At 38.6% G+C, this 209264-nt stretch overlaps 12 protein-coding genes and 1 pseudogene across 18 annotated transcripts; 8 read left to right on the forward strand and 5 right to left on the reverse strand.

Annotated features, from left to right (window-relative positions):
* Positions 1 to 3545: 3545 nt before the first annotated feature.
* Positions 3546 to 7887, forward strand: LOC306846447 (MARVEL domain-containing protein 2-like). Its single transcript, XM_079379847.1, has 6 exons — positions 3546 to 3666; positions 5212 to 6274; positions 6454 to 6665; positions 7219 to 7390; positions 7490 to 7540; positions 7655 to 7887. Exons 2-6 carry the CDS (start codon positions 5222 to 5224, stop codon positions 7751 to 7753), a joined length of 1587 nt encoding a protein of 528 aa, XP_079235973.1. The 5' UTR covers positions 3546 to 3666; positions 5212 to 5221; the 3' UTR covers positions 7754 to 7887.
* Positions 7888 to 8175: 288 nt separating this feature from the next.
* LOC306846446 (occludin-like) lies at positions 8176 to 20387 on the forward strand. The gene is made up of 8 exons (XM_079379846.1): positions 8176 to 8313; positions 10100 to 10858; positions 11200 to 11364; positions 18336 to 18469; positions 18564 to 18770; positions 19519 to 19690; positions 19799 to 19840; positions 19980 to 20387. Exons 2-8 carry the CDS (start codon positions 10115 to 10117, stop codon positions 20124 to 20126), a joined length of 1611 nt encoding a protein of 536 aa, XP_079235972.1. The 5' UTR covers positions 8176 to 8313; positions 10100 to 10114; the 3' UTR covers positions 20127 to 20387.
* Positions 20311 to 27308, reverse strand: LOC306846448 (nuclear receptor subfamily 2 group F member 6-like). 4 transcript variants are annotated; one of them, XM_079379848.1, is made up of 5 exons: positions 27192 to 27308; positions 25589 to 26195; positions 25401 to 25495; positions 23425 to 23985; positions 20311 to 21930 (listed from the first exon to the last, which is right to left on the reverse strand). In XM_079379848.1, the coding sequence occupies exons 2-5, from the start codon at positions 25855 to 25857 to the stop codon at positions 21656 to 21658; spliced, it is 1200 nt and encodes a 399-aa protein (XP_079235974.1). In that variant the 5' UTR covers positions 25858 to 26195; positions 27192 to 27308; the 3' UTR covers positions 20311 to 21655. The 4 variants fall into 4 exon arrangements, with proteins under 4 accessions (XP_079235974.1, XP_079235976.1, XP_079235975.1 ...); XM_079379850.1 differs by having other exon boundaries at positions 23425 to 23982; positions 27192 to 27283; XM_079379849.1 differs by having other exon boundaries at positions 27118 to 27219.
* Positions 27309 to 32631: 5323 nt separating this feature from the next.
* Positions 32632 to 35564, forward strand: plvapa (plasmalemma vesicle associated protein a). 2 transcript variants are annotated; one of them, XM_079379014.1, is made up of 6 exons: positions 32632 to 33151; positions 33513 to 33585; positions 33763 to 34472; positions 34603 to 35086; positions 35192 to 35241; positions 35298 to 35564. In XM_079379014.1, exons 1-6 carry the CDS (start codon positions 32765 to 32767, stop codon positions 35298 to 35300), a joined length of 1707 nt encoding a protein of 568 aa, XP_079235140.1. In that variant the 5' UTR covers positions 32632 to 32764; the 3' UTR covers positions 35301 to 35564. The 2 variants fall into 2 exon arrangements, with proteins under 2 accessions (XP_079235140.1, XP_079235141.1); XM_079379015.1 differs by having other exon boundaries at positions 32738 to 33151; positions 33513 to 33593; positions 33861 to 34472.
* Positions 35565 to 39986: 4422 nt separating this feature from the next.
* Positions 39987 to 50607, forward strand: LOC306845822 (anoctamin-8-like; the record flags this gene model as incomplete). Its single annotated transcript, XM_079378799.1, has 16 exons — positions 39987 to 40005; positions 42134 to 42266; positions 42416 to 42554; positions 42866 to 42962; positions 43051 to 43167; positions 43687 to 43814; positions 43937 to 44098; positions 46384 to 46536; positions 46688 to 46814; positions 47028 to 47083; positions 47234 to 47308; positions 47394 to 48041; positions 48199 to 48390; positions 48490 to 48621; positions 49104 to 49214; positions 49444 to 50607. 16 exons carry the CDS (start codon positions 39987 to 39989, stop codon positions 50050 to 50052), a joined length of 2898 nt encoding a protein of 965 aa, XP_079234925.1. The 3' UTR covers positions 50053 to 50607.
* A 252-nt stretch (positions 50608 to 50859) lies between these two features.
* Positions 50860 to 51876, reverse strand: LOC306845603 (uncharacterized protein). Its single transcript, XM_079378501.1, has 2 exons — positions 51767 to 51876; positions 50860 to 51312 (listed from the first exon to the last, which is right to left on the reverse strand). Exons 1-2 carry the CDS (start codon positions 51820 to 51822, stop codon positions 50994 to 50996), a joined length of 375 nt encoding a protein of 124 aa, XP_079234627.1. The 5' UTR covers positions 51823 to 51876; the 3' UTR covers positions 50860 to 50993.
* A 41-nt stretch (positions 51877 to 51917) lies between these two features.
* LOC306845601 (tRNA selenocysteine 1-associated protein 1-like) lies at positions 51918 to 57233 on the forward strand. Of its 2 annotated transcripts, none has more exons than XM_079378499.1 (9): positions 51918 to 52255; positions 52741 to 52838; positions 53637 to 53736; positions 54155 to 54207; positions 55145 to 55276; positions 55722 to 55841; positions 55956 to 56193; positions 56292 to 56337; positions 56436 to 57233. In XM_079378499.1, exons 1-9 carry the CDS (start codon positions 52220 to 52222, stop codon positions 56576 to 56578), a joined length of 966 nt encoding a protein of 321 aa, XP_079234625.1. In that variant the 5' UTR covers positions 51918 to 52219; the 3' UTR covers positions 56579 to 57233. The 2 variants fall into 2 exon arrangements, with proteins under 2 accessions (XP_079234625.1, XP_079234624.1); XM_079378498.1 differs by having other exon boundaries at positions 52114 to 52255; positions 56295 to 56337.
* A 90-nt stretch (positions 57234 to 57323) lies between these two features.
* Positions 57324 to 59701, reverse strand: LOC306845602 (fat storage-inducing transmembrane protein 1-like). The gene is made up of 2 exons (XM_079378500.1): positions 59451 to 59701; positions 57324 to 58406 (listed from the first exon to the last, which is right to left on the reverse strand). Exons 1-2 carry the CDS (start codon positions 59642 to 59644, stop codon positions 57710 to 57712), a joined length of 891 nt encoding a protein of 296 aa, XP_079234626.1. The 5' UTR covers positions 59645 to 59701; the 3' UTR covers positions 57324 to 57709.
* A 17002-nt stretch (positions 59702 to 76703) lies between these two features.
* Positions 76704 to 79144, forward strand: LOC306846327 (myosin-6-like). The gene is made up of 7 exons (XM_079379629.1): positions 76704 to 76743; positions 76844 to 76903; positions 76985 to 77192; positions 77738 to 77861; positions 77947 to 78103; positions 78210 to 78237; positions 78769 to 79144. The coding sequence occupies exons 4-7, from the start codon at positions 77784 to 77786 to the stop codon at positions 78824 to 78826; spliced, it is 321 nt and encodes a 106-aa protein (XP_079235755.1). The 5' UTR covers positions 76704 to 76743; positions 76844 to 76903; positions 76985 to 77192; positions 77738 to 77783; the 3' UTR covers positions 78827 to 79144.
* LOC306845823 (myosin-6-like) lies at positions 78838 to 93653 on the forward strand (annotated as a pseudogene). The gene is made up of 24 exons: positions 78838 to 78907; positions 79202 to 79347; positions 79454 to 79624; positions 79707 to 80011; positions 80217 to 80293; positions 80374 to 80579; positions 84397 to 84549; positions 84630 to 84740; positions 84859 to 85114; positions 85210 to 85452; positions 85537 to 85713; positions 85802 to 85946; positions 86034 to 86124; positions 86221 to 86608; positions 86750 to 86872; positions 86958 to 87076; positions 87178 to 87374; positions 89340 to 89434; positions 89522 to 89646; positions 89723 to 89855; positions 92815 to 92993; positions 93084 to 93380; positions 93464 to 93568; positions 93633 to 93653. The product of its transcript is annotated as a myosin-6-like (transcript).
* A 5271-nt stretch (positions 93654 to 98924) lies between these two features.
* Positions 98925 to 109913, forward strand: LOC306846324 (myosin-7-like). Its single transcript, XM_079379626.1, has 39 exons — positions 98925 to 99059; positions 99247 to 99281; positions 99458 to 99669; positions 99997 to 100140; positions 100225 to 100381; positions 100597 to 100624; positions 100730 to 100835; positions 100929 to 101021; positions 101437 to 101500; positions 101587 to 101685; positions 101772 to 101875; positions 101956 to 102094; positions 102168 to 102286; positions 102367 to 102516; positions 102617 to 102787; positions 102878 to 103187; positions 103298 to 103374; positions 103553 to 103758; positions 103837 to 103960; positions 104083 to 104219; positions 104306 to 104561; positions 104655 to 104897; positions 104973 to 105149; positions 105240 to 105385; positions 105477 to 105567; positions 105658 to 106047; positions 106142 to 106268; positions 106349 to 106467; positions 106570 to 106766; positions 107018 to 107201; positions 107301 to 107466; positions 107655 to 107779; positions 107957 to 108265; positions 108380 to 108583; positions 108668 to 108964; positions 109049 to 109153; positions 109275 to 109370; positions 109454 to 109588; positions 109796 to 109913. The coding sequence occupies exons 3-39, from the start codon at positions 99469 to 99471 to the stop codon at positions 109814 to 109816; spliced, it is 5817 nt and encodes a 1938-aa protein (XP_079235752.1). The 5' UTR covers positions 98925 to 99059; positions 99247 to 99281; positions 99458 to 99468; the 3' UTR covers positions 109817 to 109913.
* A 1240-nt stretch (positions 109914 to 111153) lies between these two features.
* Positions 111154 to 160659, reverse strand: LOC306846325 (uncharacterized protein). The gene is made up of 17 exons (XM_079379627.1): positions 160520 to 160659; positions 154565 to 154749; positions 149924 to 150034; positions 149728 to 149817; positions 149419 to 149613; positions 145639 to 146703; positions 126999 to 127432; positions 126553 to 126750; positions 124932 to 125052; positions 124497 to 124556; positions 122306 to 122562; positions 121128 to 121181; positions 118511 to 118603; positions 117851 to 117932; positions 117641 to 117747; positions 114797 to 114977; positions 111154 to 114218 (listed from the first exon to the last, which is right to left on the reverse strand). Exons 2-17 carry the CDS (start codon positions 154743 to 154745, stop codon positions 114214 to 114216), a joined length of 3234 nt encoding a protein of 1077 aa, XP_079235753.1. The 5' UTR covers positions 154746 to 154749; positions 160520 to 160659; the 3' UTR covers positions 111154 to 114213.
* A 35545-nt stretch (positions 160660 to 196204) lies between these two features.
* LOC306846326 (voltage-gated inwardly rectifying potassium channel KCNH2-like) lies at positions 196205 to 207623 on the reverse strand. The gene is made up of 5 exons (XM_079379628.1): positions 207315 to 207623; positions 206501 to 206731; positions 198915 to 199085; positions 197658 to 198092; positions 196205 to 197410 (listed from the first exon to the last, which is right to left on the reverse strand). The coding sequence occupies exons 1-5, from the start codon at positions 207388 to 207390 to the stop codon at positions 197088 to 197090; spliced, it is 1236 nt and encodes a 411-aa protein (XP_079235754.1). The 5' UTR covers positions 207391 to 207623; the 3' UTR covers positions 196205 to 197087.
* Positions 207624 to 209264: the final 1641 nt, after the last annotated feature.

The following is a 209264-nucleotide window of genomic DNA, read 5'->3' on the forward strand; positions in this document are numbered from 1 at the left end:
ATATTATGTAAACAAAAACTTTTATTTTGGATGCGATTAATCGCAATTAATTGTTTGACAGCACTAAAAAAAGGAAAGAAATTTAGGAAGGAAATAATAAAAGAAAGTATAATTTCTACTCAAACTGGCAACACTTTCATTTTAACGAAATCTGAGCTTCCAGAAGTCTTCACATTACCGAGAGGCTGAGTTTTTGAATCTGAAATGACAGCACAGAGTGCTAAATGCTGTGGTAGGCACAAATGTATGACAGGACTGAGATTTAAACCTTGCATGTTTCAGTGCAATTGTGATGAATGGATTATGGATGGTTTTTCAAACGTATGTGTGCTCTTTTTTTGTTTTATTTCATTTATTTTTTACACAGAGATTCCTTTTTAAAACGTTGGATAGTATTTTTAGAGTTGCAAATATAGCGGTGAAGTAATGTGGTAATGTACGTTTAATGCATTCCTTGTTCTACCTATAAATGAATTCCTCGACCAAGAGATTGACGAATCAGTGAAAAGTATGAGTAATACTAAACAAATCTCTCTGTAATGATGAGAAGACCTTCTCTGAGAGAATACATCTGATAGAGGAGATGGAGATGGAGATGCTTATGGAAGACATTATTGTGGCTCACATTTGCACTTTTCAGAACATACCGTTAAGGCAGCTTAGAGCTCAAATCTGTCTCTCCAATTCACGTGTATTTTTCGGACATCTATGGTTTTAAATAATCACATAACTTTAAAGCAACTGACACTGTTATGTGTTTGATGGTGTAATTGTCACAGATTTAAAGCTAATGGTAAATGACTACGAGCCATCTCATTGAAACTTGCTTTAGAAAAGTTTTATTTTTATTAATTTGAATTCATAATTAAAATAAGATAAAAAAAAAACAATAAAAAAAACCCTAGATAAGATCAGGCATAAAATGGGGTAGTAATTATGTGTGCTTGATTTAATATTTATAAATGATTTGATTTTTTTAGCCTTTTATTTTGCAAGACATTGGATTCCTAACCAAAGCCTATACCCTTATCAACTTAAAAACTAATATGTTTTATGACCACATAGAAATTAAGCTGCACACTCACTCAAAGATACAGACTTTGTGCACATTTCATGTGAGATTGAAGCCAAATTCCCCTCAAAACACTTTTAATAATGCATGTTTGCTTTTTCTGATTTGCTCGTAAAACATTTGTTAAAAAGATTTCCATCATTTGGCGGCTTGATCACAACTCCTGTCCAACTTGTTTCAGTCTTGTCAATAGTGTGTTTAGGTCTTATGCATTTCCAGTCCTCTGTTCTTGTGTACAAACGATGCCTAAAATTAGCAACCTTGCCAAAACAACAACTCCGTTTAAACTTAAAAAATAGAGAATTCTCACAGCTTTCGTTGTTGAAATATACTTCACACTTTTAGCACATTTTTATAAAACAGAGATCAAAGACGAACTGAGAAAGCTGGTCGTAACATTCAATTCCTAATTTAGACAAAAATAGAAGGACAGGCTGCTTTACTATTCAAGCTGCTGTTGATGACCAAACTCAAGTGCAATTTAGATTTGGATGTACGATTGCATGGTTTTAAACAACATGACCATTACCCTTGTTCATGCCTTTCTCTCTCTTTCACTGTCAACACAGTCTAAATATTGTAATGTGCCAATTATAATGTAAGACTCAGATGCCTTCTGATGTCACACTGTATACACGAGTAGATGGGACACCAAATCACTAGAACGTATTTTATTGGACTACATGATTTTATTTTCTTTCTGATTTTTTCCTAATTGCCTTTCTTTGTGAAATACCTGTGAATGATTAAACAGAGAGATGAACTTACATTTTGTATCCTCCCAGGTTGACTGTACATAAAGGCATGGGTTATCATGGTCTCGTATGTTGAGATCCTCTTATTTTGTTTACATAGAGATAGCCCAAGAAGCTATGTGTGGACAAAATCTGTCCATGTTTCAGATAATAAATATCAAATTCTTGAGAATCCACTGTGGCATTGTGATATTGGTTGAGCATGTGTTCAAATGAGGATGAAAACATGAGCATCAGAGCCTCCTTCTGTGGATATGTGATATTAATACACTTCCAGTACAATAGTTTATAATTAAGTGGGACAAATGTGTGCACGTCTTGTTCAAACAATTAAGTCAACATGCAATGCATCAATCCTTTTAAAAATAAATATATATTCTTGATGTTTGATGTGCTGTTGAAGGAGGCAGACCTAGATCCTTAAGAGTGAGAGCGCTGCAGTGGGACATCTCTGAGGCAATCCCAGAAGAGTGAAGAAAATGGGCCACATCAAGCTGCATGGTAATGACAGCATGTGAGAGTAAGACATATACCCATTAACAGTGGAGCGGACCTCATAAACATTTAATTGAAGAGCAATGAAGATAAACCACAGGCAGCTATCTTGGGACAAAAACAGACCTAAGGACATTTTCCAAGGTGAATTCAGACACATATCACTGATAGAGCACAGACACATGACGACCATTGAAATTTATCACAGATTTATCTAATCGCAGCAAAATACCATAAAGTATTCTGGTAATTTGCGGTTCCTCAGATTGCCACACAGGCAGAACCCTCTTTCAAAAAAAGGGCAGTTGTCCATGAGTTCCTACAAGAAGACTTGAGAGACTTTATGTATTGGAGCTCACTGAGCACATGATAAGACATTTAAGGGACCCTTAATAGGTTAACTGGAGGTGCTCCACAGGAACCTAAATGTAGTATCTTTTTTTTCTTCATTTTTTTGAACTATTGAATTAATTTAACTGAATTTATTCAAGGACAGTGGCCATTTTAACAATTCAAACATGCAGTATGCCAATGTATAACATAATGTTTGATTAATAATCTAATGAGCATTTCTCTCATTCTATTTCAATTTTTGAGGCTGAATTTACTAGATCAGTAGCCTACTCCTCTATTCGAATATGATGTGTTTCTCCACTTTATTTTGACCTTACTGTTCACTGGCCTCATGACCTCTTCTGCTAAAAATGACTGATGAATCATTTCATCTCCACAGATAAAAAAATGTTTACTAGACTAACAACTAGATGCAACAATAAAAGGAGCGTATGTAAAATCTATGTAACTGTGCGATAATGTTTTATATTTCCTGATGACTATCAAACTTCTCATAAAGACTGTGACAGCTTAAACATTTCTTTACAAGAAAGGAGTGAAATTATTTTACACACAAGTCCATTTGAATGGGTAGCTCGCCTGACACCGATGCACGAGGATGCTCGGCAATTCCTCTACTGCCCTCTCGTGATTAGGTGATAAATAACAACGAGGCTCGGTGGCTGCAACTGACAAGGAATAAATACTTTTAGTTAATGAATTCTGAAGTAATTACATGATTTTAGTGAAATAAAATGAGCAGTTTTGGTTAATTTTCGTTTTGAGGGTTTCAGGGATGTTGTCAATCCCAGTTTCTGTGGGAAAATGTTGAATGCCAGCCTGTGCTTGTCACCAGACTCAGCCTCTGGAGGTTAATGTTTAATCTCTGCTCCGGCTTCCTGCTGCAGCGCCTCTCCCTCATTTTTATCAGTCTTGTTGAAAGTTACTTTGTGAAGCCATTTTTGCACAGCCATACTCGCTAACAGCAAACCAGTCTATTCTCACAATAAGGTGAGTGTTTTTATGTTTGTCACGGTGCTAGCCTACTCTTATTCAGGGCTTATATGTTTTACAGATCAAACGCTTAGAAGAGCAAAGTTCAGCTTCCTTTTAGTTGATGATCGGAAACGTTGTGTATGAGTATGTTAATGACTCTACTTAAACAATACCTTCTGAAAAGTCCATATCAGATTTAGTTAGCTGCTAAACCAATGACATTTTGCAGGTTAACCAGCTTCCAAAACACAGCACAGGCTGGCAACTAGGGGCGCGGGAACAGCACCCCCTGTTTTTTCCCGGGGCAGCAGTGAGTTGATCGCCTATGTTTGATTAATTTAGCCTTATCAAATCATCACGACTTGACTAAAATAAAATCGATAGATAGTCCTATAAAACAGTTCAAGCATATCACAGTGTTAGTTTAAATGTTTAACCTATATAAATGCGCTGTTAGACACGGATCCAACAGTGTAGGACACGGAGGCTCCAGCGTGGTCACTTGTATTTGTTTCTTACAGTAAAAACAGCTTAAAATACGCCGTGTGATTTTTGCTCATAAAGGTAAGAGTAATATATCATTTGGAACTGTAAAGGGTCTACGTTTATTTGTGTGCATTCACAATATCAACATTGTGCTTTTATAAAATATGAAAACAGAGAATGCGCTTTCTGCCGGTCTTGAACAAGAGCGCCTCAATGATGAACCGAAACTGGCTCACAGATATGATAAATATATCTATAGAAAGCTTTAAATTACTACTTTAAAACGAAATAATCAAAAGCAAAGTAAAAACTCTTCATTAGCCTATGTAATCCGTTAAGCTGCATATATTTCTCTGTGCGCGTCCAATGAGGAGATGGCAAGTCATTTTTTCCCCGTCACCGTCTAAAATATAAAAATAAGGGAAAGCCTAAAACAGGCCCGATTATAATTTGCGTTTTATTTTATAATTGTATTCAATAATAATAAAAAAATATGTAAATCGTTGTCCTTGAAATTTAAAGGATTTGCTGCACAGCTTTAAAATTACTTTATTGCATTCCAGATGCTTTTAAAGAACTTTTCACTATACATTTTAAGGGTTTTTAAGCTTGAATGTAGCTTGAATGTAAAACATTGTTATGAATTCATTGTAGCCTATTCCCATTTGTAAAATAGCTAATTGTCTAACACGATCTCATGAAAGTGCGTAGGCTATAGCACGATTTTCTGTTTCTATTTGGCGTAATATTGATACGCAGAAATTGACTACAACCCCCCCCCCCCCCCCCCCCCCCCCCCAGCACCCCCTACATAAAACACCTTCCCTCACCCCTGCTGGCAACCTACTATGCTGATATCTTTCATGTATACGATTACTGTATCTTTTCAACAGGGATATAAAATTGTTTTGATTAACAATTCTTATGCATTTTTAAATACTTTTGAAAAATGGGCAGTGATATAAAACAAACCAAAACTTTTTTTCAAACATAAACTTTGTTTTATTCTTAATTTGCCTGTTAATGTTCTCTAAGATGACTGTGTACAGCTATAGACCTTGATTTTCTCACCAGCTACAGAAAAATGACAGACCTTGGCAGACCATATTCAGATGATATCTCATCCTCACAAAGTGAAGATTTCAACAGAACACATGCAGAGGAGGATCCTTCAGAAGTTCACAATGGTGACAATCCTAAGGACTCAAGCTACTCCCCTTATGAGCAGAGCCATTCAGACAAGGAAGCTGAGAAGACGAAAAAAAGTGCCTTGCTGAAATCTTGGACTGGTGTGTTTAAGAAATGGAAGAAAACTGATTCTGAAACGCATTCCACATCATCAGGGGTAATTCAAATACTACCCAACGGCACAAGATGTAGTCCACCTGTTTCTCCGTTGTTCGGGAGAAAACATTGGGATAAGCTTACAGATGACCTCAAGCCAAACTTCTCCCTAGGTTCAGTGGGATACAAATATGACACGCTTGAATCTGAACTGACCAGTATCCATCCAGCAGAGTACTACGCTGAGAAGTTAGAGGTATACCAGTTAAAATACTCCTATCTGAAGTCTTGGCCCGGACTTTTAAGACTGCTTGCTGGCCTTCAACTGGTGTTCGGTGGTATGGTTTTTGCCTGTGTATGTGCCTATATTCAAAGAGACAGTGAGTGGTCCAACTATTACAGGCCAAATTATGGGATCTCTGCTGCACAAGGATACCGTTACAATGGCCCCTTGACAGCCTTCGTGTTGGTCATTGTAGGACTCTCATGGTTACTGACCGTTATCCTGCTAGTTTTGGGCTTAACAATGTATTACAGAACAATCCTGCTGGATTCCAAATGGTGGCCTCTTACAGAGGCTGTTACGAATTTGGTCATTTCACTGCTTTACATGGCAGCGGGTATCGTCTACGTGAATGATCTGAATCGTGGTGGGCTTTGCTTCATGACAGTCGGCATCAACCCTGTCCTGTCTAGTCTGTGTCGTGTTGAGGGGGGTCAGATGGCTGGGACTGCGTTTATATTCATTAACATGGTCATGTACTTGATAAGCTTCCTAGTGTGCCTTAAAATGTGGAGGCATGAAGCTGTCCGCCGTGAGAAGGAGGCCATGAAAAGCCAGCTGAACAGCAAGGTAAATGCGCTCACAAAAGTTTGTAGTTGTTTTTTAACTTCGTAAAAAATGTTATAATATGATCGCAGGGTTTTTGCTTCACTTTTAACTACAAACAACACTAATTAAATTCCTAGTTTCCACCAAATTCTCAATGTTGTTATCAAGTTGTACTAATCGTAATGACTGTTATCTTTCAGTTTCAGCAGCAAACTCTGGAATCCACATCCAATATGGGCAGCTCCTCGACTAGATCCAAGAAAATTTCATTCAGAGATGAAATGGATCAAAGCTCTGTGAATAACAGCAGACTGGCTTATGTCTCAGAGAGAGCTGAAGAAAGAAAGATTTTAACTGGCGCTATTCCAACAGGACACATTCCTAAACCGAGAGTCGTCGCTGATTATATAATGTTAGTATACTTTATGGTTTGTTTCTGGTCTAACAAAAATAATATATTTATGCCACACAAACATAACAGGTGTTGGTTATATTCAGTAGGTATTAACCCATGTAAATCCCTTGAAGGGTCTAGAAAGGCCCTTTTTTCATCTTTAAATATTATTAGGTGACTATAAATGGTTTAAAACCAACTGCTCTACATGTAAACAATCTTAGAAAGGGCCTTGGACAACTTGATGGATAATGTGCCGTGTGGTGTTTTTGATTCATGCTGCTATTTCTGGGTGTGTACTTTGAAATGCACATGACAGGTGGGAAAAATCCCTTATTATCTCAATCCTTGACATCTTTTCATAAAAGAATCACAAAAGAACCACACAGTATAGAAAATACCAAAAATGGATTTGAATAAGTTAAAAATAGGATGAACATGAGATGGGCTTGAGAAATATAATAAGGTTAGGATTAATATAAATAGAATGGGTGTCAATACTAAAGAAAAAATATGAAATGGTACACTATTAAAATGTTATTTATTTGTTTATTTTTTATTTCTTTGGCAGAAAATATCCTGAAATTCATTCAGTAGAGGACAGAGAGCAATACAAAGCAGTTTTTAATGACCAATACCAGGAGTACAAGGACCTGCACAGGGAGATCACAGCCACTTTAATGAAGTTTCAGGAATTAGACGGCATGATGAGCCAACTCATTAATAACAGGAGAAACCCTGAGGTGAGACGTGCTATTGGAATCATTTACATTCCTTCTATATTACCTTTTATTATACTATTCAAACCAGTTGTATCAATTGTTTTTGGTTGTTTTATTTAGGAGAGTAAGAGAATCAATGGCTTACTGAAAAATTATGATCAAAAAAAGAATGTAAGTCACCTTTTGAACGAACCCACCTTAAACCACTACAAAAACTAAGTGGGATGCAAAAGATGATTTTTTTTTTAATGTTGTTCATTTTAACTTCTTGTGTGCTTCCTCAAGGACCCATACTTTCTGGAGAAGAAGGAGCGGTGTGAATATCTGAAAGGAAAACTAAGCCACATCAAGATGAGGATTCGTGATTTTGATGACAATTACTAAAAAAATATTTTTATTGTAAAATTATTATTATGGCGACTCCTTTTTTTATTTTTTGTAAGAAATGATGGCAGTTTGGCTCAATCCAATCTATAAACTTTACTTAAACAAATCATATTTTTTTCACTTCAACTGTTTTTATATCACTTTAAAATTGTAACTATATATATTGTTTTTTAAAGAGAAACAGTGCTTAAAGCTTATTTTACAGATTACAAAATGTTCCTACTTTTACTGAAACAAAAACAAGTGAAATCAGACTTAGACTATAGCTTTAAAGCACTTTTAAACACTAACAATCATTAACTCAGCTTCCTGTTCACCTTAACTTTCGACCTACTTAAGAGCCAATAAGACTGATTGTGTCAGTAGCAACGGGTTGGATCGGGTTTAGAGTTTCAGGCCCAGGTCTTTCACAGAAATCACCATGAGTAGCAGCTGTCACAGGTATTCACATCAAACGGATAATCTCAAACACTAAACAACACTTGACAGAAAACTGCCAAGCTTAGAAAAGCTGGACCGAGGCGAACAAGGAAAAGCCCAGTGGCTGTTGTGTTACGGTAAGTTACATAATGTTTCAATTATTTACCACAAAATGATAGACCTTTTTTTAGAATGAACTGTAGTCAATGCAAAAGTGCAAAACACTGACATGTCGCAGTACTTTTTTAAGCTTATGTTGTCAAATCATACCAATGGCAATGTTTTATGTGATTGTAGCTGTCACAAATCAGATGAGATTTTGTGACAGCTATATGCTCAGGCCAATCTAAAATAATATCTGTTTATTTTCAAGAGGAAAGTTGTAAAATTATATTCATGAACAATATACAAATCTCCATTTTTGGGAGAATTTTTTTTTTTTCTTTATTCTTGAATACCTGTCCCATCAACATGCACCTGTGAGGCTGTATAAAGCTTGCAAGGTTGATTTTCAGCTCTTGAATTATTTATTCACTCTTTTCAAGTTACCACAGGTGTGCAGCTCGCCGTCTCTCTAAAGCATAATTAACTAAGAGGATACGGTATTTGAAATATTCCTGTTAGCAGTGCATCTCTTCACCTCTTTTATTCACATAAAATGGCTGTATATTGTACTTGGGGGATGCAACAGAAATGTGAGGAAGAAAACTTACAGCATAGAACCCCCCCAATGACTGCATCTGCTCATGTTTCTCTGAATTATTCAGAGCATCTCATCTGAATTGCAGTAGCCTGATGAAGGGAATCATGTTTAAAGCTGGACTCCAGAGTGTGAATGTTGTTTGTGCTATAAAGAGGTGTGTTCTTAATTATACCATTAGATCAGAACTGAAAGTTCCTGTAGATCTACGTGTAGAGTTGTGCGCTAACAATTGTACATTTGTAATTCCAGGGAAAAAATGTAGTGATAAAATGTATAGTTGAAATGCAAGATTGTCAGTCAGTGTCTTAGTGATGGAGGTTATTTCTGCAGTTACACTAGTAATTGGGCAAGTGACTGTCTTTATGAGGGAGTCATCAAATGATTAATTCAAACAATTCTTTCAAACTCACTAATTGATTCAAAAACAAGACAGGCTATAGTTTGTATGAGTGAGTAATTGAACTAATTTGTTCAGAAACACTGACTGATTCAGGAAGGCTGTGTATTCCTCTGTAGATGCGATAATTAATTATGCTTTGTCATGTTGCAAAATAGTTTCATGTGAATAGCAAAAAATTTACAAAATGTTATATAAAAACAATATCATTCACAGCTGTGCATCTGTGTTACTGTGGATTTTATTGGAATGCTGTATTGACCATTCAGAAGAAATGACTGGACAGCAGAACTATTATTTCTATATATTTTTCTATTATTATATGTATAATTGAGATTATGTGGGTGATCGTTGAGGGCAGCACATAAGTGTTGAGTGGCAAAGTGTAGTTTCAGTGTTATTTTATTACTATTTATATATACTGTCATAGGTTTTTTATTGTTTTGAATAAGCTTTTTTTTATAATTTCCAATTGTATCTTAATTTGTGTAAGATTTTTTAATCGTGCTTTTGTTATTGTTATCTTTTGTTATAGAATTGTTATATATTTTGGTTACAATTCTTTTGTTTATACATATATATATATATATATATATATATATATATATATGTTCAGCTATATTTCAATTTAATTATGATTTTAGTTTTCATGTTTTGTTCTCGCCACGATTATAAGAGTTATACTCATCCATATAATTTTTAATGATTAAAACAAATGACTACAGCTCTTTGTCTGAAAATGAAGTATGGTTTTGGTTTCAGAAAGCTATATCTGTTCCCAGATGATCTCAGGATCTAAATTTGACTTCATTTCTTTTTTCAGATTATCTCATGAATCATGTATGAAACACAGCAGTATGACAGTCCACCGCAGTACAGTCCACACTACATTGCACCATCAAATATGTATACATCCAGAAGTTTGTACTCTCAAAGAAGCGAGTATGGCTTATACTCTTCAGTGCCCGATGCTCCTCAAACGGAGGGAACCCCTCAGCACTTCTACAGATGGTTCTCACCGCCTGGTATTGTGAAAACTATGGAGGGACTGACTGCTCTGCTCTGTTTTGTTATTTTTGCCTGTGTTGCTTCCACTCTAGTTTGGGATATGCACGGCTACGAGGGCAGCATCGGGGCCTATGTTGCTGGATCTGGGGGCTATGGGATGGGGTCTGGGTATTATGGAGGAAGCTACGGCTATCAGAGCTCTTATATGACACCCTACTCAGCAAAATCAGCCATGATCTCCATGGCAGCCCTTAATTTTGTAGTATCTTTGGCCATCCTAGTGGTTAGTTTTTCAAAGACATGGTGTGTGCATGGAAAAACGTTTTACTTGACAGTTTTAGTGGTGGATGTGGTTCTGGCAATTCTACAGTGTATTATAGACATCATATTTGTCATTGGGGTGAATCCCATGGCCCAGAGTTCACAAAGCATCATGTACAACCCCATCCTGATGATGTGCCAGACCTCATTAGGGACTCCCAGCATCAGCGCTGGAGTTGGAACAGGCTTCCCGGGTGCATATCCATCCTTTAATCGATATCTCTATCACTACTGCTTCATGGATCCTGAGGAGGTCAGTATGGCAAGACATACACTCTTAAAAATAAAGGATCTTTATTTGCATGAGTGGTTCCATGAAGAACCTTTAACATCAATAGAACATTTCCATTGCACAAATTGTTCTATTTAGTGGAAATAGGCACTTAAGATTATTATAATGTGCTTCAGACTAAAAAACAAATGTGACTGAAAGGTTCTTTGGGGAACCTAAAATGTTTCTTTGGTGGCATCGCTGTGAAAACCTCCTTTTGGAACCTTTATTTCTAGAGTGTAATTCTCACTACTTATTGCTCTGTACCTATAGTTTCACTGTAATATTTATATTTTAAATCAGTGTTTTCTTCCTCATTTTAGGCTGTGGCTCTGGTATGTGGGCTGTTTGTTATGATTGCCCTGGTTGTTGCAGCCTATTTTGCCTATAAGACTCGAAGCAAAATATGGCGTCATGGCAAACCTAATATCTACTGGGAGGAACCACCTATCCTCAGAACAGACAGGAGCCAGAATTCACAAATCTGGGTGAGTTCATAAGTGGCGGTTCAGATTTATTGAGATTATTGCTATTGACATTCACATTTTCTGGCATATATATATATATATATATATATATATATATATATATATATACAGTGGGTACGGAAAGTATTCAGACCCCCTTAAATTTTTCACTCTTTGTTATATTGCAGCCATTTGCTAAAATCATTTGTTCTTTTTTTTTTTTCTCATTAATGTACACACAGCACCCCATATTGACAGAAAAACACAGAATTGTTGACATTTTTGCAGATTTATTAAAAAAAATAAAAACTGAAATATCACATGGTCCTAAGTATTCAGACCCTTTGCTGTGACACTCATATATTTAACTCAGGTGCTATCCATTTCTTCTGATCATCATTGAGATGGTTCTACACCTTCATTTGAGTCCAGCTGTGTTTGATTATACTGAATGGACTTGATTAGGAAAGCCACACACCTGTCTATTTAAGACCTTACAGCTCACAGTGCATGTCAGAGCAAATGAGAATCATGAGGTCAAAGGAACTGCCTTTTGTGGCAAGGCACAGATCTGGCCAAGGTTACAAAAAAAATTCTGCTGCACTTAAGGTTCCTAAGAGCACAGTGGCCTCCATAATCCTTAAATGGATGACGTTTGGGACGACCAGAACCCTTCTTAGAGCTGGCCGTCCGGCCAAACTGAGCTATCGGGGAAGAAGAGCCTTGGTGAGAGAGGTAAAGAAGAACCCAAAGATCACTGTGGCTGAGCTCCAGAGATGCAGTCGAGAGATGGGAGAAAGTTGTAGAAAGTCAACCATCACTGCAGCCCTCCACCAGTCAGGGCTTTATGGCAGAGTGGCCCGACGGAAGCCTCTCCTCAGTGCAAGACACATGAAAGCCCGCATGGAGTTTGCTAAAAAAAACACCTGAAGATTCTCTGGTTTGATGAGACCAAGATAGAACTTTTTGGCATTAATTCTAAGTGGTATGTGTGAAGAAAACCAGGCACTGCTCATCACCTGTCCAACACAGTCCCAACAGTGAAGCATGGTGGTGGCAGCATCGTGCTGTGGGGGTGTTTTTCAGCTGCAGGGCTGGAAGACTGGTTGCAATTGAGGGAAAGATGAATGCAGCCAAGTACAGGGATATCCTGGACGAAAACCTTCTCCAGAGTGCTCAGGACCTCAGACTGGGCCAAAGGTTTACCTTCCAACAAGACAATGACCCTAAGCACACAGCTAAAATAACGAAGGAGTGGCTTCACAACAACTCCGTGACTGTTCTTGAATGGCCCAGCCAGAGCCCTGACTTAAACCCAATTGAGCATCTCTGGAGAAACCTAAAAATGGCTGTCCACCAACATTTACCATCCAACCTGACAGAACTGGAGAGGATCTGCAAGGAGGAATGGCAGAGGATCCCCAAATCCAGGTGTGAAAAGCTTGTTGCATCTTTCCCAAAAAGACTCATGGCTGTATTAGATCAAAAGGGTGCTTCTACTAAATACTGAGCAAAGGGTCTGAATACTTAGGACCATGTGATATTTCAGTTTTTCTTTTTTAATAAATCTGCAAAAATGTCAACAATTCTGTGTTTTTCTGTCAATATGGGGTGCTGTGTGTACATTAATGAGGAAAAAAAAAGAACTTAAATGATTTTGGCAAATGGCTGCAATATAACAAAGAGTGAAAAATTTAAGGGGGTCTGAATACTTTCCGTACCCACTGTATATGCTCAGTATAGACAAAGGCTACATTTACTTCAAAAGCATATATATCAACAGCAGTGACACTGTGAAATATTGTTACAATAAAAAAAAAAAAAACTTTTCTAATATATTTAAAAAAGTCATTTATTCCTGTGTTGGTAAAGCTGAATTTTCAGCATCAGTGTCATTTCAGAAATCAATCTAATATGCTGAATTGCTGCTCAAGAAAAACATTTTTAAAACTCCTAGCAAAAAATCCAAACTAATCATACTTGTAGCATTTCAAGTCAATCTTTCAAAAACATATCTCATGCTTTCATTGCAGTTATATTTTTATTCCACATAATCATTGTTTCAAAACACTTTTTTTTTTTTTGTAAAGAGAACATTTGGTTTAATTACTAAAACACAATAGTATGACTTTCTTTTGTTCAGTACTTTTAATAGGCAGTTAATTCAATGGCAAACAATGCAAAATACGTTTACAATCAGCCATGTTGCTGAATTAAAGATATTACAGTAATACAGGCTATACTGTATTATAATACTATCTGTCCAATGAGGACATTGTGTAGAACCATTTGCTGACAATACATGAACTGTACCATATGACTGAGTCTGTATTGTAGTTTTGCCATCTCAGGGTTACTTACTGTAATTTGCTAGTCTCTACCATGGTAAGGTCTTGTTTAGATGTTGTACTGTAACAATAATTCATTGTACTTATCCATTTTGGAAATTGCAAATGCAGTTCTACAGAATCTATATCTTGTAGAAATGTATAGATTTACTAAATTGTATTGAACATTGAAAATGTATTGAACTGTATAAGATGGGAGGGAAATTAAAAGTTTGATAATAATAGCAAATAAAAGGCAGTTACTGTGATTAAAATGTTTACATAGATAAAACATAGACAAAAGGTTTTTTTTTTTTTGTGAGGACAATTGAAAACACTAAAAAGTTTGAAAAATGTTTTAAAGTCCATTTCGATGATTTGTTGTGATAGTACTATATGATATTAGTTTCGAAAATATACTTGTATTATAATATAAATATAAATTTGCTTCTGAAAACTGCAGCAAAAAATAAAAATACAACCCGAATTCTGGAAATGTTGGGACATTTTTCAAATTTGAATAAAATGAAAACTAAAAGACTTTCAAATCACATGAGCCAATATTTTATTCAAAGTAGAACAAAGAGAACATAAATGTTTAAATGGAGAAATTTTATCATCAGAATGAGCTTTATTGGCCAAGTATGTTTACACATACAAGGAATTTGTTTTAGCGACAGAAGCTCCACAGTGCAACAGAGAGACAGCAACAGGACAGGACACAGATAATAAAATAATAATATACAAATATACAAACAGGCAATGTACAAAACAGCAAAAACACAATATATAATATAGACAATTATGTGTGTACAGGTCTGATATGTGCAAATTTGAAATGAAAAAAATGTGATAAATAAAAAAGTAAGCAAGTGTGGTAAATAAATAATAGAGTTGTGTGTTCTGCATTTTATTGTCAAGTGTTCATGAGATGGATTGCCTGAGGGAAGAAATTGTTTCTGTGTCTGGTCGTTCTGGTTTTCAGAGCTCTGTAGCGTCGACCAGATGGTAACAGTTCAAAGAGGGAGTGTGCTGGATGTGAGGGGTCCAGAGGGATTTTACCAGCCCTTTTGCTCACTCTGGATAAGTACAGTTCTTGGAGAGTGGGGAGGGTTGTACCACTGATTCGCTCAGCAGTCCGGACTACTCTACATAGTCTTCTGAGGTCAGATTTGGTAGCTGAGCTGAACCAGACAGTTATTGAAGTGCAGAGGATGGATTCAATGATGGCAGAGTAGAACTGTTTCAGTAGCTCCTGTGGCAGGTTGAACTTCCTCAGCTGGCGAAGGAAGTACAACCTCTGCTGGGCCTTTTTCACAATAGCGTCAATGTGATTGTCCCACTTCAGGTCCTGAGAGATGGTGGTGCCCAGGAATCTAAATGATTACACTGTTGTTACAGTGTTGTTCATGATGGTGAGTGGGGGAAGTGCAGGGGGGTTTCTCCTGAAGTCCACGATCATCTCCACAGTTTTGAGCGTGTTAAGCTCCAGGTTGTTAAGACTGCACCAGACAGACAGCTCCTTAACCTCCTGTCTGTAAGCAGACTTGTCACCATCCTGAATGAGGCCAATCAGTGTGGTGTCGTCTGCAAACTTCAGGAGCTTGACAGAGGGGTCTTTAGATGTTGGTGTAGAGGGAGAAGAGCAGTGGGGAGAGAACGCAGCCCTGAGGAGCTCCAGTGCTGATGGTGTGGGTGTTGGATGTGAATTTACCAAGCTTTACTAACTGCTGTCTGTCTGTCAGGAAGCTGTTGATCCACTGACAGATGGAGGTGGGGACGGAGAGCTGTGTCAGTTTATACTGAAGGGAGTCCGTGATGATGGTGTTAAAAGCGGAGCTGAAGTCCACAAACAGGATTCTCACATAAGTCCCTGGTCTGTCCAGATGCTGCAGGATGAAGTGCAGTCCCATATTGACAGCATCATCCACAGACCTGTTTGCTCTGTAGGCAAACTACAGGGGGTCTTTCAAATGATTTCATGGCCACAGACGTTAGAGCCACAGGTCTGTAGTCATTAAGTCCAGTAATTTTTGGTTTCTTTGGGACGGGGGTGATGGTGGAGCGTTTGAAGCATGAGGGGACTTCGCACAGCTCCAGTGATCTGTTGAAGGTCTGTGTAAAGATGAGGGCCAGTTGATCAGCACAGGTTTTTAGGCAGGCTGGTGACACACCGTCTGGGCCTGGTGTTTTCCTTCTTTTGTTCTTTCTGAAGACCTGGCACACGTCATCTTCACTGATTTGAATTGTAGGTGTGGGGGAGAGGGGGGTTGCTGGAGGTGTTAATGGTTGTGTGGAGAGGTGTTCAGGGCGGGTGTGGGTTGTTTTTTCAAACCTACAGTAAAAGACATTCAAATCGTCTGCCAGGTCTGTAATATGATTAGCTATAAATGAGATTTCTTAGAGAGGCAGAGTCTCTCAGAAGTAAAGATGGGCTCTCCAATCCGTGAAAGAGTGCGTAAAAAGATTGTGAAATACTTTAAAAACAATGTTCCTCAACTTCAAATTGCAAAAGGCTTTGCAAATCTCATCATCTACAGTGCATAACATCATCAAAAGATACAGAGAAACTGGAGAAATCTCTGCGCGTAAGGGACAAGGCCGAAGATCTTTGTTGGATGCCCATGGTCTTCGGGCCCTCAGACGACACTGCATCACTCATCGGCATGATTCTGTCATGGACATTACTAAATAGGCCCAGGAATACTTCCAGAAACCACTGTCGGTAAACACAATCCACCGTGCCATCTGCAGATGCCAACTAAAACTCTATCATGCAAAAAGGAAGCGATATGTGAACATGGTCCAGAAGCGCCATCGTATCCTGTGGCCAAGACTCATTTAAATGGACTGTTTCAAAGTGGAAAAGTGTTCTATGGTCAGATGAGACCAAATTTGACATTCTTGGAAATCACGGACGTCGTGTCCTCTGGGCTAAAGAGGAGGGAGACCTTCCAGTGTGTTATCAGTGTTCAGTTCAAACGCCAGCATCTCTAATGGTATGGGGGTGCATAAGTGCATATGGTATGGGCAGCTTGCATGTTTTAGAAGGCACTATGAATGCTGAAAGGTATATAAAGGTTTTAGAGCAACATATGCTCCCCTCTAGACGACGTCTATTTCAGGGAAGGCCTTGTGTATTTCAGCAGGACAATGAAAAACCACATACTGCAGCTATTACAACAGCATGGCTTCGTAGTAGAACAGTCCGGGTGCTGAATTGGTCTGCCTGCAGTTCAGATCTTTCACCAATAGAGAACATTTGGCGCATCATTAAATGAAAAATACATCAAAGATACCCAAAGAAACCTATATCAGGCAAGAATGGGACCAAATTCCAAAACCAAAACTCCAGAAACTCATAACCTTGATGCCCAGATGTCTTCAAACTATTTTGAAAAGAAGAGGAGATGCTACACCATGGTAAACATGCCCCGTCCCAACTATTTTGAGACCTGTAGCAGGCATCAAATTTGAAAAATGAGCTCATTTTGTGCATAAAATTGTAAAATTTCTCAGTTTAAACTTTTGTTGTTATCTATGTTCTACTGTGAATAAAATATTGGCTTGTGATTTGAAATTCTTAGTTTTCATTTTATTCAAATTTAAAAATCGTCCAAACATGTCTGGAATTCGGGTTGTAAAAAACTATTACCAGTTGAGAAAAACAGTTGAAAAAAGTTGAGCTGCTTAATTAATTTCTAATTTAAATAATTAGGGATTTTTCTATTATTATTATTTTGACTGTGGCAATATGTTTTGCGGAGGTTTTGCAAAATGAACTAGGGGCCACATTATTTAAATATAGCATAGCCTAAACCTGCGACACCAGTGCCGTACAATGAAATCAGTCATATGATCAGAATTGCCTTTGTGTTAATCATTCATGGATTTACAATGATTGTCTGAATTGTAGTGAATGGCTCTCTTCATAATGACCGATACTGAATAAAGGTCAGTTAACAGTCTGAGCCCTCTCGACAGTCACAGATAACTTGCATTCCAGTTACTATATAGGTGATGCATTATGTTATTTTTTTAGATAAAGATAACAGCTTGTGCAATTACTGATATTTTCATCCAAATGTACATTTGCTTTAGCTGTTTCTGCTTATTGCAGCTTGTAATCAATAGCTTCTGGTGTAATTATCATAAAAATAGCTATAGTATACTTAACAAAATAACAGCACATTTATATTTATTAGGTTTTTGCTCTTTGAGAGTAGTTTATATTATTTGGTTCGCTCTGAGGTCGTTCTGAATTCTTGGACTATGCACTGATTTTCCTGGAAGTGACCGCAGATGTTGTTTGTCGTTAAGACAATACACAGGCATTTTTGTACAGCCAGTGCCATGTGCAGCTCTCATCAAATGTGCTTCCTGTAAGCTAAAATAATTACGCTTCATTAGAGGAAGTGATGCATGTGCACAAGGGTGAGATGGATTTACAGTGTCTTGGTGTATTGTGTCATATAAAACAGCTCAAGTGGTCTCTTAAGATACAGTATTGTTCAGAGAAATCTGTGATGGTATCTCTGATTGTCCTCCGGTCTGATCTAGTTTCCCAGACAGGTCATAGGTTTAGTGTCAGACTTAAACTGATTCATTGCATGTTGTTCTGTGGCTTTTCCGGCTCTATTAAAACTTGTACACCGTCTGTTCCAGCGAAGCACTCAATACACCCCCACTGTGGTTTTATCAGAGAAGGCTTCCCCTCATCTGAAAGCAGAGAAAAGCTTAACCTCCTACACTGAGGGAACAGTGAGCCTCTACAGCGAGGGTGCATACAAAAGCAATGTGTGAGTGTGGCCCGCCTTTCTGACCATGTTCAGGACTAGAAATTCTTACAAGTACCAATGCACACTAGCCTCTTCTTTGCACTTTGTTTTAAAGGTATTCTGAGAACGCGAACGCTTGCTCCCCAGAGCTGCTGTACCAGAGTCGGTGGATGAGCTCCAACACTGTGGAGGAGGTTGAAGTGCAGAGCAGCTCGGTGCAGGAGAAACCTGAAACGTGCGAGGTTGAGGATGTGCTCTGTGAGATGGGCTACACCACTGGTGGAGATTCGGCCACTGAATTAGACACATATGAGTTGGAGAAGTGAGTTTCAATCATGAATACTTCTTATCCTTAACATAATGCACACAGTTCCACTCAATCTCATGTTAATCTTGAGTTCCTATAGAGTAGTATTGCATCCTTCATATCTCCGAAGAGTCTTTCATTTTATCATATTTCTAAAAGAAAGATACAGCTTTATGATTCTCTCCGAGGCGTGCCGTGGGCGGAGCTAAAAAGTCACGAGTACTTGTGTGCCGACTGCCAACAAAACACAGAAATTTCGATGCCGTTTTACTTACCTTCTGCAGTTCCGAATCATGACCAAGATCTTTTATTGCTGGGACTGCTCCATCTTTCAGTATCAAACCAATTGCAAATTCAAAAGCGTTTCCCAAAAGCATCGTTAGCTAACTATGGTCTTTAATTCCATTGAACTCTATTGGTAATGACGAAACTTGCTACCATGGTATGCATAGTTCCTTTTGGGAAACACACCCCTGGTTGACATGTGCACGCGCTCTTCCGGGAGAAGTGCCCATACAAGGAATTCAGCCTTTTATGATGTCAACTTAAGTGTATTTGGCACAGAAATACTCCGTCATACGTCCAAATAATTTTTTTAACTTGTTGGCGATATTTAGCATGAGAATCCAACTCTTTAGGCATTAGACCCCATTAATGCTGTGCAGTTTAAAAGAGCTGATGCAGTTAAGAATCTCTTTTTCTATTACTGTTCTAATAGTAGATTGTTTTGCAGGATAGTTACTTGTTTTTTTTCCTTCTACAGCTCTTATTCAGAAATTACAACCGATGAAGAGCGCAGACAGTACAAGAAACAGTTTGATAGCTCCCTCACTGAATACAAGCACCTCTGTGCAGAAATGGATGATATCAATGATCAAATGAATATACTGGGCCGAGAACTGGACACCCTCCATGAGGAATCCACCAAGTTCCAGGTAGGCATCCAAAACCAATAAAAGTAAAATAAAAAAGTTAAGAAAGTTTATCAGACATCAGTTACAATGTTCATTTTATATGATAAACACAAATATATTGTATCACAGGCTGTAGCTGATGAATATAATCGACTCAAGGACCTGAAGCGGGTAAGAAAATATTCTTGATGGAGATTGATTTTTGTCCATCAGTATTAGGAGACTGATTGGCCCTAATGGTCTAAATCAGTCATTACAGCCATTTCTTATTTTTGTCTGTCAATCCCTAATGCCCATTTCCTTTCTCTAGTCTCCAGAATACCAGGCTAAGAAGCTCCGGTGTAAAAAACTGAGACAGGAGCTGTGTCATATCAAACAACTGGTGAAAAATTATGACAGAATCTTTGCAAGGAGAGAGAAGACTAATAATGCTGATCACCAGGATTTCTTTGTCTAAAACTGAACACATGAATGCATACACTGTATACGGCTAGACTTTTACAAGCTGTACTGAGGGAGTTGTGCCTGTAAAGTTGCAAATATTTTCCTGTAAAATTCTCTCTTTACAATTTGTACATAAAACTCCTAAAGAAAAGTTTCCTTTGTAATTTGATGGGTAACTGACAAACAAGCACACAATTAAATGTATGATACTTTTGTTTAATCAAGCTGTCATACACAAGTATTTAAAAAGACAAAGATATTAAAATGAAAACTGTACATGTTGCCGTTTTGATGCATTTATGTATATTAGACCGCCTGATACGTTTCGAGGCCTAAATATGAGGTAATATTAGTCATTCACATGTATGATAAGGCTAGAAAACGTACATCTCACAACAAGAGCCAAATACAACATGCTGTCACCTGTGAAACGCCACACCAGAGCACTGCTCCACGAAAGACAAAACAGGCAATGCCAGTTTCTTACTGAAAACGGCCAAACATAACACAGATCGATCCAATCACTCCTCTTTAGTGTAAAGTGAGCAGCTCAAGTGTGCTGATAAATTTAAAAACTGACCCAGCCGTGAATGACTGAAAGTCCGTTTGAGTCTCAACAGACTGTAGAGGTATTTCTTTTGGTCAACATACATAATGTGACTAAAACCAGTTTAGCATTAACTGGTAAGTGAGGAAAAAAAGAATAGCAGAAAAGCAGAATAGAAACCAGTAGAATGCCGATGAACAACTTACATGAAGTTCACTGGTTTTTCATCTGGAAAATAAAGCATGACTATTTCATTTGTCATCCATCTCAAATTCAGTGTGCATTAAACATGAATCATTCGTGAAGAGACAAGTCTGTAACTTAACTCAAAGTACAAATACAGCCCGCAATTCATTTGTCAAATAGTGATCACAAAACATGATCCATTAGCTTTTGCAAATTTCAATCTCTCCTCATAGAAATGCATTAGCATTAATAGGGAAGAAGAGCTAAAAATACAAGCCAAGTAGTTTTCATTGGCAAAACAAATGCCTAAGTCCCAATTCTGACTGTTTCGGTTCGGTTTGTTTGGGTTTTTGGATGTCATCATGTCTACTTCCTGCTCCTTCAGGCTTTCTGGTACACAAGGACAGGGCAGAGCAGAATATGAGGGGGACTTGATTTCCTGCTGCCTCCAGGGACAGTCCAAAGTGACTTTCATGTTTACACCCAACTGACAGAGCTTGATGTTTAGGGTTTTAACCAATTTCCACTCAACTCGCTATGAAACTGTACCTAGCTGTACCTTTGGCTAGCAGATAACCAATATTTCTTAAGTCATTTTTTAAGAATGCTTCTGAGCCTCATAAAACAGTTTACACAGAGCACAGATCAAGCCTTCTGCCATGTACCACTGAATCCACCATTCCCACAGCGTGACCCTGTTGCATTAGGTGGTCCGGTGAACATCAGATGTGAATGTGTGGTTGAAAAAACAAAATCACACAGAGATAATTTGCAGTTCAGACTGGTTTCGTGGTCACATCTGATAATGGTTATTGTCCTGGTACATACGGCCAACTGATGGAGCTGCCAGACAGCTGCATGTCACGGATGAGCGTCTCGATGGGCGTTTTGCCCACCAGGCGCATGAAGAAGAGCTGAGAGATGAGGTTGGCAGGCACGGCCCTCAGAGCGGGCAGTCGCAGTAGAAGCCGTCCGAAGCGCTGGGGCTGCCCGGGGTACTGCATGCGCTCATACTCGGTCAGGGCCACCTGAGCTTTTTCCTGCAAGCTTTCCACATGCGCCGGGTCTGTTAGCCCACATGCATCTAAACACAAAGAACACCAGATATTCAGGTATGAAACTAGACTCCCTCTAACTCAACTGGTAAAGCATGATGCTAGCAAGGACGAGGTCATGGTAGAGCTCAACAATAAGGATGGCCCACTGGCCCGAGTCAAGTTGCCAATAAGTCACTCATTTCCAATGGAAAGTAGTATGAGAGGTAAATGGAGTTACGTGGAATTTTCAGATCTGATTTGAGTTTTGGATACGTTGAAAGAATCAAATCTAATCAAAACTTGGATTGTGAGGTGAGAATCTTTGTCAACTACCAGTCATCAACACGCATTCTACTGACTAGTAACTTCTTCTATTAATAATCTAATTAAAGTTAGTTGACGTTATAAAATTATCAATATAAAGTGTAAACCGTATTTATGTCCCAAGTAATTTCATAATAATTTACATTCCTTAGCCCTAGAAAACAACCTTCTATGTTTTTATTTTAAACTTTTTGCTGGTCATTAGTTTTATGTGGGTATATTCATACATGTACGGTTCATTTATTTAACCATAGTGAATAAACGGAAGGTGACAGCTGCTTCACAACCAATTTGAAGGTTCAGTGCATCTGCCTCTTAGGGACAAAATATGAAAAAAGTCAGAGATAGTGGAAAGTCAGCTTTGATGCACGAGGTCAGCTGATGGCCAGTCCTGCACTGTCATTTGTTATTACGCCTTCATAACTTCAACATTTAGTTGCGACTTGTCACCAAAATAAAATTATCTAGCAAGTTTTGTAGAAATTGCAAGAATGCTTTACAAATTATACACAAACTAATTAGTAATTCTTAGCCATGAATGCCAGCACTTCAAGAGTTCAGAAATAATGGCTTCCATTATAACAGTATCATTTCCAGTAATAACTTATTACAACTAGTCTTTGTAAAATAACACAAATTAATAAGACTGAACGATTTTTAAAATGTACACGTTTTCAAATATAAATTAAACATTAGATATTTAATGATGATGATGATATTTAATGTTTACATACAAATTATGTAATAAACCTAAATTCTGACCAATCTGTGGTTGGACTAAGAAAAACAAATGTATTGAAAAAAAAAACAAAAAACATCGAGCCCTGCATAGGTTCAATTCCCTGGGAACATACATACGGAAAATGTTTGAATGCACACCGAGTCATTTGGATACAAGTGCTAAATGAATAAGTGTAAACTCAAACTAAAAATGTGATGCTACAGGACAGAATATCTGCATACTGAAGGTATTTAATCTATAATTTGCCTTATTCTTAATCTTAACGATATGTTAGGTATAAAGGTGCTTCACAATGCACAGTAAAAGATTTTGTCTTCTCCAGTAGAGGGTGCTAGCATTTTGATAGAAATTTGACTGCCAGCACAATACTCGCTATTCTCTACCATTCTGTATAGAGTGCAAATATATTACATCGTCTTTGATCCGATTATGTTTGGTTAAATGCAGTTTAATCGGAGTAATGTGTCTGGCGCACCTGGTGAGAAGAGCGCAATGGCCTTCAGACAGCTGTACTCTGCTGAATCAACTTGCAGGCGGGTTAGCTTCTCCACTTGGTCCTGGAAGATGCGCACCTGGTCCATGAAGGACACCACCCTCTCGGCAGACATGGGAGAGGAGTGAAAGCCTGCGGCGGCGAGCAGCGGGGCCATGTGCAGGGGCAGGGCAGATTGGGCCGCGTTAAGAATAAACAGTTCGCTCCAGCTGAGCCGCAGCAAGGCCACCTGCTCAGATACAGGCAGCTCAGGGAAGTAAGGAATGTTTCGGGCCCATTCGATGATGCTAAACAGGAGTCTGGCAGCCAGCTCGCAGATGCTGTCGATGCCCATGGATCCTCCGCCCCCCTGCATCTGCTGGTTGTACTGATGGCTGTAGCGGCTGTTAGGGTAAGGCTCTGCCCGCAGAAGCTGGGAGATGAGCTCAGACACTGGCTGCCCGTTGTAGAACTCGTTCACGCCGCTGCCGGCATTACCGCCCACTGGAGTCGTGGATGGGCTGAGGCTCGAATGCGAAGGTGGGATGCGTCCACGCTGAACTGCTAAAGGGGGAAAGGGAAGAGAGAAGGGGAGAGTCGTGATGGAGTTGAAACGCTTGATAGATGACTAAGTTTCAACACTCCATTCTTTAGCTAACGTGCAACATCTGGCAGATAGTCAGAGCACTGACCTAAGGGATTAGAAACATCTAATTCCTGATTACACAAGCACTGAAAAAATGAAAAAGGAACCGGCAAACACCGTTCTAGTCGAACAGTCAGAGACTTGTAAATGAGGAATGAAAATGTTCAATAGAAAGCTAAACCCTCTAATCATCAGTCGGTTTTAAAAGCAAAACTGTTGAGGAAACAGTGAAATATATAGGTCATCACGCTCTAATGTAAGTTTCATCATGTGCACTGGCAATTGTGGTAAACAAACACCATCTGGGTCGGCTTAAAATAAAACACAGCTCTTAGACTCTCGTCACTCTATCAAATATAAAACAGTGATCTCTACAGCTTTCTGCTTTAGCAAGCCATTACTTTTGTTAGCCTGCTTCAAACCAGTAACCTGTGAGTTTTTTTAACCAAGTCCTGTTGGTTATAACCAGGAATAACCTGTTTCTAAGAGTCATGTTTGTGAATTGGACTACACTGATTACCCTGTATGCTTGTTTTTTCATGCAGTCAATGAAAACAATGCAGTAAAAAAAAAAAGATTGTCTTTGTGTAATTTTGTGGTACACAGTCACATTCGGTTCAGACAGCCAACTCACAATTTGTGTAAAATATAATTTCTCTTCCATGACGCTGTAGATTCAGTAGTGTTAAAACAGTAAAAAATAATAATAATATTATTCAGCTTTAATATTCTTGTTAATACTCTTATTCAAAAGATTTCAGTTTCAAATAAATGTTCTTTTGAACTTCATCAAAAAACTATGAAAAATGGATCATGGTTTCCTCAAAATTAATCAGGGCACCTGTTTTCAACATTGCTAATAGTAAGAAATGTTTCTTGAGCAGCAAATCAGCATATTACAATGATTTCTGAAGAATCATTTGACAGATTGGAGCAATGGATGCTGAAAATTCAGCTTTGCTGTCACAGGAATAAATTATATTTGAAAATATATTCAAACAGAAAATAATTTTTAAACTGCAACAATATTTCACAATAATACTGTATATTCACTGTTTTTTTTATTTTTTATATTTATAAAATAAATGTAATTCCGGTGAGCATAATTAAATAACATTTAAAAAAACATCTTAACCCCAAACTTTTGAATAGTAGTGTATGCTTGAAAATGTGTCCTATATATGTCCATGAGAGACACAGCTCCTTTACCCCTTATTACCTATATATTCTATGACATGTTGACAAATCAGTGGATCAGTTGACTGAGTCTATGTGCATTAAACAATGACAGAAAGCCATTCCGACTGATTTGATAAGAGGGATAGACAGTTACCTTCTTTGCGCATTCCCACTCGGAAACACTTCTTTAAACGGCAGTATTGACACTGGTTGCGATGATGTTGGTCAATCTGGCAATCTCGGTTTGATCTGAAAGGCACCCAAAACAACGGCTTAATGGCGAGACTGAAATTAACATGCTGAGAACATCAACAAACACATCGCTGACTTTGCCTCCATTACCTGCAGGTATAGTTAAGGTTTCTTCGGACACTCCGTTTGAAGAAGCTCTTGCAGCCCTCACAAGTAAACACGCCGTAGTGTTTCCCACTGGACTTGTCACCGCAGACCACACAGTCCACCACACAACCTTTATCATCCTCCCCGGCCTCCATGTCGCTGCCGCCTCCTTGCGGTGACCCATCGTCCTCATCTCCCCTCAGGTACCCCTTGTCACCAAGTCCATTAGTCTCCCCATTGGGATCTCCCCACCCCCCTCTCACCATGGCCATCGCTTAGTTCTCAGCACAACCGAGGAGGAAAAATACTCCCAAACGTGCTGTCGGCACACAGTTTCAGTTGACCCCTTTTTTTGACAGCTGTGTGTTCTAAAATGAGAAGATATGAAGGCCTCTATATCTGGCAATTGTCCTCAGCTTCGTCTCACACATTTAGGCTCAGACACGAGTCATGAGTCACTCATCTGAGTCAGTCAACTTTGGTCTTTGGAAAGTGGGTTGCATGTTGTTTTGCCTCCTTGACTGACCATATTCACTTTTTGCTCCAGCTTCTTTAATCACCCCTCGAATAATGTGTCGTTTAGATGTCAGTTTCCAATCTAGATGTCAGCCTGTGAAAGAAAATAAACTTACTAAAAACCAAAATAATAGACACAGTCCAAGATTTCTACACTTTCTGACTAACGTTACAGGATTTCAGTCTTTTGCGATTCCTGAATTATTTGAATGTACATAGCACTAAAAAATTTATTTCTAGCCTAATAAGCACTTAATAATAAATGGAACAAAACTAATAACATATATATATATATATATATATATGTTTATAATAACATATACATTTCCATGACTTTTCCTGGTATGGATAATTGTTTATTTACTAACAGAGCAGGAACTCTTAACAGTTTTAACAAGTTTTACTCTACATACAGATGTCTTTACAGTATGTATACATAATGTATCAATTATTCGTATATTTAAAATTATTTTTAGCCAATTTCACTGGAGCCTATTAGCCAGAAATTACCAAAGATTTTTACTAAAATGTCTAACCTTTCAAAATTCCTTGTCAAGATCCAGTATTGAGGAACAAAACAGAAACACACCCACTCACACTGGTATTTCAAAATATAAACGTACAATAACAAGAAATAATCACACACTAATCAGAACATCTCGGTATAAAAGGCAGCGCCTTCCTAAACTAATTATACTGATTGTTCGAGGAAGTGCTGCGCTTGTTTGTTGTGAAATGAGGGCACACTTTTGAAGTCCCTCTAACAGTTACTGTGACGCTGATTGAAAACGGCTGAATCAAAAACGGAAAGGGTGAAACCATAACGGAAGCTCGTGTTAATGGTTTCGCCGTGATCAGGAGCTAAACGTCCCCTTTCTTGTTTTTTATGAGCGCCAGTAACAGACATGCGGCCTAACCTCCAGCGATCCTCGGGCAGGGGGAGGGGTGGAGCCATAGCTTTAGCGACATACCTCACTCCTGACTTCGGCGAACACTATATATATATTCTTGCTTACCTTTGACGCCCCGAATGATAAGCTAGCGTACCGATAACGGCGGCGAAACCCCGGGAGTGTTTCCATATCCCTACCTGCTTTTGGAAGTGCAAAAGTCGCGCTGGCTTGAAGAGGACAAGAGATAGCGCGACCCAGTGTCCAGTAGAGCGCGCGCGCCGCGTGCCTGTGAGGGAGTGTGTGTGTGAGTGGGGGGGTGCGGAGTGATTTGACACAGCTATTCAAGCCCAAGGTTGCCATGGTATCTCCTGCCTTAAATGGGCAAAGAAGTCAAAGAGCAGCTCTGCTGGGCACACAAAAAAAGAATGTGGTGTTTTGCTCCTGAGAGATCAGTGACCTCAGGCGTGCTTCAAAGGACTGCAGATATGTAAACTAGTAAATACCATAAGAGAGCATTTAGTCTGGAGCCATGCACAGGCTAGGTTTATAATTCTCTATAATATTAATAATTTTAAATCAGGCAAAACATTTATGAAGGAAGTATTTAAACTAGCCAGTAACTAGTAGGCTATTTTTAACTTCTAGTCAGTCATACTAGCAGTGACTAGTATCTTTTTAATTTTCACGAGTACTGATTTATTAAATACTAGGGTAATGTATATTACAGTATTCTATCTACTCCAACTTTACCAGCGCTTATATTAGTGTCTGTTTATAAGAGGCTATATAATATCTTTCCCAGTAGTTAACAGAAACATTTCATATCTCACTAGTTACAAATGTCTTTTTACTAATGACTTAGAATGGTTACTTTATACTTCAATTAAAAGATTTACTAGTAATATTAAATATGCCACAGTAGTGTCTAATGGGTACTAATATCAGTGCTGGGTAGATTATGTACAAATTGTAGTCCGTTACTGATTCCAAATTACATGACAAAAATTGTAGTTAGTAACATAATCAAATACATTACACATTAAAGTAATCTAATGAGACTACTTTTTGATTACTTTTGATCTAACTTGTTTATCACATTGCTTTAAATGAGAAAATCTCATTGATATACAGTACAAAGAGAAAGAAAATGTATTCTATTCATTTTTATTAACAGCTTGATGTGCATTAAACATTACATTACGTCAAGGTTTCCCAAACTGTAATTTGTGAAGGGACTGCAGGGGGTTAGTGAGTTTAATGAAAAACAAATAACTAATTAAATCCTAAAAATGTCATATTAAAATAAGTTATTTTAAAATAACAGTGATCAAAATACAGCACACACTAAAAAGCCAAGAAAATAATTAAAATTTAAATAATGTTGTAAACCCAGTGGTCAGTGGTCCATTATTCATAATTTATTGATTCTCGCTAATTCTTCTTTTTCATCTTTTAAAATGTTCTTTTCTAAAATAGCCTACTGCTTATATACACTCAGAAAGTCATCAAGTTTTGTGGACATTCACAAAAAGACCAGTCACTAGTCATAATAAATTATGAATAATTTATTGCTATTATGTGAATAATATGTAATCATGTAATCAATAAAAAAGTAACTGTAGTCTGATTACGAGTATTCTAAAATGTAATATAATCTAATGAATTACTTAGTTTTTGGAATCTGATTACATAATCCAGGTTACATGTAATCAGTTACTACCCAGCATTGACTAATATATAATATAAATAGGATTAGAAATTAGTAGTACCTAAATGAATATAGATACCAGTAAAGCTAGAAAATAGGTACCAACAACAACTGGAATACTGGTGAAACTTGAAATTGATATACACGAGTTGGAAGTGACTAGTTGATATCTGAACTACAGATCCCAAATGGAATTCAATGCAATTTGTTTTCAGTTACAATGGATTAGTTACTTGTCTCTGAGTTTTTTCTGAAGTAACATTAAAATTGATACTAGTCACTACTGTCACAGATTGTCCAGGCTCAGTCACCAGTCAATCACAGCGCACTCCCTCACCTGAATTCTAATCACCCGCACCTGCATGTCATCACTGGCAATCATCCCGCACTGCTCAAATACACACACCTCACACACAACACTCCAGTGTCCCGTCTCGTTCCTATGAAGAGGATTACTATAGCAATCATTTAGCTATGCTTGATACTTACTTCCTGTGTGTCTTCCAGCGATCCCAAGTCTGTCAGCTCCCGAGTCTCGTCCTGGTCCACTGTGTTGATGAGGTGTGTGGTTTTCTCCTGTTACGTGTCTCCTGTTTTGAAGAGGATATTCAAGTTACCATCTCTCCTGAACAATGAAGAATCTGAGTATCATCACTTGCCTGATTCATTCCATTACCTCAAGTCTGTCAATAAAACCCGTTCACGTCACGCTGTCTTTGGCCTACTTCTGTAACAACTACGAGATTACTTGCTAGTATTAAAAAACATACTGGTAATGTAAAATTAGACAGCAGTTTTAAGGAAACATTAAAATGCCCAGAGATCCTTTATGATCAAAGTGTTAAAAATTTACAAATCATGTTAATGGCAGTTACCAGAAGAGGTTTGAGTAATAACCCAAGAATATATCTACAGGTGAGGTAAAGCTTCAATTCATTCCAGATTTACATGGCAAGAGGTCAGAGGGTAGGAAAGGCATAATTTTGTGCAATTCTCAAACAATGCTTTATAAGGTCACCAGTTCAGCTAAAGATTTTGGTTCAGCATTGTTTCCTGTATGAAAAGGAATGTAGAGTTTCTTTAATTTTTTTTTAATTACTTTCAAACAATGAAAAACCATCCAGGCTGTACATCTTGCTGTTGATCCAGGAGACAGCTGTCTCTTGTTTTGAGATTTAGTTCTTGGCCACTGGTTCACATAATTATTCAAGGGTCACACTCAAGAGAAAAACATTGGATTTAGTGCCCTCACTCAACCTCTGCTTCCTTCTCAACCGTTTCTGTGAAATCATATTCTTAGAAACAACAGAAACAAAAGCATACTTTGGGTTCTCAACGAAACCAGAAGCAAACTTATTTGGCATCATCAATTTACATCAGCTCTTTTTCAAGATCTGGTCATTTGGAGTTTGTTAGCAACATGTAAAGTCTTCTCCTCACCACCCCAAATAGTGTGTGTGTGTGTGTGAAAGAGAGCACATAAGAAAAGAGGAGTGTGAGTCTGATGCGAGTGCATGCTTGAGTTATGTGCATTGTATAAGCAGGGTGTTTATTTGGCCTTTGACCCCAGGGTTCAGGAATGTGATTGATCTCTTTTAGGATACGGGGTAGCATTGCAGCTCTTACTTGTGCTGACTTTACCGAGCCCTGAAAGCATGGTGGAACATACAAGGGCTTCAAAGATGTTTCATAAAATATTGTTTTTATTATGCAAAAAAATATTTGTATTTTATTTTTGAATATTATATTTTATTTTATGAAATATTTCGTACTGCATATTTTTATATATTTTTTATTTTAATGTGTCTGTTAAATGACAAAATGCTAGTGTTATTTGGAAATTTCTCCATCTAGTGGTGACATTAAGAGGCCAAGAATTCTGTAGATTTTTTTTATTTTAAAATACATATTCCTATTCCAGTTTAGTATCAGAGACTGATATATCTGAAAAGTGTAAACACTGACTTTGTAGCTCTATAAAAACATTGCTCTGTTTGAGCCCAACAAGGAACATTGTCAGAACTATGGAATGTTCACATAACCTAAATAAATAAATGTAAAAAAACTGGACATTTTGAATGTTCAGAGAACATTCAGAATGAACATTTTCGTAACTTAATGGGAACGTTCGAACATATTTTTGTTAGCTGGGAGCATCCAAAGGAAGTCTACTATACCTGTGGAGAACTAGCATCTCAAAGGAAGCTTAGTTTAGGTAGCTAACTATCAAACCATATATCACTTATAACTCCTAATGCCATCCAAATAAAGCATTTTACTCTACTGGGTTAAGGTTTTTTTTGCTGTCACCCCAAAATTATAATTAATTTCTGTAGATCATCACAGGCTTCATTGCTTTTAAATGATGTTTAATTATTTTCTTTTTTATATTTTTCTTGTTATGTAAAGTCTCGTCTGTGTAATTACATAATACAAGCACAAACGGTGTACGGGATTTGGAAACATTTGAAACAACAGAGTGCGAGTGAATCTCGTTACATGATGGTAATTTTAACGTCAGCCGTATTTTAGAAAAAGATAAACAGGACGATTATTTCTTGATAATGTCAGCAGATGTGTATACATCTGTGTTTATTACTGATTTCCTTCATTTGTTCAGTAGTTTACCTAAGAAGTGTCCAGACAGTGCCTTCTACGTTTGTTACTCTGAGACACAGCTATGAATTACTGTTTCCTCTTGGAATCGGGGTGGCACATCAACAGTTCCTGGCAGGAAAGCCACATGCTTTCATAATATTCCTATCCTCTGACTCTTAAGATATATAAGATATCAGAATAAAATAGAAACATATCCTGCTAAAAAAAAACAATAGAAGCCCAATGGAAACCATCACAGAAATTCCAATGGTTTCCATTAAAATTCCATTATAAACCATTAGCTTTTTCCAGTAAAACCATTACAAAATTCCTTTTTGTAGTGTGTTTTGGGCATTTTTCCAATAGGACTTAACATCCCACCAATAGAATCCATCACATACCAGTAGACACCATTATGGTAGGGAAGTCGTGGCCTAATGGTTAGAGAGTCGGACTTGTAATCCGAAGGTTGCGGGTTCGAGTCTCCGGCCGGCAGGAATTGTAGGTGGGGGGAGTGAATGTACAGCGCTCTCTCCACCCTCAATACCACGACTGAGGTGCCCTTGAGCAAGGCACCGAACCCCCAACTGCTCCCCGGGCGCTGCAGCATAAAATGGCTGCCCACTGCTCCGGGTGTATGTTCACGGTGTGTGTGTGTGTTCACTGCTGTGTGTGTGCACGTTGGATGGGTTAAATGCAGAGCACGAATTCCGAGTATGGGTCACCATACTTGGCTGAATGTCACTTCACTTCACACTTCACATAGTTTTCATTAAAACCAATACAATTCCCATTATAACCATTAAATCCATTACATTTTCTATTGTGTTTTGGGCAGGGTTCTATTGTTTTTTTCAGCAGGGATGGCTTAACAACTACAGAATATTATGTAAAGGCACCAAATTGGTAACTTAATTGCCTCATGTTTAAAGTAAAACTGGCCATTGATTGTAATGCTTTGGTCAAAGGTAATGTTTTAGGAAGACACGATATACAAACCACATCCTCATCCTAACTTCATCAGGAAGAATTTTAGACAGCATGTAGGAATGTGTTTTACAATTCTTGAATCAGTCAGGAGTATTTTAGAGCAACTGTTATGTAAAAAAAAGTTGTACAATGTTGTGGTCATTAATAGATTGAAATCATCTCTGAATAACTGTTCAAAACAGCACGTAGTCAAACCGTCAACCATGTGCTTTCTCAAGTGCCAACATGCTGTCAAGCAAAAGGATCTGTTTTGGAGACAATGTACAGTCCGAGTTCAGGCCACCCCCTGGGCAGTGCGTGATGTTGTTCTAACCTCGGGAATCATGAGCATAGGGTGGATCAGAGAAGCGTCATCCAATGGGAGGTGCAGGAAAACAATATAAGCTGGCAGCAATAACATATTTAACTTCTTATTTTGCCTTTGATGCTTTAGGAGAACATTTTGCATAGTGAAGGAGCTTGGTTAGGGTAGTGATGTACAACAGCAGTTACTCTCAGGCCAATTTAGGCTTGGCTGCTAAGAAGATGCACAAGTCGAAAGGCAAGAGTTGTGGTTACTACATGAAGGTTGTCTTCTTTTTCTCCTCACTCATCCAGTCTCTGATCATCGCAAGTCTGGTGCTCTTTCTGGTGTACGGACAACCCGAGCACACGGTGGAGGAGAAGAGGCTGCAAGAGTTGGACCAAAGTGTCAGCAAACTCACAATGGAAAATTTCATTCTCCGTGGGAAGGAAAAGAACCTCACCAAAGTTCTGAACGTCACTCTCACTGCAAAGCTGAACAATGACAAAGCTCTGGCTGAATTACGCAGATTGGCGAACACCTCATCTATGACAATAAGGAACATGCAAGTAATAATGGTAAGATTTGGGAAAAAAAGAGATGTATTCAATTAATTTGTCATCGATAACATCATGTTCATACAAAAGAGAATGCTATGGTGTTTGGCGCATTTAATTTCATGATGTAGGCTATGGTGTTTTCTTAACATTCCCATTAGATCATGAAACAGTAATTTCTGAAAGTTTTGTCAAAATGTTTTTCAAAATGTGCTTTTTAATGTTATAAAAGCCTTTCTTTGATTATAGGAACATTCTGGAAAACACTGGCAGAATGATAATTACTTAAACTTAAACTTCCATGGATGTTGCGGATAGAGATTTAGAGAACTAAAATGCATGACTTCAACCTCAATTAACAGATTTTGTGCTCTTTTTTTAGTCTCGATGTGATATGGAAAAAAGAATGGCTGCACCCCGCGCATGCCCTCCTACATTCTGTCCAGATTCAAGTGGTGAGATGGTTTTTCAAAAAAAATCTTACACTGAATATTTCTTATATTTTCTAAGGTACTTGAGTACAAAAATTCTGAATTTTTGTTTATTTAACACACTGACTGTAACTCCTGCATAAGGTTAATCAAGATCAACAGTTTCAACTATATTGTTTTTTTGTTTGTTTGTTTTTTAAGACAACAGACATTTGCAAAGTATGCTCCAGCAGTCAGAGGAAATGCTAAAGCTGGTTAAAGCAAACTTTACTCAGATGGTGGCCATTGCAAGAACCGAGCTGGACAACTCCAACAAGGACAAGGATGGGTATCACTTGGAAACAATTACACTAAGGCGAGACAAAGCTTTCCTTGAAGATGAGCTCGCCTTGTACCAAAAGAAGTGCAAAGAGGATTTTGTCACTTCTTTACAAGGAATCCCCGACGTCACCAAAGAATTCCTCAAAAGGATCGATGACCTCTTCTCAAAACATATTTCTTTCCAGCTAACGTGTGATAAACAAAAAAATCAGCTTGAAGACATTCGGGAAAACTGTAGCAGTCTTTCAAGAGAAGTCGAGAACAAGCTCCAGTCATATCTGAACATAGTCGGGAACCAGTTCACAAATATTAATGGAGAAAATGCCAAATATATGATAGAAAACATACGCCTGAAAGAGGACGCTACGTGGTGCAATCAGAATCGAAGTGCCATGATTCGTGAGAGTCGCAGAGCTCTTGAGCAACTTCAGCTCAAGCATGACCAAGACAGTGAAAAATTTCTGCTGGAAAACAGAAAACTAAAAGATGATAACAAACTAAAAGGCGAGCTCATCTCTTTGAGAGAAAAAGAAATTAAAACGCTCACAAACACCGTTGAGCATCTCAATACTTCACTTGCCAACTGCAAGGTGAGGTTAATATGGTCCTTTTATATATATTTGAATATAAGTACTTATTTTAATATTACAAACAATTATGTTTGTAATTGTAAATTAAATGTGTTTATGATGAACTTTAATTATGTTCTCTTTTTTTCAGCCGCCAATACGAACTAACCCATTCATGCCAAACCACTTCGGTTTGCCAAACATACCAAATACTGGTGGGACCGGTATGAGTTCAACAAGTCTGAGCAAACCTAACATGCCATGGCCCGGGGCCGGCTCCACTGGACCAGCATTTCCCAGTCCTAATGGTGTAGGATCAAGCACAAGATGGGGCAGCACAGGAACTGGAGGGCCAGGATTAACTAGAACAGGTCTAGCTCAGACAGGGACAAGTAGTTTGGTTGGAGTAGGACCAGGGTTGACAGGATTTGGCAGTGCTGGATCAAGCTCTACTGCGACTGGACAAAGTGGAACAGGGTTGATGCCATATAGTAGTGCAGGATCAAGTGGAGTAGGGATGGGAAAACCAGCGGTAGGAGGTGCAGGTGTTGGCTCACTCGGGTCTAACACACCTGGATTTGGAGCAAGTCTTGCAGGAACAAGAACAGCAACGGGTGGGTCCGACGTAAGCCAAGGTATAACAAGCAGAAGTGGTATTACTCCGCACTTTTTAATAGTATTTTATTCACATTTTTTGTGCCTATTTTCATATTGCCTAACCTTTTTTATTTGATTTACAGCACAGATCAATCTTCATTTGAAGGAGCTGCATCGTTATTTAATCCCAAACTGAGGGAGTGAACAAAGTCCTGGCAAAAATCCCAGCCAGAACTGTCTATAACGGTTTGAAAATAGAAAACCTAAATGTACTGACCATTCAAATCTCTGATGTGAATACTAATTATTAACATGAATATTAATTACATTTTGTAGGATGAAGTTGATAATGTCTTTTGTGCATTAAATTCATTTATGCTTGTATATATCTTATAAAAAATATATCTTGTATATATCTATCATTACAATTTTCTTGATAGTATTTTTTGTAAACTTGTTTTTTTTTTGCTCTCTTCCTGCATGGAATAAAAAAGTAAATAAAAAATAAGCAGAACATATTTTATTAATTTTTTTTTATTTGAAATAATTGGTGAAATAATTCATAAGAAATACTAGTAAAGTCACACTATCAGGGTCTGATAGTTATCTACATATAAAAAGGGGCAAATATGGCTTGGATATAATGTTAATATTCTGTTGCCGTTAACAGCATTACAATGTAATATGTATATTTCTTACTTATAATTGCAGCTCAGCCCTGAACCTTGCATTACAAGTACAAAGCTCTAAAATATTTTTGTATTCTTTCAGCCTCTAAATAAGTCGGAAATGAACAGAAAAAATGTGTTTACCAAAAAATACAATGACTGCAAGCCACAGGTGTAGGACACCAATACAGAAAAATGAACATACGTACAAGAAGAACTATCAATGCAATTTTCAATAGGCACTTCACATAAGCTTAAAATAGCTCTGGCTAACCATCAGGCTATTGTCATTGTTTTGCGTCAATGGGAAGCACTATTTAAAACAGAGCCACTCTCCAACCAAAGCAAACCCATTTAAGTGCCATACCGAGTCATCACTCAACCAACATGCAGGAAAGTTAAAGTCAGTAAAGGGATCAAATTAATGCATTTTGACACTAAATATGTTGTAATAATGGAATCGATCTGAAATATGATTAGTATGAAATATGCAGCCAGCCTGTGCGTATTGTGAGAAAACAAATCTTAAATGCACAGTAACATAATATAAAACAATTAAAACGATTTCCCATGTCAACAAGCATCCTGCCACCAGGATTGCCAAAAAGGTGGATCAGACAAAAGCAAAGAAACAGGGCGCCAATTAATATATAGAGGCGTCATAGTAGGAGCCTGCTATCCAGCTTAAAGGATATCCTTTGTTTGACATACATGATTTTTCCACTTAAGACAGTAAGATCTCCGGATCTAAAAGAGGGTAGACAGGTTTTGGTGGCCCTGACGTCTGGGACGTTGACACCAACGTCTTTGAACTATCTTTGTAAAGACACAGAGACATATACAGAAAACAATGCGATTATTGTTTGTGGATGTGGAGTGTTTAGTTCCAGTGTCTCTGAACTTTATATAAACTAGCTGATGTTATTCTGAGCTGATAGCTCTGAAAAAGGCCAGATTAAAGAGTCCACCTGGGCTTTTTTTTTTTTTTTGGCATGCTCCATTGTAACGACTATAAGTCATGATGATTTTTTCTTTGGGGTCTTTTAAAAATAAGCACGGCGTTCTGCATATCGAGGTAAATATCCCTTCTCCACCCTCCATCAGGAAACGCATAAGTGCTTATTATTATTACGTCCTTCCTACTTAGGTCACAGAACTCATCACCTTTTGTCTCTAGAAGCTAACATTTTTTGTTCCCCCAAAGCACTAATTGCATTTCCTATTTGCTTGGCCCCTCTATGCCCACCATTCTGGTAAAGACATTACAGGCCAAAACCTTCTCTTGTTGACCTCTACACATCGTCTCTTGAGATTATATAATTTTTCTATAAAATGAAAACAGCAAGTGCTATTTAAAATGTGTTATTTAATTAAAACATGTATTAAATATCCTTAAACTACATGGAACTTTTTGCTAACACTGTACTGCCAATCAGGTGCCGCTACGGATTCTGGACCCTCTGGACAGCAGATTCACTCGGGGCCTCCCGCGATGGGAGGGGGTTGGTTGGCTGGGGTTGGTGTGGCTAGGGTCTCAAATTTAGGCCCTGGCCAGAGACACTCAGGCCCTAGCCTGGCCCGTGTCCGAGAGCTTGACAGAATTACCAGCCCGAGTCCGTCCCAAGCCCATCTTTTTACCCCCTTCTCCCAATCAGAGTGTAGTTACTTTTGCTGGAGCATCAGTAAAGTGTATAATATTAAATATTATATTTTCATGTTTCTATATTTCTATGTTTCTATATTTATATTTAAAATTGAATTTCAGTGAGCTTAAAACGAATTAGGGATCCAAGCACTGAAGCTGTAACACAAGCACAGTAACAGAGATACAGTACAGATAGTCACAGAGATCTCAGACTTGGGACACTCCAGCACACGTGTCAGACACCAGGTGGAGCTATCATAAGTACATTTCTGCATTTTAGTTCATAACTCTGGAAGGGCTATAAGTCTAACTCTGAATTCTCGAGTCAAACCCTTGTGAAGACATAAGCCAATTAAACACTCTAGCATCATCCATTTTGACTAAATGGCCTGTATCTGCTTAATGCAATGTCTAAAGTTAACAAAACTTATATATTTATTTTTGCATTTGTATGATTGAGTGAAGTAAATTACCATGTGTATAAATAATTTTGACAGTCTAATCCTAAAACAAAGTTTCTCTTGTAATGATATTTTGATCCAACTTCTGCATGTAAAAATGCTTTTTTAATGAAATGTCAACAACATTTATAAATAATGTCACGATTGCTGAATTAGGAGTTTATGGCTATATGGACCAGCATTGTTACGCATTAATTAATAGTCATTATAAATAGCCATTTAGTTATAAGTTTAATCTTCAGTACAATAAGTTTACACTTGAGTGCAAATGACTTTATGAAGACATGTAGCCTACCTAATAAATCAGAAAGTGGTTGTTATTTAAATATTATCAAGGGTCCTGTCTTCACTGATTGCTGATGTAGACTGACAATGTAATTATCAATCAGTGTTATAATTATAGGCCTACGTGCTTGTCAAGCTGAACAGCCATCCGTAAACCAATTATAATTTAGTCTTTAGTCTAAGCTAGAGGTCTTCAACCCTGCTCCTGGAGGCCCACTCTCCTGGAAAGTTTATTTCCAACCGGCTTCAGCACACCTGCCTTCAATTTTCAAGCTGTCTTGAGCCGCTTCAGGTGTGTTTGATTGGGGTAGTAGCTAAACTCTTTAGGATATTGGGTCTCCAGGCACAGGGTTGAAGACCTCTGGTCTAAGCAACGGTGACTGTTTGAAAGTCATTCCATGAAATGGGAGCCTCTTCTATTTTGAAAAGGTAATTTTTTTAGAGTGAATTTTATAGCCTACATTTATAAGATTTTAAACATTCTATTAGAAAAAAAAAGATTAACAATTTTACTGTCATCTCAAGCTAAATATAAAAAGGTTAATGTTTTTAAATAGCTGCGTCTTTACATAGGTAACAGGGAGACAGTTTTATAGTTAATTTTGTGCTTTCATTAAATGATAATATTTTTACAGCATTTTATTTTTCATCAAGTTTTCAATAATCGGTTGTTTAGTGTCCAAAAGCCAGGTGGTAGGGTTATCTATTTAAGATCGCCCCCTACTGACAAAAGTAGAATTACAGTACAGTATATAGTGATAAAATGACATGAGGTCCTTGATGTTCTTTCTACATTTTTTTTTTTTTTTTAATTATGCAACACAGTTTAATTAAATGGATTCATGATGGTAACCGAGCTGATGCATAAACTGGGAACATGTTTATAAAATATTAGCCTATATCCACTATAATCTAAAAACCTGTATCAACGAAAAAAACAAATGATGCCAAACATGGGGTCAAAAATACATCTACACTGAGAAAGAAGAATAAAAATTAAATATAACATACTTTTAATTGATTATTATTGATGTGGAGCTAAAAGAGTCAGCTTTGTTGTTTTTTACACCAGTGGTTCTCAATTTTAGTCCTGGGGGCCCCCTGCTCTGCACATTTTTCATGTCTCCTTAACTCACCTGCTTGAGATCATCAGCTCGATGACGATCTCAATCAGGTGTGTTAAATAAGGGAGACATCCAAAATGTGCAAAGCTGGGGGCCCCCAGGACTAGAATTGAGAACCACCGGTTTACACAAATTCATAAGGGACACCAAACATCCCATTTCATGGAATGACCCTTGAAGAAGTGATCAATACTGGCTGAAATACAGCTCAAAGTACAAAACAACCTCAGTAAGACGATATGTTCAATAATTACATGTTCAGATGGCTACCAAATCCAGTCTTTGCTCTCACCTGAACTGAATTTCCAACACATTGCACGCGAGATCTTTGCGCATTCACTCTCATTGGCTCGTTTCATTACATCTATGAATAATGCACCTCACGTTGCGTAATTTTCCAGTCAAGATGAGACAGATGGCCCATACAACAACTCACTGACAACAACTTACAGGCAAACAAAACGCAGAAATACAGCGAAATAATGTAGTGTACGTGGAAGCTGAAAACTGCTCTTCTAGAATGATGAGGAAATCCGCTGAGTGTTGGACAGCGCCATGGATGATCGATGTCAGCATGTGACTGAGGATTTATTCAGTGGTCAATGGACTCTTTGCACCTGTTTGCATCTGGAAAAGGCTCTGGCCGCTGGGGAAGCCTTGCTGGACCTGGCCGTGCAGTTTCAGCACCAGTACCGACGACGGCAACAGCACAGCTGACGCATTCGTAAAGCAGAGCAAAGCGAAGATCTCACGCGATGTCCTCGGCGGTGTTAGGTGAGTGACACTCAGACAGCCGACATGCAGACGCTCGCATATGTTGTTATCCAGCTGTCGTAGGTGAGTTCAAACCAAAAATATGCGTGTTTATACATCGCTGTGTATTTTCTCTCTAGTGTATGACAAGCTTGATAGCTATTAGGGACAGAATACAATACAAAAGGTTGATATCTGAAGGTCTAATATTTGTCTAGTAAACATTATTTGCTTGTTCGTTATCGTCTGTTGACATTGTGTGTAAGTGTTAAATGTTATAGACGCTTCACCTGTATGTGTGGACACATAAGCACCTATGTAATACATAAAACATTTCCTACCTATTGATGAAAATATCTGTAATTGTGCTCATTCAGACCAATACCATTGTCTTTCAAACATATGTACTTTAATAACCCCTATATTTCCAGAGGCAGAATCATTCTCCACCATATGTGCAGTGATCCTGCTTGTTATGCCACAAATCCTTCCTTGATGTTCATTATGTTTCAATGCAGTCACTCAGCCATAATTGTGTTAAATACCACTAGAGCTGCTCAGCAGCTGAAATGCATATTCATTATGTCACACTGTTTAATATAATTATGATATTTTGCCATAAATGGGACTGAACGTTTGTGATGAGCTACTATTTTATCTAGTTCTTCTTTCTGTCCTAATCTGTTTTTATATGTGAAAGCTCTTGCAATCAGGTAATATCTCAGACTCACACTTTTACATGGTTTTTTTTTTCTTCAATTCTTCAAAAATGTATGAAATTTAATTCTGTATAGGCTGCCAAAGTGAACTTGACTTATTTTATTCACACTTCATGTAACCGTCACTAAAAAAGAGCTGAGTTTGTGACAGTGCGCAGAAAATTGATAACATCTCTCACACAAGGACTCTGTTTCCTCAAAAAAAAAAAAAAGAAGCTTAAACTTAGAATGAGCGTTGCTTCCATGAGAAGAAAGCTGTGTTTAATGTATTGGTTATGGTAATGAAACATCAACTTGACTGAATTTGCCACATAGCAATAGCCCTTTTATCCCATTTAAGCAACACTTTCCACAAAAAAACATATTTCTGGGTCTAATGGTGAGCTTTAAAGGGTTTGGGTAACAGGATTGGTTTCTGTGGATGTGGACAACGATTCTGTTGAAATGTCTGTTTGGTTTGACCTTAATAGGATGACCGCACAAATGGAAAGCTGAGTGGTTTGTGGTGTGTTTGCAGAAGTTTTAGTGGACGTAATTATACGATAAGCCACTCAAGCCCTTAATGATGGAATTAATTAAATTTTTGGGTTCTTTTTGTAAACAAACACACACATATCCACCTTATTTTTCAACACGGAAGTAAGCAAACAGTTTTCTGTGAATGTTCGAGATTTTCAATTCATTAGCTACTGTAGGGAAATAACGAAAAGAATAACAAAGTGCAGTAAATGGTAAAACCGTTTGTGCTACAAACCAGTGTGTTTATAATTAATACATTAATGTAATATGGTAAACACCAGTTTGCAATATCAAGAAGCAAAAAAAAAAAAACCTGTAAGTGGATGGTCCCGGAAACCAGACGCATGAAATAAAAATTAAACTGAAAAATAGGTTGTGGTGTGTGTGTGTGTGTGTGTGTAATATATAGGCTATATACATATATATTTGGTATAGTTAATAATATATATATAACCACTAAAACATCTGCACACACATCACAAACATAATGATTGCTATAACTATACCATTACAAGAACTTTTTTTTGTTTCCCTTGCAAACAGAGAAATTGCTCCGAGGTCGTCTCTTTCATGCCAGACAGTACCTCATGAAGCATAAAACTACGATCACAATGGCACCCACTGAAAACTGTGATGTTCTTATGACATTCCCAGGTGTGGAGCTTATGTCTTTCAGTTTTGCTCGTTTGCACTAATACAGTCATTGATTAATGTAGATGTTTTTTTGTCAGCTTCATATCACAAATGTTATATTTGTAACATTTGCTAATTTACAGCATGAATGTAATTGTGCATTTTGTACATCTTTTTACATCTATTTACAAAATATTAAAAAATAAAGTGATAATAAAATGTGAATTTCTTTGATCTACTGATGGACATATTTCAGCATGTTATTGTCTTTTCCACAGACACCACAGATGACCATACACTGTTATGGTTACTTAACCAAATCCGGTTGGGAATTCCACAAGTCAGAATCCAGATCCGGCAGCATAAATACACGCACACCTATGCATTCTTCATTACCTCAACCTTTGAGAAGTAAGACACAGTAGAAAACCTGCTCGACTCATCTCATCATAGTTATTGTATTGTATTTTTCCATATAAAATGTTTGAAACATTTGACAGATGGTCACTGGGTCCTACAAAAATACAGCATTAGAATGATTGTTGTTCTTTTGTCTGAAGCTTGTTGCGTGGAGCTGAACAGATGGGGATGCAAAAGGCAGTGAAGCCACGCTATGGAGGCGGCACTCGCAGGTTTTCATGTGAGGAGGATGACATCTATGAAAACATCGAGAGTGAGCTGTGTTTCTTCACATCACAGGTCTGCCATTAATGTCTCATTTCTTGTCTTCTCATATGAAATCATTAGATGTCTTATGTCATAAAGGTTTTTCAAACACAATCTAATGGCATTTCATAACTAGTTTATGTTTTGGCAAACTGGTGGTGACATTTGCATGAAATAGTACAATCTAAGTCATACATTTTCATACAATCTGTTTATAACCCACTGATGGTAAGGTTTAAAGGAGGACCTTCATCGCTTACCTTGTTTTAAATGGCATGTTTCCGTACAAATCACAAATAACATTTTCTCATGAGATCGCGTCAATTTTTCTCTTATTTCTTTAGGAGCGTCAGAGTATTATCAAATATTGGTTGGATAATCTGCGGGCGAAACATGGCGAAGCCCTTCATAACCTTCACTTCCTGGAGGGCCAACCAATCAGTAGATATTTTAACATTTCTTCTAAAATGTTTATCAAGTTTAAGAATTCCCCCCCGAAACTGATCAAAATTTTGTGTGTCCTTGGCAGTACCAGAGCTTATAACCAGGGGTGTGATTCTTCAAATGTTTCCTCTTCATGAGCAGAGAATCCTGAATCAGCTGATGACGTCCTGGGTTCAGGCAGTCTGTGAGAGGCAGCCTCTAGGTGAGAACTCCTGTGTTTTTGCCAACATGCACAGGAGTCAACTAGCTTTTAGTTATTCTGAAATGGTTGGTGCATTTCAATGGTTGTATAATGAGACTTCAGGTCAATGCTCTTCCTTTAGCAAACAAACTTATGTGTGCCTACCTGCTTTCTTCAGTACAGACCGATTTGCTCTGAGCAAATATGAAGTGCTACAGTATGAACTCTTAATGCAAACTACACTACATGTTTTATGTTTAATAAGAAGGAGCCCCTCTTATAAGGAAAAGTGATTCATTTTGGAACTATGATGTTAGCTGAGGCATATTTCACTGTATTGTGGTTTGCATTTCACCTTCGCACTAATCTAACAATGTTTTAGTAAAAAACAAAATCAACAGGGCATTTTATCTTGGCGTAAAGAAATAGGTATCCCTATTTTGCCCTTATAATTATGCAAAAGTGGCAGAGTTTATTCATATTGTTATATTGCAAAAAAGCAGATTAAGCCTAATTGTTTTGTTGTCCCATTCCTGACAGATGACGTGTGTGATTATTTTGGTGTGAAGATTGGCATGTACTTTGCTTGGTTGGGCTTTTACACCAACTCTATGCTGTATCCAGCAGTGATTGGCTTTCTGCTTTGGATCTTTGCCGAGTCTGATCAGGTAGGTTGTTTTCCTTGATATCACAATCCTATAGCTTTAGAATGGAAGTATAGAAAGTATACAAGAGCTTGTTATTTGGTTATAAGGCACAGTTTTATCACCAACCTTTTTTTGATATGCAGACAAGTCAGGATATCTGCTGTGTGGTGTTTGCCCTTTTCAATGTGGTGTGGGCAACACTCTTCCTGGAGAGATGGAAGCGTCGGGAAGCAGAACTGGCATATAAGTGGGGAACGCTGGACACCCCAGCAGAGTCACTAGAGGAACCACGTCCACAGTTTCGGGTGTGCTGACATCATTTTTATAGAACCTTAAATTATTTAGACACAAAATGTTTGTGAAGGTCATTAATGACCACCTCTATTTATATATAAGTCATTCTAATATACTAATATTCTAATATACTGATTAGTGGTCAAGACTCTTTGATAAATAGAATGTTTTTATTTTATTATAAATAGAACAGTACTTATTTGAAATAGAAATCATAGATCAGTTTAATGCTTCATTACTGAATAAATATATATATATATATATATATATATATATATATATATATATATACATACATACACATTGTTACGAACCCCACTTTTAGAATGCTCGTTCGGAAAGGGGTTTAGCAACATAAAAAGGACACGCGAGGCAGAACGTCAATTTAACCATTTATTAACGGCCAAACATCTCACGAGTCACATTCACATCACCCAGCAACACATACTTGAAGAATTAACTGAACTAAATGAACAAACAAAACATAGATCAACACACAAACACATCAATCAGACAAAGTAAACACCGGCTTCCAAACGGTACTAGACCATCAGACACGCACGAAACTCTGGTGGCTTCACAGAAAGAGCTTCTTAGCAAGTGCGAGTCATACTCATCAAAGCGCATCGCTGTGGCTGAACCGGGGAGAGCCAACCTCGCTCTCTCCTTCTACCTCACTCTCTCTTCAGCTTCCACCACCTTATATTCAGTCCAGAACGTCATTATTGAAACGAACCGCAGGTGTGTAGGGGCGGAGCTCAACCTCAGAAGAAGAACACAACAACAGAAGTCAGCACAATAGGGGAAAAAACACCAACACTCACAAAACAAGGACAACAACTTTGACCGTAACACTTCTCCCCCTAAAAAACAGAAGCAGTTTCCCTCTTTTCCACTTTCATCCTTTTGGAGGCATGAGGAAATAAACTGGTTCTGAAAACAATCATTTAACTCCGTGACAAAGCATTGGCCACCACATTCTCAGATCCCTTCTTATGACGAATCTCTAGATTATATGGTTGCACCATTAACGCCCATCTCATCAAACGTTGATTATGATTGTACATTTTACTCAGAAAAACTAACGGATTATGATCCGTATAGACCATAACAGGAAACATACTGCCCCCAACATAAACATCAAAATGTTGTAATGCCAATAAGTTATCCCGTGCGTTCCAGCTGGAGGTGGATGCCAGTGCTGTCGGAGCGGGAGCTGTCCTTCTACAGGAGGGTGCTGATGGAGTAGTTCACCCGGTTTCCTACTTTTCTACTAAGTTTAACCATCACCAGTTAAACTATTCAACCATTGAGAAGGAAACTTTAGCACTCTTATTGGCATTACGACACTTTGATGTTTATGTTGGGGGCAGTATGTTTCCTGTTATGGTGTATATGGATCATAATCCGTTAGTTTTTCTGAGTAAAATGTACAATCAACGTTTGATGAGATGGGCGTTAATGGTGCAACCATATAATCTAGAGATTCGTCATAAGAAGGGATCTGAAAAAAACAAGTTTATATATAAACTTGTTTTTTTAAAGAAGTCTCTTCTGCTCACCAAGCCTGCATTTCTTTAAACCAAAGTACAGCAAAAACAGTAAGATTTTGAAATATTTTTTTACTATTTAAAATAACTGTTTCTATTTGAATATATTTTAAAATGTAATTTATTCCTGTGATTTCAAAGCTGAATTTTTAGCATCATTACTCCAGTCACATGATCCTTCAGAAATCATTCTAATATTATGATTTGCTGCTCAAAACATTTATTATGTTGAAAACAGCTAGGTAGATTTTTTTCCATGATAATTTTTTCATTATCAATGAATTTTTTCGGCTAACCGTTTTTTATCGATTTTTACGATAAAACCTTTTACAGTTTTTTTCTATTCATCAAAGAATCCTGAAAAAAATGTACTCCGCTGTTTTAAACATTGATAATAACAATAAAATAGTGTTTAAATAATGTATGCTTTAATATATACATACATACATACAGGTGCATCGCAATAAATTAAAATGTTGTGGAAAAGTTAATTTATTTCAGTAATTCAACTCAAATTGTGAAACTCGTGTATTAAATAAATTCAATGCACACAGACTGAAGTAGTTTAAGTCTTTGGTTCTTTTAATTGTGATGATTTAGGCTCACATTTAGCAAATTCACTGTATATATATATATATATATATATAACTGATTCTGATCCCAAAATTCTGAAGAGTAGTGATTTGTTTATACTTTCCACCAATGTTTCTGGCCTGAACTGTTATTTTTTGCTACATGTGTATCAGGGAATTAAGCGTCGCAGTCCGGTGACAGACAGTGAAGAGTTTTTCTACCCACCCTGGAAGAGGAGAATGTTCCGCTGGCTGGTTAGCTTTCCCATCTGCATCCTCTGTCTCTGCTTTGTCTGCTTGGCCATGTTTACCTGCCTGGAGCTTCAAGTAAGGATACTCTGTAACGTTTGTTACAAAACTTGCTACATCAGGTTATTTCAAATAAACTCCGTAATGAAGTTTCGAATATATTTGTTTTCCATATTCAACTAAACATTGTTTATGTATATACATGATTAATGACTTCTGTCTCTTATAGGAATTTGTCATGGAAACAAAGGAGTTGCCAAGCATATGTAGATTTTTTCCAAAATTTCTTCTGGCTGTAACTGTTACTATTTGTGACGAAGTGTACAAGAAAATAGCTCTCTGGCTCAATGATATGGGTAAGACTTAAATCTGCTTATAACATTAACAACATTAAATGTGTATTTGGATTTTCATTACACAGTATGCGTTACTGAATCTAGCCAAATTGGGACATAATTTGGGTCATTAAATTAGCAGCAAACTTGCATTTTTGGTTATTTCACAGTTTGTTTGTTCATTATTCTTTTTTCCTCAGTGACACGTGTTTGTTCATTTTTCAATTTTAACAGAAAACTACAGACTTCAAAGCACGTATGACAATAATCTCATCCTCAAGACTGTTTTTGTAAGTTTGATGCTTTATTTAATCTCTTTATATATACCAGATGTTCAGTTTATTAATGTATCAGCAGCATACTGTAAAAAGTGTATTTGATGAATTTATGAAGTATTGTGTGTATATGTATGGTTAAATATTGTGTTCTGCATTTTAAAGTTTCAGTTCATAAATTCTTACCTCAGCCTTTTCTACATTGGATTTTATCTCAAAGACATGGAGCGGTTAAAAGAGGTAATACACAGACGACAGAATAATGTTAAAGCAACAAAGTGTCATTCTGCAGCCCAGACAAAAAAAATAAGTCTTTAATTTACAGATGCTGGCCACGCTGTTGATCTTCCGCCAATTTCTACAAAATATCAAAGAAGTGTTACAGCCGTATCTCTATGAGCACCATAAATTAGGTGCTCTGAGGACATTATGGGACTTAATTCAAACCATGCTCCTGAACTATAGTCATTTAATAGTGCAAAAGATACGACTGACTTGCCAAGCCAGTCTGGATGTGAATAAAAGTGGCTCACCTCCAGAGCAATCAGAAAAGAGAGAAAGGAGGAGTTTAATCGCCAGTTACAGAGTTCCCAAGACAGAGGAAGGGGATGATGATGCTGGACTAAAGCAAAGGAAGGTCAGCTTCACCGAGAAGGTGGAATACAAGGACAAGGTTGTGGAAGCACCGACACAGGCCAGCTTACAGGACGATGGCAGTCCTACCCTTGTGGAGGATGGAATGGATTCATCCTTAATATTTGATATACGTGATGATGATGATGATGATGATGATGATGACAGAGACATAGATGATTCTGTGATTAAACCTCAAGGAACCCAGAGAAGAAAGACCAAATCTGTTGGGGAAAACAACAGTACGGAAAAGAAAATGTCCTGGATGGATCCTCCAAAGGAGACTGAATCTACTGTTTTGACCCAACCGGAGATTGAAAGTTGCATGCTAACTTATGAGGTTTGTGCTCCTCCATCTCTAGATCATCGGTTGAATTGTTGATGAAAACAAGTTTAGAAATGCTATTTCTGTGACTTATTTGCTACTTTCTGAACCCAATGGCTGGTTTACAAACTGTGTCAAGAACAAGACAATTTTCTTTTATTTCGACTTGCAGGATACTCTTCAGGATTACCAGGAGATGTTCATACAGTTTGGCTATGTTGTGCTCTTCTCCTCTGCCTTTCCTCTGGCAGCCATGTGTGCCCTCATAAACAACATTGTAGAAATCCGAAGCGATGCCTTAAAACTTTGCACAGGCCTCCAGAGACCCTTTGGGCAAAGGGTTGAAAACATTGGACAATGGCAGGTCAGGAGATCCTTTCAGAGTAATTGCTTAGTAAATTATTCATAGCAGATTGTATTTCTTGCTTCTTTATTTGCTTTTGTTTGTTCTTAATTTAAACAGACCGCAATGGAGGCAATGGGTCTGATCGCAATAATTGTGAACTGTTACCTTATTGGCCAGTGTGGACAGCTGCAACGACTCTTCCCCTGGTTGAGCCCTGAGATGGCCATTATCTCTGTTGTAGTGCTAGAGGTAAGAGAAAATAGCAAAAAACTGCAAAAAAAAAACAAAAAACCTTTATGGTCAGTAAGATTTTACAATTTTAAATATTAGAACACTTTAAAATAACAGTTGTCTATTTCAATATTTTAAAAAGTAATTTATTCCTTTTAATTTAAATAATTTATGAATTTTCAGCAGCTATTACTCCAGTCTTTAGTGTTTTATGATCCTTCAGAAATCACTCTAATATACTGATGTACTGCTCAAAAAAATTATTTTATATGATTAATAATATGTTAAAAACAGTTGCTTAATATTTTTGTGAAAACCTTGATATAGGAATAGAAATTTCAAAAGAACAGGATTTGAAATAGAAATCCTTTGTAACATTGCAAATGTCATCTGACAAGTTCTTGCTGAATAAAAGTAATAATTTCTGATATGTAACAAATGGCTAAATTATGTATAAAGTGTAGTAAATTGAATGCAGCTCTTTCTCTTATGGTTTTCAGCACTTTGCCATTCTGCTCAAATATATAATTCATGTTGCAATTCCTGATATTCCAAACTGGGTGGCAGATGAGATGGCCAAACTTGAATATCAGCGAAGAGAGGCTCTCAAGGTAGCACAGCACATGATGAGCATAGACTAATATCCATTGTAATGTATATTCATATTTCATATCATAACTGATAACCAGTAAATATTAGACACATACTACAACTTGGCTTTGTCAAAAGAAATTAAAAAATAAAACAAATTAAATTTTAATGTGTATATCATCACATTGAAAAGAAAAAAAATTGTTCTGTTTGGTTAAAAGGGTGTATTATTGTCTATTTCTGCATCAGAAACATGAACGCCTTGCTCAGCAACACCAGCAGCAGCAACGGAGGAAGTCTGAAGAAGAAGAGGAGCATCAAAAAATGGCAGAGGAATTGGCACGACAAGATCAAGACAAGTCCAATCAAAACGGAGGTGAGGACCATCACCATGAAAGAAGCCCAGGGGCCAAGTTCAGCTCCGGAGGAGATAAACTCAAGAGACCCAGCTCCCTTTTAGGCAACAATAATGTAATGAAACTTAAACAGATAATCCCACTTCAGGGTAAATTCACCTCTACCACTTCTCCCACAAGTGGTGAGGCCAAACTTCCAGGTTTCCTGAAGTTCCTGAAATCCCAAGATTTAAAAAAGGAAGCCGTTGCAGGAGTCACACAAGGGGGCTCTACACATGGGAGCCACGAGAAATCGCAGTCTCCCAGCAAGTCCTTCAATCCCGGCAAACTCTTTAACTTTGGGAAGGAAAATCCATGTACTGGTTCTGAACAACAAGCGAAACCAGAAGATGCCTCAAGGGCCACTAATGCACAACACACAAATAATGACCAAAACCCTTCATCAGAAGATCTTCCATCTGAGGTTGAAAAGGGTGAAAGCTGCTTTTCAAAAAAACAGTGAATGAAATGGTGATACTACTCAGTTAATATATAGCACTGATTGTAATGCTTAACATTTGCTTAAATGTGATAAAGCAACCATGTAGTGAGTGCAACTGCATGTCAAAGATCATTTTAATACAATATATTAATCCGAGACCTCCATATAGTTTACTCACTGAAGGCGGCATGCCAAGTCACCTGCATGATAAAATCAGTTTAGGCATGGGTAAGCAAGAAAGGACATTTGAATGAGCACTGTAAAATGTATAGATTTTCTATTTTTCTACGCATTATTATTTTTCTTAAATCAAACGGTAAATGTTAACTAAAAATAATGTATTGTCCTTGCTAATTTTGATCTTATAATGAGTGTGAACCCATAATGCAATAAAATGGAATTACTGTAAGAAATTTTAAAAATGGTATATCAGACACAATTTACACCGTTACTTCAAAGTCCTGTTTTTTTACTTTTATACTATTATTATTATTATAATACAAATTAAATGCATATACAATTGCTTATAAAAATGAACTATAATACTTACAATAAAACGTGATTCGATACACCATGACAAATGCAGTTTGTTTTTTACTTTTTTATTTTTTAATTACATTATAACAATATTTAACTAGTCAGAATAATCGGAACAGAATCTGATCATGACAAATGTAATTTTTATGTGTACATGTTTTTTTTTATTATCTTTTTTTCCATCTTTTACCTACACTGCATACAGCAAAAACTTTGACATGCACACACTCAACTGGAAGTATGAAGAAGGATAAGAGCCATCAAACTGGAAAAAAAAAAAACATCCAATGAAGTCTATTCATTGTGCATTAATCGTTTTAATTTGATAACTATTTCAAATAGAAACTCAAAAGCTCTCCTGCACAGCTGGCATTCAACTGAGATTCACTTCAAAGGTCTATCAAAGCCACTGTCCAGTCAGTGTCTCAATGCGTGAGGGACTTTCGTCCTTTGAGCATTCGGCGCAGGATTACTTCGATCCCACCTGGAGTGCTAATTCTTTTGATCCACCCATGGGTCCTCTTTCGTTTGATGTTCTTCGGCTGATACTCTGTACCACGTTTGACTGTGCGGACTTGTTGATGGTGCCAGAGTGGCTGCTGGAAAACACAAGCTCCCTCTGCTTTGGTGGTCAGGGTTCCTTGCAGGACAGGTTTCTGCTCGGTTCCTGTTCTTGACAGAACCAACGAACTGATAGAGCGTAGCTGACTGCAGCAGAATATGGTAGAGTGAAGGCCATTACTCCTGAAAATGAATTAAAACAATGTAAAATATTAATGCATGTACTGTACATCGAGTCCTGAAGACTGCAAGTCTTCCTCAAAACTCAGTTGCAGAGTGACAAATATACAGGTGAATCTGTACATTGATCAGACTTGCATGACTATTGTAAACTTAAAAGTAACTAAATATGAATAAAGCCAAACTGAAGGGGACTCATTTATTGTACTACATGTCATTGCTACATAAATGTACTGCAACTATATCGTTACACTCAATATTTTTCACTGTATTTTTGTGTACTCTATGCTTAGCTGTGGTTTTGCAATTTATTCTGATTAGATTACTACCAATATTTCATTAGGATTATGGCAACGATATTAGTGATGTGAGGTTGGTTAATGCCGGTGGTTAAATTCACAATCAAAAACGTTCAGCAAACTAAGTTTTTTTTAAAGAATTGATTGGTTTCACATACCGACACAAACTCTGTGCCCCCGAAAAGCACAAAAATGTTGTTCGTAACGTGTTCATTTCGGTTACAGCTTCCTTCCATCAATATCACACCAAAGTCATCACGTGTCTTGCGTCTCTTCCTCTGCTGGACGACTGGCCGGAGTTTAACACTCACTACTGCCCCCTTCAAGTCAAACTCAGAATAACATATGCGTAGCATAGCGTTTTATGTACTTAATTTTATTACGAAAAACAAAAACTGTTGATAATTTACTCATGCTTGAACCCTGAGTAAACCTAACAGACAGACTGGCAGAGGAGAGAATTCGTAACTGATGGCTGCGCTGCCGGAAGCGGAAGTGTGTGTTCAGTAAACGTAACGTTCTGCTAGCTTCAGGAAACACCACGCAGTTTCTGCAGCCAACTGTCGCTTAATTTTGCAAACCTCTGAGGTGCATCAGTTACAGCCGGCAAGATGTTTAACAGAATGACAAGTTTATGGATGGGTGATGTAAGTATTGTGTTTTTGTTTACTTTTCGTCGATAACTCAGCGAGTTTGTAGATTAGAAAACAGCAGCATGTGGGTTTAGCTCGATGTTACGCAAGCATGGCTAGCAGGCCACTCAAACACTCACTAAACTAGAAAAAAATGCTGAATGTACACCGAAATGAAGCACATTTGTAAATTTGGCGGTTATTAATCCGTGGTTTGAATTTTCTTATGCTTACTCTCAGCAGGCCTCTCATATTTGCATAAGCGTTTTTATGTCGTAGTTTAAATAATGAGACAAACTACATGTCTTTGTTATGATTTTGAGTTGACTCCGTAATTATACAACATAATGTAATGTAATGTACTAAACTACGTTAAGACGCCCGCGCTGTAAACGGACACGTGACGCAGAACTCTTTTTCACTGCAGCTTTATGTAAATCATTAACATGGTGTGTTTAAAATAGGCTGACAGGACATTAATCCCATTATTTGTTTTACAGTTAGACCCATACATGGATGAAAACTTCATTAAGCAAGCTTTCAGCACTATGGGAGAGACTGCCTACGGTGTCAAAATAATTACACATCGAGTTACCGGGTAAGAGTACATCTCTAAACAAAGTGCAACAGTTGGGTTCCTGAAGTAAAAAGCCTATCAAGCAGGAAGTGTATTTTTAATGATAACCTGTAAACCTTTAAAGACAGACGTGCAATGAGGTTGTTAATTGATGGTACATGATTTTGTTGAAGCAATCAGCCCTCATTATTTAAACTTTTTTTTAAAATAACAGCAGAATTCCTTTTAAAAACTACATTACCCATAATTCTGCAAAGAAATCTCCCTGAATCAGAATAGCAGCAAGCAAACCATGGCAAAAAAAAAAAAAAACTCCCATGAAACTGCGGTTTTTTTTTGTTGTTGACTAAACATAAAATATATTGTATCTCTATATAATCAACATCTTTAAATCAATAACTTCATAGTTCTCCATAGATTTAAATTTAATTGTATTTCGCAATGTTTTATGGCATTGTAGTTTTCCCCCTAATCAAAGCCGTTTTCTCTCTTTCGCTTATTTTCAAATAAAATGTTTTGCTTCAAATCAATGTTTATGTATCCATCTCGTAGCTGGTTGGTTTGGTTCATGGCTTATAGCTCCTAAACAGACTTAAAAAGAGAAAAAATCCTTATGGTTAAAAACAATTAATGGGGATATGTCAATCTAGTATCTAGGCAACTTTTTAGGTCTACAGCTTATTTCTTTGTGTTAATAATATCCAGACTCACTGAACATATTATATTGCCATATAATTATTACAATGCTTATTTGCCTTTGAGATAAGCCGGATATTTGTTGACAGAAATAATTGAATATTCTCTTGTGTGTTTCCTCAGAGGCTCTGCTGGATACTGTTTTGTGGAGATGGCAGATGAGGCCAGTGTTGACCGTTGTGTGCAGAGGCTTAATGGGAAACTGGTTCCAGGATCGAATCCGGTAAGATGCCAAACTTTCACCCATTAGATTGTGTAGTTTTGGCATCTATATTTGATTTCAATACATTCATATATATAGATTATTATAGGAAGGCATAACCAGCATGGCCCCCACCTGATATGAGACATTTTAATTATACTCCATATATTACTAGTGATGGGCGAGTTACAGAGCTCAATTTCTTCCCTAAGGAAGGTGGTTGAGGCTGTTTTTAAAATGACTTTGTTTGAAGCTGGTGAATAAACTCTGTTAGGAACTAGCTGACGAATGGGATAAAGCCAGTACTGATTGGTGGAGGTATGTGGAAATAATAGCTTCCTTACTCAAATAATAAAACTCAATTTGTCAGCGAATTGTCTCATACTACAGGCAAATGATATTTGATTTGCTCAATGGTTGTATTTTGTTTGCATTTCAGCCCAGGAAGTTCAAGCTAAACTATGCAACATATGGGAAAAGGCCAGAGCCTGGGTAAGCACAACATGTACAGAAAAACATTTTAAGGCCTTTCCACACTGAGCGTGATGTGGAAAAGCGAGACAAATCGCAGACGAACGTTTCTTTCACACCGAGCGCGAAACGAATGTTTGCCTTCTGCTAATTAACGCCTGCACGCTAGGGGGCGCCGACCAACGATGTATTTTTCCTCGGATGTGTCTTGTATGTGGATTTAACATCTAAATTAAGATAAACAAAGTTTGGTTCTACACCAGAAACACAAACCATCTATAATGCGTACAAGAATAGGCTACATCCTAAAATATAATTAGAAGTACAATTAGCATCAAGCTACACTTGTAAATGTATTTAATTATTAATATATTTGCTTACCTAGATCTAGAGAGTGAACGCGCTCTGACTCATAACACTCGTGCACATGGAAGAAAACGGACTGTGCTCTACAGATCACATGATTCAGTGGAGAATTATTAGAAATGTTATTCTGTGTGAAGAACATGTGAGAATAAATCTGTTCTCAAATACCAACGATAACAAGAACTCAGCATCCACTCTTTTATCCGGGATACTCTTCATCGTTGTTTGTTTACACTGGTTTTCGAAACAGCGCAACAGCAGCTGCTTCGGTCAGGTGATCCTAACTCAGGTCTTATTGGACGGCCCATGTTTTCGCTTTGCGAAACTGAAAAGATTTGTCGGACTGGACAAAAAAAAACATTCGCATTTTCGGTGCGTGAATCTTTGCGGCCTATGTGTAAGCATCCATAGGAAGCTGTTGTTTTATTCCCGTTCGAAATTCGTTTAGCTTTTTCGCGCACAGTGTGGAAAGGCCTTTAGTTGTTGATTTATTGTTGAGGAACCAAAAAGAAAGTAGCTGCTAAAAGTTAAATATTACATTTTACACACTGTGGCGGTTTCTTTCACGTTATACTTTCATTTTCTTCCTCAGCCCAGAATTTTCAGTCTTTGTTGGAGATCTCACATCAGAAGTGGATGACTACCAGCTTCAGCAGTTCTTTCTGAAAAAATTCCCTTCATGCAAAGGAGCCAAAGTTGTCACTGATCCCTATGGGAACTCCAGGTATGACATTTTTCAGCCGCCAACTCTGTACTGCATAAACTTACTTGGCTTTCTCTGACAGTTTGACCTACTGATGTTGACCAAAGATGAGGTAGTTGAACTATAAGCGGTCTCCTTTACCTTTTATTTTGTATTTTTTAAAAGCTTATTTTCAGTCGATACTCTTTACCCTCCCTCTCCTAAAAAGGGCCAGACAATACATGGATGTGATTTGCCGTTGTTACAAATCTGCTAAAACTATTGTTTTCCCCATATAGGGTAAGCAAGAGCAACTCACAATTGAAGTGATGCTACTTCATGTTAAAAGTAAAAGAGAAGTTTCAGTTCTACCATCAAATTAATTATTACTTTCTGAATACATATTGAAATATGCATATACTGCATGATGAGGCGCATGAAGCATGAGGGAGCAGGTGCTGATGATCTATTTTTTTCACATGTACAGGGGTTATGGCTTCGTGAAGTTTAGCGACGAGAATGAACAGAAGAAAGCCCTCGAAGAGTTTCAGAACGCATCAGGCCTGGGAGGAAAACCCATCAGGATAAGCATTGCCGTCAACAAAGGGTACATTTCATTTGAACTTTTAAGTTTTAAGTGGTCAGTGACTTCTTGATATTTAAACTTTAACCTCCCAAATCCACATAAAGTTTCACCATATTCTTTCTTTTTTCATTTTAGCAATAAACCAAGCAGTTACCACAACCAGAATAACAGCTACAACACCAACTATCAACAGCAGTATTATCAACAGCCTTACAACAATTACTATCCACAGTGGGGTTATGATCAGTACAGCAGTTATAACTACGGCTACAACCCATATGTTACCCCACCTCCAGTTCCACATGGGATGATGGCACCACCCCCACCCATGGGGATGCCCCCCATGCCCCCTGACATGCAGGGATCCACAGAGGTATTTTTAATAGTGATTCATGATTAACAGTATTTTTAAAATATAAATTCAAACCATTTCTGTTCTTCAATTGACCTTTTTTTTTGGTAATGCTTCAGCAGTCACATGATGGCACAGAGGATGTTGAGGAGGACCCTGCTGAAGGTAATATTTCATAACATTTCATTTGGCTGTTTAATTGACCAAATTGTTGATTAGAGCAAGATTACACATTATTAATTACTCAGTATCTTCTCCCTCAGACCCAAACCCACAGGTGGATGTGGAGGCATTAAATAAGCAATACATGGAGCGCAGCGAGGAGCTCTACGATTCTCTCATGGATTGCCTCTGGCAGCCATTGGACAGTATCACGTCTGAAATTCCTATGATGAATGGTTCCTGACTGCCTAAACCAACCACCGTCTGGGATTATTATACTTTGTGAAGGAACATGCCTTTTTATAATGCTCTGAGCAAGTTTTTCAGAGAATGTTTTCTCCTTTTCAGCCTTCTATTTGGAGCTTCATTCGAGCAGGCAAGAAGTTTTCTTTGTGTACGTCCATCACCTTTTTTCTTTTTTCAAAGTTAGGTAGTTATGGTTTTGTTGTACAGGTTTTTTTTTTTAAAGATTGATGGAAATAATATTTTTCAGTACTATTGTCATTTTTAACCAGGATCTATTCCTACTCTTGCCTTATTAAACTTTTTCATTAGAGATTTGAAGCATGCTTTTTTGTGGGTACAAATCTTGTGTGGTCCAAATAAGCATCTCTTATTACCCCTTTTTTTGTCTGTTGTGAGGCCACTTATGGTTTTCCATTTGTGAAAGGTTTGTTCAAGTTTAGAGATTTTTGCAAAATGAGACCACTGCAAAAAAAAATTATACCACACTGACCCAGAATTAATTTTCTGTCTTTAAATTACATATGCATTTGGGCATAAATGAATCACAAGTTTCTTATTTAAGGCTGAGCTTTCCAAAAATTCTGTGAATATTTTTGTAATAAAAAAACAAATTGAGATTGTCAAGGAAGAATCTAATAAATCAATATGATGTCTCAGTTGTGTCTTCATTTGTTCTGTATTCATGGTTTTATGTGTGAAACCATTTCTGTATTAGTGTTTAAACTATTGCCAAATATATTTAAACTTGAACCTGATTAATGTTTAAATCATTAAACAGTTCACCCTAAAATGGAAATTGTGTTACCATTTACTCATCCACATTGTTCCAAACCTGTATAACATTCTTTCCTCTATGGAACACAAACAGTGAAAATCTTTGTCATGCAGGTTTGAAGGGAATTTTTAGGTAAAGTACCTTCTTGACCATGTTATTCAATTTGAGTGAGGATTTAGTAAACATTAATAAAATGCATAAAGACCAGCCATTTTGGTAAAGAATTTGTCAAATATACATTCATCTTGTATTGGTAGAGATTTTGCCGGATATTCTACGGTTTTTACTGGTATACTGCAGCACCACTATGTATAGTTAGTCCAAATTCTACCAAGCAAATTACTCAAGCCTTTTCTAGTTGCTCTCTTTAGCATTATTTTCACACAGTGTCTCGGATGTCTCTTCCTGTTTGTTCTTTGTAGACAAAAGTCCCACCCCTGGCCTCCCAGGGCAGTACCAACTAGGTCCAAGTCGGTACCAGCCTTGATACAATGCTCTCCAGCTCAAACAACCCAGGGCACCTCCCAAAAGCTGAGTAGGAAACTGGGGGAAGTAAGCCAGCAGGCAGAGCAGCAGGAACACCCAGAGACTCAACAGCAGGACGCAGAACAGGAAGAGGATGCGTAGCGGGGCTCCAGAGGGTCCACCCAGGCTCAGGTAGTGCCCAAACACTGCAGTCTCCTCAGCTAGAAGCAGGCAGCACAAACATAGTAGGAGGGCATCTTCAGATACTTCATAGCCACGCCACAACATGCCAGAGTGGACACAGGCCTCCTTTGTTTCACCTTCTCGTAAAAGTAGTAAAGGCTGATCTCCATTGGTCCCTGAAGCCAACTCAAGAGTGGAGCCGAGGGGCTCATAGCAGCTCCCAGTGGCATTTTCCAACAGACAAAGCAGTTTGCGGAAGCCCAGCCACAGTCCACCTACCACAGCTAGCCGAGAGAGGTGTCGCAAGGAAAGTGTGAGAGAGCGACGAACTGAGAAAGACAGGACAAAGACAAAAGAGCCAACAAAGATGCAGGTCCAGCCCCAACCTGAGCGCAGGAACACCCTAAAAATGAATGGTGAATGACATATTACTGTATTAACATCGAGCACAGTGTATCCTATATACACCAGTATGTGAAAATAGTATGTCCAATTTTACAGTATTCATAAAACTGTAAGTGAAAAGTATTCAGATGACCTACTGCTTCTGGTGAGATTCTGAAGAGCACAACTAATGGACACTTTACTATTGCATGAGGTCAAGGCAGGTGATTTGTAGATCACATGACAATGAAAACATGAAGATTTTATGTCCAGATTACATTCAAGTCCCGTGAATCACTGTTGATCTAATCCAGGGGTTATTAAACCTGCCCTGGAGGCCCCTCAGCACTGCACTGATCTAATCTGTGAGAAAAGCCCCTTATACTATATAGAATATACTCTTTAACGGTAAATAAGTAATTACTCAACATTACTCAGACAGCCTTTAAATTAAGACATAATACTCTTTTCAAATAAAAAATGTTTTGTGCTTTTTTTCCGCCACAATCTTTATGAGTGAGTCATTGTATCATTCACTCAACTGATTAGTTCAAAAGCTCTGATTTATTCAGGAACGCTATAGACCTTAATCAGGTTCGATTGTATTTTGAATTTATAACGTGGAGGAAAACAACACTGTGAGGGATAGACTTATAGTGTTTACAATGACATGCACTGTATAAGGCCTTAGATCACACAATTTTCACAACTTACAACTTTAGTCTACTAAAATTTTATTCTGGAAAGAGGTTTTGTCAGCTGAACAAACAATAGTACAATCCACTGAATACACTGTATGCCTATCCCTCAGCCTTTTTCCATTTCTGTCAAAAATTAAATATGGTGTTATCCTGACTATACTGACATATAAGTCTATATTGTGTTTAACAGTGATGTGAATGTTTGATTCTGCTTTTTTGGTGGAGCAAAATTGAACTGTCAATATTGTGTCTAAAATGTATTCAGTACTAACTAACACACTCACTGCTGTTGTGATTACCTGCAAAACAGCAGCACTTAATTGAATATGAAATTGCACAGATATGATTTTTTTGTGTCTTACCTGTAGAGAAAGTGAGTCCTCTTTGCAAACACACTATAATGGGAAACCCATAGGCTCAGGAGGGGCCCAAACAAAAGCAATGCTGACAGCAACAAATGAAAATGACGTTGAAATGATGCGTTACCAAGAAGTCCAGCTGCCAGGTCAGTAATGACCACAAGGATAGAGTTTAGAAACATTTGTAACATTTTCATAACTACATCAGCAACTTACAGATAATATGGATTGGTTGTTGTTAAAGTCCAGTCTCTTTCAAAATCCAACAAAACGTCTTCAGTGACTGCTGCAGTGTGTTGGTGTTGTAAAATTCCCCTGATGTAAATGTTAAAAAAGTCACAATTTATGTAAGCTTGTCTAATGACCAATGCAAGTTAACTGTTTGAAAAAGGATGTTCTCGTTCACTGGAATCACTTTTCTGGCAATGTATTTTTGTAGATATGTTTCTGTAATTATAATCACATATATTGTTGCATTTAATCCAGGTATAAAAATGGCATTTGCTACTGTAGTAGTTTCCTTTTCTTACACTCTGTGTCCTTCAAGAGATTTTCACGGCCTAGCTCCCCTCTGATCTGTATCTTTTCCGTGATCTGCACTCCCCCTTATGTTCTTGCAGCCAACAACTTCCGTTTACTCCTTGCATTCAAGAGAAAGAAAATCCTGTTCATTCCTGATTTCCATGTTCTTTGTGTCCGTGGGTGTATTTCATTTCTCTAGCAGCACAACTGCTCTAACAGAGGGTCTCTGGCACCTTTCACATGGCCCACTCGCTCCCCACCCCCTCAGAACAGAAAAAGAAATGTTGTCGCCTTCTGTATGTTGGTGTTGGCGGGTGTCATGTTGCAATGAGACAGTTCTGTGTGAAAACACAGTAACTGTATTGTCGGTGATGGACCAAATGATCACTGTTCAAAAAACTGGACAAAAATGATAAGTGCATAAATGTTCACAACAGCTAATTTGAATTTCATTAACTCTTAAATCTCTAGATAGTGGCACATTTTGGTTCTCTTTTCAGTGGATGAGCAGAAAGCACTGCTCGTAAAATGTCAGTGGTTCACTGCTGTATAAATGTCCCTAAATGCTGTGTACAGTTACTGGGGTGCTTTTCAATTCAGCCATATTTAGCTCTAACCTTTGTACTGTACCTTCATTCATCTCCGCTGCTTTCTCCATTCTTAGATTCAGCTGTTGTTGCTGCTTGTCTCTGTCAGTCACCGAGTCCCTCTATGGTCTCCACTGTCTGCACCAACTACATTATCTTTTCTGTCTCTTACAAACACCAGTCTGCTCTCTTTCCTTGCTGTCTTTAATTAGCTCCATATTAAGATAGCCTAAATATAGTGTCTTTGGTATGTGCTATATGTGCATGTAATGTGATATATTCCTGTAAATAAATGTCCCTGTCCTATTGTCCTTGTTCTAAAATTCAAGACACAACTATAATTCCTCAACTAAAAGATTTCAAATGATCATAGAGTATTTTTAGTTCATGTTTGATGATAAAGACCGTGAACCTTTGTACTAAAATGAAAAGTAACCTAAAGGCCTAGACCAGGGATGTCCAAACTCAGTCCCGAAGAGCTACTATCCTACAGACAGAATTTAGCTCAAACACACCTGATTAGAAGTTTCTAGTATGCCTAGTAAGACCTTGATTAGCCGGTTCAGGTGTGTTTAATTGGGGTGGGAGTTAAACTTTGCAGGACAGCGGCCCTCCAGGAGCAGGATTGGACACTCCCGGCCTAGACCATTGGTGTCCAAACTCGGTCCTGGAGGGCCACTATCCTGCAGAGTTTAGCTCCAACTTCAACACAACTGCCAGGAAGTTTCTAGTATGCTTAAGACCTTGATTAGATGGTGCAGGTGTGTTTAATTGGGACCTCTTTAATAATGAAATGACTACAGAACATTGAAATCTTCAAAATGATGATCAAATTGACATGATTACATGGGTTATTGATACCTGTAAGATGTAATAAAATATTATTGGCTAGAATATCAGTGTTTATCAAAAGGTTTTTACACACAACATTTCAGTATATTAGCACATTGATTTTGTTTCAGGTTAATGATATTTTCTAAGCTCTAACCCAAGCCCTTACCCCTAAACCTACACTGAAAAAAAAATTATACAAACTTTTTTAAGGTAAGAGGTTGCAAACAATTTATTTGAGCTACATTTAAATAATAAAAAAAGTTAGTTAACTAAATTTGTTTGTTTAATTGTAGCTAAAATAAATCGATTGCAACAACTTACCATATGTGCGCTGTTTTATCAGTACTTACTCTTTCTCGATCGCGTTCAACAAGGAGGAGGGAGGACCCGCGAGTGACCCCCCTTGGCGCCGGCCCTGGATTTACCCCCAAGAAGCTGTGCTCACTGTCATGGCCACAGCACCCAGTATAAGGTACAGCTTGTGTTCATTGTGTTCAACTGTTTACCAGAAGGGGGCGCTTTAAAGGGATTTAAAAATATAACCCTTGGCTTCAACCAATGAGCTACTCCTTTGCTATCTTATCCAATGACGCCCCCTGGTCCTTGAGTTGAGGGTATACATATACAGGTCCTTCTCAAAAAATTAGCATATTGTGATAAAGTTCGTTATTTTCTGTAATGTACTGATAAACATTAGACTTTCATATATTTTAAATTCATTACAACACAACTGAAGTAGTTCAAGCCATTTATTGTTTTAATATTGATGATTTTGGCATACAGCTCATGAAAACCCCAAATTCCTATCTCAAAAAATTAGCATATTTCATCCGACCAATAAAAGAAAAGTGTTTAATACAAAAAAAAAAAAAAAAAGTCAACCTTCAAATAATTATGTTCAGTTATGCACTCAATACTTGGTCGGGAATCCTTTTGCAGAAATGACTGCTTCAATGCGGCGTGGCATGGAGGCAATCACTGCTGAGGTGTTATGGAGGCCCAGGATGCTTCGATAGCGGCCTTAAGCTCATCCAGAGTGTTGGGTCTTGCGTCTCTCAACTTTCTCTTCACAATATCCCACAGATTCTCTATGGGGTTCAGGTCAGGAGAGTTGGCAGGCCAATTGAGCACAGTAATACCATGGTCAGTAAACCATTTACCAGTGGTTTTGGCACTGTGAGCAGGTGCCAGGTCGTGCTGAAAAATGAGATCTTCATCTCCATAAAGCTTTTCAGCAGATGGAAGCATGAAGTGCTCCAAAATCTCCTGATAGCTAGCTGCATTGACCCTGCCCTTGATAAAACACAGTGGACCAACACCAGCATCACTGACTGTGGGTACTTGACACTGGACTTCAGGCATTTTGGCATTTCCCTCTCCCCAGTCTTCCTCCAGACTCTGGCACCTTGATTTCCGAATGACATGCAATATTTGCTTTCATCCGAAAAAAGTACTTTGGACCACTGAGCAACAGTCCAGTGCTGCTTCTCTGTAGCCCAGGTCAGGCGCTTCTGCTGCTGTTTCTGGTTCAAAAGTGGCTTGACCTGGGGAATGCGGCACCTGTAGCCCATTTCCTGCACACGCCTGTACACGGTGGCTCTGGATGTTTCTACTCCAGACTCAGTCCACTGCTTCCGCAGGTCCCCCAAGGTCTGGAATCGGTCCTTCTCCACAATCTTCCTCAGGGTCCGGTCACCTCTTATCGTTGTGCTGCGTTTTCTGCCACACTTTTTCCTTCCCACAGACTTCCCACTGAGGTGCCTTGATACAGCACTCTGGGAACAGCCTATTCGTTCAGAAATTTCTTTCTGTGTCTTACCCTCTTGCTTGAGGGTGTCAATGATGGCCTTCTGGACAGCAGTCAGGTCGGCAGTCTTACCCATGATTGCGGTTTTGAGTAATGAACCAGGCTGGGAGTTTTTAAAAGCCTCAGGAATCTTTTGCAGGTGTTTAGAGTTAATTAGTTGATTCAGATGATTAGGTTAATAGCTCGTTTAAAGAACCTTTTCATGATATGCAAATTTTTTGAGAAGGACCTGTATATATGGGTGTAAAGCTACATTTGAAGTTGCACTGTATAAAGGCTTAAATAAAATCTTTTAAGAAACTTTTTTTTTTTCTCTCAAAGAAATTGTAATTGATGTGGTACACAAATTCTTCATCTGTAAGATCTGATGAGATCAGTAAATACGTTCATTTAGCAGATATTTCATGCTTGCACAGGATGAACAATAGGATATAGTTAATTTAATCAAACTACTATTTCTTTTAGGTTATATATATATGTATATATGTGTGTGTGTGTGTGTGTGTGTGTGTGTGTGTCAGAATGTAAGGCTGGAAATGCTATGTACAATTAATGACACATATAGGAATATGTCCCAGGTGTTCACTGACTCTTAAATTGGGCTCTTGGGAACGACTGGAGTCACAGTGTCATTCTCATAGAATGAACAGCATGTCTGTGGTTTATCAGCTGTCTTTATGTTTTTAAATAGCCACACAATAGAACCTTTTAAAATATCCTGTAGTTCTACAATATAAAACAACCCGTCACATTCTAATTCTCATCTATGACCAATTAGACACATTAAAAGTGAATTTGACCTTTATTGCCTTTGTATCATATTCTTAGTCTGTGAACTTTTTATAATCAATACAGGGACCATTTACATAGTTCTACTATAACTGGCCTGTTTTCATAGTAAACACTCCACTGTTGATCACTACTTATATTGCAAATCTCGAGGCTCAAATCATTAACAGGATGATTGGAGGCAATTTTGCTCCATAACTACATCTAACCTTTTAAATAGGTTCTTATGATACCCAGATAAAATATGCTTTCTGTTCTCTTGACTGAAGAGCACAGTCATCCCTGGCACTTATCGTTAATCCTCTGCTAAAGCTTTGATTGACATCCAGGGCAGCTGCACGACTGGGTGTGCTTCGTCCCGACACTGGGCTGAAATAACTGCTAAATCCATCCAGTACAGAGATGTTACAGATGCAACGATATGAGTCATGCCCAGCATCATACAATCAGTCACGAGTCACTTAAAGGCATTGTCTCAAATACTAAACTTTCGAGTTGAAAGGATCTAATTAAAGAGATGTAGCTTAATTTGGATCATTAAAAATAGTATTAACAATCCTGAATCAAAGCTAAATAAATCTGGTAATGCGCTAAGGTCACTTCTATTATATCTATATGTAACGTATATTAGTATATATTTAAAAGAGTAAAAAAAAAAAGTATATATGTAGCCTACCTCACTGCTAAAAGTTATTGACCTCAGATGCCACGTTTCATTAAAAGAACTTGTAGATCTGTATTTATGTTTATTTAGATCTTTATAAAGGGTTCAGGCAATGTGCTAATAAGAGACATTCACACTATTCAAGCGCTGCTCTTTGTGCTCTCAGACATCCTGTTTATTAAATGGGGGGTCAACATTATTATGACAACCTGTTATCCTGTTATTGTTTTGGGAAATAAACATTAGGACTGTTCGACGGCCATATATTAGTAGTCTACTGTGTCTATGTGCTTTTCGAGGAATGGTGTGACTGTGCGACCTCTCAGGAATGAACAATACTGGCTAATAGCCACCAAATGTATGTTTCATCTAGCACCTAGTTATCCCCTGCTCAATGCTGCCAGAAACCTTTCAATAACTACTTTTATCACAGCTGTCTCTTGTTGAAGCCGGAATGATGGATATGCTTACATGTTGTGATTCCTTTTTAAGAAAACATAAAAGGCCTCTTTTTTTTTTTGGTTTAGTAAAACTTAAAGTCAACAGATTCATCCCATAGTTTGCTGATATGAGTTTAGCCATAATAAATGTCATTACCTCTGCTCTGGAGTGACAGGAACATCAACAAGGTGTTGAAAAGTCTCTCTGGTGAACATAGCAAGTTGGCTAGGAATTTTTACAGTATAGTGTCCCCGTCACGATACTGAGGCATTGGGACCCACACAGACCACAGGGTGAGCATCCCCTGCTGGCCTCACTAACACCTCTTCCAGCAGCCACCTAGTTTTCCCAGGAGGTCTCCCATCCAGGTACTGACCAGGCTCAACCCTGATTAGTTTCAGTGGGCAATCGGTCTTGGGCTACAGGGTGATAAATTGGATTGCTTCAGTCTGTTCCTGCCTTTTGTGCTGCTGAGAGGTTTGCGATTGTAGCTCCGTGTAGCTTCGCTTTTTTATTGAATCTTTACCTTACTTTCACTCTCTGTTGTTTAAAGTGATAATATATAACTTAATTCCTACCATATAATTGGTATTATCTATCAAACTAATCTAACTAATTTGATCGTTCGCTTTTAAAACCGTGTGTGCAGCGCGAGTGCAGCGTGTTAGCATTCGTTAGCCGGTTAGCTTGTTACTCGCGGTTCCATTGGCGTTTCTATTCATGCCTATTATTGTTTTCTTTTTTCTCGCTCTGTTTTCATTTCTCTCTCGCTCCGTTTTTCACGAGTTCATCAAACAACAGTGGTAAGTGGTAAGTTGGTACACATGTACAGTTTATCTATCTCTATCAGCGACAAGGGATTCACATGTGATAAATGCCGAGAAATAGTTAGGCTGACAGAGAAGGTTTTAGAACTAGAGACACGTATCCAAACTTTAGTTGAGGATAGTAAGAATGTGAGGGCTGAAGATACGGCCTTGGATGCGATTAGCTCAGGGAGTCCTGTACATTGTTCGGTTCCGGCATTAGAGTCCGTGCAGCAGGGCAACTGGGTGACTGTAAGTCGGCCTAGTCACGGGTCAAAACACCACTCTTCCGTTCCGATCAAACATCAAACAGGTTCTCCCCACTCAGTGAGGCACCCACTGAGAAACCTGATGTAAGTGCTCTAGTTATTGGCGATTTTATTGTACGGAATGTGAAAAGAGACACCAGCCACCATAGTCCAATGTTTACCGGGATCCAAAGCGCCTGACATCTTGGCAAATTTAAAAGTGTTGGCTAATGCTAAATGTAAATTCAGTAAGATTGTTATCCACGTCGGCGTTAATGATGTTCGACTTTGCCAGTCGGAGATCACTAAAAATAATGTAAAAGAGGTGTGTGAACTTGCAAGTACGATGTCAGACACTATAATGTGCTCTGGCCCCCTCCCTGCTTACCGGGGTGATGAGATACATAGCAGACTGTCGTCACTCAATGGCTGGATGTCTAAGTGGTGCCCGCAGAATAACATAGACTTTATAGACAATTGGACAAGTTTTTGGGGCAGACCTGACCTGTTGAAAAGAGATGGTCTTCATCCCTCCTGGGGTGGTGCCGCTCTTCTCTCTAGAAATATGACACATAGTCTTAGAGTTTGTACTTGACTAACTGGGGCCCAGGTCAGGAAGCAGACAGACTGGCTAAACCGACCGTCTGCTAGCCGCCTCACGTCACAGAAGTCTTCACCTAGATATCACACTATAGAGACTGTGTCTGTTCCCCGAACTAGAAAATACAGAAAACATCCAAACCAAATTAAGAGTAACAATTTAATTGATGTTCAACAAATAAAAAATGTTTACAATACAAAGAAACAATTGATAAAACTTGGCTTACTGAATATCAGGTCCCTTTCTACAAAAGCACTTTTTGTAAATGATTTGATCAATGATAATAATCTAGATTTGCTCTGTTTGACAGAAACATGGAGAAAACCAGATGAATACATTACTTTAAATGAGTCTACTCACCAAGATTACTGCTATAAAAATGAGCCACTTCCAAAAGGTAAAGGGGGAGGTGTTGCTACAATTTATAGCAATATTCTCAGTATTTCTCAGAGGGCAGGCTTTAAGTGTAACTCGTTTGAAGTTATGGTGCTGCGTATAACATTATCTAGAGAAACACGTGTTAGTGATACATCTCCTGTGATGTTTGTACTGGCTACTGTATACAGGCCACCAGGGCACCACACAGACTTTATTAAAGAATTTGCTGATTTTCTATCTGAGTTAGTACTGGCTGCAGATAAAGTCCTAATTGTTGGCGATTTTAATATCCATGTCGATAATGAAAAAGATGCATTAGGATCAGCATTCATAGACATTCTGAACTTTATTGGGGTTAGACAACACGTTTCAGGACCTACTCATTGTCGAAATCATACTCTAGATTTAATAATGTCACATGGAATTGATGTTAGTGGTGTTGAAATTTTGCAGCAAAGCGATGATATCTCATATCATTATCTAGTCTTGTGTAAACTCCATATAGCTAAAACTGTAAATTCTACTCCTTGTTACAAGTATGGTAGAACCATCACTTCTACCACAAAAGACTGCTTTGTAAGTAATCTTCCAGAAAAACTTCTCTCTTTTCTAGCACTTTACATTTACGCATTTAGCAGATGCTTTTATCCAAAGCGACTTACATTGCATTCAAGTTACAGTTTTTTTTACATTGTTACGAGCTCTTCCTTTCCCTGGGAATCGAACCCATGATCTTGGCGTTGCTAGCGCCATGCTCTACTATTTGAGCTACAGGAAAACTTTAGATACGGTTGCTCCTTTACGCTTAAGGAAGATCAAAGAAAACAGCCTGACTCTGTGGTATAATGAGCACACTCGCACCCTAAAGAGAGCAGCCCGGAAAATGGATGCGCAGCTGGAGGAAAAAAAAAACTAGAGGTATTTCGTATAGCTTGGCGGGAAAGTACCCTATCCTACAGAAAAGCATTAAGAACTGCTAGATCTGATTACTTTTTGTCTCTTATAGAAGAAAACAAACATAACCCATGGGTGGTGATGGCGCAGTGGATAAGACACATGCCTTTGGTGTGAGAGACCCTGGTTCGAATCCACTGTGAGACACCAATGTGTCCCTGAGCAAGACACTTAACCCCTAGTTGCTCCAGAGGCGTGCGACCTCTGACATATATAGCAATTGTAAGTCGCTTTGGATAAAAGCGTCAGCTAAATAAATAAAAATAAACCCCAGCTATTTATTCAATACAGTGACTAAATTAACGAAAAATAAAGCATCAACAGGTGTTGGCATTTCCCAAGAGCACAGCAGTAATGACTTTATGAACTACTTTACTTCCAAGATCAATACTATCAGAGATAAAATTATAACCATGCAGCCGTCAGCTACAGTATCGCATCAGATGTTCCCCTGAGGAACAATTCCACTCATTCTCTACTATAGGAGAGGAATAATTGTATAAACTTGTTAAATCATCTAAACCCACAACATGTATGTTAGACCCTATTCCATCTAAACGACTAAAAGAGCTGCTTCCAGAAGTCATAGATCCTCTTTTGGCTATTATTAATTCATCATTGTCATTAGGATATGTCTCCAAAACCTTCAAATTGGCTGTTATTAAGCCTCTCATTAAAAAAACACAACTTGACCCCAAAGATCTAGTTAATCACAGACCGATCTCAAATCTCCCTTTTCTGTCAAAGATACTAGAAAAGGTAGTATCCTCACAATTATATTCCTTCTTAGAGAAAAATGGTATCTGTGAGGAATTTCAGTCATCATAGTACCGTATCATAGTACTGAGACTGCTCTCATTAGAGTTACAAATGACCTGCTTCTATCATCTGATCGTGGTTGTACCTCTTTATTAGTTCTACTGGATCTTAGCGCTGCGTTCAACACTATCGACCACAACATTCTTTTAAATAGACTAGAACACTTTGTTGGCATTAGTGCAAATGCCTTAGCATGGTTCAAATCATACTTATCTGACCGCCATCAGTTCATAGCAGTGAATGAAGAGGTATTATATCGATCACAAGTGCAGTATGGATTACCTCCAGGTTCAGTACTAGGGCCGTTACTTTTCACGCTTTACATGTTACCCTTGGGAGAAATTATCAGGAGACATGGCTTTCACTGTTATGCTGATGATACTCAGCCTTATATTTCTTTGCGGCCCGGTGAAACACACCAAATTGAGAAACTAACGAAATGCATAGTCGATATAAAAAAACTGGATAACGAGTAATTTCTTACTGCTAAATTCTGAAAAAAACAGAGGTGTTAATTATCGGACCTAAAAACCCCACATGTAATAACCTAGAACACTATCTAATACTTGACGGCTGCTCTGTCAATTCTTCTTCATCAGTTAGGAACCTAGGTGTGCTGTTTGATAGCGATCTTTCATTTGAAAGCCATGTTTCTAGCATCTGTAAAACTGTGTTTTTCCATCTCAAAATCATTTCTAAATTGTGACCTATGCTCTCAATGTCAAATGCAGAAATACTAATTCATGCGTTTATGACCTCAAGGTTAGACTATTGTAATGCTTTATTGGGTGGTTGTTCTGCACGCTTGATCAACAAACTACAGTTGGTCCAAAATGCAGCAGCTAGAGTCCTTACTAGAACCAGGAATTATGACCATATTAGCCCGGTTCTTTTAACACTGCACTGGCTTCCTATCAAACATCGTATAGATTTTAAAATCTTGTTAATTACTTATAAAGCCCTGAATGGCTTAGCTCCTCAGTACTTGAGCGAGCTCTTATCACATTATAGTCCTCCACGTCTGCTGTGTTCTCAAAACTCTGGCCGTTTGATAATACCTAGAATATCAAAATCGACTGCGGGCGGCAGATCCTTTTCCTATTTAGCACCCAAACTCTGGAACAATCTACCTAACGCTGTTCGGGAGGCAAACACACTCTGTCAGTTTAAATCTAAATTAAAGACACATCTCTTTAACCTGGTTTTGTCAGTCCTTGTCTTGTGTTTCCCCTCCTCCTGTGCCCATATTTGGCCTTCCTGTTCCTGTCCTCGTTTGTCTTCATTAGTTTAATTAGTCCCTAGCCCTGTGTTTTGATTAGTCCACACCTGTTCCTTATTTCCCTGTGTTTATAAGCCCTGTGTTTCCTAGCCCCTGTGTCCGGTCTAAACGTCATTGATGTTCGTCTCTCCCCAAGCTCCTCGTCTCCTTGTGTGTGTCTCTCCAATAAATGTGCTATTTGGAACTCCTACGTCTCCTCGCTCCTTGTCTCCCGAGAGGGAACGTGACAGAAGACCGGAACTACAACAACACTATGGCTGAAGACAGGCTTTGGTGTCTGCGGCAGGATGGTCGGGAGTTGGTAGAGTATGTAGAGGAGTTTCTTGAGCTTTCCAACGAGGTGAGCTGGATTGACGCCTCGCTCGGTGTGTGTTTTCGGTTTGGGTTGGACAAAGATGTCATCAGCTGCGATATCCCCACGTCCAGTTTTTCCCTTATCGGGCTGATAAATTATGTCCTCAATGTACATGGCATTGATTTCGAAGTCGAAGAATGTCAAACCGATCTTCGTCCAACCCAACCCGAGAACAACCCGGCCTCACCAGCTCACCGCTCGCCAGGACCCTCCACATGCCCTGCCAAATGTTCCGGCCACCCAACTCTTCCCAGCACTGCTGCTGTCCTCAGCCCAGAGCACCCCCGCAACCCCGCGCTTCAAGAGCGCCCTCCTGAGTTCCCGCTGGTTCCGTCCAGCCCTCCTGAGTTCCCGCTGGTTCCGTCCAGCCCTCCTGAGTTCCCGCTGGTTCCGTCCGGCTCTCCTTCGTCTCCGCTGGTTCCATCCAGCCCCGCGCCTCCCGAGCGCCCCCAAGTGTCCGCGCCTCCCGAGCGCCCCCAAGTGTCCGCGCCTCCCGAGCGCCCCCAAGTGTCCGCGCCTCCCGAGCGCCCCCAAGTGTCCGCGCTTCCCGAGCGCCCCCCAGTGCCGGCTCCACGCACGTGCCCTCCAGTGCCGGCTCCACGCACGTGCCCTCCAGTGCCGGCTCCACGCACGTGCCCTCCCATGCCGGCTCCACGCACGTGCCCTCCTGAGTTCCCGCTGGTTCCGTCCAGCCCTCCTGAGTTCCCGCTGGTTCCGTCCAGCCCTCCTGAGTTCCCGCTGGTTCCGTCCAGCCCTCCTGAGTTCCCGCTGGTTCCGTCCGGCTCTCCTTCGTCTCCGCTGGTTCCATCCAGCCCCGCGCCTCCCGAGCGCCCCCAAGTGTCCGCGCCTCCCGAGCGCCCCCAAGTGTCCGCGCCTCCCGAGCGCCCCCAAGTGTCCGCGCCTCCCGAGCGCCCCCAAGTGTCCGCGCTTCCCGAGCGCCCTCCAGTGCCGGCTCCGCGCACGTGCCCTCCAGTGCCGGCTCCGCGCACGTGCCCTCCAGTGCCGGCTCCGCGCACGTGCCCTCCAGTGCCGGCTCCGCGCACGTGCCCTCCTGAGTTCCCGCTGGTTCCGTCCAGCCCTCCTGAGTTCCCGCTGGTTCCGTCCAGCCCTCCTGAGTTCCCGCTGGTTCCGTCCAGCCCTCCTGAGTTCCCGCTGGTTCCGTCCAGCCCTCCTGAGTTCCCGCTGGTTCCGTCCAGCCCCGCGCTGCAAGAGCGCCCGACAGAGTCCGCGCTGCAAGAGCGCCCGACAGAGTCCGCGCTGCAAGAGCGCCCGACAGAGTCCGCGCTGCAAGAGCGCCCGACAGAGTCCGCGCTGCAAGAGCGCCCGACAGAGTCCGCGCTGCAAGAGCGCCCGACAGAGTCCGCGCTGCAAGAGCGCCCGACAGAGTCCGCGCTGCAAGAGCGCCCGACAGAGTCCGCGCTGCAAGAGCGCCCGACAGAGTCCGCGCTGCAAGAGCGCCCGACAGAGTCCGCTCCTCTGTGGCTCCCAGGGGGGAGCTTCCCCAAGAAAATTTTGGGGGGGGGTAAGAGTGTCACAGCCTGTGTGGCCGGGCCAAGGGCCAAGGCCACACGACCCGAAAAAAATAGGCCGTGGCTTCCCGAGTCCCCTGACCCGCCCTGGCCTCCCGAGTCCCCTGACCCGCCCTGGCCTCCCGAGTCCCCTGACCCGCCCTGGCCTCCCGAGTCCCCTGACCCGCCATGGCCTCCCGAGTCCCCTGACCCGCCCTGGCCTCCCGAGTCTCCAGATCCGCCATGGCCTCCCGAGGCTCCTGACCCGCCATGGCCTCCCGAGTCCCCTGACCCGCCATGGCCCCTGGAATGGGCACCGCCCTGGAGGCCTCCAGAGCGCCCACCCCCCCTCCCCATTGGATGGTGTTAGGCGTGAGGACACGCCTTCCGGAGGGGGGCGTAATGTCAGTCCTTGTCTTGTGTTTCCCCTCCTCCTGTGCCCATATTTGGCCTTCCTGTTCCTGTCCTCGTTTGTCTTCATTAGTTTAATTAGTCCCTAGCCCTGTGTTTTGATTAGTCCACACCTGTTCCTTATTTCCCTGTGTTTATAAGCCCTGTGTTTCCTAGCCCCTGTGTCCGGTCTAAACGTCATTGATGTTCGTCTCTCCCCAAGCTCCTCGTCTCCTTGTGTGTGTCTCTCCAATAAATGTGCTATTTGGAACTCCTACGTCTCCTCGCTCCTTGTCTCCCGAGAGGGAACGTGACAGGTTTACACATAACACACTGATACGCTTCTATTATTCAAATCCGTTAAAGGATTATTAGGCTGCATCAATTAGATTAACTGGAACCGGGAACAACCCCCATAACACACAATGTACTCATTACATCGTAAGAAGAATGGCATCTACGCTAATATTTGTCTGTTTCTTTCTTATTCTGTTTCTCAGTCCGTATCCAGATCAGAAGGTGGATCAGCAACAAGAGATGATGTCTACAGCCCTGATCATCAGCGGAGACCGGCACACCTAGATGAGCCCCAGAGACATATCCCCAGTGAAGACCTCGACTAAAATACAATAAAAATAAAACAAAATAACTAAAAATATAATAAAATACCTAACTACATAATACTATTATTGTTAGAAATGGCAAAAATATAAAAATAGAAATATAATACATTTATACATTTAAAATAATTAAAACAATAATATACAAATATGAAAAATGAATAAATACATTTTAAAATAATAAACAGTAATTTATATATATATATATATATATATATATATATATAAGGGAAATATATATTAAATGAATTAAACTATAAATTAAAATGAGAATAAACAAATATATACACATATACACACACACACACACACATATATATACTGTATATATATAATAAAAATAGACAGAGAAACAATAAATGCATTAAACTATACATTACAATTATAGCAAATGAATAAATCATATAAATGAAAAACTTCAAATAATGAATAACACACAAATATAACAAATGCATTAAATTATAAATTAAAATGCCCCATCGGGACAAGACCACGCGGATCAGATAAGCCCTTTACACAATCTGGCATTACTGCGGGTTTCGTCTGGCCAGAGGAGAACTGGCCCCCCAACTGAGCCTGATTTCTCCCAAGGTTTTTTTCTCCATTCTGTCACAGAGGGAGTTTTGGTTCTTTGCCGCTGTCACTTCTGGCTTGCTCAGTTGGGGGGCACTCAATTTCTAGTGATTATCATCAATTTGATTGCACAGGTACTATTTAAACTAAACTGAGCTAGACAATGACATCTCTGAATTCAATAATGAAATGCCTTTAACTGAAAATTGAGTGTTTAATCTTATCATTATACATTACTGACACTCCTCCAATTTGATACTGTTAAGTGGATTGACACAATCTGTATTGTTAAAAGTGCAATATAAATAAAGGTGACTTGACTTGACTTGATATGGCTGCTGGCTTATATTATTGTAGTCTTCAGTGTCACATGATTCTTCAGAAATCATTCTAATATGCAAATTTGGTGCTCAAACATTTTTTATTATTATCAACGTTGACAACAGTTGTAATGCTTGATTTCTTTTTCAGGAGTCTTTGATTAACAGAAAGTTTAAAAGAACAGCACTGACTTGAAATAGAAATCTCGGTAACACTTTATAATAATAACTGCATACTATGAATCATTAGTTTAGCATTAGTAAATAGTCACGTCATCCTTTATAAAGCATTGGCCCAACATTAAAAGGCATTAGTAAGCAGTTTATAAATACAGCTGTAAATGCCTTGTTCTTGAGAATATCTATAATGTTTAATAACTGTATTTTCACACTTTATTAACGATCAGTTTATTATTTTTAAATTATTACATTATTTACAAACCAGTTATTTAGGGGTTGTCAGTGGTCTGTAAGATCATTAAGAAGGTGTAAGTATTGATTAATATACTATTTAAATGTACATTTATAAATCTTATTTAGACACATGATAATAGTTGCTCAGTGTGTTAATAAATGCTTTATTAACACATATACCTGCTGTGATTCATGATTAAGTCAGGTAGTTATAAAACATTTAGTAGTTGCCAGTCATCTATTTTTGTGAGCTCATCTAAAGTGTGGACTATTTATGCCTTGTAAAGCATTTGCAAAAGAAATTTAAAGACTCAGTTATCTTCCAAACACAAAAATTAATCAAACACAACATAGAGGGATGCAGAACACAGATATTTTTTTCAAGATGCAAAAAATGGAACTGTACGAAAAAATATGAAAAAAATGAAAAATAAACCTCTGCAATGTCATAGAAAAAAAAATCAAATGTACAGTTTCATGTTTTTGCATTCTGTATCCAGCTGTGTTGTGTTTGTTCATTTTTTCTCTTTGGAAGATAACTGAGCCTTTAAATCTCTTTTGTAAGAGATATGCTTATAAATCAAGAACAAGGCATTTATAGCTGTATTTAAAAACTGCTTAATAATGATTATTAATGTCAGCACAATGCTTTATAAAGTTTCAAGTTTCAAGTTTACTTTATTTATATAGCACATTTAAAACAGCCACAAGACTGGCCAAAGTGCTTCACAAAAGATACAGCATCATAAAAGTAAAACAAGCAAACAGATTAAAACAAAGAACCCGAATAAAACACTACCAGAAAAATAGTACAATTTTAAAATGTATTTTAAATTGAATTGGCAACCAATGAAGGGCCTTTAAAAGTGGAGTAGCGTGATCCCTTTTTTTCTTTTTCAAAAGAAATCTTGAGGCAGCATTTTGGATCAACTGAAGACGGGCAATTTGGGCTTTAGAAATGTCACAGTATAACGAATTACAATAATCAAGGCGTGACGTGATAAAAGCATGCACCGCCATCTCCAAAGTCTTATCAGTAAGGAAATGTTTAATTTTTGCAAGTATACGGAGCTGATGAAAACTGGACCCAATTACTGTAGAAATTTGTTTGTCGAATTTTAATGAGTCATCCAAGATAACGCCCAGATTCCGTACCTGCTGGGACCTAAAAACCGATAGGGATCCCAAGTCAAAATTAAATGCTTTTATATGTTCTGAAGGGCCAAAAACAATTACTTCAGTCTTCTCCTTATTTAAGGAATTTTTTTTTGAGATAACCAGGATTTAACCTCATCAAGGATGAACAGACTATTTACTAATGCTTACCTAATGATTTATTGCGTGCAGTTATTATAAAGTGTTACCGAAATCTTTTGTACTGTCACCGATCAATTTAATGCATCCTTCCTGAATGAAAGTTTTAATTCCTTAAAAAAAAAAAAAAAAAAAAGTACTGACCTCAAACATTTCAACAATAGTGTAAATTCATGATTTGATATGTATATCTAATGAAAATTTTAAATTAAGATGGTTATTGGTCATCATTTACTCACCACCTTGTTGTTCAAAATCTGTATGACTTTCTTCTGTAGAACACAAAAAAAGATATTAGATGCCATTCCAATTTAACTTCCTGCATGGGCATTTCACTTTAAATTTCATCTCATATAATGAAAGGAATTTAGCTTTCAGATTCTGAATTTTGCACAATCTTGCTGTGTAGTAACATAAAATGTTAAGTAATTTGGCATATTATGGCTGTAGTTGTATTACATAGTAAATAGAGCAGCAAACGTGACCTTGGACATTGCGCTACGTGCTTGGATGTGTCCATGTGAGCTTGAGTTCTCTGGAGTACAGCAGTCTAAAGCTGATGCTGGGCCTGTTCAGCTGACAGGGTGGGGCACAAGAGGAGAGAGACAAAAACTAAAAGACTAAAGCACTTGGCTTGATTTAACCACAGTATCAGCATAGTGGATACTAAACCTGAGGTAAGGCCAGACCCCCAAACCTCTGAAACACAGCGTCACGGGCTGGACCATAACAAAACTACAGATAACAGAGGGGCCTAGATAAAGAAATGAGTGAGTGATATCTGAAGGGCCAAAGAATCAGAGACGGAGAATAATTATGTGACTCACATGAAAGATATTCAGCATTCCTGGCCATCAGCCCGAACCCTCACAATGGTGCACCTCTAAGTGCCAGGGCACCTAAAGATTGGCTTGTTTTAGTGTGTTTGATGTGCTTACGCCAGGAGGGGGGCTCACAGGTCAGCAGTCCTTAGCCTTATAGGGTTAGGGCAATCGAGGTTATAAATGCCATCACTGCTGTTGTGCTGAATCTCAGCATCCTGTCCATTGGTCCCAGTGGTTTTTTTTGGGGGTGTACGTTCTTTCCTAGAACTATTGTGCGATTGCTGTAATGTTTCTATGCTATATTTATCATTACATATAGTTTATGGATATATTTTTCTCTGAATTTTAGGTGGAATCACAAACACCTGGAGCCTCCATTAGTATCTGCTATCTGTCAATAACTTAATCGGTAATTTATGTTAGTGATGCAAGCACTGGGTAAGACTGAAAATGGCTTAAACTGCATTCTTATTTTTTTTTACAATTGAAGGTTAACTATGGGTGATGCTGAAATGGCGGTTTTTGGGGTCACAGCCACTTACCTGCGGAAGTCTGAAAGGGAGCGTCTAGAGGCGCAAACTAAACTCTTTGACTTAAAGAAGGAATGCTTTGTTCCGGATCCAGTGGAGGAGTTTGTTAAAGCCACCATCACAAGTCGAGAGGGTGACAAAGTCACGGTGGAGGCACAAGGAGGGAAGGTCAGTGCAAAAAGAACACAATTTTCAATCTGTTATGAACTTGTGAAAAAAGTCAACACCAAAGTTTCTGTGAAAGTTTGATCAGCCACTATATAATTTAGATATTGTAATATGATCTGAGATGATTACTGGTATGAACTCCTTTTACAAAGATATAAAACATTTTATATGTTTACATTTAAAACCATTAAATGTGGTTGCATTTTTAAGGAGTCTTCAATTCTTGAATTCTCAAAATAGGGTACATAATTATCAAGGCACTGAACAGATTAACAATATACTCAATTTATGCTGAACATTGTACAGTTAAGTAAAGAATCATCTAAACCAGATTTTTTTTGACAAACCTTGTTGTTAGTTAAAGCTTTCGAGAAAATAAATGCGTAAGCAATTTAATCAGTTTTAATCAATTTAACATCATGTTATGTTATTTGAAAACAATTGAAACTATTTTTAATAAGATCATATGTTTTGATTTTTATACATTTATGTTTATTAAAAAATATAAATTTTCATTCAATTTAATTTGCCACTGTCAAATACAGTGATGTTCTGCAACAGAATCCCCCCAAATTTGATAAAATTGAAGACATGGCAATGCTGACCTTTCTCCATGAGCCAGCTGTGCTGTATAATCTCAAAGAGCGCTATGCAGTATGGATGATCTATGTGAGTATACAGGAGTCTCAGCTTCTTCTTTGAAACCAAACCTTTACCTTTAGTTGCAAACTCTACTAACGTTTCTGTTCTACAGACCTACTCAGGGCTGTTCTGTGTCACTGTCAACCCTTACAAGTGGCTGCCAGTGTACAATCAGGAGGTGGTTATAGCCTATAGAGGGAAGAAGAGGAGTGAAGCTCCTCCGCACATCTATTCCATCTCTGATAACGCCTACCAGTACATGTTGGCAGGTGATACTCACAAAAATAACCCAACCAAATAAAAATGATAAAATACAAAAAATTAATGAAATAAACACTGATAAATAAAACCGTATTTTTCTGTTATTCCATACAGACAGAGAAAACCAGTCTATTCTTATCACGTAAGTGACAAAACACACAGCATGCAAAACATTATTACTACTTTTGAATTTCTGAGTAAATTTACAGAGAGATAGTAGTCTTTTGGCAATGTATTAAAGGGATAGTTTGCCAAAAAAGAAAAATTTAGTAATTTACTCACCTACTTGTCATTGAAACCCATATGGCTACTACTTCTACAAATACATTTTGCAGAAAATCTAGGAGTTTCTTGTCCATACAATGAAAGTGAACTCTAAAACTATTATATTACTATATCACAAATGTAACAAAAATAAAATTGACCTCTACACCCTGAAAATTCAGAACACATTCATTAAGCAACCTCAGATACCCAAATTCAAAACAGATAGACTTGTAATCTTTCACTCTTTCTCTTCTACTGAAACGGTATAAACAGAGATGTTACTAATAACACCAAACCCCTATGACTACGCATTAATCTCTGGTTAGAAACCATGATGATCTTTGGCCACATAATAGTAATGTCATGCTTTAAGGCAGTCAAATACCCAAGTTTTCTACTTTCACAGAGCGCCTTTGATATATTGGGCTTCACACAAGATGAAAAGAACTCTGTGCACAAGCTGACTGGAGCCATTATGCACTACAGCAACATGAAGTTTAAGCAGAAACAGCGTGAGGAACAAGCAGAAGCTGATGGGACTGAAGGTCAGGAATGGAAGCTTGCAGGAAATTCAAATGGCATCACCTTTGTGAATAGCTGTATTTCAGTCATGCTTTATGTATAAGGAATCTTGATTTACAGATGATGATAAATCAGCATATCTAATGGGTCTGAATTCTGCTGACCTCATCAAGGGTCTATGTTAGCCAAGGGTCAAAGTTGGAAATGAGTGGGTAACCAAGGGACAAAATGTCCAGCAGGTAGTCACAATTCAAGCTGACAACAATGAGAGAATGAAAAAGCAATCAAACTAAAATTTCATGAGTTGATTATTGCAGACTTTTGCTGTTGTGCCTTATCAAAAGCAGTGTATGAGAAAATGTTCCTCTGGATGGTGGTGAGAATCAATCAGACTCTGGAGACAAAGCAGCCTCGCCAATACTTCATTGGAGTGCTGGACATTGCTGACTTTGAGATTTTTGAAGTGAGAACTGAATTCTTAGTTTAACACACAATAAATTATCCCTCAGCATTTCAAGTATCTATATTTTTCATGCATAAAACTGATGCTTTTACAAATTAATTTACAGTTCAACACCTTTGAGCAACTCTGCATCAAATTTACCAATGAGAAACTGCAACAGTTTTTCAACCACGACATGTTTGTGCTGGAACAAGAAGAGTACAAGAAAGAAGGGATTGAATGGGTGTTCATTGACTTCGGTATGGATTTGCAGGCCTGCATCGATCTCATTGAGAAAGTGAGTAGGCAAAAATTGTACAATTAAATTATATATGCGTTTCTTTGACCTCACCATTTCTCCTTATTCCTGATTCCTTCAGCCTATGGGCATCATGTCCATCCTTGAAGAGTAGTGCATGTTTCCTAAAGCCAGCGATGCAACATTTAAAGCAAAGCTTTATGACAACCACCTTGGGAAATCAAGCAACTTCCAGAAACCAAAGCCAGAAAGGGAAGCCAGAGGCTCACTACGCTGGTATAGTGGACTACAACATCAACATCAACATCAACAACTGGCTAGTGAAGAATAAGGACCCCCTTAATGAAACCGTGGTTGGACTGTACCAGAAATCCTCACTGAAGTTGTTGTCTCATCTGTTTGCCAACTATGCAAGTGCAGAGTCAGGTGAGCTTGTAATGTCTTTACAAAAAATGACACTATCAATTTGAAGTAATATGAGGTCAATGTGATGAGTCAAAATCAAGCTATAAAGCAATAGTGTCCATACTGTGTCATAGAAATCTTGTGAACATGTTAGCTCTATCATTAAACCTTTATGAATAACTCCTAATTTACAAAAATTAAAACCTTTGATTTATATTTTGCCCAGCCACGGCTGAAAGTGGAAGCAGGAAAAAAGAAAAGAAGAAAGGGTCATCATTCCAGACAGTGTCTGCACTTCACAGGGTATGTCAATGCCAATGCCTAAAATCTCTAAAAACTCTGATCTGTCCTTGTCAAATGTGATAGCAAGTGTTTCCTTACAGGAAAATCTCAACAAGCTAATGACAAACCTGAGATCAACTCATCCTCACTTTGTACGGTGCATCATCCCCAATGAGACAAAAACTCCTGGGGTGATGGAGAACCCTTTGGTCATGCATCAACTGCGCTGTAACGGTGTACTGGAGGGCATCAGAATTTGCAGAAAAGGATTCCCCAACAGAATCCTGTATGGAGACTTCAAACAGAGGTAACAAGAAAAAACTATTAGAACCCATAGGAAAAATGTGTTGCTCAGTGGTTGCTTTTCCTAAGCTCTAGAGACTTAGATGAGATTCTCATTTAGTTCTCATTTTAGTACCAACAGCATTTCAGATGCTTCTGCTAAAATTCCTTAGGAGAAGTAGACACAAATGAGACATGAGAAATATTTGAGAAAAAAAAGAGTCAAAACTGAGAAAGTGGTGGAAGAAACATAATATCTCTCTTTATTGTCTTCGCGGCAATCTCTATCAAGACTCCAATATAGGAATATTTTATTGCTCAGTGGTTGCTCTTTCTAAGCTCGTGAGACCAGTTGTGATTCTCATATATTTCTCATTTCAGTCTCAACAGTGTCTCAGATGTTTCTCATAAAAATCCTTAGGAGAAATAAAAGTAGACACAACTGAGACATGAGAAAGTTCTTAAAGAAAGGAATCCAAAATGACAATGGGAGAGAAACGTGTGAGAAACATGGGAGATCTCTTTATTAATTACGCGTAAAGCGTTTTCCTCCCATAAGGAATAGCTTAACCTGGCTTAATGCATTAAGACAGTGTTTTTAAAATGCCAAACTCAGTAAACACATTATTAATAAAATCAAACTATGTACAGTATAGTATGATTTATTAATAATGTGTTTATTGAGTTTGGCGGTTTTGGGGAAAAAAGATAAGTGGTTGCATATTGACATGAAAAAATATTTTGTATTGTAGCAGTAAATTTAAACTGGAGAAAGTTTTGAAGCGCTATTGTGCATGATGGTTAAGGGACCGTCTGACAATTCCACCGACTGGGTTAAAACGTCCGATGTACTTTTTATTAAAATTACTTTTAAAATAACACATTGTCAAACTGTAAAGCTCGTATTACATATAGTGATTTACAGTGATTTTTTTTTTTTTTTTTTACCAATTACATCCCTTGTACACAATTATTTAAACAATAAATAAGCCTAAATCCAAATTTTCATGTAAAATTCTTGTATACTGTACGTACAGTAAGGGGACTATTAGAAGTATTGTCTAAGGTGAGATATTGGCAAAATATATTCCAATATATTCAGTCAGTTTGCCTACTAGGCAAATCTTCAGATGCCGGGACATTTTAAAACGCTGTGGCTTAATGCATTGTTTTAAAAAAAAAACCAAATGCAATAAACGGGTTATTAACCACTATACATAGTTTGATTTTATGAATGTGTATATGGGCGTCGGAAACATTGTATGTGGGTGGGACAGGACCCACTCACTTTTGAAGACCAATGATATTGGACCCACCCACTTTTACCGTCTGTAATTTAGCAAATATGCACTGTTCAGAGTGCCGTCAGTTAAATCCATTCTACGTGACATGAAGAATGCCCTAATAAATTAAACTCAATTTAGCTACAGCCTTGAATTCCACACTGCTGCTTCCTCAAATCTGCACTTGGCTCATTCAGAGTCCATATAAATGAAAGTCCATTCTGTGTTTTGCTGCTCAGATACACCTAACCCTACCCGATACTTTATTTTAACTTTTTTCGATTACTTCATTTTTATTTTTATTGAAACAAATCCCTTTCCGATGTAATAAGAGATGTGAAAAGGGGGAAGAACGATTTTAGCCAAAGGGCGGTCGCGAACTCTGGTCTCTCGCGTCAAAAACACTGAGGTACACGCTTTACCTCATACGCCATGGGAAATTCATAAAAATAGCAGTCTTTTGTAATGTTGTGACATTGGGCAGAGGTAAATAACCAACAAGGCGGTAAATGCCAACAAGGCGGCCTATTTGCACTTTGTGTAAATAGACACTCCGTTAATCAAAAGGCACCAGACTACAGAAAATATACTCCAGTAATTTTTTTTTCTGGGGGAGGACCCACCCATTTATTTTGCTTCCGACGCTCATAAACTGACGCATGGGAGGAAAACTCTTTATGCGTAATTAAACGCGTTACGTTCTTATTCTGGACTCATCTGATTGTCTATACGTCGTATGCTGTATTAATAATGTGTTTATTGAGTTTGGTCTTTTAAAAACACTGTTTTAATGCATTAAAGCCACGTTAAGCATTTTCAAATGTCCCGCCGGAAGTGCTGCTGCTTCCATTTACACTGAAATGCCTTCCGTTTACACTGAAAAGTTCACGCACATCCACATATGAAATCACTTGCATATACATATATACACAACTAAAGCATGCGTCTTTCTTATCAGAATTGTATACATTTGTGAATTTTATTTTGTATGTTTGAGCGAGTGTTTTATGGGTGTGTATGTGCGCATCGAGTTAATATGTATGTGAGTGTTTATAGGTGTATATGCATGGGTCAAGTTTATATGTATATGCGAGTATGTATAGGTATGTCTGCATGCAGCGAGTTTATATGTATGTGCATGTCTTGTTGTTGGTATGCATGGATCGTGTTTATATGTATTAGCGAGTGTCTATAGGTGTATGTATGCGTCAAGTTTATATGTATATGCAAGTTATTCATAAGTGTATATGCATTCATTACTAACATAATATGTATTGGTATAGATTTCATATTAGTGTGCACGTGTATTTCATATATGCATTTTGAACATCCAATAGTAAATGTATACGCAAGTAATTTATAGGTGTATATGCACGTGTGTTATGTATGCATTGATAAGCGAAGTTTGATTTAAATCCTACGTAGCGCCTCATAGTCAGCACCATTTCATCTGTTTAAATCGCCGATTGTGGCCTGCTCTGATTTCAAGCGCTTCATTCTGGATCTCACAGCGCTGTTTAGTGCTCGCTAGTAAACGCATCTGCTCTAAACTTGCACTCCACTGCTGTTTGAATTTGATCCGAGCAGATAAACGTTCTGTGTGGCGTGCTTCAAATGACTAGCACATTTAATCCATAACGCGATTCTTGTTTTTTCTTCCCCAAATTTAAGTCTTTTGAAATTATAATAATTTTTTTCCCCTTGTACTAATTAAGGTATTTAATACTTTTTATGGCTTTAAATGTCGTTGTTATTTAAAAGAACACTTAAAAATACTTAAATTCTGGACCTTTGGCAGTATAGTTCGAACCACCCGAACCCCCCCTGGCTACGGGCATGTTTCTCCAAGACAGAAATTAGGTTACTTTAAGATAGAATGGAAACTTTTTCTTGAGTCTCCTGCTTTTCAAACTTGTCTCCTCAGATGAAAACTCTAACACTCTCACATTTGTCTCTTTTAAAGCTTTAGAAGAGATCTCAACAACATTACACACAGTGCTCAGATATTTCTCCTTAGCTAGACTTTGGATCTCTCACATTTGTCTCCTCAAAAGTTTAGAAAAGATCTCAACAACATCAAACATTGTGTTCAGATTTTTCTCCTACACTAAAGACTCGGGAGCTCTCACATTTGTCTCCTCTAAATTTCAGAAGTGATCTGAATAACTTTACAAAGTGTGCACCAAGTCAAATGCCTCAATATGAGCCCCCTAAGCACAGTGTTATGTTGTTGAGATCTCTAAACTAAACTTTTGAGGAGACAAGTGTGAGAGATCCAGAGTCTCTAGCTAAGGAGAAAAATCTGAGCACAGTGTGTGATGTTGTTGAGATCTCTTTTAAAGCTTTAAAGGAGACCAGAGTTTTTGTCTCAGTAGACAAGTCTGGGAAGCAGGAGGCTCAAGTAAAAATCTCCATTTGATCTTAAAGTAACCTCATTTCTGTTTAGGAGAAATATTTGAGATGTCAAAGAGATCTCACTTTTGATTTTTCTTTCCTATGGGAAGTTACTGCAAAACCTGCTTGTTTTCATTTTAAATACTTCTTTCTGTGATTCTGCAGATATCGGATCTTAAACCCTGCAGCTATCCCTGAGGGACTGTTCATAGATAGCAAGAAAGGAGCAGAGAAACTGCTGAGTTCTCTTGAGATAGACAACCAGCAATACAGGTTTGGACACACTAAGGTAAGTCTTGTAAGGCCACCTATGGGAATGTGCAAAATGCTGTGAAAGAAAAAGGTTGTGAACTTAATGTCTATTATTATTCCAGGTATTTTTAAGGCTGGTCTTTTAGCCAACTGGAGGAGATGAGAGATGAGCGTCTATCAAAAATAATCACTGGAATTCAAGCTAGATCTTGAGGTCTTCTTTCAAGGGTTGAATACCAAAAGATGGTAGAACGCAGGTAACAATTATCCCATACATTAATTTATACTTAATCTAGCAATATGTGTTTATATGTTCTGTTGAAATTTAAAAGGCATTTGATTGTATTTTTTATGCATTCTCCACAAATAAAAAAGGGATGCCTTGCTTGTGATTCAGTGGAATGTACGTGCATTCATGAGTGTCAAGAATTGGCCCTGGATGAAACTCTTCTTTAAAATTAAACCATTACTGAGATCTGCTGAAGCAGAAAAGGAAATGGCCAATATGAAAGAGGAATTCTTGAAGCTTAAGGAAGCCTATGCCAAATCTGAGTCTCGTAGAAAAGAACTTGAGGAAAAAATGGCTACTCTTCTTCAAGAAAATAATGATCTCCAACTTCAAGTGCAGGCGGTATGTTTGTAAAACTTCATTAATAAAAGATTGGAATAGACCGTAACATGTATCCTTTTTTGCATGAATCTTTTGAATCTTTTCAATGTAAACAGGAACAAGATAATCTCTGTGATGCTGAAGAGAGGTGTGAAGGTCTGATCAAAAACCAGATCCAGCTTGATGCAAAAGCCAAAGAGCTCACAGAACGATTTGAGGATGAGGAGGAGATGAACGCAGAGCTGACCGCTAAGAAGAGAAAGCTGGAGGATGAGTGCTCAGAACTGAAGAAAGATATTGATGATCTGGAGCTGACTCTGGCTAAAGTGGAGAAAGAAAAACATGCTACTGAGGACAAGGTTTAATACAAACTGCAATTAACTGTGAAAAGGAATGTCTATGTCTCATAAAACGTTTAACTAATATTAGCTTTATTTTCACAGGTAAAGAACCTGACAGAGGAAATGGCAGCTTTAGACGATATCATTGCCAAGCTAACAAAAGAGAAAAAGACCTTGCAAGAAGCTTTTCAGCAGGCACTGGATGACTTGCAAAGTGAGGTGGACAAAGTCAACACCCTCACCAAAGCCAAATTAAAGCTAGAGCAGCAGGTGGATGATGTAAGTAATTATTATTATTAAGTAAAATGCTGTTGTTGTTGGAGCATATTTGTTGCAGCAGATTAAGCTATTTTGTTAAATCTGTTAGCTTGAGGGATCTCTAGAGCAAGAAAAAAAATCAGAATAGATCTAGAAAGAGCCAAGAGGAAACTTGAAGGAGACTTGACGTTAACCCAGGAGAGCATAATGGACCTAGAGAATGACAAACAGCAACAGGAAGAGCGAATGAAGAAGTAAGACCAACTACTTTATTAGCATATTACTGTTGTTTTAAATGTTTGAATATCCTAATGATATAAAGGTCATAATTTCTTTTTCAGAAAAGACATTGAAATCAGTCAGCTCAACAGTAAAATTGACGATGAGCAAAACATAATTATATAACTACAAAAGAAACTCAAGGAGCTGCAGGTATTTTATATGACTATACTTAATGATCTCTTCTGTTGATCAATGCACTGTGCATTTTAGAGTGGAAAAAAAAACTCAACTTCTGTTTGGTGCAAGGCTCGAGTTGAGGAGCTAGAAGAAGAGCTTGAGGCAGAAAGAGCTGCCAGGGCCAAGGTGGAGAAACAAAGAGCAGATTTAGCCAGAGAGCTGGAGGAGATCAGTGAGAGACTGGAGGAGGCTGGAGGAGCTACAGCTGCTCAGATTGAGATGAACAAGAAACGAGAAACTGAGTTTCAGAAACTTCGTAGAGACCTTGAAGAGGCTACTCTACAACACGAGGCCACTGCCGCCACACTGAGGAAGAAACAAGCTGACAGTGTGGCTGAACTTGGAGGGCAGATAGACAATCTGCAGAGTCAAGCAAAAACTTGAAAAGGAAAAAAGTGAACTCAGGCTTGAGCTGGATGATGTGGTCTCCAGCATGGGGCAGATTGTCAAGTCCAAGGTGAAAAAACAAAGGGTATCTTCATTCCCCCCCCCCCCCCCCCCCCCCATTTATCCATTAAACGTGGCATTAGCACAAGTCCTTAATTATCTTCTTTTTTAAACCTCTGTCTTATGATACTAATGCAATTTATTTAAATAGACCAACATGGAGAAAGTTAACAGAACTCTGGAAGATCGAATGAATTCCGAAACAAGTGTGAGGAAAATCAAAGGTCCCTCAATGACTTTACAACCCACAAGGCAAAGCTTCAGGCAGAAAATGGTAAATTAACAATTTTGTTGTAACTATAAAAGGGTAACAAATGTATGATAACAACAGTTTTTTCCTGTTTCTTCCAATACATAAGATGAATATGCAAGACAGTAAGAAGAGAAGGAATCATTAATCTCCCAGCTGACAAGGGGTAAGAACTCCTTTAGTCAACAACTGGAGGACCTGAAAAGGCAGTTAGATGAGGAAATTAAGGTAACAGAACTTGTCCACGTCTCCTATATTTTTACTAATGCTTGTACATCAAGTAATTTATAATTTTATATAGCAAAGTAATTGAACTAACCTTTTTCCAGGCGAAGAATGCTCTCGCCCATGCACTGCAGTCAGCTCGGCATGATACAGATCTGCTCAGAGAGCAGTATGAGGAGGAGCAAGAGGCCAAAGCAGAGCTACAGAGAAGCATGTCTAAAGGTAATACTGAGGAGGCTCAGTGGAGAACCAAGTATGAAACTGATGCCATACAGAGGACTGAGGAACTGGAGGAAGCCAAGTAAGATATGAAACCATTACATCTCTATGGACATGAATGTACTGGATATTGGGACCCATTCAAAAAGACCCAGCATTGACTGCCCCATCCTACTTCTGTTCCTGTGTTGATCTTGTAAGATATCAGAGACTGAATCAGACAAAGTTAAGATTCCGTCAGAACATCGAAACATGAGAAGCTGAGATTCCAGAAAGAGGGGCCTCAAAGCCGTAACAGGACAACGTCATAAATCGGATTCCTGGCTCCATCTAGTCTGAAGCAAGGCTACCCAGCAAGCCTCTTTCACAAAACAGCTTGCAACATTGAGACAAAAGAACACTTATTGATAATTCCAATTCAGGAAAGAGACTGTCAAATTTGGGGCGAGTAATCAAGACTGATGGTCAAAGAGATGGCCGTCACATGTAAACCTGTGATAGAAAATCACAAGCTACAGACTCTCTTGGGCAGGTCTTCCCCCATACAAGACAAAGACAAACCAAAATTCCTTTGTCTAAAGAACATGCCTTCGTTCTCCATAGAACTACACAAAGACTTTCTTTTTCATATGCACATAAAATCATCCTAAAAGGACATTTCTATGCAGAACCCCATATTATGTTTGTAACCCACATATTAGACTTGTTTTAATCACTCATTGTGTATGTCTTGCTTTTAATAAGTATTGAATAGCTTAAGCCTTAAAGGGTAATATTCATGTTTAGTATGTATGAGTTTGAAAATTCATGCTTTAAATGTTTCTTCCAATCAATTCTTTGTCAAATGCATCATAGTCTTGTTATAGAAATCATGTTCAAAAGTATTTTTTGCAAGAGCCTGTAAAGTTCAGACCTCTGACTGAACAGATAACAACGATTTATTAGTGGGGTGGAAAAACAAAGCAATACCCCAAGCAAGGACAGTATCTAATTGGTCAAGACACCAGAGGGGATGTGTCCAGAAGCCGAGTTTAAAAACTCAGGACACCATCAAACTCTCTCTTAGTCCCTCTTACTCTTCTTCTTAAAAATGCTCTTCTTCTCTTTTGCCACTGCGTTTTGATGCTGCTCTTTGAGCGTGCTCTGGCCCACGTGCCAGCTGCTACCATAATGAGAAGGAAAACAACTTATTCTCATTACCTCCTTTTATTTTTTTTCTTTTACTTTAGTTTATTTTCTTTCCATGGACTTTCGTGTTCTAATGTAAGTTTGCTGCAAAGTCCAGCTCAGACTGCACTCCGACTGCTTCAAACTTCAACCAGACCAACTCCGCATCCTCAGCCAATGCCCAAGACCTCACTTCAAAGACTACTGAACTCTCAACCAATCAGCAACTTCGGGGAACCCCCTTTCTGCAACGACGACACAAAGGAAACCCCTTAACACAGGCAAAGCAAGCAAGTAACACCTCCAGTTTCTAACTGAATCAGGTGCATTTAATATAAATTTTAGCCTCATTGAGAAACTCAAAGCGAGGGTTAAATAAGTGATTGATGGTTGTTCAGGTCTATGCAATAGCACATATTGTTGTAAACTTGGGATTTCACATTTCCGTTCTCTTAAACTCATCCTTTCCTTACTTTCTCTCTTTCTGCAATGTGTGAATGTGTGAATGCTTGTGTTCATGTGTTAGATTAATTTATGTCTTAGGTTTATATAAATAAAATCTTATTTATATTGAAAAGAGAAGTATCTTGTGTTTTGTGCTCACAAGTTAAAGTCTTAATCTGCTGATTTTGTTACTGTGCTATTAAATAGTGTTTTCACTATATTTTGGATTTTAATATCCAGTGCAGAGTTTGTTATACGGCTCGTTCAGTGAATCGCCGTAACAGTGATTCTATTCAAATCCCTATAAAATCATAGGGTTCAAAATTAATCAAATTAATCCCTTTGCGCTAAATTAAACTATTTCTTTAAATTACATATTAATATTACTTTTTATTACGTTACAATCTATACAAATAAGTGAAGGCTTAGTGCTTAGATCTTTGAGCACAGAACTGTTCAAGATGAAGAACTCCTATGAGGAATCTCTGGATCACCTGGAGACCATGAAGAGAGAGAACAAGATTCTGCAAGGTTTCTTCATTGCTATTTTGCATACTTGCACAAAATTACAGTTATGTATGATAATAGTCTAAATGGTAATGTTATTTTTTCGTATAGAGGAGATCTCTGACCTGACTGAACAGCTTGGTGAGAGTGGAAAGACAATCCGTGAGTTGGAGAAGGTCCGTAAGCAGCTGGAACAAGAAAAGGCTGAGATACAAGCTGCTCTGGAAGAGGCTGAGGTAGGAGTGTGGCCACAAAAAATAGATGGAAATAAGTGCAATGATGACACGAGTAAGCTTATTCTGTTTATTACAGGGCTTTCTGGAGCATGAGGAGGGTAAAATCCTTAGGGCCCAGCTAGAATTTAACCAAATAAAGACTGACATTGACATTGAAGAAATGGAGCAATCTAAGAGAAACCTACAGAGGACCATAGACACCTTGCAAAGTGCTTTAGAGTCTGAAATTGTAGCAGGAATGAAGCTCTCAGGATAAAGAAGAAGATGGAAGGAGATCTAAATGAAATGGAGATCCAATTGAGCCAGGCTAACAGACAGGCATCAGAGGCTCAAATCAACTCAAGTCTGTTCAGGCCCATCTAAAGGTAAAACAAATGTGTTATTATTTCATAATTCACTTTGTGTGTCTATATACAGTGGGGAAAAAAATATTTGATCCCCTGCTGATTTTGTATGTTTGCCCACTGACAAAGAAATGATTGTTCTATAATTAATAATAATTTCCCTCGGTCTGGGGCTCTATGCAAGATCTCACCTTGTGGAGTTTCAATGATCATGAGAACGGTGAGGAATCAGCCCAGAACTACATGGGAGGATCTTGTCAATGATCTCAAGGCAGCTGGGACAATAGTCACCAAGAAAACATTTGGTAACACACTACGCCGTGAAGGACTGAAATCCTGCAGCTCCCACAAGGTCCCCCTGCTCAAGAAAGCACATGTACAGGCCTGTCTTAAGTTTGCAAATGAACATCTGAATGATTCAGAGGAGAATTGGGTGAACATGTTGTGGTCAGATGAGACCAAAATCGAGTTCTTTGGCATCAACTCAGCTCACTGTGTTTGGAGGAGGAGGAATGCTGTCTATGACCCCAAGAACACCATCCCCACCATCAAACATGGAGGTGGAAACATTATGCTTTGGGGGTGTTTTTCTGCTAAGGGGACAGGACAACTGCACCGCATCAAAGGGACGATGGACGGGGCCATGTACTGTCAGGGCCAGGGCATTGAAGCCAACCAGGGCATTGAAAATGGGTCGTGGATGGGTATTCCAGCATGACAATGACCCAAAACACACGGCCAAGGCAACAAAGGAGTGGCTCAAGAAGAAGCACATTAAGGTCCTGCAGTGGCCTAGCCAGTCTCCAGACCTTAATCCCATAGAAAATCTGTGGAGGGAGCTGAAGGTTCGACTTTGCCAAACGTCAGCCTCGAAACCTTAATGACTTGGAGAGGATCTGCAAAGAGGAGTGGGACAAAATCCCTCCTGAGATGTGTGCAAACCTGGTGGCCAACTACAAGAAACGTCTGACCTCTGTGATTGCCAACAAGTGTTTTGCCACCAAGTACTAAATCAGTGTTTCCCAATCCCAGTCCTCGCACCCCCTGCTCTGCATATTTCGTATGTATCTCTTATCACATACGACGTTTGTTCTATTCGACCGTAAGTGCCCTGCGATGTGGACATCACCGGATATTCCGCCATGATTCCAGTTCAAAACAAGTCTATGATTTAGTTCACACTGCAGGCTAAAGTGGCCCAAATCCGATTTTTTTGCCCAAATGTGACCCATATCTGATTTTCTTATGACAGTCTGAACAGCACAAATCCGATTTTTTCAAATCAGGCCCAGGCCACTTTCATATGTGGTCCTAAATCGGATACATATCCGATGTTTTGCAATGCGACTTCAGTCTGAACGGCCATGTCGCATTTCATGCAATTTTTATGTCATTGAAATGCGACAGACCTCACAATTCTGCGCTAGAGGAGGCGGGAAGATTAAAATCACAATGGCAGACAACAGTGATCTCAATCGTGCTCTCCTTCTTAATATTCTTCTTCTTATCACTTCGTTATTTAGGCTCCGATTGCACATTAACTTAAAAATTGTTAAACACACGCTAACACGAGCAGCATCCATTTTTATTTCCGCAAACACAGTGCGCTGTGTCTGACGTCACGTCTTCTTCTGAGCATGTGGGTCACTTCAGGGCCATATATGGTTCACACATGAGACTGATGGCAGTCACATTTAAATGACAATGTGAACAACAGCGCAAAAAATCTGATTTCAGCTAAAAATCCGATCTGAGCATTAAGACCTGCAATGTGAACTAAGTCTATATGTTCCATTCAAAGGGCATTAAAGTGTGCGAGACGTGAATTTAAATTGTATTTATTTACAGAGGTATACACTGCCCTCCAAAAGTTTGGAAACGCCCTAGAGAAGTGGGGTTTTGGACAATATTGGCATGAATCCTTTTTAATTTGTGATAAGTTTGCACTGATAAGGGACAACACAAACTACGAAAACATATTTTATTACATAAACAGTTTATGCATAGAAAAAACTAAAATTTTCGAATCATCAAAATATCCACCATTAGCAGCTATAACAGCTCTGCATAATCTGGGCATCCGAGCTGTTAGTTTATTCAAACATTGACTTGATATATTACTCCAAGCCTCCTGAAGGATTGCCCAAAGATGATTCACACTGGTTGGACACTTCTTACGGACATCACGGTCCAGTTCCTCCCATAGAAGCTCAATTGGGTTGAGGTCGGGTGATTGGGGAGGCCATTCCATGACAGACATGATGCCAGCTGACTTGTTTCCTCTCCAAATAGGATTTGCACATCTTGGAAGTGTGCTTGGGGTCATTGATAAGGATTTATGTTGATATCGTCCAAAACCACACTTTGCCAGGGGTGTTTCCAAACTTTTGGAGGGCAGTGTATAATGTCCACTCGTCTGTGTGTGAAGACGCTGCAGGCTGTGGCGCAGCACAAATCCATGAATGAATGTTCCGAAGTGAAGTAATCTTCAACGGATTTCCCCTACTCATGGAGTAGGAAGAAATGAGTACTGTGTAGGGATCATATTAATAGGAACACATTTTATGCACGTCGCTCTCTTCTAATGAGCTGATGATCTGAATCAGGTGTTAACATGCAAAATATGCAGAGCTTGTGGGGGGGGGGGGGGGGGGGGGGGGCGAGGACTGAGATTGGGAAATGCTGTACTAAGTCATGTTTTACGAAGGGGATCTATCTATCTATCTATCTATCTATCTATCTATCTATCTATCTATCTATCTATCTATCTATCTATCTATCTATCTATCTATCTATCTATCTATCTATCTATCTAATTTTGTAGGACTTCAGCTGGATGACTCTCTTCGGTCCAATGATGATCTGAAGGAGAACAGTGCCATTGTAGAGGGGCGTAATACCTTGCTTCAGGCTGAACTGGAAGAGCTTAGGGCTGTTCTGGAACAAACAGAGCGTGGACGCAAACTTTCTGACACCGAGAGAGTACAGCTTTTGCATTCTCAGGTAAATCATGAAGAGTCTTTATGTATATTTGTTGTAAGGTTACATTATAAAAAGTCCCTGTAACACAAACTTACAAAATTTCATATATAGAACACCAGTCTCATAAACCAGAAGAAGAATCTGGAGACTGACATATCCCAGCTTCAGAGTGAGGTGAAAGAGGCAGTGCAAGAATGCAGGAATGCAGAGGAAAAGGCTAAGAAAGCCATAACTGATGCTGCCATGATGGCTGAGGAGCTGAAGAAGGAGCAGGACACAAGTGCTCACCTGGAGCGTATGAAGAAGAACATGGAGCAGACCATTAAGGACCTGCAGCACCGCCTGGATGAAGCAGAACAAATTGCTATGAAGGGAGGAAAGAAACAAGTCCAGAAACTGGAGGCTAGGGTGAGTTCACAGTCCACTTCTTGCTCATTTAAGACAACATAAATTAAACAATGTCAAATGCACTTCTACTGTATCACTCCTAGCTAAGAGAGCTGGAATGTGAAGTAGAAGCTGAACAGAAGAAAAGCAGTGAATCTATTAAGGGAATCCGTAAATATGAACGCCGCATCAAGGAACTTACGTATCAGGTGGGATTAGATGATTTAGACTACATGAGCAAGTGTTTAAATCTTAAATCTTTTTCTCTCACAGAAAGGGTTTGATGAAGAATGAAGTCCTGAAAATCCTCTGAAATCACCTTTCCTTGCTTGCCTTTCTCTACACTATTGTGTTCCCTTACTTTCATGAAATAAAGTCACTCTGCATTTAATCTGTTGTCTTGTGTGTATGGAGATTACTGTGCTACTTTTATTTGGTACAAGTTACCACATCATATACAGGCGTGGTCAGAATTATTGGTACCCTTGGTAAATTATTAAATAATTATGAAATAAATGTTTTTCTCTAAAATACATTTGGCCACAATTAATGGTACCCTTTTATTCTATACTTTTTGCATCGTCTTTTTGCCAAGATAACAGCTCTGAGTCTTCACCTACAAGGCCTGATGAGTTTGGAGAACATCTGACAAGAGATCAGAGACCATTCTTTCATCCAGTATCTCTCCAGACCCTTCAGATTCACAGCTCCATGTTGGTGCTTCTTCTCTTCAGTTCACCCCACTCATTTTTTATATGGTTCAAGTCAGGGGACTGGAATGGCCATGGCAGAATATTTGTTTTGTGCTCAGTGACCCATTTTTGTTTTGAATTTTGGTTTGGATCATTGTCCTGTTGTAAGATCCAACCTTGGCCTGTTATAAGATTTGAATTGTCACTTTTTAACATTTTATTTGTTGGTATTTAATTGAATCCTAGATGCCATGCATCCGAACAAGATGTCCAGGACCTCCAGCAGAAATATAGGCCCACAACATTAAAGATATAGAAATATATTTCATTGTACACATGGGGTACTTTTTTACTCCTGTGTGCACCAAACCCAGTGTTTGCAGCTAAAAAGTTAAGTTTATCTGACCATAATCCAGTCCTGTTTGAAGTTCCAGTAGTGTCTGGCAAATTAATATATTGGAGTTTGTTTTCGGTTGAGAGCATTTTTTACTTTTTTCTTGAAACCCTCCCAAACAACTTGTGATGATGTAGGTGCTGTTTGAATTTTTTTGAGGCTTTCCAACCCCAAGACTCAACTATTTTCTGCAATTCTCCAGCTGTGATCCTCGGAGAGTCTTTGGCCGCTCAAACTCTCCTCCTTCATTTGCATTAAGACATTATAGACATAAGTCCTCTTCCAGGCAGATTTGTAATATTTTCTGTTGGGTGGAAATACTTAATTAATGCCCAAATGGTGTAAACTTGGATTTTCAATGCTTTAGCTATTATCTTACAGCCACTTTCAAATTTGTGAAGCTTAACAATCTTTTACTGCACATCAGAACTATATTCTTTGGTTTTTCTCATTGTGATGAATGATTACGGGAATTCGTCCTTCGTATTACCTCATATTTATACTCCTGAGAAATAGCAAAGTCATGGCTGGATAATTTCATGTTCCTAGTCACCCTGGTGTGCTAAAAATAATAAATAAATATGAAAGAAAATATACTTTAGAGTGATTTTACTCATGAGAATTTCTAAGGATAACAATAATTGTGGCCGTTGTGTATTAGAGAAAATTATTTATTTCACAATGCTACCCCCCCCCCCCCCCCCAATACTAATAATTAGTTCATACTAAACATCCCCTGTGGAAAGTGTAAATAATAAATCACAACCCCTGGTTTTCAATGTGTTTTTTAAACTGTCCTATTGAGAGATATGATTATACAGAATTCTAAATCGAGAAGCAATGTAACTGCAATGTAACTTTTTATGTTGTAATTTTTAAGGTAAACAATGAGCATCATGAACTCAATGTACTGAGCAGAACTTCACTGCACATGCTACATCACAGCAGGGATTGAGGATTTTAAGTGTCGGATAGAGAAGCGCTATATGTATAAAATGGAAAGAGATATAACAAAGCCTTTGGTTCTCAAAATAGATTGGACAGAAAGAGGGAAGCAACTCTGAAGCACTTATGCATATAACCACAGACAGCTGCACTGATACTTCAGTGTGCCAGACCATCTTTATACTTAGATGCATTTCATGTACAGATATTACAAAAATGTGCACAAACTACCAAGAGAAGCTACCAAGGGCTATCATGCTATAAAACAGAAACACAAATTGCTAAAGAAAAATGACTTATTATATAATGTAATAGGATAGTTTTATATATATCAGTCCCAGTTCATTTTAGTTATTTTTAAAATACTCTTTTATTTTGTGCTAATACGATGTAACCACGCTGTCTAGATATAGGGTAGACTGAGTACATTTGAGACATGTGTACAGTTGAAACACCTTAAATAACTTGCGTACACAAGAACCTCCAGCCGTGATTTTTGCTCCACACATGTGTATTAGTGTTCTCTTTGATAGTGGGACATTTGAAATGTGTGTGTCTTTCCACTCCGAAGATAACGCTTTTTTTCTCCAAGGTGAGATTTTCATTTCACCACGTCCCTTCCACATTGAATAGTTTATTCATCTTTTATGATTGTTAAACTTAACATATATCATTGCAAATGTTACTCTAAAAATAGACATATTTCATGACATTGTGCTATGCAAGGTCTTTTCATAATCTACAGAAATGTGCGAGCATGTCAGTGGGGTACGGTTGAGACAAAGTGTATCAACTGTACCCAGATTGGTGTCCTATTGCTTCACATGCTATTTAGTTGTACAGTGTTATGATAATAGTTTAAAAGTAACATTTACACATGCTACACAAATTGTGGGGACCAAATGTCCCCACAAGTATAGTAATACCAGTAAATTCACCATATGGGAGTATTTTTTAGGTCCCCATGATGAAACAAGCTTATAAATCATACAGAATGATTGAAAATGTAAAAATACAGAAAGTGTTGAGTGATGCGCAGGTTTAGGGGTATGTATATTTTTATTTTTACTGTTATGTTTACATTCGTACTGTTTGCCATATATTTTTGTAGTAGTTAAATATTTGTTTCTGTTTTGTTTAACTGAATCTGAATAAAGCAAATAAATAAATGTATTTTTAAACTGTAATTCTTTAAATTAATTGTAATTGTGTAATTTATTACGTTTGCTATAAATGGTTAGCCAGCTTTAGAGCATTAAGAAGGGGTGTCTCAACTGTACCATGCTACTATTTCAACTGTTAACCATATGGGTACAGTTGAGACAAAAATGCACCTCATATTTATGAGCTAATTGTGGAAAATATAAACTACTTATGGCTATTATCAATTTATGATATTGTAGGACACACGCAAAAGAAATATGTGAAAAATCACTTCATTTCAGCATTTAGTTTTTGTGTAGTGATGAAAAAAGCAGAAAGTATCTCTACTGTACTCCGTCTACCCTAACTCACCTCAGGGCAGATCTCTCACAGGTCTTTGTCTTGTCCCCTGCCTCGCTGAGTATATAATATGTGCTCACAGAGGTCTTTTATTTATTTTGATCATACCTGTCATAGCTGTAATATTCCCACTTGCACTCACAAATCTTCAAAAAGAGTCTCATTAAATGTTTTATTTTATTATGTAATATGTATTTAACATTAAATACACAAGTTGTAAAACATAATTCTTGATAACATGGCCAATAATGTCACATTAAATGATAAAACTGGCAACACAGTTTGGGGATATCTGTGTAATCCCATGACAAGTGTAATTAAGCAGCCAGCTGTGATAGTTACACATTCACAGATAGTGGTGATTTCATTTAATGACCAGTGAGAACAAAATTAATTCTAAAGCACATTCCTGCGTCAGAATGACGTTCCTAATGTTAAGTGCTGCTCTGTGCTTTGGACAACTACAGAGGTCAGCGTTATCTTTACTGAGTCTTCAGCAATGGCTTGGCATTTCTCACTTCCTTTTGCACTTTGACGCCAGTCATCGTTTAAAAGATGTGGCTGGGTGTCAGAATAGAACAGTCTTATCACTTGTCATAGGCACTTAACTCCTTGTTTATCTGTTGACCCTTTCTGTGTGGTAACTGTCGAGGGTACTCACCTTCAGTCATGTCTGCCAGTTGTATGTATCCAATCATATTCAGTTGTATTCAAATACTAAATGGACAAACAGCTATAGAAAAAATGAACTATTATCCATTGTGATGACAGTAACGACAATATTATTATAATTATGTACTTTTGTACTTATATTTAAACACCATTTCAGTGTTTCTGTCTGCATTTGTACTATATGAACAGAATGTCTACCCATGAGGCCTATGTTCCCCTATTAGTTCCCCTTTCAGTCACAGTTGCAACAAATTCCAAGGACATCGGCATGGAAATACCAACATGTGTACCCTCAAACAAAGAATTAACATGAGGACTCTACACCATTACAAGAATTTTAGCATACCATAAAATATTGATGGGTCTCTGTGTAGACCTGTCATTGGTTTTATTTATGAGGAAAGACACCTACAATGGCCAGGTGATGGGCTATAGTTGATCCCAGGTAGAGACATAAAATAAGGTCCAGAGGCTCACAGTATGATGTGGTTTCACTCCTCAATCAGTGAGATCCACTCTGCAGGAATTTCACAGGGTTATCTTTGTCCTCAAAGAAACAATGGGTTGTCAACAGCACGGGTTGTTGCGGGAGACACTTGCTGGTGGTGGATGATAATGAAGGATGGCGCGGCAATAACCTCAGTCTACACTTTTCCCTACCCAGGGGACTCCAGTTTTTATCTTTTTTTTTTACTGAATTTGAGGTATGACACCTGTGAAAGACCACTGTGTGTGCAGTTCGACACTTGTCGCCTGGATAATCTCGCAGACTAAGATGCTTAATATAGATGCAGACTCAGAGGGTATCTGATATTGTTGTTTGCGTCTCTGCAAAGACTGAAAAAAAAACACAATGTCGCATATTAACCCCCCATAAGCTCTCTGGGTAATTGAGAGCCCACATGGCATGCAGTTCAAATGTATCGCTTTACTGAAATCTGATACCTTCTCCTGAGTATTCTAAACAATGTTGGGTGATAAATATAGAATTCCATCTAAAGTTTGTTAAGACATCCAGCATTTGAATCCCTTTGTTGCCAGTTAAACCTTCATGTGTCACTAAAGTAATGCAGGGATGGCTTACCACAAGAACACACAAATGGAATTTTCTATAAATATCTTGCTCCTTTGTTTTTGAGTAATATTCACCTCAGATGCCTATTCTTCAATGTACAACTTCGTCTGGCTTTAATCATTCACATTTCATTTAAGTGCAAACCACTTAACTCTTTTAGCTGACCTAAATTAGTGCTCTGCTATCAACGAGAACCTAATATGGAGCACTAACAAATCTAACAAAGATAAGACTTAACTCACCTAGCAGGTTCTTGTTTCTCCCTAATACCCATAACTACCCTCGTTGCACCCTAACTGTGCTTAGACGCAATAGCATTCCTGCCTTGTGGGATGCCTTAGCCAAATTTGGGAGGGTGACTTCCTTTATAAAGAGATCTCATGGTTGGTCTCCAGACAAGTCAGAGGTTTTATCTGAGGGTAAGATTTGAATCATAACTGCATGATGTTACATTTAATAGAAAATGATACAAATTGCATTCATGATAAATCTGTTTTACTTATTGTGTTGCTTTCTTCTGATTACATCTTTTAAGTAATGGGTTGTTTAGTGATGTAACAAAGTTTAAAACATTGAGTAACAATGAAACAATATTTACATCGACAGGTTCTTCTTTAGCCGCCACACCTGGTGCACATCAGGTAAGATTCATCTATATTTTCTGTTTAAGAAACTTTTCTAGATTTATATTTAAAAGCTGTTTTTATATGATCATATGGTAGCAAGCTGTAAGGCAATGTTCAACTATCATGAATACAACTGCTTGATCATAGCAAAATTGTAAAATCATGGACTTAACCTACCTTTTCATCTCCAGACAAGGGAATCATGGCGGATGCTCAGATGGCAGAGTTTGGAGCAGCGGCTTCTTACCTGCGGAAGTCGGATCGAGAGCGTTTGGAAGCACAAACTCGTCCATTTGATATGAAAAAGGAGTGTTTTGTGCCTGATCCAGATGAAGAGTATGTGAAAGCTTCAATCATCAGTCGTGAAGGTGACAAAGTCACTGTAATGACTGAGAAAAGAAAGGTAGGAATAAACATTACCTGAAGAAGCATTTTGAGAGTAAGCTATTTTTAAGGCCGGAGAGATATTTCATATTGGTTTATATATATTGGTACATTTTCAGTAGTACAAGTGGTCACTTAAAACATGAGCAATAATTTGTGATAATTTTGAAATTTCTAATAACTTGACAATAAAATAAATAAAGGTCTAAATTAAAATGTTAGCTTCAAGATTATTTGATTTTAGAGCAATGTTACAATACAATCTGCATACAACTGCAAATTTGATGGCACTTTTGCATGAAAGTATTATTCTAATGGTTCTAATTCTTTTTTCTGCTTCTAACAGACTGCCACTGTAATGGAAGCTGACATTCATCCCCAGAACCCACCAAAGTTTGATAAAATCGAAGACATGGCAATGTTCACCTTCCTTCATGAGCCGGCCGTGCTGTTCAACCTCAAAGAGCGCTATGCAGCATGGATGATCTACGTAAGAGCAGACCAGTTCAGTGTCACTTGAGAATACATCCTAATTAGCTTCAATTACTGAACTTTACTTGTACCTTTCCCACAGACCTACTCCGGGCTGTTCTGTGTCACTGTCAACCCTTACAAGTGGCTGCCAGTGTACAATCAGGAGGTGGTTATAGCCTATCGAGGGAAAAAGAGGAGTGAAGCTCCGCCCCACATCTTTTCCATCTCTGATAATGCCTACCAGTACATGCTGACAGGTATGGACAAAGCCATAAATCTGCTCTGCTCTGTAGATCTGAGAGTACTTGTATTCTAGCTGTAAACATGATCAAATTAGGCAAGGGAGGTGTAGACTTTTGTGAAGGTTTTTGAATTCTGCACTAATCTCTGGATGAGCATTATCCTCGTAAAGATCGACAATATAGAAGTCATAACTCAAGAATTAGTAACATTATTGTCTTCTCCATTTCAGACAGGGAAAACCAGTCAATTCTGATCACGTAAGTAAAATTGCTTATCCTTTAATGTCATTCCTTAGTTAATTAAATATTTCTTGTTATGTTAAAGATTTAAACAATTTATTTGTATGTTCTATGTTGCTGTAGTGGAGAATCTGGTGCAGGAAAGACTGTAAACACAAAGAGAGTTATTCAATATTTTGCAAGCATTGCAGCTGGAGGCTCAGCAAAGAAAGATGGGTCAGAAAAAAAGGTAAGTGTCATTTTCATAATTGTCATCTGTTTATACAATAATTGAAAATAAACTGATTGAAAAGACAACTAAACATTTGCTGTTTCATTACAGGGAACCCTGGAGGATCAAATCATCCAGGCTAATCCTGCTTTGGAAGCATTTGGTAATGCAAAGACCATCAGAAATGACAACTCCTCAAGATTTGTAAGATTTGCTTCAAGTTGTCCAATTTACATTTCAACTAATGTACGGCATGCATGTCACAACGCTTTCACAGATATAGTGTGAGAATACCCTCTGCTGGATTAACCAAAATTATATAAAGTGAACATAGGGCTGGCAGATGTGATAATAGATCATAAATGTGATAGTATATCTTTAGTATTTATATAATTATGATATAAATAATTCAAATCAGCAAAAAAACAAAAAAACAAAAATCCTTAATATCAGATGTTATTGCAGTTAAAGTTATTTGAGTCGAGTACTGAGTGTCTCTCAACAAATTTTAAGCATTAAGTACTCATAAGACATACTGATTCATTTTCAGTAGCTTATACAATTATTAATTCCTCCATTGTGTTTAATTTCATAATATTATAATTTTTTATTTTTTTAGGGAAAATTTATCCGAATTCATTTTGCTGCCAGTGGCAAGCTGGCCTCTGCTGATATTGAGACATGTAAGAATTAATTCCATTTTTTTTGGTTACAAAAAACACAGAAAGGTCAAAAACTAACATTTATTTTTTTTTATATTAAATATCAGATCTTCTGGAGAAGTCAAGGGTGACGTTCCAGCTTAAAGCTGAAAGGGACTATCACATTTTCTACCAAATCCTTTCTCAGAGGAAACCTGAGCTGCTGGGTATGATGCAGTATATACCCTGCAATTATAGGCCTTTTACAGTTTTACGACTACAAACTGACGGTTCTTTTTCTCTCTTAAAATAGAGATGCTGCTCATCACCAATAACCCCTATGACTACGCTTACATCTCTCAAGGAGAAACAACTGTAGCCTCAATTAATGATGGCGAAGAACTACTCGCCACTGATGTAAGAATTAATTGATTTAAAACCTGTTTTTCTGTTATTGTGAAGCTCTCATATGACACCTCCAATTCTGTAAACTTTAGGAAGCGTTTGATGTGCTAGGCTTTACTCAGGAGGAGAAAAATGGCATCTATAAACTAATTGGAGCAATTATGCATTATGGCAATTTGAAGTTCAAACAAAAGCAGAGGGAGGAGCAAGCAGAAGCTGATGGGACTGAAGGTATGTAGAGTATAATTAGAAAGTAGTAAACAAAATTTAATCATATCTTATTAAAATCTTAATAATTTTACAGATGCAGACAAAGTTGCATATCTGATGGGCCTCAACTCTGCTGACCTAATCAAAGGTTTATGCCATCCAAGAGTGAAAGTAGGAAATGAGTGGGTCACCAAAGGGCAAAATGTCCAGCAGGTGAGTTGGAGTGTCAGTAATGAAAGGATGCCCATTTATCCATGTAATAGAAAACCATACAAATGCTTCTCTGTGCTCAGGTGTACTATGCTATTGGTGCATTGTCCAAGGCAGTGTATGAAAAAATGTTCCTTTGGATGGTTGTAAGAATCAATCAGTCTCTGGACACTAAACAACCTCGTCAATACTTCATTGGAGTTCTGGATATTGCTGGTTTTGAGATTTTTGATGTAAGTCTTCATGGATAAATCCTCATGTTGTCAAGTTTAAAATGCATATTGTTGTCTAACTTATGCTTTCAATTCCTTTCAATAAACGTAATAACTACAGCTTAACACGTTTGAGCAACTCTGCATCAACTTTACCAATGAGAAACTGCAACAGTTTTTCAACCACCACATGTTTGTGCTGGAACAAGAAGAGTACAAGAAAGAAGGGATTGAATGGGTGTTCATTGACTTCGGTATGGATTTGCAGGCCTGCATTGATCTCATTGAGAAAGTAAGTAGTGCTAACGATAAAGTCGTCATAACTGTTTAACAAAGCTATCTGCTATGTCAGTAACTCAATATTTTCAACTTCTTTATTCAGCCTATGGGCATCATGTCCATCCTTGAAGAGGAGTGCATGTTTCCCAAAGCTAGTGATGCAACCTTTAAAGCAAAGCTTTATGACAACCACCTTGGGAAATCAAACAACTTTCAGAAACCAAGAGCAATCAAAGGGAAGCCAGAGTCTCATTTTTCTCTGATTCACTATGCTGGTACAGTTGACTATAATATCAACAACTGGCTTGTGAAGAACAAAGACCCATTGAATGAGACTGTTGTTGGACTCTTCCAAAAGTCTACAGTCAAGCTCCTGTCAATGCTCTTTGCTAATTATGCTGGGGCAGAGCCTGGTATGTATGTATGAATTATTTATGCACAATATAATCTCATATGCACTTGTGAGTGTTTTAAATACTACTGCTTTACAATAATTTCTGTACATTGTTTTGACCAACTCAAGAGAATAGTAAGGGAGGTAAAGGAGGTGGAAGTAAGAAGAAGGGCTCATCCTTCCAAACTGTGTCTGCGCTTCACAGGGTAATTGAATTTCAGACTCAAATGCTCATACACACTGAAAAAAATAATAAAATAGATAATGTATGCAAATGTGAAGAAGCTGTTTCCAGTGGATCTATGTCAGTATTTCTTTAGGTAATTGAAAGTACTCCTTAACATCATTGAATAGTTTAAATTGTGTGCACATTTTTCCCCACAGGAAAACTTGAATAAGTTAATGACAAACCTAAGATCAACTCACCCTCATTTTGTGCGTTGCATCATACCTAATGAGACAAAGACTCCTGGTGCAATGGAGAACCCTTTGGTCATGCACCAGCTACGCTGTAACGGTGTACTGGAGGGCATCAGGATTTGCAGGAAGGGCTTCCCCAATAGAGTCCTCTATGGAGATTTCAAACAGAGGTTATTATTATTCAGTGACATTTAAACTCTAAATTCACAACAACTTTTTCCATTATTAGAGATGTTTTATACTTACAGATACCGAATCCTAAACCCTGCAGCCATACCTGATGGTCAATTCATAGATAGCAGGAAAGGAGCTGAGAAACTCCTGAGTTCACTGGATATTGATCACAATCAATATAAATTTGGACACACAAAGGTGAAAACTCACATTAATCTGAAGATTGATTTTATATCTATTATTTGATATGAGAGCAAAGATGACAGTGGTCATGTAATACTGTGGGTAAAATGCATGTTTCTATAATGAATTCTGCTTAGGTGTTCTTCAAGGCTGGTTTACTGGGTCAGTTGGAAGAAATGAGAGATGACAGACTATCTCTAATTATTTCTGGTATTCAAGCTAGATCCAGAGGACTCCTTGCAAGGGTTGAGTTCCAGAAGATAGTTGAAAGAAGGCAAGAATTCTATATATTACGCACTGCCGTAACAATTAGCTACTTTTTGTGATATTTTCTGACATAATAATGGAATGTCCTCACAGGGATGCACTACTGGTTATCCAGTGGAATGTCCGTGCCTTCATGGGAGTGAAGAATTGGCCTTGGATGAAGCTATTCTTCAAGATCAAACCTCTACTAAAGTCAGCAGAAGCAGAAAAAGAGATGGCAAATATGAAAGATGAATTTGCCAAGCTTAAAGAGGCTTATGCTAAATCTGAAGCCCGAAGGAAAGAACTAGAAGAAAAAATGGTATCTCTTCTCCAAGAGAAGAATGACCTACAACTTCAAGTCCAAGCGGTCAGTTAATATTTTGTGCCTTTGAAATGTAGAAGTAAATGTGTTTCTGCAGGATAGAAATGACTGAATCATTTTAAAATCATTTAAAAACAGGAGCAAGACAATCTCTGTGACGCAGAAGAGCGATGCGACCAGCTCATCAAAAACAAGATCCAGCTTGAGGCAAAAGCCAAAGAGCTCACAGAGCGACTTGAGGATGAGGAGGAGATGAACGCAGAGCTGACCGCTAAGAAGAGAAAGCTGGAGGATGAGTGCTCAGAACTGAAGAAAGATATTGATGATCTGGAGCTGACTCTGGCTAAAGTGGAGAAAGAGAAGCATGCTACTGAGAACAAGGTCTGGGATGTTTGTCTACACAACACACACACAGTTATATTGTACAAACACTCAGAACTTAATGCTCTTTTGCAGGTGAAGAACCTGACAGAGGAAATGGCAGCTTTGGATGACATCATTGCTAAGCTAACCAAGGAGAAGAAGGCCTTGCAGGAAGCTCATCAGCAGACACTGGATGACCTGCAAAGTGAGGAGGACAAAGTCAACACCCTCACCAAAGCCAAAGCAAAGCTAGAGCAGCAAGTGGATGATGTGAGTTTTACAATTTACAACTAAGTTTAATATTCTTGATACAAACAAATGACCATGCAAGCAACTGGCATGTTGAATTATTTATACCAGTTGGAAGGATCTCTTGAGCAAGAAAAAAAGATCCGGATGGATCTAGAAAGAGCCAAGAGGAAACTAGAAGGAGACTTGAAGTTAACCCAGGAAAGTTTAATGGACCTGGAGAATGACAAACAGCAGTTAGAGGAGCGTCTAAAAAAGTAATTCAAATTCTTCCGTTCTTTGACTGTCCAATCTGTATGTTCTAAGGACTAAAGCTAAGGACTCTAAACATCTCTTTTTCAATCATAGGAAAGATTTTGAGATCAGTCAGCTCAATGGGAAAATCGAGGATGAACAAACTATTTGTATTCAGCTACAGAAAAAACTGAAGGAACTTCAGGTAACACACACAAACACAAAAAGAGCATACTGACATGGGAAAAATTAAATGAGACACGAGAGATAACTCAACACATATTTATGATAATAGGCACGTATTGAGGAGCTGGAGGAAGAGCTTGAGGCAGAAAGAGCTGCCAGAGCCAAGGTGGAGAAACAAAGAGCAGATTTAGCCAGAGAGCTGGAGGAGATCAGTGAGAGACTGGAGGAGGCTGGAGGAGCTACAGCTGCTCAGATTGAGATGAACAAGAAACGAGAAACTGAGTTTCAGAAACTTCGTAGAGACCTTGAAGAGGCTACTCTACAACACGAGGCCACTGCCGCCACACTGAGGAAGAAACAAGCTGACAGTGTGGCAGATTTGGGAGAGCAAATAGACAATCTTCAAAGAGTCAAGCAAAAACTGGAAAAGGAAAAAAGTGAACTCAGGCTTGAGCTGGATGATGTGGTCTCAAACATGGAACATGTTGTTAAGACGAAGGTATTATTATTAATACAAGTAGTCATAAATTAGAATTTATATTTGTTTTATTGCTGGGAAGTAATTTTCTAGCCAAATTATGCACTTTGCTCAGGCAAATCTTGAGAAGACCTGCAGGACTTTGGAAGATCAAATGAATGAATACAGAACAAAATATGACGAGGGCCAGCGTTGTATCAATGACTTCACAATGCAAAAATCTAAACTACAATCTGAAAATGGTAAGGCTGTCAAATACCTTTTTCAATCATTATGAGTGGCAGAACTCCAACAATAATAAAATGCATAATGACATACCCAGGTGAACTTTCAAGACAGCTGGAGGAGAAGGACTCTCTTGTCTCCCAGCTAACTAGAAGCAAGATGTCTTATACTCAGCAACTTGAAGATCTTAAAAGGCAACTGGAGGAGGAAACTAAGGTGTGAACTGAGTATGAACATTGTCTGAATAATATTTAGACAATGAATAGCATTCTTTTTTTTTTTTTGATCTGCTAAATAAAAAAATCTGTCCTCCTCCAGGCAAAGAATGCCCTAGCCCATGCTGTACAGTCAGCCCGTCATGACACAGATCTGCTCAGAGAACAGTATGAGGAGGAGCAGGAGGCCAAAGCAGAGCTACAGCGAGGCATGTCCAAAGCTAATTCTGAGGTGGCTCAGTGGAGAACAAAGTATGAAACTGATGCCATCCAGAGAACAGAAGAACTGGAGGAAGCCAAGTAAGATAGGTTTCTACTTAGAATTTCATATATATTTGCACTTTTCTTTAAGGTTTAACTTCTCTACTGACAGATAAGCTTTTTGTTTGTGTTATGTTTCATTTAAAATGTAAGACGAACAAAAAGTTTTTCTGTTAGTTGGCCAAGCTTCCCCAAACATAAGGTAAAAATATAATAAAATGTCTATCTATTTCTTTTACGGTGTGCAAATGAAATTATCTTCCTCAATATTGTTCTGTTTTCTAAAACAGGAAGAAACTGGCTCAACGGTTGCAAGAGGCTGAAGAAGCTGTTGAAGCAGTAAATGCGAAATGTTCATCTCTTGAAAAGACCAAACACAGACTCCAAAATGAGATTGAAGATCTTATGGTGGACCTGGAGAGGTCTAATGCAGCTGCAGCAGCCTTGGACAAGAAACAAAGAAACTTTGATAAAGTAACCAAACATGGTTCTTGATTTGAGATTAATCTTAAAAAAGTATTTTTGATTACCTATTATCCTAAAATCTATTTACATGAAAAAAAATGCTTTTAGGTCCTGGCTGAGTGGAAGCAGAAGTACGAAGAGTCACAGGTTGAGCTAGAGAGCTCTCAGAAGGAAGCCAGATGTCTGAGTACTGAACTTTTCAAGCTGAAGAATTCCTATGAAGAATCTTTAGATCACCTGGAGACCATGAAGAGAGAAAATAAAAATCTCCAAGGTAAATTTGGAAAGAATCTTTAAATAAATTATTATAATAAATAAAAGTAAATATTGAAAAGACTTTATGGTTTGTTTGAAGTGTGGTGGTGGAAGATGTAGAATTTATAAATAGCACCGTAGAGACATAATCCTTAAGGCTGGAGAAAATAAGGAAATATGTTGAAATGCAATATTCTTTTCATCTAGAGGAGATTTCTGATCTTACTGAGCAACTTGGTGAGGGAGGAAAGAGCATTCATGAACTGGAGAAAATTAGAAAACAGCTGGAGCAAGAAAAAAGTGAGATTCAGTCTGCTTTGGAAGAGGCAGAAGTAAGTTTTCAGATGCAGCTTTATTGCCTTTATATAAAAAGTATATAAAAACAACATAGATGTCAGAATTTCAGAAATTATGTGTAAAATTAATTTTCACAATGATTATATTAAATACTTTTGTTAAAAATGAAGTGTCTTGCAAACCAAGTAACAGATCACAATCTTCTTTAAAAGGCCTCACTGGAGCACGAGGAGGGTAAAATTCTGCGAGCTCAGCTAGAATTCAACCAAACAAAGGCTGATATTGAGCGCAAACTAGCTGAAAAGGATGAAGAGATGGAGCAGAGCAAACGTAATTTGCAGAGAACCATTGACACTCTGCAAAGTTCTTTGGAGTCAGAAACACGAAGCAGGAATGAGGCCCTCAGAATAAAAAAGAAGATGGAAGGGGATCTAAACGAGATGGAGATCCAGCTTAGTCAGGCAAACCGACAAGCAGCAGAGGCTCAAAAACAACTCAAGAGTGTCCAAGCACATCTGAAAGTAAGACAAACTCTTCATCAATACTGTGAAACAATAAAGCAAAAAGTCAGAGCTTTTGGAGGGCTAGAGAGTTGTTGAAATGTTTGTCTTGATTAGTTTCCACTCATATTTTAGGATGCTCAGCTACAGCTGGATGACTCTCTGAGAACAAATGACGATCTCAAGGAGAACATTGCAATTGTAGAGAGACGCAACAACCTTCTGCAGGCTGAACTAGAGGAGCTGAGAGCAGCTCTTGAGCAAACCGAGAGAGGCCGCAAGCTAGCAGAGCAAGAGCTGCTAGATACCAGTGAAAGAGTGCAGCTACTGCACTCCCAGGTATGCGACTGGTTGGTTATTCTTCATTCTGAACAGATCCATTTATTCAGCTTCAAATTCAATGCAAATGTCTCCTTTGTCCAGAATACAAGCCTCTTGAATCAAAAGAAGAAGCTTGAGACTGACATATCCCAGCTTCAGACAGAAGTGGAAGAGGCAGTGCAAGAATGCAGGAATGCTGAAGAAAAAGCCAAGAAGGCCATAACTGATGCTGCCATGATGGCTGAGGAGCTGAAGAAGGAGCAGGACACAAGTGCTCACCTGGAGCGTATGAAGAAGAACATGGAGCAGACCATTAAGGACCTGCAGCACCGCCTGGACGAAGCAGAACAAATTGCTATGAAGGGAGGCAAGAAACAAGTCCAGAAACTAGAAGCTCGGGTGAGTGACCTACCATAAATCCCAACAATGTTTTCTGACTATTGCAAGTGGCACTCTGTAAGAACGTTCACACTGTGCCAACAGGTGAGGGAGCTGGAGAATGAAGTAGAATCAGAGCAGAAGAAGAGCAGCGAGGCAGTAAAAGGAATTCGCAAATATGAGAGACGTATTAAAGAACTGACCTACCAGGTAAAAAAGAAAGAAAAAAAAAAGGCTAATTTCACTACTGATTACACCTATAGAAAACGTGATGACAACGACATTCTCATTCAACAAATTCTCAAGTCTCTTTGCTATAATTTCTTAAAAGACTGAGGAGGACCGGAAAAATCTGGCTCGTCTGCAAGATCTTGTTGATAAGCTTCAGCTAAAGGTCAAGGCTTACAAGAGGGCTGCAGAGGAAGCTGTAAGTATAAGCCTAAATATCACTCTTTTTTGATAAATCATACTATTAAGTTCAGCCTCTCATCTGATAATTCTGCTTCATAGGAGGAACAAGCCAACACACATATTAGCAAGTTTCGGAAAATCCAGCATGAACTTGATGAAGCAGAAGAAAGAGCTGACATTGCAGAGTCACAAGTCAACAAACTGCGTGCCAAAAGTCGCGATGTCGGTTCTAAGGCCAGTGATTAAGCAGACTGATATTTCTTTGCATCTATCCCGATTCAAGCCAATCAAGTCCAATGAAGTTGTAATTCCCCCATTTTTCAAGTGCTCATTTAAATTTTATTTTTGCCACATTGATATACAATTAATTCTTAGAGAACATATGCAATTCAAATATTTTACCACAACTGATAATCTCTCCCTTTCCTCTTTTTTATACAGAAGGGACATGATGAAGAGTAAAGCTCAAATGGACTTTCTGCGTGTCTCTTATTTGTTGTATTAGTTATCCACTTGGCTCTTTTTCAGCCATACAGTAGAATAAAGTTTAATTGCATTCAGTCTGTGCTGTGATTGAGTTATTATGCCTTAAAATTACATTTTAAAAAACATTACTTTGCGGGGAAAATTATCAGGGAGACATCGAAAATGCGCAATGTTCGGGGTGTAACTTTTTATCTTAAATACAAAATGAATAATTGAATGGCTATTATTTATTATATTTTTGAATTATACCTCAGGGGGTAAATTTAGGTCATAGCAGTTCATCTATCACTATCACTGCTCTGAAACACAAGGATATCCATGGAAGTGCTGTTTCTAAAATTAATTATTGTTTTCATATTCGTAATCACGGTAAAACTATTTCTATGCCAATGTGTTAACATGGATTTCAGTAGATCATAATAGCTGGAAGACATGGAAATCCATATTAGAAATCCACTTAACAGGATTAACAGTAGCCTACCTTCATTTGCTCTTTCCATCCACTCTCTCCAAAACTATTATGTTAAAAATGTATCCTTACTTTGCTGTGTCCTAAAATCTTGAAGTTTTTCGACAAGGCTGTCTTCACATGTAAGTCATCGTCTTCACGCCTAGTCACTGCAATTATAGCATAGAGATAGCGGAGCTCAGCAGCTTATCAAGTGACATTGTGTAAATCCTATTGCAATTGTATCTCTTTCTGTTACTTCCGAAGTAGCCTACTGAGGAAAGATCAAGATTTACGGAAACGTTCGTCCTCGCTTTCATTCAATTATGAATTAATACATTTCATAAAGGGATACACTGAAGAAGACATGACGACTTTATCTGAGACAAAATGAGCTATTTTTACAATATTTTGTAGTGAGCTAACATTGACCACTTCAGAACCGAGCTGACCGAGACAGCACTTAGCAGTGAATTTCTACCAGTAAACAAAAATGGCTTCTTATTTGACATCTTGTTCTATTAAACTGAATGTGCCTTTCAGCTAATATGGTGTTAATATGGTATGTTAAAAGTCTGACGATAACCATAAATTTTTGAATTGTGAGTGAGCGCAAAAGTGCACTGAAACACACTGAACAGTCATACAGTGTCAATTACAAGTTTTAAATGAAGGGATTACAGTAATACAGTACTGCTACAACTTTTCCATCTTTTATTGTGCAGTACAACATATTCCTAAACTACTGCATAGAGTAGCCTAAAACGATTTATTTCTAAAAGAGTCTCTGTTTCAGCAATGATGAATACTGTTTGCCTCCTTGCAGATGACATGCAGGGTTGTGAAAAAAAAAAAAAAAACATTTTGCACATTTTGCATGTTTCTTTTTTATTTATTCATGATTAAATAGCCACATCACTAGTTAACAATGAATCACAATGACCTTTTTCATACCAAAAAATACATCTTAAATCGGGGGGAAACATTAAATCCAATTTAGGACTGATGTCTGTAGTCCATTGTTGTCAGCATGCTCTTTTGGTGTGTTCTATGGGTAGTACACACATTGTGAGTCCTAACAGACACACTAGGGGGCTTTTTTGCTGCCTAATTCCACTGCTCTATCTACTTTTAAACATGACGATTAGTATACCAGTTACAGTTAGTCTCAAGCGGCATGGATATCCAAACAACATTCAAGGTCTATGTGTCAGGTGCAGTTTGTGGGAGGAAACATTGTTCCTGTGGTTACTGATTACCTCTAAACTCTCGACCCACTTTCTGCATCCTGTGTCAGGCTACTCAAGTCATTACCAGAATGCTGTGCCTTTTTTATACAGAAGGACATCCTCAGAGTCCTTTGAGTTTTTTCCATCCTTAGGCAAAATCAATCACACTCCTCCTCCTATCGATTACAATGTATTTAGTATGTGACCTGTGATGACAAAGAGAAAAAGTTACACACATAATATATATTCTTTGCTTCCTGAATACAATACATTTTAAAAACATTCTTGTTTGCCAGCCCTTTCTTTAAAAAAAAGGCAGACTCACTTAAAGAATAAAATACTGTCTGGAGAAATATTCATAGATGCAAAATCTTTACTTTGCTTCTCTATACAACCCAATCAAGAAGTGCTTTTCCCCTGCAGGGTATAAAGTGTGAAACGTGTATTTACAAAACTGCATTGAGCGGACTGGTGCGGGGGATGTGAGAAGTGTACTAACACCGTGAGTGTTCATTCATTATGGAGATGACAAAATAGAGCTGTCTGAAGGCATGAAAGGTTATGATCACTGTATCAAGAGTACAACACTGAAAATTACTGGCATAGCCCCTGAACAGTATACACTAATCACAAAAGGAACTACAGACAGTACAGTTTGGCCAAGCGCAGCTGCTCTACACTAAACACACTTTCTCACACTCGTACAAACTGTATTTACAGACGGCTGAGATACAGGTACATGTTTTGCATTTTTGATTAACTGGGACTCTTTTTGAGGGGATACAATTTAGGAAAAGTTGCTCAATCAATCTTATCGCTCTCGTTGTAGTATAAAACATCCATCATAAAGTGCATTTCAATTGCTCATCAGCTAATTATTTCATAGTAGGATATTTGTGTAATTTATTACTTCCTGGTCTCTGTTTTCAGTTTTATGTGGGATTTTCTTTGATGTTACAACATTACCACCATCAATGATCTACCATGACGTCACAGTAAAATACCAGGAAAAAAAATTTGATTATTTCACAACATGTAGTAAATCAAATCCTGTATACAAACATAACCTTTTAACCAACAACAGCAATTTTTTTCTGTAGGCATTGTGCAGCTAAATATATCAAGAATAATAGTACTACCAATAAAGTGCCCACAAATTCACTGTTAAACAGTGTGATAAGTCAAGACTTTCAAAAAAGCAGCCCTACAAGAGTAGGTTTGGAGAGTTTAAAACTATGATATTCAACTACTTTGTGAATAATACGTCACTTGGTAAGAAAACCAAATAGCATTTACTACTATGTTTGATTAAATAGTAATTTCTAGACAACAATTTATCAATTGCCACTGAATAAATAATAGGGAAAGGAACTGTATTGCAATGCTTCATTAGGATACATTTACTGTTAATGTAATGGGCCCTCGCACATGCCAGTTCATATGTTCAGTGCAAACATTATTTACTTCTTGGATTTAGAGGTACAATACTTAATTGAAAGCTGGGATGATCTGGACCTTTGAGCAAATAATCATGACCTGTACACGGAGTGTAAACACATTTCCATTTTAACTTTCTCACATCTCTCTTTATCCATCTATATTTCTTCCCATACTGTCTGTTTGCGTGCCATTTCCTTTTTTCTCTTCCTGTATCATGCTGTAGTATCATGTGTGTCGTGTTTTTGTGTCCTATTAGTTCACAAGATGCGTTGAGATAAATGAAAAGTGGAAAATGCAATCAGATGGTTAAACATCATAATGATACAGCTCATTGTTACAGGAATTTACGCAAACACAATACAGCAAACTCACTGAAGATGCAAATATGCTATTGTTTGAACAACCTATACGTTTCAAATGATTAAGTGCTCATTTAAATACTGAGGGAGAACAGGGTTTATAATTCATGTGAGGTGGACAGGGTCAGTGGAGCAAAGGGAGCAGATGGATGAATGGTGGCTGATTCGTCCCTTTTGACTGGGATTTAAGACAGCCCCATATACTAACAATACAGGGAGCGTAACTGCCATAATATGATATAATAAGCTACATCTCAAGTGAGTTCTGGGGTTCCCATTGGAGAACATCTACTGCCAGATACAGACAGAAAATAAGGTGTTACCTCTAAATTTAGGTCTGTCTACAGGATAGCACAGGCTCGTAGGAAGTTTAGAAGGAAACTCTGGTGTTGATGGGCAAAATGCTGTGGTTTTAACAAAGATGACAATAAGAGCTACGCGGCTGGAGCATCCATAACTCCATCTCCAACCATCTGGAGACTTCAACCCAAATCTAGCCTCAAACCAAACACTGCATTTCAAAAGAAGCATTGTAAATTAAGCCAGAGCCTGGGTCTTGACCAAACCATTTCACAGGTGCTCTCTCCCAACCAAGCAAAAAACTAAGAAAACTGTAAACAAGAGAAGAAGCTAATGAGAAGATAGGTTTTAAAGGGACAGGCTGTGCTGAAATCAAAGTCCTTCTCCTGCTAGTGTACTGGTTTGCACCCATCTCATAGCCGAGTGAATTGGACAAGCTGGGTTGAGTGTGAGGACATGGCGGACCCCAGAGAAACACTGAGAGAGGTGCTGCGATGTGGGTGGGGATGGCTGCCACTCAGGTAGGACTAGGAGATGATTTTAGCGCCGTGGTCCGTGCGAGCTCGTGCGTTCTCGCAGAAGTTCAGCTTGTAGGACTCAATCTGGTGGCAAAGAAATGGAAAAGCTGTTAGGAAACAACATAAATTGCTGTACATTGACATTCAAAATAACTGACATTTCAAAATAAGAGTGAACCTATCTGTTTCCAATATAAACCAGGTTTGTTCAGTAGTTTAGTTGTTGAATTTGGACTGGGGTATCAAACAGGATGTAGAATTTAAAGCCTTGTTTGAAAGTTTTAAAAACAGCACAAGGTCTTTTTAGTTCATAGCCCTTCTAGTCAGAGAGAATGACAGAATGGTAAATAGATATGATTGAAATTTGAATTTAGTTTGTTCAGTTATTTTATCCTATTAAATACTTTTGTGCACCAGGGTTTAAGAAGTCTACATTTAATTTGCATTAACCAGTAACGTTGCTTGAATTGTAATTCTGTAAATTCTTCTTCTTGTCATTCCAAGTCAAATTTCAGTTCAGTTTCCTGTGGGCTGTGGCCTATTCAATTTGAATTCCGACTTAAGTTCTTGATTGCTAATATACACAATATATTATATCTCTTCAGGTTTCTCTTTTTTAAGGAGTCATATATAAGGGCTGAATATGCCTAGTTTGCACGCACTTGTCCCAGGGATGCGCTTATCCAAGCCCTGGGAGTCCCGGGGCCCCTCTCCCAAAGATGGTACGGGAACGGGAGAATTCTCTTTCAGCCCGTTCTCCTTTGCCGCATTGCCTGCCTGCACAGGTGGAGAGACAGCAGGGAGAGATGGGCTTCCCTCAGATTTCTGCTGAACCCCCTCAGCCTAGAAACACAATGCAAAAGTTTAAAAATGTGGTTACCAGAGACAAACATGCATTTATGTGTGTGTGTGTGTTTCTGTGGAAAATACTGTACATGGAAAACAAAAAACGTTGTTTTATTCTTAGAGTTAAAGGGTTACTCCACCCCAAAATGTAAGTTTTGTCATTAGTCACTTACCCCCATGTCGTTCCAAACCTGTAAAAACTTTGTTCATCTTCGGAACACAATTTAAGATATTTTGGGTGAAAACCGGGAGGCTTGTAACTGTCCCATTGACTGCCAAAAAAGTTAACTCTGTCAAGGCTCAGAAAAGTATAAAAGACATCGTCAAAATAGTCCATCTGCTACGAGAATACTTTTTGTACGCAAAGAAAACAAAAAACAACGACTTTATTCAACAATTTGTCTCCTCCGCGTCAATGTAGCACCATTTTGGAGAGTATCCACTGAATGCAAACAGAGTATGCTGTTCTGTGTCAGCAACACCTCACGGATACGTTTTCTACATTCATTTATGCTTTGATTTGAATGAAAACAGTGTATTCACGTGGTGCAGCTGACACAGAACAACATACTCTGTTTGCGTTCAGTGGATACTCTCCAAAATGGTGCTACATTGACGCGGAGGAAACTAATTGTTGAATAAAGTCGTTATTTCCCTAGGAAAAAAGTATTATATTTAAAATACATTTATTTCATACTAAGTATAGTTCAAATCTATTAACATATTTACTGACAGATAACTCGAGACTTAATGATATAAAAATTATAATTAAACTTTACTTGGCATATTACTTGTGTACAATGCACTTTTCTTAATATTGAGTTTAAAATGTCACTTTTGATGAGGATTGTATGATCTTTGAATAACATCAGACTTTAAATGCAAAATATTTCATGTGTACCTGAAGTATACTTGCAATAGTTCCACTTTAGCACAATAAAATATACTAAATATATCTTTAATTGTACTTCAGCACTACTTCTGCACAATTAAAGTGCATTAAGTACAAAATTAGTTGTTCCAATTTAGCAGACTTTAAGTATACCAGTTTAGTATACTAAAAGTACAATCGCAGGATATTTTATTAAGTACATAAATATACAAATGTATTTGTAGTATACTTATTTATATACGTATTTCAAATACATTTAAGTACATTTATTTTTCACTAGGGTTTTGTTTTCTTTGCGTACAAAACATATTCTCGTAACTTCGTAAAATTACGGTTGAATCACTGATGGCAGATGGACTATTTTGATGATGTCTTTCATACTTTTCTGAGCCTTGACAGTGTTAATTCTTTGGCAGTCAATGGGACAGTCACAAGCCTCCCGGTTTTCATCTAAAATATCGTAATTGTGTTCCGAAGATGAACAAAGCTTTTACGGGATTGGAACGACATGGGGGTGAGTGATGAATGACAAAACTTTCATTTTGGGGTGGAGTAACCCTTTAACAAAATTGACATGAATACTTTCTATACTTTTTTAATTGTACAAGCACATAAGATTTATTATACAAGTACATTATCGTTCAAAAGTTAGGGGGTGGTATGCTTTTAATGTTTTTGAAAAAAGTCTCTTATGCTCACCAATGCTGAATTTTTTTTTTTTTTTTATCAAAAACATAGTAAAACGGTAATATTGTGGCATATTATGACAATATAAAATAACTTTTTTTTATTTGAATATATTCTAATATATTTTGATGGCAAGTCCTCAGTGTCACATGATAGTTCAGAAAAATTCTAATATGCTGATTTGGTGCTCAAGAAACATTTCTTCAATGTTAAAACCAGCATACACTTAATATTTTTGTGGAAACCATGGTACATTTTTTCAGAAATCAGCATTTTGATGAATAGAAAGTTAAAAAGAACTGGATTTATTTGAAACAAATCTTTTGTAACATTATAAATGTCTTTACTGTCATTTTTTATTCAGTAATTTATTTATTGTGCCTTATAAATTGTAGAATTTGTACTATTTACAGTATATCTATACAATCTATATTAAAACTACAACTTCTCAAATGTATCCTTTTTAAATGAATCAAAAGTTTCGGTAACACTTTATTTTAAGTTCTCTTAACTAGCTGCTTATTAGCATGCATATTACTAGGATATTAGCCATTTATTAGTAGTAATTAAGCACATATTAACGGCTTATTCTGCATGACCTTATTCTACATCCCTAATCCTACCCAATACCTAAACCTAACAACTACCACATTAACTATTAATAAGCAGCAAATTAGGAATTTATTGAGGGAAAAGTCGTAGTTAATAGTGAATACGTGTTCCCTATTCTAAAGTGTTAAAGCTTCTTCTTAAATAATACTACAGGAACTACTGTATTTCAAACTTTCTAGCATATTTGCATGGATTTTTCTCAGCTGTTCAGGTTGATGTAATGCTCTCACAGAACATCCATCCACTAGGAAATATCAAATGTCATTATAAAAAAAACTCATAATGCTCAAAACCACTACCAAACACACAAACTGGTGCTCAGCCATGTGAGATGTCATAAAAACCTAAGCACATTTCCATACGCTGAGGGGGTTGAATCTTACAAACTACATCCTTACTTCTGAAAGACCTTCAATAATGAAAAGAGGCACATTCCTAATATGTAATATCCTCTTAAGCTATTTACTACCTTGCCATTGCCTGCTCCTGGTTCCTGGCCTAAATTGTCCATTGATCCCACTTTGGCCTTGGCCTGGACATTAACCTTATGGGATTCAATCTTCACATCACCACTACCTGAGAGAGATCAATCATCATTCACATGGCTATTTATTTCATGCGCTCTCAATGAGACTGCATTTAGAGTAACAGGCAATATTAAAATTGATCCATCGCATACCTGGCTTGTGCTTTATGTTGTCCTTGGATCCACATTTAGAGGTCACTTTGCTCAAGTCAACCTTTTTATTTAAAATCTGAACCTGCACACCAGGAATAAAGAGCTGTTAGGCTAAAGTGTATTTTGTTTTTGATAATGGATGTCCTAAGAGAAAAGAACATTTAAGACACATACTGTACGTGTAACTTATTGCTGTTCTAAGCGTCATATGATGAAAGGGTTAGTTCACCCAAAAATGAAAATTCTGCCATTCATTGTTCACCCTCATGTCGTTCCAGACCCGTAAGACCTTCATTCATCTTCAGAATACAAACTGAGATATTTTTGATGAAATCTAAGAGCTCTCTCACCCTTCAAAGCACGTTCAAGGCCCAGAGCAGTAGTTTAACCATAATTGTATGAAACTACAAGAATACTTTTTGTGCACAAAGAAAACAAAAATAACGACTTTTTCAATAATTTATATTTCTATGTTAGTCTTTGACGCGCATTCACATGAGTACCACAATAAAAGAGAAGAAATTATTGAATAGTTGTTGAAAAGTCATTATTTTTGATTTCTTTGCGCACAAAAAGTATTCTCGTAGCCTCATAAAATTGCAGATGAATCACTGATGTTGCATGGAGAGTTGTTAAGCCAATATGAAACTGTACACTTACATTTCCTCCACCAGGAACATGCTTGATATTGTCCTTGGAGCCACATCGGGAGGTGACATGGCTGAAGTCTAGCTTTTTGTGGACTATCTGAACCTAAACACAGCACAACAGCACAAAGGACACATCGTAAAAGGTTATTCTGCTATTACACATACAAAAAAATAATTATAAAAACAGATACAAATGCTATGAAGGCTGAAAGTGTGTTTAACAATGTACTACTGTAAATTAAAAGTAAAGAGTAGCACTATGCCACTGAAGATACAAAATCATCACGTTCATGTCAAGTAGTGTTGAATGATCAAGCTACTTATTTTCACGCTTGTGTTTTAAGAAGTAAGCTGATTCCTGAACATTTTATGTGGCAGCCATATTAGATTCAAATGTTCATTGTCTGTTGTGCTGTTTGGTGCAGGATTTATTTGTGTGACTCACATATTTGTTTGGACAGAGTAACAGCAGGCCAGGAATACTCTGTCTGACTCAGAGTGTGTTTTTCACAGCCTAAAGCTCACTTTATTGCATTAATCTCAGGTAATTTTTAAACACTCGAGGGGCTACAGTGTAACTCTGTTTGATTTGACCTGCAGTGACAGACCACTGCAGGAAAAGCAAATGTAATTTGGAAATAACTGCAATACTGCATAGCTTGAAGGCTGTGCCGAAAACTGATGAATTTCCTGAAAACAAAAACATGACCATGATGATTCTTTGAGCAGCATCAACACCAGTAGCATTAAAGTCTACTTAGTTTTTGACATGCAAAGCACTGTCAAACAATATCTATGGAACTGCATACATAATGAAGTAGCAGATATAGAGAGGCACAATTTCTCAAAACACACATCTGACATTGTGAAACAGCAGGAGGCTGTAGGTGATCTTGGGAGTGAAAACACAGCGATTTTAAATGCAATGAAAACAGTTTTTAACCATATGCCAGTAATGGATGTTATGCAAGACAATATAATAGAGGTTCTCAAACTTTTGAATCAAAGACAATATTGTCTAATACAATATTTAAAGGCTCATATTCTGTATAATACAATAATAACAACAGATCTATAACTATAATACATTATTATCGATATTAGTATTGATACAGGTAAATAAATGTATTAACCACAATTCATTTTGTGATTACAGAAGTTTCAAGAACTTTATGTTATTCAAAAAAGATAACAGCTCCTGATGGAAAGAAGAAATACAATTCCAGTTAAAATCTTGAGTTGATATTTATTATTTTAAAAATAATTTTACACATTTTAACTCTACCTGAGGCCCCCTTGGAAGTTTTCTGAGCCCCTCTGGTTGAGAACCATTGATATAATATAATATAATATAATGGAGACATTTTTGTCTTTATTATGTCTATAAATATTTTGAAAAGAAATGTATTGTTCAGTTATTCATTTCATGCTATATTAAGTTCCCCAAGAATAATGTCTCATGTGTGGACAGCTGCAAGAAAGGTTATTTATATATAGCACGTATTGTATGCGCAGTGGGAAAGCATTTTTTCCTTAAAAGCAAAAGCAAGAGTGCAAGTATGACAATCCATTGTATGCTAATAAATTAATTGCACTACAGAGTGTTGATACTATTGCTGAGTCTGTACAACATGCAGTTATTATTAGATCGACGTGGTTAGTGCAGAGTTTAAGAACAAAAACACTATGACAATAATCTGGTAACAATTGTAAACCAGACTCTACGAATATTCCACAAAGAGTGGCACAATGATCATGGGTGAACTACTGAGAGACAGAATTGTGTGGTGTTAAATCCACAGAAGACCATATAAAGACCAGGCTGCATTGATCTAAAAACATTCTCTAACACATGTACACTGCCCTCCAAAAGTTTGGAAACGCCCTAGAAAAGTGGGGTTTTGGACAATTTTGGCATGAATCCTTTTTAATTTGTGATAATTTTGCACTGATAAGGGACAACACAAACTACGAAAACATATTTTATTACATAAACAGTTTATATTAAACCGTCTTAAATTTTCAATTCATCAAAATATCCTCCATTAGCAGCTATTACAGCTCTGCATAATCTGGGCATCCGAGCTGTCAGTTTATTCAAACATTGACTTGATATATTACTTCAAGCCTCCTGAAGGATTGCCCAAAGATGATTCACACTGGTTGGACACTTCTTACAGACATCATGGTCCAGTTCCTCCCATAGTAGCTCAATTGGGTTGAGGTCGGGTGATTGGGGAGGCCATTCCATGACAGACATGATGCCATGTTTCCTCTCCAAATAGGATTTGCACAGCTTGGAAGTGTGCTTGGGGTCATTGGCTTGTTGGAAGGTTTAGGAAGGTTTCCAAACTTTTGGAGGGCAGTGTATGGGGACATGTTTATATACTACAACAATGTGCCTGCGTGTTTCCTTATAATTCGGAAAACCACTGTAACCTAATTTTAGTACACAAATTCTCTGCTATTAGGAGTTTTGTGAGTCTGTGTACACTTGTAAAAATTAGGCTTGCATAAACAAGTTTCTACAAGATCTGATGATCTTTGGAAAGACAGCGAGAGTACGAGCAGGAGAGAGAGTGATATTGAGGCAGTGAGTCAGGGAGGTGTCATTGGGAGGGACTCACTTTGCCCTGGCTGGTCTTTGGCAGAGCATCGGTCTTTCCCTGGGCTGCAGAGACCTGAGGAGACAAGCACCCCTTTAGTCAGTGCAGTGCAGGGAGGAGGTACAGAAAGCCCAGGGTCGAAGGTCTCAGAGAGGGAAGTATAGTATTTACCACAATAAGCGATTCAGTAAGCTAAGAATCAGCTGACGGTTTGTGTGTCATCAGTTGCACAGGGGGAAAATAGTGTATTTAACTGTGTCTGTTCTACTAAATACAAAGCCAATTGAAACTTAAGGGATAGCTCACACAACAATGAAATTTCTGTCATCATTTACTCACTCTGTCATTCCAAAAACGGTACAACTTAGTTTTTTTAATATGGAACAGAAGATTATATTTAAAAAAGTGTTTTAGTGTGTTTTTTATCCATACAATTAAAGTCAGTGCTGTTTTTTTGTACTGGCAAAAACATCACTCAAAATATTTTTTTTGTGTTGCACAGAGGACAGAAAGACAATAAGATGATGAGTAAATGATGGCAAATTTTTCAGTTCTGAGTGAACGACATGGAGGTTTCATAAAAATACATTTTAATTTCAATGATGCATTGTGGCTTTTAGTTGACAGTCACCATCTGTAAATATGGAAACAGCCAGCCCTAATGCATTGGGTTCTCTAGATCTTCCCTGAAAAGTGAAAACCCTTCAGGGAATCCTGTTACACAAGGTCTTTTTTATTTCAAAGAGATGGGGAAGGATAGGTGGCTGGGAGATGGCTATGGAAGACAGACAAATCAATTCTACAGATTCAGTAATAAAAGTGGGAGCTTTGTTTTCCACTGGCAGGTGGATGTCAATCACAGAACACTGTTGAAAGCCGTGCATCCATGAGCTCAGTCAAAACTGACAGTATCTAAAAGTTCAGGATCAATCAAATGAATAATATCATTTACATCGACCAGCAGTGACATGAGACGTATGTATGAGAAGCAACTATAACAAAATTTAAAGTTTCATAATGTGTTTAATAGCAGCAATAGTGCAGAACACAAGCTTATGATCATGTGTTGCCAAATTGAATCTAAGTCTGTAAAGAAATGAGGTTGAGTGCAGTATCTATATGTGTCTCTAAAGTCCATATTATTTCATTCCTTGCGCACATGCAAATTCTTCTGGTTTTCTTTTGACCAGTCAACTCACCTTGCCTCCTCCAGGCTGGTACTTCATGTTATCGGTGGAACCGATCTTGGAGCGCACGTTTTTTAGATCCGGCAGTGGTGCGTTGGTGGGCCGGATGTTTCGAGGGGCTCGTGGTACAGGAGGCTTCTTCTCTAGGGGAGTCTGCTTGGGTACGGGGGGTTTGGTGATCCGGGAGGGACGAGGGGTTGGGGTCCCATTGGTGGCTGCTGTGCTGGTGGCAGAAGGTGTTGTGCGATTTGTTCTTGGAGTTGTTTTAACTGCAAAAAAAATGCAAGTCACTGTAGCAGGAAACAACACAATCCAGGAGGTTTAATACAGTATGCATGAAAGGTCACAGACAGATAAATCTTGTTGTCATTGACCTCATGAATGTTTTTTCTCCCTAATTCACCAGAAAAGTGCCAAGCCCTCATCTAAGTGACAAGGTTTTTGGCCGTTGTGTACACAGAGATGTAGAGAGGAGCTGAAAGTTCTATCAGTGTGATGATTTCAGACAGGCCTCTGTGAGTAAGTCTATCCCTGACTATGTCAGCAGCTTCAGATCTGATGACTAACAAACGCACTGGTCAGTGTGTATTAGCTCAGAACTGCTGTGTTTCGGGAAACAGTAGAGGTAAACTTCTCACCCTGCTCTTAAAGCCTCCATCAAATCAGTATTCAGTAACAGATACAGACAAGTAAGCACCTTTATTTGCACACAAGCACCTCTGCTGAGTGCTGGAAAGATCATCTCTCCACTCTTGAATCTGTTGGACAGTTGGTTTATTTAAATTTATTTAATATCATGTAATGGGTGTTATTCAAGTCTCTGCTAATTGAAATGTTTGTCTTAATATTTTGATAACTTGAACAAAAGATATTTCAACACACAGTTTACACACTTTATATTACATCCAGTAACATAGCCTTAGATTGTATAATGATTCATATATTGCACATAAAAATGGTGAGAACTTTCATAATACAACTTCTGAAATTTATAATGCATAGGAATTTATTAGTCCACTGAGAAATAAAATTTAGTTTACAATGTACAACAATGTTACAATAAGCCAAGAAACAAGTAGGCTAGTCACAGTCTAGTGCAAGTGCAACGGAAGACAAACAAGAACGATAACTCATATTTTCAGCAATTAAACCAGAGCAATATGATATAATATTATACTGTATGTAAATACCATTGCCAGGAGGTAGGAGTAAATTTAATGCACTATGTGTAATTTATAACGATGTCTATTTCTAACTGTATTGTGACGAGTTGGCTGCCTCCCCCTTATTATCATCACCACCCCGTCCCTTATTCGCCACCCTTCACCAGTCTCCCGACGGGGGTGGGTGTGTGAGAGAGGAGGGGTGCTGAAACAGCTAGGGCTGGCGGCGTGTGATGAGGCGCACCTGAACAGCCTCATCACTGCCGCTGTTTAAATGCCAAGCGCGCCTCTCCTCGAGAGACCGGTCTCTTCCCCGTGCATGCACACTAGTGTCCTCGTGGGTCCAGGAGGGGAGCGTAGAGGGACTTCCGTGCCGCCAGAGATGTGAGCCGGCGTAAATCCGGACGAAACCGCACCCGTGATACGCCGTCGGGCCACGATGCCGGGCCAACCGAGATGGTCCTCACTGCAGAACACAAGATCCAGGCGGTGTGGTTGGATCTAGATCCAACTCCTCCCACCTTACATATACATAAACCTAACCATCTCCACCAGCTGATCGCTAAACCCACCCATCCCCACCCCTAAACCTACCCATCTCCACCCCTAAACCTACCATCTCCACCCCCTGGATGTGGATCCAACCCCGCCCCATGGATCTTTGTTCTGCAGTGAGGGACTACTGGGCCGACCAGTCCCGTCGAGTGCCGTGGGCAAAGAGGTAGACGAAGCCGCTGGAGAAGCTGCTGCCCCTTGCGCCCCGGACCTCAGAGGGGAGTGTGTGCGGCTGCCGCCCCTTACCCGGACCCTTCCTTCCAGAACACTGCCCCTCCTTCACAAACCCCGCAGCACGACGAGGACACCAGATCCCCTGTTTATTGAGGACGCTTTATCCCCTTTGGACACTTTATTTCATTATTTTTGTTCAATAAAACCTCTCCGAGGCCTGACGCCACACCCACTGTGTCTGTCGTTTGCTCTTCCTGCCATGCACAGTATGTAAAATATTTCTCTGGATAAGAACATTTATTAATTCTCACCTGGTGTTGTCTTTGCACTTGTCTTTTTCCCCTCTCCTGCTTGGTTTTCAGTCTTTGTAGCTGTGAAAACACAGAATCAAATTAAATTATGTAGATTTAAATGTCATTACATGATTATCCTATAAATCACTTTAAATTCTTAACCTGAGCTCCTACAGACCTTAGTGCAATGAAAAGAATCAAAATGAAGATGTGAGGGACAGAAGTGCAAAGCACTGTTGGATTGTTCTGTTGTTTAGCTACTTTCCAATTGTTTGACTGATAAAACACCTTTACAAAATCTTTTAATAAAGTTTAAAAAATATATATTTATGATCGGGGACCTTTTATACTATGCACACAGTTATAAAGACTGTAAGTCTATGACTTGTTTTTCATCATAATAAAATTTTATTAATCTACCCTGACCAAGTTCTGTATGGCTGAACAACTCACCAGAGGAGCGTCGGGCAGATGTGGTGGTTGGGGTGCTAGTAGTGCCGTTTTTAGAATTCGTTGCAGATGCAGCTTTAGCCTTTGGCACTGGAGGGCGACGCTGAGTTGCTGTCTCAGAAGACTGACGAAAACAGTAAGACATCAGAATGCTGAACAACCATGAGAAATAATGAGTTGAAGTCAAGAGGTTGATTAGATGAGTTACATACATAAGGGTGGCGTAATGTTTGAGGGTGATTGTTCAATTTAGGCAGAGTTTGACTCACAAATCTTGAAAAAAATCTATGTTTCATGACATAACCCAGATCTGATATTGGCCTTGATCAACTTTAAAGTGGATTGTGGTATATTGGGTATTGGTGTGCATCTTTGATATTGTCTGTGATTGTAATTACTTTTTTCTATTTTTCTATTTTTTTTTTTTTTTGTAGGCCACAAACCTTTAATTTTCTAATGCAACATGTTACCTAGGAGTCAATGAAGTAAAATAAATCTTTGTTCCAAATTAAAATGTAAAGCACATTATAATATACTACTATAATTTACTAGATTTTCTCTTTATAATAATAATAAAAATTTTAACTAATGGACTAAAATTTCCCCTAAATGAAAAATCACCCATATAGATAATGAGCAAAGATGGCACCAGATAAAAAGGTGAGAATGAATTATAGATTCATAATCTACAAGCACCATGCACGAAAGCTGGAGAAAAAGTAATGGATAACACTTTATTTTAGGGTCTCTTAACTAGTTGCTTATTAGCATGCATATTACTAGAATATTAGCCATTTATTAGTACCAATTAAGCATATTAATGCCTTATTCTAGGGCAGTCGTGGCCTAATGGATAGAGAGTTGGACTTGTAACCCGAAGGTCGTGGGTTTGAGTCTCAGGTCCGGCAGGGATTGTAGGTGGGGGGAGTGAATAACCAACACTCTCTCCACCCTCAATACCATGACTGAGGTGAGACCCTTGAGCAAGGCACCGAACCCCCAACTGCTCCGCGGGCGCCGCAACATTGGCTGCCCACTGCTCCGGGTGTATGTTCACTACTGTGTGTACACTTGGATGGGTTAAATACAGAGCACAAATTCTGAGTATGGGTCACCACACTTGGCCACACACCACTTCCCTTTCCCCTTTCCCTTTTCTATATAACCGTATACTCTACTTCCCTAATCCTACCCAATACCTAAACTTAACAACTACCTTACTAACTATTAATAAAGCAGCAAATTAGGAATTTATTGAGGTAAAAGTCATAGTTAATACTTAAGTGTTGCCTATTCTAAAGTGTTACCAAAGTAATTTACAAGCTGATCTGAAGAGAGAGGCATATAATTAGCCCTGTCAAATTAATTGATATCTGTCCTTGTGAAATATTTAAGAGGCAAAACAAAACTGCACCTTATATTTTATTCAGTAGCCTATAAACATGCCTCTCTCTTGAGATTTTGCTGGTGATAGAACATCGTGAGTTGACAATGACACAGAGGGCAAGCCATGGGTTGATTTTAAGGGAAGAGAGATGGACACCAGAGAAAGTCGCAAATAGTCTCCCCTGTGGATTGTAGGCCGGGTGCCAAACCACAGAGGAGGGAAATGGCATTAACTCACCTTGGCCTTAGTCTCAAGAGTAGATGTGGTGGTGGGGGTTTTCTTGGTGCCAGCAGTGGGGGTTGTTGCCTTGGGTATAGGGCTTTTTTTATTGGCAGAGTTGGTGGTGGGAGAGGTGCGTTTGGTGGCACCTGCACTGTCTCCAGTGGACAGCGAGTTTGGTCTTGCTGAGCTTTGTTTGGTTGACCCAACTGAAGGCTATATGCATGTATTTGCAAAAAGCAAAACAAAACAAAAAAAAAAATGGGAGCATGATAAAAATCAAAGTAGCAGCAATGGCTGTACAAATTGTTCATAAATTGTAAGTTGTGAGTTTGGGTAAGTGATCTTTATTCTTTATAAAGAGTGAAAAATGAGAGCAAACATCTCTTTTTTTTCTCAAATGTGGCAGTTTAAATAAAAAAAGCATATCAAATGAATGAAGACCCTTTGTTTTTCAGACTTACCTTGGCCTTACTATCTGGGCTGGTCACTTCCTTGCTGCCAATAGCTGTTGGAGACTTAGCAGGTCCTTTAGCAGCCGTCACATTCTTCTCAGCTTTGGCTGTCTTGTCCACTGTTTCTCCATTGTCTTTCTTCTCCTCCTTCTCCTTGTTTGTCTTCTCAGGTTTGTCTACTTTCTCAACCTTCTCGTTCTTCTCAGCTTTATTATCCAGTTTTTCCTCTTTCTCAACTTTCTTCTCATCTTTGATGATTTGCTCACTCTTCTGAGTCTTATCCACACTGTCTGTTTTCTTTGTGATCTCATCTTTCTTGTCCAGGTGATCAATCTTCCCAATTTTCTCAGGCTTGTCTTGCTTCTCAATTATGTTGATGTTATCCATCTTCGGAGGAGTTTCCACCTTCTTCATTTTCTCTTTTGCTGTCTTATCTTCTTTCACTTTGAAAAGACAAAGTTGAAATTCTCATGTTTAATCAAGCAAATGTGTATCTACAATTATTATCTTTATAATTGTCATTATGATCAATGTCAGTTTGTTCACACAAGGCTTTTGGTTGTAGCTTGTTGTAATATCCAAGATGTTTTGGAGACACAAATTAGCAGTAAATTACACTTTATGCCTCAGTCTCAGTACATTCTGACAATAAGAATGAAAGTAGAAAAGCATGAGAGGTCATGGAAAAGGGCACAGAAAGTGACAGTGCCTTGAGCGGATAGACAGAAAAGCACATTGTCAGTCTGGATGCCTTATGTAACTTGGCACCATTCACCCCACAAACCGAAAAATCATTGGCCAACGGGAGACCAAAACACCAAAAACCGTGTGTGAGAGAGAGAAAGAGACCGAAAAAAAAACCAACAAAGTAAAAATAAAGGACAGAAAGAAAGAGCACACTGTTCCTGAGACAGGATGATAAATACTCATTGAAAGTTGTGACGGGCTAACATAATGTCAAAAGTATCCAGTTTATTGTTATTATTCATTTTTTTTTACTTTGGTAATATTTTGGTAAAGTATATTTTTAATACTGTGACCATCTTTATTATACTGAAATGAAGAACAAACATAAGTCTGTTTTAAGGTCCAGAGCTCTATATATTCAGACACTTTTTAATAACATTATTGAGGAATAAAATGCTTTTAATGCTTGAAAGATCATTAGTTAGAAAGTTATAAATTTGTAAACAGTTAGCAATGTCAAGAACATTTAGTATGTTTTCAATTTATCGTCTACACAGACCCCCTAGGGTACCTTCAGACACCCTGGATGAAAACCATAACTCTTCTTCTGAAGCTCTTCGCACATACCAGATGGATAAATGGATGGTAATATGCCAAAGTGTATACATGTGAAACGTGGGCTCATCTCAGTACAGCAAAAGCAAATTATGACAAAAGGACATCCAAAGGTTACTCTGTTGATATTTTTGTGTATCCCTGCAAGCGGGCAGTGGCACACACAGCAAATCTTATCCATCTTTCTGTAAATCTCATAACCATATCTATAACCTCTGCATTTGGCAATCTGTCTTCATCAGGTGTGTTAATACACATATGCACATACACAATAAAAACAGCACGCCATCTGCTGGAGCATTTGAGGAAATCTAACCGTAAAACTTCTTTCAATTAACAAATCTTGAAAAGTGTTTTAAAATGTAGAAAATGCATATATGACAAGATGTCAGCAGATTAAGTCCACATTAAAGAGTTAAGTATTCAGTCTATGCTAAATAACAACCCTAAACCTTTCTCTATTTATTTCACTCTATTAGCTATGCACAATATAATTTGCTTGTATAACAGACCGTCTTTGAGTGAAGGTTTGCCACAAAAACAAAATACACTACCATTCAAATGTTTGGGTCAGTGAGATTTAAAAAAAATAATGATAATACATTTATTCAGAAAGGACACATTAAATTGATAAAAACTGACAGTAAAGACTAACACTGTTACAAATTCTTTCTATTTCAAATAAATGTTGTTCTTTTGAGCTGTATATTCATCATAGAATCCTGAAAAATATTAGGCCATTTTGATAATAAAGAAATGTTTCTTGAGCACCAATTCAGCATATTAGAATGATTTTTGAAGGATCATGTGGCACTGATGACTGAAGTAATGGCTTTGCCATCAAAGGAAAACATTACATTTTAAAATATATTCAAATATAAAAAAGATTATTTAAAATTGTATTAATATTCACAATATTACTGTTGAATATATATATATATCTCAGGACCCCAAATGTTTGAATGGTAGTGTATGTTCAGCTTTGTCACACAGATAAACTGAATTACATCTGTTGATGCAAAGACACAAGTAATCCAAGAACCAGAGATCTAGAGATCCAATAGATCCCAATTCTACACTGACACACCACAGAGATCACAGCAGCTGATCTCACCTACCATTACAGACACCTTTATGCTGAATGTCAGGGGATGAAACAGCATTGCCACTTCCCAATGGCTGTGGCGGCAACTGTATCCTTTCAGAACTCTGTGGCACATCAGCAGGCTGTTCTTTCTTTGCAGTAGGGGCTGATGGGATACTCATGGATGGCAGAAGACTCTGTTTGTCCTCTCCGGTGAAGTATTTGATGGAGGTCTGGGGTGGCGGCACATCCTTGCCTGGATATTTATCGGGCAGCTGAAGGCTAGCAGGCACTGTCAGGTGGGTACTGTCTGACATTGTGCGCTGGACCATTCGGTTTTGTTGCACGGGGGGTGACATGGATGGGCGTGTTTCCGTTTTGCCCTCAACTTCGCCCTCCACATAGCTGTCATTCACCACGCCGATCACGCAATAATTTGGCGCGAGGCCTGTTTTCGCGAGGCTGGGGGGTGGATCCCAATCGCTCTCTGAGGATGTCAAGACGCCACTCCTCGGTGAAGGTCCTGATGTCACCCCATTGGTGGAAAGGTCTTTCCATGGAGACAGAGGTGATGGAGAGGACGAGACGCTTGTGGGACTTTCTGCTGCACTGCCCAAATTCTTCTCACCCCTGCTGCTCTGGTGACTGGTTACCCTTTGGTCCACCTCCTGGCTGAGTACTGTCGACTTGGTGGAAAGGTCCTGCTTGTCGTCCTCTAACAGTCTGGAGGATTTCAGACCGCCTGGCTGCCCCTGCTGCCAGTTCCAGCCCTGGGCAGCTGTTGACGATGCCAAGCCTGGCATGGAGGGTGGCACTGAGCACAGATCTCTGCACTCTTTGCGCTGGGATGACATCCTTACAGTCCTTGTCTCTCTAGATATATTTGTTCTGTAGCAAGGTGTCTATCCGTCAGTAAACAGCATTGATTTAAATGTGTAAGTCTACAGCGCTGGTCTCTAAACCTCCCTCAATGCCGAGGTTGAGATGACTCTGCGTCTCTCTCCAAAATCCCCCTCCTCTCTCTCGTTCTCTCTCTCACCCTAATTCTGTCCGCACATTCCTTCCAAGTCTTCGGTCACGTGATCATGCGAGCCGCGTCCTTATTGGATGCTCTGCACAGAAAACCCTTGCTTTTAGCATCCAGCGTGTTTATAAATACCCCTTTCTCTCTCTCACTCACACATTGTCTCGTTTGGTGCTCAGAATGTTCTAGCAGACGCAAGCGAGCACCTTACCCTTAGCGGTGGTGACGGCGGATGTCATCATTGCCTGGTCCTCAGGTACTGTGTCCCTCACTCAACACAATAACATCAGTATCCATCACATTTAGAGTAATCAGCTGAACCATTATATTCCTCCGTCTCACATACGAGGTTGATGGAAGTGTGACCTCTGTTGTGTACTGTGCCTTTCAATCTCTAGAGAGTTCTTATTATTGAGTATTAAAGGTGCAGTTCATCCAAAAAATAGAAATCTAACATCATTTACTCACCCTTGTGTTTTACTAAACCTGTTGGACTTTCTCATGTGAAAAAAAAAGAAAATATTCTGATGCCCCAACTGTCCCATTTAATGTCTTTAGAGTCCACAACCACGTTGGCTGCCACTGACTTTCTTTGTAAAGAAAAAAATATGAAAATTCTTCAGAATATCTTATTTTGTGTTCCATGTCAGTAAATAGTCATTCAGTTTTGGAATGTCAGGATTTGACCAAACGTTCAAGCATTTCACCACAGCGAGGATCCAGAATGCATGCACAAACCAGCAAATGCGATCATATGTCCTGCCTAAATGTGACTATGCCAATGCCTTAGTTTATGATTTTATGCAGTGGTTTTTAAATGTTGGTTGGCGACTCAAAATTGGTCTGTTCTAATAGGACTGCATACAGCAGAGAAAAACAATGGTAAATGCAAATAATTTAATGGAACTATATGCAACAAAAAAGAGGAGAAAACACTCTTTTTTGTTCATGAATTCAAAAGGAGTGTATCCAATCAAACTTCAAAGTATTTACCAGTCAAGCCAGTAAAACTAGACCAATGCCAATATAGACAGGTAGCAGACATGTCCACATCCTTAAATACCATGAACAACACAAGGCAAAAGAAAATGTGACTCAAAATACCCATACTTGCTATGGATAAACATTTTTTGTGCAGATCACAATGTGTTTGTGGCTCTTGAGGGCAAAAAACATCTTTTCTTACACTCAAACTGATAAATCAGATGTCAGACACTAGCCCTTAAAAAAATAATTTCCTTCCAGCCTTTAGACACATCAGTCCCATTCCAGTTCAGTCATGTCCTCTCACTGTCTTCTGTCTTTAAAAAAATGAAGCTTTTATGGTGACACACCATAAAAAAAATCATTAAACATAAATAGGCTGAGCTACATAAATCACTTCCACAATCGGTCACAACAGCAGCGTTCTGCATTATTCAGCACTTTACAGTATGTATCTGCACAGAAATAGCACATACATTTAAACATCTGTATTAGGTAACCTACTAGACCAGTTAATTACAGGCATCCTAACATGAAAAATGTGAGCAGTAAAAACCGTGGTTTTAAAATTATACCAGGGGCACCACAAAACCTGTATTACATATTACTTTTCTGGCTCCCACTGCATACGCCCTTCCAGACTTGAGCAGAGGCATGTGATGTCATAATTCATGTGTAGTCTGATTGGCTCAGGCACCTTAATTAGAGTGAACTTCACACACACACACACACACACACACACACACACACACACACACACACACACACACACAAACTAAAATGCATCAGCAGACTGGCATCCTTCTCTGACTGTCTCATTGCTGTAATGGGCCAGAATCTTGTGAATGGGCTTTGTTGCATAAGGACATGTCAGATGTAATTTACTGTTTACATTCCTCTAAGAACACATTACACCACATCATATGGCTCAATATACAGAGGATATTCCAATTTCCTGTCATTTTATTGCATTTGTTTGTGCATTTTCATCTTAGTTTCTATTCCACAAATAATATTTTGGTTATACTTTATTTTAAGGTGTCCTTTACAGTGTAATTATACACTTAAGTACTGAGAAATATTAGTTTACATGTATTTACTATATTTACATTTAGTCATTTAGCAGACGCTTTTATGCAAAGCGACTTACAAATGAAATATGTAAGTAATATGTATGTATGTAATACATAAGGTTAGGGTTAGGATTAGGGTTACTTGCATGTTTTACAGTACTGCCAGTTTTGAATTCAAGAAGTTATTGGTTATGATTAAATGTTATTATATTATTAATCATATACAAATGTACCTACATTACAATCAATTTCATTTTAGGGTTTCATGATAACTATAAACAGAGCTTTTGAATAAACGGAGCCGTTTTATGCCAGTGCCAACCTCTATATTTTGAAATCTGTTCACAGTAATGAAAATATCAAATGTTCTTCTCCATAATGAAAACACAGCATCAGAAGTGTATTTAACACATTTAGCGTGGGATAGAAGATACACGCTCATTGAGTAATCAGGAAGCTATGTCACAGAGTTTCTATTTCTGGAACATATCCTACAGTTACACCCTAGCTTGTTCTTTGGCAAGTTCTATTTGCTGCATCACCAAGGAAACCGCCTCCCATATCCATGGCAACAGTCTCCCCGTCAATGCAGCTGCTGATATTAGGGTCCTGTGTGGTCGGGACCACCCGAGGGGAGGGAGAGGAAGTGAGTGAGCAAGGGCAAGAAAGGACGAGAAGGCTGATGCGAGTAAAGGAAGGGAATAAAGGGCCAAGATGGGCACCACCTATTTCTGCATTTAAAAGACTGAAATCAAGAGAAGACCAAGTATTGTGTTTAAAAACTAGATGAACAGCTGGATGAATAAACCTGAACAGCTGAAACGCAGCGTCATTCAAGGCGTCATCAGGGATCTCTGTGTTAGCATTTAATCCAAAGATACCGCCCAGTACTCAATATCCCTGCCGGAGTGCAGCACCTCTCAAAACGCCTCTGAACACACCCTAATCACTCGCTATAAAAAGAACAACTATATGAGTCTTATATAATGGTGAATGGCCCAGCCATCAATTTTACATGAGCTGCTGCAAGAGGATGGGAGAGATAGGAAGAGATGTGTATGCGTTTGTGTGTGTGTGTGAGAGAGAGAGAGAGAGAGAGAGAGAGAGAGATGAAAGACAGAGAAAGCCACAGAAATACTATAGGGAGTATGAATTCAACCTATAAATATCACCAACTAAATATAACTAATCCTAACTATTCTGTTCTTGAATCAACTGTTAATTTGATTAGATAAACATCTAGTAAATGGAAATTTTCTTTCACATTAAGTTCTTTAAAGGATTAGTTCACATCCACAATTCTAATTTCCTGATAATTTACTCACCCTCATGTCTTGCAAAATGTAGTGCAAGACGGGCATTTGTGGTTCAAAAGTATATACAGTGCCCTCCAAAAGTATTGGAACAATAAAGACAAAATTGCTCTGTAGACTGTGGAGTCAAGACATTTACAAATATGATTAAAAGATGAATATGAGACAAAACTACAGAATGTCACATTTTATTATTGGGTGATTCAACACAGATGTTTTACCAGCTAAACTGGTAAATTCAACCCTATCTGATGTGAGCATAAGTTTTGGAACAGTTGCCTCACAGGTCTTTCTGTGTGATCAGCTGTGTCCTGTTGCATTAATTCTTCAGATATTAAAAGCAGGGAATGTGTCCTATCAGTTATATCCACACACAAACCAGGATGAAGATGAGGGAGCTGACTTTGAGAGAAAAACAAGCAATTTGGATGCTAAAAGAAAAGGATGTCAGTTAGAGCTATAACAAAAACAAAGGGCATGGAGAAATCAAGAGTTTGGAAACCACCAGCGACACCAGCAACCAACAACGACCTGATCGGTTGAGAAAACAGTAGTTGATGACAGACAAATCATAAAAGCTGTGTAAATGAACCCTAAAAGATGTGTCTGTAAAATCACCAACAACTTCCAGAAAGCTGGGGTGATGCTCTGACAATCTACTGTCCTCAGGAGACTTTGACACAGAATTACAGATGCTACACAGCAAGATGCAAACCTCTGACCAGCACCAAAAATAGAAAGACAAGATTAGAGTTTGCAAAAAATGCACATAGGTGAGCCAGAAGAATTTTGGAACTGTGTTTATGGACCGATGAGACAAAGATGAACCTTTATCTAAGTGATGGGAAAGCAAAAATGTGGAGAAAAAAAGGGAACTGCAAAAGATCCCAAGCATACAGCCTCATCTGTAAACATGGTGGAGGTGGTGTCGTGGCATGGGCATGCATGGCTGTCTCTGGAACAGGCCCTCTCAACTTTACTGATGACTTAATGTATGATGACAGTAGCAGAATAAATTTGGAAGGGTACAAAACCATCTTGCCTACCAATATTTAAGAAAATGCCACCAGAATAATTGGGAAGTGCTTCATATTGCATCAGGACAATGACCCAAAACACCCTGCCAGTTCAGTCAAGGAATTTATAAGGGCAAAGAATTGGAAAGTCTAAGTTTGCCCAAGTCGATCTCCAGATTTAAATCTGATTGAACATGAATTTCACCAGCTGAAGAGGAGAGTAAATGCAGAAACTCCCCAAAACAAGCAACAATTGGAATTGGCTGCATTAAAGGCTGGGGAAAGTATTTCAAAGGATGAGACCAAGAGTCTGGTGATATCTATGGATCACAGACTCACTGCTGTGCGCAAGGGATCTGCCACTAAATAATAGCTTTTAATCTTTTATATCTGCCTTATGTTCAACTGTCCCAATACTTATGCTCACATCAATGAGTGGGATGAACTCTTAAAGTGCTGTTCTTTTTATTTGGTAAAACGAGTTGAAACGGCTAATAATAAAATGTGACATTCTGTAGTTCCCTGTCGATACTACACTCGTACTGCGTCGCGAGACGCTATGGGGAAAAACTCCTTTTTCTCTGAGGACTGAAGACTTTTTCAATCACGCAGTGTGACTGCACGGCCATTGGTTCGTGCAGTAATAAAAAACGAACCAATGGCTCGTCAGTGGTACTGCACGAGCCTATGGCGGCAAAGCCCGCCAGAAGGGGCGGGGTCATCTGGCTATATAAGCGGGCGCTTCGCCATAGGAAAACAGATCAATTCTCCTTCAGCGACGACGATCATCCTTTCGCTGACACTCGAGACTGGAAGACGCTCGCCGTAGAAACGCCTCGCTGTGGATAGAAGCTGCCTTTTCCTCTGCACCCTCTCGCTGCTCTGCCTGCTCTTCGAGCCGCTCCAGCGACCTGTGCAGATGCCAGCCTTGTCCCCTGCGGCCATCCGGTGAGTCTAAAATCAAATTTCTCTGAAAGCAAATTTCAAGTGACGTTGTTGCAAATGTCGCACTGCGAGTGTGGCTCGCGCAGGGAATTCTGCACGATGCAGAAGGGCAGTGAGCGCTTCGCCTCTGTGGGCAATGCCCACACAGACTGCACGTTCATTGAGACAGAATGCTCACTCGAGTATGAGTCTCGCTCTTCTCCACTCGCTGGCCTTCTAGCAAGGCAGCTCCGCTCTTCCGTTTCTCCTCTCTCAGCAAGCTCGGAGAATGAAACGATAGGGCCACGGGGCTAAGTAACCGGTTTTGAGTGATCCCACGCCGGCTCAAGAGCCCGCGTGCTCACTCTTACCGGAGCGCTCTGATCCGCCAGTGTTTTTACACGTGAGAATCACCGCCCCTCGTTACATGAGCGGCTATATCCTCTTGGGCGGACCGGAGTAGAAAGCTATCTTTGACAGCTTTGCGTGTGCGTGTGAGTCGCTAAAGCTGCTCCCTCACAAACAGACTGCTTTCATCGAAAGCCGCCCCTGATTCGCTCACTATAAGGCGCCACTGCCTTCCCCGCTTTCATGTTCCTCTTCTCCCAGACACCTCGGAGGAAGGAACACTTAACTTGCGGAGCGGAGCGATCAGGCTTGAGTGATTGCACGTCAGTTTATCTCGTGTGCTCACTTTAATCTGCCGGAGTGTGTTAAACACGCGAGGATCAGCGCTCCTCATCGCACTGAGTGGCACAATCCATTTATACAGATCTTACAATACTGCGCTGGTTGGCCCCGCCTTCCCCGCTCTCACTCTCTGGAAACTGAGAGATCGCGGGGCTGAGCGGGCAGGCTCGAGTGATTTTTGCGCGCTGGCATAGCCCCGCGTGTTTCACTCTGCACACAGCGCTTTGATCTGCCGGTGTGTTTGCACTAAGGATTAGCGCCTCTCACAGCTCTTTGATCTGCTCGCGCTATTTTCACTATTAAGCTGTCCTTGCTGCGCTCGCGGTTGTACTACTTCAACGAAGTTGGCCCCGCCTCCCCTGCTCTCGTGTTTCTCCCCTCCCAGTTACCTCGGAGAAGAAATATCAAATCGCGGGTTTGAGTGTTCAAGCTTGAGTGAATTTACGCTGGCCAAAGCCCGTGTTTCACTCTCCATACAGCTTTGATCTGACAGCTGACAGTCTGTGTCTTGCCCTGCCTCCCCTCGTCCACTACGAACGGATCTGATGGGATGCGTGCATCAGTTTTTGATCTGCCAGGGTGTTAACACACAAAGATCATCAGCACCCCTCTTCTAATGAGTGTTTTGATCTTTTTAGGCAGATTGATAGAAAGGGCTGTCATTATGATTATCTCTGTCAGGTTCAGACTCTAGACCCCGCCCACGGGGGAGTTAACTGCTCTCCTGATGGAAGCATTGAGTCTAGCGCCGCGAAACGGCCTCTGTCACGCCTCTTAGCTCGGTGTGTCGACGGAAATGTGTTTGTGTACATACTGTTGTGAACTGGGCCCATTTATATAGCGCCCACACAGCCGATCACTACTATAGTGAGGAAAAATAAAACGCAAACATTTTCAAAGGAATAATTTTCTCTTAACAAGTGTGTCGAGTCCCCACACGACGACTCGCCACCCAAATTAATTCCAACACCCTTGCCACACGGGCCGAGGCCTGGCAGGCCATCCCCGGAGTGTCACAGTGGGTTCTGGGGATTATAGAAAGAGGTTATACACTTCAATTCGCTCGAGGACCCCCGCGGTACAGCGGCAGGGTCCCCACCTTAGTGCGAAGCAGCAATGCTCACGTTCTGAGAGCCGAGGTGGAGAAATTGCTGGTGAAAGGAGCTATAGAAATAGTTCCTCCAGCTCAGAGCGAATCAGGCTTCTACAGCCGTTATTTCCTCGTCCCCAAAAAGGATGGCGGCCTCCAGCCCATCCTCGATCTCAGACGTCTGAACCGCGCCCTCATGAGACGGCCATTCAGAATGACTACATTGAAGCAGATCCTCTCGCAAATTCGCCCAGAGGACTGGTTCTTTTTGCTGGATCTGAAAGACGCTTATTTTCACATCCAGATAGCCCCCCATCACAGACGATTCTTGAAATTCGCCTTCGAGGGTGTGGCTTATCAATACACGGTCCTGCCTTTCGGGCTGGCTCTAGCTCCCCGCACTTTTACGAAGTGCATAGACACGGCTCTCTCCCCTCTGAGACAGATGGGAATCCATGTCCTGAATTACCTCGACTCATTCTGGCACAGTCAGAGGCAGAGCTGGTAGCACACAGGTCCCTCCTCCTCAGGCACTTGGAGAACTTGGGACTCAGGATCAATTTAGCCAAGAGCTCCCTGTCCCCCAGCCAACGAACTTCGTTCCTGGGGACAGTTTTCGACTCGCAGAAGTCGCGCCAGATCGCGTTCTGGCCATATGGCAGCTCGCGGCTTCCTTCAAGATTGGAGCCTCCTACCCACTCAAATCGTTTCAAAGAATGCTGGGCCTCATGGCCTCCGCATCGCCAGTTCTTCGGTTGGGCCTTCTCAAGATGAGACCCCTTCAGTACTGGCTGAAACCTCTAATTCCGCCTCATGCGTGGCGTCATGGACGCATTCGGACGTGGACGTGTCAGCCCTGGTCCCCTGGAGGAACCTACGATGGTTCGAAAAAGGCGTGACAATGGGTTTGGTTTACAGAAGGAAGGTTGTTACAACAGATGCTTCCTACACAGGTTGTGGAGCTCTGTGCAACGGCAAACCGACCTTCGGCTCCTGGACGAACGCAGAAGGACAAATGCACATCAACTGCCTCGAAATGGAAGCAGTATGTCGAGCTCTTCAGTTCTTCCTGCCAGTCCTGAAAGGCCACCACGTGCTAGTCCGCTCGGACAGCATGACGGTGGTGTCGTACATAAATCGCCAGGGTGGGCTTACCTCGAAACGCCTTTTCGAGATGGCAGAGCGCCTCTTACTATGGGCACATCTCAACTTGCCTTCACTGAGAGCAGCTCATGTGCCCGGCATTCTGAACCAAGGAGCAGACATGCTCTCTCGGAACAATGTCCCCTCAGAGGAGTGGATGCTCCACCCACAGACGGTTCAAGAAATCTGGTGAATCTTTGGCAGGGCAGAGGTCGACCTCTTCGCCTCCAAAGACAACTCTCACTGCCAGATTTATTTTTCGAAGAGCGAGGACGCGTTGGCCCACGAATGGCCCAACCTCCTTCTTTACGCTTTTCCCCCGATCGCTCTGATTCCTCAGGTAATCAGGCGGATCAGGGAATGCAAGCACAAGGTGCTTCTATTGGCCCCACTCTGGAAGAACCAGCTTTGGATCCCGGAGTTATCGCAGCTGCTAATAGCGGCTCCGTGGCCTATTCCCCTGAGTCGAGACCTCCTCTCCCAGGCGAACAGAACGATCTGGCACCCACAGCCCAAGCTGTGGGACCTGCATCTATGGACACTCGATGGGACTCTGTAGATCTCCCCGAGAATGTCCTGAACATCATTGAACAGGCTAGAGCCCCGTCCACGAGACGCCTCTACACCTCTAAATGGTCGGTTTTCTCCGCCTGGTGTCAAGCCCGCGGTAAAGACCCGACAACATGTGACATATCAGTGATATTTTCATATCTACAGGAGCTGTTGGATAAGGGCCGCGCCCCTTCCACGCTCAAAGTCTACGTGGCAGCTATAGCAGATTCTCACGCTCCTATAGCCGGACAGTCGGTGGGCCGGAACAACCTGGTTGTCCATTTTCTGAGGGGATCTCGGAGGCTCAATCCGCCCCAACCCCTCACAGTCCCTGCATGGGACCTGCCCACGGTCCTGAGAGCCCTTAAGGGCCCTCCTTTTGAGCCACTACAATCTGCAAGCTTAAAAACACTGTCGCTCAAAACCGCTCTGCTACTAGCGCTAGCATCGGTAAAGCATACCTCTTCTTGGGCGTGGTCTAGTGGTGTGTCTATGGCAGACATTTGTGCGGCGGCCGGCTGGGCCTCGCCGTCCACATTTGCCAGGTTCTATAGATTGGATGTCCCGGCCTTACAGGCTAGGTTTCTCTCTGCTTAGATGGCACACACCTGTCTTAAAGCGGTCCCCTCAGGCATTGCCTGATTCTCCAAGAACGCTCTTGACCCTATTCCTGGTGCTGAGGCTGTACTTATGACCGTTGAAACGATTTCTAGGCTGGACTGACCTCTGAAGAGTTCGGTCCTCATGCCTCCTGCAGGATGCTTCCTGCTCATAATTGGTCCCTCTGAGCCTTACTGCTCAAGGCCAGTTTTATGGTTGTCGTTTCTCTTCATGGCATGGCGGGATTGCATTTGTTCCCCATAGCGTCTAGCGACGCAGTACGAGTGTAGTATCGACAGGGAACGTACTCGGTTACTAACGTAACCTCGGTTCCCTTAGATACGGGAACGAGTACTGCGTACTATGCCATGCCATGCAGCTGCACAACTCAGGTCGTCGCTTCAGTCGAATTGGCCTGTTTTCCTATGGCGAAGCGCCCGCTTATATAGCCAGATGACCCCGCCCCTTCTGGCGGGCTTTGCCGCCATAGGCTCGTGCAGTACCACTGACGAGCCATTGGTTCGTTTTTTATTACTGCACGAACCAATAGCCGTGCAGTCACACTGCGTGATTGAAAAAGTCTTCAGTCCTCGGAGAAAAAGGAGTTTTTCCCCATAGCGTCTAGCAACGCAGTACTCGTTCCCGTATCTAAGGGAACCGAGGTTACGTTAGTAACCGAGTACGTTTTGTCTCATATTCATCTTTTAATCATATTTGCAAATGTCTTGACTCCACAGCCAACAGAGCAAATTTGTCTTTACTGTGCCAATACTTATGGAGGGGACTGTACATTTTCTTTTTTTTTTTTTTGAAAATGACCAATTGCTTCACTAGATAAGACACTTATTCCTCGGCTGGAATTGTGTAGAACCCTTTGAAGCTGCATTCAAACTCTAATTTGGACCTTCAACCCATTGGTCCCCATTTAAGTCCACTATATGGAAAAAAAATCCAGGAATGTTTTCCTCAAATACCTTAATTTCTTTTTGACTGAAGAAAGAAAGACATGAACATCTTGGATGACATGGGGGTGAGTAAAGAGGCTTTGAAAAGTAAACATTATACCATGTAGCCTTACGGACAACATTAAGTTTAGATGATTAAGAGATTAAACTAAGCTCAGAAAAAACATTTCTGTCCTCAATTATTTGTTTTATTGATTTCAAATAGGGATGGATGTTATGGCTAAAAAGAGATAAATGGCTGACACTGACATGCTATAGTATTTTTGAAACATAAAACACTAAAAAGTAAAATCAATCTTTATAAATACTACAAGTGATTCAGGCTTCTCAACCTAATGTAAAGTAAGAAAATGGGGTAAAACATCTCAGGTTACGCATGTAACCATGGTTCCCCGAAGGGAACGAGACGCTGTGTCCGAAACGCTTAGGGAACGCCTTCAGCGTGACCGTGCTCTGAATCATCTGTACAATCAGTCCAATGGAAGGGCGAGGCGTCACGGGTGGGTGACGTCACAACCAGGAAGCTTTAAAAGCACGTGAGGTGGAGCCGGCTTCAGCTTCTAGGAATGAAGCAAGCGCTGGCAGGGATGCCGGAGGTATGGCCTCAAGACGCAGCGTCTCGTTCCCTTCGGGGAACCATGGTTACATGCGTAACCTGAGACGGTCCCCTTCAGGAACTGGAGCTGCGTCCAAAACGCTTAGGGAACGAGATACCCATGCCGCCAGACTGACAAGTCCCTGCCTAGTCTGTACTAGGACGAGAGAACAAAAGAGCCCGGAGCGGCTTGCATGTTGAGGTCATAAAACCTTACAAAAGTGAGGGGAGTGGACCACCCAGCAGCGTTGCAGATGTCCTGCATAGTCACACCTGCTAGGAAGGCCATCGGCGAGGGGAGCTGAGAGGACTCATAGGCAATATTAATAGCATCCACTATCCACCTACTGAGGGTCTGCTTAGTAGCAGGAAGACTTAGGAGGACCATAGCACACTAGCAGTTGGTCCGCCTTTCTCCAAAGGGCAGCTCTGTGGATGTACATGCCCAGTGCTCGCACTGGACACATACAATTAAGCTTCTGCTGGTCGGGCTCCCTGAAGGGAGGAGGACAGAAGGCCTGAAGTACAACGGGCTGTGGCATCACAGAGGGAACTTTAGGTACATACCCCACTCGGGGGTAGAGAAAAACTTTGGCCATACCGGGCGCAAAGTCAAGATAGGCAGGGGCCACTGAAAGGGCCTGTAGATCACCAACTCTCTTTAGAGAGGAAATAGCCAGAAGAAAGGCAGTCTTAATGGTGAGGGGTCTGTCAGCTATCTCCTCAATGGGCTCAAAGGGAGCCTTGCAAAGAGCCTCTAGTACCACAGCCAGGTCCCACGTGGGGACACGAGAACGTACTGGCGTCCTCAGCTTCAGCGCACCGCGAAGGAAACGTGTAACTAGGGGGTGTCTACCCACTGACTGACCACCGACAGGAGCGTGGTAGGCCTGCAATGGCCGCCACGTAAACTTTAATGGCGGAGTGGGTTAACCCTGTGGAATGACAGGCCTGCAGAAACTCCAGAACTGTACCAATCGGGCAGTTAACTGGGTCGAGCTGGCGGTCTCCGCACCATGAAGTGAAGAGTGTCTACTTCAGGGCGTACAGTTTCCTCGTAGAGGGAGCTCTGGATTGGAGGATGGTCTCGACAACCTCGGTTGAGAGACCGGAAGCTATGAGCTGTGCCCCCTCAGTGGCCACACCCACAGCTTCCACAACTCTGGGCGAGGGTGGACGATAGTGCTCTCTCCTGACGGGAATCTCCCTGAAGCTGCAACGGGGCCAGTGCCACATCCACACACTTCGTGAAAGTCCGGGGTGAGAGTGCTAGGCCAAAAGGAAGAACTCGATATTAGTAAGCTTCACCCCTGAAAGCAAACCTCAGGAACATCCTGTGACTGGGAAGGATGGAGACATGGAAGTATGCGTCCTTTAGATCTATCGTGACAAACCAGTCCTCGGACCTGATTTGAGACACGACATGTTTGATAGTGAGCATCTTGAACTTCAGTCACATGACTGAGCGGTTCAGCTGACACAGATCTAGAATGGGACGCAAGTCTCCATCCTTCTTTGGAACTATGAAGTACCGGCTGTAAAAACCGGACTGCGCTTCGTGAGGAGGGACCACCTTGATGGCCTCCTTCCTCAGTAAAGTCTCGACTTCTTGTTCCATCCCCAGAGCCTGCTCGGGGCCGACCTGAGTTGGAATGACCCTGTTGAACCGCCGAACTGAATACGATAGCCTTTCTCTACCGTATGCAGGACCCAACGAGATACATTTGGCAGTAGCTTCCACGCTACCAAATAATCTACTAAGGGAATCAGTCTCTCGAGACTGACCTCTGCTGTAAGAGGAGCGGCTAACTGCTGCAGAGACCTCTGAAGAGGTGGCAAGTTTTTCAGCTCCGCTACGTCTCCGAGTGGAAAGAACTGAAAGTAATACTCGTTGGGGACGGCTGCGCCCTGGAACAGCGGCAGGGTTGGCAGACTGATCCCCTGAGGGCACTGAGGCGAGACGGGCACCGTGTAATGCGGTGGGCACCGCTCCACCCCAGTAGGGGTCGCCCTCAGAAGTCCTGGACCACTTACATCAGGACTTCTTCGCTGAGGACCTTCTAGCCTGAATGACGGCCCGCAGATCCGTCTTAGACTTAGAGGTCCCTGGCGCAGAGCCTCGCCCACCTCGGTCTCCCTGCGGGGGCGCACGAGAGGCGACGCTCTGTTTTTATGTGTCCCAATATGAGGAGCTGGTATGCGGGGGGGGGGGGGGGGGGCTGCTCCCGCCCAGCAGCCCCCAGAGTTCGAGAGCGGCGAGGGAGGAACCTCTGGAACGCCACCGCTTGTGTACGAGCCTCCTGGTACCTGTCGACGACTGCATTGACAGTGTCGCCTAACAGGCCAGTGGTTAGGTAACAGTGGTGGCCTCATACGTAGAAAGCGCTCATGTAATCTGCTCCTCTGCGGCTCAGATGTTTTCTCGGCGGGCCAGTCAATGTCTAGCTTGGCAACCGCACGAGTAACCACCTCCAACAGCTCCTCATACTGGGGCGATTGAGGAGGTGAATCCTCATCGACGCTCATCACCTCAACCTCCTCGGAGGAAGAGAGACGAAGCGTCGAGCCCTCACCTCGGGGGGAAGAAACCGCAGAACGGGCTTCCGAACCCAGGGAGAGGGCACCAGATCTGGCAGGCGAAAAAGAAGATAGGGACTCGCCTGTCTCCATTCCCTCTGCCAGATCAGCCTGCGAGCCCCATGAGTGCAGCCGCCGCTCTGCCTCGGCAGCCGCAGGGCCAGCACCGTGGGGAACACTCGCAAAGGCTCCCTTCTCGAAGAGAGCCCTCCGGGAGCGAAGCGTGCATAGCGGAAGCCGCTCGCAGTGCTCGCAGTCGGCTCCACCTCACGTGCTTTTAAAGCTTCCTGGTCGTGACGTCACCCGCCCCATGACGCCTCGCCCTTTCATTGGACTGATTGTACAGATTATTCAGAGCACGGTCACGCTGAAGGTGTTCCCTAAGCGTTTTGGACGCAGCTCGAGTTCCTGAAGGGGAATTTCAGTATAGGGACCAATTCTCACTATTGACTAGTAGCTTATTAGTATTCCTTTTACATATTGGCTTTTTATTAGTAATTATAAAGCACATATTTTGCAAAACCATATTCTACATTCTAATCCTACCCATTACCTAAATTTAACAACTACATTACTAACTATTAAGAAGCAGAAAATTAGGAGATTATTGAGGCAAAAGGCGTTGTTAATGGTTTGTTAATAGCAAGTTTTGGACCTTAAAATAAAGTGTGGCCAAAAATGGATATTCATTTTGAGATTTGATAAAGATTACATTTAACAATTATTTCATTTTTTTGTAAGTGAGCATTAGATGACAGCAAAGATCATCTAAATATATAAACTCCATATAAAAATAGCAAAAGAACTTAGTGAAATAACTGATGAAGTACTGATGTATTGTACATTCCTACTCTCCAAAGATATCAAGAACGCTTCATCTTATAAAGTTCATAATGTATGTATATATAGTGGGCTGTACCCACAATTCACAGTGAGATAATGAGATATTTTCTTACCTGTTTGACATCCAGTATTGTTCAAACAGCGATTAACATGAAAAGAAGAAGAAAAGAACATCACTGAAACATACATGCAAAACTTTCTTTTGCTAGAAATAAAAGGTTAAACACATCTAAAGATAACAATTTCAAAATCTATGTGTAGCAGGTGAATTAGCATACAGACCTCTTAATATCATAAACATTGGATTGACAGTTTTGAACAAGACTAAAGCAGAATAAAGAGTCATATATCATAAGATGGCAAGGAGTGACATACAGAAAGCTGTTCACCCACAGAATGATTAGAAAATGTACAATCCCACATAGACAGTTGACTAGTTGACACACATCTACAAGACGTGCATTTTGAGGGATGCTGTGACCAAGAGAAATCTGAAAATCCAGGGGATGGTAAACTAAAGAATAACAGTTAGTCAGCTGCCAGTCGTGATGCATAGCGATCAGTGTGTTATGACTGCATTGAAATGTTAAACAACTTTATTATAAAAATGGATTGCATGCAGCAAAGGTCCAAGCTATAGAGGACTGACAAAGAAAGAAAGAAAGAAAAAGAAAGAAAGAAAGAAAGAAAGAAAGAAAGAAAGAAAGAAAGAAAGAAAGAAAGAAAGAAAGAAAGAAAGAAAAAGAAAAACATGGAGTACTTAGTGTCTTGCTACAGTATTTTCTGCTACAGAGATAGCTAAGCAGAGGAGGGCCCACTTCATTGAGCCATGCATTATGTAAATCATCTCCATACAGTCTTCATTTTCACCAACCTTCCAGTAGGGGGGGCTGTGCCAACGGGGGCTCCTGCTGCTCTGTTTGTGAAGGGATGAAAGGCGTAGCCTCAGGGTTTAAGTTCACTGTAGTGCTGGGGGGAGTTGTTGGGGAAGAGTGACTAACAGCTGGTGCACTCTGACAGGCAGGGATGTCTGTGCCGATGGACAGTGGGCCAGTGGTCAGATCAGGAGCAGCCTCTGGGGCAGTGCTGTGAGGGATGGGAGTTTTCACGGGGGTGCTCTGGGATGGGGGGCTTGCATCTGGGGTCTGTGCCTGCAGCACAGAGTCAAGAAACATAACAGTCTGAGTTGGACTAAGGGCAAGGGTTGACTTCTGATCAGGATCATTTGGGTCCTTGGGTAACTGATCTGAAGGGTGAATACCAGGCAACTCTAGGTTAGACTTATTGATCTCATCTTTAGTTGATTTATCCTTATCCAACATATCCCTGTTAATCTTGAGAGTTGCGTCATCTATGGGATTCACGAATAAGGAGGTGTTTGCTTGCCCCGGCGGTTGAGGTCTGCATGCTTGGGTGTCCGTGAGGTGCAGAGTCTCAGGTGTGAGTGGGGGCTGTGCACTTCCCTGATCTATGCTAGTACTGGATGGGGGTTTTGAATCACCCAAATTAGGGCTGCTAAAGTCCATTTCCATTACAGTTGAAGGAGCACTCCATTCTTCTGGTAGCTTCATCCTGCTTTTACCCTTCTTGGCCTTGATGCGTCCTCCCCCTCTTTCTTGGATCTCGCTTTCCCACATCTCTTCGTTTCCACTAGGAGGTGAGGGGCAACCATGGTTGGAGCTTTCGGAAGGAGTCTCTTCTGAGTCAGGGGAACCAAGACTGTCCAGAAGGTCATACATTTCTTCCCTGTTCTTGCGTTTCTTCTTTTTTGGCTTCTGCTGCTTTTCGGTTCCTTCCTCGATGGACTTTTCTTCACCGGAAGCTGCATCTTGACTCTGGGAACCCAAGGCATCAGTTCGACTCTGTTCTGCCTTCTTGGAAGCATGGGATTGCTCCGTAGAGAGCATTTCCTCACCTGTCCAAGGGCTTCCCCAAACTTCTTTGTGTACAGAGAGGAAGAGGAAGTGTCACTGACTACCATACAAATCATCGGACAACAAAATTTGAGCATCTCCAACTCATAACAGCTATTAAGTGTCCAAAGAGACATTAGATCAGCTACCTATGAACCACTGATCACTTGCATCATGTGGTGCATTACGCCAGAAGATGATATGAAGACAGACACTATCCACTAATTCACAATGAATAGCGTCATCCAGTATATAGTTCTAAACTCAGAAGAGAATTAGTATTAGCCATGGGTTCCTTTTGAAATTTCCAATGGGTTTTCAGAGGTTATATATATATTTTTTTGAATGATTAAGTGATCTCTCATCTCAGATTAATGTTACTCGAAGAGGCTTTCACAACATACTAAATATACATGCTACCCAGTGTGTGGAAATTGCTGATTCTCCAGCTTGCATTGTGTGAAATATTACAATAGGAGACTAGCCAAGATTCGAACTCGGGATGCCCAAAGCGCAATTGCGCTATGTCTGTGTGCTGCCCACAAGACTACTGGTGGCAAACCAAAATTCTGTGTTTATGAAGCATAAGCAGTCCTCATTTTACTCCATGATTTCAAATGCTAAAAATTTCATCTGTTTTTCTTCAGAACTTGCTAGGTTAAACAGACATGTCATGAATTATGACTTCTGTAAAATTATCAGGTGTTCAAGGGCTTACAACTTCCCTGACTGCCAAAACTTGCACTGTATACTCCTGTTGCCAGCTAGTTCCTAAAAAAGACTACAACAAGCATGTGTAAATATGCTTGACAAACTGGACATTGTATTTCCTATTTAACAACATATTTTCAATTTAAGTATTTAACTTTGGCTTCAAAATTCTAGTCTGAGGTATGACTGTAATTTACATTGTAGAACAAAAGAAAACCCAGTGGAAATTCTCCAGTGGCAAATTAGCCTTCAAAGTTAGCCATATAAACTGAACAGCTCTATAGAAAACAAAATGGCTTTTCAATTCTTTGGATTGTGTTACATCCTGATAAAGGCCTATCACTGATCTTTGCGAAATAGGTAGTTTACCCAAAAATGAAAATTCTGTAATTAATTAATTAATTAGTTTTTGACCTTCCATAGACAGAAACGCAACTAGCACGTTCAAGGCCCAGAAAGGGTACTGTGTGGTATGAATGTCATGTGTCCTGAATGTGTGTCAAAGACAGAGAGAAGAGAGGAAATTGTTGAATAAAGTAATTATTTTTGTTTTCTTTGCACACAAAAAGTATTCCCATAGCGTCATAAAATTAAGGTTGAACCATTGATGTCACATGGACAATTTTATCGATGTCCTTACTAGCTTTCTGTGCCTTGAATGCGGTAGTTGCGTTGTATATCAAAAATATCTTAATTTGTTTTCAGAAGATAAACAAAGGTCTTACAGGTTTGGAACGACATGAGGGAGAGTAATTAATGACAGAATTTTAATTTTTGGGTGAACTATCCCCTTAATGTAAGATAACAGATCTGAGGATATCATGCTCATACTTGCTGCAGAGGGCAGTTAAATGGGTGTAATAGTTTCAGCAGTGGCTGAGAGAGAATGTGCTGAGACTACGATGTGCTCACTTGAGAGCACATCAAGTGAAAGTGCAAATGGGCAAATGAACTCATGGAGAAATAACAGGCATGGATAAAAACAGAGGCAAGTCACAGAGAGACTGACTCAAAGAAAAGCTACAGAGATGAGTCACATGACATGGAATACCCAGTATAAATCTCAGCACTGAGGGCAAATAAAGGTCACTGAAATAAACCAAAATCCATGACAAGACAAACACTTAACACACAATGGCTGACAACATCAAAACACGTTACATTTACAGGGAAACACAACCTACAGCTAACTGAATTTGGATCATGTTTACCAGGGCTATAGTCCAGCCATAAAGGCATAATAAGATGAAAACTAAATTAATTTCTAGATTCAATACCAAACTCTTTTTCTGTTTTAGATCATATTTTTCTATTTTGCATGCCTTTCTTCATTCACTAGACTCAGTGTTCTTCATTGATCAAAGGGTTATAAACAGTCATTTGGAGGAAGTGCCAGTGGTAGTAACATCTATATTTCAGATATGAGGTCTAAAATGTGAAATGGCTCTAAACTGGCTCTGGGCCAGAAGACACATTTCTCTTCTAAGTTTCACAGCCATCACACTCAAAAAGTAATATTACAGAGTGGCCGAAGATAAATATTTAAAATGCCTTGCACCATAATGCGCACTTGAAGACATGCACATGGGCTAGTCAAAGACAAACTGTGAATAATGACCATTGACCATTATGATCCATCATGTAAAATGATTTGGAATGGACATTTCAGCCCGCACGATATTTAGTCTAGTCACTAACTAACTACTTTTTCCACTACCCCTATTTTTCAGGTTATATATACTCATAGTATTCAATACCAGAGTTAACAACATATTGTTTATCACATCAGTAAAATCATACTCATAATAAGTGATATCTTGAAGACCATGAAAAGTATGAAGCAATTATCTTGTGACAAGATATTGATGAGGCATCCATGCCTTGACCGGACAGAGTGGAATGATATGAGAGCTGAGTTCATAGGACATCCTGTGACATAATAATCAATTAGTATCTTAATATCTGTGTTTAAAATCTGTCTTACCTGTTCTAGACTGCAGTGAGGTGCCTTAAGTGGCGATAGACTTTACCTGCAGAATTTTCCAGGCTGTTATGAGGGCTTGTATCACTCAGATTAGCAGTTATCTGGGATGGTTTGGGTGGTTCATTGGCAAACAAGGGTGAGGTCTTCTGAGGTTCACCCATGCTGGGGGGTTTGGAGCTCTGGAAAGGGGCCATGCCAACATTCATATTCATACCAATATTCATTCCAGGCTGAGAGAACCCTGAAGCACAGAGCAGCAGAGCGATAGCGCATTAAAACTTAACAGAGCCTGAGGAAATGAACTGAATCGAACCCACAACCTTAAGTCAGCAAGATCAAACATTGCAGTGGTTACCCAGAAAAGAGTCCATGCTGTTGTCCTTCACAGTAGATCCCATCTGCTGGTTTCCTAATTGGACAGGCTTTTCAATCATTGATGTTGGGCCTAGAATTAGAAGGACATGGACTAATGTCTAGCACATAATTTGATTTTTTGGTGAACTACTTCATTCAATTCTCTTAAGCAAGCCTGACATATTCAATGATCCCACCTGATTGAAAGTCATTATTATACACATATTGTCCAGGCGGGCTGGGATGGATATCTCCCTGAGGGTCCTGACGTTGCCCTCCAGTCTGGCCTGCAGACAAGAACCCAGACCCTGAGAAAAGAGAAAACAGACAAACTGACTCTGTATAAGTGCATCGACACTGTTCGTTTTTAAAACTAAAGGGCAAAGGATTTATGCAGGAAATGCTGTAAATGCTTTTTTCAGCGAGTTATTCACTATATAATACAATACAAGTAAGAAAATGGGTGGAACCCTTTGAGCTAAATTTAATGTTACCACATTTTTCTTCTATAAATATTACAGATTGAAGGTAACACTTTAGCACAGGGACCAATTTTCTCTGTTAACTAGTTGCTCATTAGCATGCCTATTATTAACATACTGTATTTAACTAACCTGTTAGTTAAATATATAAAATATAATTATTAAAAAAATAATAAAAATGCAGCACAGGAAGGTTTCTGAATTCAGACAAAAAAACTGTATCAGACCTATTAAATTTCCTGCCAAATTATAAAATCTCTTTTAAATTATAGTAGCAAGACTGACTATTTTTATTTCTGACTATTTTTTTAAAACATGATCTGTTGGGTAAAATCCAGGACACTGAAACTTAAAAAAATGCATTCAATTAAAAAAATAAACTGTAATGCATTTCACTAATCATTATTAACCAAATAACAACAATAACAAACTTTTTGGCAACAAATGGTCTTTAAATTTAATTTAAATCTATGTGGTAAAATTTCAACATACTCTATTTATTTTCATGTTGTTTTTATGTTATTTTTAAGTTATTTTCCATGATCTGTTGAAATGTATTATATTATGTATTATATATATATTTTTCATTTTAATTTTGAATGACACTAAAACACACCCATAAATGGTTTAATAATAATTCTGTACAGCAATTTTTTGTATGAAATGCTGAATTGCTCAGATACAATTCAAAACACCCACCTGAGAATGACTCATCTTGAATAAGAGGAGTATAATATTTAACAGCGAGATGAACACATCTTCTTCATTAGTAACTTTAGTGATTTAATGGCATTTATTAGGTCCCGTAAATGTAACCTTAATGAAATCTGATTGACTGTCTAGTTTAATGTGTCCCCTGTCAAAGGCAGTGGGGAGGGGCATCCCTGAAAGTAAGCCTGCTCCCATCCATTCCAATATTTAGCCGTTATGAGAAGGGCAACTGGAGATGAGTGATGCTAAGACGATGGGACAGGCTGAGACAGCAGGCCTGTTAACGTAGTTATACAACCAGCTGAGGCTGCTCTACGTTCCCTAGGCAAAGCCATTGTCAGCATCAAAACTGACTGACATGAGGAGCCAGCACTGAACCAGCATTAGCTCAGATACCAGGCCTGGATTAATGATCGAGCTCCCACAGGACTGGGCTGTTCCAGCTCCATGAAATTATCCTCTTTGTGGAACAGGATCGGTGTACATGTCACTGTGAGTCATGCTGTGTCTGCTATATTAGCAAGGATGCAATGGGAATTTGTTGGCCAGGCCTTTGTGTCGAATGTTGATAAGGTAGAGAGGGCTCGACCTTAATGGGTGATTTGTGCGTTTATGCCTCAAGTATCATGTTTTCAATCTTCTTTATGCTCCAGGATGCTGATGGTGTACTAAAATAAACCCCAGCAGAGCAATGGCCATACAAAGAGAAGCATATGAACCTGAAAACAAGCTTCAGTTTTTAAGCCAAAAAATGGAAGAGGGACTAAAAATAGTCACTTTTGTCCCAGACATGAGGCACTTGAGGTGCAGACAGTCAAGTCATGCTGTGGTAGAGAGCCTCCTTTTGCAGTTTAAGGGGGGAGCAGACATCCTATTCAGCACAGCATCGGTTACATAACGTCATAAACCAGTGTTGTACTGTGAGTACCAGCAGCACAGACAAAGAACCAGAGAGTCTCTAACATGCAATATGGTTATAAAAGAGCACAAACATGATACATAATTTTCCTTTATGTAGTAATTCATGTTTATATACCAACTACTCAGTTGACAAGCCTTTTCAGTATTTCAATAACAACTAGACATAAATAACAACCAATGTTGCTATTTTTGTATATTTAAAGACTACAGATCTAATATTTCATATTAAAGATAAATCATATTTAATCTAGTGATAAGAAATTGCTCATGTTTTTTAGCTTTTGTGACAAGTGATGAGTTTTTCTACATCACCCTTCCCACAGATCTCACAACTAAAATGAACAATAAAACTAATTGGCAACCCATGTACAATTCATTACAGCGATATATTAAAAATAATAAACTTGCTATTTTATTGCATATTATACTGCACAATGAAAATAATAATTTCTAACCCAGTTGAATACCCTTGATTTCTGCAACATACAACTGTTTGAAAAGGAAGGTCATGTGAAAGCAGAATAGGACAAGAGCATTGCAAATAATGAGTAATTTGCCAGAATGCAATAATTTCTTCAATTTATTAGATGCAAGACGATGTAAAAATTTTATGACATTAAAAACGACATTAATGAAAATATATATACAATAATGGACTGCAAGTGTAATTTTATTATGATTCCAAGTAGCTGCACATCCTGTAATAGCCAGCATAGTTATTGATTAATCATCTTAACTTGTACTTTGTTCTTTAGAAATGAGCCTCCAAGCGCTTGTCAACAGACAACTTACAGTTTCCATAAATCTTTATTACTTTGTCAATAAACAAGCTTTATTATCTCACACAACCTTTTCAGTGGAAAAAGTGTGGCAGGAAATATATTTTCCTTGTTTGCTAGCTGGCCATAATGTTTTATCAATACTGACAACTTATGCTTAGTAATTATTTCTTAATAAAATTTCAGTTCCAGGAATGATCTGATGAGAAGCTACTACAGCAACACAAGCTTCTGGTATATGCTAACTATGAGATGCTACAGCCTTATCACAGTGAGAGTGCAAGTCTTTACAGTAACATCAAATAAATGGCCATTTCTCTCTCTTAATGGAGGCGGAAATTTAATCTCACTCATTTGGATCTTTGGCCGAAGCTATTAAAAGAATCTGTCACATCTTCTGTAGACAGATCTGCTGATCTCAGCATCTACATACATGCTCCCTTCTGCACACATATACACATACCTTGCTGTTGTTGAGAGGACATCCTGCTGTATTGATGTCTAAGCATTTGTCAAGCACAAGCCCATACTGTATATCATACTGTAAAGGTCAACATTTCTGCATATTCTCTTACATGCAGAAAGCAAAACAAACACTTTCATATGATTAATGCAAAGAGAAATATAAAAGGATGGCCCAATTCCAAAAACCAACCGCTCAAAAGCTTCATCAAAGTTCATCTACCTACAGCTATTTCATAGTCTTTATGTGACCTTTACTAAAACTGTTTGTTTCTAGAACTTAACAAAAAGCACCAGTGTTAAACAATACCAAAGTTAGCATATTTCTTCAGTTGCCTAGACACTATTAGTGCTCTCATGCATACTAGGTAATTAAACTGTAAAAATGTGGCCCAGCCAATAACAAATATATTTTTGAGAATAAATAATGGTGATGGTTGTAACCCAAGAGGAATGATGGTGTTCGCTTAAACGAACCTAGAGTTCACTCGGGAGGGTTTTTGGCAGAAGACAGCATGGTTTGAGGCGGCTGGCGAGGCGAATAAAAAATCTTAGGGGAAATTCTTAGATCTAAGATGTTGCCAACCATGATCAGGCATATGTCCTAGACAAACAAGCATAAAAGCAACCCAAAATACCTTGGAATATCAATGAGTTTTTTCTCATGAAACCAACTTGAACAGGATGTGAAACTAGAGGAAAGGAATAAAATGTGCTTGGCAGATAGAGAAGAGAGAAACACAAATAAACAACCACAAACAGCATCTACTTCAGATTAGATACATCAGATTACAGTCCAATGCAAAAGGAAGACAGTAAATTACAAAAGTGAAAGTGAACAGGCTGTTCCTAATGTTGCATTGTACTACACAATATAACCAACATATCTGCATTAAACAAAAATAATAAATACACTAATGTTCAAAGTTTGAGGACGATATTTCGGTTTTTGAAAGAAAAAAACACCAAAAAAGTAAAACCAGTAATATTGTCAAATACGATAAAAATTTAAATGAACTTCTTTATTTTTCTAATATATATCAAATATAATTTAATTATTTAATTTATTAGTCATTTTAATTTATTAATTATTCCTGTGAATTTTCAGCAACCATTACTCCAGTCACACGATACTTCAGAATTCCTTCTGATTTGATGACTTGGTGCTCAAGGAAAAAAATTGTATTCTAATTAATGTTCCAAACAGTTGTGCTGCTTAATATGTTTGTGGAAAGCGTGATAAATTTAGTTTCTTTGATAAATAAAAAGTTTAAAAGAACAGCACTTTTTTTGAATTTCTGTAACATATTCTAAATGTTTGTCACAAATTATATACTTTTATATATAATACGTTTTTTAATCCATTTGGAAGATTATTGTATGAAAAAAAAGTTGCTTGAACAATCATATCCTTTTTCTTCTCAATTAAAGCATTTTGTTATTGAATAACATTAAGAAAAACTTCTCATTCAAAAACACATACCTTCCCTTTTGCCATCCATCCCATCCAGAAGGGGGCGGTAGTCTGTCTTCCCAAAAGTCTCGCCCACTTTATCATCATAGGTCTGTGCCTCCAACCCAGCCACAAAATCCCTCTTCAGAAGGCTGTCCTGGGTTGCCTTAGGTGCCCCATCTGTGAAGGCATCACGTAAACTGAAGTCCATCCTCCTGTAGAAAAAAAAGGGAGGGCGAGCAGTGAAAACAAAGCAGGCCTGAACACAATTAAAAAGTCATGCAGCTGAAATATATCTTGCTCTAGATAATCCTGCAATAACAATCGATTTGGCCTATTTTCGATCCCTACAACTAACATTCATAAAGTTAATAGATAATAATTCATCCCTTCAAATCAATGATCAATTTAGGATACACTCAGAGAGGTCATACACTCAAAGACTTCTCGTTTAAAGGCTTACAACACACAAATATGGCCAGATGTTCAGATCTAGACAAATCTGATCATCTGCCTGTGCACCACGTATTAAAATCAGGAGCCATTTTGAAGGATGTGTCTGAATGCCAAATGTACAACTGTCATGTAAGTCACATTTTAAAAGGTTAAATTGATGATTTCCTTTAAACAGCAGAACACAATGTTAAATGCTTCTATAAAACACGATTATATACCACGAGCATGTGAACCTGTTTAACATCAGGTGTCACTAGACTAAAATTCAACTTCTTGATTTGCTCAAATTTATCAGTTCACACAAAACGACCTAGGTTACGTATGTAACCCAGGTTCCCTGAAGGGAACGAGAGCTGCGTCAAAACGCATATGGGAACGCCATATGCGTTTTGACGCAGCTCGACGTTCCTGGAAGGGAACAACTACGTATTATGCCAATAAACAGTGTCAGTCAGAGAAAATGAAGGAAAACTCAGAAAAGGATAGTGAGAGAAAGAAAGGGACAGAGAGCTTGTCATTGTGCACTAGCCCAAGGCACGTGTTTGTTTGTCATCGCAGGAGTTTAACTGTGTCTCATTGTTTCTCTAGCTGTCACACGATCCACAATCAGAGAACCCAGATTAACACAATTACACACTGTCCTGTTCAACAAAGTTCCAAAAAAGCAGCAACACTCTTGTGTGACGAACATACAAACCAAAAATCAAGCTGCCGTGCATTTTGACAGCGGGGGGTAAATGAATTAAGAGCCAAACAAATCTCCACAAAGGTTTTGATCTATCCAGTATAGACATTAATGTGATTAAGTCTGTTCAAAGCTAAACATGGGATTAAAATGCTGCTGCCCCAGAACCTAGCCAGAATCTCCTCTTTCCTATTCACTTTTATTACTTATCCACAGCTTTATCTTTGTATTTTCTTCCTCCTTGTTTTCCCCATCCCCCTGTATGTAGATGGATGTAAAGTGTAATTCTGTTGATATCCTGGTAGATGGATGGTAAGAGGCCCAGCTGGTCCAAAAAATGAAGGGATTAGAGGTAGAGTGATTCCCCCTCGTATTTGTCAGCCGGACTGAATCCCCTGCAGACATCACAAAATCATCCCTAAACACTTACTGTAATCAGCTGTTTCTGTACAGCAGCACACACGGACATACAGTAACATTAGACCATATGAACATAAACTTCACATTTGAAGAAACAAACTAGACTATTATAATTCTTAAAATGACTTCTTACAGAGATCTTTCTTCATCGTCCCATTCAATTTTGTTGATAATTCGATATGTAAGCATATTTTCATGAATGATCTTATAGCAAATTCTGGTTTGCTCATCAGTGTTTTTTATTATTATTACTGTTTATATACTATTATAGCGATTTTCAATTAGCTTGATCAGTTTTCATATTAATTTTAGTTTAGCTTTTAGTAATTCTGTTATGTTTCTTTGTCATTTTTAATTTCCATTTAGCTTTAATTTATTGTATTTAAGTTTTAGTCATTTTAATTTATAAAAACTTGATAAAGTTAAAAATATTAAATTAATATGACTAAGCATTAATATATTTAGTTAATAATATTATGTCAATAATAATACATTTCAGTTTCCAAGGCAATCCAATGTTCGTTTGTTTTTTAAAGATTAAAGGGATAGTTCACCCCAAAAATTAGTCACCCTCAAGTTGTTCCAAATCTGTAAGATATTAAGATATTTTTGATGAAATCGGAGAGCTTTCTGACCCTTCATAGACAGCAACGCAATTACCACGTTCAAGGCCCAGAAAGATAGTAAGGACTATCATTAAAATAATTTATGGGTGAACTATGACTTTAAGTGTTTCATATAATATTTACATTTTATTTTATTTTAGGTGTATTTCAGTCACCAAAAATGATCTTTATTAAGTTTTAGATTTGGTTAAAAATAACAACACTGTATTATTAAAGCTAGAGAGAAAAAACAAACAAAAAAACATGTCATATGGCAGGTCATATGGTGTGGTATCCTAAGGCTTACTCATCAGACCGTGGCAAATGAGACACAGGTACATCCCTGCACTTTTACTGCTCTGACTCTGACACGGCCCTGTGTCCTGCTGTGATTCAGCAGTTTTTCTTTGCGCCCTGTGTGATGTCACCAGCCCTAGCACAAAGTGGCATCTCACAGAGTGCCATCACTCTCTGTTTTGGAGGGACACTCTTGTTCACTTAAATCATCCGTTTGATTCGAGGGGCCTGAACACTGTGGGTGGGTGTATGCGTGTAAGTAAGTACAGTGCTCATCCAAAAGTCTGAGACTACACTGAACATCTGAGGCTGTATTGAATAAACTATTGGTCTTAATTCTTGGCTATTAGAAAAAAATTCTACTTCTAAAGTGAAATTACCATGGTTACTATGCAGATAGGATAAGTCCTGTAATACAGCCCTGTAATACATGTTAATAAATTAATTTACTACATTTAAATTAAGATATTCTGCCCAGTTTTAGGTCACTAATCAAGTAAGTGAATGTGTGACACTGATCATTTGACACTTTACAGAGAGTCAGATGTCCTTCTTCACACAAGATGCACAAGATGCTCTTTGAATCATGCTGGAGAACATGATCGTCAGGTTTAACACACTTGGAATACTCCACCCAAAAATTACATTCCGTCATCAATTACTCACCCTTATGTAATTCCAAACCTGTATGACTTGCTTTCTTCTGTGGAACGTGAAGATATTTTGAGAAATATTTTTGTCTATAAAATGATTGAAGTCAGTGGACTTCAATGCTGGCTTCATAATGTTCCTCAAAATTTATCCTTTTGTGACTCACAGAAGAAAGAAATGCATAAAGGTTTGGAACAACATGAGGGTGAGTTCATTTTTGGGTGGACTATTCCTAAGAAGTAAAAAAGACAGAATACAAGGACATTATTAAATTCATGTGTTTTTTTTTTTTTAATTCAAATAGTTTGAGCTTGTGTAAATATAGGGATTCAGCAATGAACCAGATGTGTCTCTTCAAATGTCGCTCAATCCAAATGTTCTAAAATCTAGACAGAGTCTGACAGAAGCGCACGCTCTGTCCTCGTGCGGTTTAAAAGGCGAGCTCACAAGAGTTTTTGAGAAGAAACTACTGGGCTGGCATTTGGCAGCCATTTGTGTTGCTGTGTAAACGCTGTATTCCAACCATTCCTGTATGAATGCACACAGAACGTGGGATGGGGTTCTGGCTCAATGTGTTCCATTGTGTGCCAAAGCCACTGAGCATGCGGTTACTGGCTGCCACTCATTGTGACAGGGTTTATGTATCTGCGCCTCTACCAGTCTCTGTCTGTTTCTTAGTTATTCTGAGTAAAAGTGAGGCATACAAAAATAAGGGACTGTCAAGTGCTGAGTTGGATTGTAGTGTTGCATTATTATCAGCTAACCTGATATTTTTGTAACAAAATATGATCTTGTATATTTCTCACCCTCAGCTTACATCATCGTCCTAAAATGGGGAGAGTGCTATTGGCCCCCCTTATAAACATCCAGCCCGTGGTCACAGCACAACAGCGGAGGGGGGGTTTCTGTGCGGATTAGAGTCAGAGGCCATCAGTGAGGGGAGTGAAGATTATGTATGACGGGACGCAGGGCATCACAACAGGCCGGCAGGCCCTGACCTGACACCCCAGAATCACGGCTGTCCAGAAAACAGCATGCCATCTTACAGAGCTTCCCTTTCCCAGCAACATATGATGACACTGTTGGTCCACAATATATTTACATAAAACTTTTTTTTTTTTTTAAATGATTTACGGGACATTTTCATGTTCATGATGGAGCACAGAAAAAAACGTTTTGTATTCCTTAGGTTTTTTTTTTGTGAAATTGCAACCACACTAAGTGTAAATGTATCATTTAAATAACAATTAACCCCTTAACTGTCACCCTCTTTTTGAATATAGACATGAATGTGCACTATACAAACTTAAACAGTTAAAATTCATTAACAAATATGTTTTATAATATGATTTTAAAGTATAATTTCCATGGTAATGCAATGTCTGATTTTAAAAAGGTTTTAAGCTTTCATTTGATATATAGTTTATGATGATTACTAAAACATGAAAGGGAAAAAGGCAACAAAAAAGACTTTTTGTGACAAAGGTCAGAACTCCTGTTATGATGTAGATCCGTAAAAATATGATGATTAATGATCATAATCCATCAGAACAGGTTTAAAGTTTACCAAGCAAATATAGATTGTTTTGCAAAGCCAAATCATCAATTAAAATGCACAGCAATAGTTGTATATTAATAGCAATAGTATATTATTTATAAAGGCTTTTGTTTGAGAGGAACATTTGTGTGCTTCCTAAGATCATTTACATGTTAAAGCGCAATCATGTCAGGCAAATGAAAACATTTGCAGAATGACAACAACCTTTGTGGCATTAGTCACTGCTATATTTAATCCTGATATTTAAAAGTGAATCGATCTTTAAACATATTAGTCCCAGTTTACATGCAAAGATAAGAAAATACAGACAAGAAAACAGACTCAAGAAGGACACATCCTTGTCCTTCACACCAGCTTTACCTGAATAAACACCACTGACATTTGTTCATGACCTGTATGCAAAACAAACAAAGCCAGTCACAGTGCAAAGAAGGAGAAATAACATGCAATAACTGAATAAGGAATAAGACTTAAGGGGGTGTGGTCAAAGTGTTGTTCCTCTGTCCCTCTATAATGCAACAATTCAGAATATCAAACAAGAAAAAGAGGCCATGAGAGAATAGCCACGTTTTATAACACATATGAACGTCTCCTACAGTCCAACATATCCATACATGACCCTCAATGCGTCGGTTCCTGGTCGTCTGTCCCATTTCAATTGCATTTAACAGCATGACGCATGTCCATGAGGCATGTTGAAGAGGTGCACTGCGGAGAGCCGAGCACGCGATGCACAGACCCAGTATGAATGAGAACGATGCGATGCGATGCGATGCGACGCGACAGACTAGAACGCGCTTGTTACAATCAAACCAGCTTCGTTTTATTATTAACAGACGCGTTCTGGTTTGTCGCGTCGCTCGCTTGCAGTTCATATGGAGAGTAAAGCTCAAAACGTCCTTTATAAGGAACCTCGCACGATTTCATCATCCACAATATCCACAACGTTGAAGCAATATGTGGCACTGTACTGAAGTTATGTAACTAGAGTAGCTTTCTATAGAGGTTTGCTGCTGCGGAGGACACCTGTCCTGAGCATCCAAACTGCGGCAGTACCCAAACAAAGAAATCTCGGCAGGTCGACGTGTTTGGGAACGTTTGGGAACGAAAGAGCGATGAGTCATGGACACCCTTTATTTACATCGCATGGTTATCTCGCGTGCATGCAACAATAACTAACGCCTGTCAAGCAGGGACTGCGACTGCATCACAATCTTTTGTCTTCATTACGCGTAGCTATTTTAATGCAAAGCCATTTCCTATAGTGAGGTTGTATATTGTGAGCGCTAATCACAATGTCAAAGTGCACTTACCCGTTGTTGTTGTTGTTTTTAAAATTCAGTACGCTGTAGAGTTGGCCGATGTGCAGAGTCAGATCCGCCCTCTCGTACAGTGCGCCTCTGTGATCTCAGGGCAACGCCCCGCCCCTTATTCCCCTCGACCAAACACAATTCAGGAAAATTGTACTCGTTCCGCTATTTTCCCTATATTCACTGTGCTGCTCTTGGACTTGAGCATCCTCTCTGTTCTTACATGCGTCCCCCACCAGTATTGATTGACAGCTAATGGACACAATGAGTATGCTGATGACTGATGAGAGGCAGGGAGATTCGCCAATCAATACATCAGCAACAGCGCGCTGAATAGATCTATTTTGGCGTCAGACCAGATGACATTGTATCGAGGAACATCAGACTGTCCGATGAGACGTGATACCCTTGTCGTTTCCTGTCCTTTATGCGAAAATGCATTTGAAAATCCCCTGAATGTAACTTCATACATTTATGACACCCTTACAAAAAATAGGCTGCTAGTGTAAAAGAGCATCAAGCATTGTGGAAGGACGGAATTCCTCTATTATATTGTGTATCCGGTTCTGGAACATGATTAAGGAGCATAAATATAAAAATATAACAATAATAGGCTAAGTGCAGGACTCCCTTTATTTTGGTAAATGGGTGTGTCTCTTTCTGCTGGTTTCCTATTACACTGAACCTGAGTTTCCTTTCAGGAGCTATGCTTGAATAAACAGTTCAATGAATTTTCCTTCATATATGCTAGTGGTCTCAAAGTCATATTGCCAGGTTGAACTGTGTTTATTGTTTGGATATGTTTCTATTTTAAATATTTAGGTGGGCCTTTTCTTATGCTTATTTGATTCTGAAAAGATATTTCAAAGGACAGTTAGAGATTAGGTTGAGAGCAAAACAAGAAGTAGCAATGAGCAGAAGGATATACATCACTTTTAGACTCACACCAGCTTCCTGTTTTAATTTAGCAGTACAGTGGAAATGGGGTAGAGACTTTCAGTTTCCCCCTCTAGCTCTATGGATTGAATCCACAGACATAAATATCAAAGCCGTGAAAATGGATTTCATTGGTGTTTTCTGGCAGCAGCACTGCAGCAGAGGTGGTGACATTTAGAAAAAGAAAAGCATTATTTTTGACACCAGATAAACACAAGGAAAGGTTGACTGTTCTCATTCATTCAGTCAGATAAGACGTGTTTCATAAACTTCAAAAGACTTGTGAATTATGTGAATTAATTTATTCAGTGTGAATTTGATTATAAGTTAATAAGACAAAAAAAATCACAATAATCAATTTATGGTAAGCTAACAATAAATATTCCTACTTAGGATTGCAATAAATTACATGCTATAATATATAAGAACATTCCAAGCTATACTCTTTCTATAAATCACATTCCCTATAAATATCTTTCACATTTATAGTATGGCTTACTACTGGATGTGTTTGGCATGAACCAGTGCTAACTGATTATATTATGTATTATATATGTATATTTCAACAGTAATTGCACTAATGATATAGATTATGATCAAAATGGATTTTCATTCATAAACTGTCTAAATTACATTTAACACATTTTGACCCCTTGGCCAAACTGATGATTATATATTTAGAGCGATAACATATTCTCAAGCGAAAATCTGTGCAATGGATGGCCTTGAAAGATATAAACACATGCTTTCAGTCATGTACACTACTGGCATGTTATTCAGCAGGATTCACCATTGTTCCCTGGAATCACTCACTCTGAGGTATTTCAGCTACTAGAAATGAGCTTCGGGTTCCTCCACCTGAGATAAAATGTCCAAATGGCCATTCAAGTCCTAATAAATCATACTCCGATGGGACTTTCCAATGTATTTCTATAATATGTCCAAGACTTCCAAACAAACACAAATTCAAAACCACACTGTTAAAAAATGTATATGCTAATACATATCATTACATTGACACCTCAAAATAACAAGAGAACACTTTCGTAAAATAAATAAAACATTTTCATTGAGAGGCAGGTAAAAACCACAAGTACCGTTAGACCAGCTAACACAAAAGTACCAATCTACAGGGACATTAATGATGCCTCTACGTTAGACTTTCTGAGGTAATTAATATAAACCTGAAGTAGAAGGTCTTCAAAACATCCTGCCAACATTGCTGTGGTCCATCAGGATGCATGCATTGTTTTCCACTGAGATGCTGAACAAAATATCCAATCTTAACACCCAGGATTAGAGCCATGTTGTTTTTGGATTGAGGAATCATCCTCTACATGATCTACGCGTCTTGAACACTCCAAATCTAACCTCAGTCCAGATTGTGGATGGTGAACAATTGCAATAGGCTCCGCATCTAAAAAACTATAACTACCTCGATTAACTATGACTGTTTGTTGGTGATCAGTGCGAGCTGTAAGATAATCAGGGATATTTGCTGCATTGTGGCCTATGCTATGTGGCCATCGTCCCATATAAGCCCCAGAAGGAGTCTCAGAGGAGGGCTGTAAGGAAGAGTCCAGGAGCTGGAGCTCCATTGCACCTGATAGACTTTCACTGGAATTTTTGGGACTCTCAGCAGTTGGGACTCTCAAGTCGTGGGGGTCAAGTATCTAGGAAGAATCCAAGAGAATTAATTAAATACTCATATGAGATTGAAAATTGATGACAGTGGTTTGAAAGTCTGTGAAATACCTCAGAGAGAATGGCTGGCATTTCTGTCTCTAAAGGGTTGACAGGATGGACCCGTTTTTGGCCTGGTTTGGGTGGATTTGGAGATGCCTCTATAGGGGACGTCACAGAGCTGTAGGCTGGTGGAACCAGCACCATCTGCCTCTGAAGCAACTGCATTATGGCCCCCATGTCTGTTGACATGCGCTTCTCCAATCTTTGAAAAAACAAGATGACAAACACAGCTCAAGGTATATGGAGTGAAGGATGCCAAGATAGCAACACTGCTGCAGTGGGATCTCACCGGTGGAGCTGTCTCTGCATCATTTCCAGTCTATTCTCTACATCAGTGCAATGACGATGGGTAACACTGTGCAGAACAGTATTAGAGGGCAACGAAGATGAGGGTAAGGACATGCTGTGGCTGGGTACTTCCTGGTACTGATGGCCACGACTGTCCCCCCAGAAGCTGAAGATGTTAGAAACCCCAGAAAGAGCACCTAATTTAAGATAAGGGTAATGTCAAAACTGTGCATTCACTGCAAGAGAAGACTTCCCCCAAAAGTGAAAATTCTGTCATTATATTTACACATGCTCATGTTGTTCCAAACCTGAATTTTGTAAGAATATCCTGATGAGTTATTTCACTGGAGCATAAAGCACCATGAGTCTTCTGAAGTTAAAGTGGTTATACAATGAAAACCAGCCCAAATGATTCATTCATGAATCACATCTGGTTCTTGAGTTCTCACTGACTCAATGATCTGGCCGTAATGGTTAATAGCTCACTGGTTTGAAAGATTATCAGTGAATAATGACTTATATTTTATAATATTTGTGTGGTGCTTCTGCATCCTTTCGGAAGCTTGAAACCTTCAAAACCTTTAGGCTAAGAGTGACCACTACCTTTGCTATTTTGTTTTTCACAGATGAGAGAAGCTTATACAGGTTTGGAACAACATGAGGGTGACAAAATGTTCATTTTTTTCTGAATGTATCCTTTAAAAGTGTTAGCTCAGCCAAAAAAAAAGAAACTTCTGTCATAATTTCCTCACACTCATGTTGTTCCCAATCCATTAGATTTTCACTCATCTTCGAAACACAAAAAGATGTTTTAATGAACCTTGAAAGATTTTGGTAACGTAAATCAAACACATGAATCAAACAGTTTAATCCAATACTTCTGAAGATAAACAATCATTTTATATACAGATTTAATTAGTTATTTATTCATAAAAAAATTGATCAACACATACATACAGCACATCAAATATGGCAAAATGGAAGCTCAAACATGCTTGCTTGACATGCGAGAACCAATCATGTTTGTTTGTTTGTTTACCGTTTTTGATGAGCTATGTGTGTTGTTGATGTGAATAAAAGCTTTTAATTCTTTTTAATTCATCATTATGATTGTGTCTCTTTAGAAAAGATGGACTGCTCGATTTGTATGGATTTCTTTTATATCTTTTATTGAACTTTTTGAAGAATCAAAATTTTTGTAATGGAGGTTCAATCAAGGGACAAAGATCTCTCAGGGTTCATCAATATCTTCATTTATGTTTCAAGGATGAAGGAAAGTCTTATAGTCTAGTAGCCAAGTAGGTGAACCCGGAAATGTTGAGTACACCAAAGTTTTATTGCAGAAATGTGAAGTATGGGTCCCCAGCATACAGAAACTACCGGATGCTAATTTGCATATGTTGAGCAATTTGCATAATTTGCATAATTAGCATTATTAGCTTAATCGTCCATTTTGACCACATATTTTGCACTGAATGGCCAATTTCTACAATATGTGAGTGGTTTTAGAGGTTTTAGAGGATGCTGATTTCATTTCTGGCATTTTCAGATTTCAAAGAGCTAATTTTAGTACATATTTTGATTTAGGCAAATTTTGATTACTTTCAGTCATAATTTTAGGTTATTTTTATGGTAAACAAAATATTTCAGAATCATGAGTGCTCTTGTGAATGTTGATGCATTGTTTTCAGGGTGTAGAGAGGCTGAATCCCCTCCTGACAGTTTTGAAGATTCAAAATTGCTTTTTGGATAAACAATGAATATTTGTTAGGCTGAATGTTATGCATTTCTGGATGAAAAAGCAATGCGGGTATTTGACATAACTTGGATCCTGCAACTGTACGATACATATTAATGGGGTAGCTCTTTAAGACACCCAATGAGATGACATCACCTAAGCCCATCACCATGTGTGATCAACGAACTATGTACAAATATACACTATATACATGCCATATAAGACAGGCCCTGCAAGTCGCTAGGGCAACGGCCGAATGGCAGAAGGGCTGCCCAGGTTGGTCCGCAAGTCGCAAGATCCAACGGGGACCCAATTAAAACTTCGCCAGGCGCAAGAGTTAAAACTGAATCTGGGCAACCCGGGTCAGCCCGCCAGACGCAAGGCTAACCAAGAGGGCTTCACCTTTGCACCACGCCAAACATGTAAATATTCAATATATACATGCCATACAAGACAGGCCCCGCAAGTCGCTAGGGCCATGCCAGAATGGCAGAAGGGCTGTCCAGGTTGGTCCGCAAGTCGCAAGATCCAACGAGGACCCAGTTAAAACTCCGCCAAACGCAAGAGTTAAAACTGAGTCTGGGCAGCCCGGGTCAGCCCGCAAGACTAACCAAGAGGGCCTCACCTCCACACCACACAAAGCACACACTGGCTACCACCTTCAGGCAAACTGCTATGCCTCACAATTAATTAACAATGAAGGGGTGGTGATGGTGCAGTGAATAAGACACATGCCTTTGGTGTGAGAGACCCGGGTTCGAATCCACTGCGAGACACCAATGTGTCCCTGAGCAAGACACTTAACCCCTAGTTGCTCCAGAGGCGTGCGACCTCTGACATATATAGCAATTGTAAGTCGCTTTGGATAAAAAAGCGGCACTTTGCTGATGTGCAAGGTTTCAACCCGGCTTTGCAACCACAGCTGACAACATCTAACAAAGCAGGAGGAGCAACTGGACTTGAATCCTGGGTGGGCATAATCAGTTCCTCTCCTTCCTTTAGACCCATCTTCTTGTCCCATCCAAACAAGGTGATATCCACAGCCGGTGGATCAGGGTGGTCAGCTGCTTTCCATAGCAGCACCTGTAGGTGGGCACGTCTTCCATGAAGGCGCATATTGCGCTCTGTAGGAGGTAGTGCCTTCAGTGCTGGGGGCCTTTTGCGCTTTTAGTAAATTTCATACCGGGCCCCATCCAAGGTTACAGAGTTCCTCTGATTGTACAGAGCCAGAAAGAAAGCCCTTGTTGCTTTTGTGATCTGTAAATCTGTGGCTTCTGCCTCTCCAATACAGTGGAGAAGCTTACCAGGTACGACTCTCATGGCCTTGAGTGCAGACACCTTCCCCTTCCCGACAGGATATGAGGTGGTATCACATCCCGAAAGAGCATGCATGGCCAGAATGGAACCACATTGGTCACCCAGATTCTCTGCAGTTGCATTTATGCTGAGAACAGTGCCATTTCATTTTTCCATCTGTAGGTTAGTTGTGATACCAGCCTTCCAACACCAATAAACCATAAGCACAAAGACATCTGTGTCATCACTGAGAATGTGAACAGTTGAAGCCCCATGTCTGACAGCATCTAACATGTAAGATATAAGTGATATATCGGCCTCATCATGAGTGTCAATGCTGTCAGCTTTACTGACCATCATGATCTTACTTCCTACATTGAAAGTATACAGGAGTTCGCTCAGCCTTTGTTTGTTGTGCTTGTTTTTCAAGACTTTGTCTCGACTAGGTAGAGGTGTAGTCAATGAGAGCTTGTACTCTGTGGAGCTCTCTCCTGCTCTTCTATGTCTCTCATGGTCCTTGGCAGACACCTGCAAATATCTGTCAAAGATGACAAAAGTTTGGGTATCGTAACAATTAAGCTGACGTCCCATGCTGGCTGCAAGATCTGCCACTGTCCCAGACGATGGCCAAACCACGTGATAAATGATCTGGGGTGCATCCACGATGACAACATCTGGTGGCTGGGGATTGCAGACTGGAAATCGCAAGAAGTGAATTTTAAACAAAGAAGAATACAACAATTTTAAATTATGGTAACTAATTTTAGAACACCAGATTCACCCACAAAATGGATCTGAATAGAAATTCACAATGTACTGAACAATACTGTCATTATAACTCTGTCCACCTTTTATCTTAATGTGAAAACATAAGTAATGCCAACATTAAAATGTCAACATTAAATCCCTTGACTGACTTTTGTACGAATATTAAGGCGATATAAGAATATAAAAATATTTGCAAGGTGAATTTTGACTTTAAATCTAGACTATAACTACAACAGCTCACTGCTACAGCTTATTTGCATAAAAACATGACCGGACCTCAAGAAATGTAAACAAATTGAGGTTATCAACATTCACATCAAAGAGCAAGAGTTCTTGTGATTCTGAAATGTGAGAATATTGTGTTTACCATGAAAATAACCTAAAATTTTGTCCGAAATTAATAAAAAATGTGTCTAAATTTATCCAAATTTGTTATAGAATTACCATTTTGAAGTCTGAAAGTGCCAGAAATGAAATCAGCATCCTCTAAAACCACTCACATATTGTAGAAATTCGCCATACAGTGCAAAATATGTGGCCAAAATGGACGATTAAGCTAATAATGCTAATTATGCTAATTATCCAAATTGCTCAACATATGCAAATTAGCATCCGGCAGTTTCTGTATGCTGGGGACCCATACTTCACATTTCTGCAATAAAACTTTGGTGTACTCAACATTTCCGGGTTCATAATGGGGCTCTATGGGCTGGCTACTAGACTATTATGGGTTTAGAATGACATGAGGGTGAGTAAATGATGACAACTTAAGCTTTTGGTTGAACTAACTTCGTAATTGAAAATAAATCCAGTTATGTCATTCAAATTAACATAAATGTTAAGATCTTTGTAATTCTTTTCCTCATATTTTTTTCCAAGTCCTCTTTTTTCAGATAAGTAAGCAAATACATAACACTTATATAATACACCTAATGTAAATTAGACAGTAAGCCGGTAATAACAGGAAAGAGATTAGTCACAGTTCACATTATCAGAATCCTACCTGACAGTGCATTGAAAGAGTTGCTGCTGTTGTGGTTCTCGTCTCTATTAGCATTGCTGACACTAGCGATACGGCTCTGAGAGCAGTCTACTATCACAGCAGGCTGTCGGGTCTCTTCCTCTTCATCACTGCTGGACTGGGAGTCAAAAATGTCTGAGTCCCGATGAGCAGCTTGTCTATCCTTGTGCTGCTTGCTTGAATTCTGAGTTCTGAAAATCGCCTTGAGATTTTCTTCAGTCTTCTCTGTATCTGCTACTAAGAGAATTTGCAGGAGAAATGAAATCCAAGAATCTGAAAGAATCTAGAAGCTATCACACAGTGTTTGCTCTTACCTTGTGGGATAGAGCTTCTTTTGGACTGGAAGAACAGCTTTGCTCTTCGTGTTTGATGGTCAAGACAGCCATGGTCAGAATCTTCAGTGTCACTGCTCATTGACCCAGCTTTAGTGTTAGTCTGTAGAGAAGATAAAGACAAATGTTCAAAAGCGCACCTACTATTAAAGTACTATTAAAGCAGAGACATGTGTGAGCTTACATCTCTCAAGTTGAAGGTGATCTCCAGGTTGCTCCAGAAGTAGTCTGAGAACTCTGGATACATGTCCAAGACCTCCACTATATCATCTCTGTGGATTTTATGCAGGTCACAGTATGTCAGTGCTCTCACATTAGAACTTGACTTTCCAGGACGCGCATATAAGTTAATGGGCTCTCCGAATATATCATTCTTGCCTGAGTATAAGCCAAAGGAAGAGATTTTGAGTCACATAATGCATCTTTCCTCAGGTAAAAGACATTAAACACTTTGAATTCATACTTCCACCCAGTTCTATTTTTGCAATATAAGGCAGAAACAGTAAAGGGCCAGTCACACTACACTATTCGTTCCATTGATTTCATTTTTAAAAAGACACTACAGAGTGTGATGTCATACCACGACTGTTGAGGGTCTGAAGGAATTTTGCATGCTCAAAGTCTAGTGTGATCACCGCTTAAGAATAATATGCAGTATGCTAGTATGTTATTCCAAATTCTTCCTTAGAAAACATGTTTTTATGCATAAACAACAGATGGTGCTGTGTCATTAAAAAAAACTAGCAGGAAAAATAATCAAATGTCCACAAGATGGAGCCATACAATAACAGCTTTCTCATTTCTCAAACATCTTCAATGCACCAAGGATGAATAAAATAAAAATAATTATTGACATGTTTGCTCTTCTATTCTGCATTTATAAGTGCACTAATTCTGCAGTCATAATAATCTGTAAAATTAATCAGAATCAATTTAAAATGAATTTGTTTTATTGCTTCTCCTCAAGTTTATATATCTAAAAGTACTCTAATGGTGGGTAGAAAAAAATATATTGTCACAGTAAGAGTCTTTAAATATGAAAAGATATTCATATAAATATATAAATATTATCAGAACTGTTGTAAAACAAAAATTCACATCTGAGTACATTCAGTATGCTTCTTTTTTTCAAATAAAAACAAATAATCAAAACATAAAATGGTCAACAGACCAACATACACATTGGTTGAAGCTCATGTGTATTAGATATAAAGATGTTTACTCTAACTGAACATAGAAATTCATGGAAGACATTTTTTACTCATTTTTTAAAGCATATTGCCATATAAAACAGTGCGATCACCTGAATATGAACAATATGAACTAAAACAAGACTGTATTTATCTATACAGTCTTTTTATTTAATGTTGAAATTATCAAAAGTATTCTAATGGTAGGTAGAATAAAGATAGTGTCACTGTAATAGAATGAATACAAATTCTAGATAATATTTTACATATGTTCATATTGAAAAGGTCTTTAAAGATGAAAAGATATAGCTGCTTTTATATTTTAGGGATATTTTTTGGGGGAAGGGCTCCATGGAATGCCCTGATATAAGCATATGACCACAATTAGATGGTCCGATTTTTTTGACCTCATCGCTTTGATTTATCACTTACCCAAAATGGCCACTACCACATCTCCCTTTAAGATCTCAATGGAGCCACGAGAAATGAAGTACAGCGCTGAAATGACATCACCAGCGTGGACCAAGGTGTCTCCAGGTGGAGCGTGAGTAGTCTTGAACTTCATAGCCAATGCACGTAAGCAACCTTTAGTGGAGCCCTTGAAAGCTTTACAGTTCTGCAGCAGTGTACGATTCAGATGCAAACAGATGTCTGCCTGTAAGCACTCTGGGAACCCCTTCAGCACCTGCAATGTGATAAAACACAGGTTAATGTGATAAATGGTACCACGTTATATGCTCTGTCATGTGTGTATGCAAAAATAAACAGGGTGGAAAAAATAGAGTACGCCCAGGTGTTCACAAGAGGGCTATTCTGTATGTGGCTCTGTGACTCACAGCATTCATGTCAATGCCATTAGTGTAGGACCAAGCATGCTGAAAATACTCCTCCAGCCTTTGCCTGAGTGGGTTGGGGATCTGGTGGAAACGGATGAACTCCCGAACCCGCAGCATCTGAGTGTGGTAACGCGCGGTGCCAGAGTACAGCCTCTGAATGATGGCTGACACATTTCCAAATATGCTAGCATACATCAGCGCTGTGAAGAAAACAACACACACTGTGTTAATCCACTCAGAAAAGATTGATCCACTTTAGTCTTCAAAGTTCCCCGCAAAAGGCAGGTCTACTAATCAAGTTTTGTGGGGAAATTTACTATTATTGATCTTTTATAAGTAGGGCTTTTATCAGACCATAGCAATTTGGTTTTATTGAAAGTTTAGACCAGGGGTTTTTAAAGAAAAGACCCTCAAATATGATAATATCCTTGTGAGGGACCCCCTTCCTAAAATATAAATACTGTGCATGAAAATATCAAATATTAATCATAAATGATAAATAAAAAATTCATATTATATTATATTTTTGTGATCCTATTCACTACTGTTCAAAAGAGTGGGGTCAGTAATATCACTTTATTTTTTTACTTATCAGAGCTGTTGCAAAACAGAAATTCACATCTGAGTTCCCTCATTATGCACTGGAAACGTAAGTGGTTGCAAACAATTTATTTTAGCTACATTTAAATAAAAACAAAATGTTGAAATTTAGTCAACTAAATTTGTTTATTTATATGTAGCTAAAATAAATCGATTGCAACCACTTACCTTAAAAAAAATTGGAAACTCAATTAATCAGGTTTTTTTTCAGTGTGCTTTTGTTTTTCTCATAAAACCAAATAATCAAAATATAAGATGACGTCATCAGACCCACACATATATTGGTTGAAGCTCATGTTCATGAAATATAAAGATGTTTACACTAACTGTACATACAGATTCATGGAGGACGTTTTCCTTCGTTTTTTAAAGACTTTGTGGCATACTGCAAGTTTTTTTTCCTTTTTAGGTAATGTTGAAAATATCACTGAATCATGTAAATATGAAATGAACGAATAGCAATTTCATCAATAACGACAAGTCACTTGCATTATTTAAGACTGTACTGTTGATTTTTGCAATGTAACAAACAAAACTCCAATAACAACTAGCCATTGTCAATCAGAGAGGTTCCTGAATCTCCAGAGATTTTATGTGTGTGTGTGTGAATATTTTGCCCACGGGATGGACTGGAGTGATGGCAGCTGAAATATCAGCTTTACCATGACAGGAATACATTACAATTTAAAACATATTAAAATAGAACATTTTTTGTTACAGAATTTTGTTACGGTATTTTGATCAAATAAATGCAGCCTAAATATATAAATGCAGAACATACAGGACAAAAAAAATCCCTAAACATGATGTATTGATCCTACAGTAGCACAAAATTGCGGATCCCAATTTGGAAAAAAAGTAAATCATATGAATAAACACTAACCTCCAATAAGCATGACACAGATGGAGAAGATCTTCTCAGAGTTGGTGTTTGGGGAGACATTTCCAAATCCCACACTGGTGAGGCTGCTGAAGGTGAAATATAGGGCGGTGACATATTTATCTTTAATAGAGGGCCCTGATGCAGGATTCGTCTTATTATACGGCTTCCCCAGGTGTTCACCCAAAGAATCAAGCCAACCGATCCGAGACGGGCCGTTCCTCTCCAAATTCCCAATAGCATACCAGATGCAGGCCAGCCAGTGAGCAATTAGAGCAAAGGTGCACATGAGGAGAAAGAGCACCGCGGCTCCATACTCGGAGTAGCGATCAAGTTTACGTGCCACACGCACTAATCGCAGCAGCCGAGCAGTCTTCAACAGACCAATCAGAGTCGTCGTCTGTCAATACAGGATAACAATGAGGATTGAAAGGTTAAGAGAAGGTTAGCAGAAGCTATAACAGCACAATAAAAAAAGAATACTTCAAATTGAACATTTTCTGAAAATGTACTCACCCTCAGGACATCAAAGATGTAGATGAGTTTATTTCTTTATCAGTACAGATTTGAAGATATTTAGCATTAAATCACTTGTTCACCAATGGATCCTCTGCAGTCAATGGGTGCCGTCAGAATGAGAAAGCAATATTATTGATAGAAAACTTGTATTTTAGCCAGAAGTAATGGTTTGAAGTTAAAAATGTCTTGATGGATTTTTAACAGACATTTTTTTTGGTCTCCCATTATTGTGATTTTTATCAGCTGTTTTGACTCTCATTCTGACGGCACCCATTGTCTGTGGTGAGCAAGTAATGTAATAATGCTAAATTTCTCCAAATCTGTTCTGATTAAGAAACAAACACATCTACATCGTCAATGGCCCAAGAGTTTTCAGCAAATCTTCATTTTTTTTTTTTTAGCTATTCCTTTAAAAACCAAAATTACCCATAAGTTCACTCACATCTTCTACAGAGCGATAAATGAGCAAGTCGAAAGGAATGGCAGCCACCATGTCAATGAGGAACCAGCCTTTAAAATAGTGGATGGCTATTCGGCCAGGCTGACTGACCACTTCATCGTTGCTGTTCACGTAGGTTGTGCGAAAGTTAATTACAATGTCAACTACGAACATGATATCCACAATGAGGTCCACCACGTTGAGTGGACTGCAAGAGTAACCGCAGCGCTGCATGGCGGCCTCTTCCTCATCGCTGAGCAGGAACGCAGCCGAATAAGGTGTAAAGATCGCCGTATAGATGACCAGCAGCAAGATGACCCAGTCCCAGACTGCTTTGAAGGGGCTGTAGTGTAAAATGGTCCATTTGTGGATTCGGGGAGCCTGGAGCTTATACTCAGGAAGGACATCTGCACCCAGAGACAGCACCTGAGGAGAAATATACTTCACAATGAGAGCTCTTTTCAGATTATGAGATGAATTATGACTGTTGAGATGTTGAAGTGCTTCAGATAAAAACACCTTCTGCTCAAACTATGCAGCAAAAGCATTTGGACAATTACAATGACATTATATATGTTTTTTAAAACATGTTTTAAACAATAAATGACCATTTTTTAAAGAAATTAATACTTTATTAAGCAAGGATACATTAAATTGATCAAAAAGATCAAAGGATTTATATTTCAAATTAATGCTATTCTTTTGTACTTACTATTCATCCACGTTTCACAGTCTCCATAACAGCAACGATTGTATTTTTAATTATTTCGTTATTCATTTATTTTTTATAATAAGAACTGTCTCTTGAGCAGCAAGTCAGCATATTAGAAGGATCATGTGACTGGAGTAATGGCTGATGAAAATTCAGCATTGCCTTTACACAAATAAATTATATTTTAAGATACATTCAAATAGAAAAGAGTAATTTTGAATTGTAATAATATTTCATAATAATAACTGTTTTGACTGTATTTTATTTGTATTAAATAAATGCAGGCTTTGTGACAGTAATATAATTCTTTTAAAATAATTTTTAAAAACTCTTACTGACCTCAACCTTTTTGAAGGGTAGTGTACAACTCTATGAACAATTTAATTTAATAATTTAGTTTTTTAAATTAGATTTTAGTATAATACAACAAAGATCACAGATTATTTGTGCCACCAGTTTTCATACTGAAATGCTGCATAAATGTAAAAAAAAAAAAAAATTGGAAAAGAAAAAATGGCATATAAATATGTTCTCATAAGAACAAAATACAATTAAAAGCAAATTTTATTGAAAATTAAACTTATTCCTAGGACTCACAGATTTTCTGAGTTAAAAAAACTCATATTTTCATAGACCAGCAAGTTAAACTAGAAACTGTTTAGTCCGATTTCCCCATTCTTCCAAACCTCTTACAAAGCTCGCTGTAGGACAGAAATATTATCATGTTTCTGACAGGAACCGAGTGGGCCGTAACTCAGCGTGGGTGAAGTAATGAAGCTGTGTTTAGTCTCCGAGATATCCACTGAGTACACATCACTGCAGGGAGAACATTAATGCTTTACACTTGTAAACACCCTCTTAGGCAGCAAACTTCACCTAATTATTTTTCCAGGCCCCTAAAGAGGTGACCAGCGTTTAGTCATTTGCTCAAAGCTCCAGTGAGAGAGTTTTAATCACTCTTACTTGTAATCTACTGTCTTGAATATACTAACAAACACACCAACACAAATATTATTCATAAAGTATTTAAACTTTTCTTCAGAGCTCATAGGTACAAATATTTGTATGTATTTAAGATTAATTTAATGTAAATAAAAGTTCAAATGATTTTCTGTTTCACGACAGCCTTGAACTTAATCTACCAAAGGCCAGGGAAGCAGAATCATAATTCATTTATGTTAATCTAATACTTCTCTTGCTCATTATGTACCATTAGGATGAAGAAATACATCCGCAGCAAACTGAAAAGCAAGTGGGAGAAAAAAACAGATCTTCTAGACTTTATGGAAATCAAAGGCTATTTTCATAATCAAAAGACCTCATCCCACTGATGCTTGTCCTCACAAATAATGCCTGCACTAAATGGCTCATAAAATCAAAATCTCAATTAGCTTCCAGATTAATTATGTTTAATTCATGCATCTATTTTTGTAACTAGGTTAAAAATCTATGAAAATCCATGACTTGCCTCAGCACTCATTAACTTGAGGAACAAGCGAAACATGGACAGACAACAACTGACCCTCTAAACTAATAATCCACATAAATGAATAAATATTTCAAACTTAAAGTCTCTGGCTGCTCTTACCTCCCTGCTCTCCTGGCCAAGAATGGTACTTGTCTTGTCCCAAAAGCGGAAGCTCTGAGAGCTTTGTTTGCAAGGCATGTGTGTCTGAAATGAAGGGTGAGGCTGAACAGAAGATGCACAGGACTGGAAGAGCTTGTTCAGTGGATGTAGCACCAAGGTCAGAATCATGATCCACAAATAATCTTCCGACCACCACTGCTCACGGCTGAAGTGGCAGAATGCCTTACTCCTCTAGCATTCCTGGAGAACGGTGAGTTAAGCAATGATTGATTATTATGTCCTTTGTTAGGATCCAGGACCTGTCCACCCCCTATATCTATGCTTCTTTTCTGCTGACTTCTACGTCCATTTAGTGGTTGTTTCTCTGGTATCTTTCAGTCCATCTACTGCTATGCTCGTTGCTGTGTAACTATTGCTCTAAAACACTTTGATAAAAAAAATCCAAAGGTTTGATGTAAAGCCATTTTTGAAACTGAATGTCCTGTTTGTGCTACTGCTCTGATTGAGATGCAGAATAGCTGCCAGTCACTTAAATATACATACAGAGAGAGAGAGAGAGAGAGAGAGAAAGAACATTGGAAGAGGGCGCACCAAACTCTTGTGATTGAACTGTTGTTGTTTTTTCCAAAATAAAATAATAGTTGTTAAGGAGAAAACTGAATATGAATATATATATATATATTTTTTTTTTCAGTCTTAAGGCGCTGGGGTATATTTGTAGCAATAGCCAATAATACATTGTATGGGTCAAAATGATACATTTTTCTTTTATGCCAAAAATCATTTGGATATTAAGTAAAGATCATGGTCCATTTAGAAATGTTGTAAATTTCCTACTGTAAATATGTCAAAACTTCATTATTGATTAGTAATATTCATTGCTAAGGACTTCATTTGGACAATTTTAAAGGTGATTTTCTCAATATTTAGATTTTTTGCACCCTCAGATTCCAGATTCCAGTCCTATCCTAACAAATCATACATCAATGGAAAACTTATTTACTCAGCTTTCAGGTGGTGTATAAATCTCAGTTTCACAAAATTGACCTTTATGACTGGTTTTGTGGTCCAGGGTCACATTTTATTACACTACTATTATTTACACTACATACAAACAGCAATAGATGCTATTTACACTAAGTGAAAATAGCATATTTTCTTAGCGAAAGATTCTATTTACACTAAGTGTAAATAGCAATGGATTCTATTTACACTAAGTGGAAATAACATTTTTTAGTGATATTTTATTTACACTGTGTAAATAGTTATAGATTATATTTACACTATGTTAAAATAGCAGGATTTTCTGCTTTTTACATTACTTATTGCAAATAGTGGCAATTATGTGCACCTCGTTATTGTAGTACAGTCATGGCCAAACATATCGGCACCCTTGGTAAATATGATCAAAGAATGCTGTGAAAATTAATCTGCATTGCTAATCCTTTTGAACTTTTATTTTAAAAATTCACAAAAATCTAACCTTTCATTGGATAATACGAATTTAAAACGGGGGGAAATAAATGTTTTTCTCAAATACACGTTGGACAATTATTGGCACCCCTATAAATTCTTCTGAGTAAAATATCTCTGAAGTATATTCCCAGTCATATTCACAATTTTGAGCACTCCAGGGTGATTATGAACATGAAATTATCCAGCCATGACTTCCTGTTTCACCAAAATATAAATAGGAGGGAAAACAAAGGCCAAATTCCCTTAATCATCCATTACAATGAGAAAAACCAAAGAATATATTTATGATGTGCAGCAAAAGATAATTGAGCTTCACAAATTAGTGAAGTGGCTTTAAGAAAAGAGCTAGAGCAGTGAAAATTCCAATTTCCACCATCAGGGCAATAATTAAGAATTTCCAATCAACAGAAAATGTTACAAAACTGCCTGGAAGAGGACGTGTGACTATATCGTCTTAATGCACGGTGAGGTGGAGAATTTGAGTGGCTAAAGACTTTCCAAGGACCACAGCTGGAGAATTTCAGAAAATAGCAGAGTCTCGGAGTCAGAAAACCTTTAAACAAATTGTCAAACAGCCCCTACATCACCACATGTTGTTTGGGAGGGTTTCAAGAAAAATTCTCCTCGCTCATTTAAAAACAAACTCCAGCATATTCAGTTATCAGACATGACTGGAACTTCAAATGGGACCGGTTTCAATGGTCAGATGAAACTAAAAAATGAGCTTTTTAGCAGCAAACACTCAAGATGGGTTTGGTGAACACAGAGATAAAAAGTACCCCATGTGTACAATGAAATATACTGCTGTATTGTTGATGTTGTGGGCCTATATTTCTGCTGGAGGTCCTGGACATCTTGTTTAGATACATGGCATGGATTCTATCAAATACCAACAGATAAAAAAAATCAATAAGTAACTGACCCTGTTAGAAATCTTATAACGGGCCCTGTTTGGATCTTCCAACCGTACAATAATCCAAACAAAAACCTCAAAAACAACAAAAAAATGGGTCACTGAGCACAAAACCAAGCTTCTGCCATGGCCATTCCAGTCCTCTTACCTGAACCCTGTAGAAAATGAGTGTTGTGAACTGAAGAGGAGAAGCACCGTCATGGAGCTGTGAATCTAAAGGATCTGGAGTGATTCTGGATGAAGGAATGGTCTCTGATCTCTTGTCAAGTGTTCTCTAACCTCATCAGGCATTATAGAAGAAAATTTAGAGCTGTTAAACTGGCAAATGGAGGTTTCAAAAAGTATTGAATAAAAGGGTGCTGTTAATTGTGGCCAATGTGTATTAGAGAAAAACATTTCATAATGATATTTTCCCCAATTTTAAATTCTTATTATCCAGAAAGACTTTTAATTTTTTAAAATAAAAGATCAAAAGGATTAACAATGCAGATTCATTTTCACAGCCTTCGTTGATCATATTTACCAAGGGTGCTGATATTTTTGACTGTATATTATAAGACAGTGTGCAATAATAACATATTGAGTGTAAATGATCATTTTAACTCAAATTACTAAACGGGTGCCACCTTATTGGGACAATAAAGCCCTCCCTAGAGCTACCCTAACCCCACCTGTTTGAATATTTCCTTATTTTTTATTGAAAATAAATGTCTTTCCGGTGTGATAAGATTTGAAAGGGAGGGAAAAAAGTTCAGCAAAACTGCCAACAAGGTGGGTTATTTGCACTTTATGTAAATTACGCTCTGAAAAAAAAAAAATATTCTTGGGCCTCTTGCAAGTTTACGTCCTGGACATCTTGTTTAGACACATGGTATCATGGATTCTATCAAATACCAACAGATAAAAAAAATCAATAAGTGACTGACCCTGTTAGAAATCTTATAATGGGCCCTGTTTGGATCTTCCAACCATAGATAGCAACGCAACTGTAATGTCCCCAGGTCCAGAAACGTAGTAAGGACATCGGTAAAACAGTCCAGTCCAGCATTCAGTTTTGTGAAGCTACGAGAATACTTTTTGAGCGTGAAGAAAATAAAAAAAATGTGCTATTTTAGAGAGTATCACAACGTATACGTACGCTTTCCCCAAAGCGTAAATAACGCTGATTACGCAGATTACGTTCATGCACACGCTTTCCCCCCGAACGTAAACGATGCTGATTACTTCGATTAAGCTCTTGGGTACTCTCTAAAATGGCAGAAGACGTAACTCGGGGGGAAAAGAATTGTTGAATAAATTGTTATTGTTGTTTTCTTTGGACTCAAAAAGTATTCTCATAGCTTTGCAAAACTGAAGTTGAGCCACTGATGTCACATGGACTGTTTTACCGATGTCCTTGCTACGTTTCTGGACCTGGGAACATTATAGTTGCGTGGCTGTCTATGGAGGGTCAGAGAACTCTCACATTTCATCAAAAATATCTTAATTTCTGTTCCGAAGATGAACAAAGTTCTTATGGGTTTGGAACGACATGAGGGTGAGTAATTAATGACAGAACTGTAATTTTTGGGTTGAACTAACCCTTTAAGTGACTTACAACAAAGAAGTTGTTCCATGAAGAAATATAAAGGCAAATAAGGAAACAAACATAAATGCTTTGATACACTTGAATGGCAGTAAAAAAAAAGAAATGCTATAAGAAAAGTGGCAAAAATGAAATAGTGTGACTTTTTCTCTTTGAAGTTCACCCATTAAGCTGTTCTGCAAAGATGCTAATTGTATTTTATCTCTAGTAAAAATATTTTCTTCCTTGTTTTATTAATATCCAGAGTATAGGAGGAGTTAACTTTGAGACCTTCAATCAATACTTCAATTGTCTTGAAGATGAACCTGCAGAAACGTGCATTACCATTATTGAATTTCTGTCAACTCAAATAATAAATCACACCAAAATCCTTCTGTGTTCCTCATCTCTAAGCCTGATTTACTCAGTGCTGATTACCCAGCATCATCTCACATGAAATTACAAGGCCGCTGGCTCCAAAGAGCACAATTTGATATCTCTATATTTATTATTTTATACTCCTTATAGACGGAGTTGATCTGTAGAAAAAAAAAAGAAGAAAAAAAAAACTTTGCCGTGTATTTGCTGCAGAAACACAGTGGGGTGTTGATGCAGGATGGTGATTTGATGGTGAACTCAGTCCAAGCTTATTATATAACAAGCAGTAATTATATGTTTTTCTTATTATTCTTCTGTTTTATATCAGAGAGGTTATAGATGTTATTTGGGTCAGTTTTTCTAGATGAACTTTTCCTACAGATTTAATTGAACCTTCCCTCAAACATAACATCAAGTGGGACGGTTTTTTTGGTCACTGCGACAATGCCATTTTTGCTTTCCACAGGTGTGACCAGCATTGTAATTGCAGCTTACAGATATTTTTTTAATGTAACTGCTGTAAACAATACACTTTATAATTCAAATCTAGTACTTGCATTACATTCAATCAAACATTATATTTCACATCAGGTTCAATTTACCCATGTCTCCCAAAATTGGTGACAAATATATTTGGCTCCTGTGGCATGATTACACTGTACTTGTGAATTAGCTGTGCGTGTTTGTCGGGGTGAAGGGGTGGACTTGTCTGTCCAAGGCCAGTGTGAGATGAGAACACAGCAGGGGTAGGAAAGGGAGAGGACGTGAGGGTGAAGGAACCGGCCTTGGGACTCAAAATAGCCTTCTGGGACGGAACCGCAATGAAGCTCCAACAAACCATAAAAAAACTGTTATCCTTACTGGCTCCTTGTTCACTGACTCACCAGACAGTTTACAGCTTTGATCTACAGCCAAGACATCTATTACCTTACAGAGCTCTATGCAGTGAAACCTGAAGTAAACACGCTTTTAATTTATCAGATTAGATGCCATATGTTGGCAAGGAATCAGTGTTTTATTTTATATATACAGTGCCCTCCATAAGTATTGTAACAGTGAAGACAAAATTGCACTGTTGGCTGTGGAGTCAAGACATTTGCAAATATGATTAATAGATGAATATGAGACAAAACTGCAGAATGTCACATTTTATTATTAGCCGTTTCAACACATACATGTTTTACCAAATAAAAAGAACAGCACTTTTAGAGTTCATCCCACTCATTGATGTGAGCATAAGTATTAGGACAGTTGAACATAAGGCAGATATAAAAGATTAAAAGCTATTATTTAGTTGCAGATCCCTTGCACACAATCACAGCAGTGAGTCTGTGACCCATAGACATCACCAGACTCTTGGTCTCATCCTTTCAAATACTTTTCCAGCCTTTAATGCAGCCAATTCCAATTGTTGTTTGTTTTGGGGAGTTTCTGCATTTACTCTCCTCTTCAGCTGGTGAAATTCATGTTCAATCAGATTTAAATCTGGAGATTGACTTGGGCAATCTAAGACTTTCCCTTTCTTTGCCCTTATAAATTCCTTGACTGAACTGGCAGGGTGTTTTGGATCATTGTCCTGATGCAATATGAAGCACTTCCCAATGAATATGGTGGCATTTTCTTGAATATTGGTAGGCAAGATGGTTTTGCACCCTTCTAAATTCATTCTGCTACTGTCATCATACATTAAGTCATCAGTAAAGTTGAGAGGGCCTGTTCCAGAGACAGCCATACATGCCCATGCCATGACACCACCTCCACCATGTTTACAGATGAGGCTGTATGCTTGGGATCATTGGCAGTTCCTTTTTTTTCTCCACATTTTTGCTTTCCCATTATTTAAAGGTTAATAAGGTTCATAAGATAAAGGTTGATAAGATAAAGGTTCAGCTTTGTCTCATCGGTCCATAACCACAGTTCCAAAACTTTTCTGCCTCACCTTTGTGCTTTTTTGTAAACTCTAATCTTGTCTTTCTATTTTTGGTGCTGGTCAGAAGTTTGCATCTTGCTGTGTAGCATCTGTAATTCTGTGTCAATGTCTCCTGAGGACAGTAGATTGTCAGATCATCACCTCAGCTTTCTGGAAGTGGTTGGTGATTTTTTTATGTCTTTTAGGATTCATTTTCACAGCTTTTATGATTTGTCTGTCATCAACTACTGTTGTTTTCTCAGCCGATCAGGTAGTTGTTGGTCGCTGGTGGTTTCCAAACTCTGGATTTCTCCATGCCCTTTATTTTTGCTATAGCTCTAATTGACTTCCTCTTTTCTTTTAGCATCTAAATTGCTTGCTTTTCTCTCAAAGTCAGCTTCCTCATCTTCATCCTGGTTTGTGTGTGTCATCATCGAATGCAAGATTCAGAATACAGAAGTAATGGATATAACTGATACAACACTTTCCCTTCTTTTAATATCTGAAGAATTAATGCAACAGGACACAGCTGATCACTTAGAAAGACCTGTGAGGCAACTGTTCCAATATTTATGCTCACATCAGATAGAGGGATGAAACTCGAAAAGTGCTGAATTTCTTAGCTGGTAAAACATATATGTGTTGAATCACCCAATAATAAAATGTGACATTCTGTAGTTTTGTCTTTACTGTTCCAATACTTTTGGAGGGCACTGTATATCTATGTGTTCTGATATAAACTGATCTCCCACTAACCTTTGCTCTTGTTGACAGAATATTAAACTATGCTATATCCATCCCTTGTGTGTTGTTTCAGGCTTATAATGCTTCAACGCGAAAACTTTCCTGATCTCCTACCTCACACCAGCTGTCCACCAATGTCATGACATGAAGTCCTCACACAGAAAGACCCTCCATTAAAAAACCATTACTAAGGTACATAATAATCTCCCACAAATCAATTAACAATGCTGCTCAACAGCCTTCAAACAGCAACCAGCCGATATCCAGCTCCAGAGCATCCTGATCTGACTGTGAACAAACATCGCAGGTAGAAGGTTTAGATTTATTGAACTGAAGAAGAGAGCTGTCATTTGAAACGTAGAAGATAATCTCACAGGGAAGCAGTCAGAAAGGGCAACCATCGATCAAGGAAGCTCCATACCATAGGGCACTGCCATTTGCAGTGAGCAATTGTCTCAGTGCCTCACAGACGGTGGTGTGGCAGTCAAGGGCATCCTTGTGTTGAGATGAATGTAGGGTGCTTGACCTGACTGCTGTGACTGTGGTGAGCAGAGCCCAGTTCTGACACCACAACACCAATCTTACACACCGCCAACACAAGGCTCTGGGCAGAGACAAATGCCAGTGTTTCTTTCCTGTGCCAGTGTTCAAGTACTGTGTTTTCATCACATTAAATACAGGAACGGGCACACCCTACTGTAACCATTTACGGTGGATAGTTCACCCCAAAATGAAATTCTAGAATCATTTACTCACCCTCATGTCGACTATTATTTTTGAGTGAACTATCTCAAGTGCACAAGGAAATAATAATGTGAAATAATTCAGTCATTTTAGAAAGTAAAATTGCAATCCTTTTTTCCTTTCTATGAATTTACTGCAGTGAATATGAAAGGGTAACATTCACATTTTGTAACAATTTGTAACAATGATAATGATGGGAATGCTTTTATATACGCTGTCCAGAATACTCCAGTAATTCCTGAAATATTGCTTCACTCCAGTCTCTCAAAACTGGAGACAAATCACACACAGACTACCATTAGATTACAATTGATTTAAAAATCAATGTTTCCTTTTACTTAAAATATCAGCCCAATCTCATGAAAATGCGTAGGTCTATAAATAGCATGCCAAAATAAAAATTAAAACTCGTGGTATTGATACGAAAAAATTGACTTTGGCGTATATATGACACGCGCGTGTTGGTGTGCATATAATACGCAGCTTTCACGTGCATATGATATGAAATTTGTTGGCGTGCATACGCATCTACCCCACAACCCTAACCCTACCCATCGCATAGCATATACACGCCAAAGTCCATTTTTGCGTATAATACCATGAGTTTTCGTTTTTATTTGGCATACTATTTTTACGCACATTCATGAGATCGGGTAGTAAAATATACAGAACATTACCGAATTCCAAAGAATTTAACTATGCATATTCTGAGTTTACCAATACTTCAATGTAAAATACACTACCGTTTAAATGTTTGGAGTCGTAAGATTTTTTTAAAATGTTTTTGAAAGAAGTCTCTTATGTTCAGCAAGGCTGCATTTAACTGAATAAAATTACAGTAAAAATAATACTATTAAATAAAAGTATTTATTAAATAACAGTAAAAATAATACTGTGAAATATTATTACAATTAAAAAAAGTTTTATGTTATATGTTTTAAAACATATTTTATTCCTGTGATGGAAAAGTTGAATGTACTTCACAAATCATTCTAATATGTTGATTGGGTGCTCAGGAACCTTTCTTATTATAATACACTGAAAACATTTGTGCTGCTTAATATTTTATTTTCAGTACTTTTTAAATGAATAGAATATTTAAAAGAACAGCATTTATTTGAAATAGAAATCTTCTGTAACATTATAAGTATTTTTACTATCACTTTTGATCAGTTTAATGTGTTCTTGCTGACCGAAAAAAAATTATTACCGACCACAAACATTTGCACAGCAGTGTATATCAAGTAGTGTAAAAACAAATTGTACCTTCCTTAGGAACTCACCTCTTGTGCGACAATACTAGAGATGCGAACAGCCCTCTTGACCCGAGTGTTTTTCCACTCATTGCTCCCTTGCGTCCCCTCTTGAGGAATGCTGCCTCTGGCACTAAAGGACATAGTTCTGCCCCATACAGATGTCTAAACGCCACTGTTCATCTCACCTACTGCTCGTAGGAACAGCCAACACTCTCATCCTCTGGGATGGACCGCTTTGGTTCCATTGGTCTGAACGCTTCTCTGGATCTCTTAAGTAACTTCCAACAAAAGCCTGATTGGTCTTTAAATTCCGCTCACTTTTTCCATCCTTCAAAGTTGGAAAGCAAATCATCCAGACTTTCAAGTCCTACCGCTGCTCAGTACCTTTCCCAGCTGTTTTGGTCACTCCAAGTGAATCAGCACAACATGAATAAACTGTCCATCTTCACATTCGATTCTCGCACAAAAATCAGAAAAGAGAATATGAGTCTGAACGGCAGCAGCATGGATCTATCGTCACGCTGTCAGGGCAGCTGTTCCACTTTTTGCACGCTTTGCCTTTTAAAGAGAGTAAACTGCCTGTGGTATCCCTCTCCATTCCTCCCTCCCTCCCTCGCTTTCAGAAACACTGTTTGTGTGTGTTCCTCTCGCTCTTTCTCTCTCTCTCTTCTCTGTGGATGTCCCACTCAGGAAGAGATGTAATTGCAGCTGGCTGTCTGATCCACCTCCTCGCTCTCAGTAGCCCAGCTGCAGAGCTTGATGGATATCCTCTGTTCCCCTGATAAGCACAAACACGCTAAAAAAAAAAAAAAATCTCTATGTGCCCAGCTCCCAGGCATGTTACAGACCCTCACCTCTAACTCGCTTCTCTTATGATAATTTTCACCCACATTAGGTTTAATCATACTTAAATTACATGTGTGAAATTAAAGCCAAGCCAGTGTATGCCGTAAATAACCGCTCTCTACCAAACGTTGGTCATTACTCACATATACACATTGATAGGGAACACTTTACAATAAGCTTCAGTTTGTTAACATCAGGTATCATGAACTGACAATGAACACCATTCTTACAGCATTAATAATGGTTAATAGTAATCTAATAGTAATCATATAATACACTAATTCATACAGCTTGAAGTGCTAAAAATGTATTAATGTACACTACTATTTTAAGATATTAAAATAGAAAGATATTTTAACGCTTTTAAAATATAATTTATTCATGTGACGGCAAAGCTTAATTTTCATTATGACAGTTTTCATTGTTACATGATCCTTCAGAAATCATTGTAATATACTGATTTGCTCCTCAAGAAACATTAGTTTTTTTTATTATTATCAGTCTTGAAAACAACTGCTTAATATTTTTGTGGAAACTACAGACCACCTTCTTTTTGATGAATAGAAAGGTCCAAAGAACAGCATTTGTAGCTTCTGAATAAAAGTGATCAAATGTTTGAAGAGTAAAGTGCATGCAAAAATGTACATTACTTTTACAACATTCATTAAGGTAGGTTATTGTTAATTGTTGGTTCATGATACCAAATGAATTAGCTATCTGAATCTTATTGTAACGTGTTACCAAAATACATTACTAAGCACTCACTGCCAAGCAACTATTAAAACAAAGCTCTAGACCCTTCTAAATGCATCTCTGGCCATTCACTTATTTATTTATTTTTGGTATGTGCTGTTAGCATTCGCTATGAAAACAATTGATTGGTAATTACTTGCCCATGACTGACATCATGCATGTTAAGTCACCTTTCACATGTGTCAACAAAGATCCCACTGAGAGCCATCTAGTTCAATTAATAATGACACTGCATATGAGACACAATGTAAAAATAGCTATTTTTAATGACAGGAGTCAGGATGACTAACTCCTGTCAAAAAAAATCATTGGCAAAGATAATAAGATTTCTTTGAATATACTACCACTTTAGGCTGCTTTGAATGTGACTCCAATGTTTTCTCTCTGAAGGCAGACACTAAGGTCACTGAGCTGATCGTAAAGATAGTAAACCTAGACAAAACTAAGAAATAATTTTATGCCACTACAACAAACAATACTTAATATCAGTGGGAATTGATCAAGCTCCCAGAATAATGCATAATCATATCAGGCTTGGGTTTATGAGTAAAGACAGAAAAGAAGAGCAGGCTGTTGTGAAGATAAACAGTATATTAAAATGAAGATGCCTGAAGTCATTATACATAATTCTGAAGGAATGATAAATTATTCAAAAGTCTCCCACAAACAGTTCTTTGGAAAGAAATGGTGTTCAAGTATTTTTATTATGTCACAGTCTTTGTGAATTTACCATCCACTCTGCTGAGTTATTCCCATGGGCATTATGCATTGTTTTCAGAATACATCATTTGGATTCATATCAGAATTTTAAATTTGTATGTGCTAGTGTTTTAACGTCAGACTTTTGTGTAAATGCCTGCTCTCAAACTGTCAATATCTTCTTTCTACTTTCATTGTCTATTCTATCTAAAAGTCCCTTATTTATTTAATACTTTAAAGGAATAGTTCACCCAAAAATTTAAATTAGCGGAAAATTGACTCGCCCTCATGCCGTCTACGATGTAGATCTTTTTTCATTTTTTTATGTCTTCATCAGAATAGATTTGGAGAAATTTAACATTACATTAACTTGCACTTGAATCATTACTTGGGGATTATTGTGATGTTTTTAGCAGCTATTTGGACTCTCATTCTGACGGCACCCATTCACTGCAGTGGATCCATTTGTGAGCAAGTGATGCAATGCTAAATTTCTCCAAATGTGTTCCTTTAATAAAAAAAAAAAAGATATCCAGGACTCCTACATTTGCACAGATGTTCACTGCTGACAATTTAAAAACTAGTTAATCATATAATTATTAAACACCCATACAATTTTAACTGCATGTTTACTGTTAAAATAATAAAACCCCTCTGCAGTCTGTTGGGAGATGTACATAATTTAAAGATGAACAACATATCTAAAGGCACTGAATTGTCATTGTGCTAAACCTGCTCAGTTAGACGCATGAATTTCAACTGACCTTGCATGATATACTCATAGCTAAAGGCACATTTCATGATGACTAATGGCAAACCTTGCACATCCATCATGATGTATTATGGAACGGGGCACTGTTCAGATCATTTTGGTGAAACAATCAAATAATAGGCTCTATGCACGGTCACTTCCGCGATTTTCCTCAGGACCCTTACTTACATCCGGTGCTGCGCCGGAAGCCATTGTTCTTAACAAAGAGCTTTCAAAGTGACCGAGGAGAAGATGACTTTTCAGTTTACAAGAACTTCCCTGAATTATTGTAAATGCTGTTCATCGCATTGCGAGTCTGCCAGCTGTCATACCAAAATGGAGAAAGGCACTTTAAAGAGATTCAAGTTACATCGAAGTTAAGGCTGGATAACGCTGCATGACCTTTGCGCCGATTTGATCAACACTTAAATAGAGTTTAGCTTTAAGCGCCATTCACTTTAAGTTTTATGACCCCTTAATCCACGGTTGTTTGCATCTGTCATGTGGCTCGGAGTGTTTGCTTTGATGAACGTCTTCAATTGATATTTAAGTATTTTAAATACTGTACCTATTTTTAGATTGCCATATATCGTAAGACACCTTAATTCTGACAGTTTATACTTATATTTTCAATTATTTTATTATCTGTACCCTGAAGCTTGAATTGATTGTTTACATTTAATATAGCAGTTTTCTAACACAAACATGGTGAAGCTGTTCAGTAAAAAAAGCAAACAAGATCAGAAATGGTTAAGGGATAGGGACATCCTTTTAAATATTACTGAACAGTGTATTGCGTTTGTAATATTATACAGATTATTAATTCTTCATAATTTAATTCAAAATATATGTTCATTTACAATGTAACAATTTAAAATGCAACAAAGTAATTCAAAATGTATCTGAATTCAATTCGGTATGTAATCCAATTTAATTATCTGCACAGATTGTTCCTCCTGTACATAACTGCACTGAAATGGAGCAGAGTTGGCAAAAACCTTGGACAGTGGTAAGTGTAAGAGAATTATCAAATACTTTAATGAATGACATATATAATTAATAAACTTAACATGCCCCACTGGTATGCCTAGACAGTCAAGCCAGGGCCTGTCAGTGGGATGGTGGTCCTGTTTGCAAGACTCACTGAGACGGTAAGGTAGGAGTAGACTGTAAATGTATCACAGTCTAATATTGTTACATTATCTTTTCAAATCTTGCTATATTCATAATATATAACATGCCTATATGATTAGGCCTTGCAGAAAAAGACAAAACACAATCATAGTGGATATGGTACTGTTCATAATGTATGCAACATTTTTATGGTCAATTTACCCTGTATCTTTGTATGCTTTTTCTCAGGAGAACACTTTGGTGTCACCAGCGAGCTGCCTGGCCTATCAGTACTTCAGGTGGCAGAAGTATTAAAAAAAGATCATTACACTATCACAGTTATTCATATTTAATGTATTAGTATTTTACATAAACATTTTACATACATCAAAGTTACTTATATTTACATGGTATCGATGTTTATTATATTTACATGTTTAGATTACACCGGTGAGCAAGAAACAGTATTGAAGTTATATATACACACACACACACATTACATTCAATTTACATTTTATATAACAGTTTGTACAAATAAAAACACAATAATTCAGTTGTTTTGTGTGAGGCCAGATCTCTCTACCGACTGAAAGGTGGACCATGAAGAGGAAGAACTCAAAGATGGGCTGCAGAAACTGACAGTGTCAAAATTAATTTTTAATAATTATGATACATATAATGCATGTAATGTGTGCATCAAAAGAGAAAAATAAATATAAATAACATTTATTTTCTATCTCTGTCACAAACAATACAATATCAATATTTACCATTGCATTGCTTGTTATTCCAAATGTACTCTTCGTTATAGCTGTCCCTTGCTCTGGTGACACGAACCATGTTGTGGGATGCAGGTTCACCAAGTCTCCAAAAGTGCATTTGGGCATAGATCGCAAATCTAGATGGGATGCAAAACATGTTTTCAGAATATACACACCACAAAATCTAATAACAATGCAAGTTAGTTTGTCTACACTGAACCTGAAGCTTACTTTAAAAATGTATGGTTGTAATGCACTGACATGCAAGTACTTTTTTTTTTTTTTAAGCAAATCATCTAATAACTAGTTAACATGTATTGCCCAGACCCATAGAAGAGGTTTTAAATAAACACTGTTCACAACAGGCATACAATGTGCTCGGTAATATAGTAAATTATTAAGTCTTACCTGATGTAGAACCACTTATTGAGATTTTTTTTCATCCAGGGGATGTTGTTGGGACAAAACGGGACACAGCAATAGCGGGACAAACCACCCTCACTGATGTTTAAACTTTATGGAACTCTGTTAAATAAATTTTGTATTATATTACTATGGTATACTTACTGTGTTATATTCTAACAATACAAGTTAGAAATATTAGTTTATATTAATCGTTCACTGACAAAAGATTGCGGCTAGTAACGCATTGACGATATGGTTGAATATAGACCGGAAGCTTGTAAGCGGCCTGAGATTTAACCGGAAATACGTAGGGTACGTCCTATATATGCATAGAGCCCATTGCCTCTAAAAGGAAACTTAGCAGCATCCCTTCCGGCAAAAATCTTACAAAACCGCAACGATGAACACTACTTTTTGAAGTCCCTGCAGCCTGGAAGATATGGTTAATTGGAACATGACTAACTGTCTGGCGTCCAGTATTTTACTTCATTTCTTTATGAGGTTTTTATATTATGATTGTAATTGGCCATTGCTAAGAGTCCTCTAATGCAGTTTTGCAAACTAATGGAGTTTCTGGATCCAGTCCAGTGCCATTTAGCGAGACGGCAAAATAAGTCTGTTACCACAAAAGGATGTTAACATTACAGCACCCAGAGGGCAAAAATACTCAAGTGTAATGCCTTTGATTTGATCATTTGATATAAACCTTTTACTTTACAGCCTTCATCGGTGAAATCTCTGCTAGTTATTGCTGAGAAATTAATTTATACATTAAATAAAAATTAGATGCATTAGTGCATTCATGCAAAATGAACTTGCAGTCATGAAAAGATGATAGTAGTACTAACAAAAGCATTTATGTCTCTCCAGTCTACACATTGACACTGGAACGTTATTCAAGTAAGATAAGGCTTACATAATATACGTTTGCTCTATTTTTTTATTATATGCCCCATAAGCTATATTTGCTCACTCGTTTATTAACAGTGTGCTCGGTGATGGTGTATTCAAGGGTACAGCCTGTTATAACCAGAAAGTCACAAACAATGAAAATGAAATATCAGTGGATTTGTTTCACAAGTTCCTTACAGTCACAGTTTATATTCTTTGAATACTTCAAGTTACTATGTACTGAAGTCATTTGTATCAACTACAGATATCCACAGTGAAAATCTCTTTGGCTTAAGTAATAACATTTAGAGTCAAGACAGATCCTCCAATCGGTTTCAACTCCAAACAGCCCAACTCTCTAAAGAGCCAATTTTAAGACTTACCCTCATTATAAACAATATTTATGGATAACATATGCATAAATGTGAAAATCCGGACCACTATGAGGCCAGAGAAGAGAAAGCATCACTTCTAATGGTTATTTCATCTAATGCTTTATTAGAAAAAAATGCAAATGATTACCTTAAACATCCTTATTAAAACAATTAATCGATTACATAAATTATCAAAACTGCTGCTCAGTTAAATTTATATTTGGGTTGTTAATTTAACGTCTTAATCTACTACAATTCATTAAAAATGTGATAAAATATAAGTTATGCCCCTTGAGCTCAGCATAAATTTCATAGATTTTTGTTCTACCATCAACACAAGTACCATCAAAACATTTGTAATTTCTGGCCCCAGCTGTTGTTTAGGTAAGTACAGGCATAAAAAAACATGAAAAAGATAGTCGGGAGAGCAGCCCAGTGTTTAAACACATCTGGGACACCATTTCACCATTTGAACTGATTCAGTCAAAAAATAAATAAGGTCAGTAATGCATTTCTCACAAGAAATGCTTTCATCTGTCTGGATTCCATAGCAGAATCTACTACACTTGGTGAAAACCACGAACTAGCACTTGTGAGTAAATGAAACATCATACACTGCCTTTTTTGAGTATCAAGGTGGGAGTTGAGTTATAAAAGCAAAATCCTCTCTTAGAACATCTCCGAGCTAATACTGATCACTGCGCAAACTCACTGTGCATCCCACACAAGCTGATCAATGCAGCATGTAATCATCTAACATTGTCCACCTGGTTAGGAAACAGGAAATATGTCAAGAGCCTGAGATAAAAAATAAAATGTGCTTTAAATATGCTGCATTTCTGCCTTTCAATTTGATTATCTATATACTGTAAATGTATTTGACGTACATTTGACAAAGTGTGAGGTTGCAATTTAAAAGAAATATTTTGCAATACACTTTAAAACATAATCTGTGATGGCAAAGCTGAATTTTCAGCATGATTACGCCAGTCTTCAGTGTCTTATGATTCTTCAGAAAATCATTCCAATATATTGATTTGCTACTCAACTAAAGGATTATTAGGAACACCATACTAATACTGTGTTTCACCCCCTTTCGCCTTCAGAACTGCCTTAATTCTACGTGGCATTGATTCAACAAGGTGCTGAAAGCATTCTTTAGAAATGTTGGCCCATATTGATAGGATAGCATCTTGCAGTTTATGGAGATTTGTGGGATGCACATCCAGGGCACGAAGCTCCTGTTCCACCACATCCCAAAGATGCTCTATTGGGTTGAGATCTGGTGACTGTGGGGGCCATTTTAGTACAGTGAAGTCACTGTCATGTTCAAGAAACCAATTTGAAATGATTCGAGCTTTGTGACATGGTGCATTATCCTGCTGGAAGTAGCCATCAGAGGATGGGTACATGGTGGTCATAAAGGGATGGACATGGTCAGAAACAATGCTCAGGTAGGCCGTGGCATTTAAACGATGCCCAATTGGCACTAAGGGGCCTAAAGTGTGCCAAGAAAACATCCCCCATACCATTACACCACCACCACCAGCTTGCACAGTGGTAACAAGGCATGATGGATCCATGTTCTCATTCTGTTTACGTCAAATTCTGACTCTACCATCTGAATGTCTCAACAGAAATCGAGACTCATCAGACCAGGCAACATTTTTCCAGTCTTCAACCGTCCAATTTTGGTGAGCTCGTGCAAATTGTAGCCTCTTTTTCCTATTTGTAGTGGAGATGAGTGGTACCCGGTGGGGTCTTCTGCTGTTGTAGCCCATCCGCCTCAAGGTTGTGCGTGTTGTGGCTTCACAAATGCTTTGCTGCATACCTCGGTTGTAACGAGTGGTTATTTCAGTTATAGTTGCTCTTCTATCAGCTTGAATCAGTCGGCCCATTCTCCTCTGACCTCTAGCATCAACAAGGCATTTTCGCCCACAGGACTGCCGCATACTGGATGTTTTTCCCTTTTCACACCATTCTTTGTAAACCCTAGAAATAAACCCTAGGTTGTGCGTGAAAATCCCAGTAACTGAGCAGATTGTGAAATACTCAGACCGGCCCGTCTGGCACCAACAACCATGCCACGCTCAAAATTGCTTAAATCACCTTTCTTTCCCATTCTGACATTCAGTTTGGAGTTCAGGAGATTGTCTTGACCAGGACCACACCCCTAAATGCATTGAAGCAACTGCCATGTGATTGGTTGATTAGATAATTGCATTAATGAGAAATTGAACAGGTGTTCCTAATAATCCTTTAGGTGAGTGTATATATATATATATATATATATATATATATATATATATATATATATATATATATATATATATATATTTTTTTTTTTTTTTTTTTTTTTTTTTTTTTTTTTTTGACATACTGACAAGTATGGTGACCCATACTCGGAATTCATGCTTTTTCCATACATGGAATTCGAGCATTTGTATTTAAAAATATGATTTTTATAAGATTTTGTTTTTTTAAGAAAATTTGGCTGGGATCGTGTAGAGCCCTTTGAAGCTGCAATGAAACTGCTATTTGGACCTTCAACCCATTGGCTGCCATTGAAGTCCACAATATGGGGAAAAATCCTGAATGTTGTCCTTAAAAACCTTAATTTATTTTCGACTGAAGAAAGAAAGACACGGATATCTTGGATGACATGGGAGTGAGTAATTTATCAGGAAATTTTTACTCTGGAAGTGAACTAATCCTTTAAAATTTTGCTCCATTCACTCCGTCTAGGTATTTTTGAATGCAAAAACGCATCTTGCAAAAGGTCTCCTGCTAAACCACAGCTGCTAAATGGGAAGCCCGTTTAGTCACACCTTCACCTGAGTTGGCTTAGCAGCTTCATTAGCTATTCTCTGTTTGCATGATCTCAGAATGAATGTCTATCAACATCAATTTAGGATCAGCCGTATGGCTTAGCTATTAACATGGTAGTATTGAAGTATTTTACAGAAGCTGGAGACTGTAAAAACATCATCACATTGTCAGTAGGTGGAAGTGACAGACTGAAACGCAAAAGACTGCAGGCCAGCCTCTCATGAGTTTTGTCTACAAGCAAATACAATTTGATCTGTTCCATAACATTTCCATACTGCATAATTTATTAACTAAACAAACCGTTTTTGTCGTCCTACCCAATAATTCCAGGACCCACCATCCACACCAACCCACACATACAACAACAGAGAAATAATGAAGAGCTTCTGATGGAAAGAGCTTATTGCTTGGGGTGGTTGTACCAGCAGGTCAGGCAAGAGCTCAGGCCTCCTGTGAGTGTGCCAATGTGATTAATGAACTAATGACACTTTAAGTGGGTTGGGGCTCTGGAGATAAACACCAGAGACGCCACTTCTGTGAGGGGATAGACAGAGGTAGAGGAAAGGGATGAGGTATCCCTCTATTTCCCTACAGTATTATATTGACCAAAATAACACATAAATCCCTGTTAAAGAGAGTCAGATGTTCCTCTGGCACACATCAGCAATTCACAACTACTGCAGCTGCAAGTCACCTATGCAAAACACAACTTAGTGAAATCACCTTCCTTACAAGAAACAAAAATATTGTCTGCGCTGAAAAATAAGTGCTGAACTAATTTATTTTATTCAAATAATAAATAAATACAGATACACTGCTGTTCAAAAGTTTGGGATTGTAAGATTTTTGAAAGAAGTCACCAAGGCTTCATTTATTGGTAAAAATAACATTAAAAACAGTACTATTGTGAAATATTATTATTATTTTAAATAACTGTTTTCTATTGAAATAGTTATACAGATATAAAAAAGCCATTACTCCAGTCTTCAGTGTTACATTATAGTTTAGAAAGCATTATTAAAGGCTAATTTTGGTGCTCAAAAGAACAACTTTTTTGAAAAAAAAAAAAAAAAAAAAAAAGTGTAATCTTTTGAGCAATTTGATTTAAACGTATTAAAATCTTAATGATGCATACATTTATGATTACGCTATACACACTAAAATCTTTTTAAACTTGATCAAAAAAAAAAAAAAAAGAACTCTAATACTACAATAAAAACAGTTAATTTTGAATTATATTTAGATATGTCATGGATGTATAAACTTCAATTAAAGTAAATTAAAACCTAAAAATGTGAAACTACTGATTATGTCAACAGGGCACTACTCTAAACAGTGACAAATGACTAAGCATCTCTGAACACACATCCACATGAGTGCTAATGGCTACTCAGTTGTGGAGATATAGATCTTTCTGTCATGGGGCATCCAGATAACTCAGCTGAAAATGAAAGGACACCTCGCGGCATGTGCCATGTGACCTTAGGCATGACCTCATTCCCTCTGCGCTCTGTTGGAATGCCCTTCATGGAGGATAAGTGTCTGTTCAGCCAGCCATGTGCAGCTGTCACCTATATGACCCTGACCGGGATGCTGCATTAACCCCAGGTAAGAGATATTCCCGTGGGATAGTTATAAAAGATTGCATGAATGAACTGCATCTGCATTAACTACAGTTTTTTACATTGCTGTGGAGAATGCCCTCAGACCACAGTTTAAAATCCCACCTAAATGACCAATGCTACATCCATATGTATTACATAAAAGCTGTTTTGTACTGCCACCAACTGGATAAAAAAAAACCAGCAAAAGTCCACTGCATAATCTACACCATCATATAAGGGAGGGTGAAATAACATTGACCTATGCAGTGACAGACCTATATATCAGTCAGGCTAATTAATCAGCTGATTTTTTTGCATTCTTATTGATAAACGTCAGCTTGGCCAAGTATATATATATATATATATATATATATATATATCTGTGTGTGTGTATTTACAATTGTGGAGTCTGTAAGATTTTTGATTTGATTGATTTTATCCTCACCAAGACTGCATTTATTTGAAAAATACAGTAAAAACAGTATTATTAGGAAATATTGTGACAATTTAAATCATAAGTATTAATATGTCATTCCTGTGATGGATCGATGTTTCAGAAATCATTATATGCTGATTTGTTTATTATCACTATCAATGTTGAAAACAGTTGCTGCTTAATTATTTATTTTTTATCCCCGTGTTCACCAAACCAATCTTGAATGTTTGCTGCTAAAAAGCAAAATTTTTAGTTACATCTGACCATAGACGTTCCAGTCGTGTCTGACAACTGAATATGCTGGAGATTGTTTTTTTTGATGAAAGCATTTTCTTTCCTTGATTTTTTTTCTTGAAGCCCTCCCAAACAACATGTGGTGATGAAAGTGCTGTTTGATCATTTTTTTATGCCGTTTTCTGACCCCAACACTCAACCTTTTTCTGCAATTCTCCAGCTGTGTTCCTTGAAGAGTCTTTGGCCACTCAAACTCTCCTTCTCACCGTGCATTAGGACGATATAGACATGTCCTCTTCCAGATTCATAACATTTTATGTTGATTGGAAATTCTTAATTATTGCCCTGATGGTGGAAATGGGAATTTTCACTGCTCTAGCTTTTTTCTTAAAGTCACTTTCTAATTTGTGAAGCTCAATGATCTTTTGCTGCACATCAGAAATATATTCTTTGGTTTTTCTCATTGTGATGGGTGATTAATTTGGAATTTGGCCTTTGTTTTCCCTCCTATTTATATTTCTGCGAAACAAGAAGCCATGGCTGGATGATTTCATGTTCATAATCATGCTGGTGTGCTCAAAATTGTGAATATGAATGGCAATATATTTCAGATATATTTTACACATAAGAATTTCTAGGGGTACCAGTAACTGTGTCCAACATGTATTTGAGAAAAAAAATTTTTTATTTCATAATGATATTTCCCCCCGTTTTAAATTCTTATTCTCCAACGAAAGCTTAGATTTTTGTGATTTTTTTTAAATAAAAGATCAAAAGGATTAACAATGCACATTTATTTTCACAGCCTTCTTTGATCATATTTACCAAGTGTACCAACAATTCTGACCACGTGTGTATATTATATTACACACACACTTTCCATAGACTTCTATTATTTTAATACTGACCAAACAATATTTTCTATCCCCTAACCCTAAACCTACCCCTTACAGAAAAGCTGTTTGCATTGTGACACTTTCAGATAAACATCATTTACCATTTTTAATATTTTTTTTTCCCCCGTGGGGACTGTACGCCAGGTCCAACAATGTCCAAAATTTTAGGTTTTACTATCCTTGTGGGAACATTTGGTCCCCACAATGTAGCACTCACCTGAGTGACTTTTTCTGTCACATTATGGGTCCGGTCTATTAGTTTGCAGGGGGCAATGATGTCAATCTCACCCGGTGGAACAGCTATTAAGGGGTCTGGCTTCATATCTATTAAGGTGTGTGATATTCGGGGGCCCTGAGCTGAGGTCCGGAGCCGAATGAGATCCGAGTCGGAAGTAGCATTATGCAAGCTGGCTTTGCGGTGCATGGCACCTAGAAGAAAATAAAACAAAGATCTAATTAATCTCATTTTCTATTACTTTGCATTCGTTTTCAATTATCACACGTCTCTCTGGAATACTTCATTCTTATTGGTCAGTTGCAACTGTTCAGGGGTCACATTTTTTGCATAGTGACCATTAAACTGTTTACTGGACTGTAATCCATGTTCATGCTATTCTCTTATAACTCTTTTCTTCGCAACACAAGTTAGAATACTACCAACTGGTTGTGCCATTACCTGTGCTACTGGGTCTGACGGGCAGCTTCCTGTCCCAGTTGAAGTCATTGGTGGAGGGTGAGGGCCGCATGCCACACAGACTCTCGCAGGAGCGGCTGTGTGTCATGCTGCAGCTGGACGGAGATTCCTCTGAGACGAGGTTGTGCAGACGAGTGGAGGGCTGAGAGAAGCCCTGAGGAAGGGGAGGGGATGCTTCTGATGGCCTTGGCTCACTTTCAGGCTCAATCTGTGCCTTATCTTCCCAGAAAAACAGCTGAGATCCTCCCAGTGCAGAGCGCTCAGGCAGGGAGAGCAATTTGTCCAGGGCTACTGACTCATGGCCCATATGGGGCATCGGCTGAGTGTACCCTCTTTCAGAATCTTCATTCACAGACTGTTTACTGCCACTCAGGGAGTGCAGCAAAGGCAGAGGCAACCTGAGATGCTGTCTTTTTGCTGAAGAAATACCAAAGAGTAAGGAAGTTAGGTCTTTGTCAGATAATTGCTACATTATGCATAACAGCCTGAAAGCATCTTTATTGACAGTCATTTAAAAATAGGCGTGTAATCTGGCAACATAAAACGTTTGACAAGCAGCATATAAATGTTACATTATAGATGCTTTGCTAGTGAATTATTGACTCTTAAAAGCATAAATTTGATTATGATTACGACAATATTTATGTTATTTTTCCACTTTATTGAAACTAATCAGTTCTTCAAAACTAAGTCAACCAATAAATATCGTTAAATATCAACAATTCCATTACGCAACAGTGTGTGTAACAGGAAACAATTGTGCTTACAGGACAAGTAACCAACCCATTGTTTACATATATTATTCAACTTTAAGTAAGGGCCAGTCATTCTGAATAATGAAACACATCAATAAACAGACAACGATAAACAGAATGAGAGATAGAGAAATACAATGATGTAGTAAGTCTTGTAAAATTGTTGGCGTTCTTGTTGTTCTAATTAAAATAATGCATCTTCATAAGATTTATAATATTATGCTATACTGTATTCTAAAAACAATGAAAAACTGGTTTGTCATTTTCAGATCATACAAAAATGAATAGTGATCAGTCTCAAGTTTAAACATACATTCTTAGGAGTTGCAAGCTACTTCTACTAAAGTACATGAATTAATTGTGCAACACAAAAAATTCCTGACCATAATTACAAACATAATGAACCAACACCAGAACTAAAATACAAATTCAATATAATGTACTGTAATATAATGAATCAAATTTGTCAGTCCCATCTGAGTACCTTTAGAGAGCCATGAGATGGTGTTTTTGTGTTTGTGGATCTCTCTGGCTGGTGAGCTGTCGAGGGGTCTGTCCTGCTGATCTGCCAGCTCAAAATTCAGGATAAACATGATGACTAAACCATCCTCATTCTTAACTGGAACCACATCCACAAAGCACGGCAAACACACACCTGCGAAAAGGGGAGAAATCTCAACTTTTCCAATAATGTTCACTCAACATCTCTTGACACATTCTGTCACCACTAGTGGGCAGCCTACAACAAAAGATCCCCATTAAACCGCAAACACATAGTTGATGCAGACAGGATTTAACCATTTAAGTGGGTTTATTATCATTCACAACCGGTCCACCTCAAATGCTATTACAATCAATGAGCGCGGCAAAGGTCTGTGTTAAGGTCTGCGATAACCAGCTTGGCAGATGTCCTGAGCCCCGACTGTTCACTGTGACAACTGATAGCCATCCCACATTGGCACTGTGGTTCCTGTTCTCTCACAATGCCAAACCAATCAGCCCCTCTCTGTTCCAGTTTGATGGGCCAGTATTGATGGCCAGGAGTGCTTCACAGTGAGATGAACTCAAGGGCAGACAGGACAACAATGGAACCGGGAACATGATGCCATCTCTCAGGGATTATAGAGTGAAACACACTCCTCTATTCCTCTGTAAATCATTTCATTCATACCAGCAGCATCTGCTTCTGTAAAACACAGTCACGAAGAGCATGACCATCTGCTGCTTAACACCGGCATCTTCTGCGTCATAATTTTCAGAGGGTAAAAGGTATCAGACGATTACAGGCAAGCAGAAATACTGATGTGTTATTATACATGCTAAATGCACCATAAAGGCATTTTATATCCAAATTTCTGAAGAAATAACACTGTTAGTGAAAAACAAAAGGGTGTGACTTGGCCACTGACAATCTAATTTGTAAAAGCAAGCCTTTCAAGAGATTCCCGCACATATTCCCAAATGAATCTCACAGTCTAATTTGTAAATGTCAAGGTATGTCTGTTTACATCCATGAAAAAGGCAAGCTTTCATTTGCAAACCTAACAAACTAAATCGGATTTGGACTTTTTCCAGTACCAAGGACAGAGGCGGCTATTAGGACGAGGGAGGTTAATGCCACCAGAGGAAATTGTATTGTTTTCATAAGAACATAAGCACCATAGAAAACTGAAATTAATAATGGGATTTAGTGGCTCTAAAGCCTGTGACACACCCCCTCATCTTTCTCTTCCTCCTCTCCACCACATCCTCTTGTTAGGTTTAGATGCACTGTATCAATTTCATCCTGTGGTTTCGGCTAGATATTCCAGAAAACCAACCAGTGCGATGAGAAAACAAGTTTTTCCTGCAAGTGTTGGTTATAGTATAAAAATACTAACTGATCAGTTTAAAATCCTTTTTGTGGCCTTGATTTATCACATTCTGATAACCTGTAGAACCTTTTTCCACTGTCACGTGTGCAGTAGAGAAGTTCTATATGGTTTAACAGCACTTCACTGAACCATTGATAACAATAAAGAACCTTTACTTTTAAGAGTATAACATATCCATTATGTTAAGACTATATCCAAAATAATTATAGAATTATCATATTTTTTCATAATTATATTTTAAAATTTCTCAAGCTCTCAAAGTGGGTTGTAATGGCAATCTATTCCCCCATTTACATGGAGACTGGCACAAAGGATTTGATGCATAAAACCAAAAACTTGCAGTGTAACAGTTTACTTTCCATTTTCCAGGATACAACAAAAACCAAAAATCAAAGTTAAGAATTATTTACACTTTTTTCAAGCTTCAAATTAGATATGTTTCAAATAATGGTCAAGAGACTGTCTAACACAAAGTCTCTTTCTTCTTCTTCAAACTATCAACGGTTGCTTATGCATACGTATATCATATATCAAATAACAATCACTCTTAAAATACAGAATATAACAATAATATAGAAAAATATTACAAATGTTCTTAGTGTTCTTTATGGCTCTAACATGGGTTCTAGCATTAGTCACATTCTAGTATTTGTTTCTGAAAGCACTATCAAATGAGCCAAAATAAACAAAATGTAACTGCAAAAATTCTACAGAATGGATTAAATATGGTACAATAAATACTACACTCTTACTTTCAGCAGAAAGCACTATCAAATTAGCTAGAATACTTAATAAATACACAGTGGCTGAGCGGCATACGTAACTATGTGCATGAGTTGCATACAAATTACTTCAGAAATGTGCAAAACTCTATCATTTTAGCTTTATTGTTTGCATGGTGGCTAAGTATTTATTCTTGAGAATACCTGCTGCAATAAAGTAAGCAAGATGTAGCAGGCAGCTCTGTATCACCAGAATGTGTCCTCGTGCCTGCTATCCTCTCGATTTACTAGTAGGTTTTGAATATCATAAAACAAATAGCATGCAAATTTAGATAATAGCCTGAGGTTTGAGCTGAACTGCTGGCGTATTTGCGACTCCTCTTAGGAAAACACCAACTACAAGCCTCGAAATTTGAGCAGTGAAACACATTTTGAACCTGTGGCATGTAATAAAATAAACAATATGTATATGTGTGATGCTCTGTCTCTGTTTTTAGGGTGACCTTTTAACATTCTGTCAAAGGTCTACAGATGAAAAATAGCCTTTTGGGCTAATTCTGGCACGTTTACATTTGTTTATTAATGTGCATTGCCCCTGTAAATAAATAAACTAAAAACAAAATTGTCAATAAGTCAGTGGACAAACAAAAGGTTTAAATACAATGTTCTTTTAGGAGCAAAATAAATATATAATAACTAACATTAAACAATTAAAACAGAATTGGACTAGAAGATGATTGTATAGCAGATGATCTATTAACATAAAGATTAAATGTATTTGATCATTTTCTGTCACTTGTAAAGTATTCATCAAGTTTGACTCTAACTTTGGTGATCTTATGGTGATACCATCTGCAAAACCAGGTTAACAACATACAAACTAATAAATGCATAAGGTCTATCAGCATCTGACAACTCCAAACTCTGATGAACACTGAGGAGGGCTTCCTGACTAGACTCTCCTATGAGTGTTCAGGGATGAAGAACGGACATTTAAATAATTAACTCCCAGAGATGGTTTCAGTCATTACTCTGTCTAATTATAGCTGAGGAGGCAATTACCAGAATATGGAGACTGATGAGCAGGGTCATCCTCGGTCTTATCTGTTGATCAGAGGTCTTCCATTGGATCTTTCCTTGTTACGCTCATAATTGGGTCATGTTTTAGAATCTTTTATTATTCAGTGCCTACTTATATTTTCTGTATTGTTATTAAAAATACTAATTAAAAAGTAATTTATACTTATAAGACAGTCCAGAGAAGATGGGCGAACTATGCTGGAAATACTTTGTCCACCTATTAAAGTGACAGTTGTTGTCTTAAACTATTCATGTTACAATACTTAGATTCTTTATTTTACCTTTTTAAAGGAATAGTTCACCCAAAAATGAAAATTTGCTCTCCCTCATGTCATCCAAAGACAGAACAGATCTGGAGAAATTTTACATTACATCACTTGCTCACCTATGGATCCTCTGCAGTGAATGGGTGCCGTTAGAATGAGAGTACAAAAACTGATACAAACATCACAATCACAATCCCCACAACTCCAGGGCATTAGTTAATATTTTGAGAAGTAAAAAGCTGTGTTTATATATGTAACAATAAGGCATTTTAACTTTAAACATTCACTTCTGAGCAAAATACGAGTCCCTAATCCTTAATAATGCTTCCTCTATGCAAAAAGTCCATCCCCTGTTGTCCGCTTATATCAAAATCCACCGGCATTTGTTTATAAGCGTTTTGGTCTTTGTTCACTTGTAGATGGTGCTTGATTTGTGCATATTTTTATCCAGACGATTCAGACGAGATTACTTGTTACTGGAAAAAGAAATATTATGGACTCATTTTAGCTGGAATAAACTGTTTGAAGTTATAAACGTCTTAATGATAAATTTGTTTTATAAAAACACACATTTTATTTTTACAAGACACTTGAACAACTGAAATTTTAATTAATGGAGTGGGTTACTTGTCATGTTTTTTCATCAGCTCTTCGGATGATCCATCGGTGAGCAAGCAATGTAACACTAAATTTGACATATTATCGGCAAGTTTTCATTTTTGGGTGAACAATTCCTTTAATGAAAATAAATGGGTTCATAGACTGTCAAGCTCCAAAAAGGACAAAAAGCATCATGAAAAGTATTTCAGAATTTTCTGAAGTCATACAATAGATTATGCGAGGAACAGGTTTTATTATTGGAAAGAGAAGCTTGGTTATTCCACTATAAATAACTATTGTTGCATGAAGGCAAGCAACAAATTACAGAATTTTCAGTTTGGGTAAAGTATTCCTTAAAAAGAAAAGAATAATACCATTATTTTCCATCAAACATAAAGCTCAAACTAATGAGGCTCTGTTTATCTCATTAAGGTGAAGAAAATTTTTTTTTTTGAAATGGGGAGTTCCTATTAAAAGTCATCCCCAGATCATTTACTGCAAGAGCATAATCTGCCTCAGGGGTCATCATTAAGTGATCATTTGCTATGCTTTATACATTTCACAATCATTTCCTCATAGATAAACCTCAGAGGACCAACAGGCTTTAAAGAGGGTTGGACAGTCACTAATTGGAATTGCTCTTTTGTTGGAGGATTACTGGTGCAACCACCATTAGTTCCACGCTTTGCTTTCAAAGTCCTTCCCAAGGACTCTTAAGAGGCAAGGATCTTCGCCTTTACAGGAAAATGGGCATTGGTGCACTGGGTAACATAATGAGAAGCCACTATTTCCTTAGGTTCATAAAACAAAATAATTTATGCTGATTATACTAATTTTCTAATCAGAAATACATTTTTGTACATCCCTAAAAGGTTTTGAATGCACCCCACGGCCTTCCTGTGTATTGCAGAATTTCGCTGAAGCATCATTATCCTTCAAAGTTCCCTCGGAGGAGCTTTTTGTGTGTCCTTCCAGCAGGTAATTTGTGCAGAGACTTCCAGTAGTCCTCTCCAGACTGCAGAACGTTATTACTGACCATGACACCTTCATTACCTCACATTAGTTTTCAGTAATAAATGACCCTCTGGACTATAGCCACCTACACATTTATAACACATCTTAGTTGTATTCATGGTTTAGAGTAACTAAAAAATCTCGGTGCAAAGGCCTACTGATTAATAATTCTTAGGGTTTTGATTGATACACAAGCACATCTCTTCCAATACCATTTACACTGAATGTTGCTGAATGTTGAAGGCTGATCCATTTTTTCTTTGTGTATTATTTGCATGAAATATCTTTTGGAGTATTTTATTGAGGTCAATTATAAATTAAATGTATGTTTGTATTTTTATGGGTGACAATTGATCCCACTGACAAATAGGAGAAGCCATGATTTCATCAGTAATCGTATGTATTTATATGCAAACTGTGCTACTGACACACATTTTCGTACATTTGCATAGACATTGAACATACATTTTCATAAAATGTAAATAAATATTTTATGTATGCACAACTTTAGAGAGCTACAAATGTTTTCAAATCTATTTCACTTAATTGAAGATTTAATTTGATTGATTTCATTGTATTTAAATCTATTAAATTAATTAAATATGCTAAATGCCATTACATTTAACATATCTGTTTGAACATTATAACAATTTAATTCTGGTCTGTGTGATTTCTGTTGGCGCATTTCACGCTTTTAGACAGACTTCGTCACTTTACACTGGATGCACTTTATACAATTTTAAAATATTAAATGACAATTCTGCCAACATTTAATCATTACTTAATAATTAGATTTTTATTTTATTTGCTGTGGCTACAAATTAATTGACATATGCACACTAAAATGATTATAAAATCAATTCATTCTATTACTGGATTGCATTTCTGGTCTTATAAAGTCAGTTAGCTCTGTGGCAGAAAAAGACCTCATTTAATTTAGAAAAAAATCTTTATAGTATTTATATTTATTATTATATATTATACATTTATTAGTATTTATATTTATACATTTTAACTAAAATGATTTATTCTGCACTTATCTGCCTATTATGTTTTTTAGGGCTTAAAACTGTAAAATGTAACTACATTAATATATTTATGATTTAATTTAAAAGAAAAGTTTTTACATTTCTGCAGCATACATTAATATTTTACATTTTAAATGCTGTCAATATGTCCATAAGCCTCAGCACAAATCCAAACAAACAAACGGTCTGAAAAATAGCTATTACAATAAAGCTCTGGTAACCGTCATCAACCTCATCTGTACTGGAAATGTACAAGAATTTCACATAATGCATTTTACACATCCTTCATAAAACATGCTTAAACTTTCAAACATGGCATCTGAACACCAACAATAGCTTATATTTATATTGCTACTGTATTCTGATACACATACTGAACATGCCGTCCAATTACAATCCTGATAAGCATAAGGTGATGGATTTGACATGTAGGTTACAGTGACACAACACCCACAGACCCCATGACAAAACCATGATTGTATATATATATATATATATATATATATATACTGTCACCAATAACATACTGTAATGAAATGTAGACGACAGCAAAAGGAAGTCAAAAAACTGAGCGTATTCTCATATTTAGGAACTACTAAATGTAGCCTGAGCACACCTGAGAAATTTAGGGTGGTTAGGTTACAAAGGGTCACACTGAGAAGTATTCCGAACATCCAGATCAGTGGAAAAATACCCTGTGCTCGGACATGCTGCCTAAACCCTAGGATGGATTATGTGTACATTTATCCACTCTGTTAACATGTTAGCATATTCTTCCCTTTACATTAGTCATACAGGAGCATTTTCTGGTTGCTCATGGATGTTGATAAGTTGCTGACTTGTTAGTATCGTAGACTCAAATCCGCACTGTATGCATTGTCCTCTGCCCTGAGCACCACTAGAGGACACAATGTTATGACGCCCTTATGGAACCATTTGGATTACTAGCATATAGCACTGGGAATTGATCTGGATAGTGAGAAATTGTACTTTGCAATTATGTCTTCTATGACTATTGTTCCTATTCTCAAACAACCAGCTGTCCTGGAAATCAATACATCATCCAGAAATGCTATCTTTAAATAGGAGAGGACAGAAATAGAAATAATTAGAATAACCCTTGTACTGTAATCCTCATCTTTCAGTTGAGTATCCATAATAAAGAATGGCATGGGTAAGAGAGACTGCCACAAGAGTGGCTAAACTCCAAGATCAATCATCAAGGGACACATCAAATGTCAAAGAAGGTTTCAGCAGAAAAGACAATGTAACAATGTTTAGGGAGTAAGTATTAGTGGGTCCAAAGAAATACAACGAGTGCAAGGTTGCAAGTCACTCACAAACATCTATCAAATGAATACAAGTGCATGAAATTGTTTGTGGTCATGTTATGCTTCTAGGTCAGTTTTTTAAAGTGTCACTGTAATGACACCTACAAAATGAATGTTTAAATATACAAATATAAGAAACACCTCCAGAAACTCACCATCTTTCCTATATAGGGAGATCTCCACTTTCCTTTCTTCAGAGCCCAGTAAGGCTTTGGCCATCTGTGCCACCGCTGGTCGTCCAGTATGCGGTCCATACAGAAAACTGCAGGTACACGGCTTCTGCATGACCTCTGCACGTGTGTAGCCGCACATGCTGCAAAAACCATCATTGCAGAAGATAATGGCGCAGTTTTCAACTCGAGCATTGGCGATGATGAATTTGCGATCTGTTGAGGTAAAGAGATGCAAGACACTCATAAATCACATTCTTGTAGAAACAAAAAACAAGCTCCCATTGTGAATGAAAGCATGTCTGTTTTACCTAAGTTAAAAGAAACTTACAGTAATATGCACCACAATTAAATAAATTATTAAAATCAAGTTATTATTAATGTCACAGTTGTTAAGACACTTTTCACAGAACAAAACTTCACACAATCTCATATATATATATATATATATATATATATATAATATCATACATGTATGTGTTGAATACATTTACATCAAAATTCTGTTTATTGAAATAAAAATGTAAATAATGTCCATCTCCTATATTGGTGCTGTGAATTCTATAGTTACTACTAATGGACAGTTTCTCCCAGTTATCACACATTCAAATGATCAAAAAGAACATTTAATAATAATAATAACCATCATCATCGTAAAATTATCATAAAAGTCTAAAAAACGTATAACGATAATGAAATTATTAAAATTGTGAAAAATAATCATCATCATAAACATCTTAACAACATATTCAGTGTTCATTTAACGAAACAAGCAAACAAACAAAAGTCATTCACTTACTTTGACCCTCGAACTTCCTAATGATGGTGTCCAGGAAGGTGTTCTGAGGCGCAACGTGTCCCCGTCGAACAGGCATTATGTCCTACTTTAGTGGGGCAAAAAGTTCTGCAAGTTCCGCCAGAGCTTGTGTTTATTTTCAACGAGAGATATATTGACTGCGCCGCCAGGACTCACACATGCACACAAGCTTTACATTTACACCTCATCGACGTAAAAGCAACACGAGCGCGCGCCTCTTTAATGTCTCACAGTAATTACGCTTCGAATCTGTCAGTGCGCGCATCCTCGCGCTCAGTAAATCATCTGTCTGACCAATTACCTCACTTTACCTGCTTCCTTTTTTTTTTGCATATGTGGATGCAAATCAACTTTGTCCCAGTCCACTCAATCACTTGCTCCTACAAGCTGTGAAACAGCCCCTCTCTGTGTTTGGGAGCGCTTAAAAATAAGATTGAGTAACGTTACTGGTGTATAGCTTGGAAAGGGTGGGGAAGGAGTCAAGGATGTGGAGAACCGCATGATTCACTCATCCTGATGTTCCCTCTCAGTGTGCCACTCTTCAGCGAGCACAAATCCGATTTAGAGTAGCAAGTTAGACCAGGTCGAGCTCGAACTATAATACAGTGGTAGAAGAAAATCTAAGAAAATGGTAAAACTACTATATTTGGATAACTTGGATAGTGTAACCTCGAGATGATTTCCATGGAATTGCAAATGACCTTCCTTTCTTTAAACGTACAGCAAGTATGTATAAGTTAAATATAAAGACGTATAAGTGGATTCTTAGTTTGGATCCATTTTTTTCTACTGGGGGTCCAAGAGGGTACTGCAGATTTCTTAAGTTGTTTTAAATGTACAAATGTATATACTGCACGTGGATACTGAACATGTTAAAGCAGTGGCTCTGAACTTCAGTCCTGGGCACCTGATTCATCATCAGCTTCACAAACTGAGCCGTGTGTGACAGATAAGACAGACATTACAAGTGGGTCCCCTGGACCGGTGTTATTGTCAACATCAAATTTACCGTCTTGCTGACTGCTTAAAGTACATTGATTAAAATATGCATATTACTGAAACACAAATGAAGCACAATTGTTATTGTATTATTCAGTTATTAGAGCCACAATAGTAATATTCAGCAGACAGACACAAGCACTCTTATATAAATTTCATTAAATGACAACTAGAATTAAATCCCTGGAAGTTTGTGAACAGTTTTGTAGCATTTTAAAATGCTGGTTTAACGTAGTAAGGCAGTGATGCTAAAAAGACATGCAGATGAGGCCAGAATATTAATGCATTTGTTTACTTGCACGTTAAGCGTTTTCGCCCCTTTAGAAATCAAATCTCGATGCAGAATGAAAGACAAACAGTGCTGACATTTTCAACAATCATAACAGAAAATCAAAATACTGCCCTGAACTCAATAACGGAACGGCAGCGCGATCCTCTCAAAATGGCGGATAAACAAAGCAGTTTCCCTGAACTCTAGGTGGCGTGACGTCAACTTCACATTCTCTATAACCTACCTTTTTTTCTTTTGAGGCTGTCTTGTTTTAGTGCATGTGTATTGAATTTGCAGTAAATTAAAAATCATAACTGGCTCTTTTATACATCAGTAGATTAGCATATGAGAGAGAGAGAGACAGAGAGATCGTCTAAGCATGCAAGATTACCTTCCTTCTTCAGGTCTAGTCATATATTTGTGGAAAAAAGTTTGCCATCAGATGAAAGCGATATCTTTGTCATAACATCCTTTCAGCGTTTAAGGGGATTTCCCATCACTGCATCAGCCATGTTCAGTGTACTGAATTTGGCACTGTTCATGAAGTGAAACATCAGCTTCAGCATTACCCAGGTAATGCGTTGGTCGTCGATCGAGCCTTGTAAAGTGGTGCTTAGTGTTAAATTATTTTCAACATCTTTGGTTCACGAATGATGCATTTT

The sequence above is a fragment of the Barbus barbus genome, assembly GCF_936440315.1.
Source record: "Barbus barbus genome assembly, chromosome: 26".
Lineage (NCBI taxonomy): Eukaryota > Metazoa > Chordata > Actinopteri > Cypriniformes > Cyprinidae > Barbus > Barbus barbus.

What these genes read in the sequence shown, in the direction of transcription:
- LOC306846447 (XM_079379847.1), top strand. Translation starts at nt 5,222, where the DNA reads ATGACAGACCTTGGCAGACCATATTCAGATGATATCTCATCCTCACAA. An exon ending in AAAGCCAGCTGAACAGCAAG is followed by an intron (nt 6,275 to 6,453) that starts GTAAATGCGCTC and finishes GTTATCTTTCAG; the next exon opens with TTTCAGCAGCAAACTCTGGA. An exon ending in ATTATGATCAAAAAAAGAAT is followed by an intron (nt 7,541 to 7,654) that starts GTAAGTCACCTT and finishes TGCTTCCTCAAG; the next exon opens with GACCCATACTTTCTGGAGAA.
- LOC306846446 (XM_079379846.1), top strand. Translation starts at nt 10,115, where the DNA reads ATGTATGAAACACAGCAGTATGACAGTCCACCGCAGTACAGTCCACAC. An exon ending in GACACATATGAGTTGGAGAA is followed by an intron (nt 18,771 to 19,518) that starts GTGAGTTTCAAT and finishes TTCCTTCTACAG; the next exon opens with CTCTTATTCAGAAATTACAA. An exon ending in AGGAATCCACCAAGTTCCAG is followed by an intron (nt 19,691 to 19,798) that starts GTAGGCATCCAA and finishes ATTGTATCACAG; the next exon opens with GCTGTAGCTGATGAATATAA.
- LOC306846448 (XM_079379848.1), bottom strand. Translation starts at nt 25,857, where the DNA reads ATGGCCATGGTGAGAGGGGGGTGGGGAGATCCCAATGGGGAGACTAAT. An exon ending in AACCTTAACTATACCTGCAG is followed by an intron (nt 25,496 to 25,588) that starts GTAATGGAGGCA and finishes GGTGCCTTTCAG; the next exon opens with ATCAAACCGAGATTGCCAGA. An exon ending in AGTGGGAATGCGCAAAGAAG is followed by an intron (nt 23,986 to 25,400) that starts GTAACTGTCTAT and finishes TTCCCCCTTTAG; the next exon opens with CAGTTCAGCGTGGACGCATC.
- plvapa (XM_079379014.1), top strand. Translation starts at nt 32,765, where the DNA reads ATGTACAACAGCAGTTACTCTCAGGCCAATTTAGGCTTGGCTGCTAAG. An exon ending in GGAACATGCAAGTAATAATG is followed by an intron (nt 33,152 to 33,512) that starts GTAAGATTTGGG and finishes CTCTTTTTTTAG; the next exon opens with TCTCGATGTGATATGGAAAA. An exon ending in ATTCTGTCCAGATTCAAGTG is followed by an intron (nt 33,586 to 33,762) that starts GTGAGATGGTTT and finishes TTGTTTTTTAAG; the next exon opens with ACAACAGACATTTGCAAAGT.
- LOC306845603 (XM_079378501.1), bottom strand. Translation starts at nt 51,822, where the DNA reads ATGAACACGTTACGAACAACATTTTTGTGCTTTTCGGGGGCACAGAGT. An exon ending in GGGGCACAGAGTTTGTGTCG is followed by an intron (nt 51,313 to 51,766) that starts GTATGTGAAACC and finishes ATTCATTTTCAG; the next exon opens with GAGTAATGGCCTTCACTCTA.
- LOC306845601 (XM_079378499.1), top strand. Translation starts at nt 52,220, where the DNA reads ATGTTTAACAGAATGACAAGTTTATGGATGGGTGAT. An exon ending in GATCCCTATGGGAACTCCAG is followed by an intron (nt 55,277 to 55,721) that starts GTATGACATTTT and finishes TCACATGTACAG; the next exon opens with GGGTTATGGCTTCGTGAAGT. An exon ending in AGCATTGCCGTCAACAAAGG is followed by an intron (nt 55,842 to 55,955) that starts GTACATTTCATT and finishes TTTTCATTTTAG; the next exon opens with CAATAAACCAAGCAGTTACC.
- LOC306845602 (XM_079378500.1), bottom strand. Translation starts at nt 59,644, where the DNA reads ATGAAAATGTTACAAATGTTTCTAAACTCTATCCTTGTGGTCATTACT. An exon ending in AGGACTCACTTTCTCTACAG is followed by an intron (nt 58,407 to 59,450) that starts GTAAGACACAAA and finishes ATTCATTTTTAG; the next exon opens with GGTGTTCCTGCGCTCAGGTT.
- LOC306846327 (XM_079379629.1), top strand. Translation starts at nt 77,784, where the DNA reads ATGGCAATGCTGACCTTTCTCCATGAGCCAGCTGTGCTGTATAATCTC. An exon ending in ATGCAGTATGGATGATCTAT is followed by an intron (nt 77,862 to 77,946) that starts GTGAGTATACAG and finishes TCTGTTCTACAG; the next exon opens with ACCTACTCAGGGCTGTTCTG. An exon ending in AACCAGTCTATTCTTATCAC is followed by an intron (nt 78,238 to 78,768) that starts GTAAGTGACAAA and finishes CTACTTTCACAG; the next exon opens with AGCGCCTTTGATATATTGGG.
- LOC306846324 (XM_079379626.1), top strand. Translation starts at nt 99,469, where the DNA reads ATGGCGGATGCTCAGATGGCAGAGTTTGGAGCAGCGGCTTCTTACCTG. An exon ending in TTATGCTGGGGCAGAGCCTG is followed by an intron (nt 103,188 to 103,297) that starts GTATGTATGTAT and finishes GACCAACTCAAG; the next exon opens with AGAATAGTAAGGGAGGTAAA. An exon ending in AGCATGCTACTGAGAACAAG is followed by an intron (nt 104,898 to 104,972) that starts GTCTGGGATGTT and finishes GCTCTTTTGCAG; the next exon opens with GTGAAGAACCTGACAGAGGA.
- LOC306846325 (XM_079379627.1), bottom strand. Translation starts at nt 154,745, where the DNA reads ATGGACTTCAGTTTACGTGATGCCTTCACAGATGGGGCACCTAAGGCA. An exon ending in TAATAATGACTTTCAATCAG is followed by an intron (nt 149,818 to 149,923) that starts GTGGGATCATTG and finishes TTCTAATTCTAG; the next exon opens with GCCCAACATCAATGATTGAA. An exon ending in CAGCCTGGAAAATTCTGCAG is followed by an intron (nt 146,704 to 149,418) that starts GTAAAGTCTATC and finishes CTGTACACAAAG; the next exon opens with AAGTTTGGGGAAGCCCTTGG.
- LOC306846326 (XM_079379628.1), bottom strand. Translation starts at nt 207,390, where the DNA reads ATGCCTGTTCGACGGGGACACGTTGCGCCTCAGAACACCTTCCTGGAC. An exon ending in CTCCCTATATAGGAAAGATG is followed by an intron (nt 199,086 to 206,500) that starts GTGAGTTTCTGG and finishes CCCTTTTCGCAG; the next exon opens with GTGTGTGTTTGCCGTGCTTT. An exon ending in CGTCAGACCCAGTAGCACAG is followed by an intron (nt 197,411 to 197,657) that starts GTAATGGCACAA and finishes ATTTTCTTCTAG; the next exon opens with GTGCCATGCACCGCAAAGCC.